Source organism: Lolium perenne, chromosome 5, assembly GCF_019359855.2.
Source record: "Lolium perenne isolate Kyuss_39 chromosome 5, Kyuss_2.0, whole genome shotgun sequence".
Taxonomy (NCBI): domain Eukaryota; kingdom Viridiplantae; phylum Streptophyta; class Magnoliopsida; order Poales; family Poaceae; genus Lolium; species Lolium perenne.
In genome coordinates, this window is record NC_067248.2 from 145196772 (window position 1) to 145485129 (window position 288358).

Here is a 288358-nt window from a genome sequence, read left to right on the forward strand (position 1 = left end):
AAAGCATCGATGTTTTATCCCTAGTGGCAACAGCACATCCACAACCTTAGAACTTTCTGTCACTGTCCCAGATTTAATGGAGGCATGAACCCACTATCGAGCATAAATACTCCCTTTTGGAGTTACAAGCAAAAACTTGGCCAGAGCCTCTACTAACAACGGAGAGCATGCAAGATCATAAATAACACATGATAGATTGATAATCAACATAACATAGCATTCACTATCCATCGGATCCCAACAAACACAACATATAGTATTACAGATAGATGATCTTGATCATGTTAGGCAGCTCACAAGATCCGACAATGATAGCACATGAGGAGAAGACAACCATCTAGCTACTGCTATGGACCCATAGTCCAGGGGTGAACTACTCACACATCACTCCGGAGGCGACCATGGCGGTGTAGAGTCCTCCGGGAGATGATTCCCCTCTCCGGTCGGGTGCCGGAGGCGATCTCCTGAATCCCCCGAGATGGGATTGGCGGCGGCGGCGTCTCTGGAAGGTTTTCCATATCGTGGCTCTCAGTACTGGGGGTTTCGTGACGAAGGCTTTAAGTAGGCGGAAGGGTAGGTCAGGGGGCGTCACGAGGGGCCCACACACTAGGCCTGCGCGGCCAGGGCTTGGGCCGCCCCGCCTTGGTGTGTCGCCACCTCGTGGCCCCACTTCGTCTCCTCTTCGGACTTCTGGAAGCTTCGTGGAAAAATAGGCCCCTGGGCGTTGATTTCGTCGAATTCCGAGAATATTTCCTTACTAGGATTTCTGAAACCAAAAACAGCAGAAAAACAAGAATCGGCTCTTCGGCATCTCGTTAATAGGTTAGTGCCGGAAAATGCATAAATATGACATAAAGTATGCATAAAACATGTAGATATCATCAATAAAGTAGCATGGAACATAAGAAATTATCGATACGTTGGAGACGTATCAGCATCCCCAAGCTTAGTTCCTACTCGTCCCGAGTAGGTAAACGATAACAAAGATGATTTCTGAAGTGACATGCCATCATGATCTTGATCAATACTATTGTAAGCATATGTAATGAATGCAGCGATCCAAAGCAATGGTAAAGACAATGAGTAAACAACTGAATCATATAGCAAAGACTTTTCATGAATAGTACTTTCAAGACAAGCATCAATAAGTCTTGCATAAGAGTTAACTCATAAAGCAATAAATTCATAGTAAAGGTATTGAAGAAACACAAAGGAAGAGTAAGTTTCAGCGGTTGCTTTCAACTTGTAACATGTATATCTCATGGATAGTTGTCAACATAAAGTAATATGATGAATGCAAATATGCAAGTATGTAAGAATCAATGCACAGTTAACACAAGTGTTTGCTTCTTGAGGTGGGAGGAAATAGGTAAACTGACTCAACATAAAAGTAGAAGAAAGGCCCTTCAAAGAGGGAAGCATCGATTGCTATATTTGTGCTAGAGCTTTTTATTTTGAAAACAAGAAACAATTTTGTCAACGGTAGTAATAAAGCATATGTGTTATGTAAATTATATCCTACAAGTTGCAAGCCTCATGCATAGTATACCAATAGTGCCCGCACCTTGTCCTAATTAGCTCGGATTACCTGGATTATCACCGCAATACATATGTTTTAACCAAGTATCACAAAGGGGTACATCTATGCCGCATGTACAAAGGTCTAAGGAGAAAGCTCGCATTGGATTTCTCGCTTTTGATTATTCTCAACTTAGACATCCATACCGGGACAACATAGAAAACAGATAATGGACTCCTCTTTAATGCTTAAGCATTCAACAACAATTAATATTCTCATTAGTGATTGAGGATTGTTGTCCAAAACTAAAACTTCCACCATGAATCATGGCTTTAGTTAGCGGCCCAATGTTCTTCTCTAACAGTATGCATGCTCAAACCATTCAACTCATGGTAAATTGCCCTTACTTCAGACAAGACGAACATGCATGGCAACTCACATGATATTCAACAAAGAGTAGTTGATGGTGTCCCCAGGAACATGGTTATCGCACAACAAGCAACTTAATAAGAAACAAGATACATAAGTACATATTCAATACCATAATAGTTTTTAGGCTATTTGTCCCATGAGCTATATATTGCAAAGGCAAATGATGGAAATTTAAAGGTAGCACTCAAGAAATTTACTTTGGAATGGCGGAGAAATACCATGTAGTAGCTAGGTATGGAGGACACAAGTGGCACAATTATTGGCTCAAGGATTTGGATGCACGAGAAGTAATCCTTCTCAATACAAGGCTTAGGCTAGCAAGGTTATTTGAAGCAAACACAAGCATGAACCGGTACAGCAAAACTCACATAAAAACATATTACAAGCATTATAAGACTCTACACTGTCATCCTTGTTGCTCAAACCCTTACTAGAAAATATCTGGACTTTAGAGAGACCAATCATGCAAACCAAATTTCAACAAGCTCTATGTATTTCTTCACTAATAGGTGCAAAGTATATGATGCAAGAGCTTAAACATGATCTATAACAATTCCCAAGTATCAAATTATCCAAGACATTCTACCAATTACCACATGTAGCATTTTCCGTTTCCAACCATATAACAATTAACGAAGCAGTTTCAACCTTCGCTATGAACATTATGAGTAAAGCCAAAGGACATATTTGTCCATATGCAACAGCGGAGAGTGTCTCTCTCCCACACAATGAATGCTAGGATCCATTTTATTCAAACAAAACAAAAACAAAAACAAAAACAAACAGACGCTCCAAGCAAAGTACATAAGATGTGATGGAATAAAAATATAGTTTCACTAGAGGAACCTGATAATGTTGTCGATGAAGAAGGGGATGCCTTTGGCATCCCCAAGCTTAGATGCTTGAGTCTTCTTGAAATATGCAGGGATGAACCACCGGGGCATCCCCAAGCTTAGAGCTTTCACTCTCCTTGATCATATTGTATCATCCTCCTCTCTTGATCCTTGAAAACTTCCTCCACACCATACTCAAAACAACTCATTAGAGGGTTAGTGCATAATCAAAATTCACATGTTCAGAGGTGACATAATCATTCTTAACACTTCTGGACATTGCACAAAGCTACTGAAAGTTAATGGAATAGAAAAATCCATCAAGCATAGCAAAATGGGCAATGCGAAATAAAAGGCAGAATCTGTCAAAACAGAACAGTCCGTAAAGACGAATTTTTACGAGGCACCTGACTTGCTCAAATGAAAATGCTCAAACTGAATGAATGTTGCGTACATATCTGAGGATCACTCACGTAAATTGGCATAATTTTCTGTTACCTACAGAGGATTAGGCCCAGATTTGTGACAGAAAGAAATCTGTTTCTGCGCAGTAATCCAAATCTAGTATGAACCTTACTATCAAAGACTTTACTTGGCACAACAATGCAACAAAATTAAGATAAGGAGAGGTTGCTACAGTAGTAACAACTTCCAAGACTCAAATATAAAACAAAAGTACTGTAGTAAAATCATGGGTTGTCTCCCATAAGCGCTTTTCTTTAACGCCTTTCAGCTAGGCGCAGAAAGTGTGTATCAAGTATTATCAAGCGATGAAGTATCAACAGCGGGGTTTGGAGCTTTCTAAACCATGCATTGTATTTTGTATATGTAAGTTTCAGAGGCTCCCTTTTCATTAGTCTTAGGCTTGCTATTCTCATCAAACAAATTTTCAGGGACAAGCCAAGCATAATTATTTTCTAGAGCTTCATATATTCCTAGGAGCTTACTAGGTATCGGTACCTTAATCTCCCCACCATTATTAACATTATTAGTGTACCTTATTCTATCCATGTCCATATTTTCAAGTGTTTTCTTAAAATCAGTGAACAAACCAAGCCTCTTATGCTTAATGAAAACTTTTCTAGCTTCTCTGGCTACCTCTTTAAATTCTCTAACAAGGACTTTTAAAACAAAATCTCTCTTTTCTCCCATCTCCATATCAGAAAGTGTAAGAAACATGTGTTGTATCATGGGGTTGAGACTAATAAATCTAGTTTCCAACATGTGTACCAAACATGCAGAAGCACTTTCATAAGTAGGAGCAGCTTTTAATAATGGTACATCTTCAAAATCTTCATCCATGCTAACATGGGTGAAACATGCTTCTATATTATCTCTTCCAATTATAGACCCTTCTCCTACATATATATCTTTTAGAGTGAACTTAGGAGGAAACATGATGAAACAAACAAAAACAAATAAAGTAAATGCAAGTAACTATTTTTTTTGTGTTTTTAATATGGATATTGCAAACAAGACAGTAAATAAAGTAAAGCTAGCAACTAATTTTTTTGTGTTTTGATATAATGCAGCAAACAAAGTACTAAATAAAATAAAGCAAGACAAAAACAAAGTAAAGAGATTGGAAGTGGAGACTCCCCTTGCAGCGTGTCTTGATCTCCCCGGCAACGGCGCCAGAAATTTAGCTTGATGACGCGTAAAGCACACGCCCGTTGGGAACCCCAAGTGGAAGTTGTGATGCGTACAGCAGCAAGTTTCCCTCAGTATGAAACCAAGGTTTATCGAACCAGTAGGAGTCAAGAAACACGTTGAAGGTTGATGGCGGCGGAGTGTAGTGCGGCGCAACACCAGGGATTCCGTCGCCAACGTGGAACCTGCACAACACAACCAAAGTACTTTGCCCCAACGTAACAGTGAGGTTGTCAATATCACCGGCTTGCTGTAACAAAGGATTAGATGTATAGTGTGGATGATGATGTTTGCAGAAAAAAGTAGAACGAGTATTGCAGTAGATTGTATTTCAGATGTAAAGAATAGGACCGGGTCCACAGTTCACTAGAGGTGTCTCTCCCATAAGAATTAGCATGTTGGGTGAACAAATTACAGTTGGGCAATTGACAAATAGTGAGGGCATGACAATCCACATACATGATATGATGAGTATTGTGAGATTTAATTGGGCATTACGACAAAGTACATAGACCGCTATCCAGCATGCATCTTTGCCTAAAAAGTCCACCTTCAGGTTATCATCCGAACCCCTTCCAGTATTAAGTTGCAAACAACAGACAATTGCATTAAGTATGGTGCGTAATGTAATCAACTAAAATATCCTTAGACAAAGCATCGATGTTTTATCCCTAGTGGCAACATCACATCCACAACCTTAGAACTTTCTGTCACTGTCCCAGATTTAATGGAGGCATGAACCCACTATCGAGCATAAATACTCCCTCTTGGAGTTACAAGCAAAAACTTGGCCAGAGCCTCTACTAGCAACGGAGAGCATGCAAGATCATAAACAACACATGATAGATTGATAATCAACATAACATAGCATTCACTATCCATCGGATCCCAACAAACACAACATATAGTATTACAGATAGATGATCTTGATCATGTTAGGCAGCTCACAAGATCCGACAATGATAGCACAATGAGGAGAAGACAACCATCTAGCTACTGCTATGGACCCATAGTCCAGGGGTGAACAACTCACACATCACTCCGGAGGCGACCATGGCGGTGTAGAGTCCTCCGGGAGATGATTCCCCTCTCCGGCAGGGTGCCGGAGGCGATCTCCTGAATCCCCCGAGATGGGATTGGCGGCGGCGTCTCTGGAAGGTTTTCCGTATCGTGGCTCTCGGTACTGGGGGTTTCGCGACGAAGGCTTTAAGTAGGCGGAAGGGCAGGTCAGGGGGCATCACGAGGGGCCCACACACTAGGCCGGCGCGGCCAGGGCTTGGGCCGCGCCCGCTTGGTGTGTCGCCACCTCGTGGCCCCACTTCGTCTCCTCTTCGGACTTCTGGAAGCTTCGTGGAAAATAGGCCCCTGGGCGTTGATTTCGTCCAATTCCGAGAATATTTCCTTACTAGGATTTCTGAAACCAAAAACAGCAGAACAAAGAATCGGCTCTTCGGCATCTCGTTAATAGGTTAGTGCCGGAAAATGCATAAATATGACATAAAGTATGCATAAAACATGTAGATATCATCAATAAAGTAGCATGGAACATAAGAAATTATCGATACGTTGGAGACGTATCGCCCCACGTGGTTGTGACCCGAGATAATTTTCTTTTTGATGAACCCGATATATTTATTATAGTACTAAAATAGTACAAGTATATACCTTGTATATACCAATATTATTATTTTAAGGACTTTTGTTCCATGAGCAACAACTTCCCCCACTCCGCTCATCCAAAATCCTAGCCCCTCCAACTTCAAGGACCAATCGACATAGCTATGGCCTTCTAATTTGGCTCAAGTCTCCGCACACATAGCCCTCCCGCCGACAAGGAATAGGAGCATCAGCCCTTTCGTCGCTTGTTGCTATACATAATCATATGCAGGACCATATATATTTCAATTTTCCATATCAAAAAATAGTTCAAATCTGAATTTTAACATCTCAAGCTAAACCCTCGCTTGGTCTTAAACATAAGCATACCATAGTTCTACTTTTGTCTTCACCAAACAACAGAACACAATGTGTTCATCACAACATAGCCAACCAGAGTACCTAGTAGTGTAACTAGAGAAGTGAACCTATAGTTGATAAAGCCTTCAACTTTAACACAATAATACCCCCACATTATGTGTTGAGGAGCCACACCCATATATTTAAGAGTACCATCATGTAGACCACAAATGCATTAATGAAGAGAGGGGTATACTTATAGACCACCTCTTTACAAAACAGTTGTAATTAGTAGACCACAAGTGCCTCGTTCATTAGCTATGAAATTACATACTATCAGTAGCTACAATGGCTGCAGGACCTGTTTCATAATTAAACATCACACTTGTTCCAATCCGGGGCGTTGGCGAAGTTTGGGATGAACCAAAGCGGTGTCTTTACCAGGTACCTATCTTTTTTTTGTTTTGCATGTTTTCTCCAAGGCGTTGGTTTGGAAACCAACGGCGCAATCTTCACGATTCAGACTGAATCAACATATTTCAGGCAGCTGCGAATTGCGCAGCCATGCTTCATTCGGCAAGGTGTACACACAATTTCTTCTCGTCAGACATCCTGGGACAACATCTGCACCGCCTAATGGCAGCATAATCGGATAGTTCACTCCAAGGAAAAGAGAATATTCTCCAAGGTCATCAATATTTTCCCATGGAATACCTTCATTTAACTTACTAGTGTCCTTCGTGAACACCAGGCAACCAAAACTAGAAGCATAGTTGCCAACAGTGCGACCATGATGAACATGACGATCAGAAGCAGTATGGCAAACTTTACATGAATATTCCCTTTCATCAGCAATGCCCAGTGTATGGATCAGAAGAAGTCTAGAACCATCTATAGATCTTGCTAACCACCACACACCATAATCGACCTCGTGATCATGGCCAAGAGCATCATCAAGTGCACACCGCCATTCAAACACAATGGATGGTGGCTCTACGATCAGCGGAGGACCTTCTTGAAAACGAAATTATTGTTAAGAAGGGCATGTTTGGTTTGCACAAATCTGAAAATGTAAGAACTGGGAAAACACATTAGGATTCAGATGGGATGATATAATGTCATTTCCCTTCAATAATACAGCATATTGGTGTATTTGAGTACATCACATGGGAAACCAAAGGATTCATTTCAAGAAGTTCAAGTAGAGGTCAAAATCCAACATAATTCAATCTGAGAATAAAACTCCTAATTATACAATCCTCAAATTTTTCTATGGTAATCATCTCGAATAAAAAGTCTAAATACCAACGAAATTTCATCCGAAGCAAATATGCCCCAAGTCAGATCAGTCAGGTTCGAAAATTACTAAGTTTGTGCATTAAAATTATCTTTACAGTCATGAATAATGAAGCTCATCATACACTACGTCCGAAGGAAAATTACCAGCTTGCTGAGGTTTCCATGCGTGAACAGTGCCAGTATGAGTTGTGGCAAACACAAGCCCATTGTGGAGAATTGCATCGCTGTAATTGTAAAAGATGTGGGACTTGGGCTCTGTAAGAACTGTCCATCCAGAATCTGCGCCATAAAGGAGGGCAACTCTGATGTCAAAAACAGCAACAAGAGAGAAATTTTTGTACCCCCCAACAGCTCTGGGAACTTGGCAAATATATATCTTGTTGAATATAATAGCACGAAGGTTGTGGTGGTATATATTTGGAATGTGGGTGGTTTCAAACGGCACAGGGAGAGGTATTTCACGGCGAGTGTAGACGTTGACAAGTTTCCATTTGCAAGCAGGAAAGCCAGTGTCAACCATGGCAACCCAATCTCCATTGGCACCTACCCACTGCTTACCCGTACCGTCTGGCATCACAGCGTCGCAGGAGAACCTGTCGAGCGGCGTCAGCTTGCAATCCCGTGCTACCTTCGTCGGGTGAGAATGAAGAACACATGGGAGCCCAAACGGGAGAGAAACAGATAGAGTTGCACTATCATTTGTAGAGTTGAAAAATAGTTTGGGCGAACCGACGAGGCTCGTGGTGGTGATGACGTCGCATCTTGTTACGAGTTCTTCAAGGGGACCTTCGGAAAAGACCTTCTGAAACTGTTCAGAGTCATCATTTTCCTTGTTCGATGTTGCCATCGCAGGGCAGGGGGTGGGTCTATGAGGTTTGGGTTCAACTGATTGGAGTTTAATTTGGGTTCGATGGCGGCAGGTGGGGGGGAAGATGAAGAATGGAGGCTCTCAAACTGGGCGGTGGAATTGATTCTAAAGCTGCATGGCGGCGGCACTAGCGCATGCTATGGAAGGTGGTCGATTGGAGAGTGGGTGCGGGCGGGGGCGGAGGTAGACGATGGAGGTGAACTGAAATATGGCAGGTGGGGGCGGAGCGCTTTACTTCGCTCCTCTACACTCTACATCATCTCCTCCTGTTTCTTGGAAAGTGTATAGACCCATAATAAAAAGTCACTGTTCCCTCTGAAAAGGTGAAGAACAAGTCACTGGTCTAACGTGCAAATTAGGAAATCCCAAGCTCTTTGTTGTCATGTCAATTCAATGTCCATGGCAGTATTTTGAATTTTGCGTGACTAAAAGAAGTACACCTTGGCCTTTCACAATCGGGGTTTCTTAGGCCCTCCACAACGTTGCACATTTTCGGTGCCCAAACAACTTTTCAGGCTTTGGGCATCGGTGCCCTACGCTGCACAACCGGTGCCCCAATTTATTTTCAAGGAATCGAATCATCTACTCAGCTGTGGATAGAATACTACGTATTATTTTCCTGCTCACCCGCAGCAAACCTTCCTCTATTCAGCCCCTTTCTCTGTCCACAGGTACACTGATGGTTAGCTGAATGGATTCTTTATCAAATGTGGGCTCACTTCCTTTCTGACAAGCGATGCTCTACGTTGTGAGCTCGGTGCCTCAAAACTTTTATTTGGGATCGGTGGTGACGTGTTAGCTTTTTCAGCAATTGGGCACCAGCTACATTGTGGAAGGCAAAGCAAGAACAATAGAAGATCCAACAGCTGGCAAAAGTGCCACGTAGGCGGGCTATACTATACATTGTGGATGCTCAAGCGCCCACTATTGTCCTACTTCCTCTTGGCGTGATACTCCTTCCGTCCACAAATAAGTGGACGTGCGGGATTTTCAACGTAAATTAGTAAAAGGAAAAAATGCATTGGAGCACTCGTATCTTAAGAAACACATGTACTCAACCACGGTTGTAGATTTTCTCGGCGCAAGACTTTTCCCCAGCAGTTGTGGCTTTCAGTTGTTTGTGGGTGTGGGGAGGAGCTCCACCGCATCGGTAGAAAGCAAAGAGGAACAGTGGCTCTCGATCGTGCGGTGCACTCGTAAATCACGTGCGACCCATGCCCTAATAATTCACAATGCATTGATGAGGGATATCACTTCATCATCCAATAAAATGTAGTAACTATCATAATAATATTGTCTCTTAAGCCATGTAGTACAGTGCAAGATGCTTTAGAGAAATAAACCTCTATTTTATTGCTAATACACATGGTTATTTATTCTAGGCAAATGCCTACCGAAAGATGTAGGAATAGGAAAAATGTAGGATTGCAATGTCATGTCCACTCCAATCCTATAGGAATTCATAGAAACCAAACTTTGTTTGATTCCACCATAGGAAAAGTAAAGGATTCTTAAAAAGAGGCATGAGTAGATGTTTAATTTTCCTATGGAATATGTGCAAAGGAATCCTTAGGAAAATTCCTATCGGAAACAATCCTACAAATCAAACAGCCGAGGATTCAATTCTACCAATTTCCTATGCAAATCCTTGGTGTTCACCCAATCCTCTCGAATACTCATCCAAAAAATGCACTAATACTTTGATGGGGAGTTTTTTTTATTCTAGGCAAGAATACAGGGTTTGCGGGGATCACTTGAGAAGTGTATTAACCAAAGAAGGCATAAGTAATACACCAACACACACTAACATGCCCTTGATGGATGTATCTCCATAAACTCCCTATGTTCTTTATTACTACTACTAGTTTATGTACTTCTTAACTAATATGGGATAATCATGAAATATATTTTCTAACATTCAGCCAAAATATAGTGTTTCGACTTTCTAAAATACTAAAAAAGCAAGCAATTAAAAATATTTGAGCTAACAAATCTATGAAATTTGAAAATATTTTGTATTCCGTCTGAAACTTGTGTCACTTGGTGTGAGATTCACACAAAAATGATGAAAATATTAAACCTTCAAAATAATTGTAGTAATTCGACCGTTAAGTGCGTTTCATAATTTTGGAAAATCGATTCTATTTGCAACTAAAACTAGTAGTTGGTGATCCCTGATCATCTGATTTGCTCTTAAACAGCTCAATCCTAAATTTGAACCTCCCTGCAATAGAACACGATAGTTGGTGGTTTGTGCGAAAAAAATAACAGTTTAAATAAGTGTTTACGCAACGAAGGCAGCAATAAGCGGTAGTTTGTGCAATTTCCTCGTGTAAACAACATGTAGCGTCGAAGTAGTAGTACTATGAGTACAAAAATCTTGTGTAATTTCTAGTTCTACACATTACTAGTGTCCACTGTTTGAGAGTTGATGGTGAATGGGTCTAATTTTCAATCGAATGAGAATTAGCAAATTGATTTCTATGACAAAAGCATACAAAGCGAGTAAAACCAACATACCCGCATTCGCTGCTGCTACCAGCATGCGATGCCTCCACGAGTGCATTGACGGCTGCTGCAAATCCTCGGAAGGCATCTAGGTCTTGCAGATCGTCGATTGCCGCTGTCTGGCTAAGCTTAACCAGCATAGCAGCCGCCAAAATATCTCGGATTTGGACCACATGCAGAAGCTGATTGGGGTCGAAGGATTGCCTGATTCGGAATTTGAAGTACCAAGCCCTCGGCTCCGATGGTGGAAGTTTGGAACTCGGCCCGGCCAGAACCTCCCAAATCTGTGTGTGGCAGTGGATGCCCATCGGCATCCCCAATGCTGCCGACGCCGTGATGTGGTCGGTCGCACTTTGGTCCCCACTAAAGGCTGGGGCTGCAGCACGTCGCCGCCGCCCCCGACGTCCCCACGACGGCATCGCCATGGAACGAGGCACTGAGTTTGTTGGCGAACCCGAAGCCCTGGATGGCAAGTGCTTCTTCACAATGGAAGCATCCTCACCCGGCGAGGTTCTCCCCCGGCGCATGCCTCTGCTCCGACCAGCCCACTTTGCCGCTACTGCCTGGGCTGCCACCGATACCTGGGCCACCACCGCTTCATGGGACCCCCTCCCTCCTCTCCCTCTCCTAGATCAAAGGGCGCCAGGAGTCTAGCCACAGCAAGACACAGAGCCGCCTGCTTCATCGCACACAGATATTTGCGAGCTTTTAGTGCACACCCCTCCGAGGCTGAGTCGTGGAGCCTGGGTGCACGGGACTATAGCTGGAGGAGTCGCCATGGGACGAGGGGTGTCGAGTGCTCGGGCATGTACGGGAAAGGGGAAGTTTTGCATAACCTTATATGATCACATCAATGCTTCTCAAGGAGCCAAATACTGTATGAGAAACCGAAAAAGTTTGAACGTTTGAAAACTTTGCCGGCATAATGCATCCTTCCAATGCACGCCTATGTACCCAACGTATACGCCTGCTAAGGTAGAAAGCGAACTCAGTTGCTACTCTGTTGGCAAAATGTACCATGGCTCAATCTCAGGTCACACACCCATGAAGCCAAGTTAACTCATCTATCAATTGTCACCCTCTTCATCCCACTATAGGTATAGTAAGGTTGCTTCGAATTTGATCTTTTGTATTGTTTCTTGTAAGGTTCGTGAATAATCTAATAAAAAAAGTCGTGTGCATCCTTTGGATGCAGAAGCTGGGGCGATTTAATTCCTGCTTCCCTCTGCAAAGGGCATTTCTTCTACTTTATGTTGAGTCAGTTTACCTACTTCCTTCCATCTTAGAAGCAAACACTTGTGTAAACTGTATATTGATTCTTACATATTTGCTTATTTGCTTCATCATATTACTTTGTGTTGACAATTATCCATGAGATATGCATGTTGAAAGTTGAAAGCAACTGCTGAAACTTAAATCTTCCTTTGTGTTGCTTCGATGCCTTTACTTTGAATTTATTGCTTTCTGAGTTAACTATTATACAAGACTTTTGATGCTTGTCTTGAAAGTACTATTCATGAAAAGTTTTGCTATATGTTATCTATTTGTTAGCAAATATAGATCGTTGCCTTGAGTCACTTCATTCATCTCATATGCTTTACAATAGTATGATCAAGATTATGTAAGTTGCATGTCACTACAGAAATTATTCTTTTTATCGTTTACCTACTCGAGGGCGAGTAGGAACTAAGCTTGGGGATGCTGATACGTCTCCAACGTATCTATAATTTCTGATGTTCCATCCTTGTTTTATGACAATACCTACATGTTTTGCTCAAACTTTATAATGTTTTTATGCATTTTCCGGAACTAACCTATTAACAAGATGCCACAGTGCCAGTTCCTGTTTTCTGTTGTTTTTTATTCCAGAAAGGCTGTTCGGGCAATATTCACGGAATTCGACGAAACAAAGACCTAGTATCTTATTTTTCCCGGAAGACCCCAGAACACCGAAGGAGAGTCGGAGGCGGGCCAGGGGACCACCACACCATAAGGCGGCACGGGCCCAGGCCTGGCCGCGCCAGCCTATGGTGAGGAGGCCCCAGGCACCTCCCTGCGCCGCCTCTTCGCCTATAAGACCACTTTTGACCTAAAAACGCGATACGAATTGACGAAACTTCAGAAAGACTCCAGGGGCGCCGCCGCCATCGCGAAACTCCAATTCGGGGGACATAATCTCTGTTCCGGCACGCCGCCGGGACGGGGAAGTGCCCCCGGAAGCCATCTCCATCAACGCCACCGCCTCCATCATGCTCCGTGAGTAGTTCCCCCATGGACTACGGGTTCTAGCAGTAGCTAGTTGGTACTCTCTCTCCCATGTACTTCAATACAATGATCTCATGAGCTGCCTTACATGATTGAGATCCATCTGATGTAATCGGTGTTGTGTTTGTTGGGATCCGATGGATGATACATTATGATTAGTCTATCTATAAAGTTTGTGAAGTTATTGTTGCTGCAATCTTGTTATGCTTAATGCTTGTCACTAGGGCCCGAGTGGCATGATCTTAGATTTAAGCCCTATAATTATTGCTTAGATTGTATCTACAAGTTGTTTGCACATATTGCTGTCCGGAACCGGAGGCCCCAAAGTGACAGAAATTGGGACAACCGGAGGGGAAGGCTGTGATATGAGGATCACATGTTTTCACCAAGTGTTAATGCTTTGCTCCGGTGCTCTATTAAAAGGAGTACCTTAATAGAAAGGAGATTCCCTTTAGGCCCGGCTGCCACCGGCTGGTAGGACAAAAGATGTCATGCAAGTTTCTCATTGCGAGCACATATGACTACTATATATGGAAAACATGCCTACATGATTAATAATCTTGATGTTCTGTCTTAATGCTTTCAATCCTATCAATTGCCCAACTGTAATTTGTTCACCCAACACTTGTCACTTGTTATTGGAGAGTTACCACTAGTGAAGATAGCTGGGAACCCCGGTCCATCTCTCATCTTCATATACTCGTTCTATATGTCATTGGAAGTAGTATCAACTATTTTCTGGTGCCATTGCCTCTGTGTTACTCCTACTGCTGCTGTGTTACTGTTACTATTGCTATCATATTACTGCTGCTTTCACATCACCCATGTTACTAGTGCTTTTCCAGGTGCAGCTGAATTGACAACTCAGTTGTTAAGGCTTATAAGTATTCTTTACCTCCCCTTGTGTCGAATCAATAAATTTGGGTTTTACTTCCCTCGAAGACTGTTGCGATCCCCTATACTTGTGGGTTATCATGGTTCAAAAAGGCAATCGAAAAACATGGATTGTTCATCAATTTGTACATAGCTAGGGAAAATACCAGAATGTCATATTAGTGTTTTAGAGAAGAGCCCTTCAAGTAGTTTGGCACCATGTTGGACACCGTCCAGCTTAATTCCACCCAAACATGATTTTTTTGTTTGAATATGTCTAGACTTTGTTTATCATATTCAATGCGTATTGTATGACATAAGAAGACTATGTGCTTTGGTTTTAATTTTTTGAATTTTTAATGCCCAATTGAATCTTGGTCAAATCCTAGGTTTGACCAAGATTTAAACAAGTTCAAAACATGAAAATGAAAGAGTAAGCCTGGATCCTTCTTAGTCACTCCAAAATGAATCCTTTGGAAGGTTTTTTAAATTTCCATGTTTGAAACCCAAAACCACTTCTCTTCATGCTTGACTTCATAAGACAGAGTTTAGGGTTAGGGTACGTAGATACATGATTTTTCTGGTTTGAATATATCTAAAACTTGTTTATTTATCAACTTCAATACTTATATGACATAAGAAGACTATGTGCTTTGGTTTTTCATTTTCTTGATTTTTTCGATTTTTTATGCCCATTTGTATCTTGGTCAAATCCGAGATTTGACAAAGATTTAAACAAGTTTAAAACATGGAAATGAAAAAGTAAGCATGGGTCCTTTTTAGTCACTCCAAAATGAAGCTTTTGGGAGGTTCTTGAAATTTCCATGTTTGAAACCCAAAACCACTTCTCTTCATGATTGACTTCGTAAGACAGAGTTTAGTGTTAGGGGTAGATATACATGATTTATCTAGTTTGAATATGTCTAGACCTTGTTTATCAACTTGAATTCTTACTTTATGACATAAGAAGGCTATGAGCTTTGGTTTTTCATTTTTATGATTTTTTTGAATTTTATGCCCATTATAATCTTGGTCAAATACTATCTAGGTTTGACCAATATTTAAACAAGTTTAAAATATGAAAATGAAAAGGTATGCCTCGATCCTTCTTACTCACTCTAAAATTAAGCTTTTGGGAAGTTTTTCAAATTTCCATGTTTGAAACCAAAACCACTTCTCTTCATGCTTGACTTCATAATACATAGTTAAGGGTTAGGGGGTAGATACATGCTTTTTCTGTTTTGAATATATGTCTAGACCTTGTTCATCAACTTGAAGGCTTACTATATATATACATATATGACATAAGAAGGCTATGTGCTTAATTTTTTTTTTAATTTTATGCCCATTTGAATCTTGGTCAAATACTAGCTAGGTTTGACCAAGATTTAAACAATTTTAAAACATGAAAATGAACAGGCAAGCCTGGATCTTTTCTAGTCACTCTAAAATGAAGCTTTTGGGAGGTTCTTGAAATTTCCATGTTTGAAATCCATAGGACTTCTCTTCATTCTAGACTTCATAAGATCGACCGAGTTTATGGTTAGGGGCTAGATACATGATTTGCCTGGTTTGAACACATGTATAAACCTTGTTTATCAACTTGAATGCTTACTATATGACATAAGAAGACTATGTGCTTTTGTTTTTCATTCTTCTAATTTTTTTGAATTTTATGCCCATTTGAATCTTGGTCAAATCCTAGGTTTGAGCAGGATTTAAACAAGTATAAAATATGAAAATGAAAAGGTAAGCCTGGATCCTTCTTAGTCACTCTAAAATGAAGCAGCTTTTGGGATGTTGTTGAAATTTTCATGTTTGAAACCCAAAACCACTTCTCTTCATGGTTGATGATACGTCCAAAACGTATCTACTTTCCCGAACACTTTTGCTATTGTTTTGCCTCTAATTTGTGTATTTTGGATGCAACTAACACGGACTAACGCTGTTTTCAGCAGAACTGCTCTGGTGTCTCGTTTTTGTGCAGAAATCCAACTTTCGGGAAAAACCTCGGAATTTATGCAGAAGGCCCTATTTTCCCAGGAAACTAACGGAGCCAGAAGGGCAATTGAAGTGGAGGCCTGATGTCTACGTTCCCCCTCCTTTCCTGTAGACAGTGTTGGGCCTCCAAGAGCAGAGGTTTGTAGAACAGCAGCAAGTTTCCCTTAAGTGGATACCCAAGGTTTATCGAACTCAGGGAGGAAGAGGTCAAAGATATCCCTCTCATGCAACCCTGCAACCACAAAGCAAGAAGTCTCTTGTGTCCCCAACACACCAAATAGGTGCACTAGTTCGGCGAAGAGATAGTGAAATACAGGTGGTATGAATAAATAGTAGCAGTAGCAACGGTGCCAGAAAATAGCTTGCGGGTGTATAGTTGATGGTGGTGGTATTGCAGCAGTAGTAACACAGTAAAACAGTAAACAAGCAGTAGCAACTCAGCAGTATTTAGGAACAAGGCCTAGGGATTAGACTTTCACTAGTGGACACTCTCAACATTGATCACATAACAGAACAGATAAATGCATACTCTACACTTTTGTTGGATGATGAACACATTGCGTAGGATTACACGAACCCTCAATGCCGGAGTTAACAAGCTCCACAATAATGCTCATATTTTAGTAACCTTTAGTGTAAGATAGATCAACAGACTAAACCAAGTACTAGCATAGCATGCACACTGTTACCTTCATGCATATGTAGGAGGAATAGATCACATCAATATTATCATAGCAATAGTTAACTTCGCAATCTACAAGAGATCATGATCATAGCACAAACCAAGTACTAACACGGTGCACACACTGTCGCCCTTACACACGTGCAGGAGGAATAGAACTACTTTAATAACATCACTAGAGTAGCACATAGATGAATTGTGATACAAAACTCATATGAATCTCAATCATGTAAAGCAGCTCATGAGATTATTGTATTGAGGTACATGGGAGAGAGATGAACCACATAGCTACAGCGAAGCCCTCAGCCTCAGGGGTGGATTACTCCCTCCTCATCATGGAGGCAGCGATGGCGGTGAAGATGGCGGTGAAGACGGTGGTGCAGATGGCTCCGGGGGCAATTCCCCGTCCGGCAGGGTGCCGGAACAGAGAGTTCTGTCCCCCGAATTGGAGTTTCGTGACGGTGGCGGCGCCCCTGGAGTCTTTCTGGAGTTTCGTCAATCGGTGCTGCGTTTTTAGGTCGAAAGGGCTTTTATAGGCGAAGAGGCGGCGCAGGGGGGCACCTGGAGGCGCCACACCCTAGGCCGGCGCGGCCTAGGCCTGGCCCGCGCCGCCATGTGGTGTGGTGGCCCCCTGGCCCCTCTCCGACTCTTCTTCGGTGTTCTGGACGCTTCCGGGAAAAATAGGAGGTTTGGCGTTGATTTCGTCCAATTCCGAGAATATTGCCCGAACAGCCTTTCTGGAACCAAAAACAGCAGAAAACAGGAACTGGCACTGTGGCATCTTGTTAATAGGTTAGTTCCGGAAAATGCATGAAAATGATATAAAGTGTGAACAAAACATGTTGGTATTGTCATAAAACAAGCATGGAACATCGGAAATTATAGATACGTTGGAGACGTATCAGCATCCCCAAGCTTAGTTCCTACTCGTCCTCGAGTAGGTAAACGATAAAAGATAATTTCTGAGGTGACATGCTACCAACATAATCTTAATCATACCATTGTAAAGCATATGAGATGAATGCAGCGATTCGAAACAATGTAAATGCAATGAGTAAACAATTGAATCATATAGCAAAGACTTTTCATGAATAGTACTTTCGAGACAAGCATCAATAAGTCTTGCATAAGAGTTACTCATAAAGCAATAAATTCTTAGTAAAGGTATTGAAGCAACACTATGGAAGATTAAGTTTCAGCGGTTGCTTTCAACTTGTAACATGTATATCTCATGGATAATTGTCAACATAGAGTAATATAACAAGTACAATATGCAAGTATGTAGGAATCAATGCACAGTTCACACAAGTGTTTGCTTCTTGAGGTGGAGAGAAATAGGTGAACTGACTCAACAATAAAAGTAAAAGAATGGTCCTTCAAAGAGGAAAAGCATCGATTGCTATATTTGTGCTAGAGCTTTGATTTTGAAAACATAAAGAGAGCATAAAAATAAAGTTTTGAGAGGTGTATGTTGTTGTCAACGAATGGTAGCGGGTACTCTAACCCCCTTGCCAGACAAACCTTCAAAGAGTGGCTCCCATTTTATTTTATTTTTGGGTGGCACTCCTTCCAACCTTTCTTTCACAAACCATGGCTAACCGAATCCTCGGGTGCCTGCCAACAATCTCATACCATGAAGGAGTGCCTTTTTATTTTAGTTTTATTATGATGACACTCCTCCCAACCTTTGCTTACACAAGCCATGGCTAACCGAATCCTTCGGGTGCCGTCCAACAATCACATACCATGGAGGAGTGTCTATTTTTGTTAATTAATTTGGGACTGGGAATCCCATTGCCAGCTCTTTTTGCAAAATTATTGGATAAGCGGATGAAGCCACTAGTCCGTTGGTGAAAGTTGCCCAACAAGATTGAAAGATAAACACCACATACTTCCTCATGAGCTATAAAACATTGACACAAATCAGAGGTGATAAATTTTGAATTGTTTAAAGGTAGCACTCAAGCAATTTACTTTGGAATGGCGGAGAAATACCATGTAGTAGGTAGGTATGGTGGACACAAATGGCATAGTGGTTGGCTCAAGTTTTTTGGATGCATGAGAAGTATTCCCTCTCGATACAAGGTTTAGGCTAGCATGGCTTATTTGAAACAAACACAAGGATGAACCGGTGCAGCAAAACTCACATAAAAGACATATTGAAAACATTATAAGACTCTACACCGTCTTCCTTGTTGTTCAAACTCAATACTAGAAATTATCTAGACCTTAGAGAAACCAAATATGCAAACCAAATTTTAGCATGCTCTATGTATTTCTTCATTAATGGGTGCAAAGCATATGATGCAAGAGCTTAAACATGAGCACAACAATTGCCAAGTATCACATTATCCAAGACATTTATAGCAATTACTACATGTATCATTTTCCAATTCCAACCATATAACAATTTAACGAAGAAGAAACTTCGCCATGAATATTATGAGCTAAGAACACATGTGTTCATACGAACCAGCGGAGCGTGTCTCTCTCCCACACAAGCATGATGTAATCCAATTTATTCAAACACAAACAAAAATAGAAACAAACAAACAGACGCTCCAAGTAAAGCACATAAGATGTGGCCGAATAAAAATATAGTTTCAAGAGAAGGAACCTGATAATTTGTCGATGAAGAAGGGGATGCCTTGGGCATCCCCAAGCTTAGACGCTTGAGTCTTCTTGATATATGCAGGGGTGAACCACCGGGTGCATCCCCAAGCTTAGAGCTCTCACTCTTCTTGATCATAGTATATCATCCTCCTCTCTTGACCCTTGAAAACTTCCTCCACACCAAACTCGAAACAACTCATTAGAGGGTTAGTGGACAATAAAAATTAACATGTTCAGAGGTGACACAATCATTATTAACACTTCTGGACATTGCATAAAGCTACTGGACATTAATGGATCAAAGAAATTCATCCAACATAGCAAAAGAGGCAATGCGAAATAAAAGGAAGAATCTGTCAAAACAGAACAGTCCGTAAAGATGGATTTTATTAGGCCACCAGACTTGCTCAAACGAAAATGCTCAAATTGAATGAAAGTTGCGTACATATCTGAGGATCACTCACGTAAATTGGCATAATTTTCTGAGTTACCTACAGAGAATTAGACCCAGATTCGTGACAGCAAAGAAATCTGTTTCTGCGCAGTAATCCAAATCTAGTACTTACTTTACTATCAAAGACTTTACTTGGCACAACAAAACTCAAAACTAAGATAAGGAGAGGTTGCTACAGTAGTAAACAACTTCCAAAACACAAATATAAAACAAAGTACTGTAGCAAAATAACACATGGGTTATCTCCCAAGAAGTTCTTTTCTTTATAGCCATTAAGATGGGCTCAGCAGTTTTAATGATGCACTCGCAAGAAATAGTATGTGAAGCAAAAGAGAGCATCAAGAGGCAAATACAAAACACATTTAAGTCTAACATGCTTCCTATGCATGGGAATCTTGTAAATAAACAAGTTCATGAAGAGCAAAGTAACAAGCATAGGAAGATAAAACAAGTATAGCTTCAAAAATTTCAGCACATAGAGAGGTGTTTTAGTAACATGAAAATTTCTACAACCATATTTTCCTCTCTCATAGTAACTTTCAGTAGCAACATGAGCGAACTCAACAATATAACCATCACATAAAGCATTCTTATCATGAGTCTCATGCATAAAATAATTACTCTCCACATAAGCATAGTCAATTTTATTAGTTGTAGTGGGAGCAAATTCAACAAAGTAGCTATCATTATTATTTTCATCAAGTGTAGGAGGCATAGTATAATCACAACAAAATTTACTCTTCATAGTAGGTGGCATCAAAAGACCACTATCATTATCATCATAAATAGGAGGCAAAGTATCATCAAAGAAAATTTTCTCCTCAATGCTTGGGGGACTAAAAATATCATGAAAACCAGCTTCCCCAAGCTTAGAACTTTCTATATCATTATCAACAATGGTGTTCAAAGCGTTCATACTAATATTACTACCAGCATGCAAACAAGATTTCATAGGTTTTTTAATTTTCGCATCAAACAATCCATGTTTTAAATCAGGAAATAGAATAAGAAGCTCACTGTTGTCCATTATGCCAAACTAGTGTAAACAAGAAACAACAAGATGCAATTGCAGGATCTAAAGGAAATAGCTTCGAGCACACACACGACGGCAACAGAAAAATACTTTACCTGGGACCGTAGTATGAGAGCCTTTTTACCTTTCCTCCCCGGCAACGGCGCCAGAAAAGTGCCTGTTGCCGGGGTTGCCGGTGTGTGTGTGCCGTTTACCTTTCCTCCCCGGCAACGGCGCCAGAAAAGTGCTTGATGTCTACGTTCCCCCTCCTTTCCTGTAGACAGTGTTGGGCCTCCAAGAGCAGAGGTTTGTAGAACAGCAGCAAGTTTCCCTTAAGTGGATACCCAAGGTTTATCGAACTCAGGGAGGAAGAGGTCAAAGATATCCCTCTCATGCAACCCTGCAACCACAAAGCAAGAAGTCTCTTGTGTCCCCAACACACCAAATAGGTGCACTAGTTCGGCGAAGAGATAGTGAAATACAGGTGGTATGAATAAATAGTAGCAGTAGCAACGGTGCCAGAAAATAGCTTGCGGGTGTATAGTTGATGGTGGTGGTATTGCAGCAGTAGTAACACAGTAAAACAGTAAACAAGCAGTAGCAACTCAGCAGTATTTAGGAACAAGGCCTAGGGATTAGACTTTCACTAGTGGACACTCTCAACATTGATCACATAACAGAACAGATAAATGCATACTCTACACTTTTGTTGGATGATGAACACATTGCGTAGGATTACACGAACCCTCAATGCCGGAGTTAACAAGCTCCACAATAATGCTCATATTTTAGTAACCTTTAGTGTAAGATAGATCAACAGACTAAACCAAGTACTAGCATAGCATGCACACTGTTACCTTCATGCATATGTAGGAGGAATAGATCACATCAATATTATCATAGCAATAGTTAACTTCGCAATCTACAAGAGATCATGATCATAGCACAAACCAAGTACTAACACGGTGCACACACTGTCGCCCTTACACACGTGCAGGAGGAATAGAACTACTTTAATAACATCACTAGAGTAGCACATAGATGAATTGTGATACAAAACTCATATGAATCTCAATCATGTAAAGCAGCTCATGAGATTATTGTATTGAGGTACATGGGAGAGAGATGAACCACATAGCTACAGCGAAGCCCTCAGCCTCAGGGGTGGATTACTCCCTCCTCATCATGGAGGCAGCGATGGCGGTGAAGATGGCGGTGAAGACGGCGGTGGAGATGGCTCCGGGGGCAATTCCCCGTCCGGCAGGGTGCCGGAACAGAGAGTTCTGTCCCCCGAATTGGAGTTTCGTGACGGTGGCGGCGCCCCTGGAGTCTTTCTGGAGTTTCGTCAATCGGTGCTGCGTTTTTAGGTCGAAAGGGCTTTTATAGGCGAAGAGGCGGCGCAGGGGGGCACCTGGAGGCGCCACACCCTAGGCCGGCGCGGCCTAGGCCTGGCCCGCGCCGCCATGTGGTGTGGTGGCCCCCTGGCCCCTCTCCGACTCTTCTTCGGTGTTCTGGACGCTTCCGGGAAAAATAGGAGGTTTGGCGTTGATTTCGTCCAATTCCGAGAATATTGCCCGAACAGCCTTTCTGGAACCAAAAACAGCAGAAAACAGAAGCGCACTTTGTGGCATCTTGTTAATAGGTTAGTTCCGGAAAATGCATGAAAATGATATAAAGTGTGAACAAAACATGTTGGTATTGTCATAAAACAAGCATGGAACATCGGAAATTATAGATACGATGGAGACGTATCAAGGCCCGAGGGCCCCACACCATAGGGTGGCGCGGCCCAGGGGGGGCCCGCGCAGCCCTGTGGTGTGGCCCCCTCGGCCGGCCTCCGACGCCCTCCTTCGGACTACTTATTCGCCTCGACCTAAAAACGCCAGGAGGGAAGTCGAAGTCGCCAGAAACCCTCCAGAACGCCGCCACATCGCGAAACTCCGTCGCGGGAGCCAGAAGTCTCCGTTCTGGCACTCCGCCGGGACGGGGAATTGGAGGAGATCATCACCGCCATCACCGCCAACGCCTCTACATCAACCAGCCATGTTTCCCCCATCCATGTGTGAGTAATTCCCCTGCTGTAGGCCGAAGGGGATGGTAGGGATTGGATGAGATTGGTCATGTAATAGCATAAGATTGTTAGGGCATAGTGCCTAGTGTCCGTAATTGGTACTTTGATGATATTGTTGCAACTTGTTATGCTTAATGCTTGTCACTAGGGCCCGAGTGCCATGATCTCAGATCTGAACATGTTATTGTTTCATCATGATATTCATTGTTTATGGTCTTACCTATAAGTTGTATACACATGTCGCTGTCCGGAACCAATGGCCCCGAAGTGACAGAAATCGGGACAACCGGAGGGAATGGCAGTGACGTGAGGATCACATGTGTTCACGGAGTGTTAATGCTTTGCTCCGGTACTCTATTAAAAGGAGTACCTTAATATCCAGTAGTTTCCCTCGAGGCCCGGCTGCCACCGGCTGGTAGGACAAAAGATGTTGTGCAAGTTTCTCATTGCGAGCACGCACGACTATATATGGAACACATGCCTATTGATTGCTTTGTACTTGGACACCGTTTTATTACTATCTGCAAATGCCCTGCTATGATTGTTACATGAGTTTCTCTCATCCATGCAACGCCCGTCATCCGTCCCCGTGCCTACAGTACTTTAATCCTGCTGTTTACTAAAATCACTACTGCTGTCTTTGTTACTCGTCGCTGTTATTTCACTATCGCTATCGCTATAAAACTGTTACTACTGATAAACTCTTGCGAGCAAGTCTGTTTCCAGGTGCAACTGAATTGACAACTCCGTTGTTAAGGCTTCCAAGTGTTCTTTGTCTCCCCTTGTGTCGAATCAATAAATTGGGTTTTACTTCCCTCGAAGACTGTTGCGATCCCCTATACTTGTGGGTCATCAAGACTATTTTCTGGCGCCGTTGCCGGGGAGCATAGCTTTATTTGGAAGTTCACTTGGATTAATATTGTTCGCTGCAAATTCTCCATCATGGGTAAACCTCGCGATACTAAGATCGCCATATTACCATCCACTACAAGAAAAGGTACAATTCTGAATACCTCTGCTGCTCTTGATTCACCATCTGTGATTGATAAACTTGTTTCACCGCCACATGCTTCGCATGCGGGTACTTCTGCTGAATCTGAAGACTCTCATAATATTGATAATATTTCTGATGTGCTTGATGATAGTGGTTCATTGGGATCCTTTCTAGATGCTACAATTGCTAGGTCTAGACAAATTGAAAATACTGAAACTCCTAATGCTACTACACCTGTTAGTTCACCTGAACTTGATTATTTTAGTGATGATCCTGAGGAAGATTATGTGGAGCTTGATGATGATTTTATTGAAAAATGCAATGCCACTACTGATGCAAGAAAAATTAAAAAGTTACTTGCAGAACATACTGTTAGATATAAACTGTCTCCTGATCCTAAATTTGCCACATCTCCTATAAACATTAGGGATAAAGATTATGATTTTTCTCTTGATCTATCTCATATAGCTATTGTTGAGAAAACACCTTTTTGTGGTACTGAAAAAGAAAGTGCTGTTGAACACATGACTGAGTTATCTACTTTGAGTAGCTTGTTTTCTGATGATGTTAAGAAGCGTACTTACTTTGTTGCTAAAATCTTTCCATTCTCATTAAAGGATGACGCTAAAACTTGGTATAATAGTTTGCCACCTAGTTCTATTAAAAGTCCAAAAGAATTGCTTGCTGTTTTCTTTCGGAAATACTTTCCTGCTAGTGCTCAACATGCTGCTTTGCAGAGAGTTTATAATTTTGATCAGGGAGATGAAGAGAAATTGCCTGAGGCTTGGGCGAGATTTTGCTCTCTTATTAGAGCTTTGCCTGACCATGATTTAGAAAAGCATGATTTACTTGATATATTTTATAGTGGACTAACCATTGAGTCTAGGGCATACCTGGATAGTTGTGCTGGTTGTGTTTTCAGGAAAAGAACTCCAGACGAAGCTGAAGAATTATTGGCTAAAATAGGCCGGAATTATGATGATTGGACTACGCCTGAACCAACTCCAACGCCAATATTGAAGAAGAGGGGTTTAATTAAATTGAATGATGAAGATATGAGGGAAGCCAAGAAGTCTCTCAAGGAGAAAGGTATTAAATCTGAAGATGTGAAGAATCTACCTCCTATAGAAGATATATGTGAGATAATTCCCCCTTCATCCATGATTGAGGTAAACTCCCTTCAACGCTTTACTAGGGAAGATATTCCGTATTCGAAACCTCCTGCACAATGCTTAGATGAGTTTGATAATTATATTGTTAAGCAAGAAAATTTTAATATGAGAGTAGAGAATCATTTAATGGAAAATTCTCGAGCTATTAGTGAATTGCATGATATTGTGGAGAGAACCTCCAATGATGTTAAGATGCTTGTTAAACATTTTCAAATGATTCAAACTCAAATTGATCAACTCACTAAAGTGCAAAATGACTTGTTAGGGAATAATTCTAAAGAGAAACATGCTTATGAAGTAACAACTAGAGGTGGTGTCTCTACCCAGGATCCTCTATATCCTGAAGGGCATCCCAAAAGAATTGAACAAGATTCTCAACGCATTGAACCTAGTGCTCATTCTAAGAAGAAAAAGAAAAAGAAACATAAAAATGTTGTAGAATCCTCTGAACCTGTTAATGATCCTAATAATATTTCTATTTCTGATGCTGAAACTGAAAGTGGTAATGAACATGATAATGATAAAGATAATGATAAGAATGATACTCCTGATAAAGAAGAGGTTGAAGAAGAACCTGAAAAGCATGCTAAAAATAAAAAGTACACTAAAGAAGATTTTATTGCTGAGAAACATGGTAATGAAAGAGAACCTTGGGTACAAAAGCAAATGCCTTTTCCTGCTAAGAAACTAAAATCAAAGGAAGAAGAACACTATAATAAATTCTGCGATTGGATGAAACCTTTATTCTTGCAAATCCCTTTGACTGATGCTATTAAATTGCCTCCTTATTCAAAGTATATGAAAGATATTGTTACTAACAAAAGGAAAATCCCCAATGAGGAAATTTCCACTATGCTTGCTAATTACTCTTTCAATGGCAAAATTCCAAAGAAGTTGGGCGACCCAGGTATACCTACTATTCCTTGTTCTATTAAGAATAATTATGTTAAAACTGCTCTATGTGACTTGGGAGCCGGTGTTAGTGTTATGCCTTTTTCTCTTTATAAGAGACTTTACTTAGATAAGTTGATACCTACTGATATATCTTTGCAAATGGCTGATAAATCTACTGCTATTCCTGTTGGTATATGTGAGAATGTTCCTGTTCAAGTTACTACTAACTGCTTGATATTAACTGATTTTGTTGTATTGGAAATGCCTGAAGATGATAATATGTCTATCATTCTTGGGAGACCTTTTCTTAACACCGCAGGAGCTGTTATTGATTGCAACAAAGGAAAGGTTACTTTCAATGTTGGTGATAGGGAACATACCGTTTATTTCCCCAAGAGGATTGAGAAAGCGTGTGGAGTTAATACTATTTCTAATGTGAGAACTATCAAAGTGGGAACTATTGATTGTCCTATATATGAGCCTAAAGAAGAATATCAAACTCTCGTGATTGGATCCATATCAATACAATTCAAGGTAACATGATTGATTTGAGGTTTATTTCTTCTTATGCTATGAAAAAGTTATTTGGTGACAAGACTTGATCAACCTTGTTAACGGATACTTTTTATATGCGTAGAGGAGGTAAACAACATATCTTTCTTCCTCCACTTGCTCTAGTTGCTGTAGCACTTTTAATTTGCAAAGTTCTTTGGTTATTTGAAGATTTCGAAATTTTTCCTCGCCAGTAATAATAAACTAAATACCCAGAAATGTGCATTTTTCAAAGTTTTCAAAAATTCACAAAAATTATACCGTTGGTCCTATTTTTCGACGAGGCACCTGGGAGCACCAGAGGATGACCTGTGGGGCACCAGAGGGCGCCAGACCACAGGCCGGCGCGGCCAAGGAGGTGGCCGCGCCACCATGTGGTGTGGGTCCCCCTCTGCCCCACTTTGCCATCTCTTCCTCCCAGCACCTTCTCTCTCCCGAAAAAACTCGAACCCATTTCCTCTCACTCGCGTTTTTGCTCAAGAACTCCAGATTTCTCGATCTCTTTGCTCAGCCCAGATTTCTGTCTGAAATTTGGCACATTTGCTCTTCGGTATGTGACTCCTCCACCCATCCAAGTAGAATTTCGTTTGGTTGAGTATATCTTGAATATTTTGCTGCTGTAGGTAACATGTTTAGTGAGCTTGCATGCTTGTTCTAAGTGGTAGAAACTAGTTTTGATGCATGATTAGTACTCTAGCAAGTTCCTATGGTAGTTTCCCTCAATTTTATGTCACCAAATCAAATTTTTATATTGGTTGTTGAAATTTCAGAAAATGGAATGGAATAGATATCACTTGAACCAGCAAGAATTGGAAGTCCAACAAGTTATGATAGTCAATCGTGAAGAGGGAGTATACCCCTCTTACTACCCGTGCGCGGATTTCATGAGAAGCGCGGGGATATTTGAAGATGTTCAAACTCTAATTTCTCGTGCAGGGCTGAGTGACTTTGTTGAAGGAGAGCCAAGACAATATGTAAAATTAACTATGGCTTTTGTGCAGGACTTCAAGTTTAATTGGTCGCGATCTAACCCCACGGTCCAGTATAAAATTTACAATAAAACTGTCAACTTGCCATTTAGTTTTTTTTGTGCAGCAATTAGAATACCGCAATGGGGGTCGTGCGAGAAGATAAGGGGATCGCCGCAAGAACTCTCGGATCTTTACAAGATGATTTGCGATGGAAGGAGTTTCTCAGGTGAAAGTGGTAAAATCACTAGTATTCAGCTCCCGGCTATCCGCTACTTTGCTTATTTTATTACCAAATGCGTTCTCGCCAAAAGGATTGGTGGTAAACTTTCTATCCCGGATTTGGCTTTTCTAGCTGCAGCACTGCAAAATAGTAGGTCTTATAATTTGGGGGCATTAATAGCTTATAGACTTGCTACTAACCGTGAGAAAGGTGGAATGTGTGGAGGCCTCATCGCCTCCCGTTTACTAGCTTTTCATAATGTAGAACCTCATCATTTTGATATTCCGTTCCCCATAGAAAAACTTGACATAGCCTCTATGATTAAACATGAATTTGTTTCAGATTCCTCCAACTTGGGTAACCTGTATTATAAGATGATATTTTATAAGAAAGTTTGGAGAATAACTAAGAAAACTGAGAAATTAGTAAGATTGCCTGCGCCTGTTCTGTCTAACCTTGATTCTAGGGGAGATTGGTCGGTCACAGAAGGTGCACTGGATGCACACATAGAGAGAGGAGGCCATCATGCAAGAGACGACATAGAGGTCGAGGAGCACCTCGACTCATCATCCGATGCAGCAAGTTCCTCGCATCAACATGGTGGATATGCGGAGCCTCCACGCTTTTCTTCTGCGCAGGAGCTTTACTATGACTACTCCATGGACTATCCACCGGCGAGGAACAACGACCCTCGTTGGGGTTGAACTCCACTTAGGCCAAAAGCCTAAGCTTGGGGGGAGGTATACCAGCATCACTCATTCTTTGCATCTTATGGTTGCTGGATACTTGCACATACTTGCTTTGTTCGTTTGAGTGGTTTTCTAATGAGAGGAAGATGATATTTGGGGAAGTGCTGCCTGAAAACAGATTCTGGAACGTTACCGTAAAAATTCTCAAAAATAGCCAGAGCGTCATTTTGAGCTGCAAATTTTTGTGAAGGTTCCCCAGGTTGTTGTCTAACTTTCATTAGTTGAACACTTTTCGATCTGAGCAACGTAAGATTTTTGTAAAAATCGATTTCTGTACTGCTGTCAGGTTTTGGCAGATTTCTGCCATCTCGTTTTTCTGTGTTTCTTTTAGTTTGCTATTTCTTGTTTTTGCTTTGTTCCTTTCCCAAAACACAAAAAGACCAAAAATATTTCTGTTGTTTCTCTTCACCATTTGTTTGCTTTGGTTTCTTGCATTTGTTTCACTTTATTTGCTATTGCTAGTTTGCTATAAGAAAACCCAAAAAGATTTTGCTTTGTTTGTTTGTTTCCTTTTGTTCTTGTCTCTAATTCGAAAACACCAAAAATATTTGCTGTTCTTCTTTGGTTTGTAAAGTTCTTTATGAGTTTAATGGTCTTCGGTGGCTGGAGCGTGGTTTTCATTTCATATTATCCAAGCTACACAAGTGAAAAGGCAATAATGACGATCTACGACAATCTGATTGTGGTGAGAGGCTGGTATGAACTCTATTTGTTTTCATTTTTGTACATATACTCATCCATGTGAGCATGCTTAGTTGGTTCATGTGAGGTATATGTTATTTGAGAAAGTCTAGTAGTTTATGATCTCTCATGTTTAGCTCCAATCTATTAATATGAGTAGCATGTCATGGATGTTTGCTTGCATTGTTTTATTCATAAGTAAGTATGGCATTGCGGTATCCTCCTCTGAATAATTCATTTATATCGACTTGGCACATGCTCACGCATGCTTATGACTGAACAAGAAGTCAATTAAGCCTCGATGATCTATATTGTTTCAGAGTTCTTGTATCACTTTTATGCCTCCGTTAATTTATTTTGCCGCAAGCATGATTATGACAGTTACTGCTCTCTTGATTTGTCGCTCCCTAGTCTATTGCTAGCCTTCACTTGTACTGAGCGGGAACGCTGCTCGTGCCTCCAAACACATGAAAACCAAGTCATTCCAGAGTGTCCACCATAAATACCTATGCATGGCATTTCAAACCATTCCAAGTAAATTCTCATGCGCTACCTTTAAAATCTTCAAAATGCTTCTTAATTTGTGTTAATGTTTCATAGCTCATGAGAAAGTATGTGGTGTTTAGCTTTCAACCTTGTCATTTACTTTTGACGGACTCTCATATGGAATAGTGGCACATCCGCTTATCCAATAATTTTGCAAAAAGAGCTGGCAATGGGATTCCCAGTCCCGAATTAATTAAACTTAAATAGACACTCCTCCATGGTTTGTGATTGTTGGACGGCACCCGAATGATTCGGTTAGCCATGGCTTGTGTAAGCAAAGGTTGGGGGGAGTGTCATCATCATAATAAAACTAAAATAAAAAGGCACTCCTTCATGGTATGAGATTGTTGGCAGGCACCCGAGGATTCGGTTAGCCATGGTTTGTGCAAGAAAGGTTGGAAGGAGTGCCAAATAAATATGCAATAATTCATGGGAGCCGCTCTTGGAAGTCCGGTTGGCGAGGTAGTTAGTGTACCCATTACCATTCGTTGACAACAACAAACACCTCTCAAAATAATTTTACTCCTGATTTATAAAAATGAAAAGCTCTAGCGCATGTTAATCCCTGCTTCCCTCTGCGAAGGGTCAATCTTTTACTTTTATGTTGTGTCTCCATTATTTCTTTGAGTACTATCTTGAGAGCACAACTGTCATTCTTATTACAATATGCTTGTCTCAAAATATGATTGATTGTGGTATAACTTTGATGCATTTATCTTTTGACAATCACTACTTCTAGTCTTTCTATGAACTCCAGAGGTGCCCGGGCATTTATGTTTTGCCAATCAAATACAGGCAAGCGAGATACCACTTTATCATACTCTCTTATGAACATTGCAATCCTGCTTATATACATGATTCATGATGCTTATTATTAATTGTTGGTACCTCTCCGTGATTGACATGGCTATTAGATGATCTTATTTGCATGTATCTCATTATGAACTGCTTAAGTATTAGCCATAGCATGAGAATATATACATCATATGAGCAAATGTGTTCGTGAAAGTTCTTTTATCGCTCAGTTGTTAACTGAATTGCTTGAGGACAAGCAATAAGCTAAGCTTGGGGGGAGTTGATACGTCCAAAACGTATCTACTTTCCCGAACACTTTTGCTATTGTTTTGCCTCTAATTTGTGTATTTTGGATGCAACTAACACGGACTAACGCTGTTTTCAGCAGAACTGCTCTGGTGTCTCGTTTTTGTGCAGAAATCCAACTTTCGGGAAAAACCTCGGAATTTATGCAGAAGGCCCTATTTTCCCAGGAAACTAACGGAGCCAGAAGGGCAATTGAAGTGGAGGCCCGAGGGCCCCACACCATAGGGTGGCGCGGCCCAGGGGGGCCCGCGCGGCCCTATGGTGTGGCCCCCTCGGCCGGCCTCCGACGCCCTCCTTCGGACTACTTATTCGCCTCGACCTAAAAACGCCAGGAGGGAAGTCGAAGTCGCCAGAAACCCTCCAGAACGCCGCCACATCGCGAAACTCCGTCGCGGGAGCCAGAAGTCTCCGTTCTGGCACTCCGCCGGGACGGGGAATTGGAGGAGATCATCACCGCCATCACCGCCAACGCCTCTACATCAACCAGCCATGTTTCCCCCATCCATGTGTGAGTAATTCCCCCGCTGTAGGCCGAAGGGGATGGTAGGGATTGGATGAGATTGGTCATGTAATAGCATAAGATTGTTAGGGCATAGTGCCTAGTGTCCGTAATTGGTACTTTGATGATATTGTTGCAACTTGTTATGCTTAATGCTTGTCACTAGGGCCCGAGTGCCATGATCTCAGATCTGAACATGTTATTGTTTCATCATGATATTCATTGTTTATGGTCTTACCTATAAGTTGTATACACATGTCGCTGTCCGGAACCAATGGCCCCGAAGTGACAGAAATCGGGACAACCGGAGGGAATGGCAGTGACGTGAGGATCACATGTGTTCACGGAGTGTTAATGCTTTGCTCCGGTACTCTATTAAAAGGAGTACCTTAATATCCAGTAGTTTCCCTCGAGGCCCGGCTGCAACCGGCTGGTAGGACAAAAGATGTTGTGCAAGTTTCTCATTGCGAGCATGCACGACTATATATGGAACACATGCCTATTGATTGCTTTGTACTTGGACACCGTTTTATTACTATCTGCAAATGCCCTGCTATGATTGTTACATGAGTTTCTCTCATCCATGCAACGCCCGTCATCCGTCCCCGTGCCTACAGTACTTTAATCCTGCTGTTTACTAAAATCACTACTGCTGTCTTTGTTACTCTGCTGCTGTTATTTCACTACAGCTACTGCTATAAAACTGTTACTACTGATAAACTCTTGCGAGCAAGTCTGTTTCCAGGTGCAACTGAATTGACAACTCCGTTGTTAAGGCTTCCAAGTGTTCTTTGTCTCCCCTTGTGTCGAATCAATAAATTGGGTTTTACTTCCTCGAAGACTGTTGCGATCCCCTATACTTGTGGGTTATCAGTTGACTTCATAATTAAGACAAAGTTTAAGGTTAGGGGCAGATATATACATGATTTTCTGGTTTGAATATGTCTAGACCTTTTTTATCAACTTCATTGCCTTACTATACGACATAAAGAATGATATGTGCTTTGGTTTATCATTCTTTTTGTTTTTTCCTGAATTTTTATGCCCATTTGAATCTTGGTCAAATCCTAGGTTTGACAAAGATTTAAAAAAGTTTAAAATATGAAAATGAAAAGGTAACCATGGATCCTTCTTAGTCAGTCTAACATGAACCTTTTCGGTGGTTCTTGATTTCCATGTTTGAAACCCAAAACCACTTCTCTTCATGATTGACTTCATAAGACAGAGTTTAGTGTTAGGGGTAGATACATGATTTGTCTAGTTTGAATATGTCTAGACCTTGTTTATCAACTTGAATTCTTACTTTATGACATAAGAAGGCTATGTACTTTGGTTTTTCATTTTTCTGATTTTTTTGAATTTTATGCCCATTAGAATCTTGGTCAAATACTAGCTAGGTTTGACCAAGATTTAAACAAGTTTAAAACATGAAAATGAAAAGGTAAGCCTCGATCCTTCTTAGTCACTCTAAAATGAAGCTTTTGGGAGGTTTTGGAAATTTCCATGTTTGAAACCCAAAACCACTTCTCTTCATGCCTTACTTCATAAGACCGAGTTTAGGGTCATTAGGGAGTAGATACATGATTTGCCGGTTTGAATATGTCTAGACCTTGTTTATCATCTTGGATGCTTACTACATGACATAAGAAGACTATGTGCATTGGTATTTCATTTTTTCATTTTTTTATTTTCATGCCCATTTGAATCTTGGTCAAATCCTAGGTTTGAGCAATATTTAAACAAGTTTAACACGTGAAAATGAATAAGTAAGCCTGGATCATTCTTAGTTACTCCAAAATGTACCAATTGATAGATGTGTTAACTTTGCTTCATGGAAAAATTAATGTCATGTAAACGAGTTAACTTGGATTTCCTACCTTGAATCCATTGGAAACTTTGTTCTAATGCACTATAATAATCAACTGAGTTTTTACACCAACAGGTCTGTCACTTACGTGTGGTGCCCATGCGTGAGGTCCCACACTTCAGTGAGCACAAGTCACGTGCAGTAGGTACGCAAACTCCCAGCCATCTTCTTTGTCAAGAGAAGACGCATCAGGATGCGTATTGGAAGTCTCTGGGTCCTTCACGATCCTTCGGTTGTCCCTCTCACACACAAAAAAGAACAAATCTCTCTCATTCTTGGCCTCGCTCGACTCGCTCGCTCGCTCGCAACTCCTGCTCACTGACAAAACCTGCACAACAGTCAACATCATCACCCGAAAAAGGGGAGACACCATAATGCACTCCCTTCTTCTCTCCTTCCGAGTGATCCCTCTTCCTCCGAGTTTCACTCGATGGGAAAACACACATGTGCTGCATAGTAGTAAGAAAAAAGTACTTCATGAAAAGGTTAATCTAGGGTTTTGCCCACTACTACAGATCAAGTTCAAAAATATCCAACTACTGGTTCGATTTTGGGCTACTAATGTGCGTTGGTTTTTTATTTTTTTAATTTTTTCTGAATGTTTATGCCCATTTGAATCTTGGTCAAATCCTATGTTTGACCAAGATTTAAACAAGCATAAACATGAAAATGAAAAGGTAAGCTTGGATCCTTCTTAGTCACTCTAAAATTAAGCTTTTGGGATGTTTTTGAAATTTCCATGTTTGAAACCCAAAACCACTTATCTTCATGCCTCACTTCATAAGACAAAGTTAAGGGTTAGGGGGTAGATACATGCTTTTTCTATTTTGAATATGTCTAGACCTTGTCATCAACTTGAATGCTTACTATATGACATAAGAATACTATATGTGCGTTGGTTTTTCATTTTTTTCTGAATGTTTATGCCCATTTGAATCTTGGTCAAATCCTAGGTTTGAACAAGATGTAAACAAGTTTAAAACATAAAGTGAAAAGGTAAGCCTGGATCCTTCTTAGTCATTCTCAAATGAAGCTTTTTGGGAGTTCTTGAAATCTCAATGTTTGAAACCCAAAACCACTTCTCTTCATGGTTGACTTCATAAGACAGAGTTTAGGGTTTGGGGTAGATACATAATTTGTCGGGTTTGAATATGTCTAGACATGCATTCTTGTTTATCAACTTGAATGCTTACTATATGACATAAGAAGACTATATGTGTGTTGGTCAAATCCTATGTTTGACGAAGCTTTAAACAAGCATAAATCCTGAAAATGAAAAGGTAAGCTTGGATCCTTCTTACTCACTCTAAAATTAAGCTTTTGGGAAGTTTTTGAAATTTCCATGTTTGAAACCAAAACCACTTCTCTTCATGCTTGCCTTCATAAGAAACAGTTAAGGGTTAGGGGGTAGATACATGCTTTTTCTGTTTTGAATATGTCTAGACCTTGTTCATCAACTTGACGGCTTACTATAGATATATGACAAAAGAAGGCTATGTTCTTTAGTTTTTTATTTTTTCATTTTTTTGAATTTTATGCTCATTTTAATCTTGGTCAAATACTAGCTAGGTTTGACCAAGATTTAAACAATTTTAAAACATGAAAATGAAAAGGCAAGCCTGGATCTTTTCTAGTCACTCTAAAATGAAGCTTTTGGGAGGTTCTTGAAATTTCCATGTTTGAAAACCATACGACTTCTCTTCATGCTAGACTTCATAAGATCGACCGAGTTTATGGTTAGGAGGTAGATACATGATTTGTCTGGTTTGACCACATGTATAAACCTTGTTTATCAACTTGAATGCTTACTATATGACATAAGAAGACTATGTGCTTTTGTTTTTCATTCTTCTAATTTTTTTGAATTTTATGCCCATTTGAATCTTGGTCAAATCCTAGGTTTGACCAGGATATAAACAAGTATAAAATATGAAAACGAAAAGGTATGCCTGGATCCTTCTTAGTCACTCTAAAATTAAGCAGCTTTTCGGATGTTCTTGAAATTTTCATGTTTGAAACCCAAAACCACTTCTCTTCATGATTGACTTCATAATTAAGACAGAGTTTAAGGTTAGGGGCAGATATATACATGATTTTCTGGTTTGAATATGTCTAGAACTTGTTTATCAACTTTAATGCCTTACTATACGACATAAAGAATGCTATGTGCTTTGGTTTATCATTCTTTTTGTTTTTTCCTGAATTTTTATGCCCATTTGAGTCTTGGTCAAATCCTAGGTTTGACAAAGATTTAAACAAGTTTAAAATATGAAAATGAAAAGGTAACCATGGATCCTTCTTAGTCAGTCTAAAATGAATCTTTTGGGAGGTTCTTGAAATTTCCATGTTTGAAACCCAAAACCACTTCTCTTCATGATTGACTTTATAAGACAGAGTTTAGTGTTAGGGGTAGATACATGATTTGTCTAGTTTGAATATGTCTAGACCTTTTTTATCAACTTGAATTCTTACTTTATGACACAAGAAGGCTATGTGCTTTGGTTTTTCATTTTTCTGATTTTTTTGAATTTTATGCCCATTAGAATCTTGGTCAAATACTAGCTTGGTTTGACCAAGATTTAAACAAGTTAAAAACATGAAAATGAAAAGGTAAGACTCGATCTTTCTTAGTTACTCTAAAATGAAGCTTTTGGGAGGTTTTGGAAATTTCCATGTTTGAAACCCAAAACCACTTCTCTTCATGCCTTACTTCATAAGACGGAGTTTAGGGTCATTAGGGAGTAGATACATGATTTGCCTGGTTTGAATATGTCTAGACCTTGTTTATCATCTTGAATGCTTACTATATGACATAAGAAGACTATGTGCATTGGTATTTCATTTTTTATTTATTTTTATTTTCATGCCCATTTAAATCTTGGTCAAATCCTAGGATTGAGCAAGATTTAAACAAGTTTAACACGTGAAAACGAATAAGTAAGCCTGGACCCTTTTTAGTCACTCCAAAATGTACCAATTGATAGATGTGTTAACTTTGCTTCATGAAAAAATTAATGTCATGTAAATGAGTTAACTTGGATTTCCTACCCTTGTATCCATAGGAAACTTTGTTCTAATGCACTATAATAATAAACTCGGTTTTTACACCAACAGACCTATCACTTACGTGCGGTGCCCATGCATGAGGTCCCACACTTCAGTGAGCACAAGTCACGTGGCAAACTCCCAGCCATCTTCTTTGTCAAGAGAAGACGCATCCGGATGCGTATTGGAAGTCTCTGGGTCCTTCAGGATCCTTCGGTTATCCCTCTCACAAAAAAAAGAACAAATCTCTCTCATTCTCGGCCTCGCTCGACTCGCTCGCTTGCTCGCACCTCCAGCTCAATGACAAAACCTGCACAACAGTCAACATCATCACCCGAAAAAGGGAAGACACCATAATTATCTCCCTTCTTCTCTCCTTCCGAGTGATCCCTCTTCCTCCGAGTTTCACTGGACGGGCAAACACACATGTGCTACATAGTAATAATAAAAAAGAAAAAAAATCGACCTATGAATCTATGATTAAATAGGTCAAATCCTGGGTTTGACCAAGGTTTAAATAAGTTTAAAACATGAAAATGAATAGGTAGGCATGGATCCTTCTTAGTCACTCTAAAATGAAGCTTTCGGGAGGTTTTTGAAATTTCCATGTTTGAAACCCAAAACCACTTCTCTCCATGCTTGACTTCGTAAGACAGAGTTTAGGGTTAGGGGTAGATACATGCTTTTTCTGGTTTGAATATGTATAGACCTTGTTTATCAACTTGAATGCTTACTATATGACATAAGAAGGCTATAAATGTGCTTTGGTTTTTCATTTTCTGATTTTTTTTCGAATTTTTTATGCCCATCAAAATCTTTGTCAAATCCTATGTTTGACCAAGATTTATACAAGTTTAGAACATGAAAATGAAAAGGTAATCATGGATCTTTCTTAGTCACACTCTAGAATGAAGCTTTTGGGAGGTTTTTGAAATCTCAATCGTTGAAACCCAAATTAAACCACTTCTCTTCATGGTTGACTTCATAAGACAGAATTTAGGGTTAGGGGTAGATAAATGATTTGTCAGGTTTGAATATGTCTAGATCACATGCTTGTTTATCAACTTGAATGCTTACTATATGATCGACATATGTAAGAAGACTATATATATGTGTGTTGGTCAAATCCTATGTTTGACCAAGATTTAAACAATCATAAATCCTGAAAATGAAAAGGTGAGCTTGGATCCTTCTTATTCACTCTAAAATTAAACTTTTGGGAAGTTTTTGAAATTTCCATGTTTGAAACCCAAAACCACTTCCTCTTCATGCTTGACTTCATAAGACATAGTTAAGGGTTAGGGGTAGATACATGCTTTTTCTGTTTGAATATGTCTAGACCTTGTTTATCAACTTGAATGCTTACTATATATATATATGACATAAGAATGCTATGTGCTTTGGTTTTTCATTTTCTGGTTTTTTTTGAATTTTATGCCCATTTGAATCTTGGTCAAATACTAGCTAGGTTTGACCAAGATTTAAAAAAGTTAATTTAAAACATGAAAATGAAAAGGTAAGCATGGATCCTTCTTAGTCACTCTAAGGTGAAGTTTTTGGGAGGTTTTTGAAATTTCCATGTTAGGAAACCCAAAACCACTTCTCTTCATGCTTGACTTCATAATACAGAGTTTAGGGTACGTCAGGGTCAGGGTAGATACATGATTTTTCAAGTTTGAATATGTCTAGACCTTGTTTATCAACTTGAATGCTCATTATATGACATAAAAAGGCTATGTGCGTATTTTTTATTTTTTATACCCATTAGAATCTTGGTCAAATCCTAGTTTTGATCAGGATTTAAACAAGTTTTAAACATGAAAATGAAAAGGTAAGCATGTATCCTTCTTAGTCACTCTAAAATGAAGCTTTTGGGAGGTTTTTGAAATTTCCATGTTTGAAACCCAAAACCATTTCTCTTCATGCTTGAATTCATAAGATAAAGTTTAGGGTTAGGTGTAGATACATGATTTGGCTGGTTTGAATATGTCTAGACCTTGTTTATCAACTTCAATTCTTACTATATGACATAAGAAGACCATGTGCTTTTTCATTTTTTGATTTTTTTCTGAATGTTTATGCACATTTGAATCTAAAGGTGAGAGAACACGTTAAAGGTTATTCTAACAAAGGTCATGCTTGGAATATTACCTATGTATTATTGTACATCACAAATGTGAAATGAAAATATGTGCATCTCTATAAACCATAAATTCTAACGGTAACTATATAGAAAAATATGAACAATGCGGCCATGCTTTTCGATTTCCTTTTTTGATCCACCTTTGGCTGGATTTGAAATTTAGGGAGGGGGTACGTGTCAACACCCGGATTTTTAAGTCCAAATGCCTATTATGCCATTCATCGCAATCCTAGGAATATTGTTTTTGCGAGACATAATAGTTAAGTAGCATAGAGTCATCATTCATTACAATACCAACATAGTCATTACACAAATAGGATCACATGATCCAGTCTCATTACAACACTTGATCTATTGATCATTACACAAATAAGTAGCGGAAGTGAAGTAGTAGTGGACTATCTATTCCACATGCAACACTTGACGTTAGAAGCTCCTAGTTGTGGTAGACGTCCTGCTGATCGTCCTCCTCGTACTGCTGCTCGGCTTCATAGTCTGGCCATTTGAATAGCCAGGGACAAAGCCGTGAGTACTTTCAAGTACTCGCAAACTAATACTAATGTAAGTACTAACATTGCTATTCAGAGTGTTCTAAGCTCTAAGGTTATTTGCATAAAGCCAATTTTAGTTTAGAAACATTTTTGTAAACAACTCCTCATGTGCTAACTAACTCAAGTGGGAACATTAGTGTCATTCCCACAACTCGGTGGTGATTCAAATTCAAAGTCACCATTCAAGTTCAAAATCACCAGTCAAAAAGATATAAATTGTGATGACGGAAACAGTATGGCCTTTCCAACTGTCCATGACCGCGGACGCGGCTATTCGAATAGGTTTACACTCTGCAGAGGTTGCACACTTGTGCCACAACATTCGATTACATCTGTCAGGGATAAACCCCGAATAATTGTAACTCAGTACGCGGATCATCAACCGTACCCTTTCACTTACACATCCTAGTATAGGCACCTCTCCCCATGAGCTTGGCCTCTCGGTGATAGCCAACTGTTATCCCGGGAACTGCACAGGGCTTGGCCGTACAATTCACCTCAATTCACGTCATTTCACTTTCAACGGAGGCAGCCTCCGCATAACCTCTATGACGCTTGTTTAGAGGGAACCCATACTAAGACACATAAATTTCCAGCTAAGCCTTACCCATAATCAGGTATTGTGGGGGTACTCAAAAATTGGAATGGTATCGCATCCAACTCAATCATCAGTTTTTAGCCATTCCACCAAGTCAAATTCATGTCATATTCACCTTCAAAAATATTTTAAGGGAAATGACTCATCATTCCAAGGTTTTCACTATCATCATTTCACAACACATGTTCCCATCTAGAGTAGTCATTTTTAATTTAGCACTAGCATCTAAGTATGAGGGGTGCTAAGTAATTTGCTTTGCTTATAGGCTAACTTTGATACTCTTGTACTAATCCAATACTAACCAAGTGAATCATGAATCAAAAATTACTTTGATAAAACAAGAGTAAGTAAAGCTTGTAAAGTAAAACTGGGAAATAGGATCATAAACATAAAGTAAATGGGGTAATGCCTTGCTCATGGTGAGCATTGCACTTTGCAAGAGCATTATCTTGCCTTGGTTGGGGAATTGGTCAAAGTGGTCTTCTTCTCCTTTGAAGTAGACCTCCTCCTCCTCTTGATACTCCTCGGTACTAGCGTCTAAAATACGAATACGGGGTATACAATCATCATACCAAACTTATGTACTAAACTAAGCACACACATGATTCACACAACTTAAACTAGCATCACATTTTTTACTATTAAGTTGGTGGATTTGTTTTCTTATTTAAGAAAAATAATTTCCTCTCATACTAACTTAGGTGTTACTTTTATTTACTTAGAGAAATAATTTCCTCTCATTATCTTATTAGGATTTAATTTCTCTCATGAATAATATATGACCTAGGTTGACCAAAGTCAACCTCTTCATACTTATCATTTAAGAAAATGATTTAAATGAGGTGAAGCACCTCATACAATTTAACCCTAACATGGTAAAGATTTAATATCATCGACATTTCCTATGAGACCTAAATGACCAGAGTCTCTACCTCATTTTTAAATGTTTGTGACAAGATTTAAATGGGAGAAAAACTCCCATATGATTTATTAATAGTTTTGGACAATATCTTTGACTAGAAATAGCCATATAGTCCTTTAACTAAACTAGGCCATGATCACTCAAATTAAGCATGGCATATTTTTTCAGAAACAATTAGTGCAAGTGAAATGTGATTTATAAGAGTTGTAATCAACTCAAAAGCATTTTTGGTTTATTTTTAATAATTATTCTAAGTCAGAAAAGTCCCTATCTTGTTTATTTTGCTACTTTAATTCTATAACAGATCTAGGGTTCAATCCAGTGGCATTGTGTAGAGAAAACTCTAAGGTTTCCAAATATATAAAAATTTGTAAAATTTGGCCAAGTAGATTTGTCCCTATTAAATTTTAAAGTTGACATCAGATTGCAATATTCATCTATTCTGGATTGAATAGTTGGGCTGGCGGGAAACTAAAGGGCTGTGTAGCGAGACAGAGAAATGGGCCGGCCCAGTATCGCTACGGGCCAGCTGACAGCATGGGGGCCACCTGTTTGTGGGTTAAAACGAGCGAAGTGGTACGGGAAAGGAGGGCCGTGTGATTAGAACGAGATCGCACGGTCGAGAATGGTCGTCTTCTCCGGTGAGAGGAGGACTTACAGGAGGCGGAGGTAGGGGGTCGGAGAGCTCGTCGGAGCTCCGGCGGTCATCGGAGGGGTGCGCCGCGACGTTGTCGTCGATAAGGAAGCGCCTGGTAGCAGTTGCGTCGTCTGGGGCGGTGTGGGGACCCCGGACTAGCTGTCCGAAATACCCTGTTATGTATACAGTTCACGTTCCCATGATCAGTGTGCCGTGAACACATAACCGAACTGATATCAAATTACATCATCCTTTACAAAAAAGAAAAAGAAAATTACAATAAGGTCACATGACCAATCTTTACAAGATAGCCTCGAAGGGCCTAATCTAATCAACAGAGTAGCAGAATCACTTCAACAGCGTAGAGCCCAAGTCATCTGCCTTAACCCTACAGGCAACTGACTGGGAAGACGTTCCTAGCTCGCATAGACGTCGTCAACTCCTTCATCTGTAGAAGTCCTCCAGGTCTGGCCAAGTAAATAGCCAGGGACAAAGCCGTGAGTACATTTGAATTGTACTCGCAAACCATCAAGAAGGTGATAACAATTCTAACTAAAGAAGACAAGAGAGGAAGAATAGTTTCTCTGGTGGATATAGCATGTGAAAGAGAATAAGTTTCTCTTGTGGATATAGCATCCCACATCACAGTTGAAGGGGACACTAAGAGGGTGCTAAGACATTTCTATGACATCTCCATAACTTTGTTGAAGAAGATACTTCAAAAGATACCCTATGACATCTCTATATCTTTGTTGAAGAAGATACTTCAAAAGATATCCTATGACATCTATATATCTTTGTTGAAGAAGATACTTCAAAAGATTTCCACAACATAAAACACTAGGATGGGCTAACCCAATTTATTTGTTCTTCTCGACCATCTCCATATGGTCGACACAACCTTTCCCGTACCCTTCCGGTACTTCAAAACAAGTTCTTTCCTTTCATTTGCCAAACCATTTTGTAAACCAAAACTCATCAGGCTAAGCAACAGCCATTCCAACCGTCCATGACCGCGGACGCGGCTATTCGAATAGATTTTACTCTGCAGAGTGTGCGCACTTTCCCCACAAGAACCGATAAATCCGCCGAGATCATCCCCGGTTCGTCATACTAAAGTATGCAAGTCTCGGATAATCAGTCATAGCCTTTCGCCTGTCTCCCTTGTCATGAGTCCTTCCCTGCGGGCTTACCCCTTCCCGGCACCCCGGCAGCATACCTCCTTTTGAGCGTATCTCCGGCGCCATGACAGAAGACCCTCAGTAATCGTCCGGCTGCAAGTTAATGCAGTGTATTGCCTCCTTCAGAGCGCAACCCGGTGTCAGAGGTCATCGTGACCCTCCTAGAGAGTTGTGAAGGTGTCTCAAGTCAATTTCAACAAACTACAGACTAAGCCCGTGCCCACTTTGGATAGTGTGGTTGCGCTAGTTAATTGTCACGGGTGAATACTTAGACGCCAACGTTTTCATAAACAAGATTCTCTTTCCAACCATCTTTGCCAAGATCCTTTTCTTTCATAAACACACACTTAGGTAAGTCCAACTCACCCAAGGTTTTCCAAAAATTCTTTTCAACAAGGTATTTCTCCAAGGGGTTCCCAACCTATAGTTTAATGTAAGAACTAAGAGACAACAATGGCATGATGCTAGCCATCATACCATTAAGGAGGTGATAAATGAGGTGTCAAGGGGATCATACATACTTAGGATAAGCATGCATAACATCAACAAGGGGTTCAACATACTTGGGAACAAGTATGCATGGTAGAGGACCAATCGTAACACACGATACAAGGAACCAAGCATATAATGGAACAATGAACACAACAAAGAGGGTAATTAGCAAGAGATCAAAAGATGGCTTGCCTTGGTTGGCTTATTTGTCCCTGGACTTCTTCAACTCCATCAAAAGAATTCCAACAGTATAAATAAAAACCTTGTCCAATCCACTTCTTCTTCTTCTCCGTAATTGTTCGCATCTATCGCCGGAAAATATAAAAGGAACACAATCAAACACATTGCACCAACAAAACAATAAGCAACTAGCATCAATCAAAAACTAACCACTCTACTAAGGCTAACATATTAAGGATATATAGATACTACAAAGCATCTAGAAGAAACCCCATTTTATTTACCTAATAAAGGTATGAGAGTACCATGCTTAGCAATTGCCTCTCTCGGTTATCACCATGGCATAAACCAAATATCCCCTGGTAGATAACATCATAAAGACGACAAGTGCATTAGTTTGGCATCACAAACATTCACATTTTATTTCAAACATTTTTGGAAAGACACAAATCATTTTTCCTATTTTATTTTGCTTACAAAACACTACCCAATACTAGGAAGTAAACAATATGCCACACCATTTTGAAATCTTAAGAAAAACAATAGATCTTGGTTTTCATCTCAGAAGGTTTTGTTTGGCAAGAAATAAAACATAGGTTGACCAGTTTTAATACAAACAGGTGGTTAAAGATTTTAAATAAACAAAAAGTTTTGGTTCAACATTTCATGTGATACACACATATTACTAACAATGTCGAATTATCATGAACAGAGGCTATCAGTAATTAATCTAAAGGGGAAGTATTAAAACAAAACTAACATAGTTGGATTCACCCAAAAATATTAATTTTACTAATTTAGGAATTAGTTAGAGTCTGCATTACACATGGAACAAGTTTAATATGCCAAAAATCATACAAAAATCCTAAAAATATGGGACCAGTGGCATTGGAAAGGTATTTAAATTTGTGAACTAACTCAATTTGTTTCACTTGATTTGGGTTGGTAGATCTCGAGTTATTCACAGATGAGTGCCACTGGTTTTTGGGTCAAATTATCAGAGATTTTAAAAGTTCAAACGAAGTGGGAAGGGCGGGAAGCTCTGGGCCGTGCGGTGGTGCAATATTTGGGCCGGCCCAGGCAGTTATCCAGGTGGAGGGAGGGGAAATAAAAGAAAAAGAAAAAGAAGGGGGCCCAGGTGGGCCGGGCCTGCATGGCCTACGTGGCCAAGCGGCCATGCACGCACACGATCGGGGGGATCGAGTCGTCTCCCTCCTGGAGACCATGCTGGCGCTCGGCGGACGGAGAAGAAAAAGGCAGGGGCGGGGCTAGGCTCACCGGCGGCGGTCGGGCGACGGCGAGGTCGTGGCGGGGCGGCGGAGGGTCGCGGAGGACCAGGGCGCGCCCAGCGTCTTCTCCCGCTCCGACAGGACTCCTCCTGTATGCTTCTTCTCCGTCGGGCTCCCGGACAGACGCCGTCGGCGGCAGCTACAGGGGGCCCTGGGCACCATGGAGAGGTGAAAAATAATGAGTGGGAGAAGGGGAACTCGAAGGAGGGCAAAGAAAGGTCGGGGAGTGCCCGTGCCGAGCGCAGCCTTGCGCGCCACCTCGCGGTGACCACGAGCGGAGCTTGCTCTACACAGCGAGGAAATGTAGGAGACAGCACCGCAGCGCTATTGGGAGCCGGGGGAGAGGAGTGGTGAGGTGTGGAGTGAGGGAGTGAGCTGGGGGCGCCTTTTATAGGCGGGGTGAGGGTGACCAGCGGGGTTTGGGCGGTGGCTGCGGCCAATGGCGGAGCATGGTGGTGGCGCTGGCCAATGGAGGGCGGGTTGCTGACGTTGGGGCGGTGGAAGGGGGTGACGTAAGGGTAGGGACGTCAGCAAGAGGGAGGGGGCACGCGGGAAGTGGGAGGAGATCGAGCGGGGTATGGCCCCTGGCACGAGCGTGCAGTTTTCCTGCCCGTTTTAGGTTTGGAAGTTGGGCTGTGGGGCTGCTGGTTTGGGCTTGGAGGAAGCGGGAGAGGTTGCAGGGTGGGGTTCTGCATGCTTGGGTCGGGCCAGGGGGTGGTGCTCTGGATTGTGCCAAAGGGATGTGGCCCGGCCACCACATTCATGTGAGAGGTCCTCTTGGAGGGAAAGGGGAGAGGTAGAATGATAAATGGTGCATGGTGGTGGTGTTGACCAAGTCCCCCATGTGAAAGGCAAGGGTTGCAACAAGATTTGAAAAGTTGGGATTAAATAAAGGGGGGAGAGAGAGAGAGAGAGAGAGAGAGAAAATTGGTGTTGAAGAGAGGTTTTAGCCCAAAATTTGGTGTGGAAAAGATTTTTGGATGAACTCCTTGATAAGGACGAAGGAAAAAGATGTTGTTTATTTGAAAAGATTATGTTGGTCCAACAAGGTTTGGTAGATATGGTGTTGTTGGAGGAGGGTTCAAGGAGGTGCATGATGATGGTCTAGGTGTTATACAGGAATTGTCAAGTTCTAACACCATTTTGGAAGGTATTTAATTCAAAGGTGGGATATATTCTCTTGAGACTAGATGAGAGGGAGAGGGTGATGTAAACAAAATTTAAAGATAGAAAGAGAGGAGCAGAGGTGAAGCAAAGGAAGGTTGTTGAAGTCTATCTAGCAACTTTTGCTAGGTGAGGTCTGGGGCAAGAGGATATAGAGAAGGTTATCAGGACAAAATGGTTAGGCCAAGTGGAATTATTTTGGAGAGATGGAGATTATTTGTTATGCAAAAGATCATTATCTAAGATTATGATTAGATGGATTTGAGAGTTTGATAGACATATATGGGAGGTGTATTAATGGCAAAGACAATGCCATGGATATTTGATCACATATTCAAATAGCCTTTATTTTGGTGTCAATGGCCTTGTTTTTGATATAGATTAAACAAATATGCTTGCTTGATATATTTGAAAAAGAGGAGAGGTCTTAGAAGAGTAGAATGATCCATAGACGAATAGAAAATATGGATCATTCCATTTTATTTTAGGAAACCAAACTACACATAAAAGCTTTCACAAGATTTTGTTTTATTTTAAAACAAAATAATTTTGGGAAACTATTTTGTGATACTATGATCATAGCCAATAAAAAAAAGGAATGTTTTTGGCAAGATCCCTTGAATTAAGATTTTGAGTAATAGGACAAGGCAAAAGAGGTTTGGTGACTTTTGTCCAAAGCTTCAATGTTTTTGCATAGAGGAGGGTAAGGTAATACAAGAGTGACCATAGCTACACTATCTTTCTGGAGACTAGAAATTGTGTGTTGAGTGATACGTCTCCAACGTATCGATAATTTCTTGTGTTCCATGCCACATTATTGATGTTATCTACATGTTTTATGCACACTTTATGTCATATTCGTGCATTTTCTGGAACTAACCTATTAACAAGATGCCGAAGTGCCAGTTCCTGTTTTCTGCTGTTTTTGGTTTCAGAAATCCTAGTAACGAAATATTCTCGGAATCGGACGAAATCAACGCCCAGGTTCCTATTTTACCCGGAAGCATCCAGAACACACGAGAACCGCCAGAGAAGGGTGGCAGGGCCACCACACCACACCCCGGCGCGGCCTAGGGGGGGGGCGCGCCCCCCTAGGGTGTGGGCCCCCCTTCGACCCTCTGGCACCGCCTCTTCGCCTATAAGAAGCCCCTGGATCAGAAAACCCTACACCGATTGACGAAACCCACGAAAACCTTCCAGAGCCGCCGCCATCGCGAAGCCAAGATCTGGGGGACAGGATCTCTGTCCCGGCACCCTGCCGGAGCGGGGAAGTGCCCCCGGAAGGCTTCTCCATCGACACCGCTGCCATCTCCATCGCCATCTTCATCACCGCTGCTGCTCCCATGAGGAGGGAGTAGTTCTCCATCGAGGCTCGGGGCTGTACCGGTAGCTATGTGGTTCATCTCTCTCCTATGTGCTTCAATACAATAATCTCATGAGCTGCCTTACATGATTGAGATTCATATGATGATGCTTGTAATCTAGATGTCATTATGCTAGTCAAGTGAGTTTTACTTATGTGATCTCCGGAGACTCCTCGTCCCACGTGTGTAAAGGTGACAGTGTGTGCACCGTGTGGGTCTCTTAGGCTAGATTTCACAGAATACTTATTCACTGTTGAATGGCATAGTGAGGTGCTTATTTATATCTCTTTATGATTGCAATGTGTTTGTATCACTATTATCTATGTGCTACTCTAGTGATGTGTTATTAAAGTAGTTCTATTCCTCCTGCACGTGTGTAAAGGTGACAGTGTGTGCACCGTGTTAGTACTTGGTTTGTGCTATGATCATGATCTCTTGTAGATTATGGAGTTAACTATTGCTATGATAATATTGATGTGATCTATTCCTCCTACATATGCATGAAGGTGACAGTGTGCATGCTATGCTAGTACTTGGTTTAGTAGCGTTGATCTATCTTACACTAAAGGTTACTTAAACATGAGCATTATTGTGGAGCTTGTTAACTCCGGCATTGAGGGTTCGTGTAATCCTACGCAATGTGTTCATCATCCAACAAAAGTGTAGAGTATGCATTTATCTGTTCTGTTATGTGATCAATGTTGAGAGTGTCCACTAGTGAAAGTGTAATCCCTAGGCCTTGTTCCTAAATACTGCTGAGTTACTACTGCTTGTTTACTGTTTTACTGTGTTACTACTGCTGCAATACCACCACCATCAACTATACACCCGCAAGCTATTTTCTGGCACCGTTGCTACTGCTACTATTTATTCATACCACCTGTATTTCACTATCTCTTCGCCGAACTAGTGCACCTATTTGGTGTGTTGGGGACACAAGAGACTTCTTGCTTTGTGGTTGCAGGGTTGCATGAGAGGGATATCTTTGACCTCTTCCTCCCTGAGTTCGATAAACCTTGGGTATCCACTTAAGGGAAACTTGCTGCTGTTCTACAAACCTCTGCTCTTGGAGGCCCAACACTGTCTACAGGAAAGGAGGGGGAACGTAGACATCAAGCACATTTTCTGGCGCCGTTGCCGGGGAGGAAAGGTAAAAGGCTCTCATACTACGGTCTCAGGTAAAGTATTTTTCTGGCACCGTCGTGTGTGTGCTCGAAGCTATTTCCTTTAGATCCTGCAATTGCATCTTTTTGTTTCTTGTTTACACTAGTTTGGCATAATGGACAACAATGGGCTTCTTATTCTATTTCCTGATTTAAAACATGGATTGTTTGATGCGAAAATTAAAAAACCTATGAAATCTTCTTTGCATGCTGGTAGTAATATTAGTATGAACGCTTTGAACACCATTGTTGACAATAATATAGAAAGTTCTAAGCTTGGGGAAGCTGGTTTTCATGATATTTTTAGTCCCCCAAGAATTGAGGAGGAAACTTACTTTGATGACTCTTTACCTCCTATTTATGATGATTATAATGATAGTGGTCTTTTGGTGCCACCTACTATGGAGAGTAAATTTTGTTGTGATTATACTATGCCTCCAACACTTGATGAGAATAATAATGATAGCTACTTTGTTGAATTTGCTCCCACTATTACTAATAAAATTGATTATGCCTATGTGGAGAGTAATAATTTTATGCATGAGACTCATGATAAGAATGCTTTATGTGATGGTTATATTGTTGAGTTTGTTCATGATGCTACTGAAAGTTATTATGAGAGAGGAAAATATGGTTGTAGAAATTTTCATGTTACTAAAATGCCTCTCTATGTGCTGAAATTTTTCAAGCTACACTTGTTTTATCTTCCTATGCTTGTTACTTTGCTCTTCATGAACTTGTTTATTTACAAGATTCCTTTGCATAGGAAGCATGTTAGACTTAAATGTGTTTTGAATTTGCCTCTGGATGCTCTCTTTTGCTTCGAATACTATTTCTTGCGAGTGCATCATTAAAATTGCTGAGCCCATCTTAATGGCTATAAAGAAAGAACTTCTTGGGAGATAACCCATGTGTTATTTTACTACAGTACTTGGTTTTTATTTTGTGTCTTGGAAGTTGTTTACTACTGTAGCAACCTCTCCTTATCTTAGTTTTGTGTTTTGTTGTGCCAAGTTAAGCCGTTGATAGAAAAGTAAGTACTAGATTTGGATTACTGCACAGTTCCAGATTTCTTTGCTGTCACGAATCTGGGTCCACCTCCCTGTAGGTAGCTCAGAAAATTAAGCCAATTTACGTGCATGATCCTCAGATATGTACGCAACTTTCATTCAATTTGAGCATTTTCATTTGAGCAAGTCTGGTGCCATTTTAAAATTCGTCAATACGAACTGTTCTGTTTTGACAGATTCTGCCTTTTATTTCGCATTGCCTCTTTTGCTATGTTGGATGAATTTCTTTGATCCACTAATGTCCAGTAGCATTATGCAATGTCCAGAAGTGTTAAGAATGATTGTGTCACCTCTGAATATGTTAATTTTTATTGTGCACTAACCCTCTAATGAGTTGTTTCGAGTTTGGTGTGGAGGAAGTTTTCAAGGGTCAAGAGAGGAGGATGATATACTATGATCAAGAAGAGTGAAAGTTCTAAGCTTGGGGATGCCCCGGTGGTTCACCCCTGCATATATCAAGAAGACTCAAGCGTCTAAGCTTGGGGATGCCCAAGGCATCCCCTTCTTCATCGACAACATTATCAGGTTCCTCCCCTGAAACTATATTTTTATTCCATCACATCTTATGTGCTTTGCTTGGAGCGTCTGTGTGCTTTTGTTTTTGTTTTTGTTTGAATAAATTGGATTACATCATGCTTGTGTGGGAGAGAGACACGCTCCGCTGGTTCGTATGAACACATGTGTTCTTAGCTCATAGTATTCATGGCGAAGTTTCTTCTTCGTTAAATTGTTATATGGTTGGAATTGGAAAATGATACATGTAGTAATTTGCTATAATGTCTTGGGTAATGTGATACTTGGCAATTGTTGTGCTCATGTTTAATCTCTTGCATCATATGCTTTGCACCCATTAATGAAGAAATACATAGAGCATGCTAAAATTTGGTTTGCATATTTGGTCTCTCTAAGGTCTAGATAATTTCTAGTATTGAGTTTGAACAACAAGGAAGACGGTGTAGAGTCTTATAATGTTTTCAATATGTCTTTTATGTGAGTTTTGCTGCACCGGTTCATCCTTGTGTTTGTTTCAAATAAGCCTTGCTAGCCTAAACCTTGTATCGAGAGGGAATACTTCTCATGCATCCAAAACACTTGAGCCAACCACTATGCCATTTGTGTCCACCATACCTACCTACTACATGGTATTTTCCGCCATTCCAAAGTAAATTGCTTGAGTGCTACCTTTAAAATTCCATCATTCACCTTTGCAATATATAGCTCATGGGACAAATAGCTTAAAAACTATTGTGGTATTGAATATGTAATTATGCACTTTATCTCTTATTAAGTTGCTTGTTGTGCGATAACCATGTTTACTGGGGAACGCCATCAACTCATTGTTGAATTTCATGTGAGTTGCTAAGCATGTTCGTCTTGTCTGAAGTAAGGGCGATCTACACTGAGTTGAATGGTTTGAGCATGCATATTGTGAGAGAAGAACATTGGGCCGCTAACTAAAGCCATGATTCATGGTGGAAGTTTCAGTTTTGGACAAATATCCTCAAATCTCTAATGAGAAAAGAATTAATTGTTGTTGAATGCTTAAGCATTAAAAGAGGAGTCCATTATCTGTTGTCTATGTTGTCCCGGTATGGATGTCTAAGTTGAGAATAATCAAAAGCGAGAAATCCAAATGCGAGCTTTCTCCTTAGACCTTTGTACAAAGGCATAGAGGTACCCCTTTGTGAAACTTGGTTAAAGCATATGTATTGCGGTGATAATCCAGGTAGTCCAAGCTAATTAGGACAAGGTGCGGGCACTATTGGTACACTATGCATGAGGCTTGCAACTTATAAGATATAATTTACATGATGCATATGCTTTATTACTACCGTTGACAAAATTGTTTCATGTTTTCAAAACCAAAGCTCTAGCACAAATATAGCAATCGATGCTTTTCCTCTATGAGGACCATTCTTTTACTTTCAATGTTGAGTCAATTCACCTATCTCTCTCCACCTCAAGAAGCAAACACTTGTGTGAACTGTGCATTGATTCTTACATACTTGCTTATTGCATTTGTTATATTGCTTTGCATTGACAACTATCCATGAGATATACATGTCATAAGTTGAAAGCAACCGCTGAAACTTAATCTTCTTTTGTGTTGCTTCAATACCTTTACTTTGAATTATTGCTTTATGAGTTAACTCTTATGCAAGACTTATTGATGCTTGTCTTGAAGTGCTATTCATGAAAAGTCTTTGCTATATGATTCACTTGTTTACTCATGTCATACACATTGTTTTGATCGCTGCATTCACTACATATGCTTTACAAATAGTATGATCAAGTTTATGATGGCATGTCACTTCAGAAATTATCTTTGTTATCGTTTTACCTGCTCGGGACGAGCAGAACTAAGCTTGGGGATGCTGATACGTCTCCAACGTATCGATAATTTCTTGTGTTCCATGCCACATTATTGATGTTATCTACATGTTTTATGCACACTTTATGTCATATTCGTGCATTTTCTGGAACTAACCTATTAACAAGATGCCGAAGTGCCAGTTCCTGTTTTCTGCTGTTTTTGGTTTCAGAAATCCTAGTAACGAAATATTCTCGGAATCGGACGAAATCAACGCCCAGGTTCCTATTTTACCCGGAAGCATCCAGAACACACGAGAACCGCCAGAGAAGGGTGGCAGGGCCACCACACCACACCCCGGCGCGGCCTAGGGGGGGGGGCGCGCCCCCCTAGGGTGTGGGCCCCCCTTCGACCCTCTGGCGCCGCCTCTTCGCCTATAAGAAGCCCCTGGATCAGAAAACCCTACACCGATTGACGAAACCCACGAAAACCTTCCAGAGCCGCCGCCATCGCGAAGCCAAGATCTGGGGGACAGGATCTCTGTTCCGGCACCCTGCCGGAGCGGGGAAGTGCCCCCGGAAGGCTTCTCCATCGACACCGCTGCCATCTCCACCGCCATCTTCATCACCGCTGCTGCTCCCATGAGGAGGGAGTAGTTCTCCATCGAGGCTCGGGGCTGTACCGGTAGCTATGTGGTTCATCTCTCTCCTATGTGCTTCAATACAATAATCTCATGAGCTGCCTTACATGATTGAGATTCATATGATGATGCTTGTAATCTAGATGTCATTATGCTAGTCAAGTGAGTTTTACTTATGTGATCTCCGGAGACTCCTCGTCCCACGTGTGTAAAGGTGACAGTGTGTGCACCGTGTGGGTCTCTTAGGCTAGATTTCACAGAATACTTATTCACTGTTGAATGGCATAGTGAGGTGCTTATTTATATCTCTTTATGATTGCAATGTGTTTGTATCACTATTATCTATGTGCTACTCTAGTGATGTGTTATTAAAGTAGTTCTATTCCTCCTGCACGTGTGTAAAGGTGACAGTGTGTGCACCGTGTTAGTACTTGGTTTGTGCTATGATCATGATCTCTTGTAGATTATGGAGTTAACTATTGCTATGATAATATTGATGTGATCTATTCCTCCTACATATGCATGAAGGTGACAGTGTGCATGCTATGCTAGTACTTGGTTTAGTAGCGTTGATCTATCTTACACTAAAGGTTACTTAAACATGAGCATTATTGTGGAGCTTGTTAACTCCGGCATTGAGGGTTCGTGTAATCCTACGCAATGTGTTCATCATCCAACAAAAGTGTAGAGTATGCATTTATCTGTTCTGTTATGTGATCAATGTTGAGAGTGTCCACTAGTGAAAGTGTAATCCCTAGGCCTTGTTCCTAAATACTGCTGAGTTACTACTGCTTGTTTCTTGTTTCTTTGTGTTACTACTGCTGCAATACCACCACCATCAACTATACACCCGCAAGCTATTTTCTGGCACCGTTGCTACTGCTACTATTTATTCATACCACCTGTATTTCACTATCTCTTCGCCGAACTAGTGCACCTATTAGGTGTGTTGGGGACACAAGAGACTTCTTGCTTTGTGGTTGCAGGGTTGCATGAGAGGGATATCTTTGACCTCTTCCTCCCTGAGTTCGATAAACCTTGGGTATCCACTTAAGGGAAACTTGCTGCTGTTCTACAAACCTCTGCTCTTGGAGGCCCAACACTGTCTACAGGAAAGGAGGGGGAACGTAGACATCATTGAGGTACTTAAGGGAAAACACCAATCAAATGAGACATAGGGTTCTATGTAGTGGCATGGAGAAAGAAAAGAGTTTTCCAGGGCCACATAAGTGTTTTATTAGGTGAGTTGTTTGGCTGACCACTAGAGGTGTTGTTCTTCGAGGTAACTCAAGACAAAACTCAACAAGCAAAACAAGACAATACATCTACCAACAGATCAAAGCAATTCTTCTTAACAGACAGATCAAGGCAATTCATCTTAATTAGTCTATAGAAAAAGTTTTTGTTCCCCCTGATTTTTGCATTAAGGATAAATAAACAAGGTTGCAAAAGTTGGGGTGTGACAGGCGGCCTCCTTCTCCGGCGAGCTTCGGCTACGGTGAGCGGCGGTGATCTTGCGATTGGAGCTATACGGTGGCTAATCGAGCGAGTGCGGTGGTCGAGGCGAGTCTGTGTGAGGAGAGGAAGCAGATGGTGTGCTCAATTTGAGAAGAGGAAGGCCCCTTTTATAGTTGCTATAGGTGGCCGTGGCGCTCGGCTAGGGTCGTCGACGGCGTCGTCGTTCCAGGGCGGCGAAGAGGCAAGGGATGGGCGCGTACGATCGATGACGTCCAGGCGAAGCTGACGCGCGTGATTGCGGTGAAGACGAGGGTCGGACGCGACGGTGAGGTTGACGGGAGCGTGCAGCACCGTGGCGGACGGTCGTCGTCATGGTCGTCGCCTGCGGCGTTCCCGCGGGCCAATGGCCATGTCTGGGCGGTGCAGGGTGAGGTGGTGCGTCAACTGGCACAGAGAGTGAGGGCGGAGGTGACGCGAGGGCGCGGGGCAGCTGGCGCTCTAGGCGTGCCAGGGTGCTCGCCATGCGCGCACTGGCGCGTGCGTGTGCACGCCTGGGCGCGTCTGGCCACGTTGAATTCTGCCTGTTGCGGTGTGATTCTTCATCGAGGCAGGGTCTGGTCGTGCTCAGGAGAGTGAGAGGGAGTGGTGTGACATGGTGGAGCAGGCTGGAGTGGAGAGGTGAGGGCGATGGCACGAGCTGGCCATGCCATGCCACGGCATGGTCATGCTCTGGTCAATTTGGTCAAGTGGAGGGGCTGACAAGAGGTGGTACTGGTGCTGCAAGGTAGAGAGGGTCTCCAGAACATCAGAGGAGGGCCAGGGTTGGACCAAGTCTCCTCCAAAAATCAGTATGGGCACAACTATATACCCTGCTCAGCAAGTGTTTGATGAAAAGCCCGAAAGAAATTAATTTTTGAATTTTGCAAAGATTTTTGGTGGGTTGTAATCATATATTAAGAGAAGTAGAATGGAGGTGGTGGTGGTCAAAATGGTGTTGATTTGCAAAATCACATATTGCATATGATCTTACATTTGTTTCAAAGTCTCCACTTGGCTTGCTTCTCATTTGAAATTGAGACAGAGTTTGGGGTGATGGTTTTGGGCAAAGTTGTTCTCCTTGATGTTTTCTTGGATGAGGTGCAAAGAGTTGGCAAAGTGTAGAAGTGAAAACTCAAAAACCAGGGGCTCAAAGTGGGTATCCTGCTGAAAATGGCACAAGTGACCATAATTGCATGTGAGCTCATATTTCATTCAAATTTGATTTGATTTGAGTTTATTTGATTCCAAAAAGTGTTAATAAGTGTTTAGTATTCATTTAAAACCAATGGTGCAAACCAAAATGGTCTAGGTTAAGGATTTGCAAAAATGGCATAGGCCATATGTGTGTGTTGAGTTGATTTTTATATTTACTTTTATCTTTTCTTTTTCTTTGTATTTGGATGATCAAGAGATCATGGTTAGGGTTTTAGAGTAAGTGTAAACACACAAGCAAGCATCATGGCAAATGCACACTCAAAATATTAATAAGGCGAGCTATATGCATAGTCCTATATGGTGAGAAAAAGTTTTTGTTGGTTCTAATTTTTCGGTTTTTGGAACTCTCTCTTTCTTCTTTTATTGAAAACTTGGGATGTTACAAACCCTTCCCCCTTACAAAAGATCTCGTCCCGAGATCTAACGAAAACTAGGTACTAAAGAGATCTGGGTATTCCTTCTTCATATCTTCTTCGCGTTCCCAAGTGGCTTCTTCTTCGGTGTGATTACTCCATTGAATTTTTAGGAACTTGATACTCCTGGTGCGGGTGGTCCTGAAAGCTTCTTCAAGGATGCAAATAGGCACTTCACGGTATGCTAGATCCTTGTTGATATCAATGTCTCTGTGGTCGATGTTCTTGAACACTTCGGTCTTCTCCGACACTTCTAAGCACTTCCGAAGTAGCGAGATGTGAAACACATTATGCACAGCGGACATTTCTTCCGGCAGTTCAAGCTGATAAGAAACTTCTCCTCGGCGACTCAGAACTTTGAAGGGTCCGACATATCTGGGGGCGAGCTTTCCTCTGAGTTGGAATCTCTGCATTCCTTTGAGGGGTGAGACTTTGAGATACACAAAATCTTCGATCTCGAATGTCATCTCTCGGCGTCTCTTGTCGGCGTAGCTCTTCTGTCTTGACTGGGCGGTCTTGAGGTATTCGCGGATCTTGTGCACCTTCTCTTCGGCTTCTCGGAGAATATCGGGGCCGAAGACTTGACTATCTCCGACTTCCGACCAGTTCAGAGGGGTACGGCACTTCCTTCCGTATAGGGCTTCAAAGGGGGCCATCTGTAAGCTGGCTTGATAACTGTTGTTGTAGGAGAATTCTGCGTAAGGTAGGTAGTCTTCCCATTTGGATCCATACTCTAGCACACAGGCTCCCAACATATCTTCCAGTATCTGGTTGACTCTCTCGGTCTGTCCGTCAGTCTGCGGGTGATAAGCTGTGTTGAAATTCAGATGGGTTCCTAGTCCTTCATGCACTTTTTGCCAGAATCTTGAGGTGAATTGAGATCCTCTATCTGACACAATTGACTTCTGGGTTCCGTGCAGGCTGACTATTCTGTAGATGTATAACTCAGCTAGCTTTGGGCCTTGGTATGTGGTCTTGATGGGGATGAAATGTGCAACTTTGGTGAACCTATCAATAACTACCCAAATGGAGTCATTTCCTCTGCTAGATTTGGGCAATCCTGTGATAAAGTCCATACCGACAGAATCCCATTTACACTCAGGAATCTGTAATGGCTGCAATAGTCCTGCGGGTCGTTGATGTTCTGCTTTAACTCGTTGACATATATCACACTTGGCGATGTAGCTTCCTATCTCTCGCTTCATTCCGTGCCACCAGAATTGTTCCTTCAGGTCTTGGTACATCTTGGTTCCTCCGGGGTGAATGGAATATAGTGTATCGTGAGCTTCCTTCAGAATGACTTGCTTCAACTCTGAATCTGACGGTACACACAGGCGTCCGTTGTACCAAAGAACTCCTTCTTCATCTATGGTGAATCCCGGTGCTTTTCCTGCAGCTATCTGACTCTTGATTCCGTCAATGCTGGCATTTCCCTTCTGGGCTTCTTTTATCTGGCTCATCAAGGTGGGTTGGAGCTCAATGCTGGCTAAGAATCCTTCGCTCACTAGCTCTGGTCTGAACTGTTCAAACTCTTGATACAGGCTGGGTTGCTCTATTGCGATCATGGAGTTCAACTGACACGGCAGTCTGCTCAAAGCATCCGCTACCACATTGGCCTTGCCGGGGTGGTAGTGAATTTCCATGTCGTAATCCTTGATTAATTCTATCCATCTGCGCTGTCTCATATTCAGCTCCTTCTGGGTGAAAATGTACTTCAAGCTCTTGTGATCTGAATATATCTCGCATCGATTACCCATGAGGTAATGACGCCAAACCTTCAGGGCTAAGAGTACGGCTGCTAACTCCAAGTCATGAGTTGGATAGTTCTGTTCATGTTGCTTCAGTTGCCTTGATAAGTATGATATCACCTTGCCTTCTTGCATCAATACACATCCAAGACCAATCTTGGACGCATCACAATAAACGTTGAATGGCTTGGTGACATCGGGCATGATCAGAATTGGGGCTGTGGTTAATCTGAGCTTGAGTTGCTGAAAGCTTTCTTCACATTTGTCATTCCAGTCAAACTTCTTGTCCTTCTTCAGTAGTTGTGTCATTGGTCTTGCGATGCTGGAAAATCCTTCAACGAATCTGCGGTAATATCCCGCTAATCCCAGAAATGCCCTGACCTCAGTCTGGGTGGTTGGGGCTTTCCATTCCTCAACGGTTTTGATCTTAGCAGGATCTACGGCAATTCCTCCTGCAGACAAGATGTGTCCCAGGAATCCTACTTCCTTCAACCAAAACTCGCATTTGCTAAACTTGGCGTACAACTGGTGCTGCATAAGGGTTTCTAGGACCACCTCCAAATGTTGCTCATGTTCTTCTTCTAATTTGGAGTAGATAAGAATGTCGTCGATGAAGACAACGACAAACTTATCCAAAAAGCCATAAAGATCTTATTCATGAGATTCATGAAGTAAGCAGGGGCATTGGTCAGTCCAAAGGACATGACATTGTACTCATACAATCCATATCGGGTGGTAAAGGCAGTCTTAGGGATATCTGTTGCACGGATCTTCAGTTGATGGTAACCTGTCCTTAGATCAATCTTAGAGAACACTTGGGCACCGGTCAGTTGGTCAAACAGGTCTTCTATCTTTGGAAAGGGATATTTGTTCTTGATGGTGACACCGTTAAGCTTACGATAATCCGTAACCAAACGAGTGGCACCGTCTTTCTTATCCACAAACAAAACTGGTGATCTCCAAGGTGACGCACTTGGTCGAATCAGACCTTTGTATAGCATATCATCCAGTTGCTTCTTCAGTTCCACTAGCTCTGTGGGGTTCATGCTATATGCTCTCTGGGCTATAGGTCCTGTTCCAGGGATTAACTCGATGCTGAACTCGATATCCCGATCTGGGGGCATACCGGGTAGATCATCTGGAAACACATCGGGGTATCGACAAACGACCCTGATCTGATCCAAGGTTGGCTTGGCTAAACTCTGGTTGCAAGTGAATTTTCTGGGTAGTCTCTCAGACACATGTTCTATTATTATTCCGGTGCTACTAGTCATGGTGATGGCCTTCTTGGCACAGTCTATCAATCCATGATGTTTTGACATCCAATCCATCCCCAGTACTACTTCCAATCCTTTTGTTCCCAGAACAATCAAGTTTGCATAAAAGTCTATTTCATGAATTCTGGTGGGTACATGTTTGCAAAATTTTCTAGCCTTAGTGGTTGACCCAGGTATTTGAACTATCATGACATGTTTCAAGCTGATTGATTGAATCTTACTAGTGCAAACAAAATCTTCTGTAACAAATGAATGTGATGCTCCTGAATCAAACAACACTCTTGCTGGTATTGAGTTAACAGAGAACATACCCAGCACCACGTCCGGTGCTTCCTGGGCTTCCTCGGAGTTCATGTGGAAGAGGCGACCTCCACGGTTGTTCGGGTTGTTGGGGGCGAACTTCTTGCCGGTGGAGACATGGCGTTGCTGCTGAGCAGGTGCAGTGGTGTTGCCGGCGATCTTGGCTAGCCTTTTGGGGCACTCATTGGAGTAGTGTCCCACAACTCCACATTCATAGCAGGTGATTGTGGCCTTGTCCTTGGTTGCAACTAGGATGGCATTGCTCCCAGTCCTTGGAGCGGTGTTGGTGTTGGTGTTGTTGTTGTTGTTGTTGTTGTTGTTGGGGGCTCTCGGCGGAGCGCGGTTGAAGTTGTTGTTGTTGTTGTAGTTGTTGTTGTTGTTGTTGTGGTGGCCTCCTGGCCTGGGGTTTCCTCCACTCCGGTTCTGATAACCCGGACGTGACATCTGTGCATTGGGCTTGTTGTTCCTGGAGGCGAAGCCTCCGCTTGAGTTGGGGCGATACCTTGGGGCATTGCTGGGCCCACTCTGATTCATCATGCGGCGCTTGCGGTTCTCGCTGGCTTGATGCAGTTTGCCCTCCATTTGGATGGCGGAGTCAACAAGGGCTTCGAGGTCGGCGAAGGGGATGTTGATCAACACAGTCTGCATCTCATCATGCAGTCCGTTCATAAACCTTTCCTTCCTCTTCTCAGTAGTATCAGTCTCATCCGGGGCGTACCTTGACAGAGTCAGAAATCTGTGGCGGTATTCCACCACGGACATCCGGCCTTGCTTTAGTTCACGGAATTCATCCCTCATCTTCTTTATCAGACCCGGGGGCACATGGTACTTGCTGAACTTGAGCTTGAAATCTGCCCAAGTCATGAATTGTCCCGCGTTCATGGCACGGGTGCTTGTCCACCAAGCTCTTGCTGGTCCTGCTAAGTAGTGCGTGGCAAACAGCACTTTCTCATTGTCCTCAACTCCAGCCACTTCTAGATTGTTCTCCATAGTTTGGAGCCAATCATCTGCATCAAGGGGTTCTTCAGTCTTGCTGAAAACTGGCGGGTTTGTGTTCTGGAAGTTCTTGAGCTTAGATCCTGGGTGATCATGATGGCCTTGATTGTTGTTGGCAAGCTGTTGAAGTGCTGCAATGTTGGCTTGTCTTTCAGCTCTTTCTGCTTCTCTATCTTCCAGCATAACTTGCAACATCTGCATCATTGTTTCTTGATTCGCGTTGCGAGTTGGAGGGGCCATCTGAATTTTGAGATAGATCATGAGATAAGAGGGAAATTCTCTATGGTTTGTTTTGTTTTTAAGTTAAAAAGTTTAAAACTTGAAGTCTTTTCATGATGACACAAACATACATTCATTCATAACAAACAACACACATTACAAGCTAACACACTAAGGGTTTTAAGAACCCTTCTTCTCCAATCTACGATAGATGGGGAGGGATACAACTCACACCTACGATAGTGCACAAGTGAACTACTCCTCATCTACATCTATGACGGTGTGGTCATCCTCTCCGGCGTCCAGGAACTCTTAGTCTTCCTCCTCGTTGTTCTCATCCTCCTAGAAGTCGTCGTCGTCACTCAGGAAGGCTCCTCCTCCCTGAATTTCTTCTCCATCTTCCTCCATCTTCTTCATCTGCTCCTCCTGGGCCTTGACAGTGGCCTCTAGTGCTGCTATCTTCTCGCGAAGGCGAGTGATGGTAGCATCCTTCTTGGTGCTCTGCTGGTGGAGAGTCCTGCGGTCCTTGGCGAGCATTTTGATGGCTTCGCCCTGCTGGATGATGTGGGCGTGAGTCTGGTTGGCGTACTCACGGGTGTGGTCGAGATCCTGCTGAGTGTGGTACAGTATGAAGTCAAGATGCTCAACATGGTGCTTCAGCTCCGGGTGGGGTTGCATGTCCATGGGCTCTCCAGCAGAGTTACGCCTAGCGAGGTGAGAAAAGCGAGGGTCCTTGAGTGCCTCCCCGCTCATCCCGCTCAAGCGTGCGAGTCCCTCCTGAAGGGCGCGGGCAAGTCCGTCCAGCCAGTTGCTTTCCCTGAAGGAGAAGAGGATCCTCTCAGAAGTGGGAGGCTCCATCTTGCCCCTCAAGTCAGCGGTGATGATCCACTGCAGCTCTCCTCCTGGCTGGTCAGTGACCTGAACTCCGTGGAACTCCGGGTGGGGGCGATCAAGGTGATCGGACAGGGCGTTGAGGTCGTGCTCGAAGATCAAGCTTCCCCCATTCCCAAGCTGATAAAACTTCGTGTTCACGGGCTCCATCTGAAAGTGAAGTGAAGAATTAAGTTAGAGAAGTGAACAAGTGTGGCAAAATTTTAGGTACATTTCTAAGGAAGAGCATGACTTCTTATTTTCCCAAAGAACTCAACGAGAAGACAAAGACTTAGTTTTTCAGAATACTTCATTCGTTTTTGAAACTAACTTTTTCAGAACGTCCATTTCTAACTAGGGTCTCCTAAGGTCAAACAATGGCTCTGATACCAACTTGTCAACACCCGGATTTTTAAGTCCAGATGCCTATTATGCCATTCATCGCAATCCCAGGAATATTGTTTTTGCGAGACATAATAGTTAAGTAGCATATAGTCATCATTCATTACAATACCAACATAGTCATTACACAAATAGGATCACATGATCCAGTCTCATTACAACACTTGATCTATTGATCATTACACAAATAAGTAGCGGAAGCGAAATAGTAGTGGACTATCTATTCCACAGGCAACGCTTGACGTTAGAAGCTCCTAGTTGTGGTAGACGTCCTGCTGATCGTCCTCCTCGTACTGCTGCTCGGCTTCATAGTCTGGCCATTTGAATAGCCAGGGACAAAGCCGTGAGTACTTTCAAGTACTCGCAAACTAATACTAATGTAAGTACTAACATTGCTATTGAGAGTGTTCTAAGCTCTAAGGTTATTTGCATAAAGCCAATTTTAGTTTAGAAACATTTTTGTAAACAACTCCTCATGTGCTAACTAACTCAAGTGGGAACATTAGTGTCATTCCCACAACTCGGTGGTGATTCAAATTCAAAGTCGCCGTTCAAGTTCAAAATCACCAGTCAAAAAGATATAAATTCTGATGACGGAAACAGTATGGCCTTTCCAACTGTCCATGACCGCGGACGCGGCTATTCGAATAGGTTTACACTCTGCAGAGGTTGCACACTTGTGCCACAACATTTGATTACATCCGTCAGGGATAAACCCCGAATAATCGTAACTCAGTACGCGGATCATCAACCGTACCCTTTCACTTACACAACCTAGTATAGGCACCTCTCCCCATGAGCTTGGCCTCCCGGTGATAGCCAACTGTTATCCCGGGAACTGCACAGGGCTTGGCCGTACAATTTACCTCAATTCACGTCATTTCACTTTCAACGGAGGCAGCCTCGGCATAACCTCTATGACGCTTGTTTAGAGGGAACCCATACTAAGACACATAAATTTCCAGCTAAGCCTTACCCATAATCAGGTATTGTGGGGGTACTCAAAAATTGGAATGGTATCGCATCCAACTCAATCATCAATTTTTTAGCCATTCCACCAAGTCAAATTCATGTCATATTCACCTTCAAAAATCATTCAATGTAAATGACTCATCATTCCAAGGTTTTCACTATCATCATTTCACAACACATGTTCCCATCTAGAGTAGTCATTTTTAATTTAGCACTAGCATCTAAGTATGAGGGGTGCTAAGTAATTTTCTTTGCTTCTAGGCTAACTTTGATACTCTTGTACTAATCCAATACTAACCAAGTGAATCATGAATCAAAAAGTACTTTGATAAAACAAGAGTAAGCAAAGCTTGTAAAGTAAAACTGGGAAATAGGATCATAAACATAAAGTAAATGGGGTAATGCCTTGCTCATGGTGAGCTTTGCACTTTGCACGAGTATTATCTTTCCTTTGTTTGGGAATTGGTCAAAGTGGTCTTCTTCTCCTTGGAAGTAGACCTACTCCTCCTCTTGGTACTCCTCGGTACTAGCGTCTAAAATACGAATACGGGGTATACAATCATCATACCAAACTTATGTACTAAACTAAGCACACACATGATTCACACAACTTAAACTAGCATCACATTACTATTAAGTTGGTGGTTTTTTTTTCTTATTTAAGAAAAATAATTTCCTCTCATACTAATTTAGGTGTTACTTTTATTTACTTAGAGAAATAATTTCCTCTCATTATCTTATTAGGATATAATTTCTCTCATGAATAATATATGACCTAGGTTGACCAAAGTCAATCTCTTCATACTTATCATTTAAGAAAATGATTTAAATGAGGTGAAGCACCTCATACAATTTAATCCTAACATGGTAAAGATTTAATATCATCAACATTTCCTATGAGACCTAAATGACCAGAGTCTCTACCTCATTTTGAAATGTTTGTGACAAGATTTAAATGAGAGAAAAACTCCTATATGATTTATTAATAGTTTTGGACAATATCTTTGACTAGAAATAGCCATATAGTCCTTTAATTAAACTAGGCCATGATCATTCAAAGTAAGCATGGCATATTTTTTAAAAAACAATTAGTGCAAGTGAAATGTGATTTATAGGAGTTGGAATCAACTCAAAAGCATTTTTGGTTGATTTTTAATAATTATTCTAAGTCAGAAAAGTCCATGTCTTGTTTATTTTGCTACTTTAGTTCTATAACAGATCTAGGGTTCAATCCAGTGGCATTGTGTAGAGAAAACTCTAAGGTTTCCAAGTATATAAAAATTTGTAACATTTGGCCAAGTAGATTTGTCCTTATTAAATTTTAAAGTTGACATCAGATTGCAATATTCATCTATTCTGGATTTTTGAATTTGAATAATTGGGCTTGCGGGAAACTAAAGGGATGTGCAGCGAGAGAGAGTAATGGGCCGGCCCAGTATCGCTACGGGACAACTGATAGCGTGGGGGCCACCTGTCTATGGGTTAAAACGAGCGAAGCGGTACGGGAAAGGAGGGCCGTGCGATTAGAACGAGATCGCACGGTCGAGAATGGTCGTCTTCTCCGGTGAGAGGAGGACTTACGGGAGGAGGAGGTAGGGGGTCGGACAGCTCTTCGGAGCTCCGGCGGTCGTCGAAGGGGTGCGTCGCGACGTTGTCATCGATGAGGAAGCGCCTGGTAGTAGTTGCGTCGTCTGGGGTGGCCTCCTTCTCCGGTGAGCTTCGGCTACGGTGAGCGGTGGTGATTTTGCGATTGGAGCTATACGGTGGATAATCGAGCTGAGTGCGGTGGTCGAGGCGAGTCTGTGTGAGGATAGGAAGCAGATGGTGTGCTCAATTTGAGAAGAGGAAGGCCCCTTTTATAGCTGCGGGAGGTGGCCGTGGCGCTCGGCTAGGGTCGTCGACGACGTCGTCGTTTTAGGGCGGCGAAGAGGCAAGGGATGGGCGCTGATACGTCTCCGACGTATCGATAATTTCTTATGTTCCATGCCACATTATTGATGATATCTACATGTTTTATGCATACTTTATGTCATTATTATGCATTTTCTGGAACTAACCTATTGACGAGATGCCGAAGGGCCAGTTGCTGTTTTCTGCTATTTTTTGTTTCAGAAATCCTAGTAACGAAATATTCTCGGAATCGGACGAAATCAACGCCCAGCATCCTATTTTTCCACGAAGCTTCCAGAACACCCGGGAAGGACCAGAGGGGGGCCATAGGCCCACCAGGAGGGTAGCCGGCGCGGACTAGGGCTGGCCCGCGCCCCCTATCCCCTCGCCGCCTCTTCGACCCTCCGGCTCCGCCTCTTCGCCTATATAAAGGTCCTCGACCTAAAACCTCGAGACGGAAAAGCCACGGTACAAGAAACCTTCCAGAGCTGCCGCCATCGCGAAGCCAAAATCTGGGGGACATGACTCTCTGTTCCGGCACGCCGCCGGGACGGGGAAGTGCCCCCGGAAGGCTCCTCCATCGACACCACCGCCATCTTCATCAACGCTGCTGTCTCCCATGAGGAGGGAGTAGTTCTCCATCGAGGCTAAGGGCTGTACCGGTAGCTATGTGGTTCATCTCTCTCCTATGTACTTCAATACAATAATCTTATGAGCTGCCTTACATGATTGAGATTCATATGATGATGCTTGTAATCTAGATGTCGTTATGCTAGTCAAGTGAATTTTACTTATGTGATCTCCGGAGACTCCTTGTCCCACGTGTGTAAATGTGACAGTGTGTACACCGTGTGGGTCTCTTAGGCTATATTTCACAGAATACTTATTCACCGTTATGAATGGCATAGTGAAGTGCTTATTTATATCTCTTTATGATTGCAATGTGTTTTGTATCACAATTTATCTGCATGCTACTCTAGTGATGTTATTAAAGTAGTTTATTCCTCCTGCACGGTGTAATGGTGACAGTGTGTGCATCCGTGTTAGTACTTGGCGTAGGCTATGATTGTGATCTCTTGTAGATTATGAAGTTAACTATTGCTATGATAGTATTGATGTGATCTATGCCTCCTTTCGTAGCGTGAAGCTGACAGTGTGCATGCTACGTTAGTACTTGGTTTAGTTGTGTTGATCTATCTTAGACTCTAAGGTTATTTAAATATGAACATTGAATATTGTGGAGCTTGTTAACTCCGGCATTGAGGGTTCGTGTAATCCTACACAGTTAGTGGTGTTCATCATCCGACAAGAGGGTGTAGAGTCTAGCATTTATCTATTTATTCTGTTATGTGATCAAAGTTGAGAGTGTCCACTAGTGAAAGTATGATCCCTAGGCCTTGTTCCTAAATACTGCTATCGCTGCTTGTTTACTGTTTTACTGCGTTTCTACTGCCTGCAATATTACCACCATCAACTACACGCCAGCAAGCACTTTTCTGGCGCCATACTTATTTATACCACCTGTATTTCACTATCTCTTCGCCGAACTAGTGCACCTATTAGGTGTGTTGGGGACACAAGAGACTTCTTGCTTTGTGGTTGCAGGGTTGCATGAGAGGGCTATCTTTGACCTCTTCCTCCCTGAGATCGATAAACCTTGAGTGATCCACTTAAGGGAAACTTGCTGCTGTTCTACAAACCTCTGCTCTTGGAGGCCCAATACTGTGTCTACAAGAATAGAAGCTCCCGTAGACATCAGGCGCGTACGATCGCTGACGTCCAGGCGAAGCTGACGCGCGTGATTGCGGTGAAGACGAGGGTCGGACGCGACGGTGAGGTTGACGGGAGCGTGCAGCACCGTGGCAGACGGTCGTCGTCGTGGTCGTCGCCTGCGGCGTTCCCGCGGGGCAATGGCCATGTCTGGGCGGTGCAGGGTGAGGTGGTGCGTCGACTGACGCAGAGAGTGAGGGCGGAGGTGACGCGAGGGCGCGGGGCAGCTGGCGCTCTGGGCGTGCCAGGGTGCTCGCCATGCGCGCACTGGCGCATGCGTGTGCACGCCTGGGCGCGTCTGGCCACGTTGAATTCTGCCCATTGCGGTTTGATTCTTCATCGAGGCAGGGTCTGGTCGTGCTCAGGAGAGTGAGAGGGAGTGGTGTGACATGGTGGAGCATGCTGGAGTGCAGAGGTGAGGGAGATGGCACGAGCTGGCCATGCCATGCCACGGCATGGTCATGCTCTGGTCAATTTGGTCAAGTGGAGGGGCTGACAAGAGGTGGTACTGGTGCTGCAAGGTAGAGAGGGTCTCCAGAACATCAGAGGAGGGCCAGGGTTGGACCAAGTCTCCTCCAAAAATCAGTATGGGCACAACTATATACCCTGCTCAGCAAGTGTTTGATGAAATGCCCGAAAGAAATTAATTTTTGAATTTTGCAAAGATTTATGGTGGGTTGTCATCATATATTAAGAGAAGTAGAATGGAGGTGGTGGTGGTCAAAATGGTGTTGATTTGCAAAATCACATATTGCATATGATCTTACATTTGTTTCAAAGTCTCAACTTGGCTTGCTTCTCATTTGAAATTGAGACAGAGTTTGAGGTGATGGTTTTGGGCAAAGTTTTTCTCCTTGATGTTGTCTTGGATGAGGAGCAAAGAGTTGGCAAAGTGTAGAAGTGAAAACTCAAAAACCAGGGGCTCAAAGTGGGTATCCTGCTGAAAATGGCACAAGTGACCATAATTGCATGTGAGCTCATATTTGATTCAAATTTGATTTGATTTGAGTTTCTTTGATTCCCAAAAGTGTTAATAAGTGTTTAGTATTCATTTACAACCAATGGTGCAAACCAAAATGGTCTAGTTTAAGGATTTGCAAAAATGGCATAGGCCATATGTGTGTGTTGAGTTGATTTTTATATTTTCTTTTCTCTTTTCTTTTTCTTTGTATTTGGATGATCAAGAGATCATGGTTAGGGTTTTAGAGTAACTGTAAACACACAAGCAAGCATCATGGCAAATGCACGCTCAAAATATTGATAAGGTGAGCTATATGCATAGTCCTATATGATGAGAAAAAGTTTTTGTTGGTTCTAATTTTTGGGTTTTTGTTACTCTCTCTTTCTTCTTTTATTGAAAACTAGGGATGTTACAGTACGTAGGGGACGAGTGTGTTTCTTTGGATGCATCTCTCGTATTTGCTTGTTTTGGGGGGTCACACAAATACAGGGTAGCATCATGCCCAACCCCTCCTCTATAGGAAACTTTGTACTAATACAGTATAATGATCACCCGAGTTATTACACCAACAGGTATATCACTTACGTGTGGTTCCCATGCGTGAGGTCCCACACTTCAGTGAGCACAAGTCATGTGCGGTCGGTAGGCAAACTCCCATCTTCTTTGTCAAGAGAAGACGCATCAAAACTCCCTCTCTCTCTCCAGTTGACCACCTCCGATGGCTGCCGGTTTTAGCATTGCGTTTCTATCTCAGCTCGGAGGCCATGGTGTGCACGCACTATAGCCATGGAGATTTGGTCGCGCTAAGTGGTTCGTCCCCGGCTGCGACGAGGATCAATCTGGGCGGTGGCTGTTAAGGACCCGATCGCATTTCTTGCTTTCAGCGTGGGGTCTTCCATGTAAAAGTTAGGGATTTAGATGAAATTTCTTGTTTATTCTGTGTCTTGTTGTAAACTGTGCTCTGGTGCGTATTGGAACTCTGAGTTCTTCAGGATCCTTCGGTTGTCCCTCTCTCTCTCAAAAAAAGAAAAAAACATCTCTCTCATTATCGGCCTCGCTCGCTCGCACCTCCTGCGCACTGACAAACCCTGAAAAAGGTCAGACACCATAAATAAGAGGGCCCCCTCACTTCTCACCTGATCTCTATCCTCCTTGTGATCCCTCTTCCTCCGAGTTTCACTGGATGGGCAAACACATGTGCTGCCTACAAATATTCGACCCCTTTGCATGGATAATCATGTCGACCATTTTTACCTGGTTTTGAAAATAAATAAATGAAAATGAAGAAAACCTCAAAAATGAAACCCTTCCGCATTGAGTGCTTATAGGTGTACTAGTTGACAGGGAAAATAAGAAACCTGTGATAGGGTAGTAAAAATAAAATGTCTTCACAAAACGGTCTATCGTGTATGAAGATTCATGGGTTTCAAGCCAACAAATGGCATAGTTATGGCCATATTTGTGGCATAGTTTGTTATAATGTGCCCAAATTGGGAATGCCGGTGCATCTTGCCATTCCCAACAATGTTGCTGACTAGACTTTTCAACTTTTCGGTTTATAAAACCTCATTTTTCATTTTCTAGATGTCAAAATAGGTTTATTTTGTGAATGGGGTACATAAGATACAGCTCAAAATGGCGCCTCTACATTTTAAGATAAATTAGGTCACATATTAGTGAAAATTCTCAACTCTTTACGTTTTAGTGCTTTCTAGCTAGTTTCACACATTTAAATGACTTTATGCTGATTTATTGAAAGTAATTCCAATTTGAAATGTAGGTGTGTTATAACTTCGTCCTAGAAATCCCCAAAAATCATTTTTAGATACATATTACTTACTATATGCCTAGACCTTGTTTATCTACTTGAATATGCTTACTATATATATATATGACGTAAGAAGACTATGTGCTTTGGTTTTTTTTATTATTTTTCCTGAATTTTTATGCCCATTCGAATCTTGGTCAAATCCTATGTTGACCAATATTTAAACAAGCTTAAAACATGAAAATGAAAAGGTAAGCTTGGATCCTTCTTAGTCCCTCTAAAATTAAGCTTTTGGGAAGTTTTTGAAATTTCCATGTCTAAAACTCAAAACCACTTCTCTTCATGCTTGACTTCATAATTAAGACAGAGTTAAGCGTTAGGGGGTAGATACATGCTTTTTATGTTATGAATATGTCTAGACCGGCCATGTTCATCAAGTTGAATGCTGCTTACTATATATGAAATTAGAAGGTTATGTGCTTTGGTTTTTTTTTTGATTTTTTTGAATTTTTATGCCCATTTGAGTGTTGGTCAAATCCTAGGTTTGACCAAGATTTAAACAAGTTTAAAACATGAAAATGAAAAGGTAAGCCTCGATCCTTCTTAGTCACTCTAAAATGAAGATTTGCAGGGGGTTCTTGAAATTTCCATGTTTGAAACCCAAAACCATTTCTCTTCATGCTTGACTTCATAAGACATAGTTAAGGGTTAGGGGGTAGATACATGCTTTTATGTTTTGAATATTTCTAGACCTTGTTCATCAACTTTAATGCTTACTATATATATGACATAAGAAGCTAGGCTATGTGTTTTTTTTTCATTTTTTGATTTTTTTTGAATTTTTATGCCCATTTGAATCTTGGTCAAATCCTAGGTTTGACCAAAATTTAAACAAGCTTAAAACATGAAAATGAAAGGTAAGTCTGGATCCTTCTTAGTCACTCTAAAATGAAGCTTTGGGGGGGGGGTCTAGAAATTTCCATGTTTGAAACCCAAAACCATTTCTCTTCATGCTTGACTTCATAAGACATATCTAGTTTAGGGTTAGGGGTAGATACATGATTTGTCGGGTTTGAATATGACTAGACATTCTTGTTTATCAACTTGAATGCTTACTGTATGACATAAGAAGACTATATGTGTTTGTTGGTTTCTTATTTTTAAATTTTGTCTAAATATTTATGCCCATTTGAATTAATCTTGGTCAAATCATATGTTTGACCAAGATTTAAACAAGTTAATTTAAAACATTAAAATGAAAATGTAAGCATGGAACCTTCTTACTCACTCTAAGATGAAGTTTTTGGGAGGTTTTTGAAATTTCCATGTTTGAAACCCAAAACCATTTCTCTTCATGTTTGACTACATAAGACAGAGTTTAGGGTTAGGGCTAGGGTAAATACATGAATTTTCTAGTTTTAATATGTCTAGACCATGTTTATCAACTTGAATGCTCATTATATGACATAAAAAGGCTATGTGCTTTGGTTTTTGAATTTTTTGAATTTTTTGAAATTTTATGCCCATTTGAATCTTGGTCAAATCCTAGGTTTGACCAAGATTTAAACAAGTTTGGTGGCAGAGACTGTAGCTGTGCGGGACTCCGGGTTTGTAAGGCATGATATGTTAAGATCTGGCGTGGTTTAACTACGCTGCATTTTTCTTTAAACATTCCGGATTTGGAGCTCCGGAGATTGAAGCCTACCAATTTGGAGTCTAAACTTCCAGATTTGTATCATATGTAAATATTGTGAAAACAGTATCAGAATGTATTGTGAAACTGCTATGAATTAGTACGAGTTGTCTAAAACATCTATTGGTTCGGCTAATGTGAACAGGTGGAATTTTCTTGGGTAACACTGGTGGAAAAACAGGCTTCGGGTGAGCCCCATAAGTCGCGATGCTGCAGGATCCGCGACAAATGGTACCTTTAGTCGCGGTTCGGGAGGAGAACCGCGACCAAAGGCCTGGGCCCAGGGCGCTCGGTGGCCAGCCGGTGCACGTGGGGGGTCTTTAGTCGCGGTTGGCCAGGCCAACCGCGACTAAAGGTGCCCGAAGGCCTTTAGTCGCGGTTGGCCAGGCCAACCGGGACTAAAGCCCCTCCCCTATATATACCCATCCAGCAGCCAACACTTAGCCATTTGGTGCCATTCTCTTCACAAGCTCACAAGTGGGTGTTAGGTTTGCTTTTGGTTCCTCTTATGCACATAAGGTGTTTGATGAAATGCCCCAAGAGCATGAAACAAACATGATATGAAGTGTTGGAGCCACACTTGAGCTTTCTCATTTATTTTTTCCTCCTCGATCGCGGTTAGCAACTTGAACCTTTGATGTGTCGTTGATAAAATGTGCATGTGTGTGTAGTTCATTGTTTAATTTATATTGTTTGTAGCTAGTTAGTTTAACAAATGCATGATGGTTAATTATATATTTTATATTATAATAATGCAGATGAATCGACAATGGATGTACGGTAACCGACTCTCCGGCGAGTTCGGTGCGGGTTTGAAAGATTTCCTCGTAGTGGCTAATGCGAACAAGCAGGAGGGTTTTGTTATCTGTCCATGTGTTAAATGTAAGAATCAGAAGGGTTACTCTTCCTCAAGAGATGTTCACATGCACCTGCTTCGGCACGGTTTCATGCCAAGCTATAATTGTTGGACCAAGCATGGAGAAAGAGGGGTTATAATGGAAGAAGATGAAGAAGGGGATGATTTCATCGATGAAAGCTATCTTGCTCATTTCGGTGATACTTTCATGGAGGATGCTGAAGGTGAAGGGGAAGGTGAAGGGGAAGGTGAAGAAGAGGCACGTGATGATCCCGTTGATGATCTTGGTCGGACCATTGCTGATGCACGGAGACGGCGAAACCGAAAAGAGAGGGAGAATTTGGATCGCATGTTAGAGGATCACGGGAAGGCGCTGTACCCCGGATGCGATGATGGTCTGAAAAAGCTGGGCTGCACACTGGATTTGCTGAGATGGAAGGCACGGGCAGGTGTAGCTGACTCGGCATTTGAAAACTTGCTGAAAATGTTGAAGAATATGTTTCCAAAGAATAACGAGTTGCCCGCCACTACGTACGAAGCAAAGAAGGTTGTCTGCCCTCTAGGTTTAGAGGTTACGAAGATACATGCATGCATCAACGATCGCATCCTCTACCGCGGTGAATACGAGAATTTGAATGAATGCCCGGTATGCACCTTGCATTGCGTTATAAGATCGAGGCGATGACCCCGGTGACGATGTTGAGGGCCAGACACCCCGGACGAGGGTTCCCGCCAAGGTGATGTGGTATGCTCCTATAATACCACGGTTGAAACGTCTGTTCAGGAACAAAGAGCATGCCAAGTTGTTGCGATGGCACAAAGAGGACCGTAAGTCGGACGGGGAGTTGAGACACCCCGCAGATGGAACGCAATGGAGAAAGATCGACAGAGAGTTCAAAGATTTTGCAGCTGACGCAAGGAACATAAGATTTGGTCTAAGTACGGATGGCATGAATCCTTTTGGCGAGCAGAGCTCCAGCCATAGTACCTGGCCCGTGACTCTATGCATCTACAACCTTCCTCCTTGGTTGTGCATGAAGCGGAAGTTCATTATGATGCCAGTGCTCATCCAAGGTCCGAAGCAACCCGGCAACGACATCGATGTGTACCTAAGGCCATTAGTTGATGAACTTTTACAGCTGTGGGGCAGACCTGGTGTCCGTGTGTGGGATGAGCACAAAGAAGAGGAATTTGACCTACGAGCGTTGCTTTTCGTAACCATCAACGATTGGCCTGCTCTTAGTAACCTTTCGGGACTGTCAAATAAGGGATACAATGCATGCACGCACTGCTTACATGAGACGGAAAGTGTCCATTGGCCCAATTGTAAGAAGAACGGGTACGGTGGGCAGCGTCGATGTCTTCCGAAAGGTCAGGCCGAAAGAAAGAAATGCACGCATTACCACGGCCAGGCAGATCACCGGCCGGAGCCTGCGGCACACGCGGGTGCTGAGGTATCTGATTTGGTCAAGGATTTGAACGTCATCTTTGGAAAGGGTCCTGGCGGACAATCAGTTCCGAAGGGAGCTGACGGGCACGTAGCCATGTGGAAGAAGAAATCTATATTCGGGGAGCTAGAATATTGGAAAGTCCTAGAAGTCCGCTCTGCAATCGACGTGATGCACGTTACGAAGAATATTTGCGTGAACATCCTAAGCTTCTTGGGCGTGTATGGGAAGTCAAATGATACAAAGGAAGCACGGCAGGACCAGCAAAGTTTGAAAGACCACGATGACCAGGCATCCGGAACGGTTTCAAGGTCGTGCCAGCTACGCTCTGACCAAAGAAGAGAAGGTCATCTTTTTTGAATGCCTGAGCAGTATGAAGGTCCCGTCTGGATTCTCGTCCAATATAAAGGGAATAATAAACATGGCGGAGAAAAAGTTCCAAAACCTGAAGTCTCACGACTGCCACGTGATTATGACGCAATTGCTTCCGATTGCTTTGAGGGGGCTCCTGCCGGAAAATGTTCGACTGCCCATTGTGAAGCTATGTGCATTCCTCAATGCAATCTCTCGAAGGTAATCAATCCAGAAGTTCTACCACGATTCTGAACGATGTGATCCAATGTCTTGTCAGTTTCGAGTTGGTGTTCCCGCCATCCTTCTTCAATATTATGACGCACCTCCTGGTTCACCTAGTCGATGAGATTTCCATTCTCGGTCCTGTATTTCTACACAATATGTTCCCCTTCGAGAGGTTCATGGGAGTATTAAAGAAATATGTTCGTAACCGTGCTAGGCCAGAAGGAAGCATCGCCAAGGGCTATGGAAATGAGGAGGTAATTGAGTTTTGTGTTGACTTTGTTCCTGACCTTAAGCCGATTGGTCTTCCTCAATCGCGGCACGAGGGGAGACTAAGTGGAAAAGGCACGATCGGAAGGAAATCAATGATATGTATGGACGGCCATTCTCTCGATCGAAGCACACCACACGCTTCCGACCAATTCCAGCTTGGTTGCTCCGTACTTTGAGAAACACAAGAATATTTTACGCTCGGACAACCCTGGGAAGCCTGAATCCTGGATTAGGAAGGCCCACATGGAGACTTTCGGCAGTTGGTTGAGAAAACATTTAATGAGTGACAATAAGGTTGTAGATCAGCTGTACATGTTGGCCAAGACACCATCTTCGACTATAACGACTTTCCAAGGGTACGAGATAAATGGGAATACATTTTACACGATCGCCCAAGATAAAAAGAGCACCAACCAAAACAGTGGTGTCCGCTTTGATGCAGCAACCGAGAATGGGCAAAAGGTCACATATTATGGTTACATAGAGGAGATATGGGAACTTGACTATGGACCCTCCTTTAGGGTCCCTTTGTTCCGGTGCAAATGGTTCAAGCTAACAGGAGGTGGGGTAAAGGTGGACCAGCAATACGGAATGACAATGGTGGATTTCAACAATCTTGGTTATCTTGACGAACCATTCGTCCTAGCGAAAGATGTCGCTCAGGTTTTCTATGTGAAGGACATGAGTAGCAAATCGAGGAAACGGAAAGATAAGAAAACGATCAGTACATCATGCGATGATCCAAAGCGCCACATTGTTCTTTCGGGAAAAGAAACATCGTGGGAGTGGAGGACAAGACAGACATGTCAGAAGATTATAATATGTTTGCTGAAATTCCGCCCTTCAAAGTGAACACCGACCCAAGCATTAAGTTAAATGATGAGGATGCTCCATGGATACGGCACAATCGTAAGCAAGCAGGGACACAAGGGAAGAAATGATGTGTAATAATTTATTGTACCAAACTTTGTTGAATGAATCATGTGAATTATATTACCCGTGATGTGTTTGGTGTCCATTTTCGAATGATTCAATTGACTCGAGATAGCACTGATGATACATGAAATTTGGAGTGACTAAGTCATACTCCTGCATGCATACATGAAATTTGGAGTGACTAAGTCATACTCCTTCATACAGGAAATTTGGAGTGACTAAGTCATACTCCTGCATACATGAAATTTGGAGTGATTTAGTCATACTCCTGCCTAGGCGTATAATATGCATACTCGTAGTCTTCATAGCCGCCGCCGTTGTACTGGTAGTCGTCGCCTTCTAAGTTGCCGGCATCGTCGTCGCTTGTCGTCTGCCGCTGTCGGGCGGCGCTCGTGGCTCAAACTGAGGGTAGCGCAGGCGGGGGATATCGCCGGCCGTGATGTAGTCCATGACGCTCTGCAGAGTCCGGCCGTACCACCATAGCCGACGGCCGGCCTCGTGGAAGTTTCCAGGAGGCAGACCGTCCTCCTCATACCTGGCGAGCGCCCTCTCACGCCGATTGATGAAGAAGGCGTCCCAAGTATGCTGGTTATCGGGATGCCAACGGGGATTCATCCGCTGCTCCGGCGTGAGGTCGAGGTAGTAGTGGTTCGTAATGGCCGCCGGCGCGCAGCACTCGAGGACGGGAGGGACCGGCACGCCGCCGGCGCTTAGGCTCCAGCCGGCAGGGACGCGGTAGCCCTGAGGGCAAGGGTAGTTCGAGGCGCAAAGCTCCTCCACCTGCTGGTAGGTTAGAGTGGGTGCGGTGGAAGCCATGAGAGAGTGATGAGAGATTGTAGAGATGTGATGCTGGCCAAGGCGGGCTACCTATATGTACTGACAAATGGCGGGAAAAATGGGAGCGGGAAGACAGGACGCGGGAAGAAAGAGGCGGGGAGAAAGTGGCGGGAAGAAATTGGCGGGAAAAAATTGGCGGGAAGAAAGAGGCCGAAAGAAATTGGCGGGAAACAATTGGCGGGAAGAAAGAGGCGGGAAGACAGGGAAGAAATGGCGGGAAGACGAGGAGGGAAGAGGGGGTCGGCGGAAAGAGGCGGGAAGAGGGGGTTTTAAAATTTTGAATTGAATTAGTTTTATTTTTCTGAATTTTTTGATATATTATTTGTATTTTAAGATTTTGAATTGAATTAGTTTTATTTTTATGAATTTTTTGATATATTATTTGTATTTTTAAGATTTTGAATTGAATTAGTTTTATTTTTATGAATTTTTTGATATATTATATGTATTTTAAACATTTTGAATTGAATTAGTTTTATTTTTCTTAGTTTTTTGATATATTATTTGTATTTTTAACATATTGAAATGAATTAGTTTTATTTGAATTAGTTTTTTTTTTCTGAATTTATTGATATATTATTTGTATTTTTAACATTTTGAATTGAATTAGTTTTATTTTTCTGAATTTATTGATATATTATATGTATTTTTAAAATTTTGAATTGAATTAGTTTTATTTTTATGAATTTTTTGATATATTATATGTATTTTTAAAATTTTGAATTGAATTAGTTTTATTTTTATGAATTTTTTGATATATTATATGTATTCTAAACATTTCTGAAATGAAATAATTTCGAAAAAAGCCTTTAGTCGCGGTTGGCCAGGCCAACCGCGACTAAAGGTCATTTTCCGCGGGAACCTCAAATGGGGCGAAAAAGGCTTTAGTCGCGGTTGGGGTCACCAACCGCGACTAAAGGGTAGTTTTAGTCGCGGTTGGTGACCCCAACCGCGACTAAAGGTCATCCGCTATAAATATCGCGCGGCCGAACGGCCGCGCCGGTTCTTCTTCCTCCGCCCGTTCGTGTATCGAGACGATCTTCGCCGCGCGCCTCGACGACGCCGCCGACGCCTCTCGACGCAGACGCCGCCGCGCGCCATCGACCGCCGCCACCCGCCGCGCACCATCGACCGCCGCCACCGCGCGCCATCGACCGCCGCCACCAGCTCGCCGTAGCCCCCGTAAGGATCCAAACCGCCCGCCGCCGCCCGCCGCGCCGCGCCCGTGTCGCCGCAGCCGCCGCCGCGCACGTACCCCGGCGCGCCGCCGCCAGAGAGAGAGAGGCGCGGGCCCCCGCGCGCGCCACCGCCGGAGAGAGGCGCGCCGCCGGCCAGAGAGAGGCGCGCCGGCCACAAGAGGCGCGCGCGCGCGGCGCATACCGGCCAGCCCGGCCAATTTTTTTCTTCTTTTTTTTTAGTTTTAGTTTTTGTTAATTTCGAAATTAAAATTAACTAAAAATTGAGACTTATAATTTGAGACTTAAAAAACTACAAGAAGACATAAAATTTGAGACTTAAAAATTTGAGACTTAAAATTTTAGACTTAAAATTTGAGACTTAAAATTAACTAAATAATTGAGAGTTAAAATTTTGAGACTTAAAAAACTAAAAGAAGACTTGTAATTTGAGACTTAAAATTTTGACTTTTTTTGACTTAATAATTTTGACTTAAAATCTTGACTTAATAAAACGTACTAGATCTAGGGGAGACGGAGGCCCGAAGGCCGGCCGGGCGCGCGCGCCACACACACGCATTAGGACGGCGTGCCACACACACGCACTAGGGCGCCGAGGACACATAACTTAACCACCGCGCGAGGGTTATGTGTCCTCGGCACCGCCACCGCCCTTTCGCCACCGCCCTTTCACCACCGCCACCGCGCGCGTATACTGAGGGGGGAGCGAGCCCTCGTCGCCCCCTCCGCATACGCCTCCCTCTCCGTGACGCCGTCGTCTACCGCCCCGTCTCGCGCTCTTCCGCGACACCCTCTCCCAACCCCTTCCAGCTCGCCGGCCCCCTCCTTTTGCCACCGCCTTTTGCCACCGCCACCACCCCTTCTTCACTTAATTAATTTGTTTTGACTACATGTTTTCAGGACTGACATATGGCGGACGATAGAGCTGACCCGATTCTGGACAACTATGATCCGGACGCTGAAGACCATATGTTCGGCATCATAAAAGGCGATATTCCATATGTGCCGACCGGAGAAGAAGAAGATGATATCTCTTCTTATCTGAACCTTGAGTGTGAAGATGAAGGGCGCCGTCAGCAAGCAGATGATGCCGAAGAAACGTCGATAAACGACGATCTTCAATTGGAAGTAGCAACCACCTCCGGCGCCGAGGTATATATATATATATACATATTGAGCGTATGGTGATACATCTAACTGATTTGATTAAATGTGTGTGTACTAACGCGCGCGACTCTCTTTCTTATTTTAGCCCTCGGCCGGATCGTCGAAAAATCGAGTACGTCGTCAAAGCGTGGCGCAACCAAGACGATGAAAGCAGGAGAAACATGCACCATCGATGTTGTCGACGAAGAAACCGGCAGGCCGCTGGAGCCCAGCAAGAACGCCACCAAGTTTGTCAGCCAATGCGGAGCCGTTGTTAGAGACAACGTCTCGATCACCCGCCTGGAGTGGATTGAGCCAAAGAAGGCACTTGTTGGTTTCACTTTTTTCGATATTAGAGAAAAAAAAGATTGCTTCAACAAGCTTATGGAACATTTCGTTCTACCTCCGGAATACCGCAAATACGATGAGGAGGGTAACAAGATTGCGGAAAACAAGAAGAGGCGCAAGCTAGTCAAACAGTTCGCTCTTTCTAGGATGGCCAACGCATTCCGGAAATACAAGCAAAATCTAGCCCATGACTTTGTCAACCAGGGCAAGACTCCGGATTTCAAAGGACAATATGAGAAACTGCAACATGATTGGCCAGAATTTGTGAAGCAAAAGAAATCGGAGCAGTTCCTTGAACTATCGAAAAAAAATAAGGAAAATGCGGCCAAGAAGGAGTACAATCATAAAATGGGGCCAGGAGGGTATCGCTTTTGGCAGCCTAAGTGGGAGAAGATGGAGAACGAGCTGAGGGCGAGGAATCCGTCCAGGTACGGAGGGATGGGACCCAAGGGCCAAAAGCTGGTGGTACGGGCATGGGGGATCGCTGAACCCGGAGACAGGGGAGTGTGTTTATCAGGGCAAAATAATTACACCCACCCAAAAGCTTATTGAGGCAATGAGGGAGGCTCAAGAGGGGAGGATCAGGTTCAACAGAGAGAACGACGCCCTGACAAAAGCCCTCGGGAATCCTGAACACGGAGGACGTATACGAGGCATGGGGCCCATTCCGTGGAAAATAGGGTTCCCCGGAACGATGACCCGTACGGTTACAGAAGCCGTAAGAGAAAGATGGATCGGGATGCAGATGTTGTGGCGAAGTTGGTAACGGAAATGGATGTGATGAAGAAAACCGTGAGTGTACTAGTCGCCGAAAGAGATGCAGCTCGGGCGCAGCATGCTGAAGATCATCCAATGGATCTCGGAAGCCAGCAGAGAAGAAGCAGCGTGGCTTCCACGGAGGCCTCACCGGCTGGTGCACCGACGATAGAAATTACTGCACCGGAGCCTCTGGTGGTCGAAATTACTGCACCGGAGCCTCCTCGCTACCCCGTGGACGATATAAAGGAGATGAAAGCATGTCATCTGTATTATCCTATCGGGAACATGTCCATGAAGGTAGCCATCGGCAGTGCTTTACCACCTGGAGCACTCCACCACAACAACCCCATTCAAGATGGCTATGCTCGTGTGACGGTGGAGGAGATAGTCCAAGGGTTTGAGAACCTGGACATTGACATTGCTACACCTGAAGGGGTGAAAAGACTTGGAGATGTCAAGCGCCAGTTCATTCTATGGCAGAAGAAATTTATCAAGTTTCCAGGCGAGGCGCCAACAAGTCCACCCCCGTACGGTGGTGGTGGTGGCGGTGGCGGTGACGGTGGCGGTGGCGGTGGCGGTGACGGTGGCGGTGGCGGTGACGGTGGCGGTGGTGCTTCACCTAATACACCTCATTCACGTCAGCCCACGCCGCCGCCCCCCAGTCCTCGTCCGGCGGGTGATCGACACCGGTACCGCCCCAATCCACCTCCGGCGAAGAAGCGAAGCAGTCCTGGGTTATTAACCCGGACCCTTACGTACCTAAGAAAACAAAGGTACCGGAGGTATCATCGAAGCCTCTCCCCACGAGGCCTTGGGAAAGTAGTGCCGAGGAAGTCGAGGCGGGCGCGGCTGCTGATTTAGAGAAATGGAAGGCGAGCGTCAAGAGGAAAATAGAGGGCGAGCCCAAGCCAGTATATTCTGACAAGGAAAAGCAGTGGGCTAAGTCATTTTTGAACACACCGTCCCAAGCCGCGAAGAATCTGCTCGACGACTATTTACGTGAACTTCGTAGGCAAGCACTCGCGTTCAAGAACAGGAAAGAGTTGGCGGAGAAGAAAGCCGTGAAGGACGAGGCCGAGTCAAAATTAGAAAGGGGGAAAGAAGTTGCCCAGCTCGGGGAACAAAGTAAACAATCGATCGCCCCGCTCATAGTGCAAGCCGCCGATCCGGATGCCCCCGATATCGTAGCAGCTGCGGCAGCACATGGATTGACTGTAACGAGTGACATAGAACAAGCGGCCGAGTTAGGTAGCACTCGTCGTGCAATCGCTAGGCCTTGATGAGGCGCCAATGAAGGACGTAGTATTTACATATGTGAAGAATGGCCCTCTCGTCGAGCCTGCGCAGGAAGGGGATCTACCTCGACAAATGCTAGGTCTGCTAAATTGGTACAAGGGTTACATAAAACATAAAAACGCCAAAGACTATATCTATGCGGAAGTTAGATATGAGCATCACTTCAAACATTACTGGGTACAAATTCCTCTGAGTGAATTGTTCCAGCTGTTCAATCTGCGCGACCTCGACAAATCTATCATCAGTTGCTACGTTACGTAAGTGATTGATTAATTTCTACCCCATCTCGTTCGTTGCCTGCACTGTCCTAAGTATCTTGTTGTGTACGCTATTATGCGAGAATGAAGAAGCGGGAAATGCGAATAAGGAACATCCATGATGTTGGGTTCATTGACCCACACATCGTTAATTCACATGTGTTAGAACACCACCCCGCCGACGTGGAGGATGACCTGTGGCGGTTTATTAGAAAACAGCAACAGAAAAGTGATATTCTATTTCCTTACCATTTTGGGTGAGTGTTTCTGTCTTGAGCACATTCTCTTTTGTTTACTCCATGCATGGTATGTGGCTAATCGATGAGTTATGCATGACTGTGCATGTATCGTGTCCGCAGGTTCCACTGGATTCTTATGGTAATTAAAGTTCAGACCTCCTCAGTTCTCGTCCACGACTCTCTGAATATGGATCCGGCGCTTTGGGGCGACATGAGAAAAATGTTGCAAAAGTAATTATTTTCATTCATTTGCGCTCTATATCGATCGGCCTATTTCGTTCATCATTTCCTAATATCAAGTAACTAATTAATAACTCTCTTGTTTATTTAATTTTCTTTGCCTCGTAGGGTTTGGAGACGGTTCGTAGATACCAAGGTCGGTGAATTCAAAAAGAGCTATCTTTTAAAATGGCAGTGCGGACGACTGGGGATACTCAGCCACCGGGGACCAATCTATGTGGATACTATGTTTGTGAGAGGATCCGGAGATACTGCAATGAGCGGGACCAGACGTGTGAGAACAACATCCTGAGGAATAACCTCCGGAAGACGCTTAGTCCAGAAGCTCGCTTCCGACCACTTCAAGAGGAACTAGCTGGATGGTTGGCGAGGGAAGTCATCGATCCTAGAGGAGAACACTATTACGATGACGTAGAACTTTATATGCACCAGAATTTGTAACTAACTTGTTCAAAATTGTATATGGTCATCCGATATTGAATATATATTGTATATGGTGATCCGATATTGAATATATATTGTATATTCCTCTTGAATTCTTTTTGGTTCTAATTTCAAATTTGTTTGAAATTGTACATTCATATGCATGTATGTATACAGTACCGTAGAATATGTGAAACTCCTTCAAAATTAAAACCCAAAAGAAATAAAATAATACAAATTAAAAAGAAACCAGATTTAGGGGGAGGGGGGCTAAAACCCTAAACCCTGCGGAGGCCTTTAGTCGCGGTTGGCCTAAATATGTGAAACTCCTTCAGAATTAAAACCCAAAAGAAATAAAATAATACAAATTAAAAAGAAACCAGATTTAGGGGGAGGGGGGCTAAAACCCTAAACCCTGCGGAGGCCTTTAGTCGCGGCTGGCCAGAAGAACCGCGACTAAAGGTCCTCCGCCCTGGCGCTCGCCTGCGGCCCACGTGGACGGGCCTTTAGTCGCGGTTCGTAAGGAACCGCGACTAAAGGGGGGGGCCTTTAGTCGCGCAGCTTTGGTCGCGGTTGCGCCACCGCGACTAATGGCAGTTGCCAACCGCGACCAAAGCCCTTTTTTCCACCAGTGTAATATATGCAGCTTACTAAATCCTGTGAAATACGGTTCAGATCATGTCACTCATATATTTCAGTTTCTTCAGTTTTTCTATAGGAGTTTCTTGATTTATAGTTCCAGTTAAACATCGATAGTGATTTTTGAAATCTTTGTGTAATGCAATTATATGGTTGTGGAACATTTTTGAAACTGGAATGGGTGAAGAGTAAGCTCGAGAACTTCCTGAGACATGTTTGGTAGATGCTTCAAATTAAATACTTTACGGGCTCTTATGTGATGTATAACTTATATTTTGGTGTATTGTATGTAAATTTAAGTATGTCATGTATAAATGATTTTTTCTATGTTTTGTGAAATGTGTGCCATTTTTTTCTCTGCTGCTCATTGTATCAGATTTGTAGTGACTGTTTCTTGACTTACGAGCTCTTTTGTAAAATGTGTGGCATGTGTTCGACTTATTTAAATTCTAGCTGTGTATAAAACTCATGCAGCGATGTGCTGCTATTTATAGTACCATCGCAGCACGGTCATCTGCACTGCACGCCGATGATCAGACGGTGACGACGACGCGGATCAAGGCAAGGAGGCGAGACCAAGGTGCTTGTTATCACTCCCTTGGGTGCATCCCGGTGTAAGAAGTATTATGGGATGCGTTACTCTAATTGGGCCGCACGGTGCATATATATATGAGGACAATTACATAGCGTACATACACAGGAGATCTACAGATACACGTATACACGTTTGTACAACTACTTTAACACCCTCTCTCAATCATAACTTATCTAAGTTAAGATTGCGACGAAAGGCTTCTAATTGTCGTGTAGCCAGTGACTTGGTGAAACCATCTGCCACTTGATCTCCTGAAGGAATGAATCGAATGTCCAAAAGCTTCCGGGCAACTCTCTCACGGACAAAGTGATAATCCACCTCAATATGCTTAGTCCTAGCATGGAACACTGGATTAGCAGAGAGATATGTTGCTCCAATATTATCGCACCATAAAACAGCCGCTCAAGACTGCGGCACTCCCAACTCTGTAAGTAAGGTCTGCACCCAAATAACCTCTGCAGTGGCATTAGCAAGAGCTTTGTACTCAGGCTCAGTACTAGACCTGGAAACTGTAGCCTGTTTCCTAGCACTCCATGAGATCAAATTTGATCCAAAGTATACTTCAAAGCCACTAGTAGATCTTCTATCATCAGGACATCCTGCCCAATCCGCATCAGAGAAAGCACTGACCAATGTAGAAGAACAACCACTGAACCGCAATCCAAGGGAGATTGTACCCTGCAAGTACCTCAAAATCCGCTTGACTGTTGTCCAATGCACTATCGTAGGAGCATGAAGGAATTGACAGACTTTATTAACTGAGAAAGCAATATCAGGTCTAGTCAAAGTAATATACTGAAGAGCTCCAACGATGCTTCTGTAGCGTGTAGAATCTTCAGAACTCAGCACTTCACCATCAACCAAAGACAGCTTATCATACACCGATAATGGAGTGTCAACTATCTTACATAAGGTCATATTCACACGCTGAAGCAAATCCTTGGCATATTTTTTCTGAGACATAATAAGACCATCATGAACTGGTTTAACCTCAATGCCAAGAAAATAGTGCAACACCCCCAAATCCTTGAGAGCAAAATCAGCACCAAGGTCACGAAGTAGAGCATCAACTGCCTTCTCTGAGGAGCTAGCAACAACAATGTCATCAACATAGATCAACATAAACACAGATATTCCCCCTTTGTGGTAGAAAAACAGAGAAGTATCAGCCTTGAATGCAGAAAAACCAAGAGACTAAAGTTTAGAACTGAGCCGAGAATACCATGCTCGAGGCGCCTGTTTGAGCCCATACAAAGCTTTATCTAGCTTGCACACATATCCCAGTCGATACTCATACCCAGGTGGTTGTCTCATATAGACCTCCTCCTCCAGAACACCATGTAAAAATGCGTTCTTCACATCTAGCTGACGGAGTTTCCATCCGCGGGACACTGCAATAGACAAGACAAGGCGAATAGTAGCTGCCTTGACAACAGGACTGAAAGTGTCCTCATAGTCAATACCATACCGTTGCTTGAACCCTTTCGCAACCGAACGAGCTTTATAGCGGTCCACAGTGCCATCAGCCTTACGCTTCACTTTATAGACCCATTTGCAATCAATGATATTTTGTCCCCTAGCAGAATGCACCAAGTGCCAAGTTTTGTTCTTCATGAGAGCAAGGTATTCCTCATCCATGGCTGCTTTCCAGCGAGAGTCCGAGAATGCTTCACTAGAACTCGTAGGTTCACCAGTACTGCAAAAATTGCCAAACCGAATACGATCATAACGGATAGTACCATCAGTGAACTCTTTTGGCCGGGAAATACCACTTTGAAGGCGTGTATGGCGCCGTTCCTGCACTGGTGCAGCAGTAGCTACAAGAACCATAGCCATAGAAGATCCAGAGGTGTCAACAGAATCAGCACCGGGATCCGCAGAAGTAGCATCGTCCGCCACAGATGATCCAGACAACTCTGTGGCCAGCGGCGAGGAAACAGCAGTGGGCATAGAAGATCCGGGCGTGCGGGAGCTGTCAGCCGACAGCAGCGGGAGAGATTCTCCGCGTCGCGAGGCAGGCGAGTGCAGAGGCGCCACGTCGTGCACACGCCTGTGAGTGGAGGGGACCAGCGCCGATCCCGGAGCGCCTGGCGCGCTCGTGGCCAGGGCACCTGACGCGCGCGATCCCGAGGGAGATCTTGCCAGGGACAACGGACTGCCGCCAGAATCTGCCTCGGTACTCGTGCCAGAACCTGAAACATCAGCAGTAACACTTCCAGGCACAGAAAAATCAGCAGATTCAGCACGAACAGTAACAGCAGGATTATCATCAGTGTTAGCTGGTACAACACGCTCCTCATGACCATGCAAAATAGAGGGTTGCAAATGAAGAGGAAGAAGATGAATATCAGCCCGCAACCGAGCTCCCGCATTAGAGTGAAGGGAGGCAAAAGGAAACACCATCTCATCAAAGACAACATCACGTGAGATATACACACGCCCAGTAGAGATATCAAGGCACTTGTAGCCTTTATGAACATTGCTATACCCAAGAAAAGCACACTGTTTAGAGCGGAATTCTAACTTGCACTTGTTATAAGGACGAAGATTGGGCCAACATGCACACCCAAAGATCCGTAAAAAGGTGTAGTCACTCTTATTACCATGAAGACGCTCAATAGGTGTTTGAGACTGAATGACTTTGCTAGGGAGACGATTGATGAGATAGACCGCTGTGAGAAAAGTTTCGTCCCAAAACTTGAGAGGCATGGAGGCATACGCAAGAAGCGAGAGACCAACCTTGACAATATGTCGATGTTTACGCTCAGCGGCACCATTCTGTTGGTGTGCATGAGGACAGGAAACAAGGTGAGTGATGCCAATGCGCTGGAAAAAAGAATTGAGTTTTTGATACTCACCACCCCAATCGGTTTGCATGGCAACAATTTTCTTATCAAAGAGACGTTCAACAAGATGTTGAAAATCATGAAACTTCTGAAAAACATCAGATTTATTTTTCAACAAATAGATCCATGTGAACTTACTGAAATCATCAATAAAACAGACATAGTATTTATATCTTCCAACAGAATCAGGGGCTGGACCCCAAACATCAGAAAATACAAGTTCAAGTGGAGACATAGACACAATAGAGGACTTGGGGTATGGGAGTTGATGACTTTTAGCCTGTTGACAAGCATCACAAATAGACTCTTTATTTGACTCACTAAACGGAATTTTATTATCTCGAAGAACTTGATGGACTACACTTGATGAAGGATGACCTAGACGCCTATGCCAAAGCGAAGATGACGACTTGACGACACCATGTGCTTGCCAATCCAGGGATGAAGTAGAGGACTCCAATGCCGGCACAGGATAGAGACCACCCACACAGCTACCTTGAAGAAGGATTTTCCTCGTGTCCTGATCCTTAACAAAAAAGGAATTAGGCCAATACCCAACAAAGGCTTGATTATCTTGGGCTAGACGACTAGTTGACAAGAGATTTTTAGTGGCTTGAGGAACATGGAGGATGTTTTTAAGATGCAAGTCATGGTGAGGAGTATGAAGTACAGAACTACCAACATGATGAATATCCATACCTGTACCATTTGCTGCGTGAATCTGCTCATTCCCATTGTAGCGTTCCCTCACATGCAGCTTGTCGAGCTCGCTTGTAATGTGATCAATTGCCCCGGATTCACTGTACCAATTTGTATCAATGCCATATGATCCAGATCCAACAGCCGCACCTGCTGACCTCTCAGGACCATGATAGTTTTTCTGGAACCTTTTCCAACAATTCAGTGTTGTGTGGCCCTCCTTGCCACAAACTTGGCACACCAGCCTAGGGCCCTGATCACCACCTCCATACTGAGAGCGATAGTTTTGCTGATTGTTGTTGCCACGACCACCATTACCTCGGTTGTCATAGTTGTTGTTAGGGCTCCTGTCGTTGCCGCGGTAATTATTTCCCCGCTGATCATAGCCACCATTGTTTCCGCGCTGATCTGGATAGCCACCGCGTCCACCACCACGGCCATACTGGCCACGGTATCCACGACCGCCACGAGTCGCGGCGTTTGCAGAAGAGCCAACGGGTTTCTGTTCTCAATCCGGGCTTCTGCTGCAAGGAGCATCGAATACAGATCCCCCATACTGATGGTTTTCTACGCCTTGAGCACTGCATTGACGGAAGCCACAAAACCGTCATAATCTTCATCGAGACCGGCTAGGACATATGATATAATGTCGTCGTTGTCCAGGGGCTTGCCGGCTGTTGCCATCTCATCAGCAAGGCTTTTGATCTGCCCAAAGAAGACAGAGGCAGTCTTGTTCTCCTTCCTGGGCTTGCCAGAGGAGGAAGTTGTCACCGCTAAGCTTCTCAGTGACCACGCTGTTGAGGACGCCTGAGGTTGCAGACGACGAGGACGATCCTCCAGGCAACATGGCGACAGCGTAAGGGAAAAAACGACGCGGCGGCTCAGACGTCGTCGAGGGTTTTCGACGCGGCGGCGGCGACTTTCGGCGAGGACTAGATGCGATCGGAGGAGCCTCTCGCTCTGATACCATGTAAGAAGTATTATGGGATGCGTTACCCTAATTGGGCCGCACGGTGCATATATATATGAGGACAATTACATAGTGTACATACACAGGAGATCTACAGATACACGTATACACGTTTGTACAACTACTTTAACACCCGGCAATGGTGGATATCTGAGAGCATATACCGTGCTAGCTGCTTATTTTTGCCGCGCTTAACAGTCTCATGATCGAGACCTCCACTCATCCTACTCATCAGTGATGATAGAATCTCTGCTTCATGTAAAAATTATGTATCAGTTCGTTAATGCCGAGGAAACTGGAGAATGGCCCCATGGAATTTGGTTTATGTTCGGGTATATTCACGCAATCACAGTCACAGAAATATATTCTTTTTTCACACACCTATTTTTTTGGGAAGATGATGATGTGTCGGTGAGCTCACCTGAGAGGGGCCGAGAACGATACCAAGAGCAAGGTGGTGGATCAAGCAAGCATTTCTGCAGCTGCAACCTGCAAGTACAGGATGCTGTTCTGCCGCCCAGCTATTTGTGCCGGCACCTGTTCATCTATGTGACAAGAGAGAACATCAAAGACGAACGATTTTTGAAATCTCAAGCAGCAGATGCGAGCCATTTATGTGCACAGTGCACTCTCGGAATAAATCAACAAGAGGTTTATCGAGTTTAAATTTGCCCAGCGGTACTTCTCTTCGCATCATATGTTAAGAGGGACAAATGACAGACAAAAGGTCAGACAGTGTATGTTCTGTGATCTTCCTTCGTCGTAGTTTCAGGACTTCCTCCCCGTTAAATGTCAAAGGTGCATCACAAAGTACACTGAAATGACCATGATGGTTGCAAGTCCTACTCATTGAACACTTAAAATCATAGATTAACTACCGAGGAAACCTGGTACATTTTTTTTTTAGACGGAAGGCTCAAGATGAGCCCGGCATTAAATTAATGAATCCCCAACTGGCAGAGTACATAACACAACCCCAGCAACACACACAGAATAAAGGTTACAAGCACACAACCCAGCAACTAGGTATCTATTATATACTAAAAGCAAAATGCGGATGTTTAAAATAGAGATACCACATTAATCCACATCATCTCAATTATTTCAATGGTTAGATCTAAATTTTGTGGCTAAGATTTAAAGAAAGATTATTAATAACGTAACCATGTAGGTTCCGGTTGACACGTTTAAAACGTGTAGACTCATGCAAAGAACTTTTACGTGAAAGATATCCGTGGGAATAGCGTCTCAGATCCGGAAAAAAGAACGGTAGCTGGCTAACTCTATTTGGAAAATGCAACAAAACAAAGTAGTCCGATTAAAAAGGAAAAAAAATCGCTGCAAGCTAGGTTGGTATATAGGATCGGAATAGACGAGTTTGTTCACGAAAAAAGACGTGACCGATGCAATAGCTTAGCTATCTAGAACACTTAAAGTGTGATTTTGGACAAGATGATTTTCTTTGTCGGCCCCCCAATTTCTTTTTCTCTCTATGAAAAGTAAACTGTGGTAAAAAATTAGCGAATGCCGGGAGACGAAAGGCCAAAAAGAGGGATGATCGGGGACGATGAACGTCGGCCGACGAGTAAATGGTCAGCGTCTAGGGATAATCTGAGGCCGTTGTTAGCAGCGCCGATCGGTTGTCTTTAGCAGCGCCGGACGAGCTATCTAGGACACTTAAAAGTGTGATTTTGGATAGGATGATTTTCTAAGATTTTAAGTTGTAGGCCCCGCATTTCCTTTTTTTCTCGACGAAAAGTAAACTGTGGTAAAAAATTAGCGAATGCCAGAAGACGAAAGGCCAAAAAGAGGGATGACCGGGAGCGACGAACGTCAGCCGATGAGTAAATGGTCAGCGTCTATGGATAATCTAAGGCTGTTGTTAGCAGCGCCGATCGGTTGTCTTTAGCTGCGCCGGACGAGTGATCTAGGACACTTAAAAGTGTGATTTTGGACAGGATGATTCTATACGATTTTAAGTTGTAGGCCCCGCACTTCCTTTCTTCCTCGATGAAAAGTAAATTGTGGTTAAAAAATTAGCGAATGTCGGGAGACGAATGGCCAAAAAGAGGGATGATCGGGGAGCGACGAAACGCTAGCCGATGAGTAAATGGTCAGCGTCTAGGGATAATCTGAGGCCGTTGTTAGCAGCGCCGATCGGTTGTCTTTAGTAGCGCCGTACGAGCTATCTAGGACACTTAAAATGTGATTTTGGACAGGAGAATTTTCTACTATTTTAAGTTGTAGGCCCCACACTTCCTTTTTTTCTCGATGAAAAGTAAATTGTGGTAAAAAAAAAATTAGCGAATGCCGGGAGAAGAAATGCCAAAAAGAGGGATGATCGGGGAGCGACGAACGCCGGCCGTTGAATAAATGGTCAGCGTCTAGGGATAATCTGAGGCTGCTGTTAGCAGCGCCAATCGGTTGTCTTTAGCGGCACCGGATGAGCTATCTAGGACACTTAAAGTGTGATTTTGGACATGATGTTTTTCTACGATTTTAAGTTGTAGGCCCTGCACTTCCTTTTTTTCTCGATGAAAAGTAAATTGTGGTAAAAAAATAGCGAATGTCGGAAGACGAAAGGCCAAAAAGAGGGGTGATCGGGGAGCAACGAATGTCGGCCGATGAGTAAATGGTCAGCGTCTAGGGATAATCTGAGGCCGTTGTTAGCAGCGTTGATCGGTTGTCTTTAGCAGCGCCGAACGTTCCAGGTTTCCAGCCACTCCAGGCCGCCGTTACCTAGCTTGAGCGCCGCCGCCTCCCCCTAGACTTCTATGATCACTGGTGCCCCAAGATTTATGAGGTGGTGAGGAGCGCAAGCTCGCGGCAAAAGCGCATATGGCCGCCTCCGCCCCACTAGCTTGGAGACCAACCCGCCATCCAAAGTAAGTGACCATGTCCTCCTATTCGAACTGCGGTAGAAAGAAAGTAGACAATCGACACTAACATTTTGTAATATTAGTTTATACTTTATAATAGAGATACCCTCAAGAGAAGGGTAAAATAAGGTAAAGAGTTTTATCATGTAAGAAAATCATTCATATATGCAAAACGATGATCACGATTGGATTTATAAATTAAATATATTTTCGCGCAGATGACAAATGCCTTAACCAATTCAAATAGAGAAAATACTTACAGCCCAACCTAAGTTATTCCAACAACTTTAAAACTTTAACATCATGTTAGAGGTTTAATTTCTTGAGAGCTTGAAAATGGAGAGATATTTGAGAAACTATGATAGATCAATAACTTTTACACAACTAAACAATAGTGAGTGTCATTTGGAATCTGGCCAAGATATGTAATACTGAGGACTTTCCCATCTCTTCCAATCACTAAGACATGTCATATAAAAGAATTAAAATTCTAGAATGTTATTTTAATCATATATAATTACATATGTGAAGTACCACACAATAAATCGTTGAAATTTAACTTTTCCTAGATGACATATTAATAATTAAGACATAAATTAAATGTGTATGTTTTCTTACGATATTCTAAAATAGGAATAATAGCATCCAGTCTCATGACATGTGTGTCTATGAAATTATAAATTTGTGTTTCAAGAAATTTCAAGAGAATGAAAGTGATGCCCTCGCATTTGTGAGGGCCACTATGCTAGTTATAAAGGAAAATAAAAATGTAAAAAAAACAAACAATCTATCTATCTTCGTATAGAAGATCATCTGTATGAAATTTGAGGTCATTTAGAGAAGGTCGAAAAATTCACCTAGTTACAAAAGCTGGTTTGAGTGAGACCAAACGGCATGCGCTTAAACAAAGTGATTTTTTTCGAATATCTCCAAATGACCCCAAATTTGGAATACATGATACCATACCTTTAACAACAAGGAAAAAAATCTCACAAAATTTGGCCGATGCGTATAGTTCTATAAGAAATAACCTCACCATAGTGCCATTAAAATTTTCAGTTGCAAACTTTCGTATTTTACCTAACCTTCAACAGAAAACTTGTTTCAATTTCATTTTAGCGTACATAAAACAAACCGCACCTCGATTCGAGCACCACAGCGTCCAAACGATGCCGATGTCGATATCGGCATGGTCAGAACAGCTATGCTCGCCGCCACTCCTTGGCCACCGTCGGGATGTACCCTCAATGCTGTCCCATCTCTCGATCTATGAGACACCAGGGATACTGCCGAGGCCAATGTCGTACGTACATGCCGAGGGCAATGCCGAACATGCACACCGTTGTGGGAACGGCCACGCCGCTCCGCTATGCTGGACGTCACAGACAACCGTGAGGTATTTCCCTTCGCCACCACACTCCCCTAGTATCCATCTATCCACGCCAGAAAGGAGAGACACTAGTTTTCTCTACATTGATCGCGTTCGTGTCCGACACCGTCAGTCAAAGTGTTGAAGTCGTCGTCGATGTGCTCGACCATTTCTTCTCTTCTTTGCATGGTTAAACACGTCTAGTTCGTACCTATCAAATGCGTCTGGCCTCGCCTCATGCAGTTCTTTGTGGACGTCGATCTCACCTCGGCACCGCGCAGCCCCCCTACTCCGTGCCATCGATGTAGAGCTCCGTTTGAAAATCTAATCCTACCGGTGTATTGCCCCTTGTATCAGCTTCATGGCCCCACTTGTCAGTCGATATACCGAAGCCCCACTCGTCCGCGTTTTGGCCAGAGATACGTCGATGCTTACGGTCAAACAAAGATGGATGGTCTGACGTGTCTTTCCGGGATCTACGTGGCCCCACTAGTCAGCAGATAATGGTCAAAGTTGCTGACCCGATGGCCAACCGGCCGTTCCAGCACTTGTGAGCGTTTGAGACAAGAGGCTAGGGAAAACTGAGGAAAAGTTAAGCGGCTGGGAAAAACTGAGCACAACTAAGGACCCGAGGGCACGAAAATAGAAATCCCAAATTTGAAATCCTCTTACTAATCTTCTTCAAAAGGATGTTCCTTTCATTTTTGATGATGATTGTAAGGAAGCCTTTTAAACTTTAAAGAAAGCATTAATAACCGCTCCTATTGTTCAACCACCTGATTGGAATTTACCATTTGAAATTATGTGTGATGCTAGTGATTATGCAGTGGGTGCTGCTCCTGGACAGCGAATAGATAAGAAATTGAATGTTAATCATTGTGCTAGTAAGACTCTTGATGCTTCTCAAAAGAATTATGCTACTACTGAAAAATAATTTTTAGGTATGGTTTTTTGCTTGCGATAAGTTTAGGCCTTATATTGTTGATTCAAAGGTTATTACTCATACTGATCATGCCGCTATTAAATACTTAATGAACAAGAAGGATGCTAAGCCGAGGCTTATTAGATGGATGTTAGTTTTACAAGAATTTGATCTGCATAATGTAGATAGGAAAGACGCTGAAAACCCTATTGCTGATAACTTGTCTAGATTGCAAAATATTTCTGATGATCCTATTCCTGTTAACGATAGTTTTCCAAATGAACAATTAGCTGCAATAAAGGTAACTTCGTGTGAGATTTCTTGGTATGTTGATTATTATAACTTTATTGTTTCCAAGTATTTGCCTCCAACATTTACAGCGAAATTCTTTTATGATCTGAGACATTATTTTTGGGATGACCCACATTTACATAAAGAGATATTGAGGAAATACCATGGAAGTGCTTATGGAGGGCATCATGCTGGAGATACAACTGCACGAAAGTTTTACGGTTGGGTTTTTATTGCCCTACTCTTTTTAAAGATGCAAAAAAAATTATTTTATCTTGTGATGAATGCCAAAGAAATGGTAATATTTCTAGACGCAATGAAATGCCTATGAATTATTCTCTTGTTATTAAACCATTTGATTGTTGGGGATTTGACTTTATGGGTCCTTTTCCTCCTTCAGAATGTTATACTTCTATACTTGTTTTGTTGATTATGTTACTAAATGGGTAGAAGCTATACCTACAAAAAGTATTGATGGTGAGACCTCATTAAAAAATGCTTAAAGATGCTATTTTTCCTAGGTTTGGTGTACCTAGATATCTTATGACTGATGGGGGTTCTCATTTTATTCATGGTGGTTTTAGAAAGACCCTTGCTAAATATGATGTTAATCATAGGATTGCTTCAGCCTATCACCCTCAAACAAGTGGGCAAGTAGAATTTTCAAATAGAGAAATTAAATCTATCTTGCAAAGACTGTTAGTAAATCTAGAAAGAATTGGGCTAGTAAATTAAATGATGCTTTATGGGCTTATAGAATTGCTTACAAAACTCCTATGGGTATGTCTCCTTATAAGATGGTTTATGGAAAAGCTTGTCACTTGCCTTTAGAATTAGAACACAAAGCATATTGGGCAGTGAAAGAACTAAATAGAGATTTTAAATTAGCGGGTAAGAAAAGGTTGCTTGACTTAAGTTCTCTTTATGAATGGAGAAATGAAGCATATGAAAATGCTAGACGTTTTAAAGAGAAAGTGAAGCAATGGCATGATAGGAGAATTCTCAACATGTAGGTGAGAAAGTTTTATTATATAAGTCTCGTCTAAGATTTTTTGCAGGAAAATTACTCTCAAAATGCGAAGGACCATTTATTATTGTGGAGGTGTATAGTTCTGGTGCGATAAAAATTGCTTCGCCGAATGGAGAAAGACTCAAGCATTATATTTCTGGAGATTCTTATAATGAAGATGTTGATGTGATTGATGTAGTGACTCTGGAAGAATTTATTAAAAATCAAATGCAGAAATCTGCAGAGTCCGTTTTCGAAATGGTAACAACTTTTGTAAGGAAAATTCCGCGTTTTATTTTCTGGCATATGTTTATGTTGTTGTCGTTCAATATAAGAAATTACGAGATGAAAACGAAGAGGGGGAGGTGCCTGGAGGCACCATACCACCCCCAGGCGCGGGCCCTTTGCTGGTCGCGCCTGGCAGGGTATGGCCACCTCAAAATCCCTCTCCGACCCGTTTTCGTCATGTTCCCTTCCTTATGTTGCGTAACTTTTTGCTATATAATCCCCCGAATCCCCCGAGGTCTGCATATCGCTCTTTCAACGTTGTCGTGGGCATCACCTATCGGTTACCCGAAGTTTGGGTATATCTATCTGCTCGGGAGGGGCCCACAATGATAATATGAAGGCCCAATACGCTGGAATAACCTGGAATCCCAAGGACCAGGGTACCGGATCCATCGGCACCGACCAGGACTCAAAGACTCCAAGGCGTGTACGGCAAGCCATCGGCTAAGAAGGAAAGTTAAAGTTGTAATCCAATACGAATTCGTGCGTGTCCTTGTGATCTGGCATCCTATATAAAGAACCAGGAGAGGACCCCCATAGACACAATCCAACCTTGCATAGCAGCCGCCGTCACAACTCCCCAAAACCCTAATCTTGCCTTCGGCGAGATCCATCCTATTGTAACCCGATACTTCCCATATTAAGAGATCAGTCAAGCAGCACGTAGGGTTTCCTCTATTGAGGGCCTGAAGCTGGGTAAAACCCTTGTTTCGCTTGTTGATTTTCCGATGTCTATGGCTAACTTGCAGGATTCCTCTATGAAAGTATAGAGATGGTAAACCTAGAGGGGGTGAATAGGTTTCTACAGATTTTAATTCTTTCTTTGCAATATTAGGCTTTGCGGAATATAAAGGTGAGCCTAATGCAAACTAGGTGAAGCAACCTATATGAAGATACAACTATCTCGAGCACGAAGGCTCTCTCAGGCAGTTAAATCACAAGTAAGGAGTTCGGTTAGAGATAACCGATAGCACGCGGAGACGAGGATGTATTCCCGTGTTCCCTTGCTTTGCAACAAGGTACGTCACATTTGGAGGGGTGGAGGTCCCACGAAGGATTCCCCACGCCACGAAGGCTCACCCTATTCTCCGGAGCCTATCCCACGAAGGAATAGCTCACTCACTTGTGGTAGACTTTGAGGTAGCCTCCAAACCTTCACAATCTTGCCCGGAGCAAATCCACAGTCCGGATGCTTCCGAACTCCTCTTGCCCACCTAGGGTTTCCAAGGAAACCTAGGAAGCAAGCTTCTTGATGAATACAAGGGGGAATGAGATTTGGCTTGGTAGAACAGTAGATCGAGTCCTCCTCTAGTGATTCCCCGGAGGGATTTGAGTTTGGGTGGTGGAGGAGGTAGATCGGAGGCTTTTGGTGTTTCTAGAAATGGAGTAAGAGAGAGAGAGCTCAAAAAACAACATGTAATGTAGTGCCTAAGTGTTCTGAGGTAGGAGAAGGCCTATTTATAGTGTTCTTCGAAAAATGGCCATTGGTCACTTGCCACCTCAGCTTTCTTCTCGTCAAACCCGGTCAACCGGACCAGTGACCGGACTGTCCGGTCTGCCGTCCGGTCGGACCGGACCAGTGACCGGACCAGCAGGTTGTGACCGGATGCTGGGTCGGATCCTCCTTTTCTTCGTCCAGGGGCTCCTCCGGTTGGCGCCCGGTTGGCGCCCGGTCGACCGGACCGTACGCCGGACTCGCCGGTCTGTAGGCCGGCTGACCGGGCGGCAAACCGGATTCTTTCGCGCTGGTTTGCAGCCCGGTTGGCGCCCGGTTGGCGCCTGATACGTCTCCAACGTATCGATAATTTCTTATGTTCCATGCCACATTATTGATGTTATCTACATGTTTTATGCACACTTTATGTCATATTCGTGCATTTTCTGGAACTAACCTATTAACAAGATGCCGAAGTGCCAGTTGCTGTTTTCTGCTGTTTTTGGTTTCAGAAATCCTAGTAACAAAATATTCTCGGAATTGGACGAAATCAAAGCCCAGGGGCCTATTTTTCCACGAAGCTTCCAGAAGTCCGAAGACGAGACGAAGAGGGGCCACGGGGTGGCCAAACCCTAGGGCGGCGCGGCCCCACCCCTGGCCGCGCCGGCCTATGGTGTGGGCCCCCCGTGCCGCCTCTTGACTTGCCCTTCCGCCTACTTAAAGCCTCCGTGACGAAACCCCCAGTACCGAGAGCCACGATACGGAAAACCTTACTGAGACGCCGTCGCCGCCGATCCCATCTCGGGGGATCCAGGAGATCGCCTCCGGCACCCTGCCGGAGAGGGGAATCATCTCCCGGAGGACTCTACGCCGCCATGGTCGCCTCCGGTGTGATGTGTGAGTAGTCTACCCCTGGACTATGGGTCCATAGCAGTAGCTAGATGGTTGTCTTCTCCCCATTGTGCTATCATTGTCGGATCTTGTGAGCTGCCTAACATGATCAAGATCATCTATCTGTAATTCTATATGTTGCGTTTGTTGGGATCCGATGAATAGAGAATACTTGTTATGTTGATTATCAAAGCTATGCTTATGTGTTGTTTATGATCTTGCATGCTCTCCGTTACTAGTAGATGCTCTGGCCAAGTAGATGCTTTTAACTCCAAGAGGGAGTACTTATGCTCGATAGTGGGTTCATGCTCGCATTGACACCGGACGATGTGAGAAAGTTCTAAGGTTGTGTTGTGCTGTTGCCACTAGGGATAAAACATTGATGCTATGTCTAAGGATGTAGTTGTTGATTACATTACGCACCATACTTAATGCAATTGTCTGTTGCTTGCAACTTAATACTGGAGGGGGTTCGGATGATAACCTGAAAGTGGACTTTTTAGGCATAGATGCAGTTGGATGGCGGTCTATGTACTTTGTCGTAATGCCCAATTAAATCTCACTATACTCATCATGATATGTATGTGCATTGTCATGCTCTCTTTATTTGTCAATTGCCCAACTGTAATTTGTTCACCCAACATGTTGTTCGTCTTATGGGAGAGACACCTCTAGTGAACTGTGGACCCCGGTCCGATTCTCTTTACTGAAATACAATCTACTGCAATACTTGTTCTACTGTTTTCTGCAAACAATCATCTTCCACACAATACGGTTAATCCTTTGTTACAGCAAGCCGGTGAGATTGACAACCTCACTGTTTCGTTGGGGCAAAGTACTTTGGTTGTGTTGTGCAGGTTCCACGTTGGCGCCGGAATCTCTGGTGTTGCGCCGCACTACATCCCGCCGCCATCAACCTTCAACGTGCTTCTTGACTCCTACTGGTTCGATTAAACCTTGGTTTCTAACTGAGGGAAACTTGCCGCTGTGCGCATCACACCTTCCTCTTGGGGTTCCCAACGGACGTGTCAACTACACGCATCAAGCAAATTTCTGGCGCCGTTGCCGGGGAGATCAAGACACGCTGCAAGGGGAGTCTCCACTTCTCAATCTCTTTACTTTGTTTTTGTCTTGCTTAGTTTTATTTACTACTTTGTTTGCTGCACTAAATCAAAATACAAAAAAATTAGTTGTTAGTTTTACTTTATTTGCTATCTTGTTTGCTATATCAAAAACACAAAAAAATTAGTTTACTTGCATTTACTTTATCTAGTTTTTTTTATTTACTGTTGCTAAAATGGCCAACGCTGAAAATACTAAGTTGTGTGACTTCACAACCACAAATAATAATGATTTCTTATGCACACCTATTGCTCCACCTGCTACTACAGCAGAATTCTTTGAAATTAAACCTGCTTTACTGAATCTTGTTATGAACAATCAATTTTCTGGAGTTAGTTCTGATGATGCTGCTGCCCATCTCAATAATTTTGTTGAACTATGTGAAATGCAAAAATATAAAGATGTAGATGGTGATATTATTAAATTAAAATTGTTCCCTTTCTCATTAAGAGGAAGAGCTAAAGATTGGTTGCTATCTCTGCCTAAGAATAGTATTGATTCATGGACTAAATGCAAGGATGCTTTTATTGGTAGATATTATCCCCCTGCTAAAATTATATCTTTGAGGAGTAGCATAATGAATTTTAAACAATTAGATACTGAACATGTTGCTCAAGCTTGGGAAAGAATGAAATCTCTGGTTAAAAATTGCCCAACCCATGGACTGACTACTTGGATGATCATCCAAACCTTCTATGCAGGACTAAATTTTTCTTCACGGAATTTATTGGATTCAGCTGCTGGAGGTACCTTTATGTCCATCACTCTTGGTGAAGCAACAAAGCTTCTTGATAATATGATGATCAATTACTCTGAATGGCACACGGAAAGAGCTCCACAAGGTAAGAAGGTAAATTCTGTCGAAGAAACCTCTTCCTTGAATGATAAGGTTGATGCTATTATGTCTATGCTTGTGAATGATAGGACTAATATTGATCCTAATAATGTTCCGTTAGCTTCATTGGTTGCACAAGAAGAACATGTTGATGTAAACTTCATTAAAAATAATAATTTCAACAACAATGCTTACCGGAACAATTCTAGTAACAACTATAGGCCATATCCTTATAATAATGGCAACGGCTATGGTAATTCTTATGGAAATTCTTACAACAATAATAGGAATTCACCCCCTGGACTTGAAGCCATGCTTAAAGAATTTATTAGTACACAAACTGCTTTTAACAAATCTGTTGAAGAAAAGCTTGGGAAAATTGATATACTTGCTTCTAAAGTCGATAGTCTTGCTGCTGATGTTGATCTTTTGAAATCAAAAGTTTTGCCTAATGAGAATCATCATAATAAAATTGTTACTACAGCAAATGCCATTCAAGTTAGAATTAATGAGAATATAAGATTAATGGCTGAACTGCGTGCCAGGTGGGATAGAGAAGAAAATGAAAAACTAGCTAAAGAGAAGAATATAGCTAAAGTTTGGACTATTACCACCACTAGTAATGCTAATGCTACACATGTTGCTGCACCTCCTACTAATACTAATAAAAGAATTGGTGTTAGCAATGTTTCCACTTCTAATGCAAAGCGCGAAAAACTGCCTGAAACTGCTAAAACTGCTGAAATTGCCTGTGATAAAGCTGCTGAAATTTTTTCCAACATTGGGGATGATGATCCCATTGCTTTAGATTATAATGGTTTGAACTTTGATGATTGCCACATCTCTGAAGTTATAAAGTTCTTGCAAAAACTTGCTAAAAGTCCTAATGCTAGTGCTATAAATTTGGCTTTCACGCATCATATTACAAATGCTCTCATAAAAGCTAGAGAAGATAAACTAGAGCGCGAAGCCTCTATTCCTAAAAAGCTAGAGGATGGTTGGGAGCCCATCATTAAAATGAGAGTCAAAGATTTTGATTGTAATTCTTTATGTGATCTTGGTGCAAGTATTTCTGTTATGCCTAAGAAAATTTATAATATGCTTGACTTGCCACCGCTGAAAAATTGTTATTTGGATGTTAATCTTGCTGATCATTCTACAAAGAAACCTTTGGGTAAAGTTGATAATGTTCGCATTACCGTTAACAATAATCTTGTTCCCGTTGATTTTGTTGTCTTGGATATTGAATGCAATGCATCTTGTCCCATTATATTGGGAAGACCTTTTCTTCGAACTGTTGGTGCTATTATTGATATGAGGGAAGGTAATATAAAATATCAATTTCCTCTCAAGAAAGGTATGGAACACTTCCCTAGAAAGAGAATGAAGGTACCTTATGATTCTATTATTAGAACAAATTATGATGTTGATGCTTCATCTCTCGATGTTACTTGATACACACTTTCTGCGCCTAGCTGAAAGGCGTTAAAGAAAAGCGCTTATGGGAGACAACCCATGTTTTTACCTACAGTACTTTGCTTTTATTTTGTGTCTTGGAAGTTGTTTACTACTGTAGCAACCTCTCCTTATCTTAGTTTTGAGTTTTGTTGTGCCAAGTTAAGCCGTTGATAGAAAAGTAAGTACTAGATTTGGATTACTGCGCAGTTCCAGATTTCTTTGCTGTCACGAATCTGAGTCCACCTCCCTGTAGGTAGCTCAGAAAATTATGCCAATTTACGTGCATGATCCTCAGATATGTACGCAACTTTCATTCAATTTGAGCATTTTCATTTGAGCAAGTCTGGTGCCATTTTAAAATTCGTCAATACGAACTGTTCTGTTTTGACAGATTCTGCCTTTTATTTCGCATTGCCTCTTTCGCTATGTTGGATGAATTTCTTTGATCCACTAATGTCCAGTAGCATTATGCAATGTCCAGAAGTGTTAAGAATGATTGTGTCACCTCTGAATATGTCAATTTATATTGTGCACTAACCCTCTAATGAGTTGTTTCGAGTTTGGTGTGGAGGAAGTTTTCAAGGATCAAGAGAGGAGTATGATGCAACATGATCAAGGAGAGTGAAAAGCTCTAAGCTTGGGGATGCACCCGGCGGTTCACCCCTGCATATATCAAGAAGACTCAAGCGTCTAAGCTTGGGGATGCCCAAGGCATCCCCTTCTTCATCGACAACATTATCAGGTTCCTCCCCTGAAACTATATTTTTATTCCATCATATCTTATGTGCTTTTTCTTGGAGCGTCGGTTTGTTTTGTTTTTTGTTTTGTTTGAATAAAATGGATCCTAGCATTCACTTTATGGGAGAGATACACGCTCCGCTGTAGCATATGGACAAGTATGTCCTTAGTTTCTACTCATAGTATTCATGGCGAAGTTTCTCCTTCGTTAAATTGTTATATGGTTGGAATTGGAAAATGATACATGTAGTAATTGCTATAAATGTCTTGGATAATGTGATACTTGGCAATTGTTGTGCTCATGTTTAAGCTCTTGCATCATATGCTTTGCACCCATTAATGAAGAAATACATAGAGCATGCTAAAATTTGGTTTGCATATTTGGTTTCTCTAAGGTCTAGATAATTTCTAGTATTGAGTTTGAACAACAAGGAAGACGGTGTAGAGTCTTATAATGTTTTCAATATGTCTTTTATGTGAGTTTTGCTGTACCGTTCATCCTTGTGTTTGTTTCAAATAAGCCTTGCTAGCCTAAACCTTGTATCGAGAGGGAATACTTCTCATGCATCCAAAATACTTGAGCCAACCACTATGCCATTTGTGTCCACCATACCTACCTATGCTACATGGTATTTTTCCGCCATTCCAAAGTAAATTGCTTGAGTGCTACCTTTAAAATTCCATCATTCACCTTTGCAATATATAGCTCATGGGACAAATAGCTTAAAAACTATTGTGGTATTGAATATGTAATTATGCACTTTATCTCTTATTAAGTTGCTTGTTGTGCGATAACCATGTTCACTGGGGACGCCATCAACTATTCATTGTTGAATTTCATGTGAGTTGCTATGCATGTTCGTCTTGTCTGAAGCAAGAGAGATCTACCACCATATGGTCAAGCATGCATATGTTAGAGAAGAACATTGGGCCGCTAACTAAAGCCATGTTCCATGGTGGAAGTTTCAGTTTTGGACAACAAACCTCAAATCTCAAATGAGAAAATTATTAATTGTTGTTATATGCTTATGCATAAAAGAGGAGTCCATTATCTGTTGTCTATGTTGTCCCGGTATGGATGTCTAAGTTGAAGAATAATCAATAGCGAGAAATCCAATGCGAGCTTTCTCCTTAGACCTTTGTACAGGCGGCATAGAGGTACCCCTTTGTGACACTTGGTAAAAACAATGCATGTGATGATCCGGTAGTCCAAGCTAATTAGGACAAGGTGCGGGCACTATTAGTACATTATGCATGAGGCTTGCAACTTATAAGATATAATTTACATGATGCATATGCTTTATTACTACCGTTGACAAAATTGTTTCATGTTTTCAAAATCAAAGCTCTAGCACAAATATAGCAATCGATGCTTTTCCTCTATGAGGACCATTCTTTTACTTTCAATGTTGAGTCAGTTCACCTATTTCTCTCCACCTCAAGAAGCAAACACTTGTGTGAACTGTGCATTGATTCCTACATACTTGCTTATTGCACTTATTATATTACTCTATGTTGACAATATCCATGAGATATACATGTTACAAGTTGAAAGCAACCGCTGAAACTTAATCTTCTTTTGTGTTGCTTCAATACCTTTACTTTGAATTATTGCTTTATGAGTTAACTCTTATGCAAGACTTATTGATGCTTGTCTTGAAGTGCTATTCATGAAAAGTCTTTGCTTTATGATTCACTTGTTTACTCATGTCATACACATTGTTTTGATCGCTGCATTCACTACATATGCTTTACAAATAGTATGATCAAAATTATGATGGCATGTCACTCCAGAAATTATCTGTGTTATCGTTTTACCTGCTCGGGACGAGCAGAACTAAGCTTGGGGATGCTGATACGTCTCCAACGTATCGATAATTTCTTATGTTCCATGCCACATTATTGATGTTATCTACATGTTTTATGCACACTTTATGTCATATTCGTGCATTTTCTGGAACTAACCTATTAACAAGATGCCGAAGTGCCAGTTGCTGTTTTCTGCTGTTTTTGGTTTCAGAAATCCTAGTAACAAAATATTCTCGGAATTGGACGAAATCAAAGCCCAGGGGCCTATTTTTCCACGAAGCTTCCAGAAGTCCGAAGACGAGACGAAGAGGGGCCACGGGGTGGCCAAACCCTAGGGCGGCGCGGCCCCACCCCTGGCCGCGCCGGCCTATGGTGTGGGCCCCCCGTGCCGCCTCTTGACTTGCCCTTCCGCCTACTTAAAGCCTCCGTGACGAAACCCCCAGTACCGAGAGCCACGATACGGAAAACCTTACTGAGACGCCGTCGCCGCCGATCCCATCTCGGGGGATCCAGGAGATCGCCTCCGGCACCCTGCCGGAGAGGGGAATCATCTCCCGGAGGACTCTACGCCGCCATGGTCGCCTCCGGTGTCATGTGTGAGTAGTCTACCCCTGGACTATGGGTCCATAGCAGTAGCTAGATGGTTGTCTTCTCCCCATTGTGCTATCATTGTCGGATCTTGTGAGCTGCCTAACATGATCAAGATCATCTATCTGTAATTCTATATGTTGCGTTTGTTGGGATCCGATGAATAGAGAATACTTGTTATGTTGATTATCAAAGCTATGCTTATGTGTTGTTTATGATCTTGCATGCTCTCCGTTACTAGTAGATGCTCTGGCCAAGTAGATGCTTTTAACTCCAAGAGGGAGTACTTATGCTCGATAGTGGGTTCATGCCTGCATTGACACCTGGGAAGTGACAGAAAGTTCTAAGGTTGTGTTGTGCTGTTGCCACTAGGGATAAAACATTGATGCTATGTCTAAGGATGTAGTTGTTGATTACATTACGCACCATACTTAATGCAATTGTCTGTTGCTTGCAACTTAATACTTGAGGGGGTTCGGATGATAACCTGAAAGTGGACTTTTTAGGCATAGATGCAGTTGGATGGCGGTCTATGTACTTTGTCGTAATGCCCAATTAAATCTCACTATACTCATCATGATATGTATGTGCATTGTCATGCTCTCTTTATTTGTCAATTGCCCAACTGTAATTTGTTCACCCAACATGATGTTCGTCTTATGGGAGAGACACCTCTAGTGAACTGTGGACCCCGGTCCGATTCTCTTTACTGAAATACAATCTACTGCAATACTTGTTCTACTGTTTTCTGCAAACAATCATCTTCCACACAATACGGTTAATCCTTTGTTACAGCAAGCCGGTGAGATTGACAACCTCACTGTTTCGTTGGGGCAAAGTACTTTGGTTGTGTTGTGCAGGTTCCACGTTGGCGCCGGAATCTCTGGTGTTGCGCCGCACTACATCCCGCCGCCATCAACCTTCAACGTGCTTCTTGACTCCTACTGGTTCGATTAAACCTTGGTTTCTAACTGAGGGAAACTTGCCGCTGTGCGCATCACACCTTCCTCTTGGGGTTCCCAACGGACGTGTCAACTACACGCATCAGCGCCCGGTCGACCGGACCGTACGCTGGACCAGCCGGTCTGTGGCCCGGTCCGACCGGGTGACCGATCGGATTTCTTCTGTAGACCCCTTTTCGATTGTTGTTGAAGTGGGGGGTCTCCTTTAGCCTTCTTGTTCCTTTGATACACCGTTTATGCCTCATTGCCTAATACCTGAGATAATCCTTATAAACGTATTAGGTCAAATACTCTAGCACGGTGTCATTGTTACCAAAATAATGGATAAGGGTAAAATATCCTTACAATCTCCCCCTTTTTGGTATACGATGACAAACCGAGCTAGAGTCACATATAGATATTATGATAAGCTCTAAACCTTGATTCCATATAAGATATTACGACAGCTCCCCCATAATGTGTGCACTTGGAGAATTTGCGTTTGAATGCAAAGTGCACCATATGTGTAACATGAGAAGCTCCCCCAATATCTTTAGGAAACAAGCATGGTATGGACAAGTATATCAAGATATATATAAGCATAAAACATGATTATCCTAATAGAGTGAATAAGCACACACATAGTCGTCCATACACGTCCATACACAAATTATTCAAAGTAGCAAATGATTCTCGAGAAATCGAAACAAATAAGCACAAGCCATATAAGATCCAAATAAAGCAACTCCCATGGCTTGTGAAAGTCAAGGAACCCCGTGGTTCTAGACTCTACTCTCTTCTCCCCCTTTGGCATCGGGACACCAAAAAGGCGAAGAAAAGAGGAGAGAAGCTACCGCACCCATCAATAGAACTGATGCCCGGTGGAGTAGGAGCTCTCGGCATCATCGCGCGCAGACGCACCACGGTCATCCTCATCATCATCATCAGCAGGAGGGGAAGGAGCACGAGCAGTCCGAGGAGGAGGGCCACCATGAGCATACATGGAGAAGTCAAAGTTCTGGATCATCTCATCGGTAATGGGAGGCATCTCCCAAGCTGGTGCAACCACAGGCTCCATCTCAGGGCCAGGAGGAGGAACAGGAGCATTCCGTGCAGCCATGAACTCACACTGTCTCCTCCGTGTCTCCTGGTTAATGGCAAGACTCTGATGTGCAACATCATTGGTGTTCTTGCACATCTGCCACATACTGGTGAAGAAGCGAGCGGCACCACGCTGAGAGCGCCGAGTGTAACTGGGTCCTGCTGCAGGATCATGCTGTTCCTTGGAACGGCGCTCAGCGGTGGGCATCATGGAAGGGAGTTCTATGCGACCATCCGGAGTAGGGAATCTGAATGGTTCCATGATGACCTTTTCACCAAAAACGTTGTAAGGAGCAGGAACAATGGTGTTGATGAGCCGCTGAATATACTGAGCATAGTTTGGAGTCATGCGGTCCATCACTGCACGCTTGATTTCACAGTAAATAAGATCACACCCATCGATCTTCCTTATCTTGGCAGGGTTGCAATAGTGCATCAGGTTCAGGTGATAGTTCCTGACTTCACTAGAATCTCCAGACTTGCTGATGAAGTTCTCACGGAATAGCCTTGCAAGGACAAGGTAGGAATAGTACATCCCGGAGATGGTGGGAGGCGCAGCAGTTGGGTTAGTGGGGTAGCAAAAGGAAATGTCACTTTTAGTCATCTTAGACCGAGAGTGGATCTTGTACCTTGGAGCACGGTCACCACCACAACCCAAGGCCGCACAGAACTGTCTGTAGGTGCAGGAGTACTTCTCCTTGCCAGTCATCCAAGTCATGGTGCGGTCTTCATCTTCATGAAAGTAGACAGTGCAATGGAACTGGCGGACTAGCAGAGGACAGTAGGTGGGATCTTCTTGTGAATCATCAGGCTTGAGGAGCACAAGGTCATATAGGCCCAGTGACATAGGCATCCCAAATGGGCCTGCCAAAGATGGTACCCGGGGTTTACTGGAGGCCCAATACCCGAAGAATAAGAAGATTCGGGAGCCCAAGATTTACTAAGGAAAGATAGAGTTGTAATAGGAAGTGTTGTTTGTAATCTGGCGGGACGAGTTAGAAAACGTCCCGGACTCTGTAAACTTGTATAGCACGAATCCCTCGGCTTCACCTCTTATATAAGGGGGAGTCGAGGGACAAAAGAATCAACCGAATCATTGTCTGCAAACCCTAGTTTTCACAATCGTCGAGTACTTTTCGGCTGAAACCTTCGAGATCTACTTACCCTCTACTTCTAACTAAACCCTAGCCTACAATCCATAGGCATTGACAAGTTAATCCCTTGTCAATTGGCGCCGTCTGTGGGAATTAGAGGCGTAAGGAGCTGATCTCGATGGCACGCTCAAGATCTTCGACATCGTCAACCGCAAGCAACACAATGGATCGAGGTAAACAGATCGCTACTGGTCTTGTCGATTTTGTTCCTCACCCACCCTCCCGTTTGGATGCATATGCGTATCTGGCGGAGCCCATGGAGATGACGTTCGGAAGGTTCCACTTTCGCGTCGAGAAGGAAGGATCGTATCGTGTCGAAATTCCGATTTCGTCGGGATCATCAGTGGCCGATTCCGATTTTTCAAGCTATGCATCGTCAAACGAGTCAGAAGAAGAAGAAACCTCGGCGACACGCTACGTCGATCGAGCAAGAGAGAAACTAGCCAAGATCTTCAAATACATATAGTTTGATTCATCTGCGGACTCGTATATAAGCGATGGCTCAAGCGATGTCGACAGTCATGACTTCATCGACAAATCTCTCACAGTGGGCAAGGTCTTCATCAATCTCAACGATGATGTCACCAAACCCAACATAGATCTGAGTACAAGGTATCATCAGATTTACGCCATTGAAGGTCAAGAGGAGACATCTGAGGCTTTCGACAGTTTGGGAAATCCATACGTCGATCCCTCCAATCTGCGACAAGGCTTGGGCAACAAATACGTCGGGCCGAGCCGCGAGATAGAGTTCAACTTTCACAAGCAGCGTGGGATAGAGCTGCGAGAGCTATGAACGGCACAGAACCAATGGCTACCACAGCCACACGGAAGAATTGCAAGCATATCAATATAGGCTCGCACGAGCTGCCAGGGAATTGGAAAAACAGACACTGAGTTGAACAGGAGAAAGGAGGCAGCACGCATCCAGCAGGAGAAGGGCAGATCTAAGTCGACAATCTAGAACTACGGGTGATAGCCATCGGGAGGCGCGGAACAGAGCAAGATCAAGGCTGCAACACATACCCGAGGCAGAAAGAGAACACTTGGTTCAAAACCTCGACATGTCCTTTATGTCGATAGATACAAGAGGAAACATCATCCCTAAGACACCAGAGGCTGGGTATATGGCGACACATGCTTTTATCCTTGCATCTAAACCACCTCCGGGTGACCCAAGGGAAACACTGTACAATATGGCGGTAGCAGGAGTTGGAGCTATGGGGACAGCGTTTATATCAACGCCTCCCGAAGGAGTGGCAAGGCAAAATAGTCCGCGACCCGCAGCAGCAACAGCGGCAGCACCTGAAGGGCCAAGTGGAGCAAGAGACACAGCAGCACAAGCAAGAGTCGACAGAGCGCGGCAAAGCAGAAGGGATCATCGGCAATCCCCAGAACTTAACGACGAAGATATGTGCGGCTTACCATGCTTCACGAGGAGAGTCCGAAAAACGCGAGTCCCCTCAGGATTCAAGTTACCCGATAATTTCAAGAAATTCGACGGCCTTCAAGATCCAGAGGATTGGCTAGTCGACTATCTGGAGACGGTGAAGCTGACAGGAGGAACTAGGGCAACAGCCATGCAAAGCATCCAGGTGCACCTGAGTGGTGCCGCACGATCATGGATAAAGAAACTCGCTCCAGGATCCATCGACAGCTGGGAAAGTTTCGAGGACGTGTTCGTCAAGAACTTCAGATCCACGTGCAAAAAACCCGCGTCGTTAGAGGAGTTGAGAGCGTGTCGACAAAAGCCAGATGAGCCAATGAGAAAGTACATCCAGAGGTGGAATATCATCAAAAACGCGGCAGAAAACATATCTGACGAGAGAGCAATAGATGCGTTTGTCGCAGGAGTCAGGCGTGGAGACTTTGTCGAGGATTTGGGAAGGACCAATCCAAAGACAGTATCCGCGTTAATGGAGATAGCAAATAAATGGGCAGATGGAGAAGACGCTGTCCACAACAAACGACACAGGTCGCCAGAGGAGGACCGTGGTCGAAACTATCAACCGAGGCGAAGATTTCCTCGGACGTACCAAAACTACGACGCTCCAGGACAAATTTCGGCAGGTTTTCGGACAAATACAGGAGGCAACAGAGATGATTACCAGAGAAGCAGTGAACAGCGAGGTGATAATAGGGATGATTCACGCAACAGGCAAAATAGTGGGCCGAGGTTTCCAAGACCTTTCGTGTCCCCCGAGGAAATGCTGAACGGACCGTGCCAGATGCACTTCTTCCTCGACAGCAACGGGAAAAGACAGTCAGGGCACCTGCAGAAAGACTGTCGAAATTTTCAGGCAATGTTCAGATACGCAGAAAATGCTCACGCTCGAGCAGCACAGAGAAACCCTCGGGAGCCTAGGAGCGAGGTTCATCTACCGCCACCTCCCGCGATTACAGAGGACAATCGACACCAGCTAAGAATAGCGGCAGCACCTGCACCACCACCCTATGTTGATCCTAACTCCAACGGAGCAGTGTTGATGATTCAGAAGGGAAGGCCGTCCAATAGAGCTCAAAAAGTAATCTCACGACAGGTGTTTATGGCAGAGAAAATGCCTCCACCAACAGTTGAGTACCTTAATTGGTCAGGACAAGATATCGGCTTCACAATAGCAGATCATCCGCAGCAAGTTCCTCGACCAGGGCAGTCAGCACTTATTCGCGGCAGCTTATCGCAGGATTTGATGTCTCTCGAGTGTTCATAGACGGCGGCAGCAGCTTGAACCTCATGTATGCAGATACATTGAGGAAGATGAACATATCCTTAGCAAATTTGAAACCAACAGACACAAGATTCCACGGCATCACACCAGAGAAACCAAGTTATCCATTGGGAAAAATCAATCTCGATGTTCAATTTGGGACCCGAGAAAATTATAGAATCGAGAAGCTCGAATTTGAAGTCGTGGATTTTCCATCACAATACCACGCTCTGTTGGGACGACCAGCATATGCTAGATTTATGGCAGTACCACACTATACATACCTGTTGTGGAGGTTGCCGGACCAAGAGGACCAATCACAGTCAAGGGAAGCTTTGCCTTAGCCGATAAGTGCGACAAGGATTTTCACAAAGTTGGCAGAAACTTTCGGGATGCAAGCGAGTACTTGGCGTCAAAAAGCATGACTGATTACGACGTGCCAGACGCCGGAAGGGCAAATAAAGAATCAACTTTCAACACAGAGAAAAATTCTAAGGAGGTGCAGATTCACCCGACAGATCCAAAAAGACGACATCTATCGCAAACGATATGGATATCGCATAGGAAAGCGCGCTCGTCAAGTTCCTCCGTGAGAACTGGAAAATCTTTGCATGGTGTCCAGCTGACATGCCAGAGTACCAGGGGAACTTGCCGAGCACCACCTAAATTTGGATCCAACAGCAAAACCAATCAGACAACCTTTGCGGCGTTTTTCGGAACCAAACCGCAAAGCCATGCTTTCAGAAATAAATCGACTCGAAGAAGCTGGTTTTATCAGAGAAATATCTACAGAAGCCACATGGGTAGCTAACCCAGTGATGGTGCCGAAGAAAAACACGACAGTCCTTCGCATGTGCGTCGACTTTACGTGTCTCAATAAACATTGTCCTAAGGATCACTTTCCCCTCCCAAGGATCGATCAAATTATCGACTCCACGGCAGGTTGCGAACGTCTTTCCTTCTTGGATGCATACTCTGGTTATAACCAGATCAGATTAAAAGAAGATGATGAAGCCAAGACAGCGTTTATTACACCTTACGGCGTGTTTTGCTACAAGACAATGCCCTTTGGTCTAAAAAATGCGGGAGCAACATATCCGAGGATGATGCAGAAGTGTTTAGCAACACAGATCGGGAAAAACGTGCAAGTATACATCGATGATGTCGTCATAACATCAAAAAAGGGGACAACATTGATCGAGGATCTCAAAGAAACTTTTGACAACCTCGACAAATTCTGCCTCAAACTGAACCCGACGAAGTGTTCTTTTGGCGTCCCAAATAGGAGAACTTCTCGGGGTTTCTAGTTTCGGCAAGAGGGATTGAAGCAAATCCCGACAAAATACAAGCCATAGTAACAATGAGAAAGCCAACAAAGTTGAAAGAAATACAGCAGCTAATCGGGCGAGTCGCAGCTTTGAGCAGGTTCGTCGCAGGTTAGGAGAAAAAGCGTTACCATTTTATGCGCCGATAAAACAAGGAGATAAATTCCGGTGGAACGAAGAGGCCGACAGAGCTTTCGAGGATCTGAAGCGAAAAATCTCGACACCACCAATCCTGGTGGCTCCAAAGGAAAAGGAACCTCTCCTGCTATATATTGCAGCCACGCCCCAAGTGGTTAGCACGGTATTAGTTGTCGAAAGAGAAGAAGAAGGGAAAATCCATGGAGTGCATGGCCAAGATACTTCGTGAGCGAAGTCTTGTCACCTTCAAAACAAAGGTACCCTCAGTACCAAAAACTAGCATATGGAGTGTTCACGACAGCACGAAAATTGCGCCACTATTTTTCGGCACACCCGATCATAGTGGTCAATGAAGCTCCCTTATCAAATATACTGAATAACCCAGAAGCTACGGGTCGTGTCTCCCTTTGGGGAATAGAACTTTCCCCTCGGGACAGCTCGTATGAACAAAGAAAAGCAATAAAGTCGCAAATACGCCGGACTTCATCGCAGAATGGATGGAGTTGCAAAATACAGGACCTCCAGATTTATCGAGAACTTGGACCATGAACTTTGATGGGTCCAAGAGACTAGAAGGAGCTGGCGCAGGAGTAGTACTCATATCACCAGAAGGCGACAAATTGAAGTACATCCTCCGGATGACGTTCCTTAACGCATCTAACAATGAAGCAGAATATGAGGCCCTCATACACGGGATGAAGATGGCGAAAGCCTGCGGAGCAACTCGATTAAAAATCTTTGGCGACTCACAGTTGGTGGCTCAGCAAGTTATGAACCAATGTGATGCAATCAATGATAGCATGATGGCATACAAGGAAGTGTACAACGAGCTTGAGAAGTTATTCGATGGATGCGAAGTAAATCATATTAGCAGGTTGAGCAACGACGAAGCCGACGTTCTTGCAAACATCGGGTCACAGTGCCTTCCAGTCCGCCAGGTGTATTGGGAAGAGATAACAGAGAGATCCACTAAGCCAACAAAGTCAAAAAGAAGGAGAAGAAACCCTCGGGGGCTGCCAAGGAAAAGCAAGAGGACGAAGAAGAGGATCAGGACTTGGTCATGGTGATACAGATACCGTGGATGCAGCCGTACATATCATACATCATGAGGAAAGAAATACCCGATGATCCAGTTGAAGCAAGGCGAGTAATTCGACGCTCCAAAGCTTTTACGGTGGTCAAGGGAGAATTGTATAAGCGAAGTATTTCAGGCGTTTTGCAAAGGTGCGTTACACCCGAAGAAGGAAGAATAATCCTGAAGGATGTACACGAAGGAATATGTGGCCACCACGCAAGTAGTCGAGCTATCACAGCCAAGGTTTTTCGGGCAGGATTCTACTGGTTGACAGCAATCGAGGACGCCAAGGACATAGTAAGAACTTGCGACGCATGTCAAAGGTTCGCCGCAAAACCTCACACTCCGGCGAAGCAGAGCTAGCACCAATACCATTGTCGTGGCCCTTTGCTCAATGGGGACTTGATATGGTGGGTAAGTTACACAAATCCTGGCCAGGAGGAAAGGAGTACATGCTAGTAGCTGTCGATAAGTTTACAAAGTGGATAGAAGCGAAGCCGATAAATTCACCAGATGGAGCATCCGCAATAAAATTCGTAAAAGGCCTCGTCTTCAGATTTGGAGTGCCCCACAGCATCGTCACAGACAACGGCAGCAACTTCACATCCCATGAATTCAAAGATTATTGCGAAGAGGTGGGTATTAAGCTGAACATTGCGTCACTTTCGCAACCACAAACCAATGGGCAAGTCGAGAAAGCCAATGGCATCATACTGCAATGGTATCAAGAAGCGCTTGTTAGGACCACGGAAAAAGCTCGACATACCTGGCCAGTAAGAACTACCAAGCGTGTTGTGGAGCATCCGAACAACACCAAACACAGCAACGCAGAAACCTGCTTTTTCCCGGTTCATGGAGCAGAGGCAGTACTACCAATCGAGATAGAGCACAACTCTCCACGTGTCGCTGAATATGATGAAGAAACGTCGAGAAGAGTGCTAGAAGACGACGTCGACGCACTTGATGAAGCTCGAGATGAAGTATTATCTCGGGTAACCAAATATCAACAGGACTTGAAGAATTACCACAGTCGACGTTTGCGGCCAAGATCTTTTCAGGTGGGAGACCTAGTTCTTCGGCTCACGCAAAAAAGTCATGAAAAACTCGAGTCACCATGGCTTGGCCCTTACATTGTCACGGAAGTAATTGGAGGAGGAGCATACAGAATAAAGGACAAGAAGACAGGGGTGGAGGAGCCAAACCCCTGGAACGTGGCGCAACTTAGGCGTTTTTACGCCTAGAGTCAAAATATAGTCTTTGTAAAGCTTCAATGTACTGAAACGCCCGCGAGTTTTCAGACGCACTCTTTTCCTTTTTCGGGGCACCGAGTGGGGCCGGAGAAGGTTTTTAATGAGGCGGGCTCGCGGTGCTGCAATATAATAAAGATAGTGACAATATAACTTTTCTTCTTTATCGACATGACCAAAGTCTTCGCTCCGACGAATTTCAATATAGTTCATCGACAAAAGGAAAAACTTGCCTCGGTATTCAAATACCTCGTGAGTCAACAAAAATACAAAATAGTACTCAATAAAAAGCTTGGGGGCTCATATTCGCCTTAAATATATAAATGCCTTGGTTCAAAACCTCGCAAGTATACAAATATAGTAAAGAGTCACCGAAACACTCGGGGGCTAAACAAACAGAGAAATATAATGATTGCTTTACAATATAGTCATGGATTACAAAGAAAAAATATCTACAAGAAGAAACTAACTAGTCTTGATTCAATATGTCATCAAGAGTAACCCTGTTTTCCTCAGGAGCAGCACCAAGAAAATCGGCATAATGGCCATCGGCAAAAAAGTCGGCATCCATCCGAAGTAGGTCTTCAATCATTTCTTCGGCTATAGGCGTAACCTTCGTGTTAATCTGTCAACACCAACTCTCCGACGTTTTACTTTTTGGTGAACTTTCTCGACAACCTGGGTAAGGTCAAGCTTCGAGTGGCAGATTTGGAGCATGATAAGAGCAAATCTGGGCGCCAGCTACTAGTTGAGCTTTGACAAAATCATGGATACTGCGAGCATCCTTGAACCTTTCCATCAATTCAGGAAGAGTTTTTGGTTGGACGTTCCGAGGAAACATGGAGTTGTAAACCATGGACAAGGTCTTGGTACAGAAGTCGAGGAAATCGCGAGTTTGAGAGGCACGATCTTGAAATCTGACAATTTGGCGGGTCCTTTCCGGGGTAGCCCAAAACAAAGAACCATGGTCCAAGGAGAGATTAACAAGGAGGGTTGTCCTAGCATTCACCCTCTCTTCCTCGGCAGCAGCATCAGTAAAGGCACCTATCAAAACAAAAAAGCGGAAACCTTCAAAGAAACAATAGTATGCAGATAAAGGATATCAGCGGATGAAACAGGCATACCCGACATATCTGCACTGGCTTCATTCATTAATTCGAGCATGAAATTTTCTCGAATAGTCGCCTTTTCAGCCTCGGAAGCAGCAATTTCCTTAGCAGCTACGGCCTCGCGAGCTTGTTGAAGAGCAATTTTTCGGCTTCAGATGACTTACGAGATTGCTCCATCATCACAAGTGTTTGCTTCTTCGCATACTGAAGTTGTTGCCGAAGTTCATCCAGTTCTTGCGACAAGGTATCGTCGACAGAGCGGTATCACCAAAAGCTTTCCTCGCGGGGAAGAAGAAGGCGAAACATTGGAAGGAGCGAGAAGATGGAGTATAGTTATCAAATATCAACTGAAAAATAAACAAGACAACATCAAATCACAAGCAAAGATAGAAGTCTTCATTAATTTCTTGGAATAATTACAAGGGCATTACAGTGGAGTTAAGAAAGTACGTGTCGCCAAATGACTACTTTGGCGACAGAAGCAAAAGAAACAGAAAGAAAAACAGAGGCATGCAACTAGACCTCCGGCCTCGAGGAGCTAGGAGTTGAAGCTGGCTTGATCCCCGATACGCCAAGATCTTCTTCGTGTTGGGCTTGGCCGCCTTGATCAGCGACCTCCATCTTGACTGCTCTATCTGACCGGGTGTCGCCAACCTTCATCCAATCAAGCGTACGTTGGCTGTCGGCAACCAGGGCAATGTGATACTCTCGACAAAGCAACCTTCATATTCTCCTGACGCATCTTCAATCCCAGGTCTTCCGAAGCATTAAACATCTTGGCGAGGTTAAGGAAAGTTGCGGGTTCTTCTTTCTTCGGGAAGAAATAAGGGAACAACGCTGACAATCCTGCATTAGCATTTGCCACGCCTTCACGAATTTCGCGCCCGTGAAACTCCAGAAGAGAAAGTGCGTCAAGGAGAGGATCGTTGACAGGATTATCCAGATCAAAATCCTGGTTTGTTTGGGCTGCCACACGAGACAAGACATCAGTCAACAACCAAGAAACAGGAAGTGCAGTAAAATAAAAGGGATTGATAATATTACTCAGAGTACGTCGACTTTGCGACTTCAAACGCTTGAGGATTCCTTCGTCACGAGAAGCTTGTGCAGCTTTGTGCTCATCCAAGGCAGCTGTCGCATCCTCAAGTTTCTTCTGCAGTTCCTCGACACCAGCAGCTTTCGCCTTAGCTTCATCAGCTTCGACCTTGGCTTTGCTAGCAGCGAGTTCGGCTTTCTTGCGAGCCGCCTCACTTTGCTCAAGTTTTTGAGCCAGTGCGTCGGCGCGTTCGTTAGCCTCTGCAAGTTTCTCTGTCGAGATATGGAAAAAAGAGAGAAGAAAGATCAAAAAATCGCGGCAAGTAACAGGAGTGACAAATTAAGGAAAAACGACAAGTATGAAAGTCGTTACCTTCGGCTCTATTAGCATATTCACGGTACCCAATAAATTGGGAACCGATGCGGAGAAGATCCTTGATCATAGGCTGTTCAACGTGAACACAGTAAGAGAAACATCGGCATAAAAAAAAAAAAAAAAAAAAAATAATAAAAAAAAAAGATGTGAAGAAACAAAATAAAGAAAATATAGATGTCGACAAACTTACATCATCTAGGAGCGGGGGCGACGAACTGCCCAACTGAGGGGCAGGATCAACAATCTTTTCAACCCGTGCCCTTTTTGGTGAAGGGGCACGGGGGCTCGAAGGAGTAGATGTATCAACATTTTGTTGAGGAGGCGACGATTCCTCCCCTTCAACTGGTTTTTCTGAAATAACTAAAGTATGTGACGTGCTCGTTCGAGCAGCCACATCTAAAGTTGGTGTTTCTTCATCATCACTGTGACAAAATAGTGGCAGCATAAAAGCAAGGCAAAATAAAATTCTTCAAATAAAAAAGGAAAAGAGCAAGGAACCTACGAGCTGATGATACTCTCGATGTATGGATCATAAGCTGCTTTTCGAGGTGCAGGAGCAGTTTCTTCGGGTTTCGAGGTCCCGGAATCTTCGGCATTGCTCCTTTTCCTTTTGCTCTTCGGAGAAACAGCAGGAGGAGGAGATTGCGCTGATGTTGTATCTTCAGAGGCAGCATCCTTCTCAGTAGATCCCGCAGATTTTCGAGAATCATGCGGGTTCATTCACAAAGAGGGGGTCTCCTGGTTGACATCATCGACAACGGCTCTTTCTTCGACCTCTCCATCCTCAGGAAGAGGAGGAAGGGAAGCCATAGTAGGATGATTCTACAAGGAAATAGTGACAAAAGAGAATAAGTGAGATACCACTGCAATAAGATACGAGGAACAGTTCAGAACAAGATAGAACTTCGAGAAGAGAAAATACCTCGGGAAGAGGATTGGAAGCACTGTATGGTTCCACTCGACAGGAGGAGGGAATAGGATCCTTCTTGCCTAATCGAGAAATTCTTCGAACCAATTTTTCCAAGTCCTTTACAGAAAGATCAGTGGAGATTATGTTGGACTCATTTTCACCAGAATACGTCCAAAGGGGATTTTTGCGAGCACGAAGAGGCTGCACTCTAATCCTAAGGAAGTAGGCGATAATTTGAACACCAGATAGCTCTTTGCCTCGAGTGTTTTGAAGATGACGGATACGAGCCATGAGCGCCTCTGTCGCCTTTTTCTCTTCTTCAGAAGCTTCGGCATCCCAGGAACGGCGACGCTGAATCCTGGCACTTCCGTCAAAAGGAACTATGTTGTGCTCCACAGAATTGGCGCTTTCTTCGTGGATGTAGAGCCACTTTTTGCGCCATCCTTGGACAGAATCAGGAAACTTGACGTCGAAATAATCGACATCAGTCCGAACACAGATAACAACGCCACCTATGTTATAAGTGACGTTGTGGGAGCCATTACGGCGGAGGCAGAAAATGCGCTTCCACAGAGCCCAATTGGGAGGGATTCCGAGGAAGCATTCGCAAAGTGTGATAAAAATAGAAATGTGAAGGATGGAATTGGGAGTCAACTGGTGCAGTTGAATCCCATAAACGAAAAGAAGGCCGCGGAGGAAATCGTGGATTGGGGTTGAAAGGCCGCGGATCAGGTGATCAACAAAACTAACCCGATACTCCATTGGAGGCTTGGGGTAGCTTTCTTCGCTAGGAAAGCGGATGGCGTCCTCCTTCGTCATGAGGCCGAGCCTCTTCAGCGTGTTGATGTCTTGATTGGAGATTTTGGATCTCTCCCACTCAAAATCCTCGGCGGCCATCTTGGATTCCGGCGTGCTGTGGCGAGTCAGACGCGTGCGCGGTGGCATCAACGGCAGTGGGCAGAGCAATGTATGTGCGTACGGAAGATTGGAGAGAGTTGGGCGCAGGGGAAGTTTTGCGAAGAGGAATAGGTAAGCGGCGCAAGCAAGGATGAACGGAGGTTGAAGAAGGGTTTATATAAGAATCGGGTGAAGCAGTGTGCCGTTGGATGAAGAAATCGTGTGGTGAGAATGGATCTTCTAGACACAAGGGCAAAACAGTATTTTTATTGAGATAGGCGTTACCGTACGTGCGCCAGGAAAAGCGGAGGACGTGTGTCCCCCACTTGCACGACGTGTCAACATGGTCGAAGCAATGGACCCACAGGGCAGAGAACTCACGACTATTCGAGAAGGATGAAGTAAATTTGATTAAGGGAAGTATGTCGACAAGAAAAATAAAAGAAAAGTGGCGACAGAAAGAATTATTCAATACTTCGGGAGCCTTTGATCAAATACAAGTTTTTGCCCAAATGCTCGGGGGCTACTTCAGGAAAAAGTAAATTTTCGAGTATGACAAATATAGAAATTGCGGGAGCCTACAACCAAGCACAAGTCCTTGGCTGTAGCCTCGGGGGCTACTCCCATCGAGAACGCTGTTCGCGCACCCGAGAGATAAAAAAAGAGAGAAGAAGAAAGAGATCATATTGGGAAGTAATGAAAATATAGCGACAAGGTGGACTAAAATGTTGAGCCTACAACCAAGCACAAGTTCTTGGTTGTAGCCTCGGGGGCTACTCCCATCGGGAACGCTGTTCGCGTGCCCGATGAAATTAACAAAAATAGAAAAACAAGAGAGTATATTTCGAGTTATAATTAACTCTACATATACTCCCATCGGAGAACAATATAAGTCATATATGACTCGATAAAATGTGCCATTCCAACAGCCGGAAAAGCACTCGACAATATATTCTCAGAACGCCGAAGTTGCGATCAATTTCTGAATGCCGCAAATTTGCGAAGGTAAGACCCCAGATCCGTTCTGCTGGGCGTGGCATCGCCAAAGACTGCGCTCTGCTACTTTTATCCGTATCAACAGATACGAAGAAAAATCCTAACGGACGCGTTAGGTACCCGATAAATTTGACTGGGACTCGACAGAATGGTAAGACCTTAAGCGGCACCTGTCGACGTTTACACCAGTATCCCGAGATCATGTCCGGGGACGTGATTTTGAAGTAGGTTTTTGCGGATTGCCACTAGAGCAGTTAACTAGTACCTGATCCGTCAGATGAACTAGCCCCAATTACCAGTATCCCTGTACAATATAGAATTTTATGTGAAGAAATATAAAAGGTTAAAGCTTTCGAGTAAAAATAAACAATGGAGATTTTCCCTGACTCTACGATTCAAGCAAAATCTCGGGGGCTACTGACATAGGCATCCCAAATGGGCCTGCCAAAGATGGTACCCGGGGTTTACTGGAGGCCCAATACCCGAAGAATAAGAAGATTCGGGAGCCCAAGATTTACTAAGGAAAGATAGAGTTGTAATAGGAAGTGTTGTTTGTAATCTGGCGGGACGAGTTAGAAAACGTCCCGGACTCTGTAAACTTGTATAGCACGAATCCCTCGGCTTCACCTCTTATATAAGGGGGAGTCGAGGGACAAAAGAATCAACCGAATCATTGTCTGCAAACCCTAGTTTTCACAATCGTCGAGTACTTTTCGGCTGAAACCTTCGAGATCTACTTACCCTCTACTTCTAACTAAACCCTAGCCTACAATCCATAGGCATTGACAAGTTAATCCCTTGTCACCCAGTCCCTTCAAGGTGTCAACCACAAAGCGATACTTTGTGGCTTGATGCAAGGAAAGCTCCTGAGGATTGATGGCCTTGGGCATCACAATGGTCCCATTCTTCATACTGTCATGATCATCATAGAAACCAGACCATAGGGTTGCTTGTGTCTTGGTCCAGAAGAACTTGTCCCCACCCAAGTAAGTCCGGCGCTCATGGTGATATGGATTCACCAACCTCAGTTCCCGCCACTCACCGCGGTGTGCATCCGCAAGATTGAAGGTTGGCACTTCTTCATCATCATCTTGGGCGGCCTGCTTATCCTTCTTCTTACCACCCACTGACTTGGTTCTTCTCCTCTCCGAGCTGCTAGTGTCAGTAGCCTGATGAGCTGCAGGAGGAACACGACCACTAGACCGGCGGGGTGGATCAACAGTCCGGCCTCTCTTGGCAACAGTGCCCCGTGGTTCACCACTCCAACTTCATGTGAATGAGAGAATAGAGCGAGGATAGCAGTGGGGTAAGTGTACATGTCATCAATAAGAGAGAAACCAAAAAGCATAGCATATATTCAAGTGTATTGATGAGATTGTGCGAAAAATTGGGCGATCCGGCGCACAGGCCGGTCCAACCGGGCGGCAGACCGGACAAGCCGGTTGCCAATCCGGTCAGACCGGACGACACGCCGGGCCGGCCGGTTGAGGGGCCGGTTGACCGGGCGGAAAACCGGATCTGTCGAGTTGTAATGAGTTGCCCATATTTTCTACCACAAATTCATGCAAAAACTCAAAAAAAACTTGAACATAGACTATAACAATAGAGTGGAGTATGTGCTGTGTGTTGTGAGACACTCTAAAGGCATGAGGACTTGCAAACCCTAACCCTAACCCTAACCCTAAGATCTCCTCAGATCTTGTCAAGAACTAGCAATGTGTGAAGAGGACTAGAAATTAGGGAGGAAGGGAGAGTACATTACCCGAAGACATTGTCCTCCTTGATCAAGAGAACAAGAAGAACACAAGGTAAGGCTTGAAAACCAAGAACACCAAAAATTCCCAAACTAGCTTGAGAGGGCTCAAATCCTTCGGTGGAGATGTCCCAAAGAGCCCGATCTATGTTTTGGTGGAGTTTGGGGGGTTCTTGCGGTGGGAAAGGGCTAGATCTTGGTGGAGGTGAGCAGGGCGCCGGCCATGGAGGGGTGGAGGTTGGGGAATAATGGGGAAGATGACCCCAAGGGGTATCCCGTCCCCTATTTATATTAGGCCGCGCGGCCGGTCGGGCGCCCGGTCAACCGGACCAGGCGCCGGCTGATCCGGCCCAGAGCCCGGTTGGCGCCCGGTCAACCGGACCATCCGGTCAGGAACCCGGTCCAACCGGGCCAGGGACCGGCCAGCCCAGATTTGTCTAATTTTGCCTCGTTTTTGCCCCTATGCTTTGTGTAAATGTGTGTGAGTGCTCAAATGATGACATGTACATATAGATAGATAGATGATGATGAGATGAGCATAGACATGGGGTTGGAAACACAAAGTTCTCTAGGCATACCCATTGGAGAGAAAATCCAAACAAGATGTGAATAGCAACAATGGGAATGATTCGAAGTATATATCAAGAATCATAAGTCATTTGGAAATGATGTTTGCAATAAGATCATTTGGCCTTATATACTCAAATCAAGTTGTAATGAAGGCTCAATGAGGGGCGGGGGGTTACTCCCCCTATGTGAAAGCGCAAATGTCATGAGACCTCGAAGAGACATGCTTGGGTCCATATAATGACATTGGGTCTATTTATGTTGCACACATAGGTATGCATCGTACCAAGACATGGTAGGATGACTATCCCCATATGTGCTATGGCTTTAAGCTAGATAGCAAGATAAATGCAAGAATATAGTGCAAGAAGTTAATCAATCCAAGTTTTTAGGATCAAGAATACCAAGTTCTCCTCTCAAGTTAACAAAGCGGGTTTCATCCAAAGGCTTAGTGAAATATCCGCCAATTGGTAGGTTGTTCCCACATGAGTGAGATCAATATCCTTATTGGCAACATGATCACATAGGAAGTGATGGCGAATGTCAATATGTTTGGTGCGACAATGTTGAACCGGGTTGTTGGCGATCTTTATTGCACTTTCATTGTCACAAAGAAGAGGCACCGTACCAAGAGACACACCATAGTCTTTCAAGGTTTGCTTCATCCATAACAATTGAGTGCAACAAGATGCCGCGGATATGTATTCGGCTTCGGCGGTGGATAGGGCGGTGGAGTTTTGTTTCTTGGATGACAAACTCACCAATGACCGGCCAATAAATTGGCAAGCCCCGGAGGTAGACTTCCGGTCAACCTTATCACCGGCCCAATCGGAATCCAAATAGCCAATGAGTTCAAAGGTTGACCCCTTTGGATACCATAGCCCGAGAGTAGGAGTGAGAACAAGGTATCTTAGAATCCGTTTGACCGCCATTAAATGGCTCTCCTTGGGAGCGGATTGAAAACGAGCACACATCCCTACACTTAGCATGATATCCGGCCTAAAGGCACAAAGGTAGAGCAAGGATCCTATCATGGAGCGGTATACCTTTATGTCCACATCCTTCTCACCGTCACATGAGCCAAGTTGCCCCTTTACGGGCATGGGTGTCTTCATTGGGCTCGCATTGGTCATGTTGAATTTCTTGAGCATGTCCCTCACATACTTTTCTTGAGAGATGAAGGTGCCTTTTGCAAGTTGCCTCACTTGGAAGCCTAGGAAGAACTTCAACTCTCCCATCATGGACATCTCAAATTTCCTAGTCATCAATAGCTCAAAAGCTTTGTTATGATTGGGGTTAGTTCCACCAAAGATAATATCATCAACATATATTTGACATATAAAGAGGCCACCCCCTTTAACCCGCTTGGTGAAAAAGGTGGAATCGACCGTACCCATGCAAAACCCATCATGTAGTAAGAAATCCCTAAGGAACTCATACCAAGCACGTGGAGCTTGCTTGAGACCGTAGAGTGCCTTATGGAGTAAATACACGTGGTTGGGTCGGCATGGGTCTTCGAAACCCGGGGGTTGAGCCACATATGCGATTTCTGTTAGGGGACCATTCAAAAATGCACTTTTCACAGCCATTTGATATAATTTGAAATTGTGGAAAGATGCAAATGCAAGAAAAAGACGAATAGCTTCAAGACGGGCTACCGGCGCAAAGGTATCCTCAAAATCCATACCTTCAATTTGGGCAAACCCTTGCGCCACTAACCTTGCTTTGTTTCGTATGACAATGCCATTCTCATCTTGCTTGTTCTTGAATACCCATTTGGTCCCAATGACATTGATGCGATGATCTTTGGGTCTCTCAACTGGAGACCATAATTCATTACGAGTGAAACACTCCAATTCTTCTTGCATGGCAATTACCCAATCCGGATCGACCAAGGCTTCATGTACCTTAAGTGGTTCAAAACTAGACACAAAAGCATGATGTTGACAATAAGTGATAAGTAATGCATGGTGTCTACGAGTTACCACTCCTCTTGAGATGCTACCAAGGACTTGATCCACTTTCATGTCACTTGCCCTTGTAGTGGCCTTGATCTTCCGAACGGTTCCTTCATGATCAATGAATTCATCTCTTGCTAGTGCTTGATCATGAGGGATCACTTGAGCTTGATCATGAGTTGAGGATGTCTCTTGATCATCATCATGGTCTTGCTCCGTGGAGTGAGGGTCTTCTTCTTGTTCTTCGGAACGTGACTCATCTTGAGTAGAGGATGGTTCTTGAGTTGCACTTAATGGTTCGGCTTGAGTTGAGCTAGGCTCCACTTGAGTCGTGCTTGATACATCTACTCCATCATCTTGATCATCATTATGAACTTCCATGGGCCGGATGTGTCCAATGCACATGTGCTTGATGGCACTAGATGGATCATCATCATTATCTGCAACACATGGATCAAATTGCTCCACTTGGGAGCCATTATCCTCCAAGAACACCACGTCACAAGATACTTCAATAGTCCCGGTGGACCGGTTGTAGTATCTATAGGCGTGAGAGTTCTCCGCATATCCAACAAATATACCCTCTATGGTTCTAGTTTCAAATTTACCGAGCTTTCCTTTGTTGTTCTTAACAAGGCATTTGCATCCAAAGACACGAATATACATGACATTAGGCTTGTTACCGGTAAGAAGCTCGTATGGAGTTTTGTTGTGGAGAGGACGGAGGAAGAGCCGGTTGGAGTAGTGGACGGCCGTAGAGATGGCTTCTCCCCAAAAGTTGTGGGGTGAGTTGAATTCACTCAACATGGTTCTTGCCATCTCAATGATAGTCCAGTTCTTCCTTTCAACAACACCATTTTGTCGAGGGGTGTATGGCGCCGAAAACTCATGCTTGATGCCTTCATCATCAACAAACTCTTGCATAGTGTAGTTCTTGAACTCGGTGCCATTGTCGGTCCTAATTGCCTTGATCTCGGATTCATACATGCGTTGAGCTTTCTTGGCGAAGATGATGAACTCTCTATGGGTCTCGTCCTTAGACTTAAGGAGAAAGACCCAAGAGTATCTTGAGTAATCATCAACAATGACAAGTCCATACTTTCTCCCACCAAGAGTATCATAATGTGATGGCCCAAAGAGGTCCAAATGAAGGAGCTCCAAAGGCCTAGATGTGGTAACAATACTCTTGATAGGGTGCTTCTTCTTGAGTTGCTTTCCGGCTACACATGCACTACAAACACGATCTTTCTCAAAAGAAATGCCGGTTAGTCCCACAATGTGCTCACCCTTTAGGAGTTGTTTAAGATTTCTCATGTTAACATGACCAAGGCGGCGATGCCACAACCAACCTTCGTCATGCTTGGCCGCCATTAGACATGTGGAGGGAGAGGGGCTCTCTTTCGAGAGGTCAACCACGTAAAGGTTGTTCTCCACATATCCAACAAGGACCAATTTGAGATTGTCACTCCTAAAGACTTTCACACAATAATTAGTGAAATATGAATTGTAACCGGCATCGGCAAGATGATATATAGAAAGTAGGTTATAGCCTAGGGATTCAACAAGCATAACCGTCTCAAGGCACAAGTCCTTAGAGATTGCTACCTTGCCATACCCAAGTACCTTTCCCTTTGAGTTGTCACCAAAGGTGATGCTTGACTTCTTGTAGATATCTTCAATGAATTGATCAAGCACACCTCTTCCTCCGGTCATATGATTGGTGCATCCACTATCAAATACCCATTTTGGACCACCGGAGGAATACCCCTACAAAATCAAGTAGAGGATTTAGGAACCCATCGATTAATGGGTTCCCTTGCAATGGCAACAATATCTTTCGGTACCTAAATTGAGTACTCTCTATAAGCATAGCCATTAGGAGGGCCAACATAGTTAGCATAGACATCACCATAATAATCAACAAATAATGCATAGTGATCGTTTGGCCCCGTGCGGTCACCACTAGTGGCTTTGCCCTTAGAGGCTTTGCCATTATTAGTGACCTTCTTGTTCTTATCTTGAGTGGGTTTCTCCTTCTTGTAGTTGTTCTTCTTGTGGGACTTGGGAACATATCCAAGTCCAAACTTTTGATTGTTTGACCTTTGCTTACTCAAGAGGTCATCCAATCCCATCTTGTTCTTGGCGGTGGTGAACTTTGCAAGTTCCTTTGTTAACCTAACATTCTCCTCAAGAATAGATGCTTGCTCACAAGAAGATTCATTAGGATGATAGTCGAGACCATATTTGGTCACCAAGGATTCAAGATATGCATTGGTCTCAACATGCAAAAAAAATTCCTCTTGTAAACGAACATGTTCCTCAACAAGTTTAGCATGCTCACTAGTAAAGGAAGTGGAGGAACAAGCAAGCTTTTCAACATCAATGGGATCCTTCATTGATCCAAGAGCCTTTTTGTAGGATTCTTGGAGTAGATCATGGTTCTCTCCAAGTTTCTTGAGCTCATCCTTGACAAGCTTGTTAGCCTTTTCAAGGTGGTCAAGATCCCTATTGAGAGAAGCATGAGCAACTTCAAGCTCCTCCTTTGAGGCATTGAGCTCTTGGGTCAATAATTGAGCCCTATCAATAGTTTCTAGGTCCTTAACTTTATCAAGTTCATAGGTTTCAATTTGTTGCTTAAGGCCTTGAGATATGCACCTTTCAGTTTTTAGCTCTTGTCTTAGGAGATTGAATCTTCGTTCCTTCTCATTCAAATGATATTATAATTCCTCAATGGACTCATCCTTTTCTTTGAGTGAGTCCATCAAGAAATCAAACTTGACAAGAGCTTCACCACGTAGGGTGCATCTAACATCATAGAGTTCCTTAAGCACAATTAATTCATCTTGATTTTCGTTTTCATCATCAAGAACACTAGATAGGGAAGGTGGAGGTTCCATTACCTTGGTTTCCCTTGCCATAAGACAAGAGCCAACGATTGTAGATGAGGTAGAGTCATCGGAGTCATCATCTTGAGTTATCCTTGCCATGAAGGAGGATCCAACATCATTCTCTGTGGAGTAGTCCTTGGAGTAGTCATATGTGAAGAGTGACCCGGGCTTAGAGAAAGCCAAACCGGCCACCCCGGCCTCCTCCTCATCTTCCTCTTCATCATCGGACAAGTACTCGGCCCCAACAAAGGCTCTTCCCTTGTTCTTCTTGTATCGATCATTGATTGGGTTTGGCTTCAATCTTGGCTTGACCCCTTCGATGAATCTTGGCTTGTCCACCCTTTTCTCATAAGGGCACTCATTTGCAAAGTGGCTATCTTCATCACAATTGTAGCAAGTTCTGTTCTTCTTCTTGTCATTAAGGAGCATAGGGAACTTTGCCTTGTATTTCTTGGCAAAGAAAGCAAAGTCGGTAGCCATGTCACTTGTTGAGGTCATCTCTTCCTCTTCTTCAATTTCATAGTCTTCTTTGCTTCCATGATCGGCCCTAGCTTTGAGAGCAAGGTTGTGTGGCGCTTCATGGTTGTGTGAGGCTTCATCAACACGGTTCATTGCCATGAGCCTCTTTACCGCTTTGGCCATGTTTTCATTGGCGGCCACATAGGAGACTAGATCATCGGAGTTGAGGTCGGCACTCTTGGTCATGATTTGCAAGTTGAGTGCGAGATTGGTGTCTTCTTGTTTGACGGCAATCATAGCAATGACCTTGGACTTTATGAATGCTTCATTCATCTCGAAGCCGTCATTGTACTTCTCAACACCAAGTCCCTTGACCCTTACTCTAAGAGCACCAAGTCTTGCATAAGCATCGGCCACGGACTCTCCTTCTCGAATCATGAATTGATGGGCCTCTTGCTTTGCGGTCTCATAAAGAGCGGATTGGATCAAATCGGTTCCCTCTTGGAGTACTATGATTCGATCCCACAACTCTCTAGCGGAGTCTATGTCATTGACTTGATCAAGGAGCTTGCGGTTGATACCACTCCTAATCTTGTCACGTGCGGAGGCATTGATTTGACGGTTGTAGAATTCGGTGGAGGTCAACCGAATGGGATCTTGAGGCTCCCGGTATCCATGAACAATGATCTCCCACAACTCCACGCTGCAGCTGCGAATATGAGATTCCATAGAAGATTTCCAAAAAGGAAAGTGAGTTCCATCAAAATGGGGAACATTCCCACTATGGTTTATATGAGGCATGGGTGAAGTGTTTTTGGGATAGTCATGGTTGACTTCGCGATAGGTCCCTAGGGAGGCCGAAGCCGTACTAGGAGACCCATTAGTCAAGTTCTTAAGCATGACAGACATCTCTGCCATTTGGCTTTGTAGCTCATCCTCCTTTTTCTTCTTCTCGGCATCATATGCCAAGAATCTAGATTTCATCTCTTTAACCGAAAGGTTAGAGTTTTCATCTAGACCCTCGAATAGTTTATCCATCTCACTCTTAAGGCGGTGAAGCCCTTAATAAGAGTCCAGGCTCTGATACCAATTGAAAGTATAGAGATGGTAAACCTAGAGGGGGGGTGAATAGGTTTCTACAGATTTTAATTCTTTCTTTGCAATATTAGGCTTTGCGGAATATAAAGGTGAGCCTAATGCAAACTAGGTGAAGCAACCTATATGAAGATACAACTATCTCGAGCACGAAGGCTCTCTCAGGCAGTTAAATCACAAGTAAGGAGTTCGGTTAGAGATAACCGATAGCACGCGGAGACGAGGATGTATTCCCGTGTTCCCTTGCTTTGCAACAAGGTACGTCACGTTTGGAGGGGTGGAGGTCCCACGAAGGATTCCCCACACCACGAAGGCTCACCCTATTCTCCGGAGCCTATCCCACGAAGGAATAGCTCACTCACTTGAGGTAGACTTTGAGGTAGCCTCCAAACCTTCACAATCTTGCCCAGAGCAAATCCACAGCCCGGATGCTTCCGGACTCCTCTTGCCCACCTAGGGTTTCCAAGGAACCCTAGGAAGCAAGCTTCTTGATGAATACAAGGGGAATGAGATTTGGCTTGGTAGAACAGTAGATCGGGTCCTCCTCTAGTGATTCCCCGGAGGGATTTGAGTTTGGGTCGAGGAGGAGGTAGATCGGAGGCTTTTGGTGTTTCTAGAAATGGAGTAAGAGAGAGAGAGAGAGAGAGAGCTCAAGAACAACTTGTAATGTAGTGCCTAAGTGTTCTGAGGTAGGAGAAGACCTATTTATAGTGTTCTTCGAAAAATGGCCGTTGGTCACTTGCCACCTCAGCTTTCTTCTCGTCAAACCCGGTCAACCGGACCAGTGACCGGACTGTCCGGTCTGCCGTCCGGTCGGACCGGACCAGTTACCGGACCAGCCGGATGTGACCGGATGCTGGGCCGGATCCTCCTTTTCTTCGTCCAGGGGCTCCTCCGGTTGGCGCCTGGTCGACCGGACTCGCCGGTCTGTAGGCCGGCTGACCGGGCGGCAAACCGGATTCTTCCGCGCTGGTTTGCAGCCCGGTTGGCGCCCGGTCGACCGGACCGTGCACCGGACCAGCCGGTCTGTGGCCCGGTCCGATCGGGTGACCGACCGGATTTCTTATGTAGACCCCTTTTCGATTGTTGTTGAAGTGGGGGGTCTCCTTTAGCCTTCTTGTTCCTTTGATACACCGTTTCTGCCTCATTGCGTAATACCTGAGATAATCCTTATAAACGTATTAGGTCAAATACTCTAGCACGGTGTCATTGTTACCAAAATAATGGATAAGGGTAAAATACCGTTACACTCTAACCCTAAGCCCCCAACCGAGGGCATTGTTGAGATCACGTCTCATCAATTGGCGTTGTCTATGGGAAGCCTGCTTGTTGTGTGCAAAGCATCGGCTACTTCATCTACTTCATCGACATCACCCCGGGTGATTTCGATCTCCTTCGGATCCCCCGAGTTCATGCCACATCGACTTACTTTACGTCCGACCTTTGCCGACACCCCGATGCCAACGGAGCTGGTGTTCGGCAGCTTCAAGTACTCCCGACTCTGAAGGAACGCTACGTCTACCCGACCTCGCCCCATCAAATCCGATCACGATGGCAGCAGCACCAGCAACTTCGTCGGCATCGTCCCCTGCACCCTCAGGAACGATCTAGGCCACGTCGCCTACATCACCTACGTCGTCTACATCGTCTATGTCGCCTACATCACCTACGTCGTCTACATCGCCTACGTCGCCTACACCACCTGCATCACCGTCGCCATCCACAACTTTATCGGCATCGATGGAAGGTTTAGGCTAGCAAGGCTATTTGAAACAAACACAAGGATGAAGCGGTGCAGCAAAACTCACATAAAAGACATATTGAAAACATTATAAGACTCTACACCGTCTTCCTTGTTGTTCAAACTCAATACTAGAAATTATCTAGACTCTAGAGAGACCAAATATGCAAACCAAATTTTAGCATGATCTATGTATTTCTTCATTAATGGGTGCAAAGCATATGATGCAAGAGCTTAAACATGAGCACAACAATTTCCAAGTATCACATTATCCAAGACATTTTAGCAATTACTACATGTATCATTTTCCAATTCCAACCATATAACAATTTAACGAAGAAGAAACTTCGCCATGAATACTATGAGTAGAAACTAAGGACATACTTGTCCATATGCAACAGCGGAGCGTGTCTCTCTCCCACACAGTGAATGCTAGGATCCATTTTATTCAAACAAAACAAAAACAAAAACAAACCGACGCTCCAAGCAAAGCACATAAGCTGTGATGGAATAAAAATATAGTTTCAGGGGAGGAACCTGATAATATTGTCGATAAAGAAGGGCATGCCTTGGGCATCCCCAAGCTTAGACGCTTGAGTCTTCTTGATATATGCAGGGGTGAACCACCGGGGCATCCCCAAGCTTAGAGCTTTCACTCTCCTTGATCATGTTGTATCATCTCCCTCTCTTGATCCTTGAAAACTTCCTCCACACCAAACTTAGAACAACTCATTAGAGGGTTAGTGCACAATCAAAATATACATGTTCAGAGGTGACATAATCATTCTTAACACTTCTGGACATTGCACAAAGCTACTTAAAGTCAATGGAATCGAAATATCCATTGAACATAACAAAACTGGCAATGCGAAATAAAAGGCAGAATCTGTCAAAAACAGAACAGTTCGTATTGACGAATTTTATTGGGGCACCAGACTTGCTCAAATGAAAATTCTCAAATTGAATGAAAGTTGCGTACATATCTGAGGATCACTCACGTAAATTGGCTTAATTTTCTGAGTTACCTACAGAGAATTTAGCCCAGATTCGTGACAGCAAAGAAATCTGTTTCTGCGCAGTAATCCAAATCTAGTATGAACTTTTCTATCAACGACTTTACTTGGCACAATAAAACACTAAACTAAGATAAGGAGAGGTTGCTACAGTAGTAAACAACTTCCAAGACACAAAATAAAAACAAAGTACTGTAGGTAAAAACATGGGTTGTCTCCCATAAGCGCTTTTCTTTAATGCCTTTCAGCTAGGCGCAGAAAGTGTGTATCAAGTATTATCAAAGGGTGGTACATCTACAGCGGGGTGTGGATTTTTCTCAACCAAGCATAGTATACTGGATACATAAGTTTTAGCGTCTCCCTTTTCATTAGTCTTGGGCTTGCTACTCTCATCAAACAAATTTTCAGGAACAAGCCAAGCATAATTATTTTCTAGTGCATCATTCATAGCTAGGAGTTTACATGGTATTGGTGCTTTGATCTCCCCACCATCATCAATATTATTAGTGTATCTTATTCTATCCATGTCCATCTTTTCAAGGAGACTAACAAAATTAGTATGAGAACCAAGCATATTAAATTTAGCAAAGACCTTTCTAGCCTCTCTTGCTAGACCACCAAATTCTCTAAGAAGGGTTTCTAAAACAAAATCTTTCTTTTCCCCCTCTTCCATATCACCGAGTGTAAGAAACATGTGTTGGATTATAGGATTGAGATTAACAAATTTAGTTTCCAACATGCGAACTAAATGCGCAGCAGAAATTTCATAAGTAGGAGCAAGATCTACCAAGTGTCTATCTTCAAAATCTTCAATGGTACTAACATGGTTGAAAAATTCTTCTATATTATTTCTCCCAATTATAGACCCGCGTCCTACCGGCATGTTTTTCACGGTAAAATTAAGAGGAAACATAATGAAATAAGTAAAGTAAATGCAAGTAACTAATTTTTTTTGGGGTTTTTGATATAGCAAACAAGATAGCAAATAAAGTAAAACTAGCAACTAATTTTTTTTGTATTTTGATAAAGTGCAGCAAACAAAGTAGTAAATAAAACTAAGCAAGACAAAAACAAAGTAGAAGAGATTGGGATGTGGAGACTCCCCTTGCAGCGTGTCTTGATCTCCCCGGCAACGGCGCCAGAAAAAGTGCTTGATACGCGTACAGCACGCGTTCGTTGGGAACCCCAAGAGGAAGGTGTGATGCGTACAGCGGCAAGTTTTCCCTCAGTATGAAACCAAGGTTTAATCGAACCAGTAGGAGCCAAGAAGCACGTTGAAGGTTGATGGCGGCGAGATGTAGTGCGGCGCAACACCAGGGATTCCGGCGCCAACGTGGAACCTGCACAACACAAACCAAGTACTTTGCCCCAACGAAACAGCGAGGTTGTCAATCTCACCGGCTTGCTGTAACAAAGGATTAGATGTATAGTGTGGATGATGATTGTTTGCAGAAAACAGTAGAACAATTGCAGCAGATTGTATTTCAGTATAGAGAATTGGACCGGGGTCCACAGTTCACTAGAGGTGTCTCTCCCATAAGATAAACAGCATGTTGGGTGAACAAATTACAGTTGGGCAATTGACAAATAGAGAGGGCATGACCATGCACATACATATCATGATGAGTATTGTGAGATTTAATTGGGCATTACGACAAAGTACATAGACCGCCATCCAGCATGCATCTATGCCTAAAAAGTCCACCTTCAGGTTATCATCCGAACCCCTTCCAGTATTAAGTTGCTAACAACAGACAATTGCATTAAGTATTGCGCGTAATGTAATCAGTAACTACATCCTCGAACATAGCACCAATGTTTTATCCCTAGTGGCAACAGCACATCCATAATCTTAGAGGTTTCTGTCACTCCCCCAGATTCACGGAGACATGAACCCACTATCGAGCATAAATACTCCCTATTGGAGTTACAAGCATCTACTTGGCCAGAGCATCTACTAGTAACGGAGAGCATGCAAGATCATAAACAACACATAGACATAATTTGATAATCAACATAACAAGTATTCTCTATTCATCGGATCCCAACAAACACAACATATAGAATTACAGATAGATGATCTTGATCATGTTCGGCAGCTCACAAGACCCGACAATTAAGCACAATGAGGAGAAGACAACCATCTAGCTACTGCTATGGACCCATAGTCCAGGGGTAGACTACTCACACATCACTCCGGAGGCGACCATGGCGGCGTAGAGTCCTCCGGGAGATGATTCCCCTCTCCGGCAGGGTGCCGGAGGCGATCTCCTGAATCCCCCGAGATGGGATTGGCGGCGGCGGCGTCTCTGGAAGGTTTTCTGTATCGTGGCTCTCGGTACTGGGGGTTTCGCGACGGAGGCTATTTGTAGGCGGAAGGGCAGGTCAGGGGGCCACACGAGGGGCCCACACTACAGGTCGGCGCGGCCAAGACCTGGGCCGCGCCGCCCTAGGGTGTGGCTGCCTCGTGGCCCCACTTCGTCTCCTCTTCGGTCTTCTGGAAGCTTCGTGGCAAAATAGGACCCTGGGCGTTGATTTCGTCCAATTCCGAGAATATTTCCTTACTAGGATTTCTGAAACCAAAAACAGCAGAAAACAGCAACTGGCACTTCGGCATCTTGTTAATAGGTTAGTTCCAAAAAATGCACGAATATGACATAAAGTGTGCATAAAACATGTAGATATCGTCAATAATGTGGCATGGAACATAAGAAATTATTGATACGTCGGAGACGTATCAGTTTCAAACATGGAAATTTCAAAAACTTCCCAAAAGCTTAATTTTAGAGTGAATAAGAAGGATCCAAGCTTACCTTTTCATTTTCAGGATTTATGCTTGTTTAAATCTTGGTCAAACATAGGATTTGACCAACACACATATAGTCTTATTATGTCATATAGTAAGCATTCAAGTTGATAAACAAGCATGCATGTCTAGACATATTCAAATTAACCCGACAAATCATGTATGTACCCCTAACCCTAAACTCTGTCTTATGAAGTTAACCATGAAGAGAAGTGGTTTTGGGTTTCAAACATTGAGATTTCTAAGAACCCCCCAAAAGCTTCATTTTAGAATGACTAAGAAGGATCCAGGCTTACCTTTTCATTTTATGTTTTAAACTTGTTTAAATCTTGGTCAAACCTAGGATTTGACCAAGATTCAAGGCATAAACATTAATTCAGAAAAACAAAAAAAATGAAAAATCAATGCACATATAGTCTTCTTATGTCATATAGTAAGCATTCAAGTTGATAAACAAGCATGTCTAGACATATTCAAACCCGACAAATCATGTATCGATCTACTATACCCCCTAACCCTAAACTCTGTCTTATGAAGTCAACCATATGAAGAGAAGTGGTTTTGGATTTCAAACATTGAGATTTCAAGAACCCGCCAAAAGCTTCATTTTTGAATGACTAAGAAGGATCCATGCTTACCTTTAAACTTGTTTAAATCTTGGTAAAACCTAGGATTTGACCAAGATTCAAATGGGCATAAAAATTCAAAAAAATAAAAAAATAAAAAAAACCAAAGCACATAGCCTTTTTATATCATATAATGAGCATTCAAGTTGATAAACATGGTCTACACATATTAAAACAAGAAAAATCATGTATCTACCCTCGCCCTAACCCTAAACTCGATCTGTCTTATGAAGTCAAACATGAAGAGAAGTGGTTTTGGGTTTCAAACATTGAAATTTCAAAAACCTCCCAAAAACTTCATCTTAGAGTGACTAAAAAGGTTCCATGCTTACCTTTTCATTTTCATGTTTTAAATTAACTTGTTTAAATCTTGGTCAAACATAGGATTTGACCAATAAGATTCAAATGGGCATAAACATTCAGAAAAAAATTAAAAATAAGAAACCAACGCACATATATTCTTCTTATGTCATATAGTAAGCATTCAAGTTGATAAACAAGCATGTCTAGACATACTCAAACCTGACAAATCATGTATCGATCTACCCTCTAACCCTAAACTCTGTCTTATGAAGTGAACCATATGAAGAGAAGTGGTTTTGGGTTTCAAACATTGAGATTTCAAGAACCCCCCAAAAGCTTCATTTTTGAATGACTAAGAAGGATCCATGCTTACCTTTTCATTTTCATGTTTTAAACTTGTTTAAATCTTGGTCAAACCTAGGATTTGACCAAGATTCAAATGGGCATAAAAAATCAGAAAAAAAAAAACAAAGCACATAGCCTTTTTATGTCATATAATGAGCATTCAAGTTGATAAACATGGTCTAGACATATTAAAACAAGAAAAATCATGTATCTACCCTGGCCCTAACCCTAAACTCGATCTGTCTTATGAAGTCAAACATGAAGAGAAGTGGTTTTGGGTTTCAAACATGGAAATTTCAAAAACCTCCCAAAAACTTCATCTTAGAGTGACCAAGAAGGTTCCATGCTTACCTTTTCATTTTCATGTTTTAAATTAACTTGTTTAAATCTTGGTCAAACATAGGATTTGACCAAGATTCAAATGGGCATAAACATTCAGAAAAAAATTAAAAATAAGAAACCAACGCACATATAGTCTTCTTATGTCATATAGTAAGCATTCAAGTTGATAAACAAGCATGTCTAGACATATTCAAACCCGACAAATCATGTATCTACCCCCTAACCCTAAACTAGATTGGTCATCTTAGAGTGACTAAAAAGGATCCAAGCTTACCTTTTCATTTTCATGTTTATGCTTGTTTAAATCTTGGTCAAACATAGGATTTGACCAAGATTCAAATGGGCATAAACATTCAGAAAAAATTAAAAAACCAACGCACATTAGTAGCCCAAAATCGAACCATTCAAGTGCATATTTTTGAACTTTATCTGTAGTAGTGAGAAAAACCTTAGATTAACCTATATTTAATCATAGATTCTTTAGTCGATTTTTCTACTTTTTTATTATTACTATGCAGCACATGTGTGTTTGCCCGTCGCGTGAAACTCGGAGGAAGAGGGATCACTCGGAAGGAGAGAAGAAGGGAGTGCATTATGGTGTCTCCCCTTTTTCGGGTGATGATGTTGACTGTTGTGCAGGTTTTGTCAATGAGAAGGAGGTGCGAGCGAGCGAGTCGAAGCGAGGCCGAGAATGAGAGAGATTTTTTTGTGAGAGGGACAACCGAAGGATCCTGAAGGACCCATAGACTTCCAATACGCATCCTGATGCGTCTTCTCTTGACAAAGAAGATGGCTGGGAGTTTGCGTACCTACTACACGTGACTTGTGCTCACTGAAGTGTGGGACCTCACGCATGGGCACCACACGTAAGTGACAGACCTGTTTGGTGTAAAAACTCGGTTGATTATTATAGTGCATTAGAACAAAGTTTCCTATGGATTCAAGGGTAGGAAATCCAAGTTAACTCATTTACATGACATTAATTTTTCCATGAAGGAAAGTTAACACATCTATCAATTGGTACATTTTGGAGTGACTAAGAAGGATCCATGCTTACTTATTCGTTTTCACGTGTTAAACTTATTTAAATCTTGCTCAAACCTAGGATTTCACCAAGATTCAAATGGGCATGAAAATGAAAAAAATGAAATACCAATGCACATAGTCTTCTTATGTCATATAGTAAGCATTCAAGATGATAAAAAAGGTCTAGACATATTCAAACCAGGCAAATCATGTATCTACTCCCTAACCCTAAGTTTTGTCTTAATTATGAAGTAAGGCATGAAGAGAAGTGGTTTTGGGTTTCAAACATGGAAATTTCAAAAACTTCCCAAAAGCTTCATTTTAATTAGACTGACTGGTTAATTAAGAAGGATCCATGATTAATTACCTTTTCATTATCATGTTTAAACTTATTGAAATCTTGGTCAAACCTAGGATTTGACCAAGATTCAAATGGGCATGACAATTTAGAAAAAATCGAAAGAATGAAAAACCAAAGAACATAGCCTTCTCATGTCATATAGTAATTATTCAAATTGATAAACATGGTCTAGACATATTCAAACCAGAAAAATCATGTATCTACCCCTAACCCTAAACTCTGTCTTATGAAGTCAAGCATGAACATAAGTGGTTTTGGGTTTCAAACATGGTAATTTCAATAACCTCCCAAAAGCTTCATTTTAGAGTTTCTAAGAGAAGGATTCAGACTTACCTTTTCATTTTCACATGTTAAACTTGTTTAAATCTTGCTCAAACCTAGGATTTACCAAGATTCAAATGGGCATAGAAATCAAAAAATGAAATACCAATGCACATAGTCCTCTTATGTCATATAGTAAGCATTCAAGTTGATAAACAAGATCTAGACATATTCAAACCAGACAAATCATGTATCTACCCCCTATCGACCCTAAACTCTGTCTTATGGAGTCAAGCATGAAGATAAGTGGTTTTGGGTTTCAAACATGGAAATTTCAAAAACCTTCCAAAAACTTCATTTAGGGTGACTAAGAAGGATACAGGCTTCCCTTTTCATTTTCATGTTCTATACTTGTTTAAATCTTGGTCAAACCTAGGATTTGACCAAGATTCAAATGTGCATCAAAATTCCAAAAAAAATCAGAAAAATGAAAAACCAAAGCACATAGTTTTCTTATGTCATATAGTAAGCATTCAAGTTGATAAACAAGGTCTAGACATATTCAAACCAGACAAATCATGTATCTACCCCCTATCGACCCTAAACTTCGTCTTATGAAGTCAAGCATGAAGAGAAGTGGTTTTTGGTTTCAAACATGGAAATTTCAAAAACCTCCCAAAAGCTTCATTTTAGAGTGACTAAGAAGGATCCATGCTTACCTTTTCATTTTCATGTTTTAAACTTGTTTAAATCTTGCTCAAACCTAGGATTTGACCAATATTCAAATGGGCATAAAATAAAAAATAAAACAAAGCACATAGTCTTCTCATGTCATATATATAGTAAACATTCAAGTTCATAAACAAGGTCTAGACATATTCAAACCAGGCAAATCATGTACCCCCTAACCCTAAACTCTGTCTTAATTATATATGAAGTCAAGCATGAATTGAAGCAGAGAAGTGTGGTTTTGTGTTTCAAACATGGAAATTTCAAAAACCTCCCAAAAGCTTCATTTTAATTAGACTGACTGGTTAATTAAGTAGGATCCAGGATTAATTACCTTTTCATTGTCATGTTTTAAACTTGTTTAAATCTTGGTCGAATCTAGGACATGACCAAGATTCAAATCTGCATAAAATAAAAAAATAGAAAAATGAAAACCCAAAGCGCACATAGTCTTCTTATGTCATATAGTAAGCATTAAAGTTGATAAACAAGGTTTAGACATATTCTAACCAGACAAATCATGTAACTACCCCCTAACCCTAAACTCGGTCTTGTGAAGTCTAGCATGAAGAGAAGTCGTTTTGGGTTTCAAACGTTTAAAGCAAAAGCCCCATTTCAAATATTTCAAACTTATTCAAATTTGGTTCAAATTTGAAAGACATACAAGTTATAGCACACATAGTGCATACATGTTCACACATACTGCACTAGATGCTAACCCTATAGTTTGAGGCCATTGGATGAGGTCGAAAAAATTCTTGGATTAGAAATGGGGTTGTTCGAACCCCGTAGTTGGATTTTTTTGAACCTTGATCTGTATTACTGGGCAAAACCCTAGTTTAACCTATTTAATTATAGATTCGTAGGTCGATTTTTCTACCTTTTTATTATTACTATGCAGCACATGTGTGTTTGCCCATCTAGCTAGTAAAACTCGGAGGAAGAGGGATCACTCGGAAGGACAGAAGAAGGGAGAGCATTATGGTGTCTCCCCTTTTTCGGGTGACGATGTTGACTATTGTGCAGGGTTTGTCAGTGAGCGGGGATGTGCGAGCGAGCGAGCGAGTCGAGCGAGGCCGAGAATGAGAGAGATTTGTTTTTTTGTGAGAGGGACAACCGAAGGATCCAGAAGGACCCACAGACTCCCAATACGCATCCTGAATCCTGATGCGTCTTCTCTTGACAAAGAAAATGGCTGGGAGTTTGCGTACCTACTGCACGTGACTTGTGCTCACTGAAGTGTGGGACCTCACGCATGGGCACCACACATAAGTGACAGACCTGTTGGTGTAAAAACTCGGTTGATTATTATAGTGCATTAGAACAAAGTATCCTATGGATTCAAGGGTAGGAAATCCAAGTTAACTCATTTACATGACATTAATTTTTCCATGAAGAAAAGTTAACACATCTATCAATTAGTACATTTTGGAGTGACTAAGAACGATCCATGCTTACTTATTCGTTTTCACGTGTTAAACTTGTTTAAATCTTGGTCAAACCAAATTGGCAGAAAACTCAAAAAAAATAAAATCAAAAACCAAAGCACATAGTCTTGTATGTCATATAGTAAGCATTAAAGTTGATAAACAATGTCTAGACATATTCAAACCATACAAATCATGTATCTACCCCCTAACCCCTAAACTATGTCTTATGAAGTCAAGCATGAAGAGAAGTGGTTTTGGGTTTCAAACATGGAAATTTCAAAAACCTCCCAAAAACTTTATTTTAGAGTGACTGAGAAGTATACATTCTTCTTTTTTCATTTTGATGTTTTAAACTTGTTTAAATCTTGGTCAAACCTAGGATTTGACCAAGATACAAATGGGCACAAAAAATAAAAATAAAAACAAAAACAAAAGCACATAGTCTTCTTATGTCATGTCATAAGCATTCAAGTTGATAAACAAGGTCTAGATATATCCAAACCAGACAAATCATGTATCGATCTACCCCCTGTCGATCTTATGAAGTCTAGCATGAAGAAAGATCGTTTTGGGTTTCAAACATGGAAATTTCAAGAACATCCCAAAAGCTTCATTTTAGAGCGACTAAGAAGGATATAGGCTTCCCTTTTCATTTTCATGTTCTATACTTGTTTAAATATTGGTCAAACCTAGGATTTGACCAAGATTCAAATGTGCATCAAAATTCAAAAAAAATAAGAAAAATGAAAAACCAAAGCGCACATAGTCTTCTTATGTCATATATATAGTAAGCATTAAAGTTGGTAATTAAACAAGGTCTAGACATATTCAAACTAGACAAATCATGTATCTACCCCCTAACCCCTAAACTCTGTCTTATGAAGTCAAGCATGAAGAGAAGTGGTTTTGGGTTTCAAACATGGAAATTTCAAAAACCTCCCAAAAACTTCATTTTAGGGTGACTAAGAAGGATACAGACTTCCCTTTTCATTTTCATGTTCTATACTTGTTTAAATCTTGGTCAAACCTAGGATTTGACCAAGATTCAAATGTGCATCAAAATTCCAAAAAAAATCAGAAAAATGAAAAACCAAAGCACATAGTTTTCTTATGTCATATAGTAAGCATTCAAGTTGATAAACAAGGTCTAGACATATTCAAACCAGACAAATCATGTATCTACCCCCTATCGACCCTAAACATCGTCTTATGAAGTCAAGCATGAAGAGAAGTGGTTTTTGGTTTCAAACATGGAAATTTCAAAAACCTCCCAAAAGCTTCATTTTAGAGTGACTAAGAAGGATCCAGCCTTACCTTTTCATTTTCATGTTTTAAACTTGTTTAAATCTTGGTCAAACCTAGGATTTGACCAAGATTCAAATGTGCATCAAAATTCAAAAAAAAAACCAAAGCACATAGTCTTCTTATGTCATATAGTAAACATTCAAGTTCATCAACAAGATCTAGACATATTCAAACCAGACAAATCATGTACCCCCTAACCCTAAACTCTGTCTTAATTGTATATGAAGTCAAGTATGAAGCAGAGAAGTGTGGTTTTGGGTTTCAAACATGGAAATTTCAAAAACCTCCCAAAAGCTTCATTTTAATTAGACTGACTGGTTAATTAAGAAGGATCCATGATTAATTACCTTTTCATTGTCATGTTTAAACTTATTGAAATCTTGGTCAAACCTAGGATTTGACCAAGATTCAAATGGGCATAAAAATTTAGAAAAAATCAAAAGAATGAAAAACCAAAGCACATAGCCTTCTCATGTCATATAGTAATTATTCAAATTGATAAACATGCTCTAGACATATTCAAACCAGAAAAATCATGTATCTACCCCTAACCCTAAACTCTGTCTTATGAAGTCAAGCATGAACATAAGTGGTTTTGGGTTTCAAACATGGTAATTTCAAGAACCTCCCAAAAGCTTCATTTTAGAGTTTCTAAGAGAAGGATCCAGACTTACCTTTTCATTTTCACATGTTAAACTTGTTTAAATCTTGCTCAAACCTAGGATTTACCAAGATTCAAATGGGCATAGAAATCAAAAAATGAAATACCAATGCACATAGTCCTCTTATGTCATATAGTAAGCATTCAAGTTGATAAACAAGGTCTAGACATATTCAAACCAGAGAAATCATGTATCTACCCCCCTATCGACCCTAAACTCTGTCTTATGAAGTCAAGCATGAAGATAAGTGGTTTTGGGTTTCAAACATGGAAATTTCAAAAACCTTCCAAAAACTTCATTTAGGGTGACTAAGAAGGATACAGGCTTCCCTTTTCATTTTCATGTTCTATACTCGTTTAAATCTTGGTCAAACCTAGGATTTGACCAAGATTCAAATGTGCATCAAAATTCCAAAAAAAAATCAGAAAAATGAAAAACCAAAGCACATAGTTTTCTTATGTCATATAGTAAGCATTCAAGTTGATAAACAAGGTCTAGACATATTCAAACCAGACAAATCATGTATCTACCCCCTATCGACCCTAAACTTCGTCTTATGAAGTCAAGCATGAAGAGAAGTGGTTTTTGGTTTCAAACATGGAAATTTCAAAAACCTCCCAAAAGCTTCATTTTAGAGTGACTAAGAAGGATCCATGCTTACCTTTTCATTTTCATGTTTTAAACTTGTTTAAATCTTGCTCAAACCTAGGATTTGACCAATATTCAAATGGGCATAAAATATAAAATAAAACAAAGCACATAGTCTTCTCATGTCATATATATAGTAAGCATTCAAGTTCATAAACAAGGTCTAGACATATTCAAACCAGGAAAATCATGTACCCCCTAACCCTAAACTCTGTCTTAATTATATATGAAGTCAAGCATGAATTGAAGCAGAGAAGTGTGGTTTTGGGTTTCAAACATGGAAATTTCAAAAACCTCCCAAAAGCTTCATTGTAATTAGACTGACTGGTTAATTAAGAAGGATCCAGGATTAATTACCTTTTCATTGTCATGTTTTAAACTTGCTTAAATCTTGGTCGAATCTAGGACTTGACCAAGATTCAAATCTGCATAAAATAAAAAAAATAGAAAAATGAAAACCCAAAGCGCACATAGTCTTCTTATGTCATATAGTAAGCATTCAAGTTGATAAACAAGGTTTAGACATATTCTAACCAGACAAATCATGTAACTACCCCCTAACCCTAAAATCGGTCTTATGAAGTCTAGCATGAAGAGAAGTCGTTTTGGGTTTCAAACGTTTAAAGCAAAAGCCCCATTTCAAATATTTCAAACTTATTCAAATTTGGTTAAAATTTGAAAGACATACAAGTTATAGCACACATAGTGCATATATGTTCACACATACTGCACTAGATGCTAACCCTATAGTTTGAGGCCATTGGATGAGGTCGAAAAAAATCATGGATTAGAAATGGGGTTGTTCGAACCCCGTAGTTGGATTTTTTTGAACCTTGATCTGTAGTACTGGGCAAAACCCTAGTTTAACCTATTTAATTATAGATTCGTAGGTCGATTTTTCTACCTTTTTATTATTACTATGCAGCACATGTGTGTTTGCCCGTCTAGCTAGTAAAACTCGGAGGAAGAGGGATCACTCGGAAGGACAGAAGAAGGGAGAGCATTATGGTGTCTCCCCTTTTTCGGGTGACGATGTTGACTATTGTGCAGGGTTTGTCAGTGAGCAGGGAGGTGCGAGCGAGCGAGCGAGTCGAGCGAGGCCGAGAATGAGAGAGATTTGTTTTTTTTTTGTGAGAGGGACAACCGAAGGATCCAGAAGGACCCACAGACTCCATATACGCATCCTGAATCCTGATGCGTCTTCTCTTGACAAAGAAAATGGCTGGGAGTTTGTGTACCTACTGCACGTGACTTGTGCTCACTGAAGTGTGGGACCTCACGCATGGGCACCACACGTAAGTGACAGACCTGTTGGTGTAAAAACTCGGTTGATTATTATAGTGCATTAGAACAAAGTTTCCTATGGATTCAAGGGTAGGAAATCCAAGTTAACTCATTTACATGACATTAATTTTTCCATGAAGAAAAGTTAACACATCTATAAATTGGTACATTTTGGAGTGACTAAGAAGGATCCATGCTTACTTATTCGTTTTCACGTGTTAAACTTGTTTAAATCTTGCTCAAACCTAGAATTTCACCAAGATTCAAATGGGCATGAAAATGAAAAAATGAAATACCAATGCACATAGTCTTTTATGTCATATAGTAAGCATTCAAGATGATAAAAAAGGTCTAGACATATTCAAACCAGGCAAATCATGTATCTACTCCCTAACCCTAAACTTTGTCTTAATTATGAAGTAAGGCATGAAGAGAAGTGGTTTTGGGTTTCAAACATGGAAATTTCAAAAACCTCCCAAAAGCTTCATTTTTAGATCTTGGTCAAACCTAGCTAGTATTTGACCAAGATTCAAATGGGCATAAAATTCAAAAAAATCAGAAAATGAAAAACCAAAGCACATAGCCTTCTTATGTCATAAAGTAAGAATTCAAGTTGATAAACAAGGTCTAGACATATCCAAACCCGGCAAATCATGTATCTAACCCCTAACCCTAAACTCTGTCTTATGAAGTCAACCATGAAGAGAAGTGGTTTTGGGTTTCAAACATTGAGATTTCAAGAACCCCCCAAAAGATTCATTTTAGAGTGACTAAGAAGGATCCATGGTTACCTTTTCATTTTCATATTTTAAACTTGTTTAAATCGTTGTCAAACCTAGGATTTAACCAAGATTCAAATGGGCATAAAAATTCAGGAAAAAACCAAAAGAATGATAAACCAAAGCACATAGCATTCTTATGTCATATATATAGTAAGCATTAAAGTTGATAAACAAGGTCTAGACATATTCAAACCAGATAATCATGTATATATCTGCCCCTAACCTTAAACTCTGTCTTAATTATGAAGTCAATCATGAAGAGAAGTGGTTTTGGGTTTCAAACATGAAAATTTCAAAAACTTCCCAAAAGATGGTACATATTAGGGTGACTAAGAAGGATCCAGGCTTACCTTTTCGTTTTCATATTTTATACTTGTTTAAATCCTGGTCAAACCTAGGATTTGACCAAGTTTCAAATGGGCATAAAATTCAAAAAAATAGAAGAATGAAAAACAAAAGCACATAGTCTTCTTATGTCATATAGTAAGCATTCAAGTTGGTAAACAAGGTTTAGACATGTGTTCAAACCAGACAAATCATGTATCTACCCCCTAACCATAAACTCGGTCGATCTTATGAAGTCTAGCATGAAGAGAAGTCGTATTGGTTTCAAACATTGAAATTTCAAGAACCTCCCAAAAGCTTCATTTTAGAGTGACTACAAAAGATCCAGGCTTGCCTTTTCATTTTCATGTTTTAAAATTGTTTAAATCTTGGTCAAACCTAGCTAGCTAGTATTTGACCAAGATTCAAATGGGCATAGAATTCAAAAAAAAAACCAGAAAAATGAAAAACCAAAGCACATAGCCTTCTTATGTCATATATAGTAAGCCTTCAAGTTGATAAACAAGGTCTAGACATATTCAAAATAGAAAAAAGCATGTATCTACCCCTAACCCTTAATTCTGTCATATGAAGTCAAGCATGAAGAGAAAGTGGTTTTGGGTTTCAAACATGGAAATTTCAAAAACTTCCCAAAAGCTTAATTTTAGAGTGACTAGGAAGGATCCAGGCTTACCATTTCATTTTCATGTTTTAAGTTTGTTTAAATCATGGTCAAACCTAGGATTTGACCAACAACAAGATTCAAATGAGCATAAAAATTCAGTAAAAATCAAAAAAAAAGAAAAGAAAAACCAAAGCACATAGTATTCTTACGTCATATATATAGTAAGCATTCAAGTTGATAAACAAGGTCTAGACATATTCAAACCCAACAAATCATGTATCTACCCCTAACCCGAAACTATGTCTTATGAAGTCAACCATGAAGAGAAGTGGTTTTGGGTTTCAAACATTGAGATTTCAAGAACCCCCCAAAAGCTTCATTCTAGAATGACTAATAAGGATCCAAGCTTACCTTTTCATTTTCATGTGTTTTAAACTTGCTTAAATCTTGGTCAAACCTAGGATTTGACCAAGATTCAAATGGGCATAAACATTCAGAAAAAAATCAAAAAATGAAAACCAAAGCACATGAATCTTCATACACACGATAGTCCGTCTTGTGAAGACATTTTGTTTTTACTACCCTATCACATGTTTCTGTATATAGTAAGTAATATGTATCCAAAAATGATTTTGGGGGATTTATAGGACGAAGTTATAACACACCTACATTTCAAATTGGAATTACTTTCAATAAATCAGCATAAAGCCATTTAAATGTGTGAAACTAGCTAGAAAGCACTAAAAACATAAAGAGTTGGGAATTTTCACAAATATGTGGCCTTATTTATCTTAAAAATATAGAGGTGCCATTCTGAGCCGTATCTTATGTACCCCATTCACAAAATAAACCTATTTTGTCATCTAGAAATTGAAAAATGAGTTTTATATACCGAAAAGTTGAAAAGTCTAGTCAGCAACATTGTTGGGAATGGCAAGATGCACCACCATTCCCAATTTGGGCACATTGTAACAAACTATGCCACAAATATGGCCATAACTATATCATTTGGCTTGCAAACTAGGAATCTTCATACACGATAGTCCGCTTTGTGAAGACATTTTGTTTTTCACTACCCTATCACATGTTTATTATTTTCCCTGTCAACTAACACATACAAGCACACTCCATGTAGAAGGGTTTCATTTTTGAGGTTTTCTTCATTTTCATTTATTTATTTCAAAACCAGGTCAAAATGGTCGACATGATTATCTTTGCAAAGGGGTTGAATATTTTAGTACTATCACTGGTTTCTATATATAGTAAGTAATATGTATCTAAATATGATTTGTGGGGACTTGTAGGACCAAGTTATAACACACCTACAATTAAAATTTGAATTACTTTCAATAAATCAGCATAAAGTCATTTAAATGTGCGAGACTAGCTAGAAAGCACTAAAAACCGTAAATTTGGGAAATGGCATTAAAATATGGCCTAATTTATTTTAAAAATGTAGATGCGCCATTTTGACCCATATCTTATCTACCCCATGCACAAAATAAACAATTTTTTATCATCTAGAAAATGAAAAACGATTTTTTATACCGAAAACTTGAAAAGTCTAGTCATCAACAGTGTTAGAAATGGCAAGATGCACCACCATGCCCAATTAGGGAACACTATAACAAACAATGCTGTCCAGGGAGAATCAAACTTGGTAATATTAACTATGAGATTGAACAAAACGTTATATTTGGTTTACCCTTTGAACCTCCTAACTTACCACAACATTGACTTCTTATTTTTATTTACAAATAGATATTTTAATATCCCATTGTTGTGCAATAATATATGTTTTTTCTCAAATCAATTAGCATTTGATTTTCAGAAACTACCATAATAATTTATGAGAAAGCGTTGAACAAGTTTCAGAATGTAATTTTATACTTGATATGACCAATAATAGACTTAAATTAAATTGGATTTCAAAGCTCAGATTTTATAAGCGAATAGAGTTTCATGTTGCAGACTATGTATTAGCTTGACGGGCACCCTAGAATAAAGTAGGTCGGTCACTTACGTGTGGTTCCCATGCGTGTAGGTCCCACACATCAGTGAGCACAAGTCACGTGCGGTAGGTAGGCAAACTCCCAGCAATCTTCTTTGTCAAGTAAAGACACATCGTCAAGACTCTCTCTCTCTCTCTCCCATTTGTCGCTGAAAAAAAAGAATATTAGACGGGCGCGTAGCCTGCACTGCAGGTCTACGGAACTGAAACCCTGTGTGCCAGTCAACATCACTCACCGAAAAAAGTGAAGCATTTCTTTTCACCATAAATAACAGCAGCCCCGTGAGGCACTGCTCTCCCTTTCTCTTTCTCCTTCCATGTGATCCCTTTTTTACCTTTTATCCTTTGCACGAAACTCCACATATTGTTGTCATTGTTGCACAGAACACTCACTTAACCTGTTCTTTTGCACATATCACGAACTCATGTATTTGTTGCACAAAGGTCTAAATCTCTGGCTAAGCTACTTTTCTCTAAGGGCTCCTTTGATTCAAAGGATAGAAAAAGCATAGGAATAAGAAAGTCATAGGATTAGAATGGCATGTCTATTTGAATCCCATAGGAAGGTGAAGTGTGTTTGATTGAAGCAAAGGAATTTTTCATGAGGTATGAGCTAATGTTTTTTTCCTATAGGAATTACACTACAAGATTTCCATAGGTATTTTTCCTATAGGATATATTCCTATGAATCAAACAACATGTATAGGAAATTTTTCCATAGGAACCAAATCCTATGAATCACAGGAGCCCTAAATCTGATGGCCGGGACCTAGAAGGTAGTGGTAATATCCATTGTCATTGTGTAGTGTGTTTTTTAGAACTCTAAAAGAATATGCAAATATTTTAGCAATTGAAATAATATAAATTAACTAATATGGGAAGTCATGAAATATATTTTCTACTATCCGGCCAATAGCAAGTGTCATGAAATATATTCATTGTAAACTTAGTGATAATCACTCGAGTTTGATATGAATGGCCTAGCTAGCTATGGGCATCTCCCATATATATGTTGTCCACACGACCAACCAACAAGCAAAAGGTATTCCATGAGGAAAGTTTCTTATGGGTGACTTTCATCTCTGCCGCAAAACACGCGCCGAAATTGTTGGCGCGTCCCATTTTCAAGCTACCCCAAAACCTGCGGTTTGCCCGTCGGCCTATAAAACATCGGTCAACAGAGGATATTTCCCTGTAGAGAACAATATTAACACCACATCTTTCTCATGCTTCTACCAGGCACACTCCCACGACGACGGCCGTGCCTCACCGCCCATCCTCACCATCACTGCCTCCTCACCGGCCACCGTAGTGACCGACCACGTTTTACCGGCGGACCTCCCTTGCTGTCTAGCAAGCCGGATTAGCTTCCTCGACGCCGACGTTGACCGCGCCATATCTGCTCCGGATCTGCTTCCCCGACTCTGTAGTCCACCTCACCGGAGATCGAGATGGGCAAAAAACGCGGCCCCAAAGTCGACCACCCCCAACCAAAGAGTAAATCCACCCTGGCCTTAGACGAAGGTTGATGAATACTTTACATGTCCGCTTTTGTTATATGCATTTGATTTCTGACACTAGTTTTCGTTGCTTTCTTGCAATGCATTCTTGCTGATATTAGATCAGTGTAGATAGTTGTTTGTCGCGTAGCTATATGAGATCTCAACCTTACATCCGCTGATCGAGAGGAAGATCGAGGTTATGTCCGCTTTCGCTATGCATTTCTTTACCGAGAATCACTTCTGTGTGATATGTTTTGGGGGTTTGAAGTATGCATTTTACAAAGGTTATGATAGCAGTCAAGCTAGCAGAGCAATTTGTTGATCGTATTAAACTGCCTGTATTTTTTTTATCTTGGAACTCTGCTGATCGTAACCTTACATCTGCTGATGGAGAGGCAGAGCTTATGTCCGCTTTCGTTACGCTTTTCTTTTCCAAATATAACTTTTGTGCGGTACTTTTTTGGGGTTTGAATACTTGTCTCAGTCAACTGAGAATTTCTAAAGTCTCAGTCACTCACAAAAATGCACTTGAGCTGCACTTTTCTGTCAAAAAAGTGCAATTGCACTTTTCTACTAGAAAAGGGCAACTGATCCGAGTTGCACATTTTTTTGAACTGCAGTTGCACTTTTCTGAAGTGACTGAGACTTAAGAATTTCTCAGTTGACTGAGACATAGACAAACCCAGACCTGAAGGCTTATTTATAAAAGTCAAACCAAGTAAAGTTTGACCAAACTTTCAGAACAATCTATCAAGAAATATAATATTTCGTAGATACCGTACGAAAATATATTCGTTATCTATTTAATGATGTTAAATTTGTATTTTGCATGTTAATAATGATTTTTGGTAAAAACTTCGGGATGGTGGTAGTACGTTTTACAAAGGTTATGATAGCAGTCAAGCTAGCAGAGCAAATTATTGATAGTATTAAACTGCCTGTATTTTTTTCTATTTGCAACTCTGTGTGCGCCATGTGTAATTGCATGCTCTAGCCAGTTCATCCAATGAGGTTTTATATCACTTAACACCAGAAGTTCGGGATTTTATTTTATCACAGAACCACAACCCTAGAAATTTGTATCACAAAACACCAACATTTGGGGTAATTGTTTCGCAGAATACATGATCTCTGTTTGATAGCCCATTAGTGACTTCAGGCCACCGTCAGTTTAAGAGTGACAGCAGGTGAAAGACAATTAGACTTTATTTTGTGGTATTTGCTGTTAAACGCGAAATACAAAGCTGTTTGTCAACACTAGTTGTTAAATCTTATGTCCATACAGTTCAAAAAAATCTTATGTCCAGGATAGTTGTATTGGTACACATTATCAAAACCTTATGCTGGTACAGAATATATTACCCAAATCTCATGTTCTTGTGTGGTTATAATTTCAATGGATATTTGTCATATGGTAATTCATTTTGTGTGTAGCATATGTGACAAGTGTGACTCGTATCCTCATTTCCACAGAGTGTCTACAAAATTTCACACCAAAATTCATTTGTTTGTAGCAAACATGCTCACGTACTGTAAATTGGTGTCACGCTATAGGGTGATGCTCTTGTCAAGCCAACTACTGACAAATAATGTGTTATGTGAAATAATTTCCCCAAATGTTGATGTTTTGTGATAAAAATTCCCAACTTGTGGTGCTAAGTGATAAAACCGCTCATTCAATAGACCGAGCCTTAGGCATGTATCATTAGATATTTTTTTAGGAAGGCTGCAAGTATTTATTTTGAATACTGTGTTGCTACTTGCTAGGATTCGAACTCAGGACCTTGTAGGTCTGATACCATTTCGAATTGCATGCTCTAGCAAGTTCATCCAATAGACCGATCTGTTGGAACTTGGAAGACCCTAGGCAATTATATTAAGCACACGCCATTCCATATGGTTAACCATGGGCATGAAATTACAATTATGTGTTTGAGTCTATATGTGGATTGCTTAGCCCTTTCCATCAGTTCGGACTTTTGGTTGCGTTGGCTACTGCATGAAGCTTGACATTCATACTTATCCTAAAAATTGTTGCTGCTGCCCTCTGTTGCCCAACATAAATTATTTTTGAGCCATAATTTGTTTGCCCTTTCCATCAGTCCGGACTTACGGTTGCGTTGGCTAGTGCATGAAGCTTGACAATATGAACATCAATTATTTTTGAGCCATAGTTTGTTTGTCATTACACCTTTTGAGCAGTCTCACTGCTACTATTAATTTGTTCTTATATGCACAGTTCCATGATAAATCTCATCTGCATTTCTCGCCAATGCATGTTAGGTCTGCCACTCAAGAATGAGTACGAAGAGCAACGGAGGCAAACTATCCTGCATAATAGCCGAGTTGCAACCTCGTTGGGCCTAACGTACACTACATCCTTCTACAAGGTCTAGTGAAAAAACGCCACCCACCTCCATCACAAAGGATACGGAACATTCCTCTGATTCAGAATTTGATCCTGCTGATTGTGATGGCGAGCTGACTCAGGAAGATGCCCTGGTCGACTATCCTCTGCAACACAACAAGGTGAGTTTTCTCTGTCCTGTCATCGAATTATTTGTCCCAACTTCCATTTGTTGTATCCCAGTCCTACCAAATATGTTACCCATGCCATGTTCAATCTCATTACTACAATTTTTCCTGCTTAGTTAATGCATCATATATGTTTTGGCATATGTTGCCTTACTGTTTTTCCATTCCATCTGCATATCATCGTCATATAATATTGTACATTGAAATATCATTTACGTGTGACAGGCATCTGCAGATTCGGGCAAGAACTTTTCAAGAACGAACAGGAGGAAGAACACTCAACAGGAACCTCAGGCTGATACCAGAGGATGGGTGACAGTGCGTAATAAAAAAAGGGTTAAGCCTGATGCTCGTGCTCCTCCTCCTATTACAAGGTCTAACAAAAGACTGACACGAGGTGGCGAACAGGCCGAGAATGATAACAGTAAAAGGTCTCGTAAAAACCACAAACCATCGAATCAGACAGTAGCCCCGACATGTACCAGCCCACACATTCCACAACCACCGGTTGCCAATCTTTGTTTCTCGGCAACAATTGCCAACAGAACCGGTTTCCACGGCAAATTCGAGCCAACAATTGGCACCATCGGGAGTGGTGGTAGGTAATAATGGCCAAGGACACATGATGCTAGTCCCAGATTATACAGCCTCAAATGTCCAAAAAATGCTGCCAAAACACCGACAAGCGGTGATGATCTCCCTCCGACCCTTAGTCCTGCGAAAGACAACTCCTCTCCCGATGATGAGACCCACGCCAAAAAAGGTAATAATTTTTTCAAGACTTGTAGTTTAATGCTCCCTTATGTATCTATATACCATGATAGCTTGATGTAATGCTTAACTTGGTAGGTTCGCCATGATCAATAAAAACGAGGGGGCCAACGGTAGGAAGAAAACTTGCAGCTAAGATTTCCGGAATGGGTTCAAGATTTTGCATCACATCTATTGTAGGTGGCAGAAGGCCACTTCATCCGCATGAATCTTCATATCTTGTATCACATATTGGCTATTTTATCAGGAATGAACTTCCTACCTTCCCATTGTGGACGCAGCATGTTGACACCCCTTCACAGTTCGAGAGTTTAGTGCATAATTTACATGTAATTCATGCTTCTCCTGGTAATGATAAATTATTCCACATTGATCTGTCTCATTTCTTGTAGCTTACTGTTGTTTCTATGCTATATAACTCACCAATCATTCAACCGTTGTGAGCAGTTAAGGTTTGAATTCGATGAGGATAATGAGGATGTAAAGTTTGTCATCGCTTCCATATTCAAAGAATTGATGCGCCAGCACCGCTATAAGCTTAAGGCGACATACTTCATCGGCGATTATCGCCAATGTTCGAACAAAGTCTCCACGCACCTGTATGACGAGCAGTGGGGAGATCTTTTCAAGCACTGGTCTGATCCAAAGAATGTGGTATGGCTTATGAGGACCGTGAAACCAGATTAAATTCCGAATACTTATTTTGCGCCAGTGTCTCACTAGTCTCCTGTTGCAGACGTTGTCTAAAAGGAACCAGGCTAACCGCTTGAAACAACGTTTACCAAGCCGTACAGGAACTCGTCACTTGGTTGGGCATCTCTGGCAAAAAGTAATGCCCCGCTGGTCTGTACTGTGATACGTCTCCGACGTATCGATAATTTCTTATGTTCCATGCCACATTATTGATGTTATCTACATGTTTTATGCACACTTTATGTCATATTCGTGCATTTTCTGGAACTAACCTATTAACAAGATGCCGAAGTGCCGATTCTTTGTTTTACGCTGTTTTTGGTTTCAGAAATCCTAGTAACCAAATATTCTCGGAATTGGACGAAATCAACGCCCAGGGTCCTATTTTGCCACGAAGCTTCCAGAAGACCGAAGAGGAGACGAAGTGGGGCCACGAGGTGGCCAAACCCTAGGGCGGCGCGGCCTGGCCCTTGGCCGCGCCGACCTGTGGTGTGGGGCCCTCGTGTGGCCCCCTGACCTGCCCTTCCGCCTACTTAAAGCCTCCGTCGCGAAACCCCCGATGCACGAGAGCCACGATACGGAAAACCTTACGAGACGCCGCCGCCGCCAATCCCATCTCGGGGGATTCAGGAGATCGCCTCCGGCACCCTACCGGAGAGGGGATTCATCTCCCGGAGGACTCTACGCCGCCATGGTCGCCTCCGGAGTGATGTGTGAGTAGTCTACCCCTGGACTATGGGTCCATAGCAGTAGCTAGATGGTTGTCTTCTCCCCATTGTGCTTCATTGTCGGGTCTTGTGAGCTGCATAACATGATCAAGATCATCTATCTGTAATTCTATATGTTGCGTTTGTTGGGATCCGATGAATAGAGAATACTTGTTATGTTGATTATCAAAGTTATGTCTATGTGTTGTTTATGATCTTGCATGCTCTCCGTTACTAGTAGATGCTCTAGCCAAGTAGATGCTTGTAACTCCAAGAGGGAGTATTTATGCTCGATAGTGGGTTCATGTCTCCGTGAATGCAGGGAAGTGACAGAAATCTCTAAGATTATGGATGTCTGTTGCCACTAGGGATAAAACATTGGTGCTATATTCAAGGATGTAGTTACTGATTACATTACGCGCAATACTTAATGCAATTGTCTGTTGTTAGCAACTTAATACTGGAGGGGTTCGGATGATAACCTGAAGGTGGACTTTTTAGGCATAGATGCATGCTGGATAGCGGTCTATGTACTTTGTCGTAATGCCCAATTAAATCTCACAATACTCATCATAATATGTATGTGCATGGTCATGCCCTCTTTATTTGTCAATTGCCCAACTGTAATTTGTTCACCCAACATGCTGTTTATCTTATGGGAGAGACACCTCTAGTGAACTGTGGACCCCGGTCCAATTCTCTATACTGAAATACAATCTTCTGCAATACTGTTTTACTGTTTTCTGCAAACAATCATCATCCACACTATACATCTAATCCTTTGTTACAGCAAGCCGGTGAGATTGACAACCTCGCTGTTTCGTTGGGGCAAAGTACTTTGGTTGTGTTGTGCAGGTTCCACGTTGGCGCCGGAATCTCTGGTGTTGCGCCGCACTACATCCCGCCGCCATCAACCTTCAACGTGCTTCTTGGCTCCTACTGGTTCGATAAACCTTGGTTTCATACTGAGGGAAAACTTGCCGCTGTACGCATCACACCTTCCTCTTGGGGTTCCCAACGGACGCGTGTTGTACGCGTATCAAGCTCTTTTTCTGGCGCCGTTGCCGGGGAGATCAAGACACGCTGCAAGGGGAGTCTCCACTTCCCAATCTCTTTACTTTGTTTTTGTCTTGCTTTATTTTATTTACTACTTTGTTTGCTGCATTATATCAAAACACAAAAAAATTAGTTGCTAGTTTTACTTTATTTGCTATCTTGTTTACTATATCAAAAACACAAAAAAATTAGTTACTCGCATTTAATTTATCTAGTTTGCTTTATTTACTACTGCTAAAATGGGTACTCCTGAAAATACTAAGTTGTGTGACTTCACAACCACAAATAATAATGATTTCTTATGCACACCTATTGCTCCACCTGCTACTACAGCAGAATTCTTTGAAATTAAACCTGCTTTACTGAATCTTGTTATGCGAGAGCAATTTTCTGGTGTTAGTTCTGATGATGATGCTGCCCATCTTAATAATTTTGTTGAATTATGTGAAATGCAAAAATATAAAGATGTAGATGGTGACATTATAAAATTAAAATTGTTCCCTTTCTCATTAAGAGGAAGAGCTAAAGATTGGTTGCTATCTCTGCCTAAGAATAGTATTGATTCATGGACTAAATGCAAGGATGCTTTTATTGGTAGATATTATCCCCCTGCTAAAATTATATCTTTGAGGAGTAGCATAATGAATTTTAAACAATTAGATACTGAACATGTTGCTCAAGCTTGGGAAAGAATGAAATCTTTGGTTAAAAATTGCCCAACACATGGACTGACTACTTGGATGATCATCCAAACCTTCTATGCAGGACTAAATTTTTCTTCGCGGAATTTATTGGATTCAGCTGCTGGAGGTACCTTTATGTCCATCACTCTTGGTGAAGCAACAAAGCTTCTTGATAATATGATGATCAACTACTCTGAATGGCACACGGAAAGAGCTCCACAAGGTAAGAAGGTAAATTTTGTCGAAGAAACCTCTTCCTTGAGTGATAAGATTGATGCTATTATGTCTATGCTTGTGAATGATAGGACTAATGTTGATCCTAATAATGTTCCGTTAGCTTCATTGGTTGCCCAAGAAGAACATGTTGATGTAAACTTCATTAAAAATAATAATTTCAACAACAATGCTTATCGGAACAATTCTAGTAATAACTATAGGCCATATCCTTATAATAATGGTAACGGTTATGCTAATTCTTATGGGAATTCTTACAATAATAATAGGAACACACCCCCTGGACTTGAAGCTATGCTTAAAGAATTTATTAGTACACAAACTGCCTTCAACAAATCTGTTTAAGAAAAGCTTGGGAAAATTGATATACTTGCTTCTAAAGTCGATAGTCTTGCCTTTGATGTTGATCTTTTGAAATCGAAAGTTATGCCTAGTAGGGATATTGAAAATAAAATTGTTACTACAGCAAATGCCATCCAAGTTAGAATTAATGAGAATATAAGATTAATGGCTGAATTGCGTGCTAGGTGGGATAGAGAAGAAAATGGAAAACTAGCTAAAGAGAAGAATGTAGCTAAAGTTTGGACTATTACCACCACTAGTAATGCTAATGCTACACATGTTGCTGCACCTCCTACTATTAATAATGAAAGAATTGGTGTTAGCAATGTTTCCACTTCTAATGCAAAGCGCGAGAAACTGCCTGAAATTGCTAAAACTGCTGAAACTGCCTGTGATAAAACTGCTGAAATTTTTTCTAACATTGGGGATGATGATCCCATTGATTTAGATTATAATGGTTTGAATTTTGATGATTGCCACATCTCTGAAGTTATAAAGTTCTTGCAAAAACTTGTTAAAAGTCCTAATGCTAGTGCTATAAATTTGGCTTTCACGCAACATATTACAAATGCTCTCATAAAAGCTAGAGAAGAGAATCTAGAGCACGAAGCCTCTATTCCTAGAAAGCTAGAGGATGGTTGGGAGCCCATCATTAAGATGAAGGTTAAAGATTTTGATTGTAATGCCTTATGTGATCTTGGTGCAAGTATTTCCGTTATGCCTAAGAAAATTTATAATATGCTTGACTTGCCACCGCTGAAAAATTGTTATTTGGATGTTAATCTTGCTGATCATTCTACAAAGAAACCTTTGGGGAAAGTTGATAATGTTCGCATTACCGTTAACAATAACCTTGTCCCCGTTGATTTTGTTGTCTTGGATATTGAATGCAATGCATCTTGTCCCATTATATTGGGAAGACCTTTTCTTCGAACTGTTGGTGCTACTATTGATATGAAGGAAGGTAATATTAAATATCAATTTCCTCTCAAGAAAGGTATGGAACACTTCCCTAGAAAGAGAATGAAGTTACCTTTTGATTCTATTATTAGAACAAATTATGATGTTGACACTTCGTCTCTTGATAATACTTGATACACACTTTCTGCGCCTAGCTGAAAGGCGTTAAAGAAAAGCGCTTATGGGAGACAACCCATGTTTTTACTACAGTACTTTGTTTTTATTTTGTGTCTTGGAAGTTGTTTACTACTGTAGCAACCTCTCCTTATCTTAGTTTTGTGTTTTGTTGTGCCAAGAAAAGTCTTTGATAGTAAAGCTCATACTAGATTTGGATTACTGCACAGTTTCAGATTTCTTTGCTGTCACGAATCTGGGCAAAATTCTCTGTAGGTAACTCAGAAAATTATGCCAATTTACGAGAGTGATCCTCAGATATGTACGCAATTTTCATTAAATTTGGGCATTTTCATTTGAGCAAGTCTGGTGCCATTTTAAAATTCGTCTTTACGAACTGTTCTGTTTTGACAGATTCTGCCTTTTATTTCGCATTGCATCTTTTGCTATGTTGGATGAATTTCTTTGATCCATTAATGTCCAGTAGCTTTATGCAATGTCCAGAAGTGTTAAGAATGATTATGTCACCTCTGAACATGTTAATTTTTATTGTGCACTAACCCTCTAATGAGTTGTTCTAAGTTTGGTGTGGAGGAAGTTTTCAAGGCTCAAGAGAGGAGTATGATGCAACATGATCAAGGAGAGTGAAAGCTCTAAGCTTGGGGATGCCCCGGTGGTTCACCCCTGCATATTCTAAGAAGACTCAAGCGTCTAAGCTTGGGGATGCCCAAGGCATCCCCTTCTTCATCGACAACATTATCAGGTTCCTCCCCTGAAACTATATTTTTATTCCATCACATCTTATGTGCTTTGCTTGGAGCGTCGGTTTGTTTTTGTTTTTTGTTTTGTTTGAATAAAATGGATCCTAGCATTCACTTTGTGGGAGAGAGACACGCTCCGCTGTAGCATATGGACAAGTATGTCCTTAGGCTTTACTCATAGTATTCATGGCGAAGTTTCTTCTTCGTTAAATTGTTATATGGTTGGAATTGGAAAATGATACATGTAGTAATTGCTATAATGTCTTGGATAATGTGATACTTGGCAATTGTTGTGCTCATGTTTAAGCTCTTGCATCATATGCTTTGCACCCATTAATGAAGAAATACATAGAGCATGCTAAAATTTGGTTTGCATATTTGGTCTCTCTAAGGTCTTGATAATTTCTAGTATTGAGTTTGAACAACAAGGAAGACGGTGTAGAGTCTTATAATGTTTACAATATGTCTTTTATGTGAGTTTTGCTGCACCAGTTCATCCTTGTGTTTGTTTCAAATAACCTTGCTAGCCTAAACCTTGTATCGAGAGGGAATACTTCTCATGCATCCAAAATACTTGAGCCAACCACTATGCCATTTGTGTCCACCATACCTACCTACTACATGGTATTTCTCCGCCATTCCAAAGTAAATTGCTTGAGTGCTACCTTTAAAATTCCATCATTCGCCTTTACAATATATTGCTCATGGGACAAATAGCTTAAAAACTATTGTGGTATTGAATATGTACTTATGCACTTTATCTCTTATTAAGTTGCTTGTTGTGGGATAACCATGTTTCTGGGGACGCCATCAACTATTCTTTGTTGAATATCATGTGAGTTGCTATGCATGTTCGTCTTATCTGAAGTAAGAGAGATCTACCACCTTATGGTTAAGCATGCATATTGTTAGAGAAGAACATTGGGCCGCTAACTAAAGCCATGATCCATGGTGGAAGTTTCAGTTTTGGACAATATCCTCAATCTCAAATGAGAAAATTAATTGTTGTTACATGCTTATGCATAAAAGAGGAGTCCATTACCTGTTGTCTATGTTGTCCCGGTATGGATGTCTAAGTTGAGAATAATCAATAGCGAGAAATCCGATGTGAGCTTTCTCCTTAGACCTTTGTACATGCGGCATAGAGGTACCCCATTGTGACACTTGGTTAAAACATGTGTATTGCGATGATCCGGTAGTCCAAGCTAATTAGGACAAGGTGTAGGCACTATTAGTATACTATGCATGAGGCTTGCAACTTGTAAGATATAATTTACATGATACATATGCTTTATTACTACCGTTGACAAAATTGTTTCGTGTTTTCAAAATCAAAGCTCTAGCACAAATATAGCAATCGATGCTTTTCCTCTATGGAGGACCATTCTTTTACTTTCATTGTTGAGTCAGTTCACCTATTTCTCTCCACCTCAAGAAGCAAACACTTGTGTGAACTGTGCATTGATTCCTACATATTTGCATATTGCACTTATTATATTACTCTATGTTGACAATATCCATGAGATATACATGTTACAAGTTGAAAGCAACCGCTGAAACTTAATCTTCCTTTGTGTTGCTTCAATGCCTTTACTTTGAATTATTGCTTTATGAGTTAACTCTTATGCAACACTTATTGATGCTTGTCTTGAAGTGCTATTCATGAAAAGTCTTTGCTATATGATTCACTTGTTTACTTATGTCATATACATTGTTTTGATCGCTGCATTCACTACATATGCTTTACAAATAGTATGATCAAGGTTATGATGGCATGTCACTCCAGAAATTATCTTTGTTATCGTTTTACCTGCTCGGGACGAGCAGAACTAAGCTTGGGGATGCTGATACGTCTCCGACGTATCGATAATTTCTTATGTTCCATGCCACATTATTGATGTTATCTACATGTTTTATGCACACTTTATGTCATATTCGTGCATTTTCTGGAACTAACCTATTAACAAGATGCCGAAGTGCCAGTTGCTGTTTTCTGCTGTTTTTGGTTTCAGAAATCCTAGTAACGAAATATTCTCGGAATTGGACGAAATCAACGCCCAGGGTCCTATTTTGCCACGAAGCTTCCAGAAGACCGAAGAGGAGACAAAGTGGGGCCACGAGGTGGCCAAACCCTAGGGCGGCGTGGCCTGGCCCTTGGCCGCGCCGACCTGTGGTGTGGGGCCCTCGTGTGGCCCCCTGACCTGCCCTTCCGCCTACTTAAAGCATCCGTCGCGAAACCCCCAGTACCGAGAGCCACGATATGGAAAACCTTACTGAGACGCCGCCGCCGCCAATCCCATCTCGGGGGATTCAGGAGATCGCCTCCGGCACCCTGCCGGAGAGGGGATTCATCTCCCGGAGGACTCTACGCCGCCATGGTCGCCTCCGGAGTGATGTGTGAGTAGTCTACCCCTGGACTATGGGTCCATAGCAGTAGCTAGATGGTTGTCTTCTCCCCATTGTGCTTCATTGTCGGGTCTTGTGAGCTGCATAACATGATCAAGATCATCTATCTGTAATTCTATATGTTGCGTTTGTTGGGATCCGATGAATAGAGAATACTTGTTATGTTGATTATCAAAGTTATGTCTATGTGTTGTTTATGATCTTGCATGCTCTCCGTTACTAGTAGATGCTCTAGCCAAGTAGATGCTTGTAACTCCAAGAGGGAGTATTTATGCTCGATAGTGGGTTCATGTCTCCGTGAATCTGGGGAAGTGACAGAAATCTCTAAGATTATGGATGTGCTGTTGCCACTAGGGATAAAACATTGGTGCTATGTTCAAGGATGTAGTTACTGATTACATTACGCGCAATACTTAATGCAATTGTCTGTTGTTAGCAACTTAATACTGGAGGGGGTTCGGATGATAACCTGAAGGTGGACTTTTTAGGCATAGATGCATGCTGGATAGCGGTCTATGTACTTTATCGTAATGCCCAATTAAATCTCGCAATACTCATCATAATATGTATGTGCATGGTCATGCCCTCTTTATTTGTCAATTGCCCAACTGTAATTTGTTCACCCAACATGCTGTTTATCTTATGGGAGAGACACCTCTAGTGAACTATGGACCCCGGTCCAATTCTCTATACTGAAATACAATCTACTGCAATACTGTTTTACTGTTTTCTGCAAACAATCATCATCCACACTATACATCTAATCCTTTGTTACAGCAAGCCGGTGAGATTCACAACCTCGCTGTGTTGGGGCAAAGTACTTTGGTTGTGTTGTGCAGGTTCCACGTTGGCGCCGGAATCTCTGGTGTTGCGCCGCACTACATCCCGCCGCCATCAACCTTCAACGTGCTTCTTGGCTCCTACTGGTTCGATAAACCTTGGTTTCATACTGAGGGAAAACTTGCCGCTGTACGCATCACACCTTCCTCTTGGGGTTCCCAACGGACGCGTGATGTATGCGTATCATACTGCTACATATGTTACTCGTAAATTGTGTAGAACTCCATGTGCATGTTATATTTGCATCCTCCATTTTAACAACGTTATTTGATTTCTATATGATTGTACAAAAATGCAGAAAGTAGATCATGCAAACAACATGCAACCAGACAAAGAGATGACTCTGGCAGAGCAGTTCGAGGCATGCCAGAAGAACAAACATAATGTGATAGGAGAACTCGCAGAAAGTGTTGTTGTAAGTCTTCTTTATGATTTAAATTTTTTATCGACACACTTGCTAATTTGTAGGAGCAATAATGGGCATGTCAATATGATCTTGTAGACATTTTTGTGAAAATGCATTTGATGTGTAATCAGGCATACCAACTTGTAGGATTAAAAGTAGTTCATACACATTAAATCTACCGTTTGCATGTTTCTCTGTAATAACTTTAATTTTTACACGACTGAAAACTTTTCAGGCAAATATGAAATTGGAGATGGCAAAACCCGGGAAAGACGGTATGGAAAAAACTCTAGAAGAATGTATCGAGACATTTACCATGGTACTTAAAAATAAAGATATCACCAAAAACACTTTCCTGCGAAATGCTGGGTTTTTGCAGTCCAAGTCCAAGTCCAAGTCTTTCTCTGCACAAGTTCTGGAGGAACAACTCCAAATAGAACGAGCTGCAGCAGATGTGTTAAGAAACCAAGTTCACATGTTGAGATCGAGATCAGAAGCATGTGATGCCCTACTGCAGGAGGCCAATCAAGTTCGTTATAATCTCTCAAAGACTAATAAAATGGCATAGATAATTGGAGATGAACACTGACATTGACATGTGAGTACCTTGGTATTGTGAAATTTTCACGAGAGGCGAGGCAATGTTCTTATTTTGTTGGTGGATGCATTTTATCTGCGGCTGGGATCAACTTGGTAGTTGTTACTGTGGATGTTTTATAAATTGGTTGCCTAGCCTTTTCAATCAGTTTGAACTTAAATGGTATTAGAGCCAAGGTCTCGAGTTTGAATTGTTGACGGTGTGGTTGAATTCATCCATAATTTGTTGGTGCCTGATACGTCTCCGACGTATCGATAATTTCTTATGTTCCATGCCACATTATTGATGTTATCTACATGTTTTATGCACACTTTATGTCATATTCGTGCATTTTCTGGAACTAACCTATTAACAAGATGCCGAAGTGCCGATTCTTGTTCTGCTGTTTTTGGTTTCAGAAATCCTAGTAACGAAATATTCTCGGAATTGGACGAAATCAACGCCCAGGGTCCTATTTTGCCACGAAGCTTCCAGAAGACCGAAGAGTCAACGAAGTGGGGCCACGAGGTGCCCAAACCCTAGGGCGGCGCGGCCCCTGCCCTGGCCGCGCGGCCCTATGGTGTGGGCCCCTCGTGCCCCCTCCTGACTTGCCCTTCCGCCTACTTAAAGCCCCCGTCGCGAAACCCCCAGTACCGAGAGCCACGATAAGGAAAACCTTACTGAGACGCCGCCGCCGCCGATCCCATCTCGGGGGATCCAGGAGATCGCCTCCGGCACCCTGCCGGAGAGGGTATTCATCTCCCGGAGGACTCTACACCGCCATGGTCGCCTCCGGAGTGATGTGTGAGTAGTCTACCCCTGGACTATGGGTCCATAGCAGTAGCTAGATGGTTGTCTTCTCCCCATTGTGCTTCATTGTCGGATCTTGTGAGCTGCCTAACATGATCAAGATTATCTATCTGTAATTCTATATGTTGCGTTTGTTGGGATCCGATGAATATAGAATACTTGTTATGTTGATTATCAAAGTTATGTCTATGTGTTGTTTATGATCTTGCATGCTCTCCGTTACTAGTAGATGCTCTGGCCAAGTAGATGCTTGTAACTCCAAGAGGGAGTATTTATGCTCGATAGTGGGTTCATGCCTACATTGATACACAGGACGTGTGAGAAAGTTCTAAGGTTGTGTTGTGCTGTTGCCACTAGGGATAAAACATTGATGCTATGTCTAAGGATGTAGTTGTTGATAACATTACGCACCATACTTAATGCAATTGTCTGTTGCTTTGCAACTTAATACTGGAGGGGGTTCGGATGATAACCTGAAGGTGGACTTTTTAGGCATAGATGCAGTTGGATGGCGGTCTATGTACTTTGTCGTAATGCCCAATTAAATCTCACTATACTCATCATAATATGTATGTGCATGGTCATGCCCTCTTTATTTTTCAATTGCCCAACTGTAATTTGTTCACCCAACATGCTGTTTATCTTATGGGAGAGACACCTCTAGTGAACTGTGGACCCCGGTCCAATTCTCTATGCTGACATACAATCTACTGCAATACTTGTTCTACTGTTTTCTGCAAACAATCATCTTCCACACAATACGGTTAATCCTTTGTTATAGCAAGCCGGTGAGATTGACAACCTCACTGTTTCGTTGGGGCAAAGTACTTTGGTTGTGTTGTGCAGGTTCCACGTTGGCGCCGGAATCTCTGGTGTTGTGCCACACTACATCCCGCCGCCATCAACCTTCAACGTGCTTCTTGACTCCTACTGGTTCGATTAAACCTTGGTTTCTTACTGAGGGAAACTTGCCGCTGTGCGCATCACACCTTCCTCTTGGGGTTCCCAACGGACGTGTCAACCACACGCATCAAGCAAATTTAAGCGCCGTTGCCGGGGAGATCAAGACACGCTGCAAGGGGAGTCTCCACTTCTCAATCTCTTTACTTTGTTTTTGTCTTGCTTAGTTTTATTTACTACTTTGTTTGCTGCACTAAATCAAAATACAAAAAAAATTAGTTGCTAGTTTTACTTTATTTGCTATCTTGTTTGCTATATCAAAAACACAAAAAAATTAGTTACTTGCATTTACTTTATCTAGTTTGTTTTATTTACTGTTGCTAAAATGGCCAACACTGAAAACACTAAGTTGTGTGACTTCACAACCACAAATAATAATGATTTCTTATGCACACCTATTGCTCCACCTGCTACTACAGCAGAATTCTTTGAAATTAAACCTGCTTTACTGAATCTTGTTATGCGAGAGCAATTTTCTGGTGTTAGTTCTGATGATGCTGCTGCCCATCTTAATAATTTTGTTGAATTATGTGAAATGCAAAAGTATAAGGATGTAGATGGTGACATTATAAAATTAAAATTGTTCCCTTTCTCATTAAGAGGAAGAGCTAAAGATTGGTTGCTATCTCTGCCTAAGAACAGTATTGATTCATGGACTAAATGCAAGGATGCTTTTATTGGTAGATATTATCCCCCTACTAAAATTATATCTTTGAGGAGTAGCATAATGAATTTTAAACAATTAGATACTGAACATGTTGCTCAAGCTTGGGAAAGAATGAAATCTTTGGTTAAAAATTGCCCAACCCATGGACTGACTACTTGGATGATCATCCAAACCTTCTATGCAGGACTAAATTTTTCTTCGCGGAATTTATTGGATTCAGCTGCTGGAGGTACCTTTATGTCCATCACTCTTGGTGAAGCAACAAAGCTTCTTGATAATATGATGATCAACTACTCTGAATGGCACACGGAAAGAGCTCCACAAGGTAAGAAGGTAAATTCTGTTGAAGAATCCTCTTCCTTGAGTGATAAGATTGATACTATTATGTCTATGCTTGTGAATGATAGGACTAATATTGATCCTAATAATGTTCCGTTAGCTTCATTGGTTGCACAAGAAGAACATGTTGATGTAAACTTCATTAAAAATAATAATTTCAACAACAATGCTTACCGGAACAATTCTAGTAACAACTATAGGCCATATCCTTATAATAATGGCAACGGCTATGGTAATTCTTATGGGAATTCTTACAACAATAATAGGAATTCACCCCCTGGACTTGAAGCCATGCTTAAAGAATTTATTAGTACACAAACTGCTTTTAACAAATCTGTTGAAGAAAAGCTTGGGAAAATTGATATACTTGCTTCTAAAGTCGATAGTCTTGCTGCTGATGTTAATCTTTTGAAATCGAAAGTTATGCCTAATGAGAATCATCATAATAAAATTGTTACTACAGCAAATGCCATCCAAGTTAGAATTAATGAAAATATAAGATTAATGGCTGAACTGCGTGCTAGGTGGGATAGAGAAGAAAATGAAAAACTAGCTAAAGAGAAGAATGTAGCTAAAGTTTGGACTATTACCACCACTAGTAATGCTAATGTTACACATGTTGCTGCACCTCCTACTATTAATAATAAAATAATTGGTGTTAGCAATGTTTCCACTTCTAATGCAAAGCGCGAGAAACTGCCTGAAACTGCTAAAACTGCTGAAATTGCCTGTGATAAAGCTGCTGAAATTTTTCCCAACATTGGGGATGACGATCCCGTTGCTTTAGATTATAATGGTTTGAATTTTGATGATTGCCACATCTCTGAAGTTATAAAGTTCTTGCAAAAACTTGCTAAAAGTCCTAATGCTAGTGCTATAAATTTGGCTTTCACACAACATATTACAAATGCTCTCATAAAAGCTAGAGAAGAGAAACTAGAGCGCGAAGCCTCTATTCCTAGAAAGCTAGAGGATGGTTGGGAGCCCATCATTAAGATGAAGGTTAAAGATTTTGATTGTAATGCTTTATGTGATCTTGGTGCAAGTATTTCTGTTATGCCTAAGAAAATTTATAATATGCTTGACTTGCCACATTGAAAAATTGTTATTTGGATGTTAATCTTGCTGATCATTCTACAAAGAAACCTTTGGGGAAAGTTGATAATGTTCGCATTACCGTTAACAATAACCTTGTCCCCGTTGATTTTGTTGTCTTGGATATTGAATGCAATGCATCTTGTCCCATTATATTGGGAAGACCTTTTCTTCGAACTGTTGGTGCTATCATTGATATGAAGGAAGGTAATATAAAATATCAATTTCCTCTCAAGAAAGGTATGGAACACTTCCCTAGAAAGAGAATGAAGTTACCTTTTGATTCCATTATGAGAACAAATTATGATGTTGATGCTTCGTCTCTTGATAATACTTGATACACACTTTCTGCGCCTAGCTGAAAGGCGTTAAAGAAAAGCGCTTATGGGAGACAACCCATGTTTTTACCTACAGTACTTTGTTTTTATTTTGTGTCTTGGAAGTTTTTTACTACTGTAGCAACCTCTCCTTATCTTAGTTTTGTGTTTTGTTATGCCAAGTAAAGTCGTTGATAGAAAAGTTCATACTAGATTTGGATTACTGCGCAGTTTCAGATTTCTTTGCTGTCACGAATTCTGACCTGCCTCTCTGTAGGTAGCTCAGAAAAATATGCCAATTTACGTGCGTGATCCTCAGATATGTACGCAACTTTCATTCAATTTGGGCATTTTCATTTGAGCAAGTCTGGTGCCATTTTAAAATTCGTCAATACGAACTGTTCTGTTTTGACAGATTCTGCCTTTTATTTCGCATTGCCTCTTTTGCTATGTTGGATGAATTTCTTTGATCCATTAATGTCCAGTAGCTTTATGAAATGTCCAGAAGTGTTAAGAATGATTGTGTCACCTCTGAACATGTTAATTTTTATTGTGCACTAACCCTCTAATGAGTTGTTTCGAGTTTGGTGTGGAGGAAGTTTTCAAGGATCAAGAGAGGAGTATGATGCAACATGATCAAGGAGAGTGAAAGCTCTAAGCTTGGGGATGCCCCGGTGGTTCACCCCTGCATATTCTAAGAAGACTCAAGCGTCTAAGCTTGGGGATGCCCAAGGCATCCCCTTCTTCATCGACAACATTATCAGGTTCCTCCCCTGAAACTATATTTTTATTCCATCACATCTTATGTGCTTTGCTTGGAGCGTCGGTTTGTTTTTGTTTTTTGTTTTTGTTTGAATAAAATGGATCCTAGCATTCACTTTATGGGAGAGAGACATGCTCCGCTGTAGCATATGGACAAGTATGTCCTTAGCTTCTACTCATAGTATTCATGGCGAAGTTTCTTCTTCGTTAAATTGTTATATGGTTGGAATTGGAAAATGATACATGTAGTAATTTGCTATAATGTCTTGGGTAATGTGATACTTGGCAATTGTTGTGCTCATGTTTAAGCTCTTGCATCATATGCTTTGCACCCATTAATGAAGAAATACATAGAGCATGCTAAAATTTGGTTTGCATATTTGGTTTCTCTAAGGTCTAGATAATTTCTAGTATTGAGTTTGAACAACAAGGAAGACGGTGTAGAGTCTTATAATGTTTACAATATGTCTTTTATGTGAGTTTTGCTGCACCGGTTCATCCTTGTGTTTGTTTCATATAAGCCTTGCTAGCCTAAACCCTGTATCGAGAGGGAATACTTCTCATGCATCCAAAATACTTGAGCCAACCACTATGCCATTTGTGTCCACCATACCTACCTACTACATGGTATTTCTCCGCCATTCCAAAGTAAATTGCTTGAGTGCTACCTTTAAAATTCCATCATTCGCCTTACAATATATAGCTCATGGGACAAATAGCTTAAAAACTATTGTGGTATTGAATATGTACTTATGCACTTTATCTCTTATTAAGTTGCTTGTTGTGCGATAACAATGTTTCTGGGGACGCCATCAACTACTCTTTGTTGAATTTCATGTGAGTTGCTATGCATGTTCGTCTTGTCTGAAGTAAGAGCGATCTACCACCTTATGGTTAAGCATGCATATTGTTAGAGAAGAACATTGGGCCGCTAACTAAAGCCATGATCCATGGTGGAAGTTTCAGTTTTGGACATATATCCTCAATCTCAAATGAGAAAATTATTAATTGTTGTTACATGCTTATGCATAAAAGAGGAGTCCATTATCTGTTGTCTATGTTGTCCCGGTATGGATGTCTAAGTTGAGAATAATCAATAGCGAGAAATCCAATGCGAGCTTTCTCCTTAGACCTTTGTACAGGCGGCATAGAGGTACCCCTTTGTGACACTTGGTTAAAACATGTGCATTGTGATGATCGGGTAGTCCAAGCTAATTAGGACAAGGTGCGGGCACTATTAGTATACTATGCATGAGGCTTGCAAAACTAAGCTTGGGGATGCTAATACGTCTCTGACGTATCGATAATTTCTTATGTTCCATGCCACATTATTGATGTTATCTACATGTTTTATGCACACTTTATGTCATATTCGTGCATTTTCTGGAACTAACCTATTAACAAGATGCCGAAGTGCCGATTCTTTGTTTTCTGCTGTTTTTGGTTTCAGAAATCCTAGTAACGAAATATTCTCGGAATTGGACGAAATCAACGCCCAGGGTCCTATTTTGCCACGAAGCTTCCAGAAGACCGAAGAGTCAACGAAGTGGGGCCACGAGGTGCCCAAACCCTAGGGCGGCGCGGCCCCTGCCCTGGCCGCACGGCCCTATGGTGTGGGCCCCTCGTGCCCCCTCCTGACTTGCCCTTCCGCCTACTTAAAGCCCCCGTCGCGAAACCCCCAGTACCGAGAGCCACGATACGGAAAACCTTACTGAGACGCCGCCGCCACCGATCCCATCTCGGGGGATCCAGGAGATCGCCTCCGGCACCCTGCCGGAGAGGGGATTCATCTCCCGGAGGACTCTACACCGCCATGGTCGCCTCCGGAGTGATGTGTGAGTAGTCTACCCCTGGACTATGGGTCCATAGCAGTAGCTAGATGGTTGTCTTCTCCCCATTGTGCTTCATTGTCGGATCTTGTGAGCTGCCTAACATGATCAAGATTATCTATCTGTAATTCTAAATGTTGCGTTTGTTGGGATCCGATGAATAGAGAATACTTGTTATGTTGATTATCAAAGTTATGTCTATGTGTTGTTTATGATCTTGCATGCTCTCCGTTACTAGTAGATGCTCTGGCCAAGTAGATGCTTGTAACTCCAAGAGGGAGTATTTATGCTCGATAGTGGGTTCATGCCTACATTGATACAGGACGATGTGAGAAAGTTCTAAGGTTGTGTTGTGCTGTTGCCACTAGGGATAAAACATTGATGCTATGTCTAAGGATGTAGTTGTTGATTACATTACGCACCATACTTAATGCAATTGTCTGTTGCTTTGCAACTTAATACTGGAGGGGGTTCGGATGATAACCTGAAGGTGGACTTTTTAGGCATAGATGCAGTTGGATGGCGGTCTATGTACTTTGTCGTAATGCCCAATTAAATCTCACTATACTCATCATAATATGTATGTGCATGGTCATGCCCTCTTTATTTGTCAATTGCCCAACTGTAATTTGTTCACCCAACATGCTGTTTATCTTATGGGAGAGACACCTCTAGTGAACTGTGGACCCCGGTCCAATTCTCTATACTGAAATACAATCTACTGCAATACTTGTTCTACTGTTTTCTGCAAACAATCATCTTCCACACAATACGGTTAATCCTTTGTTACAGCAAGCCGGTGAGATTGACAACCTCACTGTTTCGTTGGGGCAAAGTACTTTGGTTGTGTTGTGCAGGTTCCACGTTGGCGCCGGAATCTCTGGTGTTGCGCCGCACTACATCCCGCCGCCATCAACCTTCAACGTGCTTCTTGACTCCTACTGGTTCGATTAAACCTTGGTTTCTTACTGAGGGAAACTTGCCACTGTGCGCATCACACCTTCCTCTTGGGGTTCCCAACGGACATGTCAACCACACGCATCAGTGCCCCATTGGCCCTTGTAAAGCTTCATGTGCCTACCTCCGAATCCAGTGTTGAATTTCTCTTGTCACACACGAGGATGGCTGTTAATGTGTGTATAAGTGCGTTGCATAGCCCCTTTTATGTAAGTTTGCAAGTTTCCGTATTGTGTTGTGCCTTTGGGACTCGAGGCTTGCTTCGGTGTCCCCCCCTCACCAACACTTGAAGGGGTAATTTTTGCCATGTGCCTTCATTTTTTAGCCCGTAAAAACCCATATCAAGCCCTATATACCATCGTATAGATATACTATGTGCACTTAATGTTCCTAACAACCAATGTGGCTGGCAAAATATTTTACCCACGAATGTTTTGGTTTTCAATGTACAACGTTGTCTGCGTGTCTGACTACTGAACAATATAGACTCAAATGGACCGTACTGGCTACTTGAGAGCTTACACTTATGTCTTTTTATTCACTTTTAATCATTACGCCCTTGGTTACGAAGAGTTAAAAAGAGATCTTTGACATTCATATGTTTTAGTTCACTACAGTTTGAACGAAGGGGGGGACACCGAAGCAAATGTGTTGGGACTCAGCCTGCACTTCTGAATTTTGGTTGCGTTGGCTACTGCATAAGTTTAATATAGTTCCATGTGGTTTTTGTTGAGATCTATAAGTGGATTGCCTAGCCCTTTCCATCATTTCGGGCCTGTGGTGTGCTATTCTGTTTTCCACGTGTTAGACCTCCTCTTCTTAACAAGACTCCATGAGTAGGAGGCACTATGATTTTATTTTTTTGCACGTGAAATTACTCAATTAGATACTAGCTTAATCCCATTTGTTGACTCTCTATTGACCAGCCACTTGGGGTAAAACTGAGTATATTGCACTAGCCAGTATTAGTACTCGAGGGGAAAACTGAGTACATATATTTTTCCAGTGTAAGGCTCGATGGTAGAACTGAGTACACGTAACGGTGCAGACGTGCAGTACCACGGACGCGTGTCGTGGTGCGCAGCGGTTAGGCGGTGCGTGTGTTGAGACCAAACGTCTAGCTTTTTTGAGAAACTGCCGAGACCAACCGTCACGTTGCCTGTACAGAGCCCCTCTGTCCCTCCCTCTCCACACAGTCTCATTCTCACTCACGCACGCAACCACGCCTCTCACGTCCCATCAACTTCTCCAAATCGATTGAAAAAATACCAACCGCCCTACGCGCGTTCCCTGCCGGCGATGGACAAGAAGAATGCGCCGGCGGCCGTCGCCCCCGAGACCGTCGCCTCCGAGGGCGGCGCATCCAAGCGCCGCGCCTCCGTGGACTGGGCCTCTCTCAGGGCTGACGGACCACTTCACAAGATCGGGGACTGCTTACTGGCGAACGAGGAGTACATGGACACCTACTCTGCTTTGAGGCAAGTTTGTAGAAATTGGCGCTCAGGTTTACCTGAGCCCGACGTGCACCTGCACGAATGGATCATGGTAGAACACGCCCTTCCACGCGCTGCTGATTTCACCTTCCTCCACCTCCGCACATCCCGCTACGTCACCATCGATCTAACGGAAGTTCATGCAAGGTTCAAATTCCTCCATATCTATAGAGTTAATCTATTTTTATTTTCAATCGTAAACATCTTAGTGCTGAATGTTATCTTCATCAATATATTTTAGATACTACTTCGTCGGCTTTTGCCGTGGCGTCATCGTGCTTGCCCAGAAGAACCAGCCGCACAAGATACGGCTTCTGAACCCACTCACAAAGACATTGAATACTAGGTTTGAGGCGCATATGCCATATGTTATTCTGAAGTCAGTCGCTGTAATGAAGTCCCCGACTATGGTCTTCGTTTCCAAAGATTACCCGGCGGAAATTGCTTGGGTCGATGAGAGCACTCCAAGTAAGGGTATAGATGAAGATTGGGGAGAAGGAAGATTTTCGACCGAGCACCATTCTCTGCGTTGCATTACCCCGTTCAATGGTGAATTGTATGCAATAGCTGTGAACAATTTTGAGTTCGGAAAATTAGTGTGCACCAACAATGTCCAGTTGGAGCAGCGCGCGAGCACAGTCAACATGGATACACTATTTTCATTTCCAGAACTTGGAAATAACAAGTTCTACCTTGTGAAGTCGGATGGTGCTCTGCTGCTTGTGTTGTTGGACAACAAACATTTGGAGGAAGGTCAATCATTGGTCTACCATGTGGACACTGAGAGCCGCTCTCTCCATGCTGTCAATAACATTGACAGTCGTGCCTTCTTCGTCCAATATATCCGGTGTATCTCCGTCGACACCAGAGTGCACCCGACACTTCGACCTGGCTGCATCTACTACGCAGATTTGGGTTATATCAGAGAGTAATTTGATGATATAAAGGCCTGGGATGAGTGGCCAATACGTGTGGATAGATTAGGAAACTACGGTATGAGAAATGAACAAAGGCCATACCGTTTGGAGGATGTATTGGCTGCACACTGCAGACGAAAGGAGTTCAATGAATATTTCCTTCAGATCAGAGAATGGAGTGACGAAGAAATATATGCTGAATGAAGATCAGATTCATTCATCCTGGGGTATCCTAATCTTCATGTTGGCCATACATTGCGTCTTGTATTATTTTCAGATTAGTTTGTCGTGAACATTAACATTGTTATTGGCTGCTTTTGGCTATTGTATGCAGTTTATGTATTATACTCCGTACTTAGTTTTCTGGATTTATTATGCTGTTGTGAATTTTTCCTATACTAGCTTCTAGATTTGACTGATTTTGTTTGTAATGATGATAGCTTGATGTGGCTGTTGGCCTTGACTGCCGGAGCAGAGCAATTAGTACTGTACTTAACCAGGTGTACCGTCTTTATATTAGTATTATATTATATTACTTGACCATAGCCATATTCAAAATCAAATCTCAGTCGGGCGGCAAAATCTCCAGCCAATCCTGAAATATTTCAGACGGGTTTTTTAATGGGATAAGAAGATAGATCACGATGATAGTAACCGGAATTCAAGGTGATGATGATTTGATTTTGCACTCGGCCTTGAACAGAGGTACTAGTACGGTCTCACAATTTTTTATCATTATAGTTGGACCTTAGCCAAATTCAAAATCTCATAGCGGCAAAACTTCCCGCCCACAAAATACAAAAATTTCACACGCTTCCAAATTCCCATTCTACCCCTGTGGAGATGACAGCAAAGTCGATTGGTGGGGGGGGGGTATGACCGTCATTTTTTGGATCACCACCTCCCTAGCCCGGAAACCCTCCCAAAAAAAAATCATTTCCCTCAGACCACCCACCGGAACTTCCCAAGTCCCTCTCTCCCACCTCCACGACCACCGCACCGGAACATCCCCGCCGGACTTCCCTGGCCTACCCGAGCCCTCGTGATCCTCGTCATCCGGCTGCCTGCCGGAGCCGCTTCATCGACGCCGTCATCAACCAGACCGGATCATCCCCGCCGAACCTCGAAACCATATGCTCATCCAGCAGTCTACCGCAGTCGCTTCAGCTGCGGTATCGTCCACCCCACCGGAGCCGCTTCGCCGGATCCGTCGTGCACCATATCGGATCTTGCTCACCGACACCGCTGTGCATGAACCGGATCTGCTTCACCGGCGCCATGCATGATCTAAACTCTTCTACTATCGCTTTTCTATTGCTTGCCTGCAAGTTCTTGTTTAATCTTGCGGGAACCTGTTTGTGCTAACGACGCGCCGTTACATTTTTGCAGATGAGATGAGTAACCATGAAGTGTAATGGCCGTCTCTCCAACCCCAAGTAGCACATGTAGCGTACTTCATCACCGGATCTATCAACCCCAGGAAGATCTGCTGTGACTCCCACTGAGTGCTTCTCCTAATGTAAGTCCCTTGTTTTAGCGCCATGTTAAGGTTCGAGATGCTTGTTTGTCTGAAGCTCTTTTAGTTCATTCCTAGCTATGACCGTAACACCTTGCTATTTTCTAGTTCATTGCTAACTTTAAGCGATTGAACATTTTGGTTTGCATTCCCTGCTCTGTAGATGTAGCCATCATAACTTCTATCTTGCTCAGTCGTTGTTACAAAAATTATAGGTATTATAGTAACATCCTGCTATTATTTAGTTCATGGCCAATTTTAAGTAATTGCACATGTTGGTTCGCATTCCCTGCTCTATAGATTTTGGCATCGTAACTTCTATATTTGGTTTACATTCCCTGCTGTGTAGATCTAGCCATCATAACTTTATCTTGCTCAGTCGTTGTTACAAAACTTATGGCCTGCTACTATGTTTTTTGCGCCAATTTTTTACTCCATGAACATGTTGGCTTGCATTCCCTGTACTACAGGTGATGCCATTGTTTTGTATCTAGTTCATTGTAAGCTAACAAAGTAAGGACTTAGTTTGGCATGCTATCACTCTGCTATCTAGCCTGTAGTACAAATAAACTTGTCATACTACTAGATAATAATTTTGCGTGCCATCTTGTTCTTCAAAAGCTGCATTATTGACTTGTTTCTCTGACTTGGCATGACGCTCACATATGGAATGCTGAACATATTAGTTTGCATTCCCTCTTATACAAGTTCACAGGTGATCCCACTATATTCTGTATCTGATCCATCCTAAGCTCCAGCATTAACTATCCTCTATGTGTTACTCATTAAAAGTTTATATCCCGAAACATCTTGATTTGCATCCCCTTCACTATAAGTTCAGCAGTATTATTTAGTTCACGGCCAAAATGAAGTAATTGCACTTGGCACATGTTGGTTCACATTCCCTCCTCTTTAGCTTTTGCCATCGTAACTTCTGTTTTTGGTTTACATTCCCTGCTCTGTAGATGTAGCCATCATAACTTCATCTTGCTCAGTCGTTGTTACAAAATTTATAGCCTGCTACTATGTTGTTCATGCCAATTTTGTACTCCCTGAACATGTTGGTTTGCATGGGACTCGACAGTAGTAAGTCTGTTGTTTCATTCTAACATGCTCTGTTATATTGGTTGTTGGTATGCGGCATGCACTCTTTGTTTGCTTATTGTGCGCATTACAATGATCTTGTTATAACGATGAAATGATGAGTTCCAAATTCTTTGGCAAACAATATTGTAGTGTCTTTGCCTTTCCATTGTTGCTGTCTTAACTTGTAATGTCTTTGTTTCAGATATAGGTGCTGCATGGACAACTTAAAAGATTGTCGGATCGCTTCATTGTATTGCTAGGTTTAATTACCATTCAATTTCTCTGGGTTCTATAATATTTTTTCAAAGCCGTGCAGCTGATGTAATATTTAGTTAGTTTTTATAGTTCCTTCGCGCATTTTTTCTTTGTTGCTTGTGGTAAGTGAGGCTATCCGACAAAAATCATTGCTGCGTAAATATTCTCAGTATCTAAAACACGAATTCCCATCCCTTAAACGGCCCAATTAACCGAAATCACATATGTGCCGGCCCGCAAAATCCTAAAGCGCCTATTATGCCGGCATATAAACAGCAACTAAATGGGCTCACCCACTTACTTATTGGGCCAGCCCACTTGATTTACGGTGGACCCCACACTCTAATTGGGCCGGCCCACTTGCTTTAAGGTGGACCCCACCCACTACTGGGCCGGCCCACTAACTAGTTGGGCCAGCCAATTGCTTTTGTGGTGGATCCCACATACTAAATGGGCCGGCCCTTTAAGAGGAAAGTGGGACCCACCTGTGTTTTTGGCCCGGCCCACTATCTTGTTGGGCCGGCCCACTTGCTATAAGGTGGACCCTACATACTAAATGGGCCGGCCCTTTAACAGGAAAGTGGGACCCACATGCTAATTGGGCCGGCCCAATAACTTCTTGGGCCGGCCCACTTGCTACATGGTGGACCCCACATACTAAATGGGCCGGCCCTTTAAGAGGAAAGAGGGACCCACCTGTGTTTTTGGCCCGGCCCACTAGCGTGTTGGGCCGGCCCACTTGCTATATGGTGGACCCCACATACTAAATGGGTCGGCCCTTTAACTGGAAAGTGGGACCCACCTGTGTTTTTGGCCCGGCCCACTATCTTGTTGGGCCGGCCCACTTGCTATATGGTGGACCCCACATACTAAATGGGCTGGCCCATTAACAGGAAAGTGGGACCCACCTGTGCTTTTGGCCCGGCCCACTGGCTTGGTGGGCCGGCCCATTTGATCTAATGTGGACCCCACGTACTAAATTGGCCGGCCCGATAGGAGGAAAATGGGACCCACATGCTAATTGGGTAGGCCCAATAACTTCTTGGGCCGGCGCACTTGCTTTTAGGTGGACCCCACATGGTAAATGGGCCGGCCGATAACATGAAAGTGGGTCCCACATGTTTTGTGGGCCGACCCTTTTGCCCGTTGACCGGTCAAACGAGTGCATTCGGCCCGGCCCACATGCTTAGTGGGCCGGCCCATTAATCTTTTGACCAGTCAACCTTAGAGGTTAGGCCCAACCCACGTAACTAATGGACCAGCCCAGCTATATAGTTGACCGGTCAAACTAAGTCAGCTGGCCCGGCCCGCAAACTTAATGGGCCGGCCCGCTTAAGACATGGCAGGCCTCGTGTGGGCCTACCATCTACCACGGGGTTTCAGCGGTTAACGCCGTTAATCGCGCCGCTAACGGCGTACGCACGTGTCAGTTTGCATGACGTCAGCAGTCAACGGGCTCCCGGAAACACTTCTGCAACGGTCCGATTTTCCGTGGTGGAAGGGCGCCCAAGCGCGACGGACCGAAAAAATCGTCGTAGGACTTTGCCTGACGCAGTTTCGACAACAGAACCCATATCGTCGGGTTAGGCCCATAGGCGACGAAAAATACCCCTTAGCGGACGATTTTGAGACGTTGTCTATCAGAACTTTTCTTGTAGTGATAGGTAGATACTGTATCATAGCGCAAACAACGATAAAAGTTAATGCTAAACAAATTTTATACACAAATTTGCATTGAGATTCTAAAAAATAATAAATGTAGCATGACTATGATACTACTCCATGATACTACCCAGTACAGAAATAGTATGACCAACCTAATTTTATGACATCCGCAAAATATACCATTGGAAAGTTCATCGAAACAAGCACCCGATGATATAGTTCTGAATGACATGCAACTCATAATTGGCGGGCCCAAGTATTAGTCTAAGTTTGCCTCTGAAAACAAATTGGCATTGTACTCTAGGACAAAGGGAGACTACTCACAATGGCAATATCATAAGTAGTATCATGAACTACATGGATGCAAAATGTTGATGTGTCATATCAATTAATGATGAAAGAGACGATAGTGGTATCATAGGTAGATATCGTATCATAGCATGTAGAACAAGAAAAATTACTGCCAAACAAATCTTGTACACACTTTTATATTGATATTCTACAAATCACTAAATACATGTAACATATTATACTACTACATGATGATACTATGGATTGTGAAAATAATATTGTACACTAGTATCATATGCATGATACTATTATATGATACTCCCCATTCTGACTAGTCTAATAATAACAATAGTACTCAACTTTGTCTTGTTCCTCAGGTGTTTAGAAGTCTATGTTCGGTCACTCAAGTATTTAAGAATTATGTTTGGCCCCTCAACTCTAATGTGGTCAAAATCGAACACTTGAACACTTAGTTAGGTCTAGCAATGATTAAAACTTGATTGGTCTGTTTATTACTTGTTCTGTGGCACGACGGCAAATCATTTTGCCAAATCTCAAGCACACATAGTTGGGGTCCATTAGAGGGACTAATTAAATCAAAGTACAATGGATGTATAAAAGCAGGTTTTATCATTGATTAGCTTTTCAACGGCCTATCAACTGTAAGTGTTGCATGTGTGATTATACCCCTTGCAAGCATCCGCAACTACAAGAAAGTAATTAAGAATAAATCTAACCACAGCCTTAAACTCTGAGATCCTGCTATCCCTCCTGCATCGATATACCAACGGGGGTTTAGGTTTCTGTCACTCCGGCAACCCCGCAATTGGCAAACGAATACAAGATGCATTCCCCTAGGCCCATAAAGGTGAAGTGTCGTGTAGTCGACGTTCACACGACACCACTAGAAGAATAACACCACAACTTAAATATCATAACATTGAATATTACTCAACCATACTTCACTACTAACATTTAGACTTCACCCATGTCCTCGAGAACTAAACGAACTACTCACGAGACATCATATGGAACATGATCAGAGGTGATATGATGATGAATAACAATCTGAACATAAACCTTGGTTCAACGGTTTCACTCAATAGCATCAATAACAAGTAGAAATCAATACCGGGAGAGTTTCCCCTATCAAACAATCAAGATCAAACCCAAATTGCTACGGCGGTGACGATGTGCAGCGGTGGAGACGGCGGTGATGATGGTGGAGATGATGGTGATGGCGATGGAGATGATGTCCAGCTCGATGGCGGTGACGATGGCGTCGATTTCCCCCTCCGGAGGAATTTCCCGGCGGATTTCAGCCGCCGGAGAGCTCTTGTCTCTCTGGTGTTCTCCGCCCCGCAGAGGCGGCTGTAACTCTTCGCGAGGTACCCTCTGTGGCTTAGGTCTTCGGGACGAAGGATTTCGCGAAGAAAAGGAGGCGAGAGGGGCTGTGGGCCCCCCTCCTCACCAGGTGGCGCGGCCAGGCCATGGGCCGCGCCGGCCTGTGGTCTGGGCCCACCTTGGTTCCCCTCGGCTCCCCCTTCTGGCTTCCTTCGTCATCTGGAAAAATAGGATTTTTGGTATAATTTCCTTCAACAGTTGATCTTCCGAAATATTGCGTTCTGACGGTGCTTTTTCCAGCAGAATCCTGGCTCCGGTGCTCGATCCTCCAATAATCATGAAACATGCAAAATAGATGAAATAACATAAGTATTATGTCCAAATATGAAATATATCAATGAATAACAGCAAATTATGTTACAAAATAGTGATGCAAATTGGACGTATCAACTCCCCCCAAGCTTAGACTTCGCTTGTCCCCAAGCGAAACTGAACTCGGTAAACAGGACCACATGTTTATGGAGTGAAGAGTCGATAAATAAAATACGGACAAGAAGCATCATATTCATTCACACAAGACATTTTAGTAAACAACTTCCTCATATAACTCAACTTGAAACAAGTATAAGGTGATAACAAATAAAGGTGCATAAGAAATCATAGTTGGTGATGGCAAACTTCGTTCTTGGTCAGAGAACAATTAACAGGTTATACTTATCTATCGAGCAATGCTCTCATGTTAAAGTTTATATTGCACAACTTGCATACTCAATCATAATAGTCTCCTCATAATCATTGATAACTTGCAAATCTATATTCATTCAGATAAAACTTGACTAAACAAGGAAAAGTAAAAGACATGATGAAGCAAATCACAATATAATGGTTTGATCACAACTACTCAAATGCTTGCTTGAGATGGAGGGAAATAGGTTTACTGACTCAACATAAAGTAAAAGATAGGCCCTTCGCAGAGGAAGCAGGGATTAAATCATGTGCTAGAGCTTTTTTAGTTTTGAAATCATATAAAGAGAATAAAAGTAACATTTTGAGAGGTGTTTGTTGTTGTCAACGACTGGTAGCGGGTACTCTAACCCCTTGCCAGACAAACCTTCAAAGAGCGGGCTCCCATTTTATTTTTATTTTGTGTGGCACTCCTTCCAACCTTACTTTCACGAACCATGGCTAACCGAATCCTCGGGCCTGCCAACAATCTCATACCATGAAGGAGTGCCTTTTTATTCTAGTTTTATTATGATGACACTCCCACCAACCGTTGCTTACACAAGCCATGGCTAACCGAATCCTTCGGGTGCCGTCCATCAATCACATACCATGGAGGAGTGTCTATTTAGTTTAATTAATTTGGGACTGGGAATCCCATTGCCAGCTCTTTTTGCAAAATTATTGGATAAGCGGATGAAGCCACCAGTCCATTGGTGAAAGTTGCCCAACAAGATTGAAAGATAAAACACCACATACTTCCTCATGAGCTATAAAACATTGACACAAATAAGAGATAATAAGTTTTGAATTATTTAAAGGTAGCACACGAAGTATTTACTTGGAATGGCAGAAAATACCATGTAGTATGTAGGTATGGTGGACACAAATGACATAGGTTTGGGCTAAGGTTTGGATGCACGAGAAGTATTCCCTCTCAGTATAGGTCTTTGGCTAGCAAGGTTAATTAGCAAGCATAAGAGTTGGAGGAAACAAACAAATATACATGTGATAGAAACAATCATGCATCTTCCTTGTAAGCACAAACAATTTTAACTTCAGAATAATAAGCTATGAGCTAACAAGAAAGAAAGACAATGAAACAACTACATGTATTTCTCTTTTCTACTTAAACCTCAAGGTGTTGTTGCTATTGACCAATGCTAAGTTTGCCAAAACCAAATAGATTCATTCAATGCTCCCAAAGTGATACCAATACTAAGATCAAGGTAAATCATATAATAGAGATTGCAAACTAAAATAAGATGCGCAATATGTAAATGATAATACTTCTCATTGATATTCCATAACGATAACTCACACCAAGGGATACATAGATAACCAACTAAAGGAGAGATACTTCCAAACTGCAACCCACCTTATATGATAACTTCCCTACTCAAGTAAAAGGTAGTGATGATGTGATACCGCGGCACTCCCCCAAGCTTGGAACAAACCAAGGGGATGCCAATACCGATGATGAATTACTCTTTTGGCGATGATGGTGATGAACTCCTCCCGCGCTTCTTACAGATCTCCTTCAGCTTCAGTTTCTCAGCTTGGCAATTCTGCACTAAGACTCGAAGATGTTCATTGTTATCTGAAGTTGTCGATATTGACCTTGTGATGGGAATCGGATAGTATTCCAGCATCCTACGGAGATGGTAATTTTCTTCCTGGAGTATCTCCACTTCTCTTCTTAGAGCCCGGTATCGATCACAAAACTCATCGGCAGTCCGCAGAGCTTCTTCCAACACGGGGAAAGAGTCGAGGCTAAGAGCAGGTGGTAAGGATCCCTGCAAGTTATGAGAGAAAGAACGTTGAGTGTCAACAGATCCCACCAAGATTTGCTTACTCCCAACGGCTTGTTGCTCTTGTTTTGGCGACACCCTTCTCACTTCCTCCTCCGGAAGCCCCTTGCCCTTGTTGTTGGAGGCCATGGTGCTCCTAAACTGAAAACAGATCCTGGCAGAAACAGCTCGAAACAAAACACGTCGAGAAAACGATATACGGACCTCCAGGGGTCCGGGGGATTATATAGCAAAAATTTTCACGACAAAAGGAAAGTACCAGGTCGAACCAGAGTCGGAAAGGGGCGACGAGGCGGCCAGCTCATAGGGCGGCGCGGGCCAAGGCCAGGCCGCGCCGGCCTATGGGGGCACGCCCTCGTGCGTCTCTTCCACTCCGTTTCGATCTCGTAATTTTCCATATTTTCCAAAAATAGCAAAAACATTGTTCGGAAAGTAAATTGCGAACTTTTTATTACCAGTATTGTTACCTATTCAAAGTCGAGTTCTGGCGGACTGTCAATTTGTCCTTTGATGAAGGCCTCTGGTGTTTCCACTTGAATAATATCAACATCAACATTATAAGAATCACCTGAGATATAATGCTTGAGTCTTTGTCCATTCACCACTTGTGTGGCATTGCCTTGGAGAGAGCTAATTTTAATTGCTCCTGAATGATACACCTCCTCAACAACATATGGTCCTTCCCATTTCGAGAGTAATTTCCCTGCAAAGAATCTGAGACGAGACCGATACAATAGGACTTTATCCCCAATATTAAATTCTCTTTTGATAATCCTTCTATCATGCCATTTTTTAACTTTCTCTTTAAAGAGTTTAGCATTTTCATAAGCTTCACTTCTCCATTCATCTAGAGAACTCAATTGTAGCAACCTCTTATTACCGGCAAGTTTAGGATCTTTATTTAATTCTCTAACTGCCCAATAAGCTTTGTGCTTGATATGTCTCCAACGTATCTATAATTTCCGATGTTCCATGCTTGTTTTATGACAATACCAACATGTTTTGTTCACACTTTATATCATTTTTATGCGTTTTCCGGAACTAACCTATTGACGAGATGCCGAGAGGCCAGTTCCTGTTTTCTGCTGTTTTTGGTTCCAGAAAGGCTGTTCGGGCAATATTCTCGGAATTGGACGAAATCAACGCCAAACCTCCTATTTTTCCCGGAAGCGTCCAGAACACCGAAGAAGAGTCGGAGAGGGGCCAGGGGGCCACCACACCACATGGCGGCGCGGGCCAGGCCTAGGCCGCGCCGGCCTAGGGTGTGGCGCCTCCAGGTGCCCCCCTGCGCCGCCTCTTCGCCTATAAAAGCCCTTTCGACCTAAAAACGCAGTACCAATTGACGAAACTCCAGAAAGACTCCAGGGGCGCCGCCGCCATCGCGAAACTCCAATTCGGGGGACAGAACTCTGTTCCGGCACCCTGCCGGAGCGGGGAAGTGCCCCCGGAAGGCTTCTCCATCGACACCGCTGCCATCTCCACCGCCATCTTCATCACCACTGCTGCTCCCATGAGGAGGGAGTAGTTCTCCATCGAGGCTCGGGGCTGTACCGGTAGCTATGTGGTTAATCTCTCTCCCATGTACCTCAATACAATGATCTCATGAGCTGCTTTACATGATTGAGATTCATATGAGTTTTGTATCACTACTATCTATGTGCTACTCTAGCAAAGTTATTAAAGTAGTTCTATTCCTCCTGCACGTGTGTAAAGGTGACAGTGTGTGCACCGTGTTAGTACTTGGTTTATGCTATGATCATGATCTCTTGTAGATTGGGAAGTTAACTATTGCTATGATAATATTGATGTGATCTATTCCTCCTACATATGCATGAAGGTGACAGTGTGCATGCTATGCTAGTACTTGGTTTAGTCTATTGATCTATCTTACACTAAAGGTTACTAAAATATGAGCATTATTGTGGAGCTTGTTAACTCCGGCATTGAGGGTTCGTGTAATCCTACGCAATGTGTTCATCATCCAACAAAAGTGTAGAGTATGCATTTATCTATTCTGTTATGTGATCAATGTTGAGAGTGTCCACTAGTGAAAGTATAATCCCTAGGCCTTGTTCCTAAATACTGCTGAGTTACTACTGCTTGTTTACTATTTTACTGTGTTACTACTGCTGCAATACTACCACCATCAACTACTCGCGAGCAAGCTATTTTCTGCCACCGTTGCTACTGCTCATACTTATTCATACCACCTGTATTTCACTATCTCTTCGCCGAACTAGTGCACCTATTAGGTGTGTTGGGGACACAAGAGACTTCTTGCTTTGTGGTTGCAGGGTTGCTTGAGAGGGATATCTTTGACCTCTTCCTCCCGGAGTTCGATAAACCTTGGGTGATCCACTTAAGGGAAAACTTGCTGCTGTTCTACAAACCTCTTCTCTTGGAGGCCCAACACTGTCTACAGGAAAGGAGGGGGAACGTAGACATCAAGCACTTTTCTGGCGCCGTTGCCGGGGAGGAAAGGTAAAAGGCACTCATACTCCGGTTCCAGGTAAAGTACTTTTCTGGCGCCATTGTGTTTGTGCTCGAAGCTATTTCCTTTAGATCCTGCAATTGCAACTTTTTGTTTCTTGTTTACACTAGTTTGGCATAATGGACAAGAGTGAGCTTCTATTTCTATTTCCTGATTTAAAACATGGATTGTTTGATGCGAAAATTGAAAAACCTATGGAATCTTATTTGCATGTTAGTAGCAATGTTATTAGTATGAATGCAATTACTACTAATGCTATGAAGAAGTCTAAGCTTGGGGAAGCTAGTTTTTGTGGTCTTTTTAGCTTCCCATCTTTAGGGGAGAAAATTTGTTCTGATAATGCTTTATCTCCCATATGCGATAACTCTAATAATGCTTCTGATATTTTAAATCCACCTGCTGAAAGTATTCCGTATAAAATACCCATGAAAATTATTGAACGTGTTATGGACAACCACTATAAAGGGGATGGAACTGTCCATCCTAGAGATCATTCTTGTTTTTGCACGAATTATGTGGGTTATTCAAGTGTGCAGGTATCTCTATGGATGAAGTGAGGAAGAAGCTATTCTCTGTTTATTGTCTGGTAAAGCAGCGCATTGGTATAAATTGTTGGAGAATAGGCATTCTCTTGGTTGGGAGGAAATTGCATCTCTCTTTTATTCTAAATTTTATCCTCCGCATGAAGTGCATATTGATAGGAATTATATTTATAACTTTTATCCTCGTGATGGAGAGAGTATTTCTCAAGCGTGGGGGAGATTGAAATCACTAATGCTCAAATGTCCCATTCATGAGCTCCCCCGTAATGTTATTGTTAACAATTTTTATGCGAGGCTTTCAGGACAACACAAGGACTATCTGGACGCGTGTTCGGAGGGATCTTTCACAAGCAAGGAGGTTGAAGCTAGGTGGGACCTCCTTGATCGGATTGAGGACAACGCTGAAGGATGGGAGAACAATGAAGGTAAAGAGTCAGGTATAAATTATGATTATGAATGCATTGAAGCTTTTATGGATACCGATAAATTTCGAAATATGAGTGCTACCTATGGTCTTGACTCTCAAGTTGCTGCAAATCTTTATAAAGCCTTTGCTTCTCATTTAGAATTGCCTAAAAATAATTTTGATAAGTATCATGAACCTTTTAAAGAGGCTTGCATGAAGAATGAAATTGTTGTTAATTATTGCAATAAGCATGCTCAAACTCCTAAGAATGCTATTTCCTATAAGCATGTTAATTTTTGTGGAATACATAGACCTTGTGGAATTAATCAAATCAAAGATGAATATTGTATCCATCATGCTAAGGAAAAAACTAGAAAGTGGTTTAGGGCTCTAGATGATCTTGGTAAAAAAGTTTGTGCCCTCTATCCTTTTATTTGTGAAGTTTGCCATGAAGTGGGTCATTTTAATTTTCAATGCTCCTCCAATGATAATTTGAACCCAATGAGTGCTGCAAATTTGTATTGTGATGATGAAATTACTCCTAATCAGCATGATGAACTTACTTTATTTTTGGGGTGTGAAGAATTGTCGAGAAAAATCTCTTTGTTACATATGAGTGATCTTGATATTGATGATGTCCTGCATGGGTGTTTTTCTTATTGCATTGATAATAGCCATACAAATACTTACATGCAAAATATTTTAGAAGATGACACCTTGCCAAAATATGATAGGACCGCTGTGTGTTTTCAACTAATTAATGAAAAGGAGGGATCCTCCCAAGTTTCTTCTATTGTTTCTGAAAGTAAATCAGGTTATGCGGACAAGCTACCCTTCAAGCCTCTTCCTCCTAAAGAAGGAAATGAGGAGAAGGAAGAGAAGAAGAAGAAGAAGAAGAAGAAGAAGAAGAAGGGAACGAAGAAGAAGAAGAAGAAGGAGAATAAAAAGAAAGAGGTAACGGCGTATCCCCGCGTGAATGAGATAACGCTAGGTAACCGTAAGTATGTTGCTCCTAATGATTATTGTGATAATGAATCTGAATACGATGATCTTTCTGTGCCCTTTACATACATTAGCAATCATGATTTGAATGAACACACTACTTTTGATATTGCAAATCTCTGGGAAACTAATTCTGAAAATGATGATAATAATTGCCATAGTGTCAGTGCTATCCATGCTTCCTCCCATAATAATATAGAAAGCTGTAAGCTTGGGGAAGAGGTGTTTGAAAATCCTTTTGCTACTGATCATTATGTGTTTGATACATCTCCTTCTAATAACAATGATGGTATGGTCATAGATAAACCGACTGTGAAACATAACTATTCTATTTCTTATGATGACACTGTGCCTCCGATCTTTGATGATTATTATAAAGAATGCTATGATATAGGTTATAATTATCCTTATGAAACTTGTCATAGTCATGATTGGATTACCAAAAACAATTCTTTTAATATGCAACTTGTTTACCATGTTCAAATTCTTGATAATAATCTTGCTCCAATTACTATTAATGAGAATAACTCTTCTTATGCCAAAATTAATGATACTTCTATGCATATGAACCATGATAAGAATGTTTTAAGTGATGGGTATATTGTGGATTTCATCAATGATGCTACTGAAAGTTATTATGAGAGAGGGAAATATGGTTATATGCATCTTAATAATATTAAGTTTCCCCTCTTTATGTTGAGAATCTTGAAGTTACTCGTGTTTTATCCTCTTATGCTTGTCACTTTGTTCTTCATGAATTCATTTGTGTACAAGACTCCTCTTCATAGGAAGCATGTTAGACTTAAATTTGTTTTGAATTTGCCTCTTGAAGCTCTCTTTTGCTTCAAATACTATTTCCCGCGAATGGATTATTAAAACTGCTGAGCCCATCTTAATGGCTATAAAGAAAGAACTTCTTGGGAGATAACCCATGTGTTATTTTGCTACAGTACTTTGTTTTATATTTGTGTCTTGGAAGTTGTTTACTACTGTAGCAACCTCTCCTTATCTTAGTTTAGTGTTTTGTTGTGCCAAGTTAAGCCGTTGATAGAAAAGTAAGTACTAGATTTGGATTACTGCGCAGTTCCAGATTTCTTTGCTGTCACGAATCTGGGTCCACCTCCCTGTACGTAGCTCAGAAAATTATGCCAATTTACGTGCATGATCCTCAGATATGTACGCAACTTTCATTCAATTTGGGCATTTTCGTTTGAGCAAGTCTGGTGGTCTAATAAAATCCATCTTTACGGACTGTTCTGTTTTGACAGATTCTGCCTTTTATTTCGCATTGCCTCTTTTGCTATGTTGGATGAATTTCTTTGATCCATTAATATCCAGTAGCTTTATGCAATGTCCAGAAGTGTTAAGAATGATTGTGTCACCTCTGAACATGTGAATTTTTATTGTCCACTAACCCTCTAATGAGTTGTTTCGAGTTTGGTGTGGAGGAAGTTTTCAAGGGTCAAGAGAGGAGGATGATATACTATGATCAAGGAGAGTGAAAGCTCTAAGCTTGGGGATGCCCCGGTGGTTCACCCCTGCATATTCTAAGAAGACTCAAGCGTCTAAGCTTGGGGATGCCCAAGGCATCCCCTTCTTCATCGACAAATTATCAGGTTCCTTCTCTTGAAACTATATTTTTATTCGGCCACATCTTATGTACTTTACTTGGAGCGTCTGTGTGCTTTTGTTTTTGTTTTTGTTTGAATAAATGCTTGTGTGGGAGAGAGACACGCTCCGCTGGTTCGTATGAACACATGTGTTCTTAGCTTTTAATTTTCATGGCGAAGGTTGAAACTGCTTCGTTAATTATTATATGGTTGGAATTGGAAAATGCTACATGTATTAATTGGTATGATGTCTTGAATAACTTGATACTTGGCAATTGTTGTGCTCATGTTTAAGCTCTTGCATCATATACCTTACACTTATTAGTGAAGAAATACATAGAGCTTGTTAAAATTTGGTTTGCATGAGTGGTTTCTCTAGAGTCTAGATATTTTCTAGTAAGATGTTTGAACAACAAGGAAGACGATGTATAGTTTTATAATGCTTGTAATATGTCTTTTATGTGAGTTTTGCTGTACTAGTTCATGCTTGTGTTTGCTTCAAACAACCTTGCTAGCCTAAACCTTGTATCGAGAGGGAATACTTCTCATGCATCCAAATCCTTGAGCCAAACAACACTATGCCATCTGTGTCCACCATACCTACCTACTACATGGTATTTTCTGCCATTCCAAAGTAAATTGCTTGAGTGCTACCTTTAAAATTCCATCATTCACCTTTGCAATATATAGCTCATGGGACAAATAGCTTAAAAACTATTGTGGTATTGAATATGTACTTATGCACTTTATCTCTTATTAAGTTGCTTGTTGTGCGATAACCATGTTCACTGGGGACGCCATCAACTACTCTTTGTTGAATTTCATGTGAGTTGCTATGCATGTTCATCTTGTCTGAAGTAAGAGCGATCTACCACCTTATGGTTAAGCATGCATATTGTTAGAGAAGAACATTGGGCCGCTAACTAAAGCCATGATCCATGGTGGAAGTTTCAGTTTTGGACATATATCCTCAATCTCAAATGAGAAAATTATTAATTGTTGTTACATGCTTATGCATAAAAGAGGAGTCCATTATCTGTTGTCTATGTTGTCCCGGTATGGATGTCTAAGTTGAGAATAATCAATAGCGAGAAATCCAATGCGAGCTTTCTCCTTAGACCTTTGTACAGGCGGCATAGAGGTACCCCTTTGTGACACTTGGTTAAAACATGTGCATTGTGATGATCCGGTAGTCCAAGCTAATTAGGACAAGGTGCGGGCACTATTAGTATACTATGCATGAGGCTTGCAACTTGTAAGATATAATTTACATGATACATATGCTTTATTACTACCGTTGACAAAATTGTTTCATGTTTTCAAAATCAAAGCTCTAGCACAAATATAGCAATCGATGCTTTTCCTCTATGGAGGACCATTCTTTTACTTTCAATGTTGAGTCAGTTCACCTATCTCTCTCCACCTCAAGAAGCAAACATTTGTGTGAACTGTGCATTGATTCTTACATACTTGCTTATTGCATTTGTTATATTGCTCTGCATTGACAACTATCCATGAGATATACATGTTACAAGTTGAAAGCAACCGCTAAAACTTAATCTTCCATTGTGTTGCTTCAATGTCTCTACTATGAATTTATTGCTTTATGAGTAACTCTTATGCAAGACTTATTGATTCTTGTCTCAAAAGTACTATTCATGAAAAGTCTTTGCTATATGATTCAATTGTTTACTCATTGCATTTACATTGTTTCGAATCGCTGCATTCATCTCATATGCTTTACAATGGTATGATTAAGATTATGTTGGTAGCATGTCACCTCAGAAATTATCTTTTATCGTTTACCTACTCGAGGACGAGTAGGAACTAAGCTTGGGGATGCTGATACGTCTCCAACGTATCTATAATTTCCGATGTTCCATGCTTGTTTTATGACAATACCAACATGTTTTGTTCACACTTTATATCATTTTTATGCGTTTTCCGGAACTAACCTATTGACGAGATGCCGAGAGGCCAGTTCCTGTTTTCTGCTGTTTTTGGTTCCAGAAAGGCTGTTCGGGCAATATTCTCGGAATTGGACGAAATCAACGCCAAACCTCCTATTTTTCCCGGAAGCGTCCAGAACACCGAAGAAGAGTCGGAGAGGGGCCAGGGGGCCACCACACCACATGGCGGCGCGGGCCAGGCCTAGGCCGCGCCGGCCTAGGGTGTGGCGCCTCCAGGTGCCCCCCTGCGCCGCCTCTTCGCCTATAAAAGCCCTTTCGACCTAAAAACGCAGTACCAATTGACGAAAGTCCAGAAAGACTCCAGGGGCGCCGCCGCCATCGCGAAACTCCAATTCGGGGGACAGAACTCTGTTCCGGCACCCTGCCGGAGCGGGGAAGTGCCCCCGGAAGGCTTCTCCATCGACACCGCTGCCATCTCCACCGCCATCTTCATCACCGCTGCTGCTCCCATGAGGAGGGAGTAGTTCTCCATCGAGGCTCGGGGCTGTACCGGTAGCTATGTGGTTAATCTCTCTCCCATGTACCTCAATACAATGATCTCATGAGCTGCTTTACATGATTGAGATTCATATGAGTTTTGTATCACTACTATCTATGTGCTACTCTAGCAAAGTTATTAAAGTAGTTCTATTCCTCCTGCACGTGTGTAAAGGTGACAGTGTGTGCACCGTGTTAGTACTTGGTTTATGCTATGATCATGATCTCTTGTAGATTGGGAAGTTAACTATTGCTATGATAATATTGATGTGATCTATTCCTCCTACATATGCATGAAGGTGACAGTGTGCATGCTATGCTAGTACTTGGTTTAGTCTATTGATCTATCTTACACTAAAGGTTACTAAAATATGAGCATTATTGTGGAGCTTGTTAACTCCGGCATTGAGGGTTCGTGTAATCCTACGCAATGTGTTCATCATCCAACAAAAGTGTAGAGTATGCATTTATCTATTCTGTTATGTGATCAATGTTGAGAGTGTCCACTAGTGAAAGTATAATCCCTAGGCCTTGTTCCTAAATACTGCTGAGTTACTACTGCTTGTTTACTATTTTACTGTGTTACTACTGCTGCAATACTACCACCATCAACTACTCGCCAGCAAGCTATTTTCTGCCACCGTTGCTACTGCTCATACTTATTCATACCACCTGTATTTCACTATCTCTTCGCCGAACTAGTGCACCTATTAGGTGTGTTGGGGACACAAGAGACTTCTTGCTTTGTGGTTGCAGGGTTGCTTGAGAGGGATATCTTTGACCTCTTCCTCCCTGAGTTCGATAAACCTTGGGTGATCCACTTAAGGGAAAACTTGCTGCTGTTCTACAAACCTCTGCTCTTGGAGGCCCAACACTGTCTACAGGAAAGGAGGGGGAACGTAGACATCAGTGCTCTAGTTCTAAAGGTAAATGACAAGCTTTCCCATAAACCATTTTATAAGGTGACATTCCCATGGGATTTTTATAAGCAGTTCTATAAGCCCAAAGTGCATCCTTCAATTTACTAGCCCAATTCTTTCTAGTTTTATTAACAGTCTTTTCCAAGATAGATTTAATCTCTCTATTTGATAATTCTACTTGCCCACTAGTTTGAGGATGATAAGCGGAAGCAATTCTATGATTAATACCATATCTAGCAAGAGTTTTTCTAAAACCACCATGAATAAAATGAGAACCTCCATCTGTAACACCCCAACTTTTTGCAAGCTTGTTTAATTATCCAAAGTGCAAAAATTAGGGGTAACAAAAACTTTTTCTATAGACTAATTAACATGAATTGCCTTGATCTGTTTGTTATGATGAATTGCCTTGATCTGTTGGTAGATAAATTGTCTTGATTTGCTTGTTGAGTTTTGTTTTGAGCTACCCTTAATAACAACACCTCTAGTGGTTAAACAAGCAACTCACTAAATAAAACACATGTGTGACTTAGGAAGAATTGCTTTCCTTCTTATAACATCAAACTCTTTTCCTGATGGCAACCTGAGTGTGCCACCTTGATTTTTCTCCTTGTGGTGCAACCTAGCTCAATCATCCTTAATTCAAAACTTGGGATCATCTTCCCCTAGCTACATCCCTCTCTTATACCCACTCATCCTTGTTGATTTTGAGGCCATGTCGACCATCTGTGTTGACAGGCTTAAATGTCCAGACTTTGGCAATTGATCTCTAAGCACCCACAACTATTATTGTTGACTTCAATGCATGGATCTCATCCATGCATCATCCTCTTCAACCTCCACGTCCTGCATGTCTCAATCTATCCTTGCAACTCCTATATTCAACTTGATCTCATACCTTATCCAGTGTTTCTGCACTAGATCACTTTCTTTATTTTCACCTCTTGTTTTTATTCAAGTTAAATCTTCACAAAACCAAGAGTGGGAATGATGGGTACATTTTGTATCCACCATCTACCCTTGAGAACACTTCTCCCTAAAATAAGTTTTCTCTCTCAAAGGTCCTATTGATTTTCCTTCTCTAGTTTTATCACAAAACTACTTCTAGTTTTATTAAATCTTTTCAAAATAATTCTTCAAAGAAAACAAGGAACTAAAATGGGTTTTGTTTTTCATCCCATTTCTACCAAGTACTGATTTCTAAAACATTACTCTCTGTTTTGTTTTGTTTTTAACAAAAGGCTTGTTTATGGTACCTATACCATTTCTTGTTTACTTTAAATTTGAGAAAAACTCTACTTTACTTGAGAAAGTAAGTAGAATATTTTGAACTCCTATGTTCCAACTAGTTTTCTCTCAACATCTTCAAAATTCCACTTGAGTTCATTCCCAATTGTCTCTAGACAATTGAGGTGTGTCCCATACCCTTCAATTAAACTCTTTTTCAAATGGCAACTCTTGCACATCTTATGCACATCTCTGATCCACCACATTGTATCCCCTCCATCCCCCAATTTTTGATCAAATGGATGATCATTTGATACTTTCAAATCACTCCCTATTGACCTCTTATTTGAATAGCAACTTATGTTTCATCATATCCATCTCAATCCTCTATTCTTTTCTATTATCACATTGACCTCGTGAATTGATGATTTATGTCACAATATTCATCCTTGTGAGTATTGGAATACTTAACTCACCATCCCATCTACCTTGACAGGCTCATGCATTGTTGCATGTGATCAATCCCAATCCTTCCAAAATTGAATTCAAATAAAAACTTCTAATCATCAAATATACCTTTGGGTCTATTTTTCATCTTTTGTTAGTCCCAACCATAGTGGTAACAATTATCCTTGGAGTACATGTCACCCTTCCCATTATTTTTATCTATATGTATCTACTTCTATTTTTATCATCATCAAAGTCACTCTTTGACATTTTCTCCTCAACATCATGCACATATCTATTCACATGGATGTTGTGCCTCTCCCTCACATTGTTTACTTCTATTTGGCAAGAATGGAGCCGGCCAATTATGTTGGCATGGCAAAATTTTCGGCCAGCCCCTTCCTCTTCTTTTCCTTCCTCCACAAGCTTTGCCTCCCAACAACCCCAATCACTAAATGGGCAGCCACCCACCTTGGCCAATCAAGTGAAGAGCTGCCACCACTCCCTCCCTCTATAAAACCTCATAGCCGGCCACCCCCTCCTCTCTTTGCTCTCATTTTTCACTCCCCACTCCTTCCTCCACTCCCTCACACTCCTCTCATACCTCTTACCCACGAGCCGCTGCTCCTCCCAAGCTCCATGGCCGGCCATGGCCATGGAAATCCACCTAGATGAAGCTCCCCTCCTCCCTCAAGCTTCCCCTCACCATGAGAGCCTCCCTCTCCTTCTTCTCCCCAACCCTAGATGGTTTTCTCTCCTCTTCTTCTTCCTCCCTTGCTAAGATTGGATCTTGATGCAGGTGCATGTTGGTCCAAGCATGGAGAAGCTTGAGCTATCCTCAGATCTGAAGTTCTTGAGCAAAGTTCGTCCAAAACCTTGCAGTAATTTATGTATCTTGCTGTTTCAGATTCTGGTACGAAATTGTAAAATCCGCCAAATCTTGTGTGCAGATCCAAATCAAGTGATTCAAAGTTCCGCAGATAGGTATTGAAAAGATCTACAACTTGGCATTGGTCTCATCCTCAAATTCGTTACGGATTTTGCATGGTAAATAAAGTTCTGCAAACATGCAGAATCACTGTTTGTGAGATTTCTTCCGTTTTACGAAACCTTTTTGAGCAAACTCAACTGTGGGTGAAAGCCCTCTTCAGTACCTTCATTTTGGCGGTGGTTTCACTTCGATTGACCTCCTGAAACTGAAATGGTTCACAGATCAAAATCTGGTCAGATCTGACTTTGTCGAATTAAACCAGGAGCTTGGAAACGAATTTTTGAATGAAACCAATTGGGTAAGAACCACCTATTCAATACCTTTCAGATGCAGCAAGCCTCATATTTTTCTGATGTGTGTATGATTTTTGGTGAATTAAACTTATTCTGTGTGTTCTGCAGACATGGCTGTTAGCTTTTAATTCATCAAAAATCCATTTTTGAACCTAATTGAGTGATTCCACTTCTGTAGGATTACTGAATGTTTTCTTAATCATCTCCAACAAGTTTCAAACATTTATCTGTTGTGTAACTCCAGTGAGAAAGCAAATGGTACAGACATGCAGTAAACTTGTCGATCCATTTGTGAGAGTTTCAAAAACAATTTGAACCCAAATCCAATTTGGTATGCATCTCTGTTTAATTACCTTTCAAATACAAGTGGCCTCATATTTTTAGGATTTTTCTACGATTTATGGCTTACAGATCTTGTTTTCTGTACAGTCAGATTCAAAGAAATTCCTAAAATTGTAGGTTTAATATTTTTAGGTGATTCCAATTGGGTTAGTCTTGTATTAGTACTGGCTATCTAGGAAAAATATTATTAGTCTCTGTTCATACATATTTGTTGCTGTTAGTAAGGTATATGTGTGACATGCATTGTTGAAGCAAAACTTTTCGGTTTATTTAAAACCCTTGACCAACTCTTTTTAGTAGAGATGGGCAACCTTTGTTTTATGCTTGCAAAACCAAACCGCTGCAACCTAACATTAGCTCTTTTGTTTTGCTTAAGTTTTCAAATGATGTGGTATATGGTTTGCTTCCTATTTTTTTTGGTTGTAGTGTTATGGGAACAAATTAAGTTAGGAAAACTGTTTTCTACTTTTTCAAAAATGTTTGAAAATGCTTTGTGATTGTATTTGATGTCAAACTAATGCACTTGTCCTCTTTAGGATGTTATCTACCAGGGGATATTTGGTTTATACCATGGTGATACCCGAGAAAGGCAATTGCTAAGTTGTGATACTCTCATACCTTTACTAGGTAAATAAAATGGGTTCTCTTTTAGTTGCTTTGCAGTATCTATAAGTTCTTTGTATGTTAGCCCGTAGTAAGGTGGTTAGCTATTGCTTGTTGATTGTTGAATGTTGCATGCTTGTTATGATTGGTGCAATATGATTGATTGTGTTCCTTTTATATTTTCCGACGATAGATGCGAACGATTCCGGAGAAGAAGAAGAAGTGGTTCGGACAAGGATTTTATTTATATTGACGGGATTCTTATATTGATGGACTTGAAGAGGTCCAGGGACAAATAAGCCAAGGCAAGCCATCTTTTGATCTCTGATATGATGTCTCTTTGGATGTCATCTTGTGCTATCAATAGCATCTTGGTTCTATGTGTGATGATCTCCATATTGTTGTCATCTATGCTTGGATGCAAGCATGGTACCTCTAGTAGTTTTATCTTGTCAAGGTCTTGGTAATTGGTTGGGTGTATGGTATCATGGCCATTGCTATCCAACTTGCTTTCTATATTTAGCTTGAATATGTTCCACCTCGGGACAAGATTCATACTACACCCCCTTCTAGTGTAGATGTATCAATACCATGTTTTTGGTGTATTCTCAAATTGTGATGAGTATGCCTGTTTTCCCTTAATGGTGTTGGTGTTGGTCAATTCTCATCCCTATCTATCTATTGATTGGGTTAGATAGCACCACAAATCTGAAAGTATATTTCCTCTTGTGTTGTCATAATACATGCTTAGCTCAAGCAAGTATGATCCACTCCAATACCTCTTTTTCATACCCTCAATGGCGTGATGACCCTCATCTCGGCCATAGTGTTGTATTAGTTCAACTCATGAAACTTTAGATTGGGAACCCCTCAAGGTTTACCTTGTTGTAAATGTTTATGAAAACCTTGGGTGAGGCAATCTTACCCAAGCGTATGGTTTATGAAAGGAAAGGATCTTGACAAAGATGGTTGGAAAGAGGAAGGTGTGTGTGACTTGGGTTTTTGAGAAAAACGACACATGGTTCTTTGTATTCGCCCGGAACAACTAAACAGCGCAACCATAGCTACTCCAACGTGGGCACGGGGCTTAACTTGACGTTTGTTCTTCTTAGCATGAGGCACCGCACAACTATACAAGGGTACGGTTACCCCCGAGTCCGGGTTGTCATGGTTGGGACAATAGTATAACGGGAGGCCTTCGGGGCTGACCCGTCCGGAAGACACTATGGGTCTCCTGGCTTGGCGGTGGAGCCACGCTCTAGAGGAGGTGAGCTGCCACGGTGCCGGGGAGGTACATACTCCATAGGGTAGGACCTCGTGTTAAGTCGAATGGGTTAAAGGTTATGTCCTGTCGTTATGCGGGGATGATGCCCACACGATAGGTATCCGGATAGTTGCGGTGAAAGTGTGCAAACTCTGCAGAGTCAAAACTATTCGAATAGCCGCGTCCGCGGTCATGGACGGTTGGGATGGCCGTTACAGAGCTGTGTCGAGTTTTGGTTTTGAAAATGATTTCCAAAGGAAATGTGTGTTGGAAGTACCGGAAGGGTACGGGAAAGATGTTTTGCCGACCATGTGGAGATGGTCGAGGAAAAATGAAACAAAAGCGGGTGACCCTTCCTAGTGTTTCATGTAGAGGAACTCTTCTTTAACAAAGATATAGAGATGTCATAGAAATGTCTTATCACCCTCTTAGTGTCCCCTTCAACTGTGATGTGGGATGCTATATCCACAAGAGAAACTGATTCTCTTTCACATGCTATATCCACAAGAGAAACTGATTCTCTTTCACATTCTATATCCACAAGAGAAACTGATTCTCTTTCACATGCTTTATCCACCAGAGAAACTATTCTTCCTCTCTTGTCTTCTTTAGTTAGAATTGTTATCACCTTCTTGATGGTTTGCGAGTACAATTCAAATGTACTCACGGCTTTGTCCCTGGCTATTTACTTGGCCAGACCTGGAGGACTTCGACAGATGAAGAAGGAGTTGACGACGTCTATGCGAGCTAGGAACGTCTTCCCAGTCAGTTGCATGTAGGGTTATGGCAGATGACTTGGGTACTGCGCTGCTGAAGTGATGATGCTACTCTGATGTTTAGTTAGGCCCTTCGAGGCTATTATGTAAGTATTGGTCATGTGACCTCATTGTAATTTTCTTTTTCCGCTTTGTAATGGATGGTGTAATTTGATATCAGTTCGGTTATGTGTTCACGACACACTGATCATGGGATCGTGAACTGTATACATAACAGGGTATTTCGGACCGTTAGTCCGGGGTCCCCACAGAGCTGGTATCAGAGCCATCCTGACTGTAGGAGACCTTAGTTAGCATGGACGTTAGTTAGGAAACAAGTACTTGGGCAAAACTATTTACCAAACAAATTCTTTCGTTAGTCGGAAGCATAGCTTCTACTCCTCTTGTTTCTTCAAAACTTCTAAATTCTTATCTCTCCGCTTTATAGAAGTGTTTGAAAATTCTTACTCTATTGTCTCATCCACTTCAAACCTACATATTGGACGATGTCCCCAACTCAGACCGGAGACTCGAACTCAAAGATACATCAATCCCTCGGGAAGACTCGTGAATCTCCAACGACAGCTATTGAAGATTGGAGGCCGACTTAGTGTGCACATAAAAGAATGATAATATCATGTCCTTGGTTGTCACCAAAGTATGTCAAAGATCTGACCTTGTTCCTCCGTGGACTTGCACTTTTTGCAGTCGTCAGGGATCAAGTCCTCAGTTTTTGACTAGTAATTTTTAGGCCAGCCACCAGAAGATGCCGACTTTGGGAGTACCTACACAACTACCCCTTCGAAGACCCCACGTCCCCGGGATGTTGAGCAAGAAGACTACACAGTTTTAGCCTCTACTTCAACCTCGACGACTCAACACCAGACCGCATCACCACTCTCTGCTTCAAGAATCCTTATTGAAGACGATGTCAACAAGCTGAAGACTGCAACATATGTGACCAGCCCAAACCTATAGGATGGATAGGACAAAACTCAATCGCTTTGATTGAGCTACCCCCGCGTATTAGTCATCCATGGGTACTTGTGTTACCATGTCTGGTTTGATGATTGCTTGTAGTTCCCTAAGTGTGTTGTCTTGAGTGTTTTTATTTGTTTGTTGTGTGTTTGATTGTCTTGGTCTTTAGGTCTGAAAAACACTCTTGGTGTGATAAACCAGCGTAGGAAGCCCCTCTAAGACGTTTTCACAGTCATCTACCTCGCCGATAAAATGCTTACTGCTAGCTAAATGGATAAGTTAACCCTGTTAACCATCGATTCTCAACCGTCAGAGAAACTGACCAGACCCCTATCTACGCCAACTACTTTCAAGATCAGCTGAAGCATCTCTACTAAGCCGAGAAGACAGAAGACCCTACCTTCAAGAGTGACTGCACCTCTGCAAGAAGACATGCATACTAACTTTGTCTAACCTTGGAGTATAATCGCGCTAACCTCGAGGATATCTTTTTGAAACCACCCTCTAACACACCGTCTAACAAACTGAGAGAACAATAGCGTCAGACCCAAGTTACATCACATGGTTCATCTATTCCTCATCAAGTGAAGCTCATGAAGATACCTCAAGACTCAAGATTAGGTGTATTTTACCTACTCACTTCTTAAGTGGTATAAGTCAACACTGACCCTCAAGCTGAAGATTGTCTTCGACGGCCATCGTTGCTGCTTCATATGGAGACCAACCAGGCGTTTCATCGACTTACTAACTTACCGCGCGTTATATGGTCTAATAAACACCGTGAGTGCCTCTTGAAGTCGTGGACTACACATCGTCTCCTGAAGATTCTTCAACTGAATACGGAAGATCGACGACTTCTTCAGAAGCCTAGACAGGACTACAAGGCAGAAGCTCTGAGTTTTTCCGAAACCCGATGAAAAATCCTAAGGGTGGAAGACTTCGTCTTCCACTAAAAATTGGAGCTGACCCTAAAAATTTAAACCTTTCTAAAACACCGTTGGGAATTTGGGATGCACTAACTTCCCTTGAAGCTGTGGACTGCACCTCGCTCCCTGAAGATGCTTCAACTCAAGACGAGAGAAAGATCACTTCTTCGAAAGCACTGACAAGACCCTTGGCCGAAGCTTAGTGTTTTTAAACCCCCCTATGAACAATTTTAAGGGTGGAAGACTTCGTCTTCCACTAAAATTTAAAGTTAACTCTAAAAAGTTTTCAACCCTGCTAAAGCACCGCTGGAGTGCGCTAACTCTCCTTGAATCATGGACTCTAACACCTGCTTGGAGTATTCAACCTCTTCATGAAGCTCACCATCGGCAGGAATCCATCATGTCTCCCAGAAGATGAAGCAACGACCTTCTCAAAAATGGCACATCTACAAAAGAATGGAGTCTAACTTTAGTTAAACATTACAACCCCTCTAGTTCTATGCTTAGTAATCTCGGGACGAGATTATTTTAAGGGTGGAAGATCTGTAACACCCCAACTTTTTGCAAGCTTGTTTAATTATCCAAAGTGCAAAAATTAGGGGTAACAAAAACTTTTTCTATAGACTAATTAACATGAATTGCCTTGATCTGTTTGTTATGATGAATTGCCTTGATCTGTTGGTAGATAAATTGTCTTGATTTGCTTGTTGAGTTTTGTTTTGAGCTACCCTTAATAACAACACCTCTAGTGGTTAAACAAGCAACTCACTAAATAAAACACATGTGTGACTTAGGAAGAATTGCTTTCCTTCTTATAACATCAAACTCTTTTCCTGATGGCAACCTGAGTGTGCCACCTTGATTTTTCTCCTTGTGGTGCAACCTAGCTCAATCATCCTTAATTCAAAACTTGGGATCATCTTCCCCTAGCTACATCCCTCTCTTATACCCACTCATCCTTGTTGATTTTGAGGCCATGTCGACCATCTGTGTTGACAGGCTTAAATGTCCAGACTTTGGCAATTGATCTCTAAGCACCCACAACTATTATTGTTGACTTCAATGCATGGATCTCATCCATGCAACATCCTCTTCAACCTCCACGTCCTGCATGTCTCAATCTATCCTTGCAACTCCTATATTCAACTTGATCTCATACCTTATCCAGTGTTTCTGCACTAGATCACTTTCTTTATTTTCACCTCTTGTTTTTATTCAAGTTAAATCTTCACAAAACCAAGAGTGGGAATGATGGGTACATTTTGTATCCACCATCTACCCTTGAGAACACTTCTCCCTAAAATAAGTTTTCTCTCTCAAAGGTCCTATTGATTTTCCTTCTCTAGTTTTATCACAAAACTACTTCTAGTTTTATTAAATCTTTTCAAAATAATTCTTCAAAGAAAACAAGGAACTAAAATGGGTTTTGTTTTTCATCCCATTTCTACCAAGTACTGATTTCTAAAACATTACTCTCTGTTTTGTTTTGTTTTTAACAAAAGGCTTGTTTATGGTACCTATACCATTTCTTGTTTACTTTAAATTTGAGAAAAACTCTACTTTACTTGAGAAAGTAAGTAGAATATTTTGAACTCCTATGTTCCAACTAGTTTTCTCTCAACATCTTCAAAATTCCACTTGAGTTCATTCCCAATTGTCTCTAGACAATTGAGGTGTGTCCCATACCCTTCAATTAAACTCTTTTTCAAATGGCAACTCTTGCACATCTTATGCACATCTCTGATCCACCACATTGTATCCCCTCCATCCCCCAATTTTTGATCAAATGGATGATCATTTGATACTTTCAAATCACTCCCTATTGACCTCTTATTTGAATAGCAACTTATGTTTCATCATATCCATCTCAATCCTCTATTCTTTTCTATTATCACATTGACCTCGTGAATTGATGATTTATGTCACAATATTCATCCTTGTGAGTATTGGAATACTTAACTCACCATCCCATCTACCTTGACAGGCTCATGCATTGTTGCATGTGATCAATCCCAATCCTTCCAAAATTGAATTCAAATAAAAACTTCTAATCATCAAATATACCTTTGGGTCTATTTTTCATCTTTTGTTAGTCCCAACCATAGTGGTAACAATTATCCTTGGAGTACATGTCACCCTTCCCATTATTTTTATCTATATGTATCTACTTCTATTTTTATCATCATCAAAGTCACTCTTTGACATTTTCTCCTCAACATCATGCACATATCTATTCACATGGATGTTGTGCCTCTCCCTCACATTGTTTACTTCTATTTGGCAAGAATGGAGCCGGCCAATTATGTTGGCATGGCAAAATTTTCGGCCAGCCCCTTCCTCTTCTTTTCCTTCCTCCACAAGCTTTGCCTCCCAACTACCCCAATCACTAAATGGGCAGCCACCCACCTTGGCCAATCAAGTGAAGAGCTGCCACCACTCCCTCCCTCTATAAAACCTCATAGCCGGCCACCCCCTCCTCTCTTTGCTCTCATTTTTCACTCCCCACTCCTTCCTCCACTCCCTCACACTCCTCTCATACCTCTTACCCACGAGCTGCTGCTCCTCCCAAGCTCCATGGCCGGCCATGGCCATGGAAATCCACCTAGATGAAGCTCCCCTCCTCCCTCAAGCTTCCCCTCACCATGAGAGCCTCCCTCTCCTTCTTCTCCCCAACCCTAGATGGTTTTCTCTCCTCTTCTTCTTCCTCCCTTGCTAAGATTGGATCTTGATGCAGGTGCATGTTGGTCCAAGCATGGAGAAGCTTGAGCTATCCTCAGATCTGAAGTTCTTGAGCAAAGTTCGTCCAAAACCTTGCAGTAATTTCTGTATCTTGCTGTTTCAGATTCTGGTACGAACTTGTAAAATCCGCCAAATCTTGTGTGCAGATCCAAATCGAGTGATTCAAAGTTCCGCAGATAGGTATTGAAAAGATCTACAACTTGGCATTGGTCTCATCCTCAAATTCGTTACGGATTTTGCATGGTAAATAAAGTCTGCAAACATGCAGAATCACTGTTTGTGAGATTTCTTCCGTTTTACGAAACCTTTTTGAGCAAACTCAACTGTGGGTGAAAGCCCTCTTCAGTACCTTCATTTTGGCGGTGGTTTCACTTCGATTGACCTCCTGAAACTGAAATGGTTCACAGATCAAGATCTGGTCAGATCTGACTTTGTCGAATTAAACCAGGAGCTTGGAAACGAATTTTTGAATGAAACCAATTGGGTAAGAACCACCTATTCAATACCTTTCAGATGCAGCAAGCCTCATATTTTTCTGATGTGTGTATGACTTTTGGTGAATTAAACTTATTCTGCGTGTTCTGCAGACATGGCTGTTAGCTTTTAATTCATCAAAAATCCATTTTTGAACCTAATTGAGTGATTCCACTTCTGTAGGATTACTGAATGTTTTCTTAATCATCTCCAACAAGTTTCAAACATTTATCTGTTGTGTAACTCCAGTGAGAAAGCAAATGGTACAGACATGCAGTAAACTTGTCAGTCCATTTGTGAGAGTTTCAGAAACAATTTGAACCCAAATCCAATTGGGTATGCATCTCTGTTTAATTACCTTTCAAATACAAGTGGCCTCATATTTTTAGGATTTTTCTACGATTTATGGCTTACAGATCTTGTTTTCTGTACAGTCAGATTCAAAGAAATTCCTAAAATTGTAGGTTTAATATTTTTAGGTGATTCCAATTGGGTTAGTCTTGTATTAGTACTGGCTATCTAGGAAAAATATTATTAGTCTCTGTTCATACATATTTGTTGCTGTTAGTAAGGTATATGTGTGACATGCATTGTTGAAGCAAAACTTTTCGGTTTATTTAAAACCCTTGACCAACTCTTTTTAGTAGAGATGGGCAACCTTTGTTTTATGCTTGCAAAACCAAACCTCTGCAACCTAACATTAGCTCTTTTGTTTTGCTTAAGTTTTCAAATGATGTGGTATATGGTTTGCTTCCTATTTTTTTTGGTTGTAGTGTTATGGGAACAAATTAAGTTAGGAAAACTGTTTTCTACTTTTTCAAAAATGTTTGAAAATGCTTTGTGATTGTATTTGATGTCAAACTAATGCACTTGTCCTCTTTAGGATGTTATCTACCAGGGGATATTTGGTTTATACCATGGTGATACCCGAGAAAGGCAATTGCTAAGTTGTGATACTCTCATACCTTTACTAGGTAAATAAAATGGGTTCTCTTTTAGTTGCTTTGCAGTATCTATAAGTTCTTTGTATGTTAGCCCGTAGTAAGGTGGTTAGCTATTGCTTGTTGATTGTTGAATGTTGCATGCTTGTTATGATTGGTGCAATATGATTGATTGTGTTCCTTTTATATTTTCCGACGATAGATGCGAACGATTCCGGAGAAGAAGAAGAAGTGGTTCGGACAAGGATTTTATTTATATTGACGGGATTCTTATATTGATGGAGTTGAAGAGGTCCAGGGACAAATAAGCCAAGGCAAGCCATCTTTTGATCTCTGATATGATGTCTCTTTGGATGTCATCTTGTGCTATCAATAGCATCTTGGTTCTATGTGTGATGATCTCCATATTGTTGTCATCTATGCTTGGATGCAAGCATGGTACCTCTAGTAGTTTTATCTTGTCAAGGTCTTGGTAATTGGTTGGGTGTATGGTATCATGGCCATTGCTATCCAACTTGCTTTCTATATTTAGCTTGAATATGTTCCACCTCGGGACAAGATTCATACTACACCCCCTTCTAGTGTAGATGTATCAATACCATGTTTTTGGTGTATTCTCAAATTGTGATGAGTATGCCTGTTTTCCCTTAATGGTGTTGGTGTTGGTCAATTCTCATCCCTATCTATCTATTGATTGGGTTAGATAGCACCACAAATCTGAAAGTATATTTCCTCTTGTGTTGTCATAATACATGCTTAGCTCAAGCAAGTATGATCCACTCCAATACCTCTTTTTCATACCCTCAATGGCGTGATGACCCTCATCTCGGCCATAGTGTTGTATTAGTTCAACTCATGAAACTTTAGATTGGGAACCCCTCAAGGTTTACCTTGTTGTAAATGTTTATGAAAACCTTGGGTGAGGCAATCTTACCCAAGCGTATGGTTTATGAAAGGAAAGGATCTTGACAAAGATGGTTGGAAAGAGGAAGGTGTGTGTGACTTGGGTTTTTGAGAAAAACGACACATGGTTCTTTGTATTCGCCCGGAACAACTAAACAGCGCAACCATAGCTACTCCAACGTGGGCACGGGGCTTAACTTGACGTTTGTTCTTCTTAGCATGAGGCACCGCACAACTATACAAGGGTACGGTTACCCCCGAGTCCGGGTTGTCATGGTTGGGACAATAGTATAACGGGAGGCCTTCGGGGCTGACCCGTCCGGAAGACACTATGGGTCTCCTGGCTTGGCGGTGGAGCCACGCTCTAGAGGAGGTGAGCTGCCACGGTGCCGGGGAGGTACATACTCCATAGGGTAGGACCTCGTGTTAAGTCGAATGGGTGAAAGGTTATGTCCGGGTATCCGTCGTGGCATATGTCGTTATGCGGGGATGATGCCCACACGATAGGTATCCGGATAGTTGTGGTGAAAGTGTGCAAACTCTGCAGAGTCAAAACTATTCGAATAGCCGCGTCCGCGGTCATGGACGGTTGGGATGGCCGTTACAGAGCTGTGTCGAGTTTTGGTTTTGAAAATGATTTCCAAAGGAAATGTGTGTTGGAAGTACCGGAAGGGTACGGGAAAGATGTTTTGCCGACCATGTGGAGATGGTCGAGGAAAAATGAAACAAAAGCGGGTGACCCTTCCTAGTGTTTCATGTAGAGGAACTCTTCTTTAACAAAGATATAGAGATGTCATAGAAATGTCTTATCACCCTCTTAGTGTCCCCTTCAACTGTGATGTGGGATGCTATATCCACAAGAGAAACTGATTCTCTTTCACATGCTATATCCACAAGAGAAACTGATTCTCTTTCACATTCTATATCCACAAGAGAAACTGATTCTCTTTCACATGCTTTATCCACCAGAGAAACTATTCTTCCTCTCTTGTCTTCTTTAGTTAGAATTGTTATCACCTTCTTGATGGTTTGCGAGTACAATTCAAATGTACTCACGGCTTTGTCCCTGGCTATTTACTTGGCCAGACCTGGAGGACTTCGACAGATGAAGAAGGAGTTGACGACGTCTATGCGAGCTAGGAACGTCTTCCCAGTCAGTTGCATGTAGGGTTATGGCAGATGACTTGGGTACTGCGCTGCTGAAGTGATGATGCTACTCTGATGTTTAGTTAGGCCCTTCGAGGCTATTATGTAAGTATTGGTCATGTGACCTCATTGTAATTTTCTTTTTCCGCTTTGTAATGGATGGTGTAATTTGATATCAGTTCGGTTATGTGTTCACGACACACTGATCATGGGATCGTGAACTGTATACATAACAGGGTATTTCGGACCGTTAGTCCGGGGTCCCCACACCATCAGTCATAATATATCTAGGAACTCCAAATCTAGGAAAAATAATATCTAAAAGCATTCTTAAAGAGGTCTCACCATCAGCACTTTTTGTAGGTATGGCTTCGACCCATTTAGTAACATAATCAACAGCAACAAGTATATGAGTGTTACCTTCTGAAGAGGGAAAAGGTCCCATGAAGTCAAATCCCCAACAATCAAACGGTTCAATAACAAGAGTATAATTCATAGGCATTTCATTGCGTCTGGAGATATTTCCAACCCTTTGACATTCATCACAAGATAAAATAAACTTTCTTGCATCTTTGAAGAGAGTTGGCCAATAAAAACCTGATTGCAGAACCTTTTGCGCGGTTCTTTCTCCGGCGTGATGTCCTCCATAAGCACTACCATGACATTTACTCAGTATCTCTTGTTGTTCATATTCGGGAACACATCTTCGCAGAATACCATCCACTCCTTCTTTATATAAGTGTGGGTCCTCCCAGAAATAATGCCTCAAGTCATAAAAGAATTTCCTCCTTTGCTGAGCTGAAAAGGTTGGAGTGAAGTACTTGGAAAGAATAAAGTTAGCATAATCAGCATACCAAGGACTGTCTCGCGAGCTCACCTTTATTGCAGCCAATTGTTCATTTGGAAAACTATCATTAATAGGAACAGGATCATAAGCAATATTTTCCAATCTAGACAAATTATCAGCAACAGGATTATCACCAACTTTCCTATCTACAATATGCAAATCAAATTCTTGCAACAGAAGTACCCATCTAATAAGCCTTGGCTTAGCATCTTTCTTTTGCATAAGGTATCTGATTGCAGCATGATCAGTATGAATAGTAACTTTTGAATCAACAATATAAGATCTAAACTTATCACAAGCAAAGACTACAGCTAACAATTCCTTTTCAGTAGTAGCATAATTTCTTTGAGCAACATCAAGAGTTTTACTAGCATAATGAATAACATTCAATTTTTTATCTACTCGCTGTCCAAGAACAGCGCCTACAGCAAAATCACTAGCATCACACATAATTTCAAATGGTAAGTTCCAATCAGGAGGTTCAACTATAGGAGCAGTTGTTAAGGATTTCTTTAGAGTTTCAAAAGCTTCCTTACAATCATCATCAAAAACAAAAGGTACATCTTTTTGAAGAAGATTAGTAAGAGGCTTTGAAATCTTGGAGAAATCTTTAATAAACCTCCTATAAAACCCAGCATGACCAAGAACACTACGAATACCTTTAACATCCCTAGGATAGGGCATCTTTTCAATTGCTTCAACTATAGCTCTATCAACTTCAATACCTCTCTCGGAAATTTTATGTCCCAATACAATTCCTTCATTAACCATAAAGTGGCATTTCTTCCAATTAAGAACAAGGTTAGTTTCTTCACATCTCTGCAAAACTTTATCAAGGTTCCGCAAGCAATTGTCAAAAGAATTCCCATAGACAGAAAAATCATCCATGAATACCTCTACAATACTCTCGCAAAAGCCATGAAAAATAGCATACATGCATCTTTGAAAAGTAGCAGGAGCATTACATAAACCAAAAGGCATACGTCTATAAGCATAAGTTCCATAGGGACAAGTGAAAGTGGTTTTCTCTTGATCCTTAGTTTTAACAGCAATTTGTGAAAACCCAGAATAACCATCAAGAAAGCAAAAATGAGTATTTTTAGATAACCTTTCTAACATTTGATCAATAAAAGGCAAAGGGTAATGATCTTTCTTAGTAACTTTATTAACTTTTCGATAATCAATGCACATTCTATACCCTACAACTACTCTTTGAGGTATGAGCTCATCATTATCAGTAGGCACAACAGTCATTCCTCCTTTCTTAGGAACACAATGCACAGGACTAACCCATCTACTATCAGCAATAGGATATATAATACCAGCTTCAAGAAGTCGTAATACCTCATTTCTTACCACATCCTTCATCTTAGGAATTAGACGACCTTGAGGTTCAACAACAGGCTTCGCATCATCTTCCATATTAATGGCGTGTTGGCAAATAGAGGGAGAAATCCCCTTCAAGTCATCAAGAGTGTAGCCAATAGCTCCTCGGTGTTTCTTCAATATTTCCAATAGCCTTTCTTCTTCAAACTCTGTAAGCTTAGAACTAATAATAACAGGATATATTTTCTTATCATCAATATGAGCATATTTAAGATTATCAGGCAAAGGTTTTAAATCAAAGACAGGATCTTCCTTTGGTGGCGGTGTTTTACCCAGATCTTCCACCGGTAAATCATGCTTAAGAATAGGTTGGCGAAGAAAAATTTCCTCAAGCTCATCTCTTTCTTTCCTAAAGACTTCACTCTCGCTATTCTCCAAATGTTGCTGCAAAGGATTATTAGGAACAAGAACAATAGATGCACACTGTTCCATTTTAAAATCATTATTAGGCAAATCAGCTTTATAAGGAGTTTTGGTAAATTTAGAGAAGTTAAACTCATAAGATTCACCGGAAAATTTAGTCAAAATTTTCTCTTTCTTGCAATCTATAATAGCTCCACAAGTATTTAGAAAAGGTCTACCAAAAATGATAGGACAATAATCACTAGCAGCAGAACCAAGTACCAAAAAGTCAGCAGGATATTTAATCTTACCACATAGAACTTCCACATCTCGAACAATACCAATTGGAGAAATAGTTTCTCTATTAGCCAGCTGAATAACCACATCAATATCTGATTCTCTATCTTTGTCGATCTCCCATCCTTCAGTATTTTCCTGGATCCGATTAAGAAGATCCCTTTTAAACTCTTCCTTATTGCGCGTGAATGATCCAGAACAAGAAGTATCCAGCAAGGTCTTGTCTTCGAAAGAAAGTCTTGCATAGAAATTATCAATAATAACATTAACAGGAAGCTCATGAATGGGGCATTTGAGCATTAAAGACTTCAATCTCCCCCACGCTTGGGCAATACTCTCTCCATCATGAGGCCAAAAATTATATATGCGGTTCTGATCCTTGTGAATTTCACTTGGAGGATAGAACTTAGAATAAAACCGGGGCACAATATCATTCCATTCAAGAGAATCCCCATTATCCAGTAATTTATACCAATGTGCCGCTTTACCAGACAGTGATATAGAGAATAGTTTCTTCCTCACTTCATCCATAGCAATACCTGCACACTTGAATAAACCGCATAATTCATGCAAGAACAGTAAATGATCTCCAGGGTGGACAGTTCCATCCCCTGTATGACGGTTATTCACTACGCGTTCAATAATTTTCATAGGTATTTTGTATGGTATTTCTTCCTCACCTGGCGCCTCATCCACTACCTTTGCAGTAGTAGCGGATTTCCCAAATAAACATTCAAAAGGATATCTCTCCATAATGAATTATGGCAGCAGGCAGAAATAAAATCAGCACAAACAGTAAAAGTTTCCCTTACCAATTCCACTTACCAATAGCGCTTCACTCCCCGGCAACGGCGCCAGAAAATAGTCTTGATGACCCACAAGTATAGGGGGTGTATCGTAGTATCTTCGATAAGTAAGAATGTCGATCCCAACGAGGAGCAGAAGGTGTTGACAAGCAGTTTCGATGAAGGATTCACTGTAAATGCTCACAGACAAGTATTCAGGGGGTTTTGATGTAACAGGCGAATAAAGTACGAGTAAGTAAAGTGCGAGAGTAACAATTGCAGCGAGTGGCCCAATCCTTTTTAGCACAAAGGACAAGCCGGGTTGTTTACTTATAATGACCAAACGTTCTCAAGGACACACGGGATTTTAGTCTAGTGCTTTCGCTACATACGGCTAATTAATCTTCATTGTTTTGATAAGTGTTGTGTGGGTTAACCTATGCTATTGTACCGCCCTTCCTAGGACTAATACATACTTGTGATTATACCCCTTGCAAGCATCCGCAACTACAAGAAAGTAATTAAGAATAAATCTAACCACAGCCTTAAACTCTGAGATCCTGCTACCCCTCCTGCATCGATATACCAACGGGGGTTTAGGTTTCTGTCACTCCGGCAACCCCGCAATTGGCAAACGAATACAAGATGCATTCCCCTAGGCCCATAAAGGTGAAGTGTCGTGTAGTCGATGTTCACACGACACCACTAGAAGAATAACACCACAACTTAAATATCATAACATTGAATATTACTCAACCATACTTCACTACTAACATTTAGACTTCACCCATGTCCTCGAGAACTAAACGAACTACTCACGAGACATCATATGGAACATGATCAGAGGTGATATGATGATGAATAACAATCTGAACATAAACCTTGGTTCAACGGTTTCACTCAATAGCATCAATAACAAGTAGAAATCAATACCGGGAGAGTTTCCCCTATCAAACAATCAAGATCAAACCCAAATTGCTACGGCAGTGATGATGTGCAGCGGTGGAGACGGCGGTGATGATGGTGGAGATGATGGTGATGGCGATGGAGATGATGTCCAGCTCGATGGCGGTGACGATGGCGTCGATTTCCCCCTCCGGGAGGGAATTTCCCCGGCGGATTTCAGCCGCCGGAGAGCTCTTTTCTCTCTGGTGTTCTCCGCCCCGCAGAGGCGGCTGTAACTCTTCGCGAGGTACCCTCTGTGGCTTAGGTCTTCGGGACGAAGGATTTCGCGAAGAAAAGGAGGCGAGAGGGGCTGTGGGCCCCCCTCCTCACCAGGTGGCGCGGCCAGGCCATGGGCCGCGCCGGCCTGTGGTCTGGGCCCACCTTGGGTCCCCTCGGCTTCCCCTTCTGGCTTCCTTCGTCATCTGGAAAAATAGAATTTTTGGTATAATTTCCTTCAACAGTTGATCTTCCGAAATATTGCATTCTGACGGTGCTTTTTCCAGCAGAATCCTGGCTCCGGTGCTCGATCCTCCAATAATCATGAAACATGCAAAATAGATGAAATAACATAAGTATTATGTCCAAATATGAAATATATCAATGAATAACAGCAAATTATGATACAAAATAGTGATGCAAATTGGACGTATCAACTCCCCCCAAGCTTAGACTTCGCTTGTCCCCAAGCGAAACTGAACTCGGTAAACAGGACCACATGTTTATGGAGTGAAGAGTCGATAAATAAAATACGGACAAGAAGCATCATATTCATTCACACAAGACATTTTAGTAAACAACTTCCTCATATAACTCAACTTGAAACAAGTATAAGGTGATCACAAATAAAGGTGCATAAGAAATCATAGTTGGTGATGGCAAACTTCGTTCTTGGTCAGAGAACAATTAACAGGTTATACTTATCTATCGAGCAATGCTCTCATGTTAAAGTTTATATTGCACAACTTGCATACTCAATCATAATAGTCTCCTCATAATCATTGATAACTTGCAAAGCTATATTCATTCAGATAAAACTTGTGCTAAACAAGGAAAAGTAAAAGACATGATGAAGCAAATCACAATATAATGGTTTGATCACAACTACTCAAATGCTTGCTTGAGATGGAGGGAAATAGGTTTACTGACTCAACATAAAGTAAAAGATAAGCCCTTCGCAGAGGGAAGCAGGGATTAAATCATGTGCTAGAGCTTTTTTAGTTTTGAAATCATATAAAGAGAATAAAAGTAACATTTTGAGAGGTGTTTGCTGTTGTCAACGACTGGTAGCGGGTACTCTAACCCCTTGCCAGACAAACCTTCAAAGAGCGGGCTCCCATTTTATATTTATTTTGTGTGGCACTCCTTCCAACCTTACTTTCACGAACCATGGCTAACCGAATCCTCGGGTGCCTGCCAACAATCTCATACCATGAAGGAGTGCCTTTTTATTCTAGTTTTATTATGATGACACTCCCACCAACCTTTGCTTACACAAGCCATGGCTAACCGAATCCTTCGGGTGCCGTCCATCAATCACATACCATGGAGGAGTGTCTATTTAGTTTAATTAATTTGGGACTGGGAATCCCATTGCCAGCTCTTTTTGCAAAATTATTGGATAAGCGGATGAAGCCACCAGTCCATTGGTGAAAGTTGCCCAACAAGATTGAAAGATAAAACACCACATACTTCCTCATGAGCTATAAAACATTGACACAAGTAAGAGATAATAAGTTTTGAATTATTTAAAGGTAGCACACGAAGTATTTACTTGGAATGGCAGAAAATACCATGTAGTAGGTAGGTATGGTGGACACAAATGACATAGGTTTGGGCTAAGGTTTGGATGCACGAGAAGTATTCCCTCTCAGTACAGGTCTTTGGCTAGCAAGCTTAATTAGCAAGCATAAGAGTTGGAGGAAACAAACAAATATACATGTGATAGAAACAATCATGCATCTTCCTTGTAAGCACAAACAATTTTAACTTCAGAATAATAAGCTATGAGCTAACAAGAAAGAAAGACAATGAAACAACTACATGTATTTCTCTTTTCTACTTAAACCTCAAGGTGTTGTTGCTATTGACCAATGCTAAGTTTGCCAAAACCAAATAGATTCATTCAATGCTCCCAAAGTGATACCAATACTAAGATCAAGGTAAATCATATAATAGAGATTGCAAACTAAAATAAGATGCGCAATATGTAAATGATAATACTTCTCATTGATATTCCATAACGATAACTCACACCAAGGGATACATAGATAACCAACTAAAGGAGAGATACTTCCAAACTGCAACCCATCTTATATGATAACTTCCCTACTCATGATATGACACTACTTGACAATAAAAAGTAAAAGGTAGTGATGATGTGATACCGCGGCACTCCCCCAAGCTTGGAACAAACCAAGGGGATGCCAATACCGATGATGAATTACTCTTTTGGCGATGATGGTGATGAACTCCTCCCGCGCTTCTTACAGATCTCCTTCAGCTTCAGTTTCTCAGCTTGGCAATTCTGCACTAAGACTCGAAGATGTTCATTGTTATCTGAAGTTGTCGATATTGACCTGGTGATGGGAATCAGATAGTATTCCAGCATCCTACGGAGATGGTAATTTTCTTCCTGGAGTATCTCCACTTCTCTTCTTAGAGCCCGGTATCGATCACAAAACTCATCGGCAGTCCGCAGAGCTTCTTCCAACACGGGGAAAGAGTCGAGGCTAAGAGCAGGTGGTAAGGATCCCTGCAAGTTATGAGAGAAAGAACGTCGAGTGTCAACAGATCCCACCAAGATTTGCTTACTCCCAACGGCTTGCTGCTCTTGTTTTGGCGACACCCTTCTCACTTCCTCCTCCGGAAGCCCCTTGCCCTTGTTGTTGGAGGCCATGGTGCTCCTAAACTGAAAACAGATCCTGGCAGAAACAGCTCGAAACAAAACACGTCGAGAAAACGATATACGGACCTCCAGGGGTCCGGGGGATTATATATCAAAAAATTTCACGACAAAAGGAAAGTACCAGGTCGAACCAGAGTCGGAAAGGGGCGACGAGGCGGCCAGCTCATAGGGCGGCGCGGGCCAAGGCCAGGCCGCGCCGGCCTATGGGGGCACGCCCTCGTGCGTCTCTTCCACTCCGTTTCGATCTCGTAATTTTTCATATTTTCCAAAAACAGCAAAAACATTGTTCGGAAAGTAAATTGCGAACTTTTTATTACCAGTATTGTTACCTATTCAAAGTCGAGTTCTGGCGGACTGTCAATTTGTCCTTTGATGAAGGTCTCTGGTGTTTCCACTTGAATAATATCAACATCAACATTATAAGAATCACCTGAGATATAATGCTTGAGTCTTTGTCCATTCACCACTTGTGTGGCATTGCCTTGGAGAGAGCTAATTTTAATTGCTCCTGAATGATACACCTCCTCAACAACATATGGTCCTTCCCATTTCGAGAGTAATTTCCCTGCAAAGAATCTGAGACGAGACTGATACAATAGGACTTTATCCCCAATATTAAATTCTCTTTTGATAATCCTTCTATCATGCCATTTTTTAACTTTCTCTTTAAAGAGTTTAGCATTTTCATAAGCTTCACTTCTCCATTCATCTAGAGAACTCAATTGTAGCAACCTCTTATTACCGGCAAGTTTAGGATCTTTATTTAATTCTCTAACTGCCCAATAAGCTTTGTGCTCTAGTTCTAAAGGTAAATGACAAGCTTTCCCATAAACCATTTTATAAGGTGACATTCCCATGGGATTTTTATAAGCAGTTCTATAAGCCCAAAGTGCATCCTTCAATTTACTAGCCCAATTCTTTCTAGTTTTATTAACAGTCTTTTCCAAGATAGATTTAATCTCTCTATTTGATAATTCTACTTGCCCACTAGTTTGAGGATGATAAGCGGAAGCAATTCTATGATTAATACCATATCTAGCAAGAGTTTTTCTAAAACCACCATGAATAAAATGAGAACCTCCATCAGTCATAATATATCTAGGAACTCCAAATCTAGGAAAAATAATATCTAAAAGCATTCTTAAAGAGGTCTCACCATCAACACTTTTTGTAGGTATGGCTTCCACCCATTTAGTAACATAATCAACAGCAACAAGTATATGAGTGTTACCTTCTGAAGAGGGAAAAGGTCCCATGAAGTCAAATCCCCAACAATCAAACGGTTCAATAACAAGAGTATAATTCATAGGCATTTCATTGCGTCTGGAGATATTTCCAACCCTTTGACATTCATCACAAGATAAAATAAACTTTCTTGCATCTTTGAAGAGAGTTGGCCAATAAAAACCTGATTGCAGAACCTTTTGCGCGGTTCTTTCTCCGGCGTGATGTCCTCCATAAGCACTACCATGACATTTAATCAGTATCTCTTGTTGTTCATATTCGGGAACACATCTTCGTAGAATACCATCCACTCCTTCTTTATATAAGTGTGGGTCATCCCAGAAATAATGCCTCAAGTCATAAAATAATTTCCTCCTTTGCTGAGCTGAAAAGGTTGGAGGCAAGTACTTGGAAAGAATAAAGTTAGCATAATCAGCATACCAAGGACTGTCTCGCGAGCTCACCTTTATTGCAGCCAATTGTTCATTTGGAAAACTATCATTAACAGGAACAGGATCATAAGCAATATTTTCCAATCTAGACAAATTATCACCAACAGGATTATCACCAACTTTCCTATCTACAATATGCAAATCAAATTCTTGCAACAGAAGTACCCATCTAATAAGCCTTGGCTTAGCATCTTTCTTTTGCATAAGGTATCTGATTGCAGCATGATCAGTATGAATAGTAACTTTTGAATCAACAATATAAGATCTAAACTTATCACAAGCAAAGACTACAGCTAACAATTCCTTTTCAGTAGTAGCATAATTTCTTTGAGCAGCATCAAGAGTTTTACTAGCATAATGAATAACATTCAATTTTTTATCTACTCGCTGTCCAAGAACAGCGCCTACAGCAAAATCACTAGCATCACACATAATTTCAAATGGTAAGTTCCAATCAGGAGGTTCAACTATAGGAGCAGTTGTTAAGGCTTTCTTTAGAGTTTCAAAAGCTTCCTTACAATCATCATCAAAAACAAAAGGTACATCTTTTTGAAGAAGATTAGTAAGAGGCTTTGAAATCTTGGAGAAATCTTTAATAAACCTCCTATAAAACCTAGCATGACCAAGAACACTACGAATACCTTTAACATCCCTAGGATAGGGCATCTTTTCAATTGCTTCAACTTTAGCTCTATCAACTTCAATACCTCTCTCGGAAATTTTATGTCCCAATACAATTCCTTCATTAACCATAAAGTGGCATTTCTTCCAATTAAGAACAAGGTTAGTTTCTTCACATCTCTGCAAAAATTATCAAGGTTCCGCAAGCAATTGTCAAAAGAATTCCCATAGACAGAAAAATCATCCATGAATACCTCTACAATACTCTCGCAAAAGCCATGAAAAATAGCAGACATGCATCTTTGAAAAGTAGCAGGAGCATTACATAAACCAAAAGGCATACGTCTATAAGCATAAGTTCCATAGGGACAAGTGAAAGTGGTTTTCTCTTGATCCTTAGTTTTAACAGCAATTTGTGAAAACCCAGAATAACCATCAAGGAAGCAAAAATGAGTATTTTTAGATAACCTTTCTAACATTTGATCAATAAAAGGCAAAGAGTAATGATCTTTCTTAGTAACTTTATTAACTTTTCGATAATCAATGCACATTCTATACCCTACAACTACTCTTTGAGGTATGAGCTCATCATTATCAGTAGGCACAACAGTCATTCCTCCTTTCTTAGGAACACAATGCACAGGACTAACCCATCTACTATCAGCAATAGGATATATAATACCAGCTTCAAGAAGTCGTAATACCTCATTTCTTACCACATCCTTCATCTTAGGAATTAGACGACCCTGAGGTTCAACAACAGGCTTCGCATCATCTTCCATATTAATGGCGTGTTGGCAAATAGAGGGAGAAATCCCCTTCAAGTCATCAAGAGTGTAGCCAATAGCTCCTCGGTGTTTCTTCAATATTTCCAATAGCCTTTCTTCTTCAAACTCTGTAAGCTTAGAACTAATAATAACAGGATATATTTTCTTATCATCAATATGAGCATATTTAAGATTATCAGGCAAAGGTTTTAAATCAAAGACAGGATCTTCCTTTGGTGGCGGTGTTGTACCCAGATCTTCCACCGGTAAATCATGCTTAAGAATAGGTTGGCGAAGAAAAATTTCCTCAAGCTCATCTCTTTCTTTCCTAAAGACTTCACTCTCGCTATTCTCCAAATGTTGCTGCAAAGGATTATTAGGAACAAGAACAATAGATGCACACTGTTCCATTTTAAAATCATTATTAGGCAAATCAGCTTTATAAGGAGTTTTGGTAAATTTAGAGAAGTTAAACTCATAAGATTCACTGGCAAATTTAGTCAAAATTTTCTCTTTCTTGCAATCTATAATAGCTCCACAAGTATTTAGAAAAGGTCTACCAAAAATGATAGGACAATAATCACTAGCAGCAGAACCAAGTACCAAAAAGTCAGCAGGATATTTAATCTTACCACATAGAACTTCCACATCTCGAACAATACCAATTCGAGAAATAGTTTCTCTATTAGCCAGCTGAATAACCACATCAATATCTGATTCTCTATCTTTGTCGATCTCCCATCCTTCAGTATTTTCCTGGATCCGATTAAGAAGATCCCTTTTAAACTCTTCCTTATTGCGCGTGAATGATCCAGAACAAGAAGTATCCAGCAAGGTCTTGTCTTCGAAAGAAAGTCTTGCATAGAAATTATCAATAATAACATTACCAGGAAGCTCATGAATGGGGCATTTGAGCATTAAAGACTTCAATCTCCCCCACGCTTGGGCAATACTCTCTCCATCATGAGGCCAAAAATTATATATGCGGTTCTGATCCTTGTGAATTTCACTTGGAGGATAGAACTTAGAATAAAACCGGGGCATAATATCATTCCATTCAAGAGAATCCCCATTATCCAGTAATTTATACCAATGCGCCGCTTTACCAAACAGCGATATAGAGAATAGTTTCTTCCTCACTTCATCCATAGCAATACCTGCACACTTGAATAAACCGCATAATTCATGCAAGAACAGTAAATGATCTCCAGGGTGGACAGTTCCATCCCCTGTATGACGGTTATTCACTACGCGTTCAATAATTTTCATAGGTATTTTGTATGGTATTTCTTCCTCACCTGGCGCCTCATCCACTACCTTTGCAGTAGTAGCGGATTTCCCAAATAAACATTCAAAAGGAGATCTCTCCATAATGAATTATGGTAGCAGGCAGAAATAAAATCAGCACAAACAGTAAAAGTTTCCCTTACCAATTCCACTTACCAATAGCGCTTCATGATGTCTACGTTCCCCCTCCTTTCCTGTAGACAGTGTTGGGCCTCCAAGAGCAGAGGTTTGTAGAACAGCAGCAAGTTTTCCCTTAAGTGGATACCCAAGGTTTATCGAACTCAGGGAGGAAGAGGTCAAAGATATCCCTCTCATGCAACCCTGCAACCACAAAGCAAGAAGTCTCTTGTGTCCCCAACACACCAAATAGGTGCACTAGTTCGGCGAAGAGATAGTGAAATACAGGTGGTATGAATGAGTATGAGCAGTAGCAACGGTGCCAGAAAATAGCTTGCTGGTGTGTAGTTGATGGTGGTGGTATTGCAGCAGTAGTAACACAGTAAAACAGTAAACAAGCAGTAGTAACTCAGCAGTATTTAGGAACAAGGCCTAGGGATTACACTTTCACTAGTGGACACTCTCAACATTGATCACATAACAGAATAGATAAATGCATACTCTACACTTTTGTTGGATGATGAACACATTGCGTAGGATTACACGAACCCTCAATGCCGGAGTTAACAAGCTCCACAATAATGCTCATGTTTTAGTAACCTTTAGTGTAAGATAGATCAACAGATTAAACCAAGTACTAGCATAGCATGCACACTGTCGTCTTCATGCATATGTAGGAGGAATAGATCACATCAATATTATCATAGCAATAGTTAACTTCACAATCTACAAGAGATCATGATCATAGCATAAACCAAGTACTAACACGGTGCACACACTGTCGCCCTTACACACGTGCAGGAGGAATAGAACTACTTTAATAACATCACTAGAGTAGCACATAGATGAATTGTGATACAAAACTCATATGAATCTCAATCATGTAAAGCAGCTCATGAGATTATTGTATTGAGGTACATGGGAGAGAGATGAACCACATAGCTACAGCGAAGCCCTCAGCCTCAGGGGTGAATTACTCCCTCCTCATCATGGGGGCAGCGATGGCGGTGAAGATGGCGGTGAAGACGGCGGTGGAGATGGCTCCGGGGGCAATTCCCCGTCCGGCAGGGTGCCGGAACAGAGAGTTCTGTCCCCCGAATTGGAGTTTCGCGATGGCGGCGGCGCCCCTGGAGTCTTTCTGGAGTTTCGTCAATCGGTACTGCGTTTTTAGGTCGAAAGGGCTTTTATAGGCGAAGAGGCGGCGCAGGGGGGCACCTGGGGGCGCCACACCCTAGGCCGGCGCGGCCTAGGCCTGGCCCGCGCCGCCACGTGGTGTGGTGGCCCCCTGGCCCCTCTCCGACTCTTCTTCGGTGTTCTGGACGCTTCCGGGAAAAATAGGAGGTTTGGCGTTGATTTCGTCCAATTCCGAGAATATTGCCCGAACAGCCTTTCTGGAACCAAAAACAGCAGAAAACAGGAACTGGCACTGTGGCATCTTGTTAATAGGTTAGTTCCGGAAAATGCATGAAAATGATATAAAGTGTGAACAAAACATGTTGGTATTGTCATAAAACAAGCATGGAACATCGGAAATTATAGATACGTTGGAGACGTATCAGCATCCCCAAGCTTAGTTCCTACTCGTCCTCGAGTAGGTAAATGATAAAAGATAATTTCTGAGGTGACATGCTACCAACATAATCTTAATCATACCATTGTAAAGCATATGAGATGAATGCAGCGATTCAAAACAATGTAAATGCAATGAGTAAACAAGTGAATCATATAGCAAAGACTTTTCATGAATAGTACTTTCGAGACAAGCATCAATAAGTCTTGCATAAGAGTTACTCATAAAGCAATAAATTCATAGTAGAGACATTGAAGCAACACAATGGAAGATTAAGTTTCAGCGGTTGCTTTCAACTTGTAACATGTATATCTCATGGATAGTTGTCAATGCAAAGCAATATAACAAATGCAATAAGCAAGTATATAAGAATCAATGCACAGTTCACACAAATGTTTGCTTCTTGAGGTAGAGAGAGATAGGTGAACTGACTCAACAATAAAAGTAAAAGAATGGTCCTTCAAAGAGGAAAGCATCGATTGCTATATTTGTGCTAGAGCTTTTATTTTGAAAACATGAAACAATTTTGTCAACGGTAGTAATAAAGCATATGTATCATGTAAATTATATCTTACAAGTTGCAAGCCTCATGCATAGTATACTAATAGTGCCCGCACCTTGTCCTAATTAGCTTGGACTACCGGATCATCACAATGCACATGTTTTAACCAAGTGTCACAAAGGGGTACCTCTATGCCGCCTGTACAAAGGTCTAAGGAGAAAGCTCGCATTGGATTTCTCGCTATTGATTATTCTCTACTTAGACATCCATACCGGGACAACATAGACAACAGATAATGGATTCCTCTTTTATGCATAAGCATGTAACAACAATTAATAATTTTCTCATATGAGATTGAGGATATATGTCCAAAACTGAAACTTCCACCATGGATCATGGCTTTAGTTAGCGGCCCAATGTTCTTCTCTAACAATATGCATGCTTAACCATAGGGTGGTAGATCTCTCTTACTTCAGACAAGACGGACATGCATAGCAACTCACATGAAATTCAACAATGAATAGTTGATGGCGTCCCCAGTGAACATGGTTATCGCACAACAAGCAACTTAATAAGAGATAAAGTGCATAATTACATATTCAATACCACAATAGTTTTCAAGCTATTGGTCCCATGAGCTATATATTGCAAAGGTGATGATGGAATTTTAAAGGTAGCACTCAAGCAATTTACTTTGGAATGGCGGAAAATACCATGTAGTAGGTAGGTATGGTGGACACAAATGGCATAGTGTTGTTTGGCTCAAGGATTTGGATGCATGAGAAGTATTCCCTCTCGATACAAGGTTTAGGCTAGCAAGGTTGTTTGAAGCAAACACAAGCATGAACTAGTACAGCAAAACTCACATAAAAGACATATTACAAGCATTATAAAACTATACATCGTCTTCCTTGTTGTTCAAACATCTTACTAGAAAATATCTAGACTCTAGAGAAACCACTCATGCAAACCAAATTTTAACAAGCTCTATGTATTTCTTCACTAATGGGTGCAAAGCATATGATGCAAGAGCTTAATCATGAGCACAACAATTGCCAAGTATCACATTACCCAAGACATTATAGCAATTACTACATGTATCATTTTCCAATTCCAACCATATAACAATTTAACGAAGAAGAAAACTTCGCCATGAATATTATGAGCTAAGAACACATGTGTTCATACGAACCAGCGGAGCGTGTCTCTCTCCCACACAAGCATGATGTAATCCAATTTATTCAAACACAAACAAAAACAAAAACAAATAGACGCTCCAAGTAAAGTACATAAGATGTGACCGAATAAAAATATAGTTTCAAGAGAAGGAACCTGATAATTTGTCGATGAAGAAGGGGATGCCTTGGGCATCCCCAAGCTTAGACGCTTGAGTCTTCTTGATATATGAAGGGGTGAACCATCGGGGCATCCCCAAGCTTAGAGCTTTCACTCTCCTTGATCATGTTGTATCATACTCCTCTCTTGATCCTTGAAAACTTCCTCCACACCAAACTCGAAACAACTCATTAGAGGGTTAGTGCACAATAAAAATTAACATATTCAGAGGTGACACAATCATTCTTAACACTTCTGGACATTGCATAATGCTACTGGACATTAGTGGATCAAAGAAATTCATCCAACATAGCAAAAGAGGCAATGCGAAATAAAAGGCAGAATCTGTCAAAACAGAACAGTTCGTATTGACGAATTTTAAAATGGCACCAGACTTGCTCAAATGAAAATGCTCAAATTGAATGAAAGTTGCGTACATATCTGAGGATCATGCACGTAAATTGTCTTAATTTTCTGAGCTACCTACAGGGAGGTGGACCCAGATTCGTGACAGCAAAGAAATCTGGAACTGTGCAGTAATCCAAATCTAGTACTTACTTTTCTATCAACGGCTTTACTTGGCACAACAAAACACAAAACTAAGATAAGGAGAGGTTGCTACAGTAGTAAACAACTTCCAAGACACAAATATAAAACAAAGTACTGTAGCAAAATAACACATGGGTTATCTCCCAAGAAGTTCTTTCTTTATAGCCATCAAGATGGGCTCAGCAGTTTTAATGATGCACTCGCAAGAAATAGTATTTGAAGCAAAAGAGAGCATCAAGAGGCAAATTCAAAACAAATTTAAGTCTAACATGCTTCCTATGAAGAGGAATCTTGTACACAAATGAATTTATGAAGAACAAAGTGACAAGCATAAGAGGATAAAACACGAATAACTTCAAGATTCTCAACATAAAGAGGGGAAACTTAATATTATTAAGATGCATATAACCATATTTCCCTCTCTCATAATAACTTTCAGTAGCATCATTGATGAAATCCACAATATACCCATCACTTAAAACATTCTTATCATAGTTCATATGCATAGAAATATCATTAAATTTGGCATAAGAAGAGTTATTCTCATTAATAGTAATTGGAGCAAGATTATTATCAAGAATTTGAACATGGTAAACAAGTTGCGTATTAAGGGGATTGTTTTTGGTAATCCAATCATGACTATGACAAGTTTCATAAGGATAGTTAGAACCTATATCATAGCATTCTTTATAATAATCATTAGAGATCGGAGGCATAGTGTCATCATAAGAAATAGAATAGTTATCCTTCACAATCGGTTTATCTGTGTCCACACCATTATTGTTATTAGAAGGAGATGTATCAAGAACATAATGACCAGTAGCTAAAGGATTTGCAAACACCTCTTCCCCAAGCTTAGAGCTTTCTATATCATTATGGGAGGAAGCATGGATAGTACTGACACTATGGCAATTATTATCATCATCATTTTCAGAATTAGTTTCCCAGAGATTTGCAATATCAAAAGTAGTGTGCTCATTCAAATCATGATTGCTAATGTATGTAAAGGGCATAGGAAGATCATCATATTCAGATTCATTATCACAATAATCATTAGGAGCAACATACTTACGGTTACCTATTGTTATCTCATATACGCGGGGATATGATGTTACCTTTTTCTTTTTATTCCCCTTCTTCTTCTTCTTCTTCTTCTTTTTCTCTTCCTTCTCCTCGTTCCCTTCTTCAGGAGGAAGAGGCTTGAAGGGTGGCTTGTCCGCATAACCTGATTTACTTTCAGAAACAATAGAAGAAACTTGGGAGGATCCCTCCTTTTCGTTAATTAGTTGAAAACACACAGCGGTCCTATCATATTTTGGCAAGGTGTCATCTTCTAAAATATTTTGTATGTAAGTATTTGTATGGCTATTATCAATGCAACAAGAAAAACACCCATGCAGGACATCATCAATATCAAGATCACTCATATGTAACAAAGAGATTTTTCTCGACAGTTCTTCACACCCCAAAAATAAAGTAAGTTCATCATGCTGATTAGGAGTAATTTCATCATCACAATACAAATTTGCAGCACTCATTGGGTTCAAATTATCATTGGAGGAGCATTGAAAATTAAAATGACCCACTTCATGGCAAACTTCACAAATAAAAGGATAGAGGGCACAAACTTTTTTACCAAGATCATCTAGAGCCCTAAACCACTTTCTAGTTTTTTCATTAGCATGATGGATACAATATTCATCTTTGATTTGATTAATTCCACAAGGTCTATGTATTCCACAAAAATTAACATGCTTATAGGAAATAGCATTCTTAGGAGTTTGAGCATGCTTATTGCAATAATTAACAACAATTTCATTCTTCATGCAAGCCTCTTTAAAAGGTTCATGATACTTATCAAAATTCTTTTTAGGCAATTCAAAATGAGAAGCAAAGGATTTATAAAGATTTGCAGCAACTTGAGAGTCAAGACCATAAGTAGCACTCATATTTCGAAATTTATCGGTATCCATAAAAGCTTTAATGCATTCATAATCATAATTTATACCTGACTCTTTACCTTCATTGTTCTCCCATCCTTCAGCGTTGTCCTCAATCCGATCAAGGAGGTCCCACCTAGCTTCAACCTCCTTGCTTGTGAAAGATCCCTCCGAACACGCGTCCAGATAGTCCTTGTGTTGTCCTGAAAGCCTCGCATAAAAATTGTTAACAACAACATTACGGGGGAGCTCATGAATGGGACATTTGAGCATTAGTGATTTCAATCTCCCCCACGCTTGAGAAATACTCTCTCCATCACGAGGATAAAAGTTATAAATATAATTCCTATCAATATGCACTTCATGCGGAGGATAAAATTTAGAATAAAAGAGAGATGCAATTTCCTCCCAACCAAGAGAATGCCTATTCTCCAAGAATTTATACCAATGCGCCGCTTTACCAGACATCGAAACGGAGAATAGCTTCTTCTTCACTTCATCCATAGAGATACCTGCACACTTGAATAACCCACATAATTCGTGCAAAAACAGTAAATGATCTCTAGGATGGACAGTTCCATCCCCTTTATAGTGATTATCCATAACACGTTCAATAATTTTCATAGGTATTTTATACGGAATACTTTCAGCAGGTGGATTCAAAATATCAGGAGCATCATTAGAGTTATCGCATATGGAAGATAAAGCATTATCAGAACAAATTTTCTCCCCTAAAGATGGGAAGCTAAAAAGACCACAAAAACTAGCTTCCCCAAGCTTAGACTTCTTCATAGCATTAGCAGTAATTGCATTCATACTAATAACATCGCTACTAGCATGCAAATAAGGTTCCATAGGTTTTTTAATTTTCGCATCAAACAATTCTAAATCAGGAAAAAGATTAAAAAGCTCACCAATTTTTTTGTTGTTTTCCATTATGCCTAACTAGTGTAAACAAGAAACAAAAAGTTGCAATTGCAGGATCTAAAGGAAATAGCTTCGAGTACTTACAATGGCGGAAAATAGCTTGGTAGCCGAGGTCCGGAGTGTGAGTACCTTTTACCTTTCCTCTCCGGCAACGGCGCCAGAAAAGTGCTTGATGTCTACGTTCCCCCTCCTTTCCTGTAGACAGTGTTGGGCCTCCAAGAGCAGAGGTTTGTAGAACAGCAGCAAGTTTTCCCTTAAGTGGATACCCAAGGTTTATCGAACTCAGGGAGGAAGAGGTCAAAGATATCCCTCTCATGCAACCCTGCAACCACAAAGCAAGAAGTCTCTTGTGTCCCCAACACACCAAATAGGTGCACTAGTTCGGCGAAGAGATAGTGAAATACAGGTGGTATGAATGAGTATGAGCAGTAGCAACGGTGCCAGAAAATAGCTTGCTGGCGTGTAGTTGATGGTGGTGGTATTGCAGCAGTAGTAACACAGTAAAACAGTAAACAAGCAGTAGTAACTCAGCAGTATTTAGGAACAAGGCCTAGGGATTACACTTTCACTAGTGGACACTCTCAACATTGATCACATAACAGAATAGATAAATGCATACTCTACACTTTTGTTGGATGATGAACACATTGCGTAGGATTACACGAACCCTCAATGCCGGAGTTAACAAGCTCCACAATAATGCTCATGTTTTAGTAACCTTTAGTGTAAGATAGATCAACAGATTAAACCAAGTACTAGCATAGCATGCACACTGTCGTCTTCATGCATATGTAGGAGGAATAGATCACATCAATATTATCATAGCAATAGTTAACTTCACAATCTACAAGAGATCATGATCATAGCATAAACCAAGTACTAACACGGTGCACACACTGTCGCCCTTACACACGTGCAGGAGGAATAGAACTACTTTAATAACATCACTAGAGTAGCACATAGATGAATTGTGATACAAAACTCATATGAATCTCAATCATGTAAAGCAGCTCATGAGATTATTGTATTGAGGTACATGGGAGAGAGATGAACCACATAGCTACAGCGAAGCCCTCAGCCTCAGGGGTGAATTACTCCCTCCTCATCATGGGGGCAGCGATGGCGGTGAAGATGGCGGTGAAGACGGCGGTGGAGATGGCTCCGGGGGCAATTCCCCGTCCGGCAGGGTGCCGGAACAGAGAGTTCTGTCCCCCGAATTGGAGTTTCGCGATGGCAGCGGCGCCCCTGGAGTCTTTCTGGAGTTTCGTCAATCGGTACTGCGTTTTTAGGTCGAAAGGGCTTTTATAGGCGAAGAGGCGGCGCAGGGGGGCACCTGGGGGCGCCACACCCTAGGCCGGCGCGGCCTAGGCCTGGCCCGCGCCGCCACGTGGTGTGGTGGCCCCCTGGCCCCTCTCCGACTCTTCTTCGGTGTTCTGGACGCTTCCGGGAAAAATAGGAGGTTTGGCGTTGATTTCGTCCAATTCCGAGAATATTGCCCGAACAGCCTTTCTGGAACCAAAAACAGCAGAAAACAGGAACTGGCACTGTGGCATCTTGTTAATAGGTTAGTTCCGGAAAATGCATGAAAATGATATAAAGTGTGAACAAAACATGTTGGTATTGTCATAAAACAAGCATGGAACATCGGAAATTATAGATACGTTGGAGACGTATCACTTCACTCCCCGGCAACGGCGCCAGAAAATAGTCTTGATGACCCACAAGTATAGGGGGTGTATCGTAGTATCTTCGATAAGTAAGAATGTCGATCCCAACGAGGAGCAGAAGGTGTTGACAAGCAGTTTCGATGAAGGATTCACTGTAAATGCTCACAGACAAGTATTCAGGGGGTTTTGATGTAACAGGTGAATAAAGTACGAGTAAGTAAAGTGCGAGAGTAACAATTGCAGCGAGTGGCCCAATCCTTTTTAGCACAAAGGACAAGCCGGGTTGTTTACTTATAATGACCAAACGTTCTCAAGGACACACGGGATTTTAGTCTAGTGCTTTCGCTACATACGGCTAATTAATCTTCATTGTTTTGATAAGTGTTGTGTGGGTGAACCTATGCTATTGTACCGCCCTTCCTAGGACTAATACATACTTGTGATTATACCCCTTGCAAGCATCCGCAACTACAAGAAAGTAATTAAGAATAAATCTAACCACAGCCTTAAACTCTGAGATCCTGCTATCCCTCCTACATCGATATACCAACGGGGGTTTAGGTTTCTGTCACTCCGGCAACCCCGCAATTGGCAAAAGAATACAAGATGCATTCCCCTAGGCCCATAAAGGTGAAGTGTCGTGTAGTCGACGTTCACACGACACCACTAGAAGAATAACACCACAACTTAAATATCATAACATTGAATATTACTCAACCATACTTCACTACTAACATTTAGACTTCACCCATGTCCTCGAGAACTAAACGAACTACTCACGAGACATCATATGGAACATGATCAGAGGTGATATGATGATGAATAACAATCTGAACATAAACCTTGGTTCAACGGTTTCACTCAATAGCATCAATAACAAGTAGAAATCAATACCGGGAGAGTTTCCCCTATCAAACAATCAAGATCAAACCCAAATTGCTACGGCGGTGACGATGTGCAGCGGTGGAGACGGCGGTGATGATGGTGGAGATGATGGTGATGGCGATGGAGATGATGTCCAGCTCGATGGCGGTGACGATGGCGTCGATTTCCCCCTCCGGGAGGGAATTTCCCCGGCGGATTTCAGCCGCCGGAGAGCTCTTTTCTCTCTGGTGTTCTCCGCCCCGCAGAGGCGGCTGTAACTCTTCGCGAGGTACCCTCTGTGGCTTAGGTCTTCGGGACGAAGGATTTCGCGAAGAAAAGGAGGCGAGAGGGGCTGTGGGCCCCCCTCCTCACAAGGTGGCGCGGCCAGGCCATGGGCCGCGCCGTCCTGTGGTCTGGGCCCACCTTGGGTCCCCTCGGCTCCCCTTTCTGGCTTCCTTCGTCATCTGGAAAAATAGGATTTTTGGTATAATTTCCTTCAACAGTTGATCTTCCGAAATATTGCGTTCTGACGGTGCTTTTTCCAGCAGAATCCTGGCTCCGGTGCTCGATCCTCCAATAATCATGAAACATGCAAAATAGATGAAATAACATAAGTATTATGTCCAAATATGAAATATATCAATGAATAACAGCAAATTATGATACAAAATAGTGATGCAAATTCGACGTATCAATGTGTTCTAAAGAACTATGTTCATCGTCAGAGATCAAGATGAGTACGCGGTGGAGGACGCACAAAACAACCGTAGGCCGGGTGGGCACACCTTACTATTTTTTTGCACTTTTGTATGTGATAATTTTTTACATAAATAACTAACTAAAACATTTTTAAATAGGGTGGGCGATCCAACCCAAACACCATGTTGCGTACGTCGCTGAGGGTAAGGGGTTTCATCATCGTTCTATGGTATGAGTATGTAATGAGTGTGCTACTCATCGAAGACAATATATATAGCAGACATCACATCAGATGAGCCTATGGATAAAAATGGGCCAAATCATATCTACTAGTGCACAAATGAAGTTAAAAATAGGTCAACCATCATTAAACTGATACTACTTAAAAGACCATTGTTTGACCTAAGGATGCTTTATTACTTCTCTTCGTGCTTGACATCATAAGATAGATTTTAAGGTTAGGGGTTAGATACATGATTTTTCTGGTTTGAATATGTCTAGACCTTGTTTATCAACTTGAATGCTTGCTACATGACATCAGAAGACTATGTGTTTGATTTTTATTTTTTTTGAATTTGTCATGCCCATTTGAATCTTGGTCAAATCCTAGGTTTGACCAAGATTTAAACCAGTTTAAAACATGAAAATGAAAAAGTAAGCCTGGATCCTTCTTAGTCACTCCAAAATGAAGCTTTTGGGAGGTTTTTGAAATTTCCATGTTTGAAACCCAAAACCCTTGATGCTTGACTTCATAAGATAGAGTTTAGGGTTATGGGGTATATACATGATTTTTCTGGTTTGAATATGTCTAGACTTTGTTGATCAACTTGAATGCTTACTATACGACATAAGAAGCTTATGTGCTTTGGTTTTTGATTTTTTGAATTTTTATGCCCATTTGAATCCTGGTCAAATACTTTATTTGACCAAGATTTAAACAAGTTTAAAACATGAAAATGAAAAATTAAGCCTGGATCCTTCTTAGTCATGAAAATGAGTTAACTTGGCTTTCCTACCCTTGAATCCATAGGAAACTTTGTACTATGCAGTATAATAATCACCCGAGTTTTTACACCAACAGGTCTGTGACTTACGTGTGGTGCCCATGCGTGAGGTCCCACACTTCAGTGAGCATAAGTCACCTGCGGTAGGTACGCAAACTCCCAGCCATCTTCTTTGTCAAGAGAAGACGCATCAGCATGCGTATCGGAAAGTCACTTGGTCCTTCAGGATCCTTCGGCTGTCCCTCTCACACAAAAAAATCTCTCTCATTCTCGGCCTCGCTCGACTCGCTCGCTCGCACCTCCTGTGCACTGACAAACCCTGCACAACTGTCAACATCACCAGAAAAAGAATATACACCATAAATAAGAGGGGCCCCGTGACTGCTATCCCTTCTTCTCCTTCCGTGTGATTCCTCTTCCTCCGAGTTTCACTCGACGGGCAAACACACATGTGCTGCATAGGAATAATAAAAAAGTAAAAGAATCGACTACGAATCTATTATTAAATAGGTTAAACTAGGGTTTTGCCCAGTACTACAGATCTAGTTGAAAAAAATCCAACTACGGGGTTCGATTTTGGCCTACAAATAAAAAATTAAATAAGTTGAACTAGTATTCGTCTAAAAAATCGTCTTGGTTTGCATTGTTTGATACTTTTCATAGCTAGAGTGCATCACAATTTTTTGATTTAATGCTTTGCTTTGCCAATTTTGATTTTTTATGACCACCTTCTCTTTGAATTTCCATGTTCGAAACCAAAAACCACATATCTTCATGCTTGACTTCATGAGACAGAGTTTAGGGTTAGGGGGTAGATACATGATTTTTCTTGTTTGAATATGTCTAGACCTTGTTTATCATCTTAATTGAATGCTTACTATATGACATAAGAAGACCTTGGTTTTTCAATTTTTTTGATTTTTTTTAATTTGTTTGCCCTTTTGAATCTTGGTCAAATCCTATGTTTGACTAAGATATGAACAAGTTTAAATCATGAATATGAAAAATTAAGCATCTATCCTTCTTAGTCACTCCAAAATGTAGCTCTTGGGAGGGTTTTTGAAATTTCCATGTTTGAAACCCAAAACAACTTCTCTTCATGCTTGACTTCATAAGACAGAGTTTAGGGTTAGGGGTAGATACATGATTTGTCTGGTTTGAATACGTCTAGACCTTGTTTATCAACTTTAATGCTTACTATATGACATAAGAAGACTATGTGCTTTGGTTCTTCATTTTTCTGATTTTATTTTTTATTTTTGATGCCCATTTGAATCTTGGTCAAATCCTAGGTTTGACCAAGATTTAAACAAGTTTAAAAAATGAAAATGAAAAGGGAAGCATTTATCCTTCTTAGTCACTCTAAATGACGTTTTTGGGAGGTTTTTGAAATTTCCATGTTTGAAACCCAAAACCACTTCTCTTCATGCTTGACTTCATAAGACATAGTTTAGGGTTAGGGGTAGATACATGATTTGTATGGTTTGAATGTGTCTAGACCTTGTTTATCAACTTGAATGCTTACTATATGACATAAGAAAACTACGTATGTGCTTTGGTTTTTCATTTTTCTGTTTTTTTTTATTTTCCGCCCATTTGAATCTCTGTCAAATCATAGGTTTGACCAAGATTTAAACAAGTTTAACACGTGAAAACGAAAAGTTAAGCATGGATCCTTCTTAGTCACTCCAAAACGTACCAATTGATATATGTGTTAACTTTGCTTCATGGAAAAATAAATGTCATGTAAATGAGTTAACTTGGATTTCCTACCCTTGAATCCATAGGGAACTTTGGTCTAATGCACTATAATAATCAACCGAGTTTTTACACCAACAGGTCTGTCACTTGCGTGTGGTGCCCATGCGTGAGGTCCCACACTTCAGTGAGCACAAGTCACGTGCAATAGGTACGCAAACTCCCAGCCATTTTCTTTGTCAAGAGAAGACGCATCAGGATGCGTATTGGAAGTCTCTGGGTCCTTCAGGATCCTGCGTTTGTCCCTCTCACAAAAAAAACAAATCTCTCTCATTCTCGGCCTCGCTCGACTCGCTCGCTCGCTCGCACCTCCTGCTAACTGACAAACCCTGCACAATAGTCAACATCATCACCCGAAAAAGGGGAGACGCCATAATGCTCTCCCTCCTTCTTCTCTCCTTCCGAGTGATCCCTCTTCCTCCGAGTTTCACTCGACGGGCAAACCCATATGTGCTGCATAGTAGAGTAATAATAAAAAGGTACGTAGAAAAATCGACCTACGAATCTATAATTAAATAGGTTAAACTAGGGTTTTGCCCAGTACTACAGATCAAGGTTCAAAAAAATCTAACTACGGGGTTCGAACAACCCCATTTCTAATCAAAGAATTTTTTCGACGTCATCCAAATGGCCTCAAACTATAGCATGGGCGGATCCAGACTATAGCCAAGGGGGGCAGCCGCCCCCACTCAATTTTCTGAAACCTTGTAATATGTTAAACTAAAGGCTGGTTTGCCCGCACTTAGAAAAGATATTTGCATCACTTATCATATGTTTGCCCATTTGAATCTTGTCAAATCCTAGGTTTGACCATGATTTAAACAAGTTTAAAACATGAATATGAAAAATTAAGGATATATCCTTCGTAGTCACTCCAAAATGAAGCTCGATCTTGAGACGGTTTTTGAAATTTCCATGTTTGAAACCAAAAAACCACGTACTTCTCTTCATGCTTGACTTCATAAGACAGAGTTTGGGGTTAGGGGTAGCTTGATACATAAATTTTCTTGTTTGAATATGTTCATCAACTTAATTGAATGCTTACTTGATGACATTGTTCATCAACTTAATTGAATGCTTACTTGATGACATTCTTCATGCTTGACTTCATAAGACAGAGTTTGGGGTTAGGGGTAGCTTGATACATAAATTTTCTGGTTTGAATATGTTCATCAACTTAATTGAATGCTTACTTGATGACATTGTTCATCAACTTAATTGAATGCTTACTTGATGACATAAGATGACTATGTGCATTGGTTTTTCATTTTTTTTGAATTTTTATGCCCATTTGAATCTTGGTCAAATCCTAGGTTTGACCATGATTTAATCAAGTTTAAAACATGAATATGAAAAATTAAGCATCTATCCTTCTTAGTCACTCCAATATGTAGCTCTTGGGAGGGTTTTTGAAATTTCCATGCTTGAAACCAAAAACCACTTCTCTTCATGCATCCTTGACTTCATAAGACAGAGTTTAGGGTTAGGGGGTAGATACATGATTTTCCTGCTAGTTTGAATATGTCTAGACCTTGTTTATCAATTTAAATGAATGCTTACTATATGACATGAGCAGACCTTGGTTTTAATTTTTTATACCCATTTGAATCTTCGTCAAATCCTAGGTTTGTTGACCAAGATTTGAACAAGTTTAAAACATGAATATGAAAAAGTAAGCATGTATGCTTCTTAAGTCACTCCAAAATGAAGCTCTTGGGAGGGTTTTTGAAATTTACATGTTTGAAACTAAAAACCACTTCTCTTCATGCTTGACTTCATAAGTCAGGGTTTAGGGATATATAGGGGGTAGATACATGATTTTTCTTGTTTGAATATGTCTAGACCTTGTTTATCAACTTAATTGAATGCTTACTATATAACATAAGAAGACTATGTGCCTTGATTTTTCATTTTTTTAAAAATTATGCCCATTTGAATCTTGGTCAAAACCTAGGTTTGACCATGATTTAAACAAGTTTAAAACATGAATATGAAAATTAAGCATGTATCCTTCATAGTCACTCCAAAATGAAGCTCTTGAGAGTGTTTTTGAAATTTCCATGTTTGAAACCGAAAAACCATGTACTTCTCTTCATGCTTGACTTCATAAGACACAGTTTGGGGTTAGGGGTAGCTTGATACATGATTTTTCTCGTTTGAATATGTCTAGACCTTGTTTATCAACTTAATGGAATGCTTACTATATATATGACATAAGAAGACTATGTGCATTGGTTTTTCATTTTATTGTTTTTTTAAATTTTATGCCCATTTGAATCTTGGCCAAATCCTAGGTTTTACCATGATTTAAACAATTTGAAAACATGAATATGAAAAATTAAGCATATATCCTTCTTAGTCACTCCAAAATGAAGCTCTTGGGAGGGTTTTTGAAATTTCCATGTTTGAAACCAAAAACCACATATCTTCATGCTTGACTTCATGAGACAGAGTTTATGGTTAGGGGGTAGATACATGATTTCTCTGTTTTGAATATATCTAGACCTTGTTTATCAACTTAATTGATTGCTTACTATGTGACATAAGATGACTATGTGCATTGGTTTTTCATTTTATTGTTTTTTTTTGAATTTTAATGCCCATTTGAATCTTGGTCAAATCCTACGTTTGACCATGATTTAAACAAGTTTAAAACATGAATATGAAAAATTAAGGATGTATCCTTCGTAGTCACTCCAAAATGAAGCTCGATCTTGAGAGGGTTTTTGAAATTTCCATGTTTTAAACCAAAAAACCACGTACTTCTCTTCATGCTTGACTTCATAAGACAGAGTTTGGGGTTAGGAGTAGCTTGATACATAAATTTTCTGGTTTGAATATGTCTAGACATTGTTTATCATCTTAATTGAATGCTTACTAGATGACATAAGATGACTATGTGCATTGGTTTTTCATTTTTTTGATTTATTTTCATTTTTTATGCCCATTTGAATCGTGGTCAAGTCCTAGGTTTGACCATGATTTAAACAAGTTTAAAACATAAATATGAAAAACTAAGCATATATCCTTCTTAGTCACTCCAAAATGTAGCTCTTGGGAGGGTTTCTAAAATTTCCATGTTTGAAACCAAAAACCACATCTTTTCATGCTTGACTTCATAAGTCAGAGTTTAGGGATAGGGGGTAGATACATGATTTTTCTGGTTGAATATGTCTAAAGCTTGTTTATCAACTTGAATGCTTACTATATGATATACAAAGACTATTTGCTAACGGAGGGAGTAAGCACTCTAGCTATGAAAAGTACCAAACGATGCATACCAAAATGATTTTTTAGAGGAATACTAGTTCGTATTATATAATTTTATATTAGCAGGCCAAAATCGAACCCCGTAGATGGATTTTCAGAAATTGATCCGTAGTACTGGGCAAAACCCTAGTTTAGCTTATTTAATAATAGATTCGTAGGTCGATTTTTTACGTTATTATTATTATTACTAGGAATGTGTTTGCCCGTCCAGTGAAACTCTTTCATTTCATTTTTCTTTTCCGCAAGGTCGGGAGTCGGAGGAAGAGGGATCACACGGGAGGAGACGAAGGGAGAGCAGTCACGGGGCCCCACTTATTTATGGTGTCTATCCTTTTTCTGGTGATGTTGACTGTTGTGCAGGGTTGTCAGTGCGCAGGGGGTGCGAGCGAGCGAGAAAGGCCGAAATGAGAGAGATGTTTTTTTAGAGGGACAACCGAACGATCCTGAAGGACCCAGATTTCCAATACGCATCAGAGCGCAGTTTACAGCAGGACACAAAATAAACAGGAAATTACGTCTAAATCCCTAAGATTTACATGGTAGACCCCATGATGAAAGCAAGAAATGCGATCGGGTCCTTAACAGCCACCGTCCGGATTGATCCTCGTCGTAGCCGGGGATGAACCACTTGGCGCGACCTAATCGCCATGGCTACAGAGCCTGCACACCATGGCCTACGAGCTGAGCTAGAAACGACCTGCCAAAACCGGCAGCCAACGGAGTTGGATAATTGGAGAGATGGAGAGAGAGAGTGTGTGTGTGTTGATGCCTCTCTCTTGACAAAGAAGATGGCTGGGAGTTTGCCTACCTAGCATACGTCACTTGTGCTCACTGAAGTGTGGGACCTCACACATGGGAACCACACGTAAGTGACAGACTTGTTGCTCTAATAACTCGGGTGATTATTATACTCTATTAGTACATACTTTCCTATGGATCCATCTTAGTCACTCCAAAATGAAGCTCTTTGGGAGGGTTTTTGAAATTTCCATGTTTGAAACCAAAAACCACATATCTTCATGCGTTTGACTTCATGAGACAGAGTTTAGGGTTAGGGGTAGATACATGATTTCTCTGGTTTGAATATGTCTAGACCTTGTTTATCAACTTAATTGAATGCTTACTATATGACATAAGAAGACTATGTGCCTTGATTTTACATTTTTTTAAATTATGCCCATTTGAATCTTGGTCAAATCCTAGGTTTGACCATGATTTAAACAAGTTTAAAACATGAATATGAAAAATTAAGCATGTATCCTTCGTAGTCACTCCAAAATGAAGCTCTTGAGAGGTTTTTTGAAATTTCCATGTTTGAAACCAAAAAACCACGTACTTCACTTAATGCTTGTCTTCATAAGACATTGTTTGGGGTTAGGGGTAGCTTGTTGATACATGATTTTTCTGGTTTGAATATGTCTAGACCTTGTTTATCAACTTAATTGAATGCTTACTAGATGACATAAGATGACTATGTGCATTGGTTTTTCATTTTATTGTTTTCTTTGAATTTTTATGCCCATTTGAATCTTGGTCAAATTTTTATGTCCATGATTTAAACAAGTTTAAAACATGAATATGAAATATTAAGCATCTATCCTTCTTAGTCACTCCAAAATGTAGCTCTTGGGAGGGTTTTTGAAATTTCCATGCTTGAAACCAAAAACCACTTCTCTTCATGCATGCTTGACTTCATAAGACAGAGTTTAGGGTTAGGGGGTAGATACATGATTTTCCTGGTTTGAATATGTCTAGATCTTGTTTATCAACTTAATTCAATGCTTACTATATAACATAAGAAGACCTTGATTTTTTTTTTGAATTTTTATACCCATTTGAATCTTGGTCAAATCCTTGGTTCCACCAAGATTTGAATAAGTTAAAAACAAAAATATGAAAAAGTAAGCATGTATGCTTCTTAGTCACTTCAAAATGATGCTCTTGGGAGGGTTTTTGAATTTTCATGTTCGAAACCAAAAACCACATATCTTCATGCTTGACTTCATGAAACAGAGTTTAGGGTTAGGGGGTAGATACATGATTTTTCTTGTTTGAATATGTCTAGACCTTGTTTATCATCTTAATTGAATGCTTACTATATGACATAAGAAGACCTTGGTTTTTCAATTTTTCTTTTTTTTAATTTGTATGCCCATTTGAATCTTGGTGAAATCCTATGTTTGACCAAGATTTGAACAAGTTTAAACATGAATATGAAAAAGTAAGCATGTATGCTTCTTAAGTCACTCCAAAATGAAGCTCTTGGGAGGGTTTTTGAAATTTCCATGTTTGAAACTAAAAACCACTTCTCTTCATGTTTGACTTTATAAGTAAGGGTTTAGGGATATATAGGGGGTAGATACATGATTTTTCTGGTTTGAATATGTCTAGACCTTGTTTATCAACTTAATTGAATGCTTACTATATGACATAAGAAGACTATGTGCCTTGATTTTTCATTTTTTAAAATTATGCACATTTGAATCTTGGTCAAATCCTAGGTTTGACCATGATTTAAACAAGTTTAAAACATGAATATGAAAATTAAGCATGTATCCTTCTTAGTCACTCCAAAATGAAGCTCTTTGGGAGGGTTTTTTAAATTTCCATGTTTAAAACCAAAAACCACATATCTTCATGCGCTTGACTTCATGAGACAGAGTTTAGGGTTAGGGGGTAGATACATGATTTCTCTGGTTTGAATATGTCTAGACCTTGTTTATCAACTTAATTGAATGCTTACTATATGACATAAGAAGACTATGTGCCTTGATTTTTCATTTTTTTTAAATTTTGCCCATTTGAATCTTGGTCCAATCCTAGGTTTGACCATGATTTAAACAAGTTTAAAACATGAATATGAAAAATTAAGCATGTATCCTTCGTAGTCACTCCAAAATGAAGCTCTTGAGAGGGTTTTTGAAATTTCCATGTTTGAAACCAAAAACCACATATCTTCATGCGCTTGACTTCATGAGACAGAGTTTAGGGTTAGGGGGTAGATACATGATTTCTCTGGTTTGAATATGTCTAGACCTTGTTTATCAACTTAATTGAATGCTTACTATATGACATAAGAAGACTATGTGCCTTGATTTTTCATTTTTTTTAAATTTTGCCCATTTGAATCTTGGTCCAATCCTAGGTTTGACCATGATTTAAACAAGTTTAAAACATGAATATGAAAAATTAAGCATGTATCCTTCGTAGTCACTCCAAAATGAAGCTCTTGAGAGGGTTTTTGAAATTTCCATGTTTGAAACCAAAAAACCGCGTACTTCACTTCATGCTTGACTTCATAAGACAGAATTTGGGGATAGGGGTAGCTTGATACATGAATTTTCTGGTTTGAATATTTCTAGACCTTGTTTATCAACTTAATTGAATGCTTACTAGATGACATAAGATGACTATGAGCATTGGTTTTTCATTTTTTTTTTGAATTTTTATGCCCATTTGAATCTTGGTCAAATCCTAGGTTTGACCATGATTTAAACAAGTTTAAAACATGAATATGAAAAATTAAGGATGTATCCTTCGTAGTCACTCCAAAATGAAGCTCGATCTTGAGAGGGTTTTTGAAATTTCCATGTTTGAAACCAAAAAACCACGTACTTCTCTTCATGCTTGACTTCATAAGACAGAGTTTGGGGTTAGGAGTAGCTTGATACATAAATTTTCTGGTTTGAATATGTCTAGACATTGTTTATCAACTTAATTGAATGCTTACTAGATGACATAAGATGACTATGTGCATTGGTTTTTCATTTTTTTTTTGAATTTTTATGCCCATTTGAATCTTGGTCAAATCCTAGGTTAATTTGACCATGATTTAATCAAGTTGAAAACATGAATATGCAAAAATTAAGCATCTATCCTTCTTAGTCACTCCAATATGTAGCTCTTGGTAGGGTTTTTTGAAATTTCCATGCTTGAAACCAAAAACCACTTCTCTTCATGCATGCTTGACTTCATAAGACAGAGTTTAGGGTTAGGGGTACATACATTATTTTCCTGCTAGTTTGAATATGTCTAGACCTTGTTTATCAATTTAAATGAATGCTTACTATATGACATGAGCAGACCTTGGTTTTAATTTTTTATACCCATTTGAATCTTCGTCAAATCCTTGGTTTGTTGACCAAGATTTGAACACGTTTAAAACATGAATATGAAAAAGTAAGCATGTATGCTTCTTAAGTCAGTCCAAAATGAAGCTCTTGGGAGGGTTTTTGAAATTTCCATGTTTGAAACTAAAAAGCACTTCTCTTCATGCTTGACTTCATAAGTCAGGGTTTAGGGATATATAGGGGGTAGATACATGATTTTTCTGGTTTGAATATGTCTAGACCTTGTTTATCAACTTAATTGAATGCTTACTATATGACATAAGAAGACTATGTGCCTTGATTTTTCATTTTTTAAAATTATGCCCATTTGAATCTTGGTCAAATCCTAGGTTTGACCATGATTTAAACAAGTTTAAAACATGAATATTAAAATTAAGCATGTATCCTTCTTAGTCACTCCAAAATGAAGCTCTTTGGGACGGTTTTTGAAATTTCCATGTTTGAAACCAAAAACCACATATCTTCATGCGCTTGACTTCATGAGACAGAGTTTAGGGTTAGGGGGTAGATACATGATTTCTCTGGTTTGAATATGTCTAGACCTTGTTTATCAACTTAATTGAATGCTTACTATATGACATAAGAAGACTATGTGCCTTGATTTTTCATTTTTTTTAAATTTTGCCCATTTGAATCTTGGTCCAATCCTAGGTTTGACCATGATTTAAACAAGTTTAAAACATGAATATGAAAAATTAAGCATGTATCCTTCGTAGTCACTCCAAAATGAAGCTCTTGAGAGGGTTTTTGAAATTTCCATGTTTGAAACCAAAAAACCGTGTACTTCACTTCATGCTTGACTTCATAAGACAGAATTTGGGGATAGGGGTAGCTTGATACATGAATTTTCTGGTTTGAATATGTCTAGACCTTGTTTATCAACTTAATTGAATGCTTACTAGATGACATAAGATGACTATGAGCATTGGTTTTTCATTTTATTTTATTTTTGAATTTTTATGCCCATTTGAATCTTGGTCAAATCCTAGGTTTGACCATGATTTAAACAAGTTTAAAACATGAATATGAAAAATTAAGGATGTATCCTTCGTAGTCACTACAAAATGAAGCTCGATCTTGAGAGGGTTTTTGAAATTTCCATGTTTGAAACCAAAAAACCACGTACTTCTCTTCATGCTTGACTTCATAAGACAGAGTTTGGGGTTAGGAGTAGCTTGATACATAAATTTTCTGGTTTGAATATGTCTAGACATTGTTTATCAACTTAATTGAATGCTTACTAGATGACATAAGATGACTATGTGCATTGTTTTTTCATTTTTTTTTGAATTTTTATGCCCATTTGAATCTTGGTCAAATCCTAGGTTAATTTGACCATGATTTAATCAAGTTGAAAACATGAATATGCAAAAATTAAGCATCTATCCTTCTTAGTCACTCCAATATGTAGCTCTTGGTAGGGTTTTTGAAATTTCCATGCTTGAAACCAAAAACCACTTCTCTTCATGCATGCTTGACTTCATAAGACAGAGTTTAGGGTTAGGGGGTAGATACATTATTTTCCTGCTAGTTTGAATATGTCTAGACCTTGTTTATCAATTAAATGAATGCTTACTATATGACATGAGCAGACCTTGGTTTTAATTTTTTATACCCATTTGAATCTTCGTCAAATCCTAGGTTTGTTGACCAAGATTTGAACACGTTTAAAACATGAATATGAAAAGGTAAGCATGTATGCTTCTTAAGTCAGTCCAAAATGAAGCACTTGGGAGGGTTTTTGAAATTTCCATGTTTGAAACTAAAAACCACTTCTCTTCATGCTTGCTTCATAATTAAGTCAGGGTTTAGGGATATATAGGGGGTAGATACATGATTTTTCTGGTTTGAATATGTCTAGACCTTGTTTATCAACTTAATTGAAAGCTTACTATATGACATAAGAAGACTATGTGCCTTGATTTTTCATTTTTTTTAAATTATGCCCATTTGAATCTTGGTCAAATCCTAGGTTTGACCATGATTTAAACAAGTTTAAAACATGAATATTAAAATTAAGCATGTATCCTTCTTAGTCACTCCAAAATGAAGCTCTTTGGGAGGGTTTTTGAAATTTCCATGTTTGAAACCAAAAACCACATATCTTCATGCGCTTGACTTCATGAGACAGAGTTTAGGGTTAGGGGGTAGATACATGATTTCTCTGGTTTGAATATGTCTAGAGCTTGTTTATCAACTTAATTGAATGCTTACTATATGACATAAGAAGACTATGTGCCTTGATTTTTCATTTTTTTTTAAATTTTGCCCATTTGAATCTTGGTCAAATCCTAGGTTTGACCATGATTTAAACAAGTTTAAAAGATGAATATGAAAAATTAAGCATGTATCCTTCGTAGTCACTCCAAAATGAAGCTCTTGAGAGGGTTTTTGAAATTTCCATGTTTGAAACCAAAAAACCGCGTACTTCTCTTCATGCTTGACTTCATAAGACAGAATTTGGGGATAGGGGTAGCTTGATACATGAATTTTCTTGTTTGAATATGTCTAGACCTTGTTTATCAACTTAATTGAATGCTTACTAGATGACATAAGATGACTATGTGCATTGGTTTTTCATTTTATTGTTTTTTTGAATTTTTATGCCCATTTGAATGTTGGTCAAATCCTAGGTTTGACCTTGATTTAAACAAGTTTAAAACATGAATATGAAAAATTAAGCATCTATCCTTCTTAGTCACTCCAAAATGTAGCTCTTGGGAGGGTTTTTGAAATTTCCATGCTTGAAACCAAAAACCACTTCTCTTCATGCATGCTTGACTTCATAAGACAGAGTTTAGGGTTAGGGGGTAGATACATGATTTTCCTGGTTTGAATATGTCTAGACCTTGTTTATCAACTTAATTGAATGCTTACTATATAACATAAGAAGACCTTGTTTTTTTGCATTTTTATACCCATTTGAATCTTGGTCAAATCCTTGGTTCCACCAAGATTTGAAAAAGTTAAAAACATGAATATGAAAAAGTAAGCATGTATGCTTCTTAGTCACTTCAAAATGAAGCTCTTGGGAGGGTTTTTGAAATTTCCATGTTTGAAACCAAAAATCACTTCTCTTCATGCTTGACTTCATAAGACAGAGTTTAGGGTTAGGGGGTAGATACATGATTTTTCTGGTTTGAATATGTCTAGACCTTGTTTATCAACTTAATTGAATGCTTACTATATGACATAAGAAGACTATGTGCATTGGCTTTTCATTTTATTGTTTTTTTTTGAATTTTATGCCCATCTGAATCTTGGTCAAATCCTAGGTTTGACCGTGATTTAAACAAGGTTAAAACATGAATATGAAAAATTAAGCATCTATCCTTCTTAGTCACTCCAAAATGTAGCTCTTGGGAGGGTTTTTTAAATTTCCATGTTAGAAACCAAAAACCACTTCTCTTCATGCTTGACTTCATAAGACAGATTTAGGGTTAGGGGGTAGATACATGATTTTCTGGTTTGAATATGTCTAGACCTTGTTTATCAACTTAATTGAATGCTTACTATATGACATAAGAAGACTATGAGCCTTGGTTTTTTCCTTTATTTTGATTTATTTTGAATTTTTATGCACATTTGAATCTTGGTCAAATCCTAGGTTTGACCATGATTTAAACAAGTTTAAAACATGAATATGAAAAATTAAGCATCTATCAATCTTAGTCACTCGAAAATGTAGATCTTGGGAGGGTTTTTGAAATTTCCATGCATGTTTGAAACCAACAACCAATTCTCTTCATGCATGCTTGACTTCATAAGACAGAGTTTAGGGTTAGGGGTAGCTAGATACATGATTTTTCTGGTTTGAATATGTCTAGACCTATTTTATCAACTTAATTGAATGCTTACTATATGACATAAGAAGACTATGTGCCTTGGTTTTTCATTTATTTTGATTTATTTTGAATTTTTATGCCCATTTGAATCTTGGTCAAATCCTAGGTTCGACCAAGATTTAAACAAGATTAAAACATGAAAATGAAAAATTAAGCCTTGATCCTTCTTATTCACTCCGAAATGAAGATTTCGGGAGGGTTTTTGAAATATCCAGGTTTGAAACCCAAAACCACTTCTCTTCGTGCATAGTTTAGGGTTAGGGGTAGATACATGAATTTTTGGTTTATAGTAAGCATTCAAGTTGATAAACAAGGTCTAGACATATTCAAACCAGAAAAATCATGTATCTACCCCCTAACGCTAAACTCTGTCATATGAAGTCAAGCATATAAGAGGAATGGTTTTGGGTTTCAAACATGGAAAATTCAAAAACCCTACCAAAAGCTTCATTTTTGGAGTGAATAAGAAGGATCCAGGCTTACTTTTTCATTTTCATGTTACTAACTTGTTAAATTATTGGTCAAACCTAGGATTTGACCAAAATTCAAATGGGCATAAAAATTCAATAAAGAATTCAAAAAATGAAAAACCAAAGCACATAAGCTTCTTAAGTTATAGTAAGCATTCATGTTGATCAACGGGGTCTAGACATATTTAAACAATAAAAATCATGTATATACCCCAAACCCTAAACTATGTCTAATGAAGTCAAGCACGAAGAGAAGTGGTTTTCGGTTTAATTTTTTATTTCTTTTTATTGAATTTTTATGCCCATTTGAATCTTTGTCAAATCCTAGCAGGTTTGACCAATATTTAAACAAGTTTAAAACATGAAAATGAAAAGTAAGTATGGATCCTTCTTATTCACTCCAAAATGAAGCTTTTGGGAGGGTTTTTTAAATTTCCATGTTCGAAACCCAAAATGACATCTCTTCGTGCTTGACTTCATAAGACAAAGTTTAGGGGTAGGGGTAGATACATGATTTTTCTGGTTTGAATATGTCTAGACCTGGTTTATCAACTTGAATGCTTATTATATGACATCAGAAGACACTATGTTTTTGTTTTTTTTTGGAATTTGTTATGCCCATTTGAATCTTGGTCAAATCCTAGGTTTGACCAAGATTTAAACCAGTTTAAAACATGAAAATGAAAAGTAAGCCTGGATTCTTCTTAGTCACTCCAAAATGAAGCTTTTGGGAGGTTTTTTAAATTTCTATGTTTGAAACCCAAAACCACTCCTCTTAATGCTTGACTTCATAAGACAGAGTTTAGGGTTAGGGGCCAAGTATATACATGATTTTTGTTGTTTTAATATGTCTAGACTTTGTTTATCAACTTGAATGCTTACTATATGACATCAAAAGACTATGTGTTTGGTTTTGATTTTTTTGAATTTATTATGTCCATTTGAATCTTGGTCAAATCCTAGGTTTGACCAAGATTTAAACCAGTTTAAAACATTAAAATGAAAAGGTAAGCCTGGATTCTTCTTAGTCACTCCAAAATGAGCTTTTGGGAGTTTTTTTAATTTCCATGTTTGAAACACATAACCACTTTTCTTCATGCTTGACTTTATAAGACATAGTTTAGGGTTAGGGGGTATATACATGATTTTTCTGGTTTGAATATGTCTATACTTCGTTGATCAACTTTAATGCTTACTATATGACATAAGAAGCTTATGTGCTTTGTTTTTTTTTCTTTTTTGAATTTTTATGCCCATTTGAATCCTGGTCAATTCCTTTGTTAGACCAAGATTTAAACAAGTTTAAAACATGAAAATGAAAAAGTAAGCCTGGCTCATTCTTAGTCATGAAAATGAGTTAACTTGGTTTTCCAACCCTTGAATTCATAGGAAACTTTGTACTAATGCAGTATAATAATCACCCGAGTTTTTACACCAACAGGTCTGTCACTTACGTATGGTGCCCATGCGTGAGGTCCCAAACTTCAGTGAGCACAAGTCACATGCGGTAGGCAGGCGAAATCCCCGATCAATCCGGGCGGTGGCTGTTAAGGACCCGATTGCATTTCTTGCTTTCAGACTGGGGTATACCATGTAAAAGTTTGTTCCTTTTGGATGCATCACTCGTATTTGCAAGTTTTTTGGGGGTCCCGCAAATTCAGGGTAGCATCATGCCCCCTTCCCATGCAACACAAACAGAGTTCAACACAACCTAATTAAGCAAGGTTCAACACATACATAGTTCAACAACCCCTAATTAAGCTAATAGGTTCACCACAAACGCTGCTGAGCAGCAAACATAAACAGAGTTCAACAAAAGATGCTGCTTTTGAAGCAGTAGGAGAGACAAACATGCACAACAGTTACAGAGTATATTTACCATCTTCTTCCTGTCGCCTCCTCCCGGTCCCGCTTCTTCTGCTTCTTGCTGCCCATACCTTTAATCTTTGGTGGCTTGGGCTTGGGAGGAGGCACACGACCGGTCTCGATAGCTTGGTTCAATTTCTTCCTTAGGAATAGCCCATAGTCCATGTGGTTGGCTATGAAGCCGGATCGGTTAACAGTTTCCCCAACTTTGACACAGCCGGACCCACCGGCTTCGGCATGCTGCAGGACGCTTTGAAAGTCAACCTTTATGCTCTTTGTGCAGAAGGGGCAGCTGTTCCTGGCACTAGTCCAGGGTTCACTCCAATACTTGTCGAACTTCCCCGCCTTAAGCTTGTTGAGAGTGGCCCTGGCCTTCCTATGACGCGACTCAACATCGCTGTCAACCTCATCAGTAGAAACCTGATACATGCCAAAGAAACAGGTGAAGCAAATATGTAGAAGTTGCAACTAATAATGAATATGAATCTAAAAAGATTCTGACGCTAATTCAAAACCCTATAGCGCAAAAAAAGAGGGAGAGACCATAGAGCAAATCGACACAGGGCTATGTTGAATAAGGGAGAGAGGTGAATCGGATGTGAAGCAAATATGTAGCAGTTGCAACTAATACTGAATATGAATCTAAAAAGATTCTGCCGCTAATTCAAAACGCTATAGCGCAAAAAAAAGAGGGAGAGACCGTAGCGCAAATCGATACAGGGCTATGTTGAATAAGGGAGAGAGGTGAATCGGAACATACTTCCTCCCCCTCGTTGACGATATTCTCGTCGAAGGTCGGTGGCGGCGGTTCAAAGATGAGTTCAACCTCGTCCTCGTCATCTAGGGGATGCTTCCCAAGAGAGTGGACCCATCTACCAACAGCATCAGATGCCGATGAGCGACCGATGGCCCGACCTTTGGCAATGGCCTCCGCTTCGTCTTTGGCATCCGCTGCGGCGATGATCGCCGCCGTTGCGGCCATGCGTGCTGCGGTCGCGGCTCTGGACGCCTCCTGTGCGGCTAAGGCCAGCCGCGCGGCTTTCTCTTTCGCTGCGTTGACGGTGTCGGTTGGGCTCTCCATCGGTGGAATGGGAAGGGGAAGTGAAGAGAGGGTTTTTCCTAGTCCGTGGAGAGAGGGAGAAGTGTGGACATGAAATGGATAACTGACGATGTTTCAAGATTTGGGAGACATAGCACGAACGGGCAGATGACAGCGCGTGGGTGCATTACCTCATAGTGCCTCTATCCTAGAAAGAGCGTATGTGTGAGTTTTCAAGGCATATTAAGGATTTTATTATTACATTGGGAAACTGTCATCGACCATCACTTTCCTCTTCAACTTTTCCACCTCCAATGAGCTAAATGCATGTAGTAAATAAGAAAACCATATTATGCTAAATACTACTATCTCCATCCCAAAGCGTAAGGCTTATATTATTTTTAGAAACTCAAACTAAGTCAAAGTAAACTAAGATTTTACCAAAAATCATTATCATGCAAAATACAAAATTAATATCAATACATAGACAATGAATTTTTTTGGTATGGTATCTACAAAATATTATATTAGTTGATAGATTATTCTAAATTTTTTTCAACCTTTACTTGGTTTGACTCTTAAAAAAAGACTTAAGCTTTGTGATGGAGGTAGTACTAGTAGTGAAGAAACTATATCCCTCGTGACGAGAAAGAAATATTTTTTACTACCACTCTTTTGTGGACAAATTTTGAAGTGCATTGCAAAACGAGAAGTACACTCTTTTATGGACAAATTTAACTCTAAACACCCATTATTTCAGGATGGAGGGAGTATAGCCCAACTTGTTTTTTTTCTTCTGGGCACTATATTTCTTTTTCCCTGTGCAATGCATGGTTCTACCTTTTTCTCATTGTAATGGTCACTTTAAGTCAATTTTTCCCACACACATTTATTTTGTACTTTTCTACAGTGTTGACCGTGCTACTACTATTTGTGTTAATGCGCCAAAAACAAAATGTTATTTTCTAAGTGCCAAATTAATCTAGGGCGTTGGTTGTGAACCAGTGAACAAAAATGATAGCCCAAAAGAGGAACACACCAAGGTACAAAAACTAGCATATATGCATGTTTCTATGTACATATATATGACCCTGGGTTTGTAGATAAAAAACATTCATATATGCCGCTTACTATTAATATATATAAGTTTATGCTGATTCTCTTGGTTTAGGTATATATATGGTTAGGCATCACTACTAATTCAGAAAAAACAAAAAATGTAACCCTTCAAGTGAAGTCATTTAATGACCTAACAACTAAAATTCATATATAGGATTTGTATAGGAATTATGTAGGATTTAGATCCCATGTGAATTTTCCCCACACTAGTTGTTTGATTCATAGGAACATATCCTATAGGAATGTTGCAGTGCAAATCCTATAAGAATAAAACATTAGGTCATACCTCATGGAAATTTTCCTTTGGCACAATCAAACACAACTCATCTTCCTATATGATTCAACTAGCCATTAAATCTCAATCCTATGTTTTTCATATTTCTATGGTTTTCCCATCCTATGAATCAAAGGAGCCTTAGGGCTTATATTTATTTTTAGAAAGGAAAACTATGTTAAGATTGGCCAAGTTTTACGAAAAACCTTTAACATGCAAAATACAAAGTTGAGTCATTTCGTTTGAATCGGAGGGAGTACATTTGACGTTATGGTACTATTTGACAGCTGCTTGGCACTGTATTTTTTTCGAACCAAACTTCCCCCTTCATGAAGCTTTTATTTTGGGATAGAGCTTCAGTGACTTGATAGATCCATATATCTAGACAAAGTTGAGTCAATTCATTTGAATCAGAGGGAGTACATTTGACTATATGGGTACTGTTTGACAACTGCTTGGCACTGTCTTCTTTTCGGAACCAAACTGCCCCCTTCACGAAGCTTTTATTTTGGGATAGAGCTTCACTGACTTGATACTTCCAAGTCTCACAGTGACTTGGTGCCACCATCCACCATCCATCTCAGATCCAATGTATGCGATCAACTTAGAATTTAAACTAAATACTTATTATAATTGCTCAGAAATATTTCAAGAACTTCGAGTTAATCGTGCATATTTTGATTTATATTTTGGTGAAGTTTCATTCGATTTGAATCAAAGGTTTGTGAGAAAATATATGGAGTATTTAGTTTAAACTAGTGCTCGTATACGTAAAAAGCTCTTTAATCACAAGCTAGTCGTCCGAGTGGGATGAAATATTCACAGATTTTAGAACAATGCATCTACATTTTACTGGAATTTTTTCATAATTTTCTGAATAATTTTTGTTTTTAGGTTCGAAATAAGAGATAGTTTGAAACGTTGGATCTCAAATGGATGGTAGATGGTGGCACCAAGTCACAATGAGATTTGGAGGCTTCAAGTCACTGTAGCTATGTCCTTTTATTTTGACAAACTGCAGAGCTGCTGGTGCATCTATGGTTGCGTACGGCTGACGCCGATTCTTAGCAAGGAAGTTCTTCCTATAAGTAGTAGTATCCATACTCCACTCCAAGGCATGTATAAAAAAAGAACCCATCCCATTCTAGTGTTCCCGATCACTCTTCTCTGAAGATGGAGGAGGCCCTCTTCTTGTGCCCCCTCTGCCTGCTGCCTTCAAACCCCCCATATCCAAGGTCGCTCCCTTCCGATTTCATTCTTAGGTTCACCTGTGAGAAATGTCAATGACAACTCATGCCACGTATGTTGTTCCGTGCAGTGCAAGCGCAGTCATATGGGCTGTCGGCGCTGCGTCGGCGAGCTTGCGCCGAACCCGTGCAAGACGTGCGAGCAGCCGGCGAGGTTTCCGCCGTCGAATCGATCTGGGGCAAGATTGCCGCCGTCGAATCGATCTGGGGCAATGGTCAAGTGCGTCGGCTGCCAGAGCTTGGTCGCCTCCACGGAGTCCTACAAGCACTATATCGCGTGCCCGCATGGTCTGTGCGGCTGCACAGAGGCCATCAATACCGGCTGCAGCTTCACCGGCCCGCTGCGGGAGCTCTTGGTACACCTCCAAGCATCCCACTTCATCCCAGTGTTTACGTTCCAGTATGGCATACCCGCCTGGTGCATAGTTCGTGTTCCGGTACAACCGCAGGGACACCTGTTCATCGGCAGTGGGGAAGAAGACGGTAGCGTGTTCGCCATCACCGTTGGCGTGCTCGGCTCGACCACCATTGTGTCATGTGTGTGCATCAGGTCGGCCGCGTGCTTGTTTCCGATGTACAAGGCGCAGCTGCTAGTGATTTTTCCGCCGGCGCCGGCTGGGACCAGTGACCTCTCGACAGACACCTTGATGGCGGTAATCGAGCCGACGAGCTCCCTGACGCCTAGCTCGATCATGTTGCAGCAGCTCACTTCTTTCCTGGCGGTGCCGCCCCGTTACGCGAAGCAGAATGGAGGGCAGCGTGTGTTGCCTATCTGCATTTGCATCAACAAGAAGGTTATACAATAATCTTCGTTTAGTCATACTGCAATGTAGTTACTCGAAGATCGGAGGGAGTAGTTTAGTTCGAAATAGGGTTCGTTCGGATGTATTTTGTACTTGTATAGTAGTACTACTACTCCAGAACTATTAGCTAGCTAGTTGGAGTGCTAGAATGCAGCTCGGAGTATTAGTATTTTGGTAGTACTATATATATGTGACTGCAAGTTCAAACTAAAATGGAGTATTTGTTGCTAATGTTGTTCTCTTGGAGTCATCATTTTTTTCTGAACGTGTTAACTATGCTATTGTCTAAGGATTCGTTTAGATTTCTTTGGTTGAATTCATATTTCGTCTCTTCCTAATTTGTCAAAACTGCACTGTCATGGGCATTCTTACAAGGTCGCTGAAGTTTCGAAGTTTCTTAATGTATATTGCGTAGGGTGTACCCCCTTAACATGGATCTATTGCATTTTTTGGTTGTATTTTTTTTGGCAATTTTCTGGACCATAAAATAGCACTCCTTCAGTTGAAATGTGAATTAGTTTTCGAAAAGTGGCCGATACTAGCATGGAGTAGTAAAGTTTTTTTGTACTCCCTCGGTCCCACCAAAAGTGTCTCACCTTTGTTAAAATTTAGATGGATAGATGTTTTTTTTAAAAGGTTGAGACAACTTTGGTGGGACGGAGCCACGGAGTCCTAGTTGATGGCGAGAAGGTTGATGCCTTGCTAGGTTGGTGTACGTTGCAAAAGGAACAAGGTTGGTGTGTATTTGTTTTATTTGTTCACCATAATACTGACATGGCCATCGATTTGATTAGACAATACAAGCCTGGGACGTTTCACTTATTTATTGTAGGAAGCACGATTAATGGACTGTAATGATGGGGCTACTCCTATAGTCCGTCTGCTCCTACTCGGGTGTCGGGTCACAGTCACACTCTCCTCTTTTTTTGAACACATTCACACTCTCCTCTTTTTTTGAACACATTCACACTCTCCTCGAAACTACAGTAGGCAGTATATGCATAAGAGGAGGAGCGTCTCGGTTCACCTCCGTCGTCTATCCCCACTCCGCCCAGCTTCCATAGCACGCGTCTGCGTCTCCGCCATGGCGCTTTCACATCCTATCCAGCAGTGCCCAGTTTGAGAGCCTCTGTTCTCCAACTCAAACCCCTACCTGCCGCCATTGATCTCCATCTCTCTCAAAGTTCGAATCAGTAAATCTCCCAAGAAAATACCAACCCCATTGTACCACCTGCCTCATTGCGATGGCGAAATCGAGCAGGGTCTGTGGATCTGGGCTGTTTCACAAGGTATTTACGGAAGGCCCCCTTGAAGTGCTCATCAGCCAGTGCGACGCCATCACCGCCGCGTCCCTAGTCGGTTCCTCCAGAAGTATTCTTCAGTCAGCCAAATACAGTGCCACTCTACCTTCTTCTCAGCCGTTTGGCCTTCCGTGTGTTCTCTGTTGTGACCCGGCGGATAAACCATGGGTGTTCAAGGAGGATTTGTCGGTGCACAGAAAGTGCAAACTAGTGCTGCTGGACAGGTTCTCCTATGATGTCCTAATGCCACACGGTAAGGATGAGGAGTGGGCAGGCGCCAATGGAGATTGGATCACCATGGTTGGCCCCGAAGGCAAGTGGAACCTCCTCAATGTCTACACTCATCGCAAGATTAAGCTTCTATCTTTGAGGAAGAAGTTTGAAACCACACGCAATCCACTTATATTCGAGTATCAGGGTTATGCTATTCAACTGCAGAAGATAGCTATTTGCCAAGTTCCTATAGCTGCTAGGGGGTATAAAGATTTCTCCCTTGTCGCAATCTTCGACTTTGCAATTGCCTACCTCCATGGCGAATATCCTCGTACATGGATAATCTTGAAAACCAGTTTCAGTTTCAGAACGACGCCATATACTACGATGCAATTATACATAACTGACTTGTGTTCGCCGTTACTGAGCTTCGAAATGTTTATGCATGGGATCCTAATCATTTTGGTAACATTTCCTCCCTATCTTTTTTATATACGTAACTTATATAGTATTTCACCTCTTATTTGTTGAACTGTCTTGGCATCTTTTGGCTTAAAGGAATTCCATAGGCGCACACCATAACCCTCTTGTGGTATGGACATATATAGAATTTAACATCTATAGGAATTTTAGTATGGTCTAATGTGCATGTTGTTCCGTAGGAAAAAGGCCCCCTAGTAATTAAGTTTCTTTATTATTACTCCCTGGAAAATTTAAGGTAGAGTAGAAATAGAATCAATAAAGGTGCCATGCAATATTGATAAAGACTTTCATTTGTTTATATTCCCCCGGTTCTAGAGAATAAGGAGTACTATATTCAAACCATCTAAAATTTGGACCAATATTTTGGGGAACATGTTTTAAATTCATATGAAGTTTTACCAAGATGTTCGAAATATATTTAAAACCATCTTATGTTCGACCTTGATTTTATAAAGTACTAGTATTGGCATCTACAATATCAAATCAATATCACTAGTAGATAAATCATGAAATATATTTTCATGTGACGTGTTCTTTCCTTTTTCAAGGTCCTATAGTGCTCCCTGCTCCATTCCTTCCGTGCACGGCTGGATTTGATGGCGATGATGATTTTGAGTCTAATAGTCGTACGTGGTGGCTGGCAAGATCTCAAGATCGTTCTAGACTTCTCCTGGTCTATGCACGTGGCGTAATGGATTTTGACGCTGACGGTGCTCCAACTTATTATGATAGTACCCCTTCTGTCCATTGCGGTCGCGCTGTTCACAGCTATTCGGGGTATACCTGCATTGTATTCTCGAATGACACTAGTCGGTTACTTCCAGCCAACCCGTGGGAAAGGGTTACTAATCTTGGAGACTATTCTATGTTCCTTGGGTTGAACTATCCGATTTTCATGCCAGTGGGTGGTGCAACATTTCCCCCAGAATATTTGACAAGAAGAAACTGCATCTACACCACGCCTCAGGCCATCGGCTTTCAGTTTAACACATCACATCATCAAATTTTCCGCTTCAGTCTAAATGGCGAAGACCACCAAAGCATCTCTTTCTCAAGCAGCGGTCCAGGGGCCAACTGGCAGACGGGGTTTTGGTTCATCCCAAGCTACACCAACGCGCTGGACTGGAACAAAGACAATCAGAGTTAGGGATATTTATGTAATTGTAGGATCATACTACTAGCTAGCTCAGTTGGTCTTGACTCCTATTTAACTATTTATAGCTAATGTACTTAGGTGATAAATTGATGCTATTTGCATGAACCCAGGTGCTTCTTGTAATTTGATCAAATACGGTCTATACACATGCATGGTTGTTTGGCTGTTTCAGTGTCCCTAGAGGCATACATATATACTGTTAGTTAGCAATCTTTATTACAGTACAAAGGTCTTGACCTCATGGTTCACAGAAAGTATAAACGTAGATCAGCCATCTAAACATAGAAGACATTCTAGTGTATGATTCTTACATATACACATCAACATCCTATCAGAAAATCTTAATGTGAATTGTACTCGTTGTACAAACCCGTGCATCATTCTCTAGTCGGTTGCACCCAAAAACCAAATCGTGGTACTTCATAGTTGACTGTATGTAGGACAACATACGGATCCAATGCGAAGCCATGGGTATCACCTGCATGACAGAACCATATTTCACATGGTTGGAGGTACTCCATATGGCATTTAAAATCATTCCTTGTCCTTCATATGGCCCTAAAAATAGTATAGTTCGATTTGTGGGATTTAATTTTTTATTAACACACTCAATTAATTGCCCAAACATTGATTAATAATATTATTAAGGGGTGTGATGTTGAAAGCCATAAGAACAATGTGCCAAACAATCTTTGCTAGCGGACGGTAAATGTATACCCATCAGAAATATTAGTACTACTAGTAGTACTATCAAAATAATCAGCAGACGTGCATGTTTCTTTGGTCAGAATAACTGCTGCACCGTCTTAAAAGTAAATGGCATGACCATTTATTTGATTTGATAGCGTGCAGCTAGATGGCGTGCATTACTATCTCTACTTCCTTGGGTCGCCCAAATCTGGAGTACTAAAAGCAAATCATGGTGATTCATTTGACAAGACAACACAGATGCGTCCAAATTTCTCTGCCCATATTATTATAGTAATATACGAAATCTGGAGTGCGTTGCCTCGTTGCCTTCCAAGAGAAGCTGCATTCCTTGCCAAAAAAGAGAGAGAGGTTGTATTTATAACTACCTCACCGGCCGCCACTAGTACAAACCATCACTCCCTCTCCACCTCCACCTCCACCTCTTCCCTAGTAGCTCCACCTCCATATCGGCGACGGACCACAATCGCGCGGCTTCGACTTCCTCTTCGACGGCGGCGGCGACAGAGGCGTGAGGCACCTTCTCCGCGGCGCATCACTCATCCTCGTCCCGCGGCAATAATGGTTGTATGTGAAATCACCATACCCTTGTGTATGGTAGAGATGATGATGTGCGGATAAAATTTTATTGGCGGTTGCTCATCCTTGTTTGAATATTTGGTGTAGATTCACATCTAGGGCAGGGTGTCAAGCTGGGTGGGTAGCGGGCTAGCTAGTTTCAGTGCGAGTGCTTTAAATCTGCTCTAATCTCAACCACTATTTGCTCTAATTTTCTGCTTTGCGGGACGATTCGCGGACCCCGCTTGCAACCCTAATCTAGGGTATTGATCCTAGTTTAGTAGACTACTAGGATTTACATGCCAATTTGTTTTTAGACTAGATCCAGATATTTGTCAATACTACTACGTACTTCTTCCGTTCGTATTTAATTGACTCTAGTTGAAAGCATCGACAGTTCATTTTCTTCTCTCCCTCGCGTGGACTAATTAAAACCGAACAGAGGGAGTATTAGGAATCCATGTGCATCCGTACTACCAGTAAGGTATTGCGTTGTTGCAGAGGCTCAGTGTAATCAATATCTTTCGATATTAATATACTCACTTTATCAGAAAATAAATTAGTAATCCATGTTCAAACTTGCTAGTTTGATCGATGTTTGATGATGATTTCTGAGCCCATGTATGGGCCTAGTTTGTTTTGCCTGGTGGTCAGTAGGCTGATAATTTTTTTTGCTTGGTCGATCTGTGGTCGTTCCATGGCCACTGCTGATTAAGCATTACTAGAATCAACAATTTTTTGCTTGTCTGGTGATTGGAAGTGTATGCGCTCTTCTGAAGAGCACCAACACACGATGATTAGTCTTAATGGAGATGCAGATGTCGATCAAGAGGGAGAAACATATCTTGATCATGCATTTCTCACGAGATTACTTGGTGATTGGAAGTAGAATCCACAATTTGTTGTGCAAACTTCTCAACATATGCATATATTCAATGAATTGGCTTTATGTGATCAATAGTACTTCTTATTGCAGATGGATGGAGGGGAAAGAGCGAAAAAACCGATACTTAGTGAGATGACTTCTCATTCTGTGACTTCTGATATCCCAGATGACAATGTAAATATATAGAACGACGATTCGTAGGTGATGAAAGCAGAATCCACAATTTGCCGTGCAAACTTCTCAACATATGCATATATTTGATTAATTAGTTTTATGTGATCAATAGTATTACTTATTCCAGATGGACGTATGGGAAGGAACAAAAAAGCGGATGCTATGTGAAATGACTTCTAAATCTGTGTGTTCTGATATCCCAGATGACAAGGTAAACATATGGACCGACGCTTGTTTTGCCGCTGCCCCTGTTAGAAGGCTAGATGCTCTGGTCTAATTTCTGTTCATGTGCTTATTATTGCAGAAACATAGAGTTGAAGAAAACTCTCTATTGTGTGATGACAAAGGTGAAATGGCATGCCAGTCTTTTAAACCTCCGACGCCACCTTGTTTACTGTCTATGGAGACTGATGCAGCTGGATCTGGTACTGATGAGCCTATACCTGGCATCATCGTGCCACGTGAAGAAGGTTGTGGATTGGGTTTACCCCCTGCTGTAGAAACTGGTGGTGCAGCTGGAGCTGCTAGTGTAGAGCCTCTAGTGAACGGTGTCGTGCCACGGGAATTCTCTGAACTAGAGTAAAACGGTTTACCTATTGTCAAGACCGATTTAACTGTTGCTGATGCTGGAGTTGCTACTGATGATCCTGTACCCGAAGGAGGTTTTGTATTGGTAGAACCCGTCATGACTATTGATACGCGTACAGCTGATGCTAGCGCGCAGTCGACGTGCCCGTTGGGAACCCCAAGAGGAAGGTGTGATGCGTACAGCGGCAAGTTTTCCCTCAGTAAGAAACCAAGGTTTATCGAACCAGTAGGAGATAAGAAGCACGTTGAAGGTTGATGGCGGCGGAGTGTAGTGCGGCGCAACACCAGGGATTCCGGCGCCAACATGGAACCTACACAACACAACCAAAGTACTTTGTCCCAACGTAACAGTGAGGTTGTCAATCTCACCGGCTTGCTGTAACAAAGGATTAGATGTATAGTGTGGATGATGATGTTTGCAGAGAACAGTAGAACGAGTATTGCAGTAGATTGTATTCAATGTAAAAGAATGGACCGGGGTCCACAGTTCACTAGAGGTGTCTCTCCGATAAGAATAAGCATGTTGGGTGAACAAATTACAGTTGGGCAATTGACAAATAGAGAGGGCATGACCATGCACATACATGTTATGATGAGTAGTGTGAGATTTAATTGGGCATTACGACAAAGTACATAGACCGCTATCTAGCATGCATCTATGCCTAAAAAGTCCACCTCCAGGTTATCATCCGAACCCCCTCCAGTATTAGGTTGCAAACAACAGACAATTGCATTAAGTATGGTGCGTAATGTAATCAATAAATATATCCTTAGACATAGCATTGATGTTTTATCCCTAGTGGCAACAGCACATCCACAACCTTAGGGGTTGCTGTCACTCCCCCAGATTTAATGGAGACATGAACCCACTATCGAGCATAAATACTCCCTCTTGGAGTTACAAGCAAAAACTTGGCCAGAGCCTCTACTAGCAACGGAGAGCATGCAAGATCATAAACAACACATAGATGATAGATTGATAATCAACATAACATAGCATTCACTATTCATCGGATCCCAACAAACACAACATATAGTATTACAGATAGATGATCTTGATCATGTTAGGCAGCTCACAAGATCCAACAATGATAGCACAATTAGGAGAAGATGACCATCTAGCTACTGCTATGGACCCATAGTCCAGGGGTGAACTACTCACACATCACTCCGGAGGCGACCATGGCGGTGTAGAGTACTCCGGGAGATGATTCCCCTCTCCGGCAGGGTGCCGGAGGCGATCTCCTGAATCCCCCGAGATGGGATTGGCGGCGGCGGCGTCTCTGGAAGGTTTTCCGTATCGTGGATCTCGGTAGTGGAGTTATTATCGACGAAGGCTTCTTATAGGCGAAGAGGTAGGTTTAGGGGCGATGCGAGGGGCCCACACAACAGGGCTGCGCGGCCAGGAGCTGGGCCGCGCCGCCCTGGCGTGTCACCGCCTCGTCGCCCCACTTCGTATCTCCCCCGGTGTTCTGGAAGCTTCGTGGAAAAATAAGATCCTGGGTGTTGATTTCGTCCAATTCCGAGAATATTTCCTTACTAGGATTTCTGAAACCAAAAACAGCAGAAACAAAGAATCGGCTCTTCGGCATCTTGTTAATAGGTTAGTGCCGGAAAATGCATAAATATGACATAAAGTATGTATAAAACATGTACGTATCATCAATAAAGTAGCATGGAACATAAGAAATTATCAATACGTTGGAGACGTATCAGCATCCCCAAGCTTAGTTCCTACTCGTCCCGAGTAGGTAAACGATAACAAAGATAATTTCTGAAGTGACATGCCATCATGATCTCGATCAATTCTATTGTAAGCATATGTAATGGATGCAGCGATCCAAAGCAATGGTAAAGACAATGAGTAAACAACTGAATCATATAGCAAAGACTTTTCATGAATAGTAGTTTCAAGACAAGCATCAATAAGTCTTGCATAAGAGCCAACTCATAAAGCAATAAATTCATAGTAAAGGTATTGAAGCAACACAAAGGAAGATTAAGTTTCAGCGGTTGCTTTCAACTTGTAACATGTATATCTCATGGATAGTTGTCAACATAAAGTAATATGATGAATGCAAATATGCAAGTATGTAAGAATCAATGCACAGTTAACACAAGTGTTTGCTTCTTGAGGTGGGAGGAAATAGGTAAACTGACTCAACATAAAAGTAGAAGAAAGGCCCTTCGAAGAGGGAAGCATCGATTGCTATATTTGTGCTAGAGCTTTTTATTTTGAAAACAAGAATCAATTTTGTCAACGGTAGTAATAAAGCATATGTGTTATGTAAATTATATGCTACAAGTTGCAAGCCTCATGCATAGTATACCAATAGTGCCCGCACCTTGTCCTAATTAGCTCGGATTACCTGGATTATCACCGCAATACATATGTTTTAACCAAGTATCACAAAGGGGTACCTCTATGCCGCCTGTACGAAGGTCTAAGGAGAAAGGTTGCATTGGATTTCTCGCTTTTGATTATTCTCAACTTAGACATTGATGGCGTGTATTTCACACGTTCGTTGGGCAACCCCAAGAGGAAGGTATGATGCGCACAGCAGCAAGTTTTCCCTCAGAAAGAAACCAAGGTTTATCGAACCAGGAGGAGCCAAGAAGCACGTTGAAGGTTGATGGCGGCGGGATGTAGTGCGGCGCAACACCAGGGATTCCGGCGCCAACGTGGAACCTGCACAACACAACCAAAGTACTTTGCCCCAACGAAACAGTGAGGTTGTCAATCTCACCGGCTTGCTGTAACAAAGGATTAACCGTATTGTGTGGAAGATGATTGTTTGCAGAAAACAGTAGAACAAGTATTGCAGTAGATTGTATTTCAGTATGGAGAATTGGACCGGGGTCCACAGTTCACTAGAGGTGTCTCTCCCATAAGACGAACAGCATGTTGGGTGAACAAATTACAGTTGGGCAATTGACAAATAAAGAGAGCATGACCATGCACATACATATCATGAAGAGTATAGTGAGATTTAATTGGGCATTACGACAAAGTACATAGACCGCCATCCAACTGCATCTATGCCTAAAAAGTCCACCTTCAGGTTATCATCCGAACCCCCTCCAGTATTAAGTTGCAAGCAACAGACAATTGCATTAAGTATGGTGCGTAATGTAACTAGTGACTACATCCTTGAACATAGCACTAATGTTTTATCCCTAGTGGCAACAGCACAACACAACCTTAGAACTTTCTGTCACTGTCCCAGGTGTCAATGCAGGCATGAACCCACTATCGAGCATAAGTACTCCCTCTTGGAGTTACAAGCATCTACTTGGCCAGAGCATCTACTAGTAACGGAGAGCATGCAAGATCATAAACAACACATAAGCATAACTTTGATAATCAACATAACAAGTATTCTCTATTCATCGGATCCCAACAAACGCAACATATAGAATTACAGATAGATGATCTTGATCATGTTAGGCAGCTCACAAGATCCGACAATGATAGCACAATGGGGAGAAGACAACCATCTAGCTACTGCTATGGACCCATAGTCCAGGGGTAGACTACTCACACATCACACCGGAGGCGACCATGGCGGCGTAGAGTCCTCCGGGAGATGATTCCCCTCTCCGGCAGGGTGCCGGAGGCGATCTCCTGGATCCCCCGAGATGGGATCGGCGGCGGCGGCGTCTCTGGAAGGTTTTCCGTATCGTGGCTCTCGGTACTGGGGGTTTCGTCACGAAGGCTATTTGTAGGCGGAAGGGCAGGTCAAGAGGCGGCACGGGGGCCCCACACCACAGGGCCGCGCGGCCAAGGGGGGGGCCACGCCGCCCTAGGGTGTGGCCCCTCCGTGGCCCCTCTTCGTCTCTCCTTCGGACTTCTGGAAGCTTCGTGAGAAAATAGGCCCCTGGGCTTTGATTTCGTCCAATTCCGAGAATATTTCCTTACTAGGATTTCTGAAACCAAAAACAGCAGAAAACAGCAACTGGCACTTCGGCATCTTGTTAATAGGTTAGTTCCAGAAAATGCACGAATATGACATAAAGTGTGCATAAAACATGTAGATAACATCAATAATGTGGCATGGAACATAAGAAATTATCGATACGTCGGAGACGTATCAGCATCCCCAAGCTTAGTTCTGCTCGTCCCGAGCAGGTAAAACGATAACACAGATAATTTCTGGAGTGACATGCCATCATAATCTTGATCATACTATTTGTAAAGCATATGTAGTGAATGCAGCGATCAAAACAATATATATGACATGAGTAAACAAGTGAATCATAAAGCAAAGACTTTTCATGAATAGCACTTCAAGACAAGCATCAATAAGTCTTGCATAAGAGTTAACTCATAAAGCAATAATTCAAAGTAAAGGTATTGAAGCAACACAAAAGAAGATTAAGTTTCAGCGGTTGCTTTCAACTTGTAACATGTATATCTCATGGATATTGTCAACATAGAGTAATATAATAAGTGCAATAAGCAAGTATGTAGGAATCAATGCACAGTTCACACAAGTGTTTGCTTCTTGAGGTGGAGAGAAATAGGTGAACTGACTCAACATTGAAAGTAAAAGAATGGTCCTCATAGAGGAAAAGCATCGATTGCTATATTTGTGCTAGAGCTTTGATTTTGAAAACATGAAACAATTTTGTCAACGGTAGTAATAAAGCATATGCATCATGTAAATTATATCTTATAAGTTGCAAGCCTCATGCATAGTGTACCAATAGTGCCCGCACCTTGTCCTAATTAGCTTGGACTACCTGGATTATCACCGCAATACATATGCTTTAACCAAGTTTCACAAAGGGGTACCTCTATGCCGCCTGTACAAAGGTCTAAGGAGAAAGCTCGCATTGGATTTCTCGCTTTTGATTATTCTCAACTTAGACATCCATACCGGGACAACATAGACAACAGATAATGGACTCCTCTTTTAATGCTTTAAGCATTCAACAACAATTAATTCTTTTCTCATTAGAGACTTGAGGATATTTGTCCAAAACTGAAACTTCCACCATGAATCATGGCTTTAGTTAGCGGCCCAATGTTCTTCTCTCACAATATGCATGCTCAAACCATTCAACTCAGTGTAGATCGCCCTTACTTCAGACAAGACGAACATGCATAGCAACTCACATGAAATTCAACAATGAATAGTTGATGGCGTCCCCAGTAAACATGGTTATCGCACAACAAGCAACTTAATAAGAGATAAAGTGCATAATTACATATTCAATACCACAATAGTTTTTAAGCTATTTGTCCCATGAGCTATATATTGCAAAGGTGAATGATGGAATTTTAAAGGTAGCACTCAAGCAATTTACTTTGGAATGGCGGGAAAATACCATGTAGTATAGGTAGGTATGGTGGACACAAATGGCATAGTGGTTGGCTCAAGTATTTTGGATGCATGAGAAGTATTCCCTCTCGATACAAGGTTTAGGCTAGCAAGGCTTATTTGAAACAGACACAAGGATGAACCGGTGCAGCAAAACTCACATAAAAGACATATTGATAACATTATAAGACTCTACATCGTCTTCCTTGTTGTTCAAACTCAATACTAGAAATTATCTAGACCTTAGAGAAACCAAATATGCAAACCAAATTTTAGCATGCTCTATGTATTTCTTCATTAATGGGTGCAAAGCATATGATGCAAGAGCTTAAACATGAGCACAACAATTGCCAAGTATCACATTACCCAAGACATTTATAGCAATTACTACATGTATCATTTTCCAATTCCAACCATATAACAATTTAACGAAGAAGAAACTTCGCCATGAATACTATGAGTAGAAACCAAGGACATACTTGTCCATATGCTACAGCGGAGCGTGTATCTCTCCCATAAAGTGAATGCTAGGATCCATTTTATTCAAACAAAACAAAAAACAAAAACAAACCGACGCTCCAAGAAAAAGCACATAAGATGTGATGGAATAAAAATATAGTTTCAGGGGAGGAACCTGATAATGTTGTCGATGAAGAAGGGGATGCCTTGGGCATCCCCAAGCTTAGACGCTTGAGTCTTCTTGATATATGCAGGGGTGAACCACCGGGTGCATCCCCAAGCTTAGAGCTTTCACTCTCCTTGATCATGTTGCATCATACTCCTCTCTTGATCCTTGAAAACTTCCTCCACACCAAACTCGAAACAACTCATTAGAGGGTTAGTGCACAATATAAATTGACATATTCAGAGGTGACACAATCATTCTTAACACTTCTGGACATTGCATAATGCTACTGGACATTAGTGGATCAAAGAAATTCATCCAACATAGCAAAAGAGGCAATGCGAAATAAAAGGCAGAATCTGTCAAAACAGAACAGCTCGTATTGACGAATTTTAAAATGGCACCAGACTTGCTCAAATGAAAATGCTCAAATTGAATGAAAGTTGCGTACATATCTGAGGATCATGCACGTAAATTGGCTTAATTTTCTGAGCTACCTACAGGGAGGTGGACCCAGATTCGTGACAGCAAAGAAATCTGGAACTGTGCAGTAATCCAAATCTAGTACTTACTTTTCTATCAACGGCTTAACTTGGCACAACAAAACACAAAACTAAGATAAGGAGAGGTTGCTACAGTAGTAAACAACTTCCAAGACACAAAATAAAAATAAAGTACTGTAGGTAAAAACATGGGTTGTCTCCCATAAGCGCTTTTTTTTAACGCCTTTCAGCTAGGCGCAGAAAGTGTGTATCAAGTATTATCAAGAGATGAAGCATCAACATCATAATTTGTTCTAATAATAGAATCATAAGGTACCTTCATTCTCTTTCTAGGGAAGTGTTCCATACCTTTCTTGAGAGGAAATTGATATTTAATATTACCTTCCTTCATATCAATAGTAGCACCAACGGTTCGAAGAAAAGGTCTTCCCAATATAATGGGGCAAGATGCATTGCATTCAATATCCAAGACAACAAAATCAACGGGGACAAGGTTATTGTTAACCATAATATGAACATTATCAACTTTCCCCAAAGGTTTCTTTTTAGCATTATCAGCGAGATTAACATCCAAATAACAATTCTTCAATGGTGGCAAGTCAAGCATATCATAGACTTTTTTAGGCATAACAGAAATACTTGCACCAAGATCACATAAGGCATTACAATCAAAATCTTTGACTCTCATTTTAATGATGGGCTCCCAACCATCCTCTAACTTTCTAGGAATAGAAGTTTCAAGTTTTAGTTTCTCTTCTCTAGCTTTTATGAGAGCATTTGTAATATGTTTTGTGAAAGCCAAATTTATAGCGCTAGCATTGGGACTTTTAGCAAGTTTTTGTAAGAACTTTATAACTTCAGAGATATGGCAATCATCAAAATCTAAATCATTACAATCTAAAGCAATAGGATCATCATCCCCAATGTTGGAAAAAATTTCAGCAGCTTTATCACAGGCAATTTCAGCAGTTTTAACAGTTTCAGGAAGTTTTTCGCGCTTTGCATTAGAAGTGGAAACATTGCTAACACCAATTCTTTTATTAGTATTAGTAGGAGGTGCAGCAATATGTGTAGCATTAGCATTACTAGTGGTGGTAATAGTCCAAACTTTAGCTATATTCTTCTCTTTAGCTAGTTTTTCATTTTCTTCTTTATCCCACCTAGCACGCAGTTCAGCCATTAATCTTATATTCTCATTAATTCTAACTTGAATGGCATTTGCTGTAGTAGTAATTTTATTATGATGATTCTCATTAGGCAAAACTTTTGATTTCAAAAGATCAACATCAGCAGCAAGACTATCGACTTTAGAAGCAAGTATATCAATTTTCCCAAGCTTTTCTTCAACAGATTTGTTAAAAGCAGTTTGCGTACTAATAAATTCTTTAAACATGGCTCCAAGTCCAGGGGGTGAATTCCTATTATTGTTTTAAGAATTCCCATAAGAATTACCATAGCCGTTGCCATTATTATAAGGATATGGCCTATAGTTGTTACTAGAATTGTTCCGGTAAGCATTGTTGTTGAAATTATTATTTTTAATGAAGTTTACATCAACATGTTCTTCTTGTGCAACCAATGAAGCTAACGGAACATTACTAGGATCAATATTAGTCCTATCATTCACAAGCATAGACATAATAGCATCAATCTTATCACTCAAGGAAGAGGTTTCTTCGACAGAATTTACCTTCTTACCTTGTGGAGCTCTTTCCGTGTGCCATTCAGAGTAATTGATCATCATATTATCAAGAAGCTTTGTTGCTTCACCAAGAGTGATGGACATAAAGGTACCTCCAGCAGCTGAATCCAATAAATTCCGTGAAGAAAAATTTAGTCCTGCATAGAAGGTTTGGATGATCATCCAAGTAGTCAGTCCATGGGTTGGGCAATTTTTAACCAGAGATTTCATTCTTTCCCAAGCTTGAGCAACATGTTCAGTATCTAATTGTTTGAAATTCATTATGCTACTCCTCAAAGATATAATTTTAGCAGGGGGATAATATCTACCAATAAAAGCATCCTTGCATTTAGGCCATGAATCAATACTATTCTTAGGCAGAGATAGCAACCAATCTTTAGCTCTTCCTCTTAATGAGAAAGGGAACAATTTTAGTTTAATAATATCACCATCTACATCTTTATATTTTTGCATTTCACATAATTCAACAAAATTATTAAGATGGGCAGCAGCATCATCAGAACTAATTCCAGAAAATTGATCTTTCATAACAAGATTCAGTAAAGCAGGTTTAATTTCAAAGAATTCTGCTGTAGTAGCAGGTGGAGCAATGGGTGTGCATAAGAAATCATTATTATTTGTGGTTGTGAAGTCACACAACTTAGTATTTTCAGCGTTGGCCATTTTAGCAACAGTAAATAAAACAAACTAGATAAAGTAAATGCAAGTAACTAAATTTTTTTGTGTTTTTGATATAGCGAACAAGATAGCAAATAAAGTAAAACTAGCAACTAATTTTTTTGTATTTTGATTTAGTGCAGCAAACAAAGTAGTAAATAAAACTAAGCAAGACAAAAACAAAGTAAAGAGATTGAGAAGTGGAGACTCCCCTTGCAGCGTGTCTTGATCTCCCCGGCAACGGCGCCAGAAAAAGAGCTTGATGGCGTGTATTTCACACGTTCGTTGGGCAACCCCAAGAGGAAGGTATGATGCGCACAGCAGCAAGTTTTCCCTCAGAAAGAAACCAAGGTTTATCGAACCAGGAGGAGCCAAGAAGCACGTTGAAAGTTGATGGCGGCGGGATGTAGTGCGGCGCAACACCAGGGATTCCGGCGCCAACGTGGAACCTGCACAACACAACCAAAGTACTTTGCCCCAACGAAACAGTGAGGTTGTCAATCTCACCGGCTTGCTGTAACAAAGGATTAACCGTATTGTGTGGAAGATGATTGTTTGCAGAAAACAGAAGAACAAGTATTGCAGTAGATTGTATTTCAGTATGGAGAATTGGACCGGGGTCCACAGTTCACTAGAGGTGTCTCTCCCATAAGACGAACAGCATGTTGGGTGAACAAATTATAGTTGGGCAATTGACAAATAAAGAGAGCATGACCATGCACATACATATCATGAAGAGTATAGTGAGATTTAATTGGGCATTACGACAAAGTACATAGACCGCCATCCAACTGCATCTATGCCTAAAAAGTCCACCTTCAGGTTATCATCCGAACCCCCTCCAGTATTAAGTTGCAAGCAACAGACAATTGCATTAAGTATGGTGCATAATGTAACTAGTGACTACATCCTTGAACATAGCACTAATGTTTTATCCCTAGTGGCAACAGCACAACACAACCTTAGAACTTTCTCACATCGTCCCGGTGTCAATGCAGGCATGAACCCACTATCGAGCATAAGTACTCCCTCTTGGAGTTACAAGCATCTACTTGGCCAGAGCATCTACTAGTAACGGAGAGCATGCAAGATCATAAACAACACATAAGCATAACTTTGATAATCAACATAACAAGTATTCTCTATTCATCGGATCCCAACAAACGCAACATATAGAATTACAGATAGATGATCTTGATCATGTTAGGCAGCTCACAAGATCCGACAATGATAGCACAATGGGGAGAAGACAACCATCTAGCTACTGCTATGGACCCATAGTCCAGGGGTAGACTACTCACACATCACACCGGAGGCGACCATGGCGGCGTAGAGTCCTCCGGGAGATGATTCCCCTCTCCGGCAGGGTGCCGGAGGTGATCTCCTGGATCCCCCGAGATGGGATCGGCGGCGGCGGCGTCTCTGGAAGGTTTTCCGTATTGTGGCTCTCGGTACTGGGGGTTTCGTCACGGAGGCTATTTGTAGGCGGAAGGGCAGGTCAAGAGGCGGCACGGGGGCCCCACACCACAGGGCCGCGCGGCCAAGGGGGGGCCGCGCCGCCCTAGGGTGTGGCCCCTCCGTGGCCCCTCTTCGTCTCTCCTTCGGACTTCTGGAAGCTTCGTGAGAAAATAGGCCCCTGGGCTTTGATTTCGTCCAATTCCGAGAATATTTCCTTACTAGGATTTCTGAAACCAAAAACAGCAGAAAACAGCAACTGGCACTTCGGCATCTTGTTAATAGGTTAGTTCCAGAAAATGCACGAATATGACATAAAGTGTGCATAAAACATGTAGATAACATCAATAATGTGGCATGGAACATAAGAAATTATCGATACGTCGGAGACGTATCAGACATCCATAACGGGACAACATAGACAACAGATAATGGACTCCTCTTTAATGCATAACCATTCAACAAACAGATAATATTCTCATAAGAAATTGAGGATTGTTGTCCAAAACTGAAACTTCCACCATGGATCATGGCTTTAGTTAGCGGCCCAATGTTCTTCTCTAACAATATGCATGCTCAAACCATTCAACTCATGGTAAATCGCCCTTACTTCAGACAAGACGAACATGCATAGCAACTCACATGATATTCAACTAAGAGTAGTTGATGGCGTTGATACGTCTCCAACGTATCGATAATTTCTTATGTTCCATGCCACATTATTGATGTTATCTACATGTTTTATGCACACTTTATGTCATATTCGTGCATTTTCTGGAACTAACCTATTAACAAGATGCCGAAGTGCCAGTTCCTGTTTTCTGCTGTTTTTTGGTTTCAGAAATCCTAGTAACGAAATATTCTCGGAATCGGACGAAATCAACGCCCAGGTTCCTATTTTTCCCGGAACCATCCAGAACACCCGAGAGCCGCCAGAGGGGAGCCCTGGGGGCCCCACACCACACCCTGGCGCGGCCAGAGGGGGGCCGCGCCGCCCTATGGTGTGGGCCCCCCAGAAGCCCTCCTGCGCCGCCTCTTCGCCTATTTAAAGCCCCCGTCGCGAAAACCCTATGGCGTTCGACGAAACCCACAGAAACCTTCCAGAGCCGCCGCCATCGCGAAGCCAAGATCTGGGGGACAGGAGTCTCTGTTCCGGCACGCCGCCGGGACGGGGAAGTGCCCCCGGAAGGCTTCTCCATCGACACCGCTGCCATCTCCACCGCCATCTTCATCACCGCTGCTGCTCCCATGAGGAGGGAGTAGTTCTCCATCGAGGCTCGGGGCTGTACCGGTAGCTATGTGGTTCATCTCTCTCATATGTGCTTCAATACAATAATCTCATGAGCTGCCTTACATGATTGAGATTCATATGATGATGCTTGTAATCTAGATGTCGTTATGCTAGTCAAGTGAGTTTTACTTATGTGATCTCCGGAGACTCCTTGTCCCACGTGTGTAAAGGTGACAGTGTGTGCACCGTGTGGGTCTCTTAGGCTATATTTCACAGAATACTTATTCACTGTTGAATGGCATAGTGAGGTGCTTATTTATATATATCTCTTTATGATTGCAATGTGTTTGTATCACAATTTATCTATGTGCGACTCTAGTGATGTTATTAAAGTAGTCTATTCCTCCTGCACGATGTAATGGTGACAGTGTGTGCATCCGTGTTAGTACTTGGTTTATGCTATGATTATGATCTCTTGTAGATTATGAAGTTAACTATTGCTATGATAGTATTGATGTGATCTATTCCTCCTACATATGCATGAAGGTGACAGTGTGCATGCTATGTTAGTACTTGGTTTAGTCTTTTGATCTATCTTACACTATAAGGTTACTAAAATATGAACATTAATTGTGGAGCTTGTTAACTCCGGCATTGAGGGTTCGTGTAATCCTATGCAATGTGTTCATCATCCAACAAAAGTGTAGAGTATGCATTTATCTATTCTGTTATGTGATCAATGTTGAGAGTGTCCACTAGTGAAAGTGTAATCCCTAGGCCTTGTTCCTAAATACTGCTATCGCTGCTTGTTTACTGTTTTACTGCGTTACTACTGCTGCAATACTACCATCATCAACTACACGCCAGCAAGCTATTTTCTGGCACCGTTGCTACTGCTACTATTTATTCATACCACCTGTATTTCACTATCTCTTCGCCGAACTAGTGCACCTATTAGGTGTGTTGGGGACACAAGAGACTTCTTGCTTTGTGGTTGCAGGGTTGCATGAGAGGGATATCTTTGACCTCTTCCTCCCTGAGTTCGATAAACCTTGGGTGATCCACTTAAGGGAAAACTTGCTGCTGTTCTACAAACCTCTGCTCTTGGAGGCCCAACACTGTCTACAGGAAAGGAGGGGGAAAGTAGACATCAAGCTATTTTCTGGCGCCGTTGCCGGGGAGGAAAGGTAAAAGGCACTCATACTCCGGTTCCAGGTAAAGTACTTTTCTGGCGCCATTGTGTTTGTGCTCGAAGCTATTTCCTTTAGATCCTGCAATTGCATCTTTTTGTTTCTTGTTAAACACTAGTTTGGCACAATGGACAAGAATGATCTTCTTATTCTATTTCCTGATTTAAAACATGGATTGTTTGATGCGAAAATTAAAAAACCTATGGAATCTTATTTGCATGCTGGTAGTAATATTAGTATGAACGCTTTGAACACCATTGTTGATAATAATATAGAAAGTTCTAAGCTTGGGGAAGCTGGTTTGCATGATCTTTTTAGTCCCCCAAGCATTGAGGAGAAAATTTTCTTTGATGATACTTTGCCTCCTATTTATGATGATTATAATGATAATGGTCTTTTGGTGCCACCTACTATGGAGAGTAAATTTTGTTGTGATTATACTATGCCTCCTACACTTGATGAGAATAATAACGATAGCTACTTTGTTGAATTTGCTCCTACTACAATTAATAAGAATAACTATGCTTTTGTTGGGAGTAGTACTAATTTTATGCATGAGACTCATGATAAGAATGTTTCATTTGATAGTTATATTGTTGAGTTTGCTCATGACACTACTGAAAGCTATTATGAGAGAGGAAAATATGGTTGTAGAAATTTTCATGTTACTAAAACACCTCTCTATGTGCTGAAATTTTTAAAGCTATACTTGTTTTATCTCTCTATGCTTGTTGCATTATGCTTCTTGAACTTGTTTATTTACAAGATTCCTATGCATAGGAAGCATGTTAGACTTAAATGTGTTTTATATTTGCTTCTTGATGCTCTCTTTTGCTTCAAATACTATTTCCCGCGAATGGATTATTAAAACTGCTGAGCCCATCTTAATGGCTATAAAGAAAGAACTTCTTGGGAGATAACCCATGTGCTATTTTGCTACAGTACTTTGTTTTATATTTGTGTCTTGGAAGTTGTTTACTACTGTAGCAACCTCTCCTTATCTTAGTTTAGTGTTTTATTGTGCCAAGTAAATTCTTTGATAGTAAAGTCAATACTAGATTTGGATTACTGCGCAGAAACTGTTTTCTTTGCTGTCACAAATCTGGGCAAAATTCTCTGTAGGTAACTCAGAAAATTATGCCAATTTACGCGAGTGATCCTCAGATATGTACGCAACTTTCATTCAATTTGGGCATTTTCATCTGAGCAAGTCTGGTGCCATTTTAAAATTCGTCTTTACGGACTGTTCTGTTTTGACAGATTCTGCCTTTTATTTCGCATTGCCTCTTTTGCTATGTTGGATGAATTTCTTTGATCCATTAATGTCCAGTAGCTTTATGCAATGTCCAGAAGTGTTAAGAATGATTGTGTCACCTCTGAACATGTGAGTTTTTTATTATGCACTAACCCTCTAATGAGTTTGTTTCGAGTTTGGTGTGGAGGAAGTTTTCAAGGGTCAAGAGAGGACGATGATATACTATGATCAAGAAGAGTGAAGAGTCTAAGCTTGGGGATGCCCCCGTGGTTCATCCCTGCATATTTCAAGAAGGCTCAAGCATCTAAGCTTGGGGATGCCCAAGGCATCCCCTTCTTCATCGACAACATTATCAGGTTCCTCCCTTGAAACTATATTTTTATTCGGTCACATCTTATGTACTTTACTTGGAGCGTCTGTGTGCTTTTGTTTTTGTTTGTGTTTGAATAAATTGGATTACATCATGCTTGTGTGGGAGAGAGACACGCTTCGCTGGTTCGTATGAACACATGTGTTCTTAGCTCATAATATTCATGGCGAAGTTTCCTCTTCGTTAAATTGTTATATGGTTGGAATTGGAAAATGATACATGTAGTAATTGCTATAATGTCTTGGGTAATGTGATACTTGGCAATTGTTGTGCTCATGTTTAAGCTCTTGCATCATATACTTTGCACCTATTAGTGAAGAATACATAGAGCATGCTAAAATTTGGTTTGCATAATTGGTCTCTCTAAGGTCTAGATAATTTCTAGTAAGGTGTTTGAACAACAAGGAAGACGATGTATAGTCTTATAATGCTTGTAATATGTCTTTTATGTGAGTTTTGCTGTACCGGTTCATCCTTGTGTTTGTTTCAAATAAGCCTTGCTAGCCTAAACCTTGTATCGAGAGGGAATACTTCTCATGCATCCAAAATACTTGAGCCAACCACTATGCCATTTGTGTCCACCATACCTACCTACTACATGGTATTTTCCGCCATTCCAAAGTAAATTGCTTGTGTGCTACCTTTAAAATTCCATCATTCGCCTTACAATACATAGCTCATGGGACAAATAGCTTAAAAACTATTGTGGTATTGAATATGTAATTATGCACTTTATCTCTTATTAAGTTGCTTGTTGTGCGATAACCATGTTTTCTGGGGACGCCATCAACTACTCTTTGTTGAATTTCATGTGAGTTGCTATGCATGTTCGTCTTGTCTGAATTAAGAGCGATCTACCACCTTATGGTTGAGCATGCATATTGTTAGAGAAGAACATTGGGCCGCTAACTAAAGCCATGATCCATGGTGGAAGTTTCAGTTTTGGACATATATCCTCAATCTCAAATGAGAAAATTATTAATTGTTGTTACATGCTTATGCATAAAAGAGGAGTCCATTATCTGTTGTCTATGTTGTCCCGGTATGGATGTCTAAGTTGAGAATAATCAATAGCGAGAAATCCAATGCGAGCTTTCTCCTTAGACCTTTGTACAGGCGGCATAGAGGTACCCCTTTGTGACACTTGGTTAAAACATGTGCATTGTGATGATCCGGTAGTCCAAGCTAATTAGGACAAGGTGCGGGCACTATTAGTATACTATGCATGAGGCTTGCAACTTGTAAGATATAATTTACATGATACATATGCTTTATTACTACCGTTGACAAAATTGTTTCATGTTTTCAAAATCAAAGCTCTAGCACAAATATAGCAATCGATGCTTTTCCTCTTTGAAGGACCATTCTTTTACTTTCAATGTTGAGTCAGTTCACCTATCTCTCTCCATCTCAAGAAGCAAACACTTGTGTGAACTGTGCATTGATTCCTACATATTTGCATATTGCACTTGTTATATCGCTTTGCATTGACAACTATCCATAAGATATACATGTTACAAGTTGAAAGCAACCGCTGAAACTTAATCTTCCATTGTGTTGCTTCAATGTCTCTACTTTGAATTATTGCTTTATGAGTTAACTCTTATGCAAGACTTATTGATGCTTGTCTTGAAAATACTATTCATGAAAAGTCTTTGCTTTATGATTCAGTTGTTTACTCATGTCATTACCATTGTTTTGATCGCTGCATTCATTACATATGTTTACAATATGATCAAGTTTATGATGGCATGTCACTTCAGAAATTATCTTTGTTATCGTTTTACCTGCTCGGGACGAGCAGAACTAAGCTTGGGGATGCTGATACGTCTCCAACGTATCGATAATTTCTTATGTTCCATGCCACATTATTGATGTTATCTACATGTTTTATGCACACTTTATGTCATATTCGTGCATTTTCTGGAACTAACCTATTAACAAGATGCCGAAGTGCCAGTTCCTGTTTTCTGCTGTTTTTGGTTTCAGAAATCCTAGTAACGAAATATTCTCGGAATCGGACGAAATTAACGCCCAGGTTCCTATTTTTCCCGGAACGATCCAGAACACCCGAGAGCCGCCAGAGGGGAGCCCTGGGGGCCCCACACCACACCCTGGCGCGGCCAGAGGGGTGCCGCGCCGCCCTATGGTGTGGGCCCCCCAGAAGCCCTCCTGCGCCGCCTCTTCGCCTATTTAAAGCCCCCGTCGCGAAAACCCTATGGTGTTCGACGAAACCCACAGAAACCTTCCAGAGCCGCCGCCATCGCGAAGCCAAGATCTGGGGGACAGGAGTCTCTGTTCCGGCACGCCGCCGGGATGGGGAAGTGCCCCCGGAAGGCTTCTCCATCGACACCGCTGCCATCTCCACCGCCATCTTCATCACCGCTGCTGCTCCCATGAGGAGGGAGTAGTTCTCCATCGAGGCTCGGGGCTGTACCGGTAGCTATGTGGTTCATCTCTCTCATATGTGCTTCAATACAATAATCTCATGAGCTGCCTTACATGATTGAGATTCATATGATGATGCTTGTAATCTAGATGTCATTATGCTAGTCAAGTGAGTTTTACTTATGTGATCTCCGGAGACTCCTTGTCCCACGTGTGTAAAGGTGACAGTGTGTGCACCGTGTGGGTCTCTTAGGCTATATTTCACAGAATACTTATTCACTGTTGAATGGCATAGTGAGGTGCTTATTTATATCTCTTTATGATTGCAATGTGTTTGTATCACAATTTATCTATGTGCGACTCTAGTGATGTTATTAAAGTAGTCTATTCCTCCTGCACGATGTAATGGTGACAGTGTGTGCATCCGTGTTAGTACTTGGTTTATGCTATGATTATGATCTCTTGTAGATTATGAAGTTAACTATTGCTATGATAGTATTGATGTGATCTATTCCTCCTACATATGCATGAAGGTGACAGTGTGCATGCTATGTTAGTACTTGGTTTAGTCTTTTGATCTATCTTACACTATAAGGTTACTAAAATATGAACATTAATTGTGGAGCTTGTTAACTCCGGCATTGAGGGTTCGTGTAATCCTACGCAATGTGTTCATCATCCAACAAAAGTGTAGAGTATGCATTTATCTATTCTGTTATGTGATCAATGTTGAGAGTGTCCACTAGTGAAAGTGTAATCCCTAGGCCTTGTTCCTAAATACTGCTATCGCTGCTTGTTTACTGTTTTACTGCGTTACTACTGCTGCAATACTACCACCATCAACTACACGCCAGCAAGCTATTTTCTGGCACCGTTGCTACTGCTACTATTTATTCATACCACCTGTATTTCACTATCTCTTCGCCGAACTAGTGCACCTATTAGGTGTGTTGGGGACACAAGAGACTTCTTGCTTTGTGGTTGCAGGGTTGCATGAGAGGGATATCTTTGACCTCTTCCTCCCTGAGTTCGATAAACCTTGGGTGATCCACTTAAGGGAAAACTTGCTGCTGTTCTACAAACCTCTGCTCTTGGAGGCCCAACACTGTCTACAGGAAAGGAGGGGGAAAGTAGACATCAGGCGTCCCCAGGAACATGGTTATCGCACAACAAGCAACTTAATAAGAAATAAAATACATAAGTACATATTCAATACCACAATAGTGTTTAGGCTATTTGTCCCATGAGCTATATATTGCAAAGATAAAGGATAGAAATTTAAAGGTAGCACTCAAGCAATTTACTTTGGAATGGCGGAGAAATACCATGTAGTAGGTAGGTATGGTGGACACAAATGGCATAGTTATTGGCTCAAGGATTTGGATGCACGAGAAGTAATCCCTCTCAATACAAGGCTTAGGCTAGCAAGGTTATTTGAAGCAAACACAAGCATGAACCGGTACAGCAAAAGTTACATAAAAACATATTGCAAGCATTATAAGACTCTACACTGTCATCCTTGTTGCTCAAACCCTTACTAGAAAATATCTAGACTTTAGAGAGACCAATCATGCAAACCAAATTTCAACAAGCTCTATGTATATCTTCACTAATAGGTGCAAAGTATATGATGCAAGAGCTTAAACATGATCTATAACAATTGCCAAGTATCAAATTATTCAAGACATTCTACCAATTACCACGTGTAGCATTTCCCGTTTCCAATCATATAACAATTAACGAAGAAGTTTATCCTTCGCCATGAACATTATGAGTAAAGCCTAAGGACATATTTGTCCATATGCAACAGCGAAGCGTGTCTCTCTCCCACACAATGAATGCTAGGATACAATTTATTCAAAGAAAACAAAAACAAACAGACGCTCCAAGCAAAGTACATAAGATGTGATGGAATAAAAATATAGTTTCACTAGAGGAACCTGATAATGTTGTCGATGAAGAAGGGGGTGCCTTGGGCATACCCAAGCTTAGATGCTTGAGTCTTCTTGAAATATGCAGGGATGAACCACCGGGGCATCCCCAAGCTTAGAGCTTTCACTCTCCTTGATCATATTGTATCATCCTCCTCTCTTGATCCTTGAAAACTTCCTCCACACCAAACTCAAAACAACTCATTAGAGGGTTAGTGCATAATCAAAATTCACATGTTCAGAGGTGACAAAATCATTCTTAACACTTCTGGACATTGCACAAAGCTACTGAAAGTTAATGGAACAAAGAAATCCATCAAGCATAGCAAAACAGGCAATGTGAAATAAAAGGCAGAATCTGTCAAAACAGAACAGTCCGTAAAGACGAATTTCTAAGAGGCACCAGACTTGCTCAAATGAAAATGCTCAAATTGAATGAAAGTTGCGTACATATCTGAGGATCACTCACGTAAATTGGCAGAATTTTCTGAGTTACCTACAGAGAATTCAGCCTAGATTCGTGACAGCAAGAAATCTGTTTCTGCGCAGTAATCCAAATCTAGTATGAACCTTACTATCAAAGACTTTACTTGGCACAACAATGCAACAAAATTAAGATAAGAAGAGGTTGCTACAGTAGTAACAACTCCAAGACTCAAATATAAAATAAAAGTGCTGTAGTAAAGTCATGGGTTGTCTCCCATAAGAGCTTTCCTTTAACGCCTTTCAGCTAGGCGCAGAAAGTGTGTATCAAGTATTATCAAGAGATGAAGTATCAACAACGGGGTTTGGAGTTTTCTCAACCATGCATTGTATTTTGTATATGTAAGTTTCAGAGGCTCCCTTTTCATTAGTCTTAGGCTTGCTATTTTCATCAAACAAATTTTCAGGGACAAGCCAAGCATAATTATCATCTAGAGCTTCATGCATTCCTAGGAGCTTTCAAGGTATTGGTGCTTTAATCTCCCCACCATCATTAACATTATTAGTATACTTTATTCTATCCATGTCCATCTTTTCAAGTGTTCTTTTAAAATCGGTGAACATACCAAGCCTCTTATGCTTAATAAAAACTTTTCTAGCTTCTTTAGCTATATCCTCAAATTCTCGCACAAGGACTTTTAAATCAAAATCTCTCTTTTCTCCCCTCTCCATATCAGCAAGTGTAAGAAACATGTGTTGTATCATGGGGTTGAGACTAATAAATCTAGTTTCTATTATGCGTACCAAACAAGCAGAGGCACTTTCATAGGTAGGGACAGTTTTTGCCAGGGGTATATCTTCAAGATCTTCATGCATACTAACATGGGTGAAAAATTCTTCTATATTATCTCTTCCAATTATAGACCCTTGTCCTACCGGTATATCTTTTAAAGTGAAATTAGGAGGAAACATGATGAAATAAACAAAAAGCAAATAAAGTAAATGCAAGTAACTAATTTTTTTATGTTTTTAATACGGAGATTGCAAACAAGACAGTAAATAAAGTAAAGCTAGCAACTAATTTTTTTTGTGTTTTGATATAATGCAGCAAACAAAGTAGTAAATAAAATAAAGCAAGACAAAAACAAAGTAAAGAGATTGGAAGTGGAGACTCCCCTTGCAGCATGTCTTGATCTCCCCGGCAACAGCGCCAGAAAATCTTGATGCTGGCGCGCAGTCGACGTGCCCGTTGGGAACCCCAAGAGGATGGTGTGATGCGTACAGCGGCAAGTTTTCCCTCAGTAAGAAACCAAGGTTTATCGAACTAGTAGGAGCCAAGAAGCACGTTGAAGGTTGATGGCGGCGGAGTGTAATGCGGCGCAACACCAGGGATTCCGGCGCCAACGTGGAACCTGCACAACACAACCAAAGTACTTTGTCCCAACGTAACAGTGAGGTTGTCAATTTCACCGGCTTGCTGTAACAAAGGATTAGATGTATAGTGTGGATGATGATGTTTGCAAAGAATAGTAGAACGAGTATTGTAGTAGATTGTATTCAATGTAAAAGAATGGACCGGGGTCCACAGTTCACTAGAGGTGTCTCGCCGATAAAAATAAGCATGTTGGGTGAACAAATTACAGTTGGGCAATTGACAAATAGAGAGGGCATGACCATGCACATACATGTTATTATGAGTAGTGTGAGATTTAATTGGGCATTACGACAAAGTACATAGACCGCTATCCAGCATGCATCTATGCCTGAAAAGTCCACCTTCAGGTTATCATCCGAACCCCCTCCAGTATTAAGTTGCAAACAACAGACAATTGCATTAAGTATGGTGCGTAATGTAATCAATAAATATATCCTTAGACATAGCATTGATGTTTTATCCCTAGTGGCAATAGCACATCCACAACCTTAGGGGTTGATGTCACTCCCTCAGATTTAATGGAGACATGAACCCACTATCGAGCATAAATACTCCCTCTTGGAGTTACAAGCAAAAACTTGGCCAGAGCCTCTACTAGCAACGGAGAGCATGCAAGATCATAAACAACACATAGATGATAGATTGATAATCAACATAACATAGCATTCACTATTCATCGGATCCCAACAAACACAACATATAGTATTACAGATAGATGATCTTGATCATGTTAGGCAGCTCAAAAGATCCAACAATGATAGCACAATTAGGAGAAGACGACCATCTAGCTACTGCTATGGACCCATAGTCTAGGGGTGAACTACTCACACATCACTCCGGAGGCGACCATGGCGGTGTAGAGTCCTCCGGGAGATGATTCCCCTCTCCGGCAGGGTGCCGGAGGCGATCTCCTGAATCCCCCGAGATGGGATTGGCGGCGGCGGCGTCTCTTGAAGGTTTTCCGTATCGTGGCTCTCGGTACTGGAGTTATTATCGACGAAGGCTTCTTATAGGCGAAGAGGTAGGTTTAGGGGCGACGCGAGGGGCCCACACAACAGGGCCGCGCGGCCAGGGGCTAGGCCGCGCCGCCCTGGCGTGTCACCGCCTCGTCGCCCCACTTCGTATCTCCCCCGGTGTTCTGGAAGCTTCGTGCAAAAATAAGATCCTGGGTGTTGATTTCGTCCAATTCCGAGAATATTTCCTTACTAGGATTTATGAAACCAAAAACAACAGAAAACAGCAACTGGCTCTTCGGCATCTTGTTAATAGGTTAGTTCCGGAAAATGCATAAATATGACATAAAGTATGTATAAAACATGTAGGTATCATCAATAAAGTAGCATGGAACATAAGAAATTATTGATACGTTTGAGACGTATCAACAGCACGCGTCCGTTGGGAACCCCAAGAGGAAGGTGTGATGCGTACAGCAGCAAGTTTTCCCTCAGTAAGAAACCAAGGTTTATCGAACCAGTAGGAGTCAAGAAGCACGTTGAAGGTTATTGGTGGCGGAGTGTAGTGCGGCACAACACCAGGGATTCCAGCGCCAACGTGGAACCTGCACAACACAATCAAAGTACTTTGCCCCAACGTAACAGTGAGGTTGTTAATCTCACCGGCTTGCTGTAACAAAGGATTAGATGTATAGTGTGGAAGATGATGTTTGCTAAGAACAGTAGAACGAGTAATGCAGTAGATTGTATTCGATGTAAAAGAATGGACCGGGGTCCACAGTTCACTGGTGGTGTCTCTCCAATAAGAAATAGCATGTTGGATGAACAAATTACAGTTGGGAAATTGACAAATAAAGAGGGCATTACGACAAAGTACATAGACCGTTATCCAGCATGCATCTATGCCTAAAAAGTCCACCTTCAGGTTAGCATCCGCACCCCTTCCAGTATTAAGTTGCAAACAACAGACAATTACATTAAGTATGGTGCGTAATGTAATCAACACAAATATCCTTAGAAAAAGCATTGATGTTTTATCCCTAGTGGCAACAGCACATCCACAACCTTAGAACTTTCTGTCACTATCCCAGATTAAATGGAGGCATGAACCCACTATCGAGCATAAATACTCCCTCTTGGAGTTACAAGTATCAACTTGGCCAGAGCCTCTACTAGCAACTGAGAGCATGCAAGATCTTAAACAACACATATATGATAGATTGATAATCAACATAACATAGTATTCCATATTCATCAGATCCCAACAAACGCAACATGTAGCATTACAGATAGAAGATCTTGATCATGTTAAGCAGCTCACAAGATCCAACAATGATAGCACAATGAGGAGAAGGCGACCATCTAGCTACTGCTATGGACCCATAGTCCAGGGGTGAACTACTCACACATCAATCCGGAGGCGATCATGGCGATGAAGAGTCCTCCGGGAGATGATTCCCCTCTCCGGCAGGGTGCCGGAGGCGATCTCCTGAATCCCCGAGATGGGATTGGCGGCGACAGTGTCTCTGGAAGGTTTTCCGTATCGTGGCTCTCGGTACTGGGGTATTTGCGACGAAGGCTTTAAGTAGGCGCAAGGGTAGGTCAGGGGCGTCATGAGGGGCCCACACGCTAGGGCGGCGCGGGCCCCCTAGGCGTCGCGGCCCTAGTGTGGCGGCGCCTCGTCGCCCCACTTCGTATCTCCTCCGGTCTTCCGGAAGCTTCGTGGAAAAATAAGCCCCTGGGCGTTAATTTCGTCCAATTCCGAGAATATTTCCTTTGTAGGATTTCTGAAACCAAAAACAACAGAAAACAGCAACTGGCTATTCGGCATCTTGTTAATAGGTTAGTGCCGGAAAATGCATAAATATGACATAAAGTGTGTATAAAACATGTGTGTATCATCATAAAAGTAGCATGGAACATAAGAAATTATAGATATGTTGGAGACGTATCAGTGATACGTCTCCAACGTATCCATAATTTCTGATGTTCCATGCTTGTTTTATGACAATACTTACATGTTTTGCTCGCACTTTATGATGATTTCATGCATTTTCCTGAACTAACCTATTAACGGGATGCCGAAGGGCCAGTTGCTGTTTTCTGTTGTTTTTGGTTCCAGAAAGGCTGTTCGGGCAATATTCTCGGAATTCGACGAAACGAAGACCCAACATCTTATTTTTCCCGGAACCTTCCAGAAAGTCAGAGGGGGACCAGAGGGGTGCCCTGGGGGCCCCACACGTGTGGCCGGTGCGGCCCAGGAGGGGGGCGCGCCACCCTAGTGTGAGGAGGCCCCGTGGCCCCTCCGACTCCGACTCTTCGCCTCTTTAAGTCGACCCGACCTAAAACATCGATACCAATTGACAAAACTCCAGAAAGACTCCAGGGGCGCCGCTGCCATCGCGAAACTCCAATTCGGGGGACAGAAGTCTCTGTTTCGGCATCCTGCCGGGACGGGGAAGTGCCCCCGGAAGCCATCTCCATCAACGCCACCGCCTCCATCATGCTCCGTGAGTAGTTCCCCCATGGACTACGGGTTCTAGCAGTAGCTAGTTGGTATTCTCTCCTCCATGAACTTCAATACAATGATCTCATGAGCTGCCTTGCATGATTGGGATCCATCTGATGTAATCGGTGTTGTGTTTGTTGGGATCCGATGGATGATACATTATGATTAGTCTATCTATAAAGTTTGTGAAGTTATTGTTGCTGCAATCTTGTTATGCTTAATGCTTGTCACTAGGGCCCGAGTGGCATGATCTTAGATTTGAGCTCTATACTTATTGCTTAGATTGTATCTACAAGTTGCATGCACATGTCGCTGTCCGGAACCAAAGGCCCCGAAGTGACAGAAATCGGGACAACCGGAGGGGATGGCGGTGATGTGAGGATCACATGTTTTCACAGAGTGTTAATGCTTTGCTCCGATACTCTATTAAAAGGAGTACCTTAATATCCAGTAGATTCCCTTGAGGCCCGGCTGCCACCAGCTGGTAGGACAAAAGATGTTGTGCAAGTTTCTCATTGCGAGCACGTACGACTATATATGGAAAACATGCCTACATGATTAATGATCTTGATATTCTTTCTTAATGCTTTGAATCCTATCAATTGCCCAACTGTAATTTGTTCACCCAACACTTGTCACTTGTTATTGGAGAGTTACCACTAGTGTAGATCGCTGGGAACGCCGGTCCATCTATCATCATCATATACTCGTTCTATATGTCATTGGAAGTAGTATCAACTATTTTTTCGTGCCATTGCCTCTGTGTTATTGCTACTACTGTTGTGTTACTGTTACTATTGCTCTCATATTACTGTTGCTTTCACATCACCCCTGTTACTAGTGCTTTTCCAGGTGCAGCTGAATTGACAACTCAGTTGTTAAGGCCTATAAGTATTCTTTACCTCCCCTTGTGTCGAATCAATAAATTTGGGTTTTACTTCCCTCGAAGACTGCCGTGATCCCCTATACTTGTGGGTTATCAAGACTGTTTTCTGGCGCCGTTGCCGGGGAGGCATAGCTCTACTCATAAGTTCACCTGGGGAGTACACTCTACCTCTCTCTCTGTTTTTATTTTGTTTTATTTTGTTTTGCTTAGTTTAATTTTATCTAGTTTATTTGTGCTTAGTTTATTTCTGTCTAGTGTTATTTTGCTTAGTTTCTTTTTGTCTTGTTTTACTTTTCCTATATATCCAACAATCCATAAAAATTTGAAAAACCTAAAAATTAAAAACTGCTGTTATGGGAGAACCAACAACCTACTTGGAGCTTATAGAATATTATAATAATTATAGAGAATCAAGAACTGGTAAAGTAATGAGTGCTGTGATAGAAAAATTGAATACAATTGCTAAAATCTTGCTTAAACGCCATGATATAAACTGTTGCTCTCAACAGGATACTAAACATCTTAAATTTCAATGTGGCTTTAGTGAAGAAGTTTTAATTAAGAACTATAATTGGAATAACTATATTCATCTTGGGTTCGAAGAGGTAGAACAATTTGTCTTATTTATGGGAGCTTCTGAGATGGAATCCTTCATGGTTAAAAATTATGAAACTTGTGTTGTTTGTAAGGACCTTAAAGATTATGTCTCTTCTATCCTTAATTTTTGCAATGAAAGTTACACTGATAATCCTTATATCATTGATTATAAAGAGAGACTCATTAATGCACAAGAATGCACTCACAATTTGTAGGAACCTGTGGAAGAAGAAATTGATGAACCTGAAAGCTCATTGGATGAAAAAGAAGAGGAGAGTGATGAACAAAAGGAGGAAGAATGGATTAGCTACCCATGCCAACCTTCTAATGCGAGTAACTCTTTATCTCTTACACTATTTGATTGTCCTCCATGCTTACCGAAAGAGGTTGAATGTTATGTTCCTGTGGATTCTCTTGAAATAGTACCTATGAGTAAAACTTGTGAGAATAATTATGCTACTGCTATTTATGATAATCCATGCTACTTTGATAAATCTTATGATAATGCTTTGTTTTTGCCTGATGTCGAAATGCATGGTACTAAAGAATTTAGCGTAGCAAATGTTTATGATAAAGCTTTAGATGATGGTCCTATGTTACTTGATAATATTTATTGTACTACTAATGAAAACGGGATTGGAGAAGTCTTGACATTATCTATGATTCCCATATCTCTTGAGAATGATCAATCATCATGTTATATTATTGATAAAAGTGGGTTTGAAAGTTTTAATCGCACTATTTTTGAGCTTGATAAAAATTATGTGTTTGTGAATCATGAAAAGTATGCTGAATGTGATAGTTATATTGTTGAGTTTGTTCATGAAGCTACTGAAAATTATTATGAGAGAGGAAAATATGGTTGTAGAAATTTTCATGGTGCTAAAACACCTCTCTATATGCTTAAAATTTTGAAGCTACTCTTGTTTTATCTTCCTATGCTTGCCACTTTGTTCTTCATGAATTTATTTGTGTACAAGATTCCTATGCACAGGAAGTGGGTGAGACTTAAATGTGTTTTGAATTTGCTTTTTGATGCTCTCTTTTGCTTCAACTCTTATTTCTTGCGAGTGCATCATTAAAACTGCTGAGCCCATCTTAATGGCTATAAAGAAAGAACTTCTTGGGAGATAACCCATGTGTTTATTTTGCTACTGTTTTTTTGTGTTTTGGAAGTTGTTACTACTGTAGCAACCTCTCTTTATCTTTATTTTGTTACAATGTTGTGCCAAGTGAAGCCTCTAATCGAAGGTTGATACTAGATTTGGATTTCTGCGCAGAAACAGATTTCTATCTGTCACGAATCTGGGCTGTTTTCTCTGTAGGTAACTCAGAAATATATGCCAATTTACGTGCGTTTTCCTCAGATATGCACGCAACTTTCGTTAGTTTTGAGTTTTCTGATTTGAGCAACGGAAGTACCTCTTTAAAATTCGTCTTTACTGGTTGTTCTGTTTTGGCAGATTCTGTCTCTGTTTTTTGCATTGTCTCTTGTGGACTTTAAGCAAGGCTTTCTACACGTGGAGAGCTGTAGCTAATGTTTTATTGAGTTCTTGCAATGTGTCACTACAGGACCAAAGTGGATTCAAGTTTTTTGAGTACTAACCCCTCTAATGAAGTTTATGAGAAGTTTGGTGTGAAGGAAGTTTTCAAGGGTCAAGAGAGGAGGATGATATATGATCAAGAAGAGTGAAAAGTCTAAGCTTGGGGATGCCCCCGTGGTTCATCCCTGCATATTTCAAGAAGACTCAAGCATCTAAGCTTGGGGATGCCCAAGGCATCCCCTTCTTCATCAACTTATCAGGTTTCTTCTATTGAAACTATATTTTTATTCGGTCACATCTTATGTGCTTTACTTGGAGCGTCTGTGTGCTTTTATTTTGTTTTTGTTTGAATAAGATCGGATCCTAACAATCCTTGTTTGGGAGAGAGACACGCTCCGCTTTTTCAAATGAACACTTGTTCTTCGCTTTACTTTTAATGTTCAATGATAAAAGTTGGAAGCTACAATACTTATGGTTATTTGGTTGGAAACAAAAATTGCCTCATATTGTCTTGGATAATTTGACACTTCGCAATTGTTTTGAGCTCTCAAGTAGATCATGATTAAGTTTTTTCATGTAGTTTAAAACTATTAGTGGAGAACTACTGTAGAGCTTGTTGAAATTGGTTTGCATAATTGGTCTCTCTTAAGGTCTAGATATTTTCTGGTAAAAGTGTTTGAGCAACAAGGAAGACAGTGTAGAGTATTATAATGCTTGCAATATGTTTTTATGTAAGTTTTTCTGTACCGGTTCATACTTGTGTTTGCTTCAAACAACCTTGCTAGCCTAAGCCTTGTACTGAGAGGAAATGCTTCTCGTGCATCCAAAACCTTGAGCCAAAACCTATGCCATTTGTGTCCACCATACCTACCTACTACATGGTATTTCTCCGCCATTCAAAAGTAAATTGCTTGAGTGCTACCTTTAAACAATTCAAAATTTATTACCTCTGATTTGTGTCAATGTTTTATAGCTCATGAGGAAGTATGTGATGTTTATCTTTCAATCTTGTTGGGCAACTTTCACCAATGGACTAGTGGCTTCATCCGCTTATCCAATAATTTTGCAAAAAGAGCTGGCAATGGGATTCCCAGTCCCAAATTAATTAACCAAGATAGACACTCCTCCATGGTATGTGATTGTTGGACGGCACCCGAAGGATTCGGTTAGCCATGGCTTGAGTAAGCAAAGGTGGGGAGGAGTGTCATCATAATAAAACTAAAATAAAAGGGCACTCCTTCATGGTATGAGATTGTTGGCAGGCACCCGAGGATTCGGTTAGCCATGGTTTGTGAAAGCAAGGTTGGAAGGAGTGCCACCCAAAAATAAAATAAAATGGGAGCCGCTCGTTGAAGGTTTGTCTGGCAAGGGGGTTAGAGTACCCGCTACCATTCGTTGACAACAACAAACACCTCTCAAAATTTTACTTTTATGCTCTCTCTATGTTTTCAAAATAAAAGCTCTAGCACAAATATAGCAATCGATGCTTTCCTCTTTGAAGGACCTTTCTTTTACTTTTATGTTGAGTCAGTTTACCTATTTCCTTCCACCTTAGAAGCAAACACTTGTGTTAACTGTGCATTGATTCTTACATACTTGCTTATTTGCATTCATCATATTACTTTATGTTGACAATTATCCATGAGATATGTATGTTGAAAGTTGAAAGCAACTGCTGAAACTTATATCTTCCTTTGTGTTGCTTCGATACCTTTGCTTTGAATTTATTGCTTTATGAGTTAACTCTTGTGCAAGGCTTTTGATGCTTGTCTTGAAAGTACTATTCATGAAAAGTTTTGCTATATGTTATCTATTTGTTAGCAACTATAGATCATTGCCTTGAGTCACTTCATTCATCTCATATGCTTTGTAATAGTATGATCAAGGTTATGTAAGTAGCATGTCACTACAGAAATTATTCTTTTGATCGTTTACCTACTCGAGGACGAGTAGGAACTAAGCTTGGGGATGCTGATACGTCTCCAACGTATCCATAATTTGTGATGTTCCATGCTTGGTTTATGACAATACTTACATGTTTTGCTCGCACTTTATGATGATTTCATGCATTTTCCGGAACTAACCTATTAACGAGATGCCGAAGGGCCAGTTGCTGTTTTCTATTGTTTTTGGTTCCAGAAAGGCTGTTCGGGCAATATTCTCGGAATTCGACGAAACGAAGACCCAACATCTTATTTTTCCCGGAACCTTCCAGAAAGTCAGAGGGGGACCAGAGGGGTGCCCTGGGGGCCCCACACGTGTGGCCGGCGCGGCCCAGGAGGGGGGCGCGCCGCCCTAGTGTGAGGAGGCCCCGTGGCCCCTCCGACTCCGACTCTTCGCCTATTTAAGTCGTCCCGACCTAAAACATCGATACCAATTGACGAAACTCCAGATAGACTCCAGGGGCGCCGCCGCCATCGCGAAACTCCAATTCGGGGGACAGAAGTCTCTGTTCCGGCATCCTGCCGGGACGGGGAAGTGCCCCCGGAAGCCATCTCCATCAACGCCACCGCCTCCATCATGCTCCGTGAGTAGTTCCCCCATGGACTACGGGTTCTAGCAGTAGCTAGTTGGTATTCTCTCCTCCATGTACTTCAATACAATGATCTCATGAGCTGCCTTACATGATTGGGATCCATCTGGTGTAATCGGTGTTGTGTTTGTTGGGATCCGATGGATGATACATTATGATTAGTCTATCTATAAAGTTTGTGAAGTTATTGTTGCTGCAATCTTGTTATGCTTAATGCTTGTCACTAGGGCCCGAGTGGCATGATCTTAGATTTGAGCTCTATACTTATTGCTTAGATTGTATCTACAAGTTGTATGCACATGTCGCTGTCCGGAACCAAAGGCCCCGAAGTGACAGAAATCGGGACAACCGGAGGGGATGGCGGTGATGTGAGGATCACATGTTTTCACGGAGTGTTAATGCTTTGCTCCGGTACTCTATTAAAAGGAGTACCTTAATATCCAGTAGATTCCCTTGAGGCCCGGCTGCCACCGGCTGGTAGGACAAAAGATGTTGTGCAAGTTTCTCATTGCGAGCACGTACGACTATATATGGAAAACATGCCTACATGATTAATGATCTTGATATTCTTTCTTAATGCTTTGAATCCTATCAATTGCCCAACTGTAATTTGTTCACCCAACACTTGTCACTTGTTATTGGAGAGTTACCACTAGTGTAGATCGCTGGGAACCCCGGTCCATCTCTCATCATCATATACTCGTTCCGTATGTCATTGGAAGTAGTATCAACTATTTTCTGGTGCCATTGCCTACGTATTTATTGCTCTTTGCTTTCGTATTCTTGTTACTATTGCTCTCATATTACTGTTGCTTTCACATCACCCCTGTTACTAGTGATTTTCCAGGTGCAGCTGAATTGACAACTCAGTTGTTAAGGCTTATAAGTATTCTTTACCTCCCCTTGTGTCGAATCAATAAATTTGGGTTTTACTTCCCTCGAAGACTGCCGCGATCCCCTATACTTGTGGGTTATCTAGACTGTTTTCTGGCGCCGTTGCCGGGGAGGCATAGCTCTACTCATAAGTTCACCTGGGGAGTACACTCTACCTCTCTCTCTGTTTTTTTTTGTTTTTTTTGTTTTGCTTAGTTTACTTTTATCTAGTTTATTTGTGCTTAGTTTATTTCTGTCTAGTGTTATTTTGCTTAGTTTCTTTTTGTCTTGTTTTACTTTTCCTATATATTAAAAAATCCATAAAAATTTGAAAAACCTAAAAATTAAAAACTGTTGTTATGGGAGAACCAACAACCTACTTGGAGCTTATAGAATATTATAATAATTATAGAGAATCAGGAACTGGTAAAGTAATGAGTGTTGTGATAGAAACATTGAATACAATTGCTAAAATCTTGCTTAAACGCCATGATATAAACTGTTGCTCTCAACAGGATACTAAACATCTTAAATTTCAATTTGGCTTTAGTGAAGAAGTTTTAATTATGAACTATAATTGGAATAACTATATTCATCTTGGGTTCGAAGAGGTAGAACAATTTATCTTATTTATGGGAGCTTCTGAGATAGAATCCTTCATGGTTAAAAATTATGAAACTTGTGTTGTTTGTAAGGACCTTAAAGATTATGTCTCTTCTATCCTTAATTTTTGCAATGAAAGTTACACTGATAATCCTTATATCATTGATTATAAAGAGAGACTCATTAATGCACAAGAATGCACTCACAATTTGCAGGAACCTGTGGAAGAAGAAATTGATGAACCTGAAAGCTCATTGGATGAAAAAGAAGAGGAGAGTGATGAACAAAAGGAGGAAGAATGGATTAGCTACCCATGCCAACCTTCTAATGCGAGTAACTCTTTATCTCTTACACTATTTGATTGTCCTACATGCTTACCGAAAGAGGTTGAATGTTATGTTCATGTGGATTCTCTTGAATTAGTACCTATGAGTAAAACTTGTGAGAATAATTATGCTACTGTTATTTATGATAATCCATGCTACTTTGATAAATCTTATGATAATGCTTTGTTTGTGCCTGATGTCGAAATGCATGGTACTAAAGAATTTAGCGTAGCAAATGTTTATGATAAAGCTTTAGATGATGGTCCTATGTTACTTGATAATATTAATTGTACTACTAATGAAAATGGGATTGGAGAAGTCTTGACATTATCTATGATTCCCATATCTCTTGAGAATGATCAATCATCATGTTATATTATTGATAAAAGTGGGTTTGAAAGTTTTAATCGCACTATTTTTGAGCTTGATAAAAATTATGTGTTTGTGAATCATGAAAAGTATGCTGCATGTGATAGTTATATTGTTGAGTTTGTTCATGAAGCTACTGAAAATTATTATGAGAGAGGAAAATATGGTTGTAGAAATTTTCATGATGCTAAAACACCTCTCTATATGCTTAAAATTTTGAAGCTACTCTTGTTTTATCTTCCTATGCTTGCCACTTTGTTCTTCATGAATTTATTTGTGTACAATATTCCTATGCATAGGAAGTGGGTGAGACTTAAATGTGTTTTGAATTTGATTTTTTATGCTCTCTTTTGCTTCAACTCTTATTTCTTGCGAGTGCATCATTAAAACTGCTGAGCCCATCTTAATGGCTATAAAGAAAGAACTTCTTGGGAGATAACCCATGTGTTTATTTTGCTACTGTTTTGTTGTGTTTTAGAAGTTGTTACTACTGTAGCAACCTCTCTTTATCTTTATTTTATTGAAATGTTGTGCCAAGTGAAGCCTCTAATCGAAGGTTGATACTAGATTTGGATTTCTGCACAGAAACAGATTTCTATCTGTCACGAATCTGGGCTGTTTTCTCTGTAGGTAACTCAGAAAAATATGCCAATTTACGAGCGTGTTCCTCAGATATGTACGCAACTTTCGTTAGTTTTGAGTTTTCTGATTTGAGCAACGGAAGTACCTCTTTAAAATTCGTCTTTACTGGTTGTTCTGTTTTGGCAGATTCTGTCTCTGTTTTTTGCATTGTCTCTTGTGGACTTTAAGCAAGGATTTCTACACGTGGAGAGCTGTAGCTAATGTTTTATTGAGTTCTTGCAATGTGTCACTACAGGACCAAAGTGGATTCAAGTTTTTTGATTACTAACCCCTCTAATGAAGTTTATGAGAAGTTTGGTGTGAAGGAAGTTTTCAAGGGTCAAGAGAGGAGGATGATATATGATCAAGAAGAGTGAAAAGTCTAAGCTTGGGGATGCCCCCGTGGTTCATCCCTGCATATTTCAAGAAGACTCAAGCGTCTAAGCTTGGGGATGCCCAAGGCATCCCCTTCTTCATCAACTTATCAGGTTTCTTCTATTGAAACTATATTTTTATTCGGTCACATCTTATGTGCTTTACTTGGAGCGTCTGTGTGCTTTTATTTTGTTTTTGTTTGAATAAGATCGGATCCTAGCAATCCTTGTTTGGGAGAGAGACATGCTCTGCTTTTTCATATGAACAGTTGTTCTTCGCTTTACTTTTAATGTTCAATGATAAAAGTTGGAAGCTACAATACTTATGGTTATTTGGTTGGAAACAGAAATTGCCTCATATTGTCTTGGATAATTTGACACTTGGCAATTGTTTTGAGCTCTCAAGTAGATCATGATTAATTTTTTTCAAGTAGTTTAAACCTATTAGTGGAGAACTACTGTAGAGCTTGTTGAAATTGGTTTGCATAATTGGTCTCTCTTAAGGTCTAGATATTTTCTGGTAAAAGTGTTTGAGCAACAAGGAAGACAGTGTAGAGTATTATAATGCTTGCAATATGTTTTTATGTAAGTTTTGCTATACCGGTTCATACTTGTGTTTGCTTCAAACAACCTTGCTAGCCTAAGCCTTGTACTGAGAGGAAATGCTTCTCGTGCATCCAAAACCTTGAGCCAAAACCTATGCCATTTGTGTCCACCATACCTACCTACTATATGGTATTTCTCCGCCATTCCAAAGTAAATTGCTTGAGTGCTACCTTTAAACAATTCAAAATTTATTACCTCTGATTTGTGTCAATGTTTTATAGCTCATGAGGAAGTATGTGGTGTTTATCTTTCAATCTTGTTGGGCAACTTTCACCAATGGACTAGTGGCTTCATCCGATTATCCAATAATTTTGCAAAAAGAGCTGGCAATGGGATTCCCAGTACCAAATTAATTAACCAAAATAGACACTCCTCCATGGTATGTGATTGTTGGACGGCACCCGAAGGATTCGGTTAGCCATGGCTTGAGTAAGCAAAGGTGGGGAGGAGTGTCATCATAATAAAACTAAAATAAAAGGGCACTCCTTCATGGTATGAGATTGTTGGCAGGCACCTGAGGATTCGGTTAGCCATGGTTTGTGAAAGCAAGGTTGGAAGGAGTGCCTCCCAAAAGTAAAATAAAATGGGAGCCGCTCGTTGAAGGTTTGTCTGGGAAGGGGGTTAGAGTACCCGCTACCATTCGTTGACAACAACAAACACCTCTCAAAATTTTACTTTTATGCTCTCTCTATGTTTTCGAAATAAAAGCTCTAGCACAAATATAGCAATCGATGCTTTCCTCTTTGAAGGACCTTTCTTTTACTTTTATGTTGAGTCAGTTTACCTATTTCCTTCCACCTTAGAAGCAAACACTTGTGTTAACTGTGCATTGATTCTTACATACTTGCTTATTTGCATTCATCATATTACTTTATGTTGACAATTATCCATGAGATATGCATGTTGAAAGTTGAAAGCAACTGCTGATACTTATATCTTCCTTTGTGTTGCTTCGATACCTTTGCTTTGAATTTATTGCTTTATGAGTTAACTCTTGTGCAAGGCTTTTGATGCTTGTCTTGAAAGTACTATTCATGAAAAGTTTTGCTATATGTTACCTATTTGTTAGCAACTATAGATCATTGCCTTGAGTCACTTCATTCATCTCATATGCTTTGTAATAGTATGATCAAGGTTATGTAAGTAGCATGTCACTACAGAAATTATTCTTTTTATCGTTTACCTACTCGAGGACGAGTAGGAACTAAGCTTGGGGATGCTGATACGTCTCCAACGTATCCATAATTTCTGATGTTCCATGCTTGTTTTATGACAATACTTACATGTTTTGCTCGCACTTTATGATGATTTCATGCATTTTCCGGAACTAACCTATTAACGAGATGCCGAAGGGCCAGTTGCTGTTTTCTGTTGTTTTTGGTTCCAGAAAGGCTGTTCGGGCAATATTCTCGGAATTCAACGAAACGAAGACCCAACATCTTATTTTTCCCGGAACCTTCCAGAAAGTCAGAGGGGGACCAGAGGGGTGCCCTGGGGGCCCCACACATGTGGCCGGCGCGGCCCAGGAGGGGGGCGCGCCGCCCTAGTGTGAGGAGGCCCTGTGGCCCCTCCGACTCCGACTCTTCGCCTATTTAAGTCGTCCCGACCTAAAACATCGATACCAATTGACGAAACTCCAGAAAGACTCCAGGGGCGCCGCCGCCATCGCGAAACTCCAATTCGGGGGACAGAAATCTCTGTTCCGGCATCCTGCCGGGACGGGGAAGTGCCCCCGGAAGCCATCTCCATCAACGCCACCGCCTCCATCATGCTCCGTGAGTAGTTCCCCCATGGACTACGGGTTCTAGCAGTAGCTAGTTGGTATTCTCTCCTCCATGTACTTCAATACAATGATCTCATGAGCTGCCTTACATGATTGGGATCCATCTGATGTAACCGATGTTGTGTTTGTTGGGATCCGATGGATGATACATTATGATTAGTCTATCTATAAAGTTTGTGAAGTTATTGTTGCTGCAATCTTGTTATGCTTAATGCTTGTCACTAGGGCCCGAGTGGCATGATCTTAGATTTGAGCTCTATACTTATTGCTTAGATTGTATCTACAAGTTGTATGCACATGTCGCTGTCCGGAACCAAAGGCCCCGAAGTGACAGAAATCGGGACAACCGGAGGGGATGGCGGTGATGTGAGGATCACATGGTTTCACGGAGTGTTAATGCTTTGCTCCGGTACTCTATTAAAAGGAGTACCTTAATATCCAGTAGATTCCCTTGAGGCCCGGCTGCCACCGGCTGGTAGGACAAAAGATGTTGTGCAAGTTTCTCATTGCGAGCACGTACGACTATATATGGAAAACATGCCTACATGATTAATGATCTTGATATTCTTTATTAATGCTTTGAATCCTATCAATTGCCCAACTGTAATTTGTTCACCCAACACTTGTCACTTGTTATTGGAGAGTTACCACTAGTGTAGATCGCTGGGAACCCCGGTCCATCTCTCATCATCATATACTCGTTCTATATGTCATTGGAAGTAGTATCAACTATTTTCTGGTGCCATTGCCTCTGTGTTATTGCTACTGCTGCTGTGTTGCTGTTACTATTGCTCTCATATTACTGTTGCTTTCACATCACCCTGTTACTAGTGCTTTTCCAGGTGCAGCTGAATTGACAACTCAGTTGTTAAGGCTTATAAGTATTCTTTACCTCCCCTTGTGTCGAATCAATAAATTTGGGTTTTACTTCCCTCGAAGACTGCCGCGATCCCCTATACTTGTGGGTTATCAATCAGCATCCCCAAGCTTAGTTCCTACCCGTCCTCGAGTAGGTAAACGATAACAAAGATAATTTCTTAAGTGACATGCTATCATAATCCTGATCAATACTATTGTAACTATATGTAATGAATGAAGTGATTCGAAGCAATGGTAAATACAATGATTAAACAACTGAATCATATAGCAAAGACTTTTCATGAATAGTACTTTCAAGACAAGCATCAATAAGACTTGCATATGAGTTAACTCATAAAGCAATAGATTCTTAGTAGAAAGTTTTGAAACAACACAAAGGAAGATATAAGTTTCAGCGGTTGCTTTCAACTTGTAACATGTATATCTCATGGATAGTTGTCAACATAAAGCAATATAACAAGTGTAATAGGTAAACATGTAAGAATCAATGCACACAGTTGACACAAGTGTTTGCTTCAAAGATGGAAGGAAGTGGGTAAACTGACTCAACATAAAAGTAGAAGAATGGCCCTTCGCAGAGGGAAGCAGGGATTACTATATTTGTGCTAGAGCTTTTATTTTGAAAACAAGAAACAATTTTGTCAACGGTAGTAATAAAGCATATGTGTTATGTATAAGATATCTTATAAGTTGCAAGCCTCATGCATAGTATACCAATAGTGCCCGCACCTTGTCCTAATTAGCTCGGATTACTTGGATTATCATTGCAATACATATGTTTTAACAAAGTATCACAAAGGGGTACCTCTATGCTGCCTGTACAAAGGTCTAAGGAGAAAGCTCGCATTGGATTTCTCGCTTTTGATTATTCTCAACTTAGACATCCATACCGGGAAACCATAGACAACAGATAATGGACTCCTCTTTAATGCATAAGCATTCAACAACAGATAATATTCTCATAAGAGACCGAGGATTATTGTCCAAACTGAAACTTCCACCATGGATCATGGCTTTAGTTAGCGGCCCAATGTTCTTCTCTAACAATATGCATGCTCAAACCATTCAACTCATGATAAATCGCCCTTACTTCAGACAAGACGAACATGGATAGCAACTCACATGATATTCAACAAAGTGAAATAGTTGATGACGTCCCCAGGAACATGGTTATCGCTCAACAAGCGTCTTATAAGAAATAAGATACATAAGTACATATTCAATACCACAATAGTTTTTAGGCTATTTTTCCCATGAGCTATATATTGCAAAGACAAAGAATGGAATTTTAAAGGTAGCACTCAAGCAATTTACTTTGGAATGGCAGAGAAATACCATGTAGTAGGTAGGTATGGTGGACACAAATAGCATAGTTTTTGGCTCAAGGATTTTGGATGCACGAGAAGTATTCCCTCTCAATACAAGGCTTAGGCTAGCAAGGTTGTTTGAAGCAAACACAAGTATGAACTGGTACAGCAAAACTTACATAAGAACATATTGCAAGCATTATAAGACTCTACACTGTCTTCCTTGTTGTTCAAACCCTTACGAGAAAATATCTAGACTTTAGAGAGACCAATCATGCAAACCAAATTTCAACAAGCCCTACAGTATTTCTTCACTAATAGGTACAAAGTTCATGATGCAAGAGCTTAAACATGAGAACAACAATTGCCAAGTATGAAATTATTCAAGACATTATACCAATTACCACATGTAGCATTTTCTGTTTCCAACCATATAACAATTAACGAAGCAGTTTCAACCTTCGCCATGAACATTAAGAATAAAGCTAAGAACATATGTGTTCCTATGCAACAGCGGAGCGTGTCTCTCTCCCACACAATGAATGCTAGGATCCAATTTTATTCAAACAAAACAAAAACAAGAACATAAAGATGCTCCAAGTAAAGCACATAAGATGTGATGGAATAAAAATATAGTTTCACTAGAGGTGACCTGATAATTTGTCGATGAAGAAGGGGATGCCTTGGGCATCCCCAAGCTTAGATGCTTGAGTCTTCTTGAAA

The 288358-nt window shown here is 41.3% G+C and overlaps 1 protein-coding gene and 3 long non-coding RNA genes across 4 annotated transcripts; 3 read left to right on the forward strand and 1 right to left on the reverse strand.

Annotated features, from left to right (window-relative positions):
• Positions 1–51824: 51824 nt before the first annotated feature.
• LOC139831301 (uncharacterized) lies at positions 51825–179711 on the forward strand. The gene is made up of 2 exons (XR_011745999.1): positions 51825–52357; positions 179653–179711. It is a non-coding gene; the product is annotated as an uncharacterized lncRNA (long non-coding RNA).
• LOC127303632 (uncharacterized) lies at positions 86200–115458 on the reverse strand. Its single transcript, XM_071820528.1, has 6 exons — positions 114948–115458; positions 114636–114867; positions 114443–114515; positions 114079–114342; positions 113756–114000; positions 86200–86439 (listed from the first exon to the last, which is right to left on the reverse strand). Exons 1-6 carry the CDS (start codon positions 115163–115165, stop codon positions 86200–86202), a joined length of 1272 nt encoding a protein of 423 aa, XP_071676629.1. The 5' UTR covers positions 115166–115458.
• Positions 179712–190291: 10580 nt separating the features above from the next.
• Positions 190292–191628, forward strand: LOC127300157 (uncharacterized). The gene is made up of 3 exons (XR_007850955.2): positions 190292–190397; positions 191271–191361; positions 191531–191628. It is a non-coding gene; the product is annotated as an uncharacterized lncRNA (long non-coding RNA).
• Positions 191629–197592: 5964 nt separating this feature from the next.
• LOC127300156 (uncharacterized) lies at positions 197593–201725 on the forward strand. The gene is made up of 5 exons (XR_007850953.2): positions 197593–198057; positions 198146–198242; positions 198407–198483; positions 199357–199447; positions 199617–201725. It is a non-coding gene; the product is annotated as an uncharacterized lncRNA (long non-coding RNA).
• The last annotated feature ends 86633 nt before the right edge of the window (positions 201726–288358 follow it).

What these genes read in the sequence shown, in the direction of transcription:
- LOC127303632 (XM_071820528.1), bottom strand. Translation starts at nt 115,165, where the DNA reads ATGAACCCGCATGATTCTCGAAAATCTGCGGGATCTACTGAGAAGGAT. An exon ending in ATCGAGAGTATCATCAGCTC is followed by an intron (nt 114,868 to 114,947) that starts GTAGGTTCCTTG and finishes ATTTTGTCACAG; the next exon opens with TGATGATGAAGAAACACCAA. An exon ending in TGCGTCAGGAGAATATGAAG is followed by an intron (nt 86,440 to 113,755) that starts GTTGCTTTGTCG and finishes CTGCAACCTCAG; the next exon opens with GCGTCCTCAACAGCGTGGTC.